At 41.2% G+C, this 288,358-nt stretch overlaps 11 protein-coding genes and 1 long non-coding RNA gene across 18 annotated transcripts in view; 7 read left to right on the top strand and 5 right to left on the bottom strand.

Moving 5' to 3' along the window:
* The first annotated feature begins 17,419 nt into the window (after window positions 1-17,419).
* Window positions 17,420-30,809, top strand: LOC141775012 (uncharacterized). The gene is made up of 6 exons (XM_074647915.1): window positions 17,420-17,619; window positions 20,372-20,834; window positions 25,236-25,353; window positions 27,242-27,353; window positions 27,447-27,657; window positions 29,129-30,809. The coding sequence occupies exons 2-6, from the start codon at window positions 20,654-20,656 to the stop codon at window positions 29,290-29,292; spliced, it is 786 nt and encodes a 261-aa protein (XP_074504016.1). The 5' UTR covers window positions 17,420-17,619; window positions 20,372-20,653; the 3' UTR covers window positions 29,293-30,809.
* Window positions 30,810-38,774: 7,965 nt separating this feature from the next.
* cxxc5b (CXXC finger protein 5b) lies at window positions 38,775-41,389 on the bottom strand. The gene is made up of 2 exons (XM_074647916.1): window positions 41,248-41,389; window positions 38,775-40,377 (listed from the first exon to the last, which is right to left on the bottom strand). The coding sequence occupies exon 2, from the start codon at window positions 40,191-40,193 to the stop codon at window positions 39,303-39,305; it is 891 nt and encodes a 296-aa protein (XP_074504017.1). The 5' UTR covers window positions 40,194-40,377; window positions 41,248-41,389; the 3' UTR covers window positions 38,775-39,302.
* A 3,343-nt stretch (window positions 41,390-44,732) lies between these two features.
* Window positions 44,733-48,945, bottom strand: LOC141775037 (CDGSH iron-sulfur domain-containing protein 1). The gene is made up of 3 exons (XM_074647952.1): window positions 48,764-48,945; window positions 46,905-47,107; window positions 44,733-45,671 (listed from the first exon to the last, which is right to left on the bottom strand). Exons 1-3 carry the CDS (start codon window positions 48,819-48,821, stop codon window positions 45,582-45,584), a joined length of 351 nt encoding a protein of 116 aa, XP_074504053.1. The 5' UTR covers window positions 48,822-48,945; the 3' UTR covers window positions 44,733-45,581.
* A 2,661-nt stretch (window positions 48,946-51,606) lies between these two features.
* ube2d2 (ubiquitin-conjugating enzyme E2D 2 (UBC4/5 homolog, yeast)) lies at window positions 51,607-69,466 on the bottom strand. Of its 2 annotated transcripts, XM_074647950.1 has the most exons (8): window positions 69,347-69,451; window positions 69,178-69,239; window positions 66,703-66,766; window positions 59,717-59,748; window positions 58,230-58,307; window positions 57,298-57,403; window positions 56,778-56,871; window positions 51,607-52,963 (listed from the first exon to the last, which is right to left on the bottom strand). In XM_074647950.1, exons 2-8 carry the CDS (start codon window positions 69,199-69,201, stop codon window positions 52,918-52,920), a joined length of 444 nt encoding a protein of 147 aa, XP_074504051.1. In that variant the 5' UTR covers window positions 69,202-69,239; window positions 69,347-69,451; the 3' UTR covers window positions 51,607-52,917. The 2 variants fall into 2 exon arrangements, with proteins under 2 accessions (XP_074504051.1, XP_074504050.1); XM_074647949.1 differs by having other exon boundaries at window positions 69,178-69,466.
* Window positions 69,467-76,350: 6,884 nt separating this feature from the next.
* Window positions 76,351-115,490, top strand: ppp3cb (protein phosphatase 3, catalytic subunit, beta isozyme). Of its 3 annotated transcripts, none has more exons than XM_074647939.1 (14): window positions 76,351-76,517; window positions 91,312-91,512; window positions 95,766-95,890; window positions 97,890-98,001; window positions 100,297-100,442; window positions 102,167-102,306; window positions 103,529-103,606; window positions 105,568-105,662; window positions 106,220-106,345; window positions 108,100-108,177; window positions 108,347-108,431; window positions 109,328-109,425; window positions 110,635-110,682; window positions 113,038-115,490. In XM_074647939.1, exons 1-14 carry the CDS (start codon window positions 76,493-76,495, stop codon window positions 113,214-113,216), a joined length of 1,536 nt encoding a protein of 511 aa, XP_074504040.1. In that variant the 5' UTR covers window positions 76,351-76,492; the 3' UTR covers window positions 113,217-115,490. The 3 variants fall into 3 exon arrangements, with proteins under 3 accessions (XP_074504040.1, XP_074504038.1, XP_074504037.1); XM_074647936.1 differs by lacking the exon at window positions 76,351-76,517 and adding an exon at window positions 76,667-77,111; XM_074647937.1 differs by lacking the exons at window positions 76,351-76,517; window positions 110,635-110,682 and adding an exon at window positions 76,665-77,111.
* Window positions 115,491-118,299: 2,809 nt separating this feature from the next.
* On the top strand, window positions 118,300-129,278 carry sting1 (stimulator of interferon response cGAMP interactor 1). The gene is made up of 7 exons (XM_074647942.1): window positions 118,300-118,579; window positions 119,888-120,114; window positions 120,595-120,787; window positions 122,760-122,868; window positions 122,982-123,226; window positions 125,485-125,671; window positions 126,064-129,278. Exons 2-7 carry the CDS (start codon window positions 119,888-119,890, stop codon window positions 126,333-126,335), a joined length of 1,233 nt encoding a protein of 410 aa, XP_074504043.1. The 5' UTR covers window positions 118,300-118,579; the 3' UTR covers window positions 126,336-129,278.
* A 5,796-nt stretch (window positions 129,279-135,074) lies between these two features.
* On the top strand, window positions 135,075-136,837 carry LOC141775014 (DNA damage-inducible transcript 4-like protein). The gene is made up of 2 exons (XM_074647917.1): window positions 135,075-135,354; window positions 136,036-136,837. Exons 1-2 carry the CDS (start codon window positions 135,177-135,179, stop codon window positions 136,479-136,481), a joined length of 624 nt encoding a protein of 207 aa, XP_074504018.1. The 5' UTR covers window positions 135,075-135,176; the 3' UTR covers window positions 136,482-136,837.
* Window positions 136,838-138,140: 1,303 nt separating this feature from the next.
* On the bottom strand, window positions 138,141-157,782 carry brd8b (bromodomain containing 8b). Of its 3 annotated transcripts, none has more exons than XR_012595538.1 (19): window positions 157,653-157,781; window positions 155,611-155,707; window positions 154,138-154,207; window positions 153,967-154,016; window positions 153,708-153,830; window positions 153,545-153,625; window positions 153,321-153,385; window positions 152,097-152,272; window positions 151,423-151,614; window positions 151,206-151,299; window positions 150,767-150,903; window positions 148,538-148,976; window positions 147,356-147,393; window positions 147,067-147,266; window positions 146,577-146,669; window positions 145,261-145,329; window positions 144,724-145,009; window positions 139,446-140,523; window positions 138,141-138,882 (listed from the first exon to the last, which is right to left on the bottom strand). XR_012595538.1 is itself a non-coding variant. In XM_074647927.1 (19 exons), exons 1-19 carry the CDS (start codon window positions 157,669-157,671, stop codon window positions 140,464-140,466), a joined length of 2,334 nt encoding a protein of 777 aa, XP_074504028.1. In that variant the 5' UTR covers window positions 157,672-157,782; the 3' UTR covers window positions 138,141-140,463. The 3 variants fall into 3 exon arrangements, 2 of the variants coding, with proteins under 2 accessions (XP_074504028.1, XP_074504029.1); XM_074647927.1 differs by adding an exon at window positions 141,882-141,926 and having other exon boundaries at window positions 138,141-140,523; window positions 157,653-157,782; XM_074647928.1 differs by having other exon boundaries at window positions 138,141-140,523.
* Window positions 157,783-160,887: 3,105 nt separating this feature from the next.
* On the bottom strand, window positions 160,888-171,397 carry phf6 (PHD finger protein 6). 2 transcript variants are annotated; one of them, XM_074647944.1, is made up of 12 exons: window positions 171,237-171,377; window positions 169,066-169,128; window positions 168,205-168,369; window positions 167,572-167,673; window positions 166,099-166,232; window positions 165,945-165,991; window positions 165,445-165,605; window positions 164,668-164,811; window positions 164,441-164,545; window positions 164,217-164,350; window positions 162,726-162,855; window positions 160,888-161,688 (listed from the first exon to the last, which is right to left on the bottom strand). In XM_074647944.1, exons 2-11 carry the CDS (start codon window positions 169,066-169,068, stop codon window positions 162,726-162,728), a joined length of 1,125 nt encoding a protein of 374 aa, XP_074504045.1. In that variant the 5' UTR covers window positions 169,069-169,128; window positions 171,237-171,377; the 3' UTR covers window positions 160,888-161,688. The 2 variants fall into 2 exon arrangements, with proteins under 2 accessions (XP_074504045.1, XP_074504046.1); XM_074647945.1 differs by lacking the exon at window positions 169,066-169,128 and having other exon boundaries at window positions 171,237-171,397.
* Window positions 171,398-174,184: 2,787 nt separating this feature from the next.
* On the top strand, window positions 174,185-183,737 carry cab39l1 (calcium binding protein 39, like 1). Its single transcript, XM_074647947.1, has 9 exons — window positions 174,185-174,522; window positions 175,012-175,172; window positions 175,254-175,418; window positions 175,601-175,719; window positions 177,134-177,302; window positions 177,390-177,449; window positions 177,535-177,600; window positions 177,736-177,879; window positions 179,134-183,737. The coding sequence occupies exons 2-9, from the start codon at window positions 175,056-175,058 to the stop codon at window positions 179,323-179,325; spliced, it is 1,032 nt and encodes a 343-aa protein (XP_074504048.1). The 5' UTR covers window positions 174,185-174,522; window positions 175,012-175,055; the 3' UTR covers window positions 179,326-183,737.
* Window positions 183,738-186,829: 3,092 nt separating this feature from the next.
* On the top strand, window positions 186,830-190,760 carry LOC141774800 (uncharacterized). The gene is made up of 3 exons (XR_012595467.1): window positions 186,830-187,321; window positions 188,152-188,207; window positions 189,398-190,760. It is a non-coding gene; the product is annotated as an uncharacterized LOC141774800 (long non-coding RNA).
* A 1,501-nt stretch (window positions 190,761-192,261) lies between these two features.
* Window positions 192,262-288,358, top strand: part of gpc3 (glypican 3) — a 130,733-nt gene continuing 34,636 nt past the window's right edge. Inside the window, exons 1-5 of the mRNA XM_074647932.1 lie at window positions 192,262-192,835; window positions 209,176-209,337; window positions 270,974-271,659; window positions 282,122-282,264; window positions 283,957-284,082. Of these exons, the coding sequence (XP_074504033.1) occupies window positions 192,673-192,835; window positions 209,176-209,337; window positions 270,974-271,659; window positions 282,122-282,264; window positions 283,957-284,082 (1,280 nt within the window). The 5' untranslated portion in view covers window positions 192,262-192,672. The remainder of the gene's footprint in view (window positions 192,836-209,175; window positions 209,338-270,973; window positions 271,660-282,121; window positions 282,265-283,956; window positions 284,083-288,358) is intronic.

The raw sequence follows: 288,358 nt of genomic DNA on the forward strand, positions 1-288,358 counted from the left end.
GTGGTCTTTTTTTCTGAATAGTTTCTAAAAGGCGAGGCCTTAACGCTACTAAAATAACACTCCAAGTGTATTTGTCCAAACAATGTTTGGCAATGATTTCAATACACTTTGTAGTTACAAAATCAACACACGAGAAATTGTATTTTTACTTTATAATATTTTTGACCGTTTTTTTATTGAATGTACATACTTGACTTTGAATTCTTTTTTGTTATCTTATTTATTTACATTGTTATTGATCTTATTTCTTATTATCTAAGTTTTACTTGATCACATTTCATTATTATAATAAAACTACTCCATTTGGAGCCAAAATTATACAGTTTAGTTGTTTTTTTATTGATTTTATACTGTGCAGAATGGTGGAATCTGATGATGCACAGATGTGTGCACATAGCCTCCTGTAGTGGATATCAGTTGTATTTTATAGCCAGATTCCCTTTCAGGAGGTAGAAAACCCATTTGGCAAACTTTGGGTATCCAAGTGGTCAAATGGAGAGTCCGTCTGGTCCTATCCTTACTAAAACCTTTGTAGAATATACAATATATGCTTTGTGTTATTTATATCTGCTTTGGCACAGTTGTAGTCAAGGAGTTGCTGAATGAATTCAGTGGCATCTCTGTGCATGGCATCATTGCTATAATGGTGTTATCCACTGTCTAATCTAGAAAACATTTTAGGCAACGATAAAAATGAAATATTTTCCTCTGGTACATCACAATTTTACTCAGGCATAGTAACAGTCACAATGTTACTCACACTGGGGATTACTTCTCTGAGGTCATACCTATCCATAGAGACCAAGATCATGCATATATACCTGGTAGTTGTGGAGCTATTCTTGATTTATTTTGGGTATGTTTGTCTAGACGAATCACACCTTCCAGCCCCCTAGGGCTTAAGAGGTTAATATTTGATTAATTGTGCAGTATAACCTACAACAATGTCACTGTTTTAGAAAACAAAGTTTTCCATCCATTCAGTAGTAGGATACCCACTGTGTGGGGTCGTGCAATAGCTAGCCTATTCCAGCACGCACTAGGCAAGAAGTGGAGTACACCCGGTCTATCACATACATAGCTCTCACAGAACATACATTTCTCTTGGTCAAATTGTTGAAAGCAATCGGAACTGCCACGACAATTTGACCACAGAATACACCTCATTACTTGTGGTATTTACACTATTTACAGCCTACGATCTTTACTAGTTCCTCTTTTTCTAAAGGTGCCAGTCATTCTGGAGGAACCTGTCAATACTCCTTCCTTTGTGGCGGGTCTATAATTACAGAGAGAAATACTGTACCGATAATTAAACCGCTGTAAAGAAGACAATCGGTTATGTAGGCTGGGGAACAAAGATGAATAGCTTTCAGTGTTGGCTGACATTTTCAGAACATTTTTGATTTTGTATTAATAGAGTGTACGTTCTTTTGTGTGTCTATATATTTATATACATACTTGTCAAGCTGGGGAATGGATTGAGAGTCAGATTTTTGTATTAGATAGACAGAAAAACAGTGATAAAGGAGGCGTGGTTTGAAATATCTGATTGTGCTGTCAAATAGCAAATGATGCTCTGAGCCTGTGATGATGTTGGTTCTGTTGGATGGCAGAGGATCTAACACAAAATGTGCACCAGCAGTTGATGTTATCTGCCAACATATATCCTATAAATTAGCCTCTGTCCTCTCTGCCCTTGAGAAAGCATAGAGGACAACTCTTCCACTGTACCAGCGTGTGCCCACCACCCATTTTTCACTCCCTTCCAACCTGCTCTTTCACTTTCACTCATCTCCCACGTGTAAAAACCAGCCCAGTCAAATCAAGCCAAGAGCCTTGTCTCTAAAACATACAGTACGGTGCTTTGAGAGTACCCTCTTACTGGTGCACCCTCAAGGTCATAAACGGAAGCATACAATCACACATATTGCTCTGCATTGTCTGCTGCCAACATTTTTACGATGTTTTCTTCGAGGATCTTGGATGCGGCCCTTATAATGAGGAGCGGGTGCCAAGCTTTAATGTAACATGGATTGAGAACTTCAGAGTCCGATCCAGTGATCAATAGCACATTAGAAGGAGACAAAAGAAGAGGGGAGTGGCTGAGAAAGAGATAAGAGAGAAGAGGAAGAGAGGAAAAAGGGGAGTTAAGAAGATGCAGAAAAAGCAGGAGAGAGGATGTGGACAGAACAAAAGAGCCTGGTGTGTGTTTGAAGGCAAGGGGAGGAGAAGGTTAGAGAGGCGAGGGAGCCCAAAGTGAGACAGGTAGAGGGGGGTTACGCAAGGAGAGGGAGGGGAAAGGGGGGTGAAGATGACAAAGAGAGTTCAGAGGATGCACAGATGACCGGGGAGAGAACAGTTTTTAGGGAAACCCACTGCAGACGCAACGTCAATCCTAATTACTAATTCATTAACCTGCCCGGCTCCCTTCCCCCTCTGTAACCACACACACACAAACACACACAAGCACTCACTGCTCCCTGGTCCGTCCCTCCTCCGTGTCCCACGAGAGGCGGAGGGATGGATGGATGCAGAAATGAAGAGGTGGGTCTGTGCAGCTAAGTGACATCTGCAGGGACGTGACGGTGGCAACGTGTTGGGGACACTGGAGATCCCTGATGTGACAATGGGAGGGAGGGAGGGGAGGAGGGGAGGGGAGGAGAGGGGGAGGTAACTGCTGAGGAGAAAAGCTAACAGCTTGTGTTTTGGTTTGTTGGGGTGGGTGGTCTCCTGCGATGGTGCACATAAGTGTGTTAATGTGGGCGGCTGTGGTGTCAGAGTATGTATATGCATGTGTGCCATCATGCATGCATGCATTTACCTGTCTGTGTGTGTGTGTGTGTGTGTGTGTGTGTGTGTGTGTGTGTGTGTGTGTGTGCGTGTGTGTGTTTGTGTGTGTTTTAATAAGATGTGCTTTCATGAGGAGTGTGTGTATGTGCATATGTGTTAGCATATTAAATGTGAGCAGGTAGTGGGGTAGATGAATCAATATGCTGATGTTGGTGTGCTCAAGTAATAGCATTGTGAGTATAATCAAAGCAAGGGGGAGGTGCTAGACAGAGTGATGGTGTGTGTCTTTAGCTTCTGCTGCAAGACTCCTACCTCTTTGTGTGTTTGTGTGTGTGTAAACGTGTTTGTTTGTGTGTGTGTGTGTGTGTGTGTGTAGACGACAGAAGTGCACATGTTAGCATCCACACACACCAAGACCTCCTGCAGAATTCCTCTGCACATGCTCAAACAGGCAACTCGATATGAAGATATAGAGATACAAATGTGCACACACAAAGACACGTGTTCACGCACCCAAGTGTGCACACAAACACACACACACACACACCGACACACACACAGAAGGATGAAGCGCTGCTGACTGAGGTGGAATTAAATAGAGAAATCCTCCAAACGAGCATCGATCCACAGAGTTTACAGCGTTGGCTCCGTCTGCCACGGCAGGCCAAACAACAGGGAGCTCTGTGAGACAGCTGGGGCACACACACACACACACACACACACACACACACACACACACACACACACACAAGCAGGAAGCATTGCGGGCACATATACAACGCACACACACTGCAGAATGTGTGTGCACATGGAGTGGGTCTTTGATTTTGATCACAGGACTTCACAGCAGAATGTGCTTTAGAGTGTAAAAGCATGTGTGTGTCTCTGATATTGAATAAATCTGTGTGTGTGTGTGTGTGTGTGTGTCTGTGTGTGTGTGTGTGCACAGATTCACTGCTGAAGATGAACACAAACACATGGCATGAGCAGTTTCAGAATCTTTACAAGCTACTTTCACTAATCACAACTCAAACCTCCCATGACCACATTCTAGGTTTCTTATATGTTTTGCAGCAATGATAAGAGATGTTTACCAGTTCAATCTTTAAATGAAGTAAACAGGAGTCCCAGTAAACTTGTTTTTAGCTAATACTATGTATTAAGAGCAATATTTACCAGAGATATTTAGAGGGAGTGGAGAAAAATAGTTGATTTAAACCATAGACTGTAGATGGACAACATGACAGCTCCCCAAAAGTGAAGCCAAAACATCTGGATCTCCCCCTGGTGGCTGGCTGCAGTATAGGTCATAAATCAAGTCCCCTCCATATTAGCTGATGGGACACGGGCCAAACTAAAAAGTCAAAGTAAACGTCAAATACATTTTTCCCACAGATCTTTTCTGTCATTTTAGGTCGTTCTTATCATGCTGATGTATGTTCAAGTGCTCCTTTTTCTGATTAGTTTGGTTTTAATTAGTTATTGATGCTATAGAAAGGGGCTGAGACGTCATGATTGACAGTTAATCTGAGTAAAGTAGTTGCAGCTGGAGGCTCGGGAATTGTGCGAGAGAGGAGATGTAACACTAACTTTCCTTAACCGTCATGAGTCCGTGTAATAGAACATGTGTCAATGTGTAGTTATAGAGATATTATGGTTAGTTGTTGTTTCTTTCAAATGACGTCAAAATATCAAAATGGCAGCTCCCGTATCTGGGATATTTTGGCTTCACCTTTGTACAGTGGGAGGAAGTGGAGACGAGAGAAAGGTGTCCTAGTAACAAGCCTTTTATCGTCTTTAAGCTGATTGTTTTGGTTTTCTGTTCTGCAATTTTACTGTTTTGGTAAAAAAAGCTCACTGTACACAACCTTCCCAGCACCAAATGGCAGTTGGCAGCAGATACAGGTAGCAACTAGCTGGTGAACATAATAGAGCATTTAGCTACAGAGCCAGATATTTCCCTCGGGAGTTGATGAAGAGCAAATCAGAGCTAACAGGGGAATGAATATTGGACTTTGCCAGGTGGTCCGAAACAGGACTCCAAATGAATGCCCTGTAACGGCTGGATGTGTAAATGGGCAACTGTTGGTTAACATGTTTGCCATTTCAACTTTATAAGGTATGTCAGTATTGTGTTTACAGGTTGTTTCCATTCTTCCTGAGAGTTAGATGAGAAGACTGATAGCCTACAACTCTCCTATTTGTGTGTTAAAGGTGCAGTGTGTGGGATCTGGTGGCATCTAGCGGTGAGGTCGCAGATTGCAACCAGCTGAAACTTCTCCTGTGTGCCAAGCGTGTAGGAGAACTATGGTGGTCGACGGGAAAACGTCAAAACGCAAATGGCCCTCTCTAGAGCCGGTGTTTTCTGGGCTACTGTAGAAACATGGCGGCCGGCTCTGTCAAGAGGACCCGCTCCGTATGTACATATAAATACTTATTTTAAGGTAACAAAAACACAACGATTCTTATTTCCAGGTGATTATACACTAAAGAAAACATACTTATTAATCATATATTCCATTTCTGCCAATAGATCGCCCTAAATGTTACACACTGTTCCTGTAAGTGTGGAGCTATAGAGCCAGGAGGGGATTAGCTTAGCCTAGCATAAAAAGTTGAAGCATTGGGAAACAGCCTGGCTCCGTCCAAAATTTAATATGTGGTGTAACTATTTCTTGATGTGCAACACTTTATCCAACCATTTTTCCCCAAGAAATAGTTACACAATCTAACTTTCCTTAAACCACAAACTGTCATTTTTACATTACTGTTTGGGTATGAATTAAACAAACAAGATACAACGAGTTATTTAGTGAGCTTTAGAAGTGTTGCATATATGCAAGCATATTTTTGAGAGGTAGGTTAGCGGTTTCCCACGGTTTCCAGTTTTTATGCTATGCTATGCTATGCTATGCTATGCTATGCTAATCACCTCCTGGCCTTAGCTTAGTGCTTAAAGGGACTATTTGTAACTTTGTACGCGCATAAATGTAGCGGGTCGTCACACATGCGCGCTCGCATATGTGCGTTCGCGTGTAGCTGCTGTACACTCCTCCTCTGCCTGCTCGCCTTCACTCAGACAGCTCAGCTCGCTCCACCTCTAGACGTGAACGTGCACTCACTCCACACTGCAGAAGAGTTAGTTTAGCTCTGAGAATATCTAGTGAATGCACAGGGGACGTTTGTGCAGAAATAACTGCTGCAGCTCCTCCAGACCAACAGAGGTTTTCCGTGTCTTGTGAAGTGACGGAGCTCTACAGAGATTTACGTTGTCTTCTCGTTACCGACTGGGTGCCGGTGTCTCCTCTGCTCTCTCCGGCTGCGGGAGGAGAGATCAGGGAGACACGCTGCAGAGCCCCGCTGCCTCAGCCTGCACTTAGGCAGGAAAAGCCAACACTAGGATCAGATGTAAATCATATTCATGGAGAAACCTTCGTCTGGTCAGCTAACATTACTGCCAAGCAGCTGAAATATAGACTGATATTGTGGTTTTAGCTGACTTGTGTCGCCTCACTGTTTTGAGTGATGCTCGTTCAGGTATATTTAGAGTGAGCAAGCGCGAGCCCGACGCTGACTTTCGTTGATTTCACGGCCACAGGCGTCGCTGTTAAGAAGCATTTCTGAAAGTTACAAATAGTCCCTTTAACGCACAAACATCAAACTCCTAGAAGGAAAGTTACAGGTACGAGCTACAGGTCAAGGTACCTCTTCAATGCTAACAGTAGATAGCTGTCAAGTTGTTAAATGCATACTTATGGATGTTACACGGTCACTAGTGCCTTCAAAATGGACAAATGTTCGAGATAGATAATTGTTGCCACCATTAAAAAAAAACTGTGTATGTGTATTCTGTTAATTTTGTACATTTGGGAATGGGAGTGCAGCAGACATTTTAGCACTGGGGCATCATCAGTAACATAATGGCCTTGTTCTACAATATTAATCTTTCTCTGGTCTCACCTGAATCTAGCAAATTCAGTAAAAACCATCATTCCTACCTTCAGCATGGACATCATTATTCAGCTGCTCGGCTGGACTCCAGTGTTTCCCTTGACTACCTCATCAGCATTCATTACCACTGAAGAGGGGGACACGACATGTCAGCACTTGTGTATGTGTGCGAAAACGTGTCAGTATATGTGTGTGTGTGTGTGTGTGTGTGGCTCTCATCTGGGTCATTATATCCACAGGCATGAAAAAGCGAGTTACAATGACACACATCCCTCCACATGACAGAGGCAAATAGAGAGGAGGAGGGTCTTCATTTGGGCATCAGTCACTTCCACCTGTGACCACTTGTCCTTAAAGGGATAGTTCGGGTGTTTTGAAGTGGGGTTGTATGAGGTACTTATCCATAGTCAGTGTATTATCTATTACCATCGAGAAACAGACAGGAGTACCGACTCTTGAGCAAAGCAATACAGTGCTGTTGACGGCAGAAAAAACATATTTTAGCCACCTAAAAATAAGGCCCACCTAAAAAAAAAGTGTATGCTACAGCCCTTTCCTTCTACTTTCCGACGGGGAACTGAATCGGAAGTGAAACTTATCTGTGCTCTCTCCAAAGCCAGCAGGAAATGATGAAAAAAACAGTATACAGTAGATACTTTTCATTTTCAGTTCAGTTCGCCATCGGAAAATATTCTAAATATAGCGTACACTTAAATGGATATAAATTTTTTTAGGTGAGCCTTTCCTTTAGGTGGCTAAAATATGTTTTTCTGCTGGCCCCGTCGACAACTCTGAGTTGCTTTGTTACGGTGCCGGTGCTGTGGGCGTGCCGACCATCACCTACTGTAGGTAATACACTGACTATGGATAAGTACCTCATACAACCCCACTTCAAAACACCCAGACTATCCCTTTAACACACTGATACCTCTTTCACACCGAGGACTCACCCAGGGTTGAACCAAGGTTGGATGTGTGTATGAAAGGGTTAACCCGCATTGACTGACTCGGCTTCGCGACCCAGGTCGAGAGGTGGGTCAGACCAGAGTCGATTTCGATATGAATGACACGGACCAGGGTCGGGGCGGGACAAATCTATTCAGTTGCATATGAGGGCACACAGTTGTGAAGCAACTGTCACTGGTCACTGTAGCTCATAAACAAACTGGACCGAGCTGGAATATAAAGGTAACGGAAGAGATATCTATCTATCTATCTTATTTGCTATGGAGGAAATTGAAGTGGGGATGAAGAATTGATTGCCACCAGATTCAACAAAATTTCCCCAGAGGGAAGAACAAGAAAAATGTACAGACGCAAACATCTTCAACAGCTATATGTTCAATGTTCAAGAAATACCATCTCTGTTTATTTGTGTTCACATCTGTGCGTATGTGTGTGTATGTGTGTGAGAGAGAGAGAGAGAGAGAGAGGGAGAGAGAGAGAGAGAGAGAGAGAGAGAGAGACACAGAGACACAGAGAGAGAGAGAGAGAGAGAGAGAGAGAGAGAGAGAGAGAGAGAGAGAGAGAGAGAGAGAGACATAGTGAGAGAAAAACAGCCAGACAGGAAAACACTGGCGGCCTTGCCAACATGGTGGCAGAATGTGCCATGTGTGTGTTTGTGTGTGTGTGTGTGTGTGTGTGTGTGTGTGTGTGTGTGTGTGTGTGTGTGTGTGTGTGTGTGTGTGTGTGTGTGTGTGTGTGCCAACTATAAGTCTGCTGGGCAGCCGGGTCAACAGACAAACCGGTCACCATAGCAACAGTGTCCCACTCAGCCCCTCTGTGCCAAGTTGTAAATATGGAAGTCTTATGAAAATATGGACGCCTGACTGTTGAAAAGTTTCAGGACGGCAGCATGTTGACACACAGGAGGAGTCGGTCTCTTGTTCCATAGGTGGTCCGTCTGAGTGTTTCCCTCTGATGAGCCAACTCATGCCATTTAAAGGATGTTATTGCAGTATGTGGACCACCTCAGCAGAATGAAATTGGCAGCGCAACATCACTGTAAATTGGGCTGAAGGAGCATATCTGCCTTATCTGGTAGAATAGAAATATAAGGCATCAAATACAGACTGACCTACCACTGCACTATGTTATTCCAAGAAAAAACAACACACAAGTTGTCTCTCACTCTCACTCAAATTTGCTTCAAATGTCTCTCGGTGGTAGCCTACATGACCCTTTGTGTGGCCCCAGAGTGCTCACTAGTCTTACTGGTGTCACTGGAAAAACAAGTCTATCATATAATGGAACAGAAGCAGCTTCTGCTTGTGTGTTGTGTGTATTTAAGTGTCAAAAATGTAATTCACTTGTGTTTTCCCTTCACTGCATAAGATGATCTCAGCTGCTTTTTAAATGTGACAGTTCCTACAACATTGCCTGCATTCCTCTTTGAGCCTGCTGGGCACTGCTCCCAGCCAACAAGCTAGCTTTAGGCTAGTATTGCACACTAGCTGCAAAACAGGATATTTCTACTGGCAGTAATGGCATTTCCAAAGTATGTTAATGCTCTTTGCTTCACATTCTATACAATCTTTTACTAAATGTTGTATCAGGAACACATATCACATACCAAACATGTATAAATCAAAGCAGCACTGATCAATATTTCTATATTAACAATGGATCAAATAGAGTGCTACAGGAATGAGTCCTAAAATGCAGAAATGAGTTAGTATTTTAGCACTTCAAGTCAATGGGTTTTTTGAATGGGTTTTTAGTTAGATGCCTGAAATAAGGTCTGTAGTTAACACAAGCTGAAGAGATTTTAACGTTTTGTTCTACGACATAAAATGCATCAATAAATATCCCACTCCTGAATTTTTAAGCCTTTATATTTCTTTAAAATGGCGGTTGCTAACAAGTCACTAAATGAGACTACTCAACATCGTCCGCCTTTACAGCCTCGTTGTGTATACTCATGCTCATGCGACCGTGGTGTAGTTTGTTTATAACCTAACGTTAGCTTTTTACTTCTGGGAATATGCAGTTCCACCTCAAAAAGGGGTGGTCTTGCTGAACAAAACATGTAAGTATCATAAACATTTGTTTTCCACAGAAGTAAACCCAATGGAAAAATCCCATCGGCTTTTTGTGGAGGAAAACATGCAGGGAGATGCTAACTTCCTGGTTGGCCTCAAAAATACGTCATCCCTTGAGCACTCTATAACTGAGTGAAATATGAAAGGGGTTGCTAGTGATAAACCCAGAGAGAATCATCCCCTGCAGTTCCGCTCAGTTCTGTGGTGCTTTTAGCATCTTTTAGCTCATTTTTTTAGTTTTACTGCCCACATGCTGTTTTGATTCACTCTCACAGCTCTCCTCAGCCTCGTTTTCAGCCACAGCAGGGAGCTGTTTTTAGCTAAAAAGCTCTAAAAACCAACTGTACGCTTCCTGCCCAGAACCAAACAGCAGACAAAGTTAGTGACCTGCTGGTGAACAAAGTGGAACATTTAGCAGGTATAAGGTGATTTCCCTCAGGGGAAATAGAGTGAATAACTGGACTTTCAATTGCCAGGTGGCCAGACACAAGACTCGCTGGATGTGTAAATTAGTGATTGTTTTTTAACACATTAACTTAAATTTAACTTTAAAGGTGCTAAATGCAAGATTGGGAGCGTTTCTGTTGACTCCGCATGGCTCTCAACATGGCGACGGCTGAGCGAGCAGCTTGTAGCTAACGGTGCTAACAGCGCTAACAGTGAAAACAACGGTGAACACTGCTGACAGAGCTAACAGTGTTAACCTGGGGGGGAACCGGAGGGTGGGTGCTACGCTTCCACAACAGCGCCGTTGGTCAGGATGGTGTTATGAGCTGTAACCGCCGTATGAGAGCAGTACAGAGTACGTTAACATGCACAAACACGCACTAAAAGCATGTGCGGCCTGCCCGAAAACAAGGAGAAGCTCAGCTTCATTCTCTGCTCAGGTAGACATTACTCCTCTCTATCTTTACATAGCAAATAGTTGTTTAATGCTATATTAATGTTCTGGATATCACATAGAGAACCTTTAACTCAACTTTAAGTTAATAATATGTCAAATTTGTTTCTACAGCTTGTTCAGAAAAGTCAATTAATGCTGCTTAAACTATTATTGGCTGCTCCTTTATGTTCACAGTCATTTTCCTTTATTCAACCATATCATGTAATCAGTGAACTAGCTCCCCTGATGATACCCGCACACAATACAGGATTTAATTTCCATTCCATACAAAACCTGATTACAGTAAAAACGTTCTCTGAATATAATTCAGGAATATTAGTACATTAATATCTGAAAATGATCCATATATTGCTGTATGTGCCTGATGACAGCAGCCTATGTGGTGCAATGATGTTAAAGTAAGCTGAAAACTCTTTCAAACTCATTATGCAAATTATGCAAAAATAGTCAACACGGTAGCACGTTACATCGACCACCCAAGGGTGCATGCGCCCGCACAGCTTGTACTGCCAGTTAAATTACTTTGGGGAGTAAAGCAATACTTTGTGGTCTGTTTAACCGCATGCATCTCTCATGTGAACCCATGCTAATGCACATCCTCTTCAAGGAGCAAGCTCCATGTCAGTGGGGTCCATGCATTAAACATGGGGCGGTTGAGGGGAGAACATGTTAGAATATCAATAAATTCACCATGGAAAATCTGCCTGACCATGTTGTTGAATTAGGCCCCTAAAAGCATGATGGGAAGTACAGAGAAAACTGACTTCCTCAGCAAGTGCTGTTGGTGTCACTTGGGACCTATTGTACTTCCAATATTTGTGTTGTATTTAGATATACAGCTAATTAAAAACAGCATATAGAGGACACTGATTGATTACGCAGATTTAGTCTCAGCAGAGAACAGAGACTTATTGGATGCCTCTGCTTGATTTCTGACTGCATGTTCAATATTAGAGGTCAAAGGTCATGGAAAATGTTGTTGACTGTGTATTTGGCTGGATTAGCCTGCTAGGGGCTCAAAAGTTAACATGAGCAAAAGTAGCAAAATAAGGAAGCATTTAAAGGAACAGCCCGCTCCAAAATGAAACAAACAATGTCAACTGAAACTCCTGGGATGTTCATTAAATCACCAAACTAGGGCTGTCAAAGTTAATGTGTTAATAACGCGTTAATGCAAATTTGTTTTAACACCACTAATTTCTTTAACGCATTAACACAACTTGTGGTTTTCAGGTTGAAGTGGGCTCAGTTTAAAAGCTAGAGTGAACATCCTGGCATCATATGAAACTAGAAAACCTAAGGTACCGACAATCCATTGGTACCAACCATGTCATACTAGCTTGTCACAAATAACGCTCCAAATTACAAAAAATGTTGTTGAGGAAAATCTGGCATGGCCATTTTCAAAGAGGTCCCTTGATCTCTGACCTCAAGATATGTGAATGAAAATGGGCTCTATGGGTACCCACGAGTCTCCCCTTTACAGACATGCCCACTTTATGATAATCACATGCAGTTTGGGTCAAGTCACAGTCAAGTCAGCACACTGACACACTGACAGCTGTTGTTGCCTGTTGGGCTGCAGTTTGCCATGTTATGATCTGAGCATATTTGTTTATGCTAAATGCAGTACCTGTGAGGGTTTCTGGACAATATCTGTCATTGTTTTGTGTTGTTAATTTATTTCTAATAATAAATATATACATGCATTTGAATAAATCAAGCATATTTGCCCACTCCCATGTTGATAAGAGTATTAAATCTGACACTATCACATCATTCAAAACCCTCCTCAAAACCCACCTGTTCAAACTGGCCTTCTCTCGGTAGTGTCCATCAGTTCATCATACGTGTCTGCATAAATGTGTCTCTGTCATGTCCAGTTGTTTTTATCTGTCTATGTTTAATTTCATCCTTGTAAAGGTGTCCTTGGGTGTCTTGGAAGGCGCCACCAAATAAAATGTATTATTATTATTATTATTATTATTATTATTATTATTATTAATAATAATAAATACTTGACCAATCTCCCTTTAAGATACATTTTGAACAGATAAAAAAAAGTATGATTCATTTGCAATTAATCACGATTAAATATTTTCATTGACTGACAGCCCTACACCAAACACAGTTTCATTTCAATTGTCTTTCAAACTGAATTTGTCGGTGTTCTTTACTTTAATTTCATCATGAGATCTGTCATGCAGTATAACGCAATAACCAGCAAATGTAGCAATGAAGTATATATTACAGTTTTGGACTTACAGAGCACCAATTGTGCTGTATAATAATTTTTATTTAGATTACTTTCATTCACAAAACAAGTGCCTTAAGACTTTTTATAACAATGTCTATCCTGATTTCAGACAGTTCAAAACTGTTCAGAACTGTTTCCATACTAATCAATACAATTTTTTAAAAAGTTGCTGATTTATGTTAGTAGTATAACTACAAACATATTCTCATTTAGCAATGAATACTAATCAGGTTGTATTATTGCTCTTCTGCCTCACAACACAGGGATCCTTATTGACTTGCTATCCTCCCTTCCTCCAGCAGAGGGTGCTGTCCATGTATAATTACCATGTGAATGTGACCTCATTTCTAATCTCCTCCAGTGGATTCAGATACAGTGACAATGTCTTGATAACAGCTGGGACTTTCCCAAGGTGTTCAATACCCCGGAAATATAAAGGTAAGACGTGCCAGACAGGCATAAATAACTTGTTTCTTGGGGAAAAAAAATATTTCCTGGTACTTAATAATTCCCGTTAATAGCACCAGTGGAATTTAAAAGGTGCGGCCTAAGGTGTGATTACAAGAAACATGCCATTAAGTGCACAAACATGTCACCACATTGACCTACATATTTATGTCACAACATGCATAAACACACATGGCTCACCTCTTCCGATCTCAAACTGACCAATACTGGTATGATTCATGTCTTCAGGTTTCACTCATTTGTGGATCACTGTTGTTGTCCACTGGCTGGTCTGACCTTGACCTCAAAGGGAAAGTGGAGGAAAAGAGATAGTGTGTTTGCGTATGCTCTTCCTTTAATCATTTTGAGAACCACGTACTCATACATACAGTATATTACGATAAAGAACCACGGAGTAAGTGAAAATCAACAAAAATGATCTCTCTTTTGACCAACTTCCTGTAATCCTGGTTTATTATTGCTGAGCAAAAGGTAAGACACCTGGGAGTATGGTAGGTCTAGTGAGGTGGTCAGGTGGACAATACATTTAGGCTCAGACTTGGGGTTAGAAGTTAACTTAAACAAGGATTTAAAGGGTGGTAACTGACTACATATTGGTCCTCACAAAAGTAGCAGAACAAAGCAGTGTGTGTATTAATGTGCCTGTCAGCAGACCTTGAGCTTTCTGCCCTGATACCAGTGACAAACTGAGAGACAAACAGACGGGGGTCTGGTATCACTGAAACACTGGTTTTGGTGGAAGCCCAACTGTATTGACTGATGACAGCTGTGGTTTCATTTTGCGTAATGCCAGGTGTAGTGGAAGTTTGGGGTAAATCTCACTGAACTGATGACATCGTGTTGTTTTCACTTCAATTGAAACAAACCTGAATGATTTTTTTTTTTTAAATAACCTTTCCTTAATCATGCCTTTATTGGTTATCATATATGTTGTCAGAGTAGAAGCTATGTTTTTAAGACAATGTAGCCTATTATATTCATACTCACTCTTACACATTTCAAAATTTACTTTTTATTGTTAATATATAATATAAAACTTCATTTGGTGCTCACAAAAGATCCTATCTATAATTTTCAATCAGATACACTCAGGTTTTTTTTACGCCACAGACAGTCCTACTTGACCAGCAGCCAGCTAATGTTGGCTTATGTTAGCTAATGTTAGCTAACTTTACTGCTCAACTGGGTGGTGCAGAGATGGCATATTTTTGTAGGCCAACCAGGAAGTTAGCATCGCCCTGGTTCACACGACATGTTTTGTTCAGCAAGATAATCTTCACCAATTATCTTTAATGATTTTCGCAATCGCCAGAAGTAAAAAGCTAACGTTAGGCTATAAACGAACTACACCACAGTCACATGACTTCACTTCACCACCACTAAGCTAAAGGCAGATTAGTGTTTGGTATGATAAAGTTTTTTCCGCTACAGACAGTCCTACTTGACCAGCACCCTAGCTTATGTTGGCTGATGTTAGCTAACTTTACCGCTAACTGACATTAGCCAGTGGGGTACGCTCACATACACGAACATGCACTATAAGCATGTGCGGCAAGCCTGGCGATGTCAACAGTGCATGGAGAAGCTACGATTACACCACACAAAGAGGGAGAGTGACTTCATTCTCTGCTCAGGTAGATATTACTCTTCTATATCTTAGTTGTTTCTGCTATATTAATGCTCTGGATATTGAATAAAGCACCTTTAAATAATAAATTATTAGTAAAGAAATATTTATCTATCTATCTTTTTATCTAAAATCCATTTTTCTGTCAAGAAAAAAAACGTATGTTTTTAGTAACTAGTGCCATTTATGCAGTTCATAAATTACAGTCACGTAAAATAAATCCTTTTTTCTACTTGTGCTACTTTTATGTTACCTTTTGTCATTTACCATGTCACCTGTTAGCCACAGCCAACCTACTGAACCAAAAGAAAACTCTATGTAGGCTAAGTAAAGAGGGAGCACCTAGAAATATTAGCTTTTATGTACCGCAAACACTAAGTAGGTCACACCCACACAGCCCTGACAGGTCAGTAACAATCAGGAGACAGGTTAGTCATCTACATAGGAATTGAACACACATATTATGGCACATTATTTGCTATTATTAACTCAGAGGCATGGGACTGATATGTACACCAATCAACCAGACTCGTCTGATTTGGAACCGCGGGGCAGAGGACCGACCACAAAACAATGACTTGCTGGCATGATAAGTGTGTCAACAACCTGTTGACGGAAAAAAACATCCTGTGGGAAAAAATAGCCTTCCTGCACATGTGGTGTTGTGATTAATGGTTTCATATGAAGCCAGCAGGACTTCCTGTCCTGGTGGAAGAACAAAAAAGGGGGGTAAACACAGCTATGCAGAGTCAGTTAGATCAAGTTAAAACAGAAAAAGACTCCCGTTTCCTACGCTGCTGCATATGCAAAGGTTACAGAGCCTGTCAGGGGATATTAAATTCCTGGCGTGCTTGAACGTAGCTAAATGTCACAAGGGAGCAGATTAGAAACATGAAGTTATTTAAAGCAATAGATACACAGTATATAGATGGGGAAACATTTTGACTTGATAATATTTAAAGCTCAGCGGGTAGAATTGGAGCAAATACTGTATGATTAAAAAAAGGAATTTTTATAAAATGGTCACTATATCCTGACAGTAGTGCATGAGACAGGTAATCTGAAAAAAATCACGTGCCTCTGTGTCCTCCAGTGCTACTAATAGCATCTGCAAGATTTCACAGATTGGAGCCTTGCAGTTTCTGAGCAGCTGTCAATCACTCGCAAACTCTGATCAAACGGTCAAACTAGGCAGCGCTGATCAAATATGAATCAATATTTTGTTACTGTAATGCCTAATTCTCTCAAATGTTTTCAGAAACATCTTATAGTGTACTGTTTAGCTGTAAAATGAGCAAGTTTGTGACCTGACAGCCATTTTGAGATCAGTTGAGGAAATACCAAGCACCGCCCACCAGCCGGAGCAAACTTTCTCATTTTACAGCTAAACAGTACACTACAAGATGTTTCTGAAAACATTTTACGTGAGAAATAGACATTACAGTAACAGAATATTGATTCATATTTGATCAGCGCTGCCTAGTTTGACCGTTTGATTGGGGTTTGTGAGTGATTGACAGCTGCCTCTGTTGAATGAACAGCCAATAAGAACGCTCTCTCTCTGAAATGACCTGTGATTGGCCAAAGTCTCCCATCATGGACTAGATTTTTTAAAGCCTGAACACAGAGCCATGAGGAGGTGCAGAAGTCCAGTTTTCTCTCAGAACACTTGAATTACAATATGCTGAATGGTTATAGAGTGCTACAGGAATGAGTTCTAAAACCCGTAAATGAGTTCGCATTTTAGCACTTCCGTCTGTGGTTAACACACAGCAAGCTTAAGAGATTTTAACGTTTTGTTCTACGACATAAAATACATGCTAAATGAGACTACTAAACGCCATCACGCCGACTCGTCCGCCTTTACAGTCCCGTTGTGTATACTCACGCTCATGTGACCGTGGTGTAGTTTGTTTATAGCCTAACGTTAGCTTTTTACTTCTGGTGATTGCATTTATGTTTCATGTCATAAAAGTGGTGTTCATTTCTGGAAATAATAATAATGTATTATAAATTGTAAATTATAAATTATAAATGTAAAATAAAACATGTATTATAAACATTTGTTTTTCACAGAGCGTATTTCCTGCAATAATCCAAAACCTAATGGAAAAATCCCATTGACTGTTTGTCGAGGAAACCAGGGCGATGCTAACTTCCTGGTTGGCCTACAAAAATACCACATCCCTGCAGCACTCTGTCATTGGATTTTTGCCCAATGATGCCAAAGAAAATCTGCCTACTGCAGGTTTAACCAACTGTTATTTCATTTCTTCATAATGTAGGAGTGAAAAAAGAGATAAGGGAGAAGAAAGTGAAAGAGGGAGGAGATAAAGCCAGATGAATTGCTGGTATGTCAGTCCGTCCCACTCCTTTTCAGTACAAATGCAGCAGAGCAGTGCTGAGCCTGCATACCACTGCTGCTGACGACTGCTCTGATCCCACACACACACAAAGGCACACTCTCACACTCTCACACTCTCACACGTCACACACACATCATCACACCACGCTCACAGCACAGAGGCGCTTAAACTCAGCCCAGCGTTGGGAGATGCAACCGACTGGCAGCCACTGAGTAAGTCCACTTTCCACTCTTCTCTACTCTTTCTTTCTTTCTTTCTCTGGCCGTCTCTGTTGTGTTTGCCATTCTACGGCCCGTCTGAGTTCATTTATCTCTCACACTCTCCTATGCTGCTGTGAAATGCCCAGTGTTTTCTCACACTGAGGGACTTTTCAAACTTTTCTCTCAGTATGCCGTGCACATACCTCTCCCTGCCTCTCTGTCTTTTCTCTGCAGAAGCAAAACCACGGACCTATTTGCAGGCTGGCGTAGAGCCAGACCTGGATGCCTTTATATTTGAATAACAGAGTAGAGCATGTGGATGTCGATCCACTATATTCTCACTTTGGGGATTTCTCTCTCTGAAGTGTCTGTGTGGGATGTTATTGTCTGTGAATAGTCTGGCATGTTTATTTCTTGATTTGAATATTTCTGTTGTGCTGCCATGTTCAAATACAGTTCATTGTAGGAGCTATTATGTAGGTGCTCAGAGGTGTGATTATTTTATAGAAAAACTGAGCAATTTGCCACTGAGTGGGCTGTTTGGTAGTAAATCATCAAGTCAGGTCCAGTTTATTTGCATTGCTCTTAATCCTAAAGGGCTTCTACATTGTGAAAGAATGAATGAAAACACACCCCATAGACAATGAGCAAGAACACAGATCACTCAGAAAAACAGAGTTGAAAGAGATTTGAGAAGTGCTGTACAGAGTTGATGAATGAACGGATTAGGGCTTGAACTAACGGTTATTTACATTGTCGATTGTTCTCTTGATTAATCGATTAGTTGTTGGGTCCATGAATCAATCAGTGTTTCCCAAAGCCCAAGATGACGTCCTCAAATGTCTTGTTTTGTCCACAACTCAAAGATATTCAGCTTACTGTCATAGAGGAGTAAAGAAACCAGAAGATATTCACATTTAAGAAGCTGGAATCAGAGAATTTTGACTTTATTTTCTTAAAAAAAATTACTGAAAGAGTCAAAAAATAGTTGGCGATTAATTTAATAGTTGACAACTAATCAATTAATCGTTAGCTCATGGATCTAAGACTAATAATGCAATGAAGCTGTCTATATATGCCTACACGAGTGAAATGAAACTACAGCAAGCTTAAAGTTTGGCTAAAAGCAAGTTTTACTAAAAGCATCAGCTGTTGAATATGATTGTTTTACTGCTCAGTTCAGGCTGAAACCAGAGAATTATTCAAGTCTAGGGTGAGGTTTACTGTAATTCTATGGTGCAACATCTGCCACACCTGAAACACTAACTGAAAGGGTGAGATTTCATTGTCAGCCTCTACTGATTTACGGTAATACTGGACCGCCCTCAAGCACAGATTGGTGAACTCTTATCACAAACACAAACCCTATTGGCTCTCGCTCAGCAACTCGCCGTGTCACATCTTTCAAAAGTGAGTGTGTACAGGGTGGAGGCTGCCCGTACACTGTGTGTTTACTCATAGTTTGAAGGTTGCTCTCTGGGATTTTTACTTTTGAGGACTTCCTGATTGAGTTATAAATAAGTGCTGATGTCTATCTGTGTCACATGGGTTGATAAGGTGCTACAAACAATAAGAGTGGTGTGTGAGAGAGAGAAAGTAAGATTAATGGCTGCTTGTAGAATATTAGATATACTGTGCTGTATTATCCTTACTATCTTTATTTTATCATCAGAAGATTTTCTTTTGTTATTTAAGCCATAGAATATTAGATATATTGTATTATCCCTACTATTAACATCTCTTTATGTTATTATCAGTAGATTAAAGTAGGCCAAAGTTAAAGTTAAATCCCATTGGAGTTGTACCAATACTAACTTGATTACTACAAATTAACAAGAAAAAAACTGAATAACTATATTAGTTAATAGAATAAAATAGATGAATAGATGAAAATGAAATAAGTAAATAATAAAAAACTAAAAAAAAACTAGAATATATATATATATTCTAGTTTTTATTTATTTTTTTATATATATATATACAGTACATACATATAGAAATTTATATTTAGGTATTATAAGTTTATATATAAGTACATGTAAGTTTATAATTTATATATTGAAATATAATTCATTAATTATATATATATTATAGTAAAATAGATAATGAAATAAAATATAATATATATATTTTTTATTTACTTATTTCATTATCTATTTTACTCTATTAACTAATATTGTTATTCACTTTATTTTCTTGTTAATTTCATTAATTGTCTTTCATAATAGTAATCGTGCTTTGGCAACACATGTCAAATGTCATTCCGTTAAAGCCTACTGAACTGAATTGAATTAAATTGAGAGAGAACTACTGTTAATGCAATAATTCAAGTGAACTGTAGCTGTCTTTTGCTCTCTATCTATCTGTGTCTGTTACCCCCAGATAGCATGCAGTCATTAACGCCCTGTATGTGTGTGTGTGCGTGTGTGTGATTGTGTGTGTTTGTGTGTTGACATACTGAACCTGCCCTTGTTTGCCTTTCAATATTTGAAAGCACAGAGGCATTCTCGCTGCCTACTGTATGCAGAGTAAACACTGCATGCACACATGCACCAACACACACACACACACACACACACACACACACTACATCTGGTATTGTGGCTTATTTGCTTCGGGACTATTGTGTTGTGCCAGCCAGAACAGGATTGAATGGTGGGGAACTAAACAATACAGTAGATATAATCTCTCTCTCTCTCCCTCCCTCTCTTTCCCTCTCTCTCTCTCTCTCTCTCTGTGTGTGTGTGTGTGAAAACCACAACAGCAACCTTCAGAGCTCAGTCGATCCGGACACACTGTGCCTTCACCTCCAGAGAGGCCGACACACTCCTCCTACAGCACAGAGGAAGAGCACTTGACAAAGAACACTCCAGTGACCTCCAGCAGTTGGACCGTACCTGATCCCACATCCTTCAAAGAAAAGGGAACCTGACTCTGGGACAGGAAGAAGGAGCTGATCATACCCCACCGCTGAAACACGACCCACTGGACGGAGAGACACAGAGGGGCTGACTGTCGTCTGTGACACCCGGGAGAGAGAGGCACGATGCTGGCTAAAATCCTTGAGGACATGTGGGTGGAGCCCGAGGTGCTGCAGGCCCTCAGCGAGGAGCAGAAGAGGATCCTCTTCTTGAAGATGAGAGAGGAGCAGGTACGCCGCTGGAGAGTACGGGAGGAGACGGAGGAGAGGGAAGGAAGAGACTACGACAGCAACAGGCCCAAGAAAGGTAACACTGGCTTTGTTGTACTGGTTACACTGGTGGGAAGTACCAGTACATAGAGAAAACACATACGTCTCATTCCATTACACAACAGTATGAGTATGATTCACAGTTAAGCAGAAGAGGAAATCACTGAGTAAAGTAGCAGGAAGGAACAGGGCTTCTGGGAAATGTGGTCTTGATTTTGATCAACAGTAACAGTAAGTAAGTGACAGAAGGTCTCTAACATGGTCTCATTTCTTCGCAGTAAAACAGATGTCACAACCTATTTTATACAGTCTATTATCACAACTAGTTTGACAATTATGTACTGACAAAAAATTACAGACTGCAGTACACTTACAATTATCTGTCTCTTGAATCAGACATTTCTTCAACATGCTAATAAGATATTACGTAAAATCTGTCACCTTTAAAGTAATTGTTGGGAAATATATGTTTCTTTGCTTTCTTACTGAGATCAGATTAGAAGTTTAATACCTCTCTCATATCTGTCTGTTAAATATAAGGTTACACCTTAAAAAAACACAAAACACAAAAATCCACCTCTAAAGCTCACAAATGAACATGTTTTATCTTGTTAATTTAATCCGTACAAAAACTGAAGTCTAAAAATGATAAATTGCAGTTGGACCGGGGTTATCTGAAGGCTGTGTTGCACCTTTGCGTGGGCGTAGTGACTTCCTGGAGTCTTTGCGACAGAGACGGGCTAGCTTTTTCCCCCGTTTCAAGTCTTTATGCTAAGCTAAGCTAACCTGTTGGCTGTAGCTTAATACTTAATGCACAGATAGTGACATGATATTGATATAAATGTATTTCCAAAAATGTTGAACTGTTGCTTTAATCTTTTTTTGCCTTCTAATATGTTTAGTCACAGTGCTGCTGCTACTATTGATTTAGACAAAATACAATAGATAAGATAACACATCAAATCTGTCACCTTTAAAGCAATTGTTGGGAAATACGCTCCTTTGTTTCGTTGTTGAGATAAGATTAGATTAGATTAGATTAGAAGATTAATGCCACTCTGATATCTGTCTGTTAAATATAGCCTAAGGTTACACCCTGTAGCGGGTTAGTTTAGCTTTAACATAAACACCGGAAACAGCTAGCATAGCTCTGTTTGAGGGTAACAAAATGTACCTACAAGCACCTCTAAAGCTCACTAATTCACCTGTTTTATCTTGTTAATTTAATACGTACAAAAACTGAAGTGTAAAAACGATAAATTGCAGTTTTACCGGGGTATTTTGACGGGCCTATGTCTTGTGTTGGTGCAGTGACTTCCTGGAGTCTCTGCAACAGAAACAGACTCGCCTTTTCCCCCCGTTTACAGTCTTTATGATAAGCTAAGCTAACCAGCTGCTAGTTGTAGCTTCATACAGGTAGTGATATTGATATAAGAATATTTCCAAAAATGTTGAACTATTGCTTTAATCTTTTTTTTTGTTGCCCTCTAGTATGATAAGTCTCAGGGCTGTAGCTAACATTTATTCAAACATTTCTAGATTAAAGATCTTTAAATTTTATTGTTTTTCGACGGCAAATAAATTTTCTCTCCCCCTGAGAATTACACCCTGGTAGTGTGGAGACTATGAAACAGCATTAAGGGAAATCAGATTTGCAGGAAATATAATCTGATAGTGAAATAAATTGATACAATGTAAAATTTTAATTTGAAATCTGAAATTCCCACAGATTGTGGTTGCTAGTCACAAATGTCTTCTGGAGGTGTGATACGGCTGGGGGGGATTTAGATTTATGACCTCAGTATTATTAAAACTCTCAAGAATTACTATTACTATTATTAATTTTTTTCATATTGTCTAGCGCTGGCTTCCATCTCTGAAAGCTGCAAACACACTCACTCATTTATTATAGTTTATTACAGGTGACATGTATTTTTGATTTAGTCAAATTGTACATTCAATCCCTTTCACAACTAATTAATGACCAGACATCGTCTAAACTCTGAGTGCACGACACACAAGCTGTGTAGTAACACCCTCTCATGTTACCAATCTGAGTAATGTGTTTAAATTACAAACAACGTAACATAGTCCAGAGTCGTTTCATCGCTCTGTCAGTAGCCCAACATGTGTCCCTTTGCTCTACTTTTCAATCGTACTCATTTCACTCACCCTTACTCCATTTAAGGGTGTTTCTCTGACTCACTGAGACCCGATATATATCAGCTCCACTGGTTCTACTGTGTGACAGACAGCTTCTATCACCACCGGTCGAATTGTTCCCTGGGCTGAAAGCTGAATACGATTGAGTAAGCCCTGCGGTTTGGGGCGTCGCCACGCTTTAAATGGCATATTGAGTTACCTTCTTTGTTTACCCAATCTGTGCCATGTCACCTGAGAGGCGGCCGAGTGTGTGTTGTCTGCGTGTTTTTGTTACTCAACATACAATCCAGTATGTCGGGCGTCTTTCATTCTTTGTCGACTGCGTCGTTGTCGGGAAAGACAATCACTACCTGTGCATGCAGGGCCTAATAAATGTCACATAAATAAAACATGACTTTGTTATGTGCTGCATTTCTGGTTCATGTGTGGGCGTGGTAGTGACAAAGAGACACCTCACTTCTCTACGGGAAATCAGTGCGTGGACATAAAGGTGTGTTGCACAGTCAGACTGTGACTTATGTCACAAATTGTCTATAGTCAGGTGACATCTGACTGAGACGTCTACACAATGTAGCCTTATGTTCTGGGTGACTGTACACAAACACAAGTCATTCCCTTAAATATGAAGAGAAACAGAGCTGCCTTTGTTAGCTGGCCTCTAAGAAATCTGGACAGTCACTTCACTGTTAGAAGCTGATTACGTCTATAGACTCCTACATTGTCTGTTCGATGAGCCTGCTGTGTCTTTTAAAGGGTAAATCTGCATTGAATTCCAACTGGCAGAAACATGCTGCTCTACAGCTCTCCGAGCATTTGAACTTTTAAGCCACGCCCCAATCAGTGATGTCATGGCAGGTGTTTCACCTTTATCAGATGTCATGGAAAACACCTGTTATCACCTGTCGGGGACTGGGGTTTGTTTCTACCTTCTGTGTCATGATGAGTTAACAACTAAAAATACCCTGTGAGTGTTTATGTAATGGATAAATGATTGGACTTTATTCCTGTTTATCATGAAGTGAAGATTAGCTAACAAAAAAGACACAGCACATTGAATATTACATACGTTTATTTATAGGACTGTCAATTCAAATATTTAATCGTGAATAATGGCATGATTGTCCATAGTTAATCACCATAAATTGCAAATTAATCACACATTTTTTATCTGTTCAAAATGTACCTTAAAGGGACATTTGTCAAATATGTAATACTCTTATCAACATGGGAGTGGGAAAATATGCTTGCTTTATGCAAATGTATGTATATATTTATTATTGGAAATGAATTAACAACACAAAACAATGACAAATATTGTCCAGAAACCCTCACAGGTACTGCATTTAGCATAAAAATATGCTCAAATCATAACTTGACAAACTGCAGCCCAACAGGCAACAACAGCTGTCAGTGTGTCAGTGTGCTGACTTGACTATGACTTGCCCCAAACATGCACGTGATTATCTTAAAGTGGGCATGTCTGTAAAGAGGAGATTCGTGGGTACCTATAGAACCCATTTTCATTCACATATCTTGAGGTCAGAGGTCAAGGGACCCCTTTGAAAATGGCCATGACTCATGACAGTTTTTCCTCACCAAAATTTAGCTCAAGTTTGGAGCGTTATTTTATGACATGGTTGGTACCATTGAGTTAGGTTTTCTAGTTTCATGTGATGCCAGCTTTAAAACTGAGCCCGCTAAACCTAAAAATCGCAAGCTGCGTCAATGGGTTAAAGAAATTAGTGGTGTTAAAACAAATGTGTGTTAACGCGTCATTGCAGGAAGTAATTATTAATTTACAATGAATTATAATTATGACAGAGTGAAACAGTCTCAAATCAATGCAGTGTGTAAACAAGATGTTTGAACTTCCTGTTAAACTGCCCCCAGGTCAGTTTCATGTAGCCCTGCCTGCTCGCAAACAGGAATGAGGCCACTGTTATTAACTATTTTTTCTTTCCTTTTGTATAATTCCACATCATTTAAACGTGATTTATCAATATTCAGTATAAGAATGGTGTTTTGCAGTGAGACACAATTAATGCACTCCAATGGAAATACAGAAAAAGAGAAAAAAAATATGTAAAAGAGAGAGCTCAAATGGAGAACAGTGTTAACACTGAGATAAAGTACATTGCTGTTGTGTGAGGATTCCCAATCTCTCTACTTATAGGACAGCACCACCTTCTGGATAAAAGCCAGAATGACACTTTATGAGATGGACTTGCTGAAAGACAGTAAAGCTTACCCATTTTGTTTTTTCCTGTCCCTCCAGCTGACCTTAAACACGTGAAGTGGCTGCTGGGTCGGGACGGAGACGTGAGTGTCAGCGTGTTTGGAGAGGTGGACGAGCTCAGGTCCTCCAAACTCCTCCAGAGCCTCATGAACAACAGGTAGACACACAAACACAAACACACACCTTTAAATAATTCACATGGTATCACCGATTGACTCATTTTGGCTTCTTTGTCACTGACCTGAAAGTGATGAGGAGGTGTAAAAGCAGACTGTGGCATCTCCGGCCGAATGATGGTCCAACTCTCCAACTAGTGGATCACAACATGTATTTACTCCAAAAACTATATACTGTACATACATTGTAAGAGCTACGGAGAACACAAACAAAATAAAATATTCCCATTTTTAACTTTATACAAATGGCAAGCTGTGATAGAGTGCTACAGATAAGCATATTTAACTTTAAATTACATTATTAGTCCCCCTTTAAACATTTAATGACACATGAAATGCAGCTCGCAGAATACACACCTGGCAGGTAGAGCCAGCTTTTAACTCTTTTTAACTATGAAAGTACATTGTTAAGTCACTTCTTATCAAGCAAGAGACGAAACATTGACAAACTTTGTGCAACCTTGTCAGCCAGGTGCTAAACAATAAAACTGTACGACAGGCATGTTTAGGTTTACAGAGCATCTGTTTACTTCTTACCGGAATCACCAGTTCAAAATAAAAGCACCCGCCTTAATGATGTAATGTAACAGGTTCTACTACCGGTGTTATCCTTTCAAAATAAAATCACATTTATAACGTCATACACGGTTTCTGTGCAACGTCATCACAGAGATGCGCGTGCAGCTAGGGGGCAGAAAGCTCCAGAGCCAGATGACAAGGAGTTGTTGTGCAGTAAAAAAGATGGATTGAAAATGTTTAATATTCACATGTCTTTGCTAAAACCAGAAGGAGATTATGGATCCAGGCCTGATGGGCAAAAGCGTTCTAGTCACACAGCGCTAGCAAAGCAGCAGCTGGTCATGGGGAGCTGTCATGCTGCACAGATCGATAAATATGAACTGATCAACAACAGGGTGATCGACCCACACTCTAAGGAAATATTAACAAATAGGCCTAATTAGCGACTATACTTTAAAACTTAAAAGTGACGCAAGACTTTGTTTCGGCTCTACACTGTTGTAGGCGGGGGAACGCTCACTCCGGTATGTCATAATGTTACAAATCACACTGTCTGATCTAACGTTACCCATTTCATAATAGGTGATAATAATAAACAAATCTCATACTAATACATCATATGAAAATGGTTTATCTGGTGGTCAGACACTGCAGGGATCTAGTATAGTCAACAAGAATGTACAAACAATGCAAAATCTACGTTGATTACAACGGTTGCCAAAGCGGTTGTGCCTCCTGAATGCGCACGCACCCAGTAATGTCTGTATACAAGAAGCCCGTCTACTATAGAAGCAACATGGAGCCACTTAGTTTTGCAGCAGTGGGCTGAAGAGAACAAACTGTAGCAGATTTTTTTAATGAACGTAAAAAAATGAGGGACTTCTGCTTGTTTCACAAAAAGCATAAAACATCAGACAGATAATTAGATTCATCACCTCCACCATGTCCACCCATCACATGATGATAGCATCATTCATGTGGTTTATAAGATGTTTCCATAAGATTTGATGGAAGCAACAACGTAGAATTTGCAAAACTGTGTCTGTTTGTTAGGTTTTCTTTAGTTTAGTTTTAACGTTACATAAAAGTATTTTTCATAAGAGCCTTATTTTTTTGAGTGATGGAGTGAAAGCTCACCCACACATGAGAACAACCACCTTAATAAAGCCTTTAGTCCCTTCAACATATGACATAACTCTGATTGACTTTGATAACCAAAGAGTTTCAGCTCGCCGTCTCCTCATCCTAATTGGATTATAGAAGTTATTTGCCATATGACTAACTGGAGGATTGATTCAAAGGTTAGGACGGCTGTCTGCGAGCCTAAAAATGGACATCTTTGTCTTCCAGAGTCCACGGTGATAGTATGAATGGCATCCAGACAGTGGACTTGCTGCCAGGAAGAGAGGCCCAGCGGCTGGGCTTTAAAGAAGACATCCAGCTGTCCCTCACAGATGTTAGCGTGAGTTCATGTGCTTGGATGTGGGTTTGAGGTTATGGAGGGTAAACAGTGTATCAGAGTCTCACTGTCAAATTGTGTCCCACTTATATTCAGCGTGACCCAGCTTCACCGCACGACCAGTGGTCGGAGGAGGACTCCTGCAGTGCTGACGACGACCTCAAGGACCCCGCCGAGGACAGCGACAGTGAGTCAGGCAACAGCTCGGACAACTTCGGCGACTGGAGTCCTCACAGGACCCCTTTTAGTGGCCATGACAACCGACCGCCGCTCAAAGCCCAGCTGTCAAACACAGAGAGGGACAGAGGTAACAAGACAAGAGTTGAGGGAAGAGGTGGAGAGAAACCTGATTCATGTGTTCCAAGTCACTTAGTGACTGTGATTAAGTATACGTAAAGGTAGAAGTACTACCACACTGTAAATATAGGCCATAACAAGTAAAGGTTCTGTATAAAACCCCAAATATTGTAACAGCAAAAGCATTTACATATCAAAAGAAATGACAAGATAAGGTTAGCAATGAAGAATGGATGAAGAGGAAAAGTATGCAATGAATACAACTAAAATAAAAGGTATATATACCAACAATAGTAAATATAGCCTTTATGCAGATTAGCCCCTTTCACAGTGTTATAATATATATTTTATTATTGGATTATTGTCACTAATACATTTACATTTAAACATAATTTAATGTTGTTGCTGATCAAGGTGTTTAACTATGTTATATACTCTAAGAGTTTAATCATATTTGATAAACTGCGTGTATGTTTTGTTTATTAAGAAACTAATAAACTGTCAATAAATGTAATGGAGCATAATGTAGCAAACAATGGAAAAACCCAAGTAAAGTTTAAGAACTGCCCTTAAGTACAGTACAATAATAGTAAATGTACTTACTTAGTTACTTATCAATACTGCTTGCATCATGTGTAATTTGTCAGAAACATGATCTACTAGCTTGCTTGTTGTGGTCCAATGAAAGCCCTGTATCTCTATTTTCAGTTTATTTGTCAGGGAAAGATTAAATGTTCTTCATGGTTTGAAGGTTTTTCAGCTAAATAAACCCTTTAAAAACTCATTGGATTATCTGAAAAATGCATTGCTATGAAGCTTAAAAGGGGGTGTGTTTTTCTTCGCTAGTGAGAACATAATGTTAAAGAGGACCTATTATGTTCATTTTCAGGTGCATACTTGTATTTTGGGTTTCTACTAGAAACATGTTTACATGCGTTAACGTTCAAAAAACGCTTTGTTTTTATCATACCGGTTGCGCTGCAGCACCTCTTTTCACCCTCCGTCTGAAAGCGCTTTGAGCTCCTGCCCCGGCCAGTCTGCTCTGATTGGTCAGCTGGCCCACTCTATTGTGATTGGTCAACCGGACCAAATTCTTCAGACTCCGCTCCAGCTCCGCTCTAACTAGCTTTGTTTGAGTGAGTGCCAAACTAGCCGCTAGGCAGGTATTATGCAAATGTGTTACTTGGTGACATCACCACGTTACAGAAGAAAAGGCGGGACTTCAAGCGAGGCGTTTTAGGCAGTTCAGGAGCAGTGTTTCTGTGGGGGAGAGGAACTCCCTTTGGCGTGAACAGACCTTTTAAATGCACAAAAATCTATACAACACACTAAAGGAAAGCATAATAGGTCCTCTTTAATGCTGAATAGAGTAAATGATTTGACTTTCAGCTCAAAGGGAACACTGATCCTGAATAAAACTGTTGGTGTTTTAATATATTCCGATTTTGCAAACTCACATTGCTCCTCTCTCCCCTCCTCAGATATCGTGTGTCGTGAAGAGAAAAGGTCCGACTGTGGAGGCCGCGTGGCGCAGCTCAGGAAGGCCTTCGCAGGTGATCCTTGCAGCACGTCTGCCTACACCAAACCTCCTCTACCCGCCAAACCTGCTCACCTGCAGAAAAGAAGCACAGCATTGGCTTACTAAGACTGAAGGTGTGTGCAGCCTGCAAGGAGATGACGCTGTAACCCCACAGAGGCAGAGCCTGCTGTGCTGAGAAAATAATGACTCAGTTAGACACTGATGGACCAGGCCGAGGCCACATTCACTGGAAGAAAAGGATCCTTACTTGAACCTGAGCGCTGAACTGAGATACACTTTGTTAGGCCTCCATTCACGAAGCGACCTGCAGACAGAGAAACGTCTGAAGGGGTGGAGTGAGAGAAAGACTTGAAAGCTTTTCAACCGAAGTCAACCTGAATGAGAAAACGAAGCAGCTTTGATGTTGCCGAGTTCAAATACGCTCACATAGTTAGTGTGGTACACAGGCAGACACAGAAAGAGATGTCCAGAGGCACACACACACACACACACACACACACACACACACACACACACACACACACACACACACACACACACACACACACACACACACACACAGACTATTGACTACAGGTAGAAAAACACTGTGGTGTACTTTATAAATAAGTGTTAATTAAGTTTTATTATTCAGAAGTTATAAGCAGAGGTTTTTGGGAACGGAAACATGCATTTGATAAAAGTCCTTTTGTGCTGTTCAAAAGCTTTAAACTGTTTTATACGTAATCCTTGTAACTTCTGTCATTGTACTCTTTTAACACCACTGACTTTCACCTGACAACATCTTCATCCGGTATATCAATCACAATGGTGGAGGGGTTTAAAATAAAAGGACTTGTAAATAATAAACAGACTATAACTATCTAGTGCCTTTATCTTGATGGTGGTTTTCCTTGGAACACACACACACACACACACACACACACACACACACACACACACACACACACACACACACACACACACATTCACTGATGACTGGCTCATCAGGAGCAGTTTGGGACACTCCAACATGCGGTAAGGAGGAAATAGAACCACCAACTTTACAGTTATTGGATAACCAATAACTGATATGTGTCTCTTGACTCTTGAACCACCCGTTTAACAGTCTGCTTTCTACACAAGGAGTGTCTTTCTTATGTGAATGAGTGAACAGGATAGGCCTATAGCCGAATGGCGTCACAACTACAACAACAATCTACCAAGATTGTGGGGAATCAGTGCAGTATTCTGGCTTGGATTTTGGATTTGGATTTAATAAGAAACAATAACTATGAGGTTAAATAGCTGACTCGTATCTTAAAAGTGAGGGTGTTTACATTCACAGGAACTAAGGAATTGTAGCTCTTTTTATTATCTATTATATTTATACTTTGGTCCAGACTGAGATATCTCAACTACTATTGGATGGATTACCATGAAACTCTGACATTCATGTTACCCAGAGGATGATCCTTCCTTACTTTGATGATCCCCTGACTTTTACTCTAGCGCCAACATGTGGTCCAATATTTTGATTCATGGCCAAATAACTTATGACATTCCCATTAGCCTCAGCTGTACTTTATGTTAATTTGCTGATTAGCAAATATTAGCATTCCAACTTGCTGAACTATGATGGTGACCATGGTAAAAGTTACATCTGCTAAACATCAAAATGTAAGCAGTTTCATTGTGAGCATGTTAGCATGCTGATGTTAGCATTTAGCTCAAAGCATGGCTGTAGACTCCTGTTATATAAAGTGCTGCAATTTTAGTGGACTAAAAGTATTTTGACATATTAAGATCAACTTTAATAAATGTATAGTTAGTTAAAGGTGCTAAATGCTAGATTGGGAGCATTTCTATTGCCTCCGCACGGCTGCCAACATGGCGACCTGAACTGGTGGCTTGTAGCTAATGGTGCTAACAGCGCTAACAGTTAAAACAACAGCAACACTGCTGACAGAGCTAACAGTGTTAACCTGAGGGGAGGAACTGGAGTTTGCATGCTACGTCTCTGTGGTGGCACCGTCGGTCAAGATGGCGTAATCAGCTGTAACCGCCGTATGAGAGCAGTGCAGAGCAGCAGCCGTTAGCTAGCCAGTGGTGCACACTCACATGCACAAACATGCAATAAAAGGCACGTTCGGCCGGCCCGACGATGTCAACAAAGCACGAGGAAGCTCGAATTACAACACACACAGAGGGATAGTGACTTAATACTCTGCTCAGGTAGACATTACTCCTCTATATCTTTACATAGAGAATAGGTGTTTGCTGCTATATTAATGCTCTGAATCCTCTATAGAGAACCTTTAAGATCAACTTTAATACAATTATACTAGTTAATTGACCTCGTAGGTTAATTCTTGACCTTGGAAATAGCAGTTAGACAAAACATTCTTGTCCGAGATCCACTTACTTGTTTTTTTCCAGAGCTATCAGCCACATCTCACAACCGCTATCATGTGACCGAAAATCCATACTGATGTCACACGATAACAACTAAACCATGTCCATGACAACTGAAACAACAGCTATGTGGCTGATAGCCCTGGAAACCAAGTAAGTGGAGATTTTGATGAGATTTCTTAGTCAAACATCATAATTAATGTTTGTTATCCATAACATTCAGTCACTGTGTGAAGTCTACGACACACAGACATCAACAGAACAGACACTTCCATTGTTACCATCCTCGCTTCCTGCTTGTTTCGGGGCCTTTTCCCCTTCAGTTAGTGAAACACATGATTAGTTGGACTGAGTCAGGGGACAGGCTGGGCATGGTCAGGTGACAGACTTGGCTAGGCAAGAAAATTGCACTTTTTGGCTCTTAAAAACTGCCATGTTTGGAATGACTGTCTTGCATTGTCATAAAACTGGAGGGAGAAAGAGCTAAAAAAGAGCTCCTATAAAAAGAGCTCCTATGCTCACACACTCCTACAGCTTTGAGTCAGCACTTTAGCCCCGTGGTTATTGTTTCATTTCGATTCTAGTGTCCCAGAGTACAGACCTAAAAGAATGGAAAAGGTCCCTGGACAAATATCTACAGGCTGCACTGCTAAGGGGACATCAGACACAAGAAACTGCAGAAAAATGCTAAATCCTTCTTGTAAGAGCACGTCTTACCATGAGAGATGTAGCAGCACTTAATTTTTAAGGTTTGGAGTGTTTGAGCTTTAGTTACTGCCTAACTATTGGGTCGCAAATTCCCTTTACTTGGTCACTAATTCCCTGCTAAAACACTGCTCCTGCTGACACTTTGACTGTTGTATTTTACCTTCTATTTCTATTTATATTGTGTATTTGCCTAATGAGTGTCTATGTCTTTGGTTTGGTTTGGTTGTTGGTGTGAAAAATAACAAATTAAAGAGGACCTATTATGCTCATTTTCAGGTGCATACTTGAATTTTGGGTTTCTACTAGAACATGTTTTCATGCTTTAATGTCAAAAAAACACTGTACTTTTCTCATACCCACCCCCTCCCCCTCCTGAAAAGCCCAGCCTGCTCTGATTGGTCAGCTGGCCCATTCTGTTGTCTCTTTGGTCTCCACTCCAGCTCCGCTCTGCTTTGTTTGAGGGCGTTCCAAACTAGCCGCTAGGCAGGTATTATGCAAATGTGTTACTTGGTGACATCACCATGTTACGGAAGAAAAAGGCGGGACTTCAAGCAAGGCATTTAAGGCAGTTCAGGAGCAGTGTTTCTGCGGGGGAGAGTAACTCCCTTTGGTGTTGACTTTGGGCTTTGTAACTTTGCAGACCTTTAACATGCACAGAAAACTACATACTAAAGGAAAGCGAAAAAAGCATAATAGGTCCTCTTTAATGCAACTAAAAGACTGATTAGATCTTTTCTTGTCTTTAACACAGTTGAGTCTGTTCATATGGTTATAGCGTGCATTCAGCATGGGGAGTTGCTGATAGGGGAAGACACAGAGGAGTTGCTGATGGTGGTCACTTGCACAATGATTATCTATTCAGCGGGATGCGTCAGAAAACAGCCCATCGGAGATCAAACAGAGAGCACAGAAAGCTGATTAGCATGTGGTTTGGACCGAGACAGAGGGCGAGACGCTCGGGGAGACAGAGCAAATGGGAGTCAGGTCACGGGAAACAACACGTCAGAGCCAACTCAATAAAACTTCTCATTCCCTCACCATCTCCACACCCTCGGACTCTGTGTTCGAGCTTCTGTGTGCGAGTGAGGAGCGTACATGTGTGTGTGTGTGTGCGAGTGAGGAGCGTACATGTGTGTGTGTGTGTGTGTGTGTGTCCACCCATATTTCTCGAATCATGTGACTTGACACGAGCAGTCATGCACAGTGTGAAAAGCCCCGCTATATATAGTAGGAGAGTGTTGGGTTTCCCAGCAAAGCATTGTAGGAGCCCGGTCATCTTTGTCCCATAAGAAAGTGCATGCCGTTGACTCACAGCGTTTCTATTTACTGACGGTGTTAAGAGTCGACTGGTGCTCCTGTTTATATTCTGTCCGGCCTGAAAGGTGAATTTAGGACACGAGAGGCAGTTGTGTTTGTGCTCTTCGTGTGTTGACTAAGCGGCTGTATGATAGTAAACTACAAAGATTATAACAAGAAGGATTAGATACTGTACGTCTGAGACCAATAAAACATAGCTTATCTCATTTTCTGAATGGTGAAGAGACATAATGAGTCAGGAGATCAGACAGTCAGTTAACAGCTCTGTACTTAATGAATAACAACACCTCAGTAGTGATGTCATTAGATCTGGCACTAAAGGGCAACAGTATTCTTATTTGTAAATTCATTGTTGTGTGTGAATGTGAATTAACGTGTAAAATTTCAGGATGAAGTAAGATAAACAGCTAAGTAAAGCGTCGTTAATGTGAGCATTAAATTCAGTCAGGTGTTGTGTGTTTGGTTACCAAGTGTACTGTGTTTTCTCTCTCAAATTGAGCAAATGTGTAACTTCTGAACATTAATAACAATTTAAATAATAGGTTATAATAGTGTACACTGACAAATTGATAAAATTTAAAACAATAAACCCTCTCATATTTCCAAACATTTAAGAGTCTTACAGCCTAATTTCACAGAAAAGTAATACTTATTTTCACAAAAAATACCTCATGTTTTTTTTTTTTTATTTGCACATTGTTTAGCTATAACCATTCTTTTTACAGAAAGGAAAAGAAAAGCTCGACCAACCCAAACCTTAACCAATAACTTTAAGGGATTTACTAAAGTACCTCCATAAAGTGGGTGCTTGTGAAAGACAGATTACGTGTAGAAAAACAGTCAAAATCGAGGCAGAGGCTGAGATATCCTGATTTGTAGTCCCTAGTATGGGTCAAGCTCCAAAAACACTGAATCCTACAATTCCCAGAGGGCAATTAATAGCATCTTCTGACAGGCCCCCGCTGTTCTGGTAAATGCCCAGCTCTTTTAAAACCCATGCTCTCAGTTTGTAATGCAGACTTGGTTTAACGGCACTAATTTCTTTAACACATTAACGCAATCGATCTTTCGGAGGTTGTAGCGGGCTCAGTTTTAAAGCTAGAGTGAAGATATTGGTATCATTTAGAAAACTTGAGGAATCCATCGGTACCAACCATGTCATACTAGCTTGTCACAAAGGAGACTAAATAACATTCCAAACTTACGCTAAATTTTGGCGAGGAAAACCTGGCATGGCCATTTTCAAAGGGGTCCCTTGACTTCTGACCTCAAGATAGTTGAAAGAAAATGGGTTTTATAGGTACCAACAAGTCTCCCCTTTACAGACAAGCCCACTTTATGGCTTGAGTTTGCAATGTTATGATTTGAGCATATGTTTTATGCTAAATGCAGTACCTGTGAGGATTTCTGGACAATATTTGTCATTGTTTTGTGTTGTTAATTGATTTCCAATAATGAATATATACACACATTTGAATAAAGCAGCATATTAACCCACTCCCATGTTGATAACAGTATTAAATACTTGACAAATCTCCTTTTAAGGAACATTTTGAACAGATAAAAAATGTGCAATTAATTTGTGATTAATCGCAATTAATTGTGGACAATCATGCGATTAATAGTGATTCAATATTTAAATCGATTGACAGCCCTAATTAGCTTGCTTACACTCTAAACTAAGATGGTTTACATGGTAAACATTGTACCTGCTTAGCATCCTCACATTAGCATTGCCATTGTGAGTATGTTAGCATACTCACATTAGCATTTAGCTCAAAGCACCACTGGGACAGCTAACAATGCTAGCATGTTTACTTAAAACAACACAGTTATACATTGAAATGGGATTGGGTTGATCCCAATTTGAAACATTTAGTAGCTGTATAGGGATCAGAAGAGATTAAATGAAAAAAAATATATATTAGATAGATTTAGTATCCTAAATTTGATTCTAAAATGATATAAATATTGTGAAAATACACTTAGGCCTACACTTAATTTACACTATAAAGGACTTCTAACCACTGGCAAACTTTACACTTGCTTTACACTATACACCCCTTATACCACTTTATAGACTGCACATATGTACATATTACATTTATTTATTGTACATACTACATTTTTTTATTGACAGACTTTACACACTATGTTCCTCCATTCACTCTGTATCTTTTATATCTCTATTTATTGTTTTTATCATTTTTGCATACCTGTACCTCTCCTGTGTTTCACTCTGTTTGCTTATGTTGCTGCTTTGACACCGGATTTTCCCTCCGGGGATTAATAAAGGTTCATCTTATCTTATCTTATCTTATCTTATCTTAAAATGCTATATCAATGCTTTCCTCAATAATAATAGAGATTATCAGGCAAATCGATATTGTAATTGCTGCAATTCAATATCATTGATTATCATTAATAATTTACTTGAACACTTAAATCCATATGCACTACCATCAAATTCAAAGTTAAAGACCTCATGTTACTGACATTACAGCTCTGGCGCTAATGTGCTGCTCTGATTAAAAGGTGGGAATCATGCTTATTAAACTCTGCAAGCATCTTCTTTAGCTCAATACTCATTACATGTGTTAGCATGATTGATTAATGTACATTGTCCCTTTTCAAATAAAAATGAAATGAAATGAAAATTCCACATCGTGAGTTGCCGTGAAAAGAAGCCATGGTGAAATATCACTGCAGGCAGACTTTATCAACATGCGCTGCAGAACTTCCTGGAACCACCTTGCCTTTTTTAAATCAGCAGCCGGCTAAAGATTAACAGCATTTTGTGTACACATTACCTCAGAAACGAGCAGCCTGTGAGCCCGCCTGAGGATCAAAATGTCAGAATGTTTTGAGAGCCAAATGTATTTTTGTACCTTGTACTTACTAGACTGATAGAAAAGCCTTTTTAATTTCACAAGGACTGAAATATGTAAGTTACACTTTTAATCAATTTAAAAGTATTTGTGCTTGCTTTTCATAAACACAAAGCGGAAGTAGACGCTGCTGTTTATAGAAGTCACTCTATTCTGAATCCACCTTAGACAGCTTTAAGGGTCAAAGGTCAAGAGTCCCCTTTGACCCCTAGTGTCACCAAAATATAACCTGAGGGCAGATGAGCCTGAGCTTTTCAAGGATGTAAGAAACCATTGTGTTTCTGCTTTGGGAGTGTTTCCCATGTGTATAAAAGTGAACACAAATGGATAACAGAGGCGTAATGAGGAATGATCTCAGAAAGATGCTGTTTCTGCAAAGCTGTTACACATTTTCTAACACTGGGGATACGGCCAATGGAGGCCGAAAAAAATCCACAATGAGACACAGTGTCTCCAAGCAGACGCAGTGGCCAAAATTTCAAAGGTCTGGCTCGTGAGTGAGGGTCCGCCCAGCTCCAGCGCAGGTTGCCTTGGGCTGGCAGGTTGCTCCACACCGCAGTGTGTGTGTGTGTGTGTGTGTGTGTGTGAGAGGAGTTTTTCCTCCAGAGTGGGCAGGGCCGCTGGTGCTAACATATGTAAGCTCCACAGGGGTCTGTGACGGCACACACCGGCTATCTGGACAATGCATCCGTCATTAACCCCCGTCTCTCTGCCGTCTCTGTCTCTCTGCGTTTCGCTCGGCCTCCATCACCGCGCTCGGATCTCGCACTCATCTCTCCTCCTCTCTTTGTCTGGCCCACGCTATCTTCATCCCCTGCTGTCCATCTCCCCGTCCTCCTCCCTTGCATATCTCTCTCTTTTCTCTCCCCCTGTGGCCTGCTTTTCATCTCTCCCAGTTTCACCCACTCTCTCTCTTTTACCCCCCTCTCTGCCCTTCACCACGTCTCCCCCCCCCCTTCACCCTCTCCCTAGATCCGCTTTCCACCCCCCCCCCCCCCCTTCCTCCTCCTCCTTCCCCCACTCCCCCAACTCTCTCTCTCAACCCCCCCCCCCCTCCTCCTCTTCTCTGTCCTCCGTTCAATCCCTCCTTCTACCCCCCCTCCTCCTCCTCCCTTTCTCTCCTGCCATCTTGCAGGCCAGTGGAGCCAGACTGCAGGCGTTCAGGGAGTCACTGGACCTGCTGGGCAGCGGGTGACACAGATTTCCGGTGTGTGTGTGCGTGTGTGTGTGTGTGTGTGTGTGTGTGTGTGTGTGTGTGTGTGTGTGTGCATGCGTGACGAGAACAGGGAGGGGGGATTAAGCTCCAAATCACTAGAAAGGCACCGAAGAGAGAGAGAGAGAGAGGGAGAGAGGGAGAAAAAAAAAGCTGCAGATCCAAGAATTTGAAATTCCCCCTTTGTCTGGGAGATGAAGAAACACTAGACTGTGGACTTTAACTAAAAGACTGTGTTCCTCATTCAGTGGGAGCGCTTGCAATAGCATGATGTTGGAGCTCACTGCTTTTCTCCATGAGTTGGCAGTGTCCTGCGTTGGCTGGCGTGCTGCGCTTTCTCTCTCCCTCTCTCTCTCTCTCTCGCTCCCTGCCTGACAAACACACACACACACACACACACACACACACACACACACATGCATACACAGACACACACAACCCCCACACCCCCCACAGATGCACACACACACACACACACACAGTCCCTCTGCGATCCCCCTGACTGAAGGCACACAGGAAGTGCAGCCGTGGCCCAATTATAGCGTGACACCTCGGGCCGGCCGTTGCCATGGTTACGTCTTCCCTGCGGTCCCCTGGAGTGTGGCGCCGAGGAAGAAGGTCTTATCACATCAGCCATCGTTACGGCAACAAGCAAAAACCCACCCTGTAGCCTCAGTCAGTCAGTCCAGCTGGCTGTGTGTTTTGTTTATAATGTGTATGTGTGTGTGTGTGTGTGTGTGTGTGTGTCTATATATGATCCACACTTGTGAATAAAAAAGGGAAATTGCATCAGCGTGGTTTTGTGATTGTGTGTGCATGTCAGGTTAGGTGTGTTGCGCCGGACTTGCCAAGGCGGCGTGTAGGTGTGTTTAGTGTGTGTGTCTGTGGGGTTGCGATAAGGCTCTCAGCCACACCATTAGGTGACTCATAATCCACACAACCTCACACACACATGAACACACGTGTGTACAAGCAGGAACACGGTGGCTAACAAACATATACACCCAATTAAATATGAGCACACACACACACACACAGATAGTATAAACCCAGCCTGTAGACAAGTACACATGGCCAATTTCTTTTATTTCAAAAGGGCAAACAGAGCTATACAGTACAAGTTGCACATGAAATAATTTAGCCTAGGCTGAACTCATTCATTTCTTACTGATGCAGTGACGTCAGAACAACAGAAACAAAACTCCCCCGTTAGAAACAAAACATTTGGCTCCTTTTTTTTTTTATGTTGAAACACAATACATCCAAACTGGAAAGGGATGTAAAAAAAGACATAATGTTTTCCAGATATTTACAGTCTATTTACAGCATTTTTTTGTCGTCATCTAAATATTGACACACATTGGTATCCTTCTTTCTCTCCTCTCCGATTCACTGATTGTCAAAAGAAAGGATGGGAACGAGTGTGGACATTCTTAAAACGGGAGCTGCATTCCTCATTAGACGCCAGATCTGGAGATCTTTTGAACCACAGTCCGAGAGTCTTAACATGGTGTCCTGTGTGTTTTTATTAACTGCAGCTCCTCAACAATCATCCAACCGGGATCCTCTGACAAATGCTGCCACCGCGTACGTTACTATCCATCCAAGGCGCCGTTGCTTCTCTCCTGTGCCAGACCCAAAGTAAAGTCGGAGCCCCTAAGATCAAACCCAGACACTCTGCTCTCGAACCCGGGACCTCCCGGCTTCCTCTTCAGCTCCTCGCACTTCCTGTATTTACAGATCTGGTGTCCCCTCTTGCGATTGCGGCAGCTGCTGCACTGTTCGCAGTTCGTCTGACGCCGACAAGGTACGCACTCCCCGCACCTCTTCCTCTTCCTCCTCCCGCCGCTACCCCCGCCCAGAGAGCTGGGAGAGTAGCCCTCGGCCACCAGCCCCTCGATGCCCTCGGCTCCCATGGCCGCGCTCCTCCAGTGGCCTCCCCCCATCTGGAAGCCCGTTAGCGGAAACAGAGCGGGACTGAAGGGGAACCAGGCGCCCAGGAAGGGTTGGAAGTCAGTGCCGCATCCAGAGGAGTCCTCTTCCTCCTCCTCGGGTCCGGATACACCTCCCTCCCCGTCCCCCTTCGCCTCCGCGGCCTCCCTTTTGGCCGGCTGGCTGCTCTGCGCGCCCAGGCCGGCCTGCTCTGTGGCGGCGGGGGTCAGAGCCAGCAGCCCGGCGCGCATCAGCAGCTCGGCGGCGTGGGCCAGGTGGAGCCCGCTGGGTGACTCCCACATGTCGGGCCAGGAGGGGGCCCGGCGGGGCTTAGCGTGCGAGGGCTGTACGGCCCGCTGCTGGGCCGGGGAGGGCTGGATCAGGCTTTTGACGTCCACGGCAGGAGAGGAGGACGGGGTGGAGATGTAATGTGAGAGGCTGTAGGGGTGGTTGGAGCGCTTAAGGCTGGGTCTCAGTGGCTCATTGGGGATTTTAGCGCTGCTGTGGGCCTGATCTGGGGAGGAAGGGCCAGCGATGTCTACGGCAGTGGACATAGCAGTGGCTGTGTGTGGGGGGTGTCTGTCCTTGTGTGTGTGTGTGGGAGGAGAGGTGAGGGAGAAGGGGATTGAAGCCGATGCGAGGGTTGACAACCGTCCTGCTGTTACTTCAGCCAAAATGGCAAGCCTTGGCCTGTGTCCCTATTCCCATTCTCTGCAGCAGCCTCAGAGTCCTGGAGAGCTACAAATGAATGGGGGATGAAGAGAGGAAGGTTAAGAATAGAAATGTTGGAGGGACGAATACAGAAAGAGAGTAAACAGAGGAGATGAGACTGGGAGATATTTCTCAGCCCGGAGCCTCTAAAACACTGTCAAGAGAGAGTGTGGAGAATCTGTGTCTTAAAGAGAGAAAAAAAAACATTATATATGTATATAGATTTAGAAATAAAGTGCTTGAATAGAGCTGATCAGAGGCATGTATGAGACAGTGCATGGCTTTGCACATGATTTCCGCATACAGGAGGCAGTATCCCTTTAAGAATTTCACGGTATATCAATGCAATCAATAACAGAGCGACAACAATATGCAAAGATATGCGCATATGCGCAGGTCAAATGTGGAGCGCGCTTTTCAAATACATTTTGACGACTGCTGTTATGTGTGCCAGCCAAAAGCTTTAAGCTCCGCGGAGAAAAGACCAAATAGAGGACCGTAAAAAAAAAAAACAGGCTGTCTTTTGTCTGGTATCGACGACGAGGAGCGAGGTGCGCAACGATGCGGTTGCTGTGGATAAAAAAAGACCAGGCTAATGTTCCTCCATGGACACGTTTTGTAGCCAATCTACTCGGGGGATTTTAAACCCGGGACGTGGATGTTGTTGCAGGACAACAGTGGGAACGCTTTTACGGGTCGATTGGGAGCAGTAATCGATCGTTTCTCCGTCGTTAAGGTTACCTAAGAAAGACGGTGCTCGACCGACGCCACGACGCGCTGACCACAGTCCGAGTGGTCGCTGCGACACGGCAGAGCGAAGCGGCAGAACGGCGCGACAAAAAAACACCAAACAGGGCAAATCAACAGGAAGTGTGGGTTAAAGACGTGTCCGCTTACCTTTCAAATAGGGCTCGGAGTCTGCTGTCAAACATGTGATGAAGTCATGAACTAATGGCGTGGTTGATTGTAGTGTATATGGACGGCGGAGCTGCCGATTCCTCCTCCACCTCTCCGTCCCGGAGGGTCTGCAAACACTCTGCACGGAATTTGGGGGCGTCGCTCAAAATGCGAAGTGGACTCTGTGTCTGCAGCCTGAGACCGTGGTCAGTCTGAAAGACCCCACGATATGTGTCCACAGGAACACGTCAACACACAGGGACAGCTGGCAGGACACATACTAGAGGATGGCACATTAAACTATGCATTAACATGCATCACCTCTCATCCTAATGGGTTATTAATGGGCGTTATACTACCAAGGACCACATATTATCCTTATTTAATAATACATATTAGACTAATACTAACACTAATATATAAAATAGTGTTAATATAAATGTATGGAACACCTATTATCCTTATTTAATAATACATATCAGAGGTACCCTACATATTTAACACTAATATATAAAATAGTGTTAATATAAATGTATGGAACACTTATTATCCTTATTTAATAATACATATCAGAGGTACCCTACATATTTAACATGAATATATAAAATAGTGTTAATATAAATACATCAACATATAATCAAATGCTTTTTTTTATTAGGATGTGGATATTATTTATTATAGCAATATATATTAGGCTGCATAACAATAAACTGTCTTTTAGGAATGTGTGCTGTACTTTGTTTATTGTTTGTTTTGTTTATTTGTTTTTCACAATTTAAGACTATACAACATTAAAAAAAATGAATAATATACAGTGCAGGAAGAGGCAAAAAAAACACTGGGCTTATCTGAAGCCTCCACCTAGAGACTAGATTAATATAAAGACTATATAATAGTGATAACGAACAATTAGGACAAGATATATATAATATCAACAATAACAATACAGTAAATATATAAAAAAACAACAACTTTGTTTTATGTTTGTGACTTAATTAAATTATTTTTTTTATATACTTATTTTTTATTAGTATTAATTTTTATTTACTTCATTATATTTTGATTTTAAATATATATATCCTTTTAACTTCATGTTTAGCTAATTAGTTTCAATTAATTCAATTAATTTTTATAATAATTTTTATATTATTATTGTTTTATACACTTCCACATGTTCAATTTGGGGGAAGGTTCTGTGTTGTAAATATATGTTTAATAAATAAATAAAATATGTCTTTGAGGCCTATATATTACCCCAATTCATTCATAAGTCTTGTTTGGTCAGTAAAAGCACTTCTATAAACTTAGGCTATGTGATGAGAAAAAAACAATAACTGTGTAATAATAAAAACTGTAGAGTAGAAGTAGAATTATACCTCTGTAATTTATAATTAACATAATTAATAATGATTAATTATAATTTAATTTATGCCACTTCTTGCATTTACATTTAACACACTTGATATTTGTATTTACTTATTTGCACTGTGGTTATATATTGCATGTCTTAATGCAAATATTTGTACCTATTTCTTATATTCTCAGTTCTTATTTCTTGATTATTTACTTCGATTTCTCTACATATATTGTGTTTTACAGGTTACATACTTCTTTATTTTTATTGTCTTACATTTCTTTATGTTAATACAAGAGCAACTGTAACTGTAACAGTAAAGTATTAAAAACACCTGTGCAGAACTGGTCAGTTTATAGCAAATTAGTGATGATAAGACTGGAATTGCATTAAAAGGGTAGTGAATATTTGCTTTATATTTTAATTTATCCGAAACAAGACACATTCATCAACAACAATATGATGTAGCTAAATGTGTCAGATCTTTGTCAATTTCCATCTGCAGTCTCTGGGAAAGTTGGTGTTATGTAAATTAATTGCTATTTTAACATTATATATATATTTTTTAAAAAGTACCACAAGAAAAGATTACTACAGCAGGAAAATAACTGTTAAGGTGCCTGAAAGAAAAACATTTATGTTCTATGTTCTTAATTATCAGTTGTCTACACACCGGAAGTCTGTGTCATATTAGCTTTCCATTACAGGAACACTGTTATTCATTATAATATATATATAATATATAAATAACATAATGATAAAATATATAATTATAATATATAAATAAAATAATGATAAAATATATCTTTATAATATTTAAATAAAATAATGATAAAATATATAATTATAATACATATAATATATAAATAATATGATAAAATATATCATTATAATATATAAATAAAATAATGATAAAATATATCATTATAATATATAAAAAAATAATGATAAAATATATCATTATAATATATAAATAATATGATAAAATATATCATTATAATATATAAATAAAATAATGATAAAATATATCATTATAATATATATAATATATAAAAAAATAATGATAAAATATATCATTATAATATATGTAATATATAAATAAAATAATGATAAAATATATCATTAAAATATATATAATATATCAATAAAATAATGATAAAATATATCATTATAATATATAAATAAAATAACGATAAAATATATCATTATAATATATATAATATATTAATAAAATAATGATAAAATATATCATAATATATAAATAAAATGATAAAATATATCATAATATATAAATAAAATAATGATAAAATATATCATAATATATGTAATATATAAATAAAATAAAGATAAAATATATCATTATTATTAAATTGTCTATGGTCAAAAACAACATAACATAACTGAACAGATAATTTCAAAATAAAAAAATGATGTTTTTCACCAACTTCACTCAGACTTCTTGTTTATTAGCCACCAGTCAAAGTGTGTTTGGCATGAATAACCTGCATGCTAATGTTCCTATAGCTTCTAAAGCACCTATTCTCCATGCATGCATCCATCCATCCATCCATCCATCCAGCAGCAGCAGCACACTGTTGCTGCAGCCGTCTGTTAAAGGTGACTCCTCGTCACACGGTGACGGCGGAGTCCACTCCACCTCTTGTGAGAGTCCTCTCTCCGTTGCATCTGGCACGCAGCCAGATACCTCGTGCGTGTTGCCTGTGTGTGAGCGTGTGTGCATGCGTGCTTGTGCGTGTCACTATGGGAGCAGGGGCCCACCGTACTCGCGTACACACTGACTGTCTGGCTGGACTATCCGTGTAAACACAGCGTCTTCTAGCGGTCACCAAAAATACTGCCACATCTTAAAATGGCCACTGGTGCTGGTGGACACTGCAGCAGCCCCCTGAACCTCCACACACACACACACACACACACTGGTCCCACTGCAGTCACCACACAGGGCTGTTTACTCATCAACCACGTCCACTGTTAATCCATACTGCTCTGCTTGGCTGCTAAAAGCTGAGAGCTTTTTTTGATCCTGTAGTTAAAAAACAAATAAAAAGCAGAGTTTGGCCCCCCCGACCCCGCAGCAAGAAACACCTCCAAAAAATAAAATACCTACAAATCAGATCACTCATCAAGTTTTATTCACAATATACAAGAACAATGAATCAAGTCAGACACACCGCAGCCAGTAGAAAATAAATCTAAAGAGAAAAAAAGCAAAATATATCCTTTCATAAGCAGAGTTTACAGATTAAATACAAAGTTTTCTCAGAAAGCAGACGGGTAACCGGTTACAAACAGCAGATAGTGTTTCAACACTCGTCAAGGTCAGAGATTATTATTTCATTAAAGAAAACGCAGAACTTTGTTTCACCCCGACTAAGCAGCTCTTATAGTGCAAGAAACCGTAACACGTAACATTCATATGGGTTTGAGTGCGTTAACACTGCGAAGTCATGGGCTGTAGATTTTAGATTTAAGGCCTTTGCTGAATTCAAAGTAAATACTGGGCTGACTTGAGGCAAAGAGCTGCCTGGTTCAGCATGTTTCAACCACCGGCTCCACACCCACAGGAGTGGAGAAGGAAGGGGACACCACAAGTGAAGATAAATGCCGAAATATTTAATTTATTATCAGGTCCAAAGATAATTCTACTTTACATTAAGTAGAACATAATGCCAGTTAAAGCACCTCCATGTCAGATTGTGTTGATTGTCAAAGTCCCTTCCTTATCTCTCCTCAAATGACCTTTGATTTCAAAGTCGGCTACTGTAGAAACAGTGGGGCGCGTATGAAATCAATTCACAACATTTTTCAGCGCTTTCTGTTCTGGGCTACGAAACGGTTTGATTTTAATTGCGACAGTGTCATACCGTAACCATCGGTGGGACACTGCGATGATGATAAATGATTGGACAAGCTGGGGCCAGGGTGCATGAGAAGTCGAGGGAGGGCGAGGTTCTCCGACTTAAGTGTCCTTCTTTTTGATGATCAGCGGCCCGACGTTGTCCCCGGTTTCCTCGTTGTGTTTGGCGTGGGCTCCGTCACAGTAGGGGAACTGGAAGCAGAACGCAACATGTTAGAGGAAAATAAAAGACGCTCTTATCAAGTTTAAGCCCTTTGTACTTTATGATACTGATTTAATCTCACCGAAGTCACCTGAAAACTATGACATAGAAACAAAATATTATAAGATTGTTTTGATCAGCTTTTGAGCAGACATGGTAGCAGTATACCCCTCAGCCTCAAGGTGACTGAAGACCGTTTTTATCTTTATGATCGTGATAAAATGAAATAGGGAAATAGCTCTACTCAAGCCCGCTAGTCCCAAGTGGTTAGAAGTGATCCAAATATTCAACATTGCAAACTTAAAAGGTCTTAATAATAACATTTTCATGTAGACAAATTATTTAAAAAAAAACAAAAAAACATCTACAGATCCTTTAGAATAAAAGTATGGCTTTTCTTGAAAAAAAAAATACTATGATTGTAAATTAACTGTTTAAAAATATTTGTCAGGTCCAAAATTAATGTTTTGTTTATATCTGTGGAAGATATCTGACGTTCGGTTCCCACTTCTAACAAGACTTGTGAGCCAATAGTAAAAAGACGTTGGTATCGCATGGCGTCTCTGGGTCGTCAGTCAGTGTGGAAAAAGCAGATAAATGGCTGAGATTGACGGTAAGCGCCTGGCAATGACTTGTTGTGAAGTACATGCAATGGAACAGGGGGAGGCAGAATGCAACATCTAGTGGCTGAATGTTATCAGTAGCACCTTTAAGCGATGCATTAAACTTTGGTTTCCTTGTTCATGGAAAGGATTTCTCTCCGTCTCGACGACTCCAAATACCACTTGGGTTCATTTCAGTACGAGGTCTATTATTTTAAAATATAACCTTACAACACAAAATGATAGCTTCCTCACTCAGTTAAATTCAGAATCTTACAAAAGCTATAAATTAGTGTCACTAAGTGTTTCATTTACTCCTGCATAGTACTTCAGTCAACACTAATGAGCAGAGCTAAATGGGTGTTAAAACTGCAGATTTTTCATTAGCAGTCAAAGGAGAAACACCTGGCTGTGACGTCACTGACAGGGACGTGAACAGAAGTGCAACATGTGTGTAAGTCTGACCCCACAAGGACCTTTAATTGTGGAAATCTAAGGGAGTTTTGGACCCCCAAATAAGTGGATTTGCTAGCTTAGAATGTCCAATATCAGTTAGTACTACACACTAAGCGTAAGTGTATGCATTTATGAATGCCTCTGAAGTAGCTGCTGAGGCCTGACCTTCTTTGACTTCCAGCAGCGGCAGTACACCGCCTTGGTGCCGATGTCCTCCATGTCGAAGCTGTGGACCACTTTGGGGCTATCTTTACTGACGGATGTGTTCACCAGGCCCTTTTTACAGCTCCGCCCACTCAGGTAATGGCTGACCAGGAAACCTCCGACAGCTGCAACCACCGCGATTGGCACCGCAACCACGAAATGCTCTGAAGAGAGAGAAATACAGATACAGAAAGTTCATTTTACTGCCAAAACACACCCGTCTCTTTATCACTCGGTAAAGAAGTTATAGCCAGTTTCTTCCTTATATGCTACAAAACATGAGTGGACAAAATATTAGAAACACCTCCAAAATTGAATGCAAGTCAATCCCATGTTAATGACCTGAGATGACTCAGCACTTCTCTGGTACAGTGTCAACAGCAGTTGAAGATAATAGGGGACATATAAACAGGATGTTTTGCATGCCTGGTTTAGTAGCATGCACTACATAGTGCAGGTATATATAACAAACAGGCCGCTCTGAGTGACTTGCAAGGGTTTATGGTATCCAACTGACCATTTAAGTACCATTTGAATGTAAAGTGTTAATCACTAAGCCAGTGTAAAACCAGTATGTTTCTGTTCAAGGCTCTTCAAAACCGGGAAGTTATATTTTAAGTATTTGCTGCTCTGTTTCAGTCTGTTGACATTTTTCTCACTTAACAGGAATATCCAGAAATTTGAATCCCATTTTTCACCTTTCACCAGGTGAGCAGTAACAAAAACATTTGAAGTGTTTTTGATACCTCACAGTCTTCAGCTCAGAGAATTATTATTTGACACTCTGGATCCAAAATAAATGTTTTATTTCAACTTTATTTAGCCAGATTAGGTCTTTATCTTTATCCTTTATTCAGATCTCCATTAGCTGTGGCTGAAGCCCAGCTATTCTTCCTGGAGTCCACTTTAAATCACTTTGAACTGTTAGGCTACATTTCAGTACACAATCACATTACAATCTTTACCAACGAAGACCACACAGGACCTATAGGTTCAAGTTAATACTATTCACAGAGTACAGAGGTAAATATGATTCATTAGTGGTTGGACCATAGAGCATATGACCATTGTTCAGCAAGGAGATGTTTTTTCAATCAGATTTTCAATACATTTTTGCTATTTGCTTGAATGATATCACCAGGCAGAGTGATCCATGTCATTGAAATTAGAAAATCTCCTTCTGAAGGGAGTCCATGTTGCATCACCACCAGAGAGGGAGGCTTTCTAATCAGCAGGGCATGGTACTGTATGTGCACATGGAGTTTAGACCAGATTGACCTTTTTTTTTTTTTTGCAAAGGCCATGAAAGAGAATTATCCAGCATCACATGATGTAGTCTCAAGACAAGAGGAACAAGGGGCCCTGCTGTCAGTCTGGATCAGCATGATCAGTGATTAGCTGCTTTGCTGGAGGCCCATGATACATTAAAGATATATCCTACCTTGGATAACCTCCAAGTATGGCCTCAAGCTGATGGGCCAAAACTATGTGAGTGAGTGAGCGTCTAAAGTTGGAAACACAACATGTGGCTGCAGCCAACAACACTGACTGGCCAGCTAGATAGCTAACAAGCTGTTAGTCAGCTATTCAGTCGCTTGTTGACATTGCAGCGAATAAGTAACTTTAGAGATAGCTAGATAAGCATTTAAAGATATGTATTAGCTGGTAGTCTCCATACAACCAGGCTGTAACGCTGCATTAGCCTACGAACAGTGTTGTTAGCTGGTAACGTTACTATGGTAATGTTAGGTCACACTAGTTAACTTTACACTCATTTAATGCTAGTTTGCTGATAGCTGACGTTGTCCTGAATACTTTACCTTTAGATAAGCTGAATCCTGATTTGGGCAGTGCGGGTATAGCTGATAAACTTGCCATGTCTTCCCTGTGGACGGTGTGTGTTGTGTTATGGTCGGCTCTTAGTTAGCAGCTCAGCAGCAGCAGCAGCAGCAGCAGCAAGGTCATCCGGGGAGTCTTATCTCCACTCTGTCAGCGCACACAAGAACTACGTCACTGCGCAGCAACCAATCAGGGCTGAGGAGGGAGGAGTTATACATATATCAAAGATGATGACTTCCAGTGTACTTCCGGCTTCGCTTTAGTGCTCGAAGGCAACGTCATAATGTGGAATCTGCTAGGAAAGACATCTAATGTGAATTGTGGAAAGATGTCTATAATTTTATACTTGTTAACATTTTCTCAGATTTTGCACTGTGCTATAGAAATATTATATTTGGTTGCTATGATTACAGTGACAAAGACAGTAATGCATTTTTTCTTATTGATTTCATTTTTAATTCTTGTGAAGTTCCACATTCACAAGTGTAAATTTACCAAAAAAAAGCCTAATTCCTTTGTATTTATGAAAGAAATGGAATTATATCGGTCAACAATTTCTTCCTCACAAAACAAAAGAGCAATGAAAACAATGAATGTATGCAATATCTTTAAAGTTTTTAAGTGAAATTATTGTCATACTCTCGCGTGGTCTTTTTTTTATTATCTATTTATTTGTTTATTTGTATTGTGTTTTTTTAAATTTTGTTGGTTTTGTTTCATTTCTGTTGTCCCTTTATGTTTGGCACAGCTCTTTGTTGATGTTTACGCTATGCTTCTTTTGTATGTAAATGTTTTTAATGTTTTTTGCTGTTACTATGGATACTGTAATTTTGAAATAAAAGAAACATTAAAAAAAAGTAGAAAAAAACCAAAAACTTTTGTGCTTGAAGACTTGAAAGTTCTGCAACGAGAATCTAAAGATTTGATCCATACTTTTTTTCCCCTCTAGATATTTTAAATGCAAGGGATTTAGAGACTTCCTTCCTGCAGCTGTCAGACTCCACAACCCGCACTGCTCCCAGTAGACCACTTACACACCAAAAAACTGACAATAACCTGATATTTTCAGGTGGAATTTCATTTCATTTTTTATTATTTAACCTTTATCTAACCAGGTTAGTCCCATTGAGATTAAGAACCTCTTTTCCAAGGGAGACCTTTTTGGCCAAGACGGTCAGCAGCAAGAACACAAAGTTGCAGACACACAGACACAAATAGAGATATAAAATACAATTCACAAACACTAAAAGCACTAAAATTTGCATTAAAAGAGAAACTATCTAAAGACAAATGGGGGGAACAAAAAGAAACTTTTCTGGGAGTCAGCTGTACAACAAGGGGAAGCTAAAAACATTGGCATGCACTTGCACATTTTCTTTCTCTTATTTTCATTTCATTCTCACTGTGCAATTTTGTTAATAGTCTGTTTATTGTCAATACTGTATATACTGCTCCTATTTTTATACTTCCTTCTATTTAAATGGTTCACATTTTTACTGTGCACTTTCCCCTTTGCTGCTGTACACTGCGAATTTCCCCACTGCAGGACTAATAAAGGAATATCTTATCTTATCTTAACAGTAATTGACAAAATAATCTCAAGGTCCACTTTAATGGATTTTTCTGGAGCTTTCAGCCACATTTCACAGCCTCCATAAGGAGGATGGAGGAAAAAAAGACGTGTTAAAACGTTGCAGGTGCCTCTATGTCCCATTAAAGATTATGATGATGTGTGTTGCTGAGTGCTGTTGTTGGAATTGTTGTGTGTTGTTTTTTTTTTTTTGTTCTTCTTTGAGGTATTTATCTATTTTGTCTCATCTTTTATTTGATTTGCTTTCTTTGTTAGATAAGTGAAATACATGAAATGTTATGTCTCTTTTTCTTTGAAATTCTGACTAAACATTTCATTGTATAATTTAATTATTAATATTGTTAGTCTGTCTGTATGTGTATATATGTGTATATGTAAAATTCAATAAAAATATTGTTTAAAAAAAAAGATTATGATGTGACTAACTGATGCTTTAATTTACATGCATGTAACAGCTGTGACTAACTTTACACGTCTTGTTAGATATTAATCATTTAATTTAAGGAGCACGACGGTTGATGCCAAAGGTTTCCTCCACTGGGGGAGAATTATCTTGATGGCTGCGATCTTTGGCGAGTCCCATTTCCCTTTGGAGAAGATATTTCTCTTGAACCACATAAGACGTGTAATGTGATAAGCCACAACAATCATTTGTTTTAATTTGATAACCTTATTTTAACAGAAAAAAACTCCCATGTCCATATTTAGCAACAAAAGTGTTATATAAACACAAATTTAAATGGAATGCACTCCAATTGCTTTACATAAAAGCACCACCAGAGGGCAACAATACTACCTACCATCAGGAACATTTAAAGGATTTTGAAACAGAAAAAAAAAAAACACTGGAATTTTAAGTGCAATGTCTGAAGGTAAGATCCTAGTTATAATATATGAATGCAATAAATTGGTATTTTGTAAATGCATTCTTATAAACCCATGTACTTAAAGTTTAGTTTCACTCAAATGATCGAGCACAAGCAGCAGACAGAAAACGACATCTCCCACACACTGCTAATCATCAATTCTGAACTATTTCAATCCCTTTTAAGTTTCAGTAGTTTTATTCCTTAATCAGACATTCCCACAAAGAATTGATGATAGCGTGTGTTAAAGGTAGGTATTATTCCTATAAAAGTGGGTCGTTAATGTGACCCGGCTTCACATGTCCCTTTCCTACCTCCGTACATCCTCCAAAAGGGCCTGAGAATGAGTCGACACCGGAATCATGGGTTTTTATTACACAGTTTAATCAACACACAAAGCTCAACGAGCCTCTCAGGTAATTCAATATACAGAGGTTTTGTGCAAGAAGAGTGGGTTCTCCTCGCACCCAGAGCCCAAGCCAGTCCCATAGCCATTTAAGATGTTAGCCTCTAATTTAACAATAGCAAAAAAAAAAGGAAAAAAAAAAAAGAAAAGGAAAAAAAAAATGCAACCTAAAGAGTTATGGGGGTAGGAGGGGGAGGGGAGGATAAAAACACAGGTTAAACTAAGTAAAATAAATTGCTTAAATACCTGGTCCAGAACCTCCACTTTGTGAATAAAGAAAAGTTGGTGGTAGTGGTTGGGGGGGTGACATGGGGTTACAATTGTGCGTGCATGTGTGTTTATGTGTGTGTGTGTACAAAGGGTGATTTGGGTGGGTGGGAGGGGTGGGGGGGGGGGGGGTTAGGAGCAGGAGGTGTGGGGATAAATCCAAGTCCTTTCATAGAATCCAACAGAAGACCAAAATAGGCCATATTCATTTTTTCCCATTTTAACATAGCCTGCAATGATTTCTTTTTAAGTATTCATTATATAAAATACAGAGTGCCCTTCGACTCGAAAACAAACTTGCTTTCTTGAATTGTCACCTCTACGGATGGGAATTATAAAGGACAATAAAGCAAGAAAGGGTGCAGAGTGTAAAAATCCCTCCATCTTATTGTCCCCCACTCCCCTAAAAAAAATGAGGGAAATAAAAGAAAAAAGGTTGAGGTCCCCTCAAAGTTTTACAGATGCTCAAAAGGAATGATTAACGTCTGGGGGAGGTAGGGGGGAGGGTGCAGGTGTGTGTAGGAAAAAGGAGGAGTTGGGGGTGGGGGGGTGGGGGACAGCCCAACCTGCATGGCGACAAAATGTAACGGAATACAGAAGTCGGGGATATGGGGTCAGAGGTCACAAGGGAGGGAGGAGGTGGGAAAAGGAGCAGGGAGAGAGATGGGTGTTACCATTGCAAGTTGACAATATGTACATTGGAGGGGGGGGGGGCGGGCAGGTGAGCTGAGAGGCAAGAGGGGAGGGGGAGGAGGGAGTCAAACAGAGAGAGAGAGAGAGAGAGAGAGAGATAGAGAGATAGAGGAGGTGGGGCAGAGGGAGTTTTACAGGTACTCTGGTGAAGGGGAGGCGTGGCTCAAAGAAAGCACTCCAACGGAAACCAACAAGATCTTGTTTTAAACTTCTCATTTGTTTGAATGGTTTTTTGTTTGTTTTCTCTTTACGTCTGAAGCTCCCCTAACCTTTATGTCGTAGAGGTGGTTGGCCATGATTCTACCCCCAACACTACATTGCATACTTTTGTGTCCATTCCCGAGCTATTTTGTTGTACCTGTGAACAAGCAGAGAGAGGGAGAGAGGGAGAGAGAAAGAGAGAGAGAGAGACAGAGAGGGGAGTTGTTAGTTGTTTAATCTTACAGAGACACAACATATAGAGTACTTCAGGGATGACGTATTTTTATAGGCCAACCAGGAAGTTAGCATCGCCCTGGTTCCCTCGACAAAAAGCCAATGGGATTTTTCCATTGGGTTTTGGATTATTGCAGAAAATAAACTGTGGCAAACACACGTTTATGATACTTACACGTTTTGTTCAGCAAGATAATCTCCACAAATGAACACCACTTTTATGATTTTTGAAGCGTGAATGCAATCGTCAGAAGTATAAAAGCTAACGTTAGGCTATAAACAAACTACAACACAGTTCCATGAGCGCGAGTATACACAACAAGGCTGGAAAGGCAGACGAGTCGGCATGATGACGTTTAGTAGTCTCATTAAGCCACTTATTAGCAACAGCCTTTTTTGAGACATAATAAGGTATCAAAATTCACGACCAGGATATTTATTGATGTATTTTATATCGTAGAACAAAATGTTAAAATCTCTTAAACCGTTGTTAACCACAGACCTTATTTTTTACGCATCCAACTAAAAACCCATTGACTTCCAGACGAGGGAACAGGAAGTGCTAAAATGCTAACTCATTTCCTGGTTTTAGGACTCATTCCTGGAGCACTCTATTAGGATTTGGTTACATCTTTTACAAAAGAAGCTGCGACACGGCCTCCTCTATTCATTTCCATGCGTACATTATAAGTTTTGCTGCCGTCCTTGCAGCAGCAGCAGAGATGCCAGCTGGCTGCCACTCTACAAGGGCATATACAGTTCTGCCATCTTGCATACATTTTGTTTTCAGTAAGTTTGTTTTTATTTCCTCTTCCCACTGCAGCAAACTGTTAGGGGTCAATGCTGCTGGCCAATTAGTGACAGGAAAGAACAGTTTCAGCACAGATATGATGGCACAATCACCATTCTCACTGTGCTGATTATGTTTATGAAGCTTGTTGGTGTGTGACAGGGGATACCAAATGGGACAAGGAGGCAAATTGAGTGTTTGCATCTCCTCTTATTTCTGTTTATCATGTTTTCTGAGCAGAGAGGTGTACAGTAGATACCCCACAGCAGAATAATCCCCTGCAAATCTTGTGATTGATAAGCAGCATCATAATGAAGCGGAGGACACAGCCAAAATGGTCATGTTGTAAAAAACAAATAATATTTCAACAAAAGACATGCCACGTTTTCATCAGTCAAATTACTGCTTCTTTGAATGTGTGGCAAAGTGATGTTTTCAGATCACAGATGTGAACATGAGCATTAAAATGTTAGTGTTAACAGCTAAAACACCAGACTGTAGGAGTTTATTGTGGCGCAGGTGTTTAGGTAGGTATTCTGCAGGGGAGCTGGACTGTACTGTAACTGGACGGAGGCTGTCAATAATGGTTTTTTTCATAATCGTAGGTAAGGAAGAAAAGAAAAAATATCAGTAGTAATGCAATAACAATTATAAAGTATTAATGAAAAGGAAAAATATTGATAAGAAAAGGCATGAACCACAGTCATATGACAAGTTGAAGGGCTTTTTAAAAAGGACTGTTGTATGCTGCTGTATCCTTGTATCCCATTTTTGTATATTCCCATTTCAAGCAAGCATTTTGAATCATCCCATTTTAAACACCCACATCTTGTTGTAAAGTTTTTCAGCTACAAAAATAACACATTGACGAGCAAATCGAGCTGCAGCAACTGTGCGGCTGCATTACTCCCGTTAAAGCCAGATGGATTAATGATAGCAAATGCAAAGTCATTTCCAGGTAAAAAATGTTTCAAGTTGATCTGTGTCCATTCAGAGCAGCAGATTGTGGACATAACTAGAATTATTACCTTCAGATGGATGCTACTACCTAACCACCTACCTACCTAATCTTGTGTACGTGCTGTACGTTGTGTTAACTCACACTACATATTTTAATCATCCTTTCTGAACAGCTAGAACCTGCGACTTTTATGCTCACACTGTAGGGATCAATTGACCAGCCATGACATTGGTGCTCTAATTTAACGTAAACACGGAACCCCCAGTCGGCTTTTGTCCACTGACTAATTCCAATAAAGTTTAGTCAAACAATAGGACTGCCTCCTCAATGTTGACAAAAAAAAGAAAAAAGCAGCAATACTGAGCAATTCTACTTTGAACAGAAAGTAAGAAGAAAACCAGAAAGATATGGAGCTGCAGATGGCTGAAAGATGTAGACACTGATCTGTCAGCAGTCTCAAGACTATGGGTTTAGCCCTAATGTGAAATATTACTTCAGCAATATTAAAACAAGCTCAACACACTACAGGGTAAATGAGGACTGATCTGGCAGAAATTCAGCCTGATTCAGGGCTCTAATCAGGTCTAATCCGTACAGTGTCTGTCCGGCTTAAGAGACTTATTACTTTTGAACAGTAAGCAGTCTGTGTATATTTAAAGCCAGTTAACACAAGCTTAAAACCTACTATCCTTGTGTATGTTGGCTCTTAAATAATGTAGACGACAACAACACAGAAATTTGGCTAACCGATGTGAATTTTGTGAAATTATTGCAATCGAAATCTTTGTCTTTCAAACCTTTTTTTGTTACATCCCTTGTGATTGCTGCACTCTCGATAGCAGTGACAATGTTTTGAAAATCAATAATCATGAGCAAGACGGAGCTTCTGTCTATCAGTAGTAGGGCTGACGTAATAAACGTCACTGATTATAAAAATACGTCGATTTGCATAACGTGCATCAGCGCGTCGCAAGAATAGCTGCACCTGGTGAAAGCATGCATTCCCCCAGAGAACAAGCTGCAGCTAAAAAAAAACTTTTTACTCTTACTTTTTCTCCCCACCAAAGCATGATATATTAGGATTATCAACATACGTAACGTGTTTCTGTTAGTAGTAGTCACTTAAAATAGATTTTCTAAATGTTTCTTCATCGCCCCCATGTTAAAGTAATTTCTGCCCTGCTGCTGTTATACATAACAATATACCATGCGTCATCTAACGTTGATATTCATTTTTTATATTTATTACATACTGTTATTACTGTTTTACATTTTCTTTAACAGCCATGTATGAGGGAAAATTGGCTTAAAGTAACACTACAGACTGTTACAAGCTGTAAATTGTTTCAATTATTTCCCTTGCCCCACACTTATGCAAAAATACACAAGTGATTATCTTAACCGCATACTACTCCAGTGGTGAAATCTATTTTAAGTTTTACGTCAAGTACTTAATTAAAAATACTGATTCTCCAGTTCAGGGAAAGGGTTGCTGTGACTTACAGTGATTCAATTAATCTGTGACACAACAATCTTTTTGAATTTGAGGTCCAGTAATTTTGTGATCAGGCATCTATGATCCTGTTACATTTGTTTGTTTTAAAGAGAAGATGATTGAATAAAATATTAATCAGACAAGTTTAGGTATTTATTTTAGGCAAATTAATTGTTATATTAATCGGGGTAGTAAAAAAAAAATCTTTTGAGTAATTAATAAATTAGTCATTAGATTAAATTGACTAATCGGAAAAAATTCCATTTGATTAATTGATAAAAAAATAATCGTTAGGTGCAGCCCTAATTGGTAGCCAGTTTGTGATGCTGACTTTGAGAACAGTTCTTAGTACAGCTCCACCCAGACCGGCGGACACGTGATATTTTATTAGTTTGGGTCGGTTTGTCAAAGCATCATGTTGACAAGAAGCATAGAAACAAATCCCAAAACCTCAGAATGATGCACAAAACAACATGAAGCTAATAACTTACTTTTCCCTGTCCGTCTTGTAGATGCGGGCGATCTCGGGTACTAAGGGGTCGTCCGGGTTTGGGTCACACAGCAGAGAGCAGATGGACAGGAGGACTGGAATGGACCAGTTAACCAAATCAATACTCACAAATAAAAATAGACATTTTCACAAATTTATGCCACTTTCCTTCAGATGACCTTTAAGATGCAGGTCAGGCAGAGTGTTTGTCATGACTATAGAACTGATAAAACATATAATTGGGATTTAAAAATAAAAATTCTTGTGTGTGAGGCACATCATTTAAATCATGTCCAGTAATAAGCACTGAATGAAAAGGGCTAACGCTGACATTTACAGAGAGAGTACTCCACTTTAATACAAGGACCTCTGTGTGAGAAATGTTGTCATGCAATTATTTGTGGGAAGCATTTTCATTTAAAAAGGAACATGTTTCCCCGGTTCCTGTATTCTTAACATGCTGTTTATAAAGACAGCAACACCTGTCATTTATCTGTAAGCGTGTGTGAAAGTCAGTCTACCTTTGGAGATGGTGAGAGCCGGAGACCACTGTGATCGCAGAATGTCAAGACAAATGCTGCCGTTGCTGTTGATATTTGGGTGGTAGATTCTTGTGGTAAATGCAACCTGGAAACAGACAGAGACAAGAAATGTAGGGGGAGGGGGTGGGGGGGTGAGAGGAACAACAGGAAACTGAATGATGTAAAGCTGTGGCTGTTTGAACTCCATTTGCCTCACTCAGTTTTCAGTTTTTGCCATTATTCTGTACAGACAATATTCCTACTAAGCTGTTTACATGGCTAATGACAATGAATATTCCACTAATATTCCTGTTTACATGCAGCCGTGCATACTCCGATTAACGTAACCGGTGGTGGACTTGTTGGACCGTGTGAACACAGCCTCCCTCTTTCATTTCTTCAACCACTTTCTTGAAAAGGTCGGTGTTGTAATATTTGCACATATCCAAAATCTGTTGATACCCAAGTCTTTCAAAATGTTGTGTGTGTATGTATGTATGCGTTTCTCCTTCCGACCAGAAATGTGTTCTTTTCTTTTGAGCCTGTATCTCTGCAACCTGTCAGCTAGTTGGTTTTAGGTCAACGCACAGAGCTGGCTGTAAACACGGAAGAGGCCGTGTGTCGCAAACTGCTGTAAAAACCCCCAATTGAGACGCATATTCTGAAAGCGCTGTATACATGTCCAAAGAATGCTCCTAAAACATGAATAATATCGGCATATCCCACATGTCTTAATCAGAAAAATGCTCTATTCGGATTAAGGCCTAATTCAGAATATCTAAACGGTATATATGCAGTTAACATGACCCGTATTAAAATCAGAGTATTGTCACATTCGGAATAATAGTGGAATATTGGTGTGCATGTAAACGTAGGCACTGTTACTATATTTATGCATGCTGCTTCTTTGTATGCGTCCATGTCCTGCTTACCTTTGGCGGTTTGAAGGGGTAGTCTGTGGGGAAGTGTATGGTCAAGAAGAAAACCCCGCTCTGGTAAGGACTGTCATTCTAGTGCGGGGAGAGAGAAGCCCATTCATCTCATTAGTGACTGAGGTGCAAGGATGACAAATAAATACATACAAATGGAATATAAAAATTAAACATTATGGCTCCGTGTCAACCAAGAAAACATAGACTAAAAGTTGACTGTCTCTCTGACTAAACTAAGCTGTAAATTCAGTTTACCTATCAGATGCTGTATTGGTTTAGTTAATGCCGACCTTACACCACACGACTTTTCAAGCGAATTCACTCTCGCAGACATATTTCCAATGTCAGAATAAAATCACAAGAGTTTTGCTAGAGTTGCGGAGCGCTGGTATGATCTCGATCGTTTAGTGTAAGGTGGTCACAGAACTCAGTCCGAGCTGTCTGAAGTCTTTTTCTCATCTTGACTTTCTGATTAAAATCAAACAAGTTTAATATTATCGTAAGTTCAATGATGCGATCATTGTCAACAACCAATAGGTGCGCTCTCTCTCCAGCACCAAACAGGAAGCAGTAGAAAGTGAGTAAGAGTGCCTCTTTGACGTGTCCTCAAATTTGTACCACAATAGAGTGGAGAAGGAGAAAAGCTGCAGCTCTCCAAATCCCCGGTGCAAACGTTAGCTATTGGAATGTTTGCTATTAGAAATATACGAGCTAACCGTACGTTTCAGCTGAAGATTGTTGACTTTTACTGTAATTATTTAATGTAATATGCTGCCTGCGGAATGCCGTTTTTCAAGCCCCTGGAGAGTTTGTAGGCAATTCTCCTTCACATCCCCTTGCAAATTATATATTGTATCTTTTTAAATTTGTATATATGTGTAAAATAAACAAATATAAATCTGGCTGAAGAACTCTCTCTCTCCCTTTCTCTCATATAAACACTTGTGTGTGACGATTTATACGATAGAAGCTCTTCAGCTGAAACATAGTTAGCTCGTAGGTTAATAGCAAACACTCCAGTAGCTAACGTTAGCTTGCAAGTTGCCCCATTCGGGACAGTGGGTGCTAGCTAGCTATAGTATACTCACCAGGGATTTCGAGGGCTGCATCAATTTCTATTCACTTCTTTTTTAATAGTTTTTCTTCTTGTAAATTTCCACCAGGAGCAGGATGTGGCATCATCTCTAAAGGAATCTAGTTGTAGTCTTGTAAATAATGCACCCTGCAAGATCCCCAGTCTTTGCAAAACATTATAGTCTGTGATTCAACACACATTGTCTTTAGATGCGAGAGGGTGTCAGGCTTCAATCTTTTAAAAGTCTTCTAGTGTATGGTAGGCATAAGTTGTTTGAAAAACAGGTTTTGAGAGTAAAAGATAGTGACAAGAACATTGTCACTATACAGTATGTGTGAATTTCCAGCAAAAACTAAAGCAGTATCATTAAGGCTGTGGTTTAATCAGTAATATACAATAAGTGAATACTTACAGGTCCCATTATTGTGGCTTGCCAGTGAAACACTGCAACAAAAAAGCAGAGAAATGGGTTATGAAACACTGAAGAGAAACACACCGCATGGCTGACAAGTGTTGGAATAAATAATGCCACATGAAGTGTGCGTGTGTTGATTTGTACAGTTGAGTAACAGGCTCTTACATAAAGTGCAACGCGGGACAGATATTCTTGGACGTGGTATTTTTAAATTGTAAATGGTAAAGGGTCATATAATGGCAGTAGTCTCACATTGACATACAGAAATAGCTCCTGATATGAATGATATCAACACACCTTCCTAAAGAGGAAATTGTTATCGTGACAACACAAATGGTGACAACAAAAATAAACCATATAGCTAGTCTAATTCAGCATCCTGTCGAGGCCTGAGGACGCATGTCACATTGAAAAAGAGAAAGTAAACCACAGCAGATATGCTACAACAAACACGTTCTTGTAGTGTGTAGTAGAGCGGTTTATTTGATGTTGGATGCAGGAAGTGACATGTCATGTACAGATCGATGTTGCTGCTACTGATCTTTTTCCGTGTCACGCATGCTAAAGACGCACAAATATGTTGTACCTAACAGCATTAAAATACATCTCACAAATGATTTGACCCAGTCAATTCCTCTAATCCCGGGACACACTCTGCAGAGTGACTGCAGCTTTGATTGTGTTTATGCAAGACATTTTAATGGCACAAAGAAAAAGCTGCATATTTTATCAAACTGATTTGAAGCACGAGCGCCAATAGCACTCCTATGGTTAAACATCCGTTGGTAATGAAATTGAGAAATAGCTACTGCTAGCTACACGGGCGGACAAGTTACAGGTTAACCGTTAGAACTCTTATCATTGATGTAACACTGCCAAGTCCAAACTACCAAATATAGAGATCTTTTTTGATATGTGTAAATTGTTGACAGATATAATGCACAATAATCAGTGGTCCATAATGGCGTTTTTCATATGAAGGAAAATACTCTCGCCACTTATAAGATGAACCCTTAAATGGGGTAAAATGAAGTTAAACACCCAAAATAGGGGTGTTGTGATACGCCAGTATTGACAATAACTATGATATTTAAAAAAATAAATATTGATATCATGCTAATAATACACATATGATACTATTGTGTAAATAATACAGCGCCACTTAAATCACACTTTTGTACAGTAATGGTTACAGACTCTCTCTCCACCTCCCCACTCATATTTTGAGTGTAATTCATTTGCCAATAAACAAAGTTAAAGATGAATTTGACTGTGTTATGTTTACACATAATTAGTTTAATTATGTGTTACTTTTTTATTTTTTTTATTTTCTATAGATATTGCGATAATATCGTTATTCTGAATTCTTTTGGCCAGGATAATTGTGTTGTGAAATTCTGCAACACACAATCACTTGGAAAAACTGTCTATGGTTCACATACTATACGAGACTATTCCTTAATGTATAAACTGTCAATCAATAAATATTTAATTGTGATTAATCGCATGATTGTCCATGATCGCAAATTAATACAAAAATGTATCTGTTCAAAATGTACCTTAAAAGGAGATTTGTCAAGTATTTAATACTCTTATCAACATGGGAGTGGGCAGATATGCTGCTTTATGCAAATGTATGTACTGTATATATTTATTATTGGAAATCAAGTAACACAAAACAATGACAAATATTGTCAAGAAACCTTCACAGGTACTGCATTTAGTATAAAAATCATAACATGGCAAACTCAAGCCCAGCAGGCAACAACAGCTGTAAGTGTGTCAGTGTGCTGACATTTTCTTTAACAGCCTTAGTATAAACCAAAATGTTGTAAATGTATAAATTCCAGCAGTGTCACCACAGATGACGAAGTGATCAGTAACACAATGAAAGAACTTGACGTCATCAAAATAAAGGTTAGATGCTATTAAACAGAACTATATTGTGTTGATTAAGGGCATAGTTTTGATTCTGACAACAACATGTATTCATTGTGCCTACATTATGTGAGTGGCAACATATCAGCGTTACCTTTGCCGTTACTATGTTAATGGCAATAACTTGCCTTTCTTCAGACAGAAAAGACATAGCTCTCAGTACAGATAGTGGACACAGTCAATACAAGGATTCATGTTTGGGTTAATATCAGTGAATGGTAAAAACACCAGGACAGTAATGCACCTGTTACAGGCTGTCGCTATAAACGTCAGCTCAATGATGGCTGTTTGTTGTGGATCACCAGAGCAAAACAACAGTTGTAAAGATATCCACAAATGTAAATTGAAAATTCTAATAAAATAGTTTGCATTAACAAATTGCAATTCACTATGCATGCACATTTTACGACCACTAGCCTCCGCTTCAAAACAATGCAAGCATGATGATAGAGAAACGCATCCGTCTGTATCAGTCCCGCCCCACATGCTCTATATGATGAGTGCATGCTCAACTGACGGGTTGTGTCCTGCCGACTAGAGAGCGAAGAGTCGTCTTGTTTGACAAATATTAGCAAAATAATTGATTACAAAACACATTAAGAATTGCAACAATTGCACAGAAAGGGAACATCCTCATCAGACGGGCTACTTCGGAAAACACCGACATGTGGCAGCAACTTGATTGCGCAGTAAGCATTAAACAGACCACTGAAAGCACTGCATTTTCCATATACACCACAGGATATGTAAAATGGGTTCTATGGGTACCCATGAGTCTCCCCTTTACAGACATGCTCACTTTATGATAATCACATGCAGTTTGGGGAGAGTCACAGTCAAGTCAGCACACTGACAACTGTTGTTCCCTGTTACGCTTGAGTATGCCATGTTATGATTTTAGCAAATTTTTTATGCTAAATGCAGTACCTGTGAGGGTTTCTGGAAAATATTTGTCATTGTTTTGTGTTGTTAATTGATTTCCAATAATAAATATATACATACATTAGTACAAAGCAAGAATATTTGCCCACTCCCATGTTGATAAAAGTATTAAATGTTTAACAAATCTCCCTTTAAGGTACATTTTGAACAGATAAAAAATGGGTGATTAATCATGATTAAGTACGGTTAATCATGCAATTAAATATTTTAATCGATTGACAGCCCTACCTAAAACGCTTTTGTTCTTTTTGCCATAAATAAATTATGCAAACTCATGTCATGATCAAGTTTGGCATAGGTTTATGTTAAAAATACTTAATTTAAAACCAATGCATATGCTAGATTAGGCATGGGATTAAAAACATGTTCCCCCTTATAAAATAACCTTAAACCTTACAGTGAAGGAGCCAATAAATAAATATTAAAAAAATAAGGTCTAATGATTCTTTACAAGAGTTCTGATCAGTCAGGAATAGGCCTGATTTTAAATATTAATAGCTATTAACAGACTGTGAGGGCTAAAACGCACTAGAAGCCAATTCTCCTTTACAATAATTCACTACATGTTTACAATCAGGCAGGCAAACTCATTAAACTATGCAATTATTAAGGTCAGTGTATATAATGGAATAGTGGCATTAGAAGCAGAGGAACTAAATTTGGACTTTTATGGCCAATATTTATTTCTCCAAGGGGGGGAATGCCCCCAGACCCCCATAGCTAGCTACTGTTTCCCACTGACAGGCGGCTACTCAATGTCCTTGTGAAAATCCCTGTCTTGAATGATGAAAAAATAAAATTATATAAGCTAGTTAGAAAGCTCTCTTTGTCTGTGCATTACACCATACAGTTTTATTATACTTTATTAGTCAAATTTGCAAAACTTGCAGCATGTATATTCTTTGGCCTAAAGCCTTTTCAAGTCCTGTTCCAGATAATTGTGCTGGCATGTACAAGGGATTGACACTATTCCCATAACACTAACACTTTGTCCTCCACATATACAGTATTAAATATAAGATGGGCAGATAGGTGAAGCTGGAGGATATTAAAATAGATGATTTACCTTTCAATGTAATGCAGGCAACCACAACACCAGAAGACTAATCATAAGATTCACAAAGGTGGTTTTTCATAGGACTATTGTAGTGAATTGTTTAGATGGTGCAGGTGTTCACGATATTCTGCCCGTCCCCATACACACAAATATATTCAACAAACATAACCTAACCTGACCTAACCTAACCTTTTTAGGTTGAAGTGGGCTCAGTTTTAAAGCTAGAGTGAAGATACTGGTATCATATGAAACTAGAAAACCTAAGGAATCCATTGGTACCCTTGTCATACTAGCTTGTCGCAAATAACGGGCCAAACATATGCTACATTTTTGCGAGGAAAAACTGGCATGGTCATTTTCAAAAGGGGTCCCTTGACCTCTGACCTCAAGATATGTGAATGAAAATGGGTTCTACGGGTACCCACAAGTCTCCCCTTTACAGACATGCCCACTTCATGATAATCACATGCAGTTTTGGGGCAAGTCATAGTCAAGTCAGCACACTGACAGCTGTTGTTGCCTGTTGGGCTGCAGTTTGCCATGTTATGATTTGAGCATATTTTTTTATGCTAAATGCAGTACCTGTGAGGGTTTCTGGACAATATGTGTTATTGTTTTGTGTTGTTAATTGATTTCCAATAACAAATACAGATACATATATATATACATTTACATAAAGCAAACGTATTTGTCAACTCCCATGTTGATAAGAGTATTAAATACTTGACAAACCTCCCTTTAAGGTACATTTTGAACAGGTACAAAATTTGATTAATTTCTGATTAATCGCAATTAAGTATGGACAATCATGGGATTAATCGTGATTAAAAATGTTCATCAATTGACAGCCCTACTTATTACAATATGGGGAAATAGACTGCAAATCCATTGTTGCTTGGTCATCTTGAAACAATAATACAAATAATGTAAATGTCTATCACTGAAGGTCAATGTGTATTCTAAGAAAATGACCTGAAACAAAGATGAAGAATCTGAGTGTCTGAATTTACTGTCAACAGCGAACTCAACAACAGGAATATGTAAGCAGAGACACAGGTGGCTGGGATGTTAAAGGGAGAGCTTTGAACTGCTGGTAGCATGAGACATTCTCAAAGACAGCCTGCATACAGCCAGCAGTCATACTGCTAATATACAGTACATTGTAAATAAACCGTATCCGCTTTCCATTTACACAAAGTGCAGCAATTTTATATTGTTCTATATTTTCCTAATAATATTTTCAGAGGGTCATCTGTCAAAATACAATGACAAATTCAAAAGCCAACCTGTCATTTTAAAATTGTACCACCGTTGGAATGGTATGAAAATGGTGTTAACATTAGAACTGCAACAATTACTCGTTTATTTATCAACCGTTAAATTAATCGACAGCTATTTTGATACTCGGTTAATTTTCAAGTAATTTTTTAGGGGTAAAAAAGTCAATTTTCTGATTCCGGCTTCTTAAATGTGAATATTTTCTGGTTTCTTTACTCTATGACAGTAAACTGAATATCTTTGAGTTGTGGACAAAACAATACCTTTGAGGACGTCATCCTGGGCTTTGGTAAACAATAATCAACACTTTTGATCCTTTTCTGACATTTTATAGACCAAACAACTAATCGAATAGTCAAGAAAATATTAGACAGATTAATCTACAATGAAAATAATCATTAGTTGCAGCCCTAATTAAGATGCAATAGATGTGATTCATTTAAAAAAAAAAAAAAACTACAACTGTATTTTCTAATTTAAATAGTCTACTAATTTATGTATTATACGACAGGTGTTGACAGTAGCAGTTGACACCAGTCTGAAGCACTTGCTTTCCATCATTGTCTTGTTTTTATTGACAACATGTAAAATAAACTGTTTCCAAGGAAATATCTACAGTATGTATGAAATGTATTTAATCCAGTTTTCTTAAAGTAACAGATAAACTGAGCTCATGAATGCCTTTTGAGTTTTATTTTTGGGTCAATCTTTATAGGATAAAAAAAAATCTGACTTTGATAATGAATGAAAATCCCGGTACACATTTACTCTTACATTACAAAAGAATAAAGTACTAGCCAGACGGGCTTTCCCCTTTTACTTGTTCTGAAAGCAAAAGTGAAACGGACATGTAGCAATACTAGAGGTGGGAATAGTATGCTTTTATAATAAATCAGTATTTTCACAAGAGGCAGTCCAGGTATTTCCTGGATGTGCTTGCTCAAAAAACAGAGGTACTTCCTTGATTTAGTTAAATACACTGGTCTGACGCATAAAAAGCCATCACCTTTAACTGATGCTTGTATTTTCCTTTCTAAGTTACAAGACTTGGGCTTGAATACATTTTATCTATTTGAGGTGCAATCTGTGGTAATCTAAATATTGTGGACAATTTTTCAGATCCAAACTAAACACATTAATCAGAAAATTGAACCCAGGGGAGCCGATCTGGAGACAATTCATAGCTATCTTGATTGTGAAAGTTTTAATCTACAAAGGTCGGTAATAAATTAGAATATAAGACAGTGACTCTCAAAGTGGGTTCCGGAGACCCCCAGAGGTTCATGGTACTCTGTTAGGGGGTCCGCGAAATGATTTGCTATTAATTATAAAATTGTGTATCTACAGATGAGGACAATTTGATCCAACATAACAAGCATATTGTATTGTAGCTTTGAGCCAGTCAAATTGAAATTGTGTTTCTGTTTATCACTGTGAAACAGGTCTGAAGTATTTAGGTTGAAACGTTTTAGAATACAAATAGTTCCACTGGCATCCAAGAGTACAAATGGTAGTAAGCATATGCTTATTCTGTGTTACGATTAAGAGGGGGATCTTGGAAAATGTTCTCCCCTGTAAGGCATCCTTGGCCCCAAAAATGTTTGAAAACCCCTGATATGAGGCATTCTTTTGAGTGTCATTTGTGAGTAGTTTGACCAATACATATTTATTCATGCGTGTTGAGAAGGGTCAACCAGGAATTTGTTGAGCACTGCTCAATTTTGAGCCCCAGCTCCCAGGACAATGTTGGTTTAGATGATGAACTTACTGTCATCTCCTACTGGTCCTGCAGAACACTGGGCTGGTGGGTCCCGTGCCAAGTCGTTCAACTCCTGAGACAAACAGAGGACAAGTCAGTTGGTCAGGTCCTGCACAGCATGATTCAGTATTTCCACAAACAATTACCTACATAATAAAAGTGGGAATGGCAACATAAAAACATCACAAACACAAAATTCAGGGGAAAAAATATTTAATTATCTGATACTGATATCACAATCTGATGTTTTTTTTAAAATATAATAACAGGCCAACTATGAGCCCTCTGTATAGTTGACTAAATCACTCTTTGTAAACAGATCTGAAGGCAATTTGCTACAAAGTCTCACTGCAACAGTAACAAAAAGTAATTCCTACTGACCGCACAACACTAAGTAGCACCATGAGCTTTGATTACTGGAGTGAACACTATTACATTATAGCATTTCTCCAGGTAGAGCAGGTGGTACATGTGACAGCCAAACTGAGGTATGTCAACAGAGGGTTTTACTATAACCAAGACACTCAGGTAAAGGTTAAGATAAGATAAGATATTCCTTTACTAGTCCTGCAGTGGGGAAATTTGCAGTGTACAGCAGCAAAGGGGATAGTGCAAAAAACAAGATGCATCAGCTAACACAGTGTAAAAAAAAAAAAAAAAAGAGCTAAACAAAGTGTAACAAAATATGAACCATTTAAATAGAAGGAAGTATAAAAATAGGAGCAGTATATACAGTGTTGACAATAAACAGACTATTAACAAACCGAGTGTAAGCTGGATGTGTGTGTAGCCCAATGTGACCCTATGGTGCAAAACGTTAGCTTAGGTGCTCAACAGCACAGGATGTCAAATGACAGAAGCATAATGCTGGCTGGGTCTGCCAACATTACGACATGACCTATTAACAACAAGGAGGAATTAAACCAACATTGAGCTAACTCAATGAAACTAAACGGTGTAATAATAAGGATCTGCTGCCCGCCTGCTGTCAGCAACATGGCATCAAAGGCGAGCAACGCGTGGGGCCTGTTTTCACCACAGCGACACACTGCTAACATGATCGCACACTAAGGGTAGCGTTTCACTGTGTATTGATCATTTATCCGGTCTAAACACGTACAATATCTAATACAAACAGCCTCTTTTGTTACTTGAAACATGTACAGACTGTGCTTTACGAAGACAATTAATGAAATAACTAGTATTAGATGTATGATAGCTAAACGTTGTGTTACATCCGTCCTTATATATTTGGGGCTGTTACAAATCTACTTGCGTTCAAACACAAAACATAGAACATTTAAAAGGTTAAGATAAGATAAGAGATTCCTTTATTAGTCCCGCAGTGGGGAAATGTGCAGTGTACAGCAGTAAAGGGGATAGTGCAAAAAACAAGATGCATCAGCTAACAGTAAAAAAAGAGCTAAACAAAGTGTAACAAAATATGAACCATTTAAATAGAAGTATAAAAATAGGAGCAGTAGAAACAGTATTGACAATAAACAGACTATTAACAAAGTGGAAAAAATTATATTGCACAGTGAGAATGAAATGAAAATAAGAAAGAAATGTGCAAGTGCATGCCAGTGTTTTTAGATCCCCTTGTTGTACAGCTGAGTTCATTTTCGTCCCCTCATTTGTCTTTAGATAGTTTCTCTTTTTAATGCAAATTTGAGTGCTTTTAGTGTATTTTATGTCTATATTTATGTCAATGTGTCTGAAACTTTGTGTGTTCTTGCTGCTGACCATGTTGGCCATCAGGTCTCCCTTTGAAAAGAGGTTGTTAATCTCCACGATGGGACTAACCTGGTTCAATAAAAGGTTAGATAATAAAAAGTGGGTTATTAAAATAAGCGTGCAGAGTGCTAACGTTAGCGTTAGCTGTGTAACTTATCTGTCACATCAAGTAGCAAGCTAAAGCTTAAGTAACTCATAAATACTGTTAGTTACCTTCACTATCATATAGGGGAACTACTGAGGAACACCTGCTGGCATCAAACTACCGGTTATTCAGTGTAAAGATGAACCAGCTAGTGACGTTAGCTCGATCTGAAGCTTATCCCGGTGAGTTAGCATCCAAGCACCGGGAGATAACGCTAGCCAGACACAGCTAGCTCACACACCGCTTATATATCACGTTAACCGGTAACATAGCTGTAACATCCCGTTATATGCCGCAGTTAAGACGTCGACGGTGACAACCTGTGTGACATAACCCAGAAGCAGCTCTCATAACGGGTTGGTGGTAACTAGCTGAGTGTAACGGTGCAGATGGCCCGCTGGTAGCAGCCAGGCGGCGCATCGCTGCTCTGTCTCTGCTCAGACCGTTAGCTGGCGGTGGAAACCAAAGACTGGCCTTATTTAGTCTATGTTATGTGTTATTCTCAGGGTTATTAAAGCCAGACAGATAAAGCATGAGCTGTGGATTAAACCCCCCTAATGAAACTGCGTTATCCCGGGCCTGCTGGTTCACTTCCTTCTTACCTTGTGGATTCTCTTCAGAGCCATTGTTGTTGTGCTAGCTGCTGCTCTGCTGCTGCTGCTGTCTGTCAGAGGAAACGTGCGGGTAAAATGGAGATAGATATCACTGTCCGGTTGGTTAATACTACGACTTAAGTTATCATAGAACACTGTTGCTGTATGCTCAGTTTACTGTGAGTTATCAGAAGGGACCACCGATGAAAATGTCGAGGCGAAACTGAAAGATAGAGGGGGGAGAACCGCGGTCCTTCCTCCTACTGCAGCAGCGGCTACCAAATCACTGCGGCCTGCGGGCTGCCAGCAGCAACGACGACACGACTTCCGACTCAACTCTTCACAATAAAACACCCCATCGACACCGAATCCAATACAGTCACTGATGCAAACTGACTAAAATATTAAAGGGACTATTTGTAACTTTCAGAAATGCTTGTTAACAGCGACACCTGTGGCCGCTAAGTCAACGAAAGTCAGCGTCGGGCTTGCGCTTGCTCGCTCTACATAGACATGAACGAGCATCGCTCAAAACAGTGAGGCGACACACGTCAGCTAAAACCACAATATCACTCTATATTTCACCTGCTTGGCAGTAATGTTAGCTGACCAGACGGAGGTCTCTCCATGAATCAATGCTGATCCTAGTGTTGGCTTTTCCTGCTTCAGCAAAAGCAGGTCGTGCCGGGGCTCTGAAGCAGGAGGAGAAACGTTATCGTCTCCCGACTGCGCCCGGAGGGAGACACCGGCACCCGGTCGGGGACAATAACGATTCTCACTGCGGAGCTCCGTCACCTCACAAGACACGGGAAACCTCTGTTGGTCTGGAGGAGCTGCAGCATTTATTTCTGCAGCAATCAAATGTTGCCGTGGTGATGGCCACCGCTAAGCACCCTCAGTGAGACAGTTTATAATAGGAGTTAACCAGAGACGTACATGTCATAAAAGTACTTCTCAGACAAAAAGCGTTACTCCTATCGCTTAGATTGTTTATGAGACGAGTTAGGAGTCTCTGATGAACATATTGTGTGAAATTTGTGTCAAAAATGTGACCTCGGCGGCAGTTTCGAAAACTAGTAACTTTTGCTCTGATCCCAAAAATTGTGTGAAATTTAATATGGGCCCCTATGGGAAGCTACCCGGGAGTTGCTCTCACTTCCAGGCATTTATTGCCAGATGTGTAAATCGGACCGATTCGATAGCTACATGACTACAACCAGCACAAAATTTCCTACAATTTGATGAAAAATTATCTATAAAGAATGAAAATTGTGGGCTAGGGAGCAATTTGTTCGGAAAATTTCGAAAGATTTTAAAGCTTTCCCACACTCTAGCGGTGATGTCATGCACTCTAGCTTTTAACGACCCACGCAATACACACCCATTATAAAATCTGAAACAGTCTGAAAATTTCACAAAACGTAAACTGCGATTTCGTGAAAACCGTGCCAGCTATCAAAATGCCCATTTGGCCCAATAAAGTCCCAAGTCTCGTGACCCGTTTAAACTTTTAATCATGTTTCTACGTTAAAGTATGGTGACTCTGTATGGCCCTAAAGAGGAGTGTTTTTGAGCTCTTTTCACGTTGATTTTCCATTCATTCCTATGGAAACTGATGCGCAAATCTCTTAGAAAAGTCATAGCACAACATTCCCGTCGGATTATAGACCAGTGTGCTTTTCACAATTTTTGTTCATTTTTCAGAGACCAATAGATTATGTGTAATTAGTTTAGCGTGAATGGCGAAAATACTAAATGAATTTACTGTACTTTAAAAACACTTTTAAAAATTAAACATCCCCCTTTTATTCTGAAGGCCAGCCGCCCATGGAGGAAGTTGTATTGTTGGAACGCACCTCTCACTGCGCTAGCGCTAGAAAGCCTTCCGCCGACATGAGCAGCACGTAGAGCGCTCACAGTGGCAGAGCACGCTGGAGACGTAGTGCTGCAACTGGCATCATTGTGGCTCCGGGCATGCGACGGCATGGCTGCGTTCACATGGTGCGGACGGAGCCAAAATGTCTACCCAGCACGTATTTTGCATACGGTAAACTCCAGGGAACCTGTGCTAAGACGGTTTACTACTACAGTTACCATATCATTTATATATGTACAGACAGTGCAGTGGATGTGGTTCCACCTTTTCTAATGGGTGGGTTATATTCATCGATATAATGACAGTTTTAGGTGGTAGCCTAGTGCCTACTGATGAAGTACAGCCGGGGTTTGCTCAGCGCGGAGTGATACAACAGAGCACATAATGTAGGCTGATTTGAGGAAGTACTCTAGTGTAAACTAGACCTACAATAAATACGTGTGGTGCATATGAGATGTAGAGCAACTGTAAGTTTTGAATATGTTTTTTTTTATACTTTATTTTTTCCCTTTTTTCAAGGTTGTTTTCATATATGCAATTTACAGTTCGTAATTACAATAGTTTATAAACCAATTTTTAAGTAGATGAGCTTATAGACAAACTCATTAAGTACACTAGAGAAAACAACTTCAACATTCAAAATTGAAATAAAATTAAGAAAATAAATAATAATAATAATGATAAAAAGAAAGAATAGAGTTAAAACAAAAAAAAACACGCATAACAAAAACAAACAAACAATAATAATACAAAAATATGAGACTAATGATAAATTAAATCAACAAATAAGTTAATAGAAAATAAAAAGGGGGGAGGAGGGAGCGCAAATATATAGTTATATCATTTACATGGGCACACACATGCATCCTCCTTCACATCAGGTCACCTCCAAGCATATGTATATGTGCATGCGTGTTAACCCATGTAACTATATTTTTCCTTCTGTTAGACTCAATCTCTTCTCAAAAACATCCATACATTTTCTTAACTCTTCTTAGGTTATGTTCGTGTAGCATAAAATGCTCTGTTTTTTCATTTGCGTTTGTGGAGCCAGTGGATGGCCAGCAGACTATTTCAGGTAAAGGTGTACGTTAAAAGGTGGTTCAGGTCATATAGGAACTGAAAACTGATATTTAATATTAGTGCACCCCATGTGCTCACCTGCAGCTCTCCCTCTTGTGCACATAGAAATTAAAATAACAATTTCTTCTTCCTAAACTCATAAACAGAACACATATCCATATAGGAATACATAACAGATAGATTACACCAAAACTAACACACAACTAATTACAAAGTGGAATTTTGATTCAGTCAGAAAAACCTGAGCAGTACCTACCATTACACCATCAGTACACATTTGTCAAATAAACTTGAGATACTGTATAAGTAAATAAACCCTGCAAACACTGCTATGTTTATATGAACACAGCAGGTCAAAATATAGCAGATTACAGCAGGACATCTATGCATTCATCATGAATTTATTTAAGCTCACATTTATATTTAAAAAAGACATATAAAAAATAATGGAATCCCTATATTTTCAAGCAAATGATTGAGCCACTTATAGTAAAAAGCTAAGTAAACCATCCCTAATGAATATCTGTATTCATCTAGACAATCAGCATCTATAATGTTTGATCAATTGATGCATTGAGCACTGTTGACTGCAGGAAGTCTTCACAAAGGGATCAATTAACTAATTTCACAGCGTATACAGTTAGCAGTCTTTTTAGGCTTGCAGTGAGGCATTTGTCACTGGTTATGTATGTCAGCCTATTATACTACAATAGGCATACTGTATTCTAATAGGCTGTACATGTGAATGTTTTCATAGTTGTTCTTTTGCTCCTATGAAATGTGTGGACAGTCAGATGAAGCAAAACAAAAAGTTGGGTTGTGTTTACCAGTTAAATAAATATCAGTTATTAAATTTGTAAGTTTTTAAAGCTTGGGCCTCTCCTGAAATCTTCACATCTTCCGTATCGTCCTCCATCTAGACTCAATGTTACTTTTGCACTCGGGGTTGGAACACATAGCATTTACTACATTACACTTGTGGTAGCAGTATATGAGTATAGCATATTGCAGTAAAAGATCTAAGATTTCACACAGGGACGGTTCCCTACACAGACTTTAAAGGACTGTTAGCAACATTTAAAGAACATTTCCAAGCCGCATGTTTTTTTTTTTTTAATTAGTTCATTTTTTTAGTATACATTTTCTAGGGTTGTCCCAAATACCACTTTTTGGGCTTCGAAGCTTCGGTGAGAAATATTCGAAGCTTCGCAGCGCGACGCAGCAGGCTGACATGTTCTTCTGTCTGTCTGTCTCCATTTCCCCCGTTTTAGTGCCCAGGACTACAGTACACACACACACACACACACTTCCACACACAACAAACAGCAATGTCCGTCTGAGAATAACTAATAATAATTAATGTTGAATATGAATAATATTGTGGGATTATTGCTTATTGCATGGGCTATTTGGGGATTTATGTTATTATTACATACTTATATATAAAAAATTAAAAAAGCGAAGCATTCGAATACTGATTTGGAGGTCAATTACCATGGCAACGGTCGAAGTTTTGAAGCATCAAAGCATTTGGGTAAGCTCTACATTTTTCCAACAAATATACAAAACTCCTTCCCTCCTATTTCCCTCATTCCTATACTTTATATATATATATATATATATATATAGAGAGAGAGAGAGAGAGAGAGAGAGGTAGCATGTTTAACCTTATATTACAGTATTGTATTATCTGCAGTGGCTGGAACCGAAATGGGGACCTTGCAGTTCGTGGTTCGTGGTTGGCATCTACATATATACAGGGCTCAGAGTGCAGCTGATCCTGTAGGTGCAGTTGATGCTCACAAGGCAGAGCGGGTAGCCCACCAATCGGAAGGTCGGTGGTTTGATCCCCGGCTCCTCCAATCCACATGTCTAATCGCCTTGAGAAAGACTTAACCCCAAATTGCCCCTGAAGGTTGTGCCATAGTATGTATGTGTGTATGTGTGTGTGTGTGTGTGTGTGTGTTTGGATTAGATCCTGATGGTTAGGTTGGCACCTTGATGCCTCTGCCATCAGTGTATGAATGTGTGTGTGTGAATGGGTGAATGCTGACATGTAGTGTAAAGCGCTTTGAGTGGTCAGAAGACTAGAAAGGCGCTATATACTGTAAATGCCATTTAAACTGACATAATGGCTGCATACTCTAAAACGGACAAATGCAGGGGACAAATTCATAGCTGTGCAGATGTGTAAGATGTAATTTGCTCTTTAGGATGTGAGTTGACAGTGATGCATGTCTGACAGTGTAAAAGCTGAGCCTGACAAACTGAGTCAGATGTACCAACTGACTACTGAACAACAGATACTCTCTGAGGAAACACCGTGGCCGGTCCTTTGGGGCCACCTTCTGGCCACACTTCACATTTTTGCCTCAACACTTCTCCAACCAACAATTGTGTTTTCTGGTTGTCCTGACATTGTAGCCTCCCAGCGAGCTTGGTGGACATTGTTAACATTGTTTTATTTCAACAACATTCATCTTTATTACTACTCAATCACATGTTAATAACTTGACATGTATCACACAGATGTCCAATAGAACCCAGTAGACTTTTGATCAGCTCCTATACATCACCTTTAGCCTTTCATCCATCCTATAGGCCCACGTGATCTGCTGTCAAATAGCCCACTACTGTACAGTTATGCACGTGCCCAGCACCGACGCACAAACCCACTCCACAGAGTTGTTGTTATAAGGGGGGAAGCCCTGAAATCAATGCCTCCACAGGATGGCAGTATGAGTCTGAATGTGCCTTCTTTTAAGTGTGTGTGTGTGTGTGTGTGTGTGTGTGTGTGTGTTCCTGCGTGTGCGTGAATCTGCGTGGGAGTTCCTCGTTTCGCCATTCCGGGGTGTTGCCAGCTGCAAGGCAATAACGCTCAGAGGCTTCCTGGAGAGAGAGGCAGAGAGCCTGCATGCAAGCCTGTCCTGTCCTCTCTCCAAGGCGAACCTCTCACCTCCAGAGTTTACACACACACACACACACACACACCCTCCTCAGAATCAGAATCTTGTTTATATTGTATATTGGTAGAAATTCAATTTTTGTATTCTTATTTTATTCTAACGTTTTTATCTATTCTTTTTGTTATTATACTGTTTAACTTGCACCAACAAAACCAAAGCAAATTCCTAGTGTATACCTCTTACACCTGGCAATAAACACCATTCTGATTCTCATTCTGATTCTGGTGTAAGAGGTATACACTAGGAATTTGCTTTGGTTTTGTTGGTGCAAGTTAAACAGTATAATAACAAAAAGAATAGATCAAAACGTTAGAATAAAATAAGAATACAAAAATAGAAATTCTACCACTATACTATACCCTACACCACCACCACCACCAGCTACATCAGCACCCCCCCCCCCCCCCCCCCCCCCTTCAAATAACAAATTGGGGGATCCAAGCATGCCTCAGCAGCAGTAGCTCTAGGTACCCGCCTATCCTCCCCCAAAGTCACCCCAGGCGCAGCAGCAGCAGCAGGCTTCCCCCGTCCAGGAGAGCGCGGAGGAGACTCCACCGAGTGATGCCACTACTGCAGCAGCAGGAGAAGCACCCAGCAGCAGCAGCAGCAGCCACAACGCACACATCCTCCAAGCCTGGCGGAGGACCCGACACCACAGTCTCGGCCTTTGACAAGAAGAGAGAGAGAGAGAGAGAGCCCTCCCTTCCTCCCCCTTCTCCCACCCATCCCGAGGATGTCCGATTGCAACGCAAGTCCCTCCGACCGGGTGATCAAAAGTACGCATGCAAGATCCTGCTGCACGGCCAGTGACACCTCCATCCATCCTGTGCCAATCATTTTTTTTTTTAAAGTTTGCATCCCTGTCGTTGCACCACGTTTTGTTTTGAGTCCATCCCTTTTTTATTATTATTATGATTATTATAGCACCATAATAAAAGCAGGCTCACCATGCATGTGCTTCTGAACCTTTTTTAGAGGAGGATGGGAGGGGGTGATGGAGATGGAGGGGGAAAAGGGGGTTGGTGGGGGGTATCCAGTAGAGATACGCCATAATCAGGGTCTTCCCTCGTTATTCTATTAGAATTCACCCCCTCACCGAGGCATTACCCCATTCTCTACCAGGAGGAGGAGGGGATGTCTCTTCCTCCTCCTCTCCTCTATGTATAGACGGAGCTATTGTGCGCCACCCTCTGCCTGCATGAGCTCCGTTTTTACGCGCTCCACTCCTAGCGGTGGTTTCGCGTTACTGAATAATAATACCCCTACAGAGAGACACACAGAGTGTGATAGAGAGAGGGAGGAAAAAAGCAGGGAGGGAGAGAGAGAGAGAGAGAGAGAGAGAGAGAGAGAGAGAGAGAGATGAGCATCTTGTTCCAATGAAACACCAAGCAGTGTGACGATGACAGCGAAAGGCAGACATAAAGGTAAATACATGTTGTAGCTGTGGCGATCTCTTTGGTGTGTTGTGGTGATGATGTGGTGATGAAGGTGTCACGGGATGCATGGAGGCGAGGAGAGAGAGAGAGGAGAGAGGGAGGGAGGGTATAGTAAGATGCTATATGGAGAGACTTGTCAGAGGAGGATTTTGTGGCTTTCTGTCTTTGTGTTCGTTTACTGGAGTAGTAGTGGCGCCCAGATGTTGGATGTATACCAACCGATAGGTGCATGGCCTATATTCTTTTTTTTTTGCTAAAAATCGGAGCCAAAGTCAGGTGATCGAATGGTTTATGTGCAGGTAGGGTGGCAACTTTCCCAGGCCGAGTGCGCACCTATAGACAGTTTTTTATTATAAGGCCTATAATTAGATGGAATCAGCCTGCTGTTCGCTGCTGGTGACGTTTAAAAAAACCACGAGCGCACATGATGGATTCGACGTTTTTCTCATTAAGGCCCATGAATGTCAGCTGGTGGTGATGGTGCTTCTCCTGTGCGTATTCCTCCACGTCTCCGTCTCCGGAAAGGTCTTCCCCCCCCACACCTCTTCTCGTTTGGTGTCAAAGAAGAGATGGAGAGTTTAGGTGGGATGCTGCCCGACGATGATTACGCATATACCGCCCTATAATGATGTTATTGCATCACTGGATTATGGAATATTTAATGTGTTTATGAGATGTTTCTGCTTTTTTTTTTTACGCTTGGGTGACTATATATATGTCGAAGTGAGGATGGGGGGGCTCCTTGTGATTGTGTGTGATTCTGCACAGATTGTCGTGCTCATCGGGTCACAACAAGGCTGAGCGTGGCAGAGGCACTTCCACGCACGCAGGCACAGACTGTCACATGCGACGATCCGCCTGGCTGTGCCGTGCCGTGCTGTGCTGTGCTTGTGCTGTGCTGTGCTGTCTCTCTCTCCCACTGGCTCCCCTTAATACACTCTCAAGGTCTCTCTGCCGGAAGAAGCGGAGCTGACAGTTGGATGCGTCGGCTCGGGCATGCCCCGGTATTCCGTGCGTGCGTGCGTCGATCGTGCTTGGAAGAAGAAGAAGGGGGTGGGCTGGGGGGGGCTCTTTCAGTTTTTGCACGTAGGGACTTGAGGAGGACTGCATGTGCATATGCCTTTACAGTGTGGCTGTGTGTGTGTAACTGTGGATGCAGTTGTGCAGGGGCGGTGCGAAGAAATGTGGATCCCCTGAACCAAATGAACACTGAGCCCCCCCCTCCACCACCACCCCCCCAATCCATCCATTAGTTATCAGTAGCTTTCCTTCACATGTGTATTTTTACTGTTTGCATGCGTGTTGCAATGCAGCTGGGCCACCGGAGCTCAGCTGCCTCCACACTGGAACAAACTATATCCTCATGCATCATCCATCACACACATACACTCATATAAATGCACCTTCCGTAACAAACATGCAGCAAAACAACACAGCCATTCATCAGCGAGGTGAGAATGATTTAGTGTGTACGGAGCCGGAGAGCGACGGAGGCATCAGTCAAAGAGACGTCACTTCTGGCGGATGGACTGCGCCCGGTAGTTCCCCCACACGTTATGGATTTTGGCGGAGAGAGGCAGAGAGAGAGAGAGAAGTGCACAGCGATGGAGCCCAAAGGACAAAGCATAGCTACAGAGAGGAATGGCCAGAGAGTGTGGGGGCGAGGTGAGGGAGAGAGGGAAGGAGAGAATGTGACAAGGCCACGGAGGAGGTGAAGGAGCTGGAGCGAGAAAAAGAGAGGCACAGAGGGATGGAGAGAGAGAGAGAGAGAGAGCGAGAGAGAGAGAGAGAGAGAGAAAAAAAAGAGAAAGACAAGGGAAGTAGTGTTTCACACTGCTCAGTAGCAGGACAGCATCCTCTGACTTAACCAATGGACTACTTCTCACACCCTTTTTTGATTCACTTACTATGCAAACACGTCTGTGTGTGTGTGTGAAGAACAAGCCAAGCCAAAATGTGAGAATGTGACTCTTGCATAAAAGTTTAGTTGAGTAACTTTAAAGTGGTCTCTCCGGCCAACAGTCTGTTCGCATGAAAAGGCGTATAAATGCCACAATACTGTGCAAGGCGGTGAGTTGCGCTTGACACCCCTGATTTGCTACCAGAATGCATTGCACAGCTGCTTACATAGACAATGAATGGGAAGCGTGGAAAGGATAGAGGCTGTGAACATGTACCATCATGGTGGGGCGGTGGATGTGCCCAACAAACACCGGACTTTTAACCAGGACGCCTATGTTTGAGACTGTTGCTGACCGCTATTTTGTTTTGTAAATTATGTTAGTGACATTGTCACATGTTTTTTGTCGACGTTTGTGACGTATTTCCCATAGTTGTTTCCGTTTTACTTAGTTTACTTACTTATTTTAAGCCCAATCATGACATTTTCGCTTACCCTAACTAAGTGGTTTTCTTGCCTGAACCTAAGTTAGTGGTTTTCTGCGGACGTTTAAATGACGTACAAATGACATGCGGAAAGCAGCGTACAAATGACACGTCAAAATGATAAAATGCGTACTCATGACACACGGAATGTAATGTTGTGGTATTTATACGCCTTCCCATGAGAACGGGATGCTGCCAAATATTGCCTTTATTGTTCACAGTAAGGCAGGCAAGAGTGGAAGAGGATATTTTACGAGATTTTGTAGAAACAGTCTAAGTTCTGTTACTGCCGCCTCATGCCAGACCCATAACTGTCATGTGACATCATACTATCAGTCTTGTTGTACCAGCATTCACTGGTGACAAAGGGTCAACCTGTACCCATGAGTCAAGAAATCTCCGGTGTGCAAAATCTGGACTTATTGGATAATAGACAGAATACATACATTGCTAACATGGAGGCTGGTACAGTAGCTCGGCAGGGCTTTAATCTCCCGGTCGATTTCCTAGAATCCTGAGGTGACTGTCGAAGCAGGGCACAGATAGACCCGCTGAAGCACACACCTTGTGCTGAAAAGCTACATTGACAAAAAAGCGAATCAATGGCAGTATTGAAGATCAATTCAATGTGTTACACTCTGCCTGTGGTTACCCCTTTAGCAGCAAACATGGGAAATGGATGGACTTCTGTGAGGTTGTTCTGTGTATTAAAATCAGACATACAATAGCAACATATGATACTTCTGGGCCAATGCTTGATTCTTTAACATAAAAACACAAACACAATGTGCATTACAGATTATGTGTAATGCATAACTTCACACCGAACAGCTCATAGTATCCTCATACAACGGTTCAAATAATATCTTATGAAAAGTTATTCCTCATTTTTCGTGTGTTCTCCTACGAATGTCCAGCAACACGTGTCAATATCCGCTGGTTACATGCATAATCTTTTCAAAATAAACTTCTGTGTTCAGAGGAAACCACTACGTTAGTTTTCGGCAACAAAACAACTTAGTTAGGTTTAGGAAAAGATCGTGGTGTGGGGTAAAATAACTTTGGTTAAGTTAAGTCGCCTCCTGTGAGAAAGTTCTGTATTTTTTCCACCCTGACCTCCTCCGTAGGCGGCGTTTGTCGCTATTCATACTTCCAGGTTTACGATTATGTGGATGAATAGATTTCGTGGGATATATTCAAATTACAGTGCATTACTTTTCGCAGCTATAGCTACAAACTGTGTATGAGAACAGCCTGGCCTTAGACCTTTTTCATGGCAGAAGCACAGGTGTAATTAACAACACCAATGATGGCTGCACTCCATATATCTGCTAGTTTCAGGTTTCCTGGCGTTGTGCATGCTGGCTCACTGTCATGGCTTACTGGGATACTTAACTTAGAGCTTACATGCTGTGGAAAAGGTCTATTGGCAGTGTTATGCAGGACTGGTCCATGACAAGCTCTATCAAATAAAAGCATCAAGCATTTCGTGGTTACAGCTCCATCGTTGTAAATTTAATACCCAAGACAAGCAATCTTGTGACATCACTTTAGGGAGCTAATGATGGACACCTATTGTCTTTTTTATATTATAGGATATATGGGAAACAAATCACACTGGATACAGCAGCCCACCAGAAGGTGGAAAAAACAGTTGAAACATAGATACAAGTTTTCCAAGGGTAAACTCCCCATGTATGTGAATGTGTGGACAAAATATTCAAAATATCTTTGAATATATTTCAATCCAATTGCCCCTTCTCACGGTGGACTAGTTCAACACAGGTGTGACTAATAACATTAATCATGGCTGTGTTCCATTTAGGCGTTCCAGTGTCGTGGGCCCTGCTAATGTGCATGCTGGCTCACTGAAACAGCCTGCTGGTTCACCTAAATGGAATATCATTAATGTTATTAGTTACCTGTACGTTTCCTGCCACGACAAGTCAAACTGCATAGTGTGAGAAAGCTATACATACATGTACAATCTCGAAAATGACAATAGAGTTGAATCAACATGTTTCTGACTGAACATTATGAGCTTCATTAAGATAGAATTTATTTATATCTGATTTCACAGGTGTTGCTGATAAAACTGAAAACTCAGTGGATGATGACTGTAATATGCACTTCAATTATCACTTATCACGCACATGTAAACAAGATCTAACTGCATTTGTTTACCATTATCTAAGGTATGAAAAGGAACATTTTAGTAATCCAAAATTGGTATTGTGTTCAATACATCTTTTTTTGTTAAAGACAAGGTACACCTAATCCACAAAAGTGGACTATACTGTTTGTGCTGTCTTCATCCATTTAACAATTCAGGAGAGTTTAAAACAAACCATCCAGCCTCAGACTTGTTGATTTTGGGACATTATCTGTCATGTGATATCTTAGCATAGGGTGTGTGTGCTAGCCTAGCATAATGCAGGACAGAGCTAAGAGGGATAGTTTGGCTGCCAAGTGTCTTGTCATAGTTTGGTATCATGCCAATGCACTAAACTGCCTGATAATAAAGTTAAGATAGAGATTGATCATTTCAAATGTCTCCTCAGATGCAATCATATCCTCAAATAGCAAGCTTTCATTATTAGAATCCCTCGTTGAAACCAAAGGCCCATGCAGCTCCCTCTCCTCACACTGAGAAAGTAGTCCCCATTAAAGCTGCAGTTGGCAACTTTGAGCAAATATGATAAAAAGTTATTTTGATAAAACGGTCACTATATCCTGACAGTAGTGCATAAAACGGATAATCTGTGAAAACAATCATGTTCCTCTGTGTTGTCCTAGTGCTCCTAATGGCATTTGCAAGATTTCAACATGCCTGAAGGAAAACAACCAATCAGAGCCGAGCTGTCTTTACAGCAGCTGCCAATCACTGCTTGCGAAACTCACAAACTCCGATCAAATTGTCAAACTAGGCAGTGCGATCAAATATGAAACAATATTCTGTTACTGTTATGCCTACAATTTCTCACCTCAAAGGTTTTCAGAAACATCTTGTTGTGTACTGTTTAGCTGTAAAAAGAGAAACTTTGTGACTCAGCCGGTGGGCGGTGATTGGTTTTGGCTCGGCTGTTTTTCAACATAGCGGCCGAGTCTCAAACTTTCTCATTTTACAGATTAACAGTAACCTACGAGATGTTTCTAAAAACACGTGAGGCGAGAAATAGGCAATACAGTGACAGAATCTTGATTCATATTTGATCAGCGCTGCCTAGTTATAGAGGTAGAGGTAGCGATTCGATGTGAAGGTGATATTTATCGATTGTAAATCGTGACCTTTAAAACATTTCAATGAACGTGTGAAGAATATTCACCAAAGCTGAACGGAGCTATATCCAATATGCACACATGCATGTATGCACTCATGCCTGCACACACACATGCACATGCACAAGCTCGCACGCACACGCACACGCACACGCACGCACACACACACACACACACACACACACACACACACACACACACACACACACACACACATCACCTCTGGCAAGGCTTGGGGCACACTGGGCATATTTCCTTTTAGTGTAACATGCTGTCCCATTCCCTCATAGTTCCCTCAGAGTCCTGTGTGAGCTCTCTCTCTGTGTGTGTGTGTGTGTGTGTGTGTGTGTGTGTGTGTTTGTGTTTGTGTGTGTGTGTGTGTTGGATTTCGGTGTTATCCTTTTGAGCCAGGGGTCCCACCTTGACAGGTCTCCGTGTGCCCTGTGGGGAGGGTGGCAGGGCAAGGGCTATTTATAGAGAAGGTACTCCAGAGAGAGAGACAGAGGGAGAGAGAGAGAAAGGGATTGTCTAATGAGGACAGGCTGTTAGGGGATGGGCCGTTGTTTCTGTTCGTGTGTGTGTGTGTGTGTGTGTGTGTGTGTGTGTGTGTGTGTGTGTGTGTGTACACACAGATGGTCCTTCATGTGTGTAGTGTGCATTAATTGAACGACTTCAAACGCATCTTTAGTCCCCCCCCCCACACCACCACCACCTTCAAAGACCCATGGATCTACGTTAGCTGATCTGGGTCAAAGATGGTAGATAAACACAGACACACACATTCATACACACTCTATATATGCATGTGAACAGTCATATCTCTCCTCTCTCATACACCCCAATTCTTGCTCTCCCTCTCTTCTCATTCGCTCTACTCATTCTTTCCTCCCTCCTTCATTTATTCATGCAGAGACGGGCATCGGGGATGAACCGATCTGGGAAGATGGTGTGTGTGATCACTCTAGATGAGGTCCTGTAGAGGGCAACACATCTAACATATGAGTACACAAACATACGGGCATGCCATTAGTTGTGGTCGATGCCGCTGGATGAGCACCAGACAAATACAGTCTGCAGAGTAATGAATTGATTCATAGCAGGCACAGTAGTAATGAATTGATCCATTGCTTGCATGTAGCACATACAGTAGATATAGGCTGTTTATACTGTGCCTCTGTAATTACTTTTTATGTACCCCTTTTACAATGTGCATTATTGCAGTTTAACCTCTGGCACCAAAGATGATTTCCTTTTCAATGATCTGACGAGAGGAGCACATGTTTGTGTTGTTCTATACCTATTTAGTCATATTTGCAACATTCGGAGGACAGACACAAATGAGGACAGATGGATCATGGGTGACTTCTACAGTCATTTCTGCAATCTGTCTGTCCTCGCTTGCTGTCACTTCCTCCCCTCCCGCACCAGCCCCTCTTCATTATGAATGGTGTTCCTGTGTTATTAAAACTGATGGACTATCCCCATAATTAACTTTAGCCATTAGGGAGGATGCACACAATAACAAGATGATTCTGATCAGATTCTGCTCCAGTTAGGCTATTAGGCCAGCCCAAACAAATTTAGGAGATTTGGTTGAAAGCTATGTCATAGATTTTCTCTCAGGCGGGGAGCCTTGCTGCGCTGTGATGTGGAGATTTTTTGGCTGAGCTGGCACCTTTTGGCGCTTAATAAATTCCACACTGGGGAGTTCAGAGCTTTGGAGAGTGGGCCAGAAGACAAAAACAGTACATTAGGAAGAAGCTAAAAATGCTTTCACCTCTTTGCACATCTTAAAACCCCTCGGTCCAGCTCACCGCGCACACACGCCATGCATCGTGTGATTGGTTGCGTCATGTGAAAAGGGTAGTTCTGTTTTCACTCTACTTGATTTCATCATCTGTACGTACTGTCAGAGAGTAAAGTTCCATCACAAGGTTGAAACACATGACAAAGTGTTAAAAAGGCCTAAGTGCAGCATTTGAGAGAAATACTATCCTCGATCACTTTACTCAAGAAGTGTGGCATTCATGGTCTGAGCTTACTGTACGCCAAACACTGCTGATATCTGTGTAGGAGAAATGATTTGGAACTCACTCTCACACTGTTTTATCACTTTCTATCCGTATTTATTTATAACGACAGCACACATTGATCAACATTTCTGCGTGCATACAGTATGTCAGTGTTAGTCAGCTGGCTAATTTTCAACTGCAGTCCTTTAGCAAGACCGTCTGAAGCCAAACCATGTGGTTTTCACACTGCTCAGAATGGACGAGTGGATCGTAATTCATCAGTTAAATGTGCTAAATGTGAGATTGGGAGCATTTATATTCCATCCGTACGGCTCTCAACATGGCGACAGCTGAGCCGGCGGTTCGTAGCTAACAGTGCTAACAGCGCTAACAGTGAAAACAAAGGCAACACTGCTGACAGAGCTAGCCTCAGTGTTAATCTGAGGGTGGGTGCTACGTTTCCGCGTCGGTGCTGTCAGACGGGATGGCGTTATCAGCTGTAGCCGCCTTATGAGAGCAGTGCAGAGCAGTGCAGAGCAGCGGGCCGTGAGCTAGCCAGTGGGGCACGCTCACATAAACGAACATGCACTAAAAAGCATGCACTAATTTATGTAAACAAAGCAAGGAGAAACTCGGATTACAGCACACAGAAGGATAGTGACTTCCTTCTCTGCTCAGGTAGACATTACCCATCTATGTTTTTACATAGCAAATAGTTATTTCATGCTATATTAATGCTTTGGATATTGTATAGAGCACCTTTAACCTTAGTTAGCCTATTATCCATTAGCTATTAGCTAGGCCTTGATGATTTTCAGTGCAAGTTAACCCTTGTCTTTTGTTTCCAGTTGCTGCAAAATGTAGATTAACTGTTCCTCCCAGTTAGTGTTCCCATTGTACTACTTATATTATTGGTAGCACTTCCCTACTTCTCACCATCAGCTGATGAAATGCTTTCATGGTGCCATTTGCCTTTTGGTCCTCCCGACAGGTGGGTCTGTATGTGAATACTTTAGCTTGAGAACCGCTTGTCACCTTTACACTATTTTATTTGAATGTAGTGTCATAGGCTAAATGTATTGGAATTCATCCTTTAACAAAGACTAGATTATTATTATTATGCTCAAATAACTATATTTAGGTGAAGTACTACAGTAGTGATCTGTCTTATACACAGACAGGGAGACACTCAAGTTATGTTTCAAACTAGAAAGGTCTGCAATACCTTCATCTAGCAGAATTTGGTAAAACAGTGCTCTTGTGTTAGCTGCCTGCTTGAGAGTGTGCATCAATCTAGCAGGATTAAATGGTCCATTAGTGGCTGTGGATGTTTTTAAGGTGAAAGGTCAACCACTGCTCATATGTATGTTGACCAAAACGTTAGGAGCTATTCTGTGACAGGAACGCATTATTGACATACCAGCCCTTGGACTTTTTTTTTAATGTCTTGGTTTGACTGGTAGTTTGCTAAGATCAGGATAAGTTAAGTGAGATTTTGTGTAACAGTACTGTAAATGCTCTCTGAAAAAAACTAGACAAGAATATCAGAATGATCTAAAGAAAAGGGGGGTTTTAAAATATGAATATGCAACAATGCATCTCTGTGTAGCATGATAATATCACCATACAGTCAATGATGAAAACTGATCCAAAAGTTTTCTAGGCTTGGTGGATGAGATGGCTTTCTCCACAGTACACCCCCGCTGCTTGTTTTCTCGCTGCATAGCCTGCGTCAGCGCTCGTGCAGCAAGAAACTACCCAGACTTGTGATAGATCTCCGGTCTCACACAACGACTGTACTGTAAGGAGGCTGGTTACACCAGACCACTTGAAACTACTCAACGTTTTGAATCGTCATAGGGTGCAATTTGTTCTGACTGCAGAAGCACAAGAACAAAATGTGTGCAGAGTCTGTTCTTGTTGTCATCTCAAAATGACACATAATAATCCTTTTGTCGGGAACGAAAACGTTTCTTCTTTTTAAGGGGATAAAGCCATGATCCTTTGTGCATGTGAGTCAAGCATCACGACACGTTCAATTTAGTCCCTGAAATTTCTAGACGTCCTTTGTCATAAAAGTGTTGATAATGAAAACTCTACAGGCCTATTCTGATTTGACAGCACTGAATGTGAATTTAACTCAATCCCAAGCCCCACAGGGTTTAAAACCTTTTTGATTTACTCCATGCTTTTTAGGAGTTCTGTTTGCCAAATTTTCCTTTCTCACTTTCCCATGCAAGACTTAAAATGTACTTATCAGTGAAGTCCTTTACAAAATGGATAAATTACAAAGGTTTTAGAAAGAAACTGCAGGATAAAAGCTCAATTAACATAGATGGAAAAGAAAAAGATGCCACCTTTTTATATGAGGTCAGTGTAGTGTCTGTGTCCCTTTGTAATTATTGATTTTTAGCCACGCTAGCAGCATGTCTGGCCACTTCACCCAGACGGAAATATTTCAACTTTTGGATGGATTGCCATGAAATTTGGTAAAGACATTAATGGTGCCCAGGGGATGAATCCTAATTACTTTGATGATCTGCCTGACATTTCCTCTAGCGCCACCATTAGGTAAAAATTTTGATTTGTCCAATACTTTGGCTTATGTCCAAACACCTGCTAAACTAATGACAGTCCCATCAGCCTCAGCTGTACTTTGTGTTTAGTGCTAATTTGCAAATGTTAGCATACACAAAACCATAGACTGTATATAAAGATGGACGACATAACAGCTCCCCAAATATGACCTTGATTGCCCCCTGGTGGCTGGCTTCAGTGTAGGTCATACGGTGCCTTCAAATGGGGTCGTGTTTACCGTGTTCACGAGAAGAGTCCGTATGAACGCTCTTCTCTTGTGGTATTTACAACCTCGTTAGAGGAAAGTTTCTGAAAGCTCCGAGTTCACGAGTTGTGACGTGTTTGTTGACATTATCAGAAATGGCGAAGGCTATGGAAGTTAATTTTTTGGTGCATATTAAATTAATATATTGTAATTTTAGTCATATATTGTTTTTCCTCATAATTTTATAATAGGTCTGAGGAAAATGTTGTTAGCCTCTGTGGTTTCTAGACGCCGATAGTAAACGTTAATATTGTTGTTGCTTAGCAGCGGTGTTCTCAGGACTTAATGACTTGAACGCCAAGCATGTCGTGTACAGGACTTCCCATGTTGTAAACACGAGCTCACGAGTTTCATTTAAAGGCACCAATAAACCCCTCCCCCCCATATTAGCTGATGGGACATGGGCCAAACTAAAAAGTCAAAGTACACGTCAAATACTTTTTTCGCTAAGATGGTTTCTGTCATTTTAGGTAGTTCTTATCACGCTGATGTTTGTCCAAGAGTTAATTTTTCTGATAAGTTTGATTTTAATCAGTTATTTGATGCTATAAAAAGGGGCTGAGACGTCATGATTGACAGCTGTGATTGACAGCTGCTCTGAGTGAAGTAGTCGCAGTCAGAGGCTCGGTAATTGTATCCGGGATGTATTGGCTTCACTTTTGTACAGTGGGAGGTAGTGGAGACGCGTCGTCCATCTATATATGTACAGTCTATGCACTAAACTAAGATGGTGAACATGGGAAACATTATTCCTGCTAAACATCAGCATGTTAGCACCCTAACATTATTATCTTTTGAAGAAGCCTAAATCTAATTTGGACCAGAGCATTACAGAAATAAGATACAAATACGTGAACCAGGCTTATATATCAGATGGCTCACAAACTGGCTAACGTGTGATGATCACTTGTACTACTGAATGCATGCTGTAGATTATAATGTGGGCGCAGTATTAAATGTAAATGCCTTTCTTCTGTTGTGCTCCAGGCCTACAAATTCTGATGCATAATGCAAGAAGCCTTCCATTATTATAAACAAAAATCCTGATTTTTGCCAACAAAATTGCTTTAAGGAAGATGAAGCTGCACACAAATTCCTCTCAGAATTGCAATATTAAATTCAGATCCGTAATTTACAGCTCTAATCCCCTGTCTTCAACCTTTCCATGTGTGCTCGAACCTCTCAAGCTTGTCTGAAGTCCAGTAGTGTTCCCCTTGAATCATCAAATAGTCGGTCGTCAGGTGCTAAAGACCTTCTTGGTTTGACTCTCTCCTCTCTCCATTCCCTAACTGCCAAGTATAGTTTTCCCAAGTATAGTCCCTTCCCCGAGCTCTGCTCTCCCCTCTCTCATACCTGCCCTACTTTCACACTCCTCACACAATTTACGAGTTTCACACTCCTTTCCTCTCGCTTCTCCCCTTCTCTCTCTCTCTCTCTGAGTCTCTCTCCGAGTTTCTTTCACACACCATGAGCCTCAGTTTTACCTCAAACCAGAAATATACAGTACATACTGTACACACATTGAGTTCACGTATGTGTGCAAGCTTCAAAAGAATACTGTAGCTTTTTTCTACTATGCATGCAGCTTTTTGTGACTTGTATCAGCATCAGTACAGTTTGTAGCACAGTAGTACAAGACAGTACATTACAGTACAGTACAGTACAATGGAGGAGGAGGATTAACCACATACTGACTGAGCCCTGTTGTTTCTTTTTTATAAATAAATTAGGGCTGGTTTAAATATTTAATCATCATTAATCTCACATTTTGTATCTGTTCAAAATGTACCTTAAAGGGAGATTTGTCAAGTATTGGACAAATATGCTTGCTTTATGCAAATGTATGTATATATTTATTATTTGAAATTAATTAACAACACAAAACAATGACAAATATTGTTCAGAAACCCTCATAGGTACTGCATTTAGCATACAAAAGTATGCTCAGATCATAACATGGCAACAACAGCTGTCAGTGTGTCAGTGTGCTGACTTGACTATGACATGCCCCAAACTGCCTGTGATTATCATAATAATGATAATTATGGGCATGTCTGTAAAGGGGAGACTCGTGGGTACCCATAGAACCCATTTTCATTCACATATCTGGAGGTCAGAGGTCAAGGGACCCCTTTGAAAATGGCCATGCCAGTTTTTCCTTGCTAAAATTTAGCATAAATTTGCGACAAGCTGGTATGACATGGTTGGTACCAATGGATTCCTTAATTTTTGTAGTTTCATATGATGCCGGTATCTTCACTCTAGCTTTAAAACTGAGCCCGCTGCAGCTTGGGGTGCACAGGCCTTTAAACATATCAATCGGTCCTACCTTAAAGACAAAACCTGTTTTAACATGTAGATCCGCTGTTCTCATTCGATGGGAAACAGACCCTTCAGCTTGGCAGCTCGTGGTGTCCTGGGATGTCTCAGGGTGCTCTTATGTGTAGTGTTCAGTGTTCTTAAGATGCCTAAAAGTGTAGTAGGGGCTAACCTATGCAGCGCTATGGTTATTATATACTTTGGTGTACCCTGAGATGCGTTTTGGTGAAGGTGTCCTGGCATATTCTGGTGTCTCTGCATGCTTAAAGTGCTCGTGGGCATATTTAGTTTGATGCCATACAAATCCCCCCTTTTTCAGCCTGAGATCCAAATGGCTAGATGGTACTTTAGTTAAAAAATAGCTCAAAACCAGAGCAACTATGACTGTATGGTTTGTCAGAGGCAATATTCATCAGTAGATCATCAGTAAATTATGAGTAAAATCCTCATAATTACTCATAAAGGTTGATTGTAACTGATTTGTCCGGTTCATTTAGCAATACCGTACTGGCCAAATGTTTCCGTGGTGATTACATAAAAGCGTGCAGTGTGGTTTCATGTGGTTGTTGAGCTGCCTTTACTGTAAAAAAAATTAAATGTGAGTATGACATTAAAATGTAATGATTGAATGATTGGCATCAGTGTGAAAGCTCACTGGAGAGACTTTGGCCTGTTGGAGCGACAGGAAGAGAGGGAAGAGGAGTGGGAAATTGGGAAAAAAAACAAAACAGAGAAGGGGCAAGAGGAGAGAGTGCAAAACAGAGACAAAGTGACAGAGAGTGAAAGTGTGTGTGTGTGTGTGTGTGTGTGTGTGTGTGTGTGTGTGTGTGTGTGTGTGTGTGTGTGTGTGTGTGTGTGTGTGTGTGTGTGTGTGTGTGTGTGTATGTGTGTGTAGAGAGAGAGAGAGAGAGAGAGAGAGAGAGAGAGAGAGAGAGAGAGAGAGAGCCAGGCCTAGTTTTTTAGTTTGTGATCTAGGCCATTATCTGTGTTAGCACTGGTGGGGCTCCAACAGGCTCTGTGGATCCTGCATAACAATACCTTTTATGAGCTTGTATATGTGTGTGTGTGTGTGTGTACCACTGTAGGCTCACACACACATACTGTATGCGATCATGCGTGTTAACGCCATTGTGCCATACATGATGCACGCATGCGCCCATGCGCCTCTTGCCTTTTGTTTCTTGCCACTGAGTTTGTGCCCGTTTGTTAAGACCGCTCGTGTGTGTGTGTGTGTGTGTCTGCGTTTTGTCGAGTGTGTCTTCATGTGTGTATGTGACTCCTCACGTGCAGCTGTGCGCTCCTGCTGTATCATCCCCGTCGTCAGTCAACCCCCCTCTATAGCAGCGCCCTGGGGGCCTTCATTATGTAAGAAAGACATTACTGCAGAACAGAGGCAGAGAGGCAGAGAGACATTACTGCAGAACAGAGGCAGGCAGCCCTGATAACTCTGGCAGCCCCTGCTTCAATACAACCCGCTTAGGCCTCCATAACACACACACACACACACGCACACGCACACGCACACGCACACGCACACGCACACGCACACGCACACACACACACACACACACACACACACGCGCACACACACACAGTCAAAGCCTGCAGTAGAGGTGTGATCAGGATAATGGTGAGGTTTGAGGGCCTCTGATGTTTGTGGGCAAGCTTGATGAGGAATACAGGAAATATCAATTAATCATGTTCTGCATTATAATAAACGTTCTTTTCTTTTCTTCTGCATCAACTCCTCTCATTCCCTCCATAAACTATCTCACCTCCATCCATATATCCATACACCCATTCAAACTCTCCTCCGCCTTCTTAATCTTGAATAATATCTGCCATGTTTGTATCCCCCTTCCTTCCTGCATCATTGAATTTCCTCTCCTCTTCTCACTTCCATCTCCTCCCCATCCTTTCCGTCACTCCCGACCTCCCTCTCCAGCGGTCCCCTTCCCCCTGGCCCACCGGCTCACCATGAAGGAGGTGTTTGACGCCGAGGGCCGGCCGCGGGTGGACTTGCTCAAAGCTCACCTCACCAAGGAGGGCCGACTGGAGGAGGCCGTGGCCCTGCGCATCATCGATGAGGGCGCCGCCATCCTGCGCCAGGAGCGGACTATGTTGGACATTGAGGCGCCAGTCACGGGTACGCCATTGTGATGAAGACTGGAGGAATGCAGTGTGATATAGTCTGTAATTTGAAAAATGACGGTGCAGTTAGTAGAAAAGCTAAACCTGGTGTCAGTTAAAGGAGTAGTTTGACATTTTGGGAAATACGCGTAATCGCTTTCTTGCCAAGTTACATAGACTGACGCCACGACCAGCAGCCAGTTAGCTTCGCTTAATTTAGCATAAAGACTGAAAACAGGGGAAACAGCGAGCTGCTAGCTCACTAATTAAAGTGTATTAAACCGTGGTCTGGATGAATATTCAATTCTGATTGGCTGCAGGGTATCCATTAATTCCTGATAATGATTACCCTGAGTGGATCATCTTGTTGTTAAACATACTGTCAAATTATATATACTGTTTTTCAACCGTACACAATGTCATTTACGTTGAATCTTGCTAGCATAATGTTAGCTTTCTGGTTCGTATAGCTGAGGTTCTAAGAGCTGAGCGGACTAGAAATATCTCCCATTGCCAAGTCGTATTTATGGTACATGCTATTTACTGGGGCAGTGAACAACATTGCCATTGTATAAGAAACTTCATTATTATATTAGCAAACCCTCAGGGTTACAAGCGAAACGGAGTGAATGGATTCTGAAAAACTTTAGATTTTGTTTGCAAAACGCATGAAAATATAAATAAATGGTCTTCATTTTTTTGTCTTTGGCAAGTGACCATGGTATAAGCGGGATAATACCCTTCGAGGTGTCCATAATCAAGAATTAATGGATTTTGCGGAGGCAACCGCCCTCTGTGCACGTCGTCCATTAATTCCTGATAATGGACACCTTGTTGGGCATTATCCCTTACATATCTCATTTGTTCAATCAAGTCTCAAAACGTCACTTTGGTTATGGCTATTTTCTTGACTATTTAATGTCCAGGAGCGATAACTTCCTGGAGTCTTAACTAGGTGCCTGGTAACTACTCCCGGCCAAGAAATAGTCCCGTACATAACCCCCGTAAAACTGCAAATTCTGTTTTTTACACTTCAGTTTTTGTACGAATTAAACAAACAAGATATAACTTGTAAATTAGCTTAGCTTTAATTATGCTGGCAGGCAGATTTTGTTACCTTTGACAGAGCCAGGCTAACTGGTTCCTCCTGTTTTCAGTCTTTATGCTAAGCTAAGCTAACTGACTGCTGGTTATAGCTTCTACCTGACAGACAGGAGAGTGGTATCGATCTTCTCATCTAAGTCTCGTTAAGAAAGCGAATAAGTGTTTTTCTCTATCTAACTATTCATTTAAAAAACAGTTTGCAAAGCTCCCATTGGGACTACACACACAGTGTGTTTGTACGTGTCCATGAGTGACAAGCGAATAGATCACACACTAACAGTGGGGGCCCAGATAGCTACAGTCAAAGAGAGACACAGAGGAATGGAGCAGAAAGATTCATTCATTAACCTGCCATATGTATCTGCCACCCTTTTAATGTGAACTGTTGTTTGGTCGCACTTCACTGAGGGAACCAATTGGCACTTGTGCACCTCACAATGGCGGGCGCTAGCTTCGGTAATATCTGCATGTATTCCCTTGCCGGGGAAATGGTATGAACCGAGGAGAATGTGGAAGAGAGGAGGAGGAGGAGGGCGAGATTGAAATCGATGAAGAACAAAATGGAAAACAAGTTTCTGTGACGATGACACAGAAGACAGACAAGCAGGCAGACTCAGACACACACGACCCATTGACACTGCTTGGTAAATGTACCTGTGTGCCTCTGTGTGTTTGTGTGCGTTTATGCAAATGCGAGCGGTGAGATAATTCTGTGTGGGACGTCGTGCCCACGCAGTGTGGGAACATCGCTCGGCTTTCACAGGTACAGATCCCCAGGGACGAGGACAGATAGACGGGCAGATGGAGAGAGAGTCGATCATAAGCTGCTTAGTGCAGAGGTTCTCAAACCTGCTCATTCCCAATGAGCAACATATTGATTAAGTTTCCAAGTTTCTCCACTTCTGCAGATTCTGACCCTGAAACACCCACCTGAGAGGATTTTTGTCTGAGTTGGCTATGATTGGATACAGCGTATAGATTTCAGAGATAACACTACAGAAAAAAATTGTGCAGGTTCTGGTCGAGAGGGGCTTTAATGTTGAAAAGATATTCAGAACAGTTTAGCACTTCGATGGAGTCTCTCTGGAAATGCTCTGAGATAGACGGAGTAGTGAACAGACAGGCAGGTTGATGGCTCAAATTTGAACTGACAGGCTTTTAGGGAGTCACATGGAGGCTTCTGGGAGAATACCGACGCAGGTCTGAGGAGGCAGACAGGTACGGCTCAATTTCACTCATGCCATTTTGCATTCCCCAATTCCCAGTTCAAATTAAAGCGACTGCTTAGGAGTAGACACAAAAAACAGACAGTAACATGGCAAGCAGATGGAGAGACAGGCAGACATAGCCGGCCAGGCAGATGCAAGATGGCCATCGTAAAATGGCTGCAGAGGGGGAACTATGACATCAACTAAAAGTGAAAGGAGAGGCCAGGCAGATGGCGAGGGAGGCGGATGGGAAGATCTATGCTGGCAGATCACACAGACAGACAGTCCTGAAGTCTTTCGAAATGTAAAGTGTTCAGCATGTGAAGCCTGATATGAATTAGATCCAATACTCCTGGATGACTTTGAGCAAATCTGTGGGGAAATAAAAGGAAACACCCCCATTGAAATATGTATAGGATCAGATTATATGAGGCTCTTTTAAGAAAACTAGATGTCAAAAGTCTGATAGATGTGAAGTTAGTCACAAAGGTAAGTTTTATTTATCATGATTTAGAACAAATGTCACTTAATGTAGTGCAGGTTGCTAGTGTAGGTTGATGTTATCTAAAAGGTACAGTGTGTAGGATTTGGTGGCATCTAGTGGTGTGGTTGCAGATTGCAACCAACTGAGTACCCCTCCGCTCACTCCTCCCTTTCCAAGACTGCGGTAACGTGAGCCACCAAGTGCAAAACCGTGGTAACACCGTTCGCCTCGCTCAGAGGTCATCCTTACCATAATAATATTACTTAAGGAGCAACGGAAGTCAGACGGCGGCTGGCGGTACCACGGTTTTGCACTCTGCAGTTTCACAAGCGAGAGAACTACGATGACCTTCAGGTAACATAAAAACGTGAAAGGCTCTCTCTAGAGCCAGTGTTTGGTTTGTCCGTTCTGGGCTACTGTAGAAACATGGCAGAGCAACTTGGCGGACTCCAGGAAGAGGACCCGCTCCCTATGTAGATGGTCGTGTCTAGAAGATGACCCATAAACTGCGAAATCTCATCGGAGATCTGCAAAAACTTGCAAAAACTCTCGCAAGACTCGCTGCCCGACGACCTATCCTAACCTTGACTATTCGAGATCAACGCCTAACCTTAACCATATTGCGAAAGTTTCCCCAACTTGTGGGTTCCCTTCTAGACACCACCTATGTAGATATGAAGGACTCATTGTAAGCCAATTGAAAATGATTCTTAGTTTCAGGTGATTATACACTAATGAAAACATAGTTATGAATATTATATTCCATTTCTGCTATTAGATCTCCCTAAATACTACACACTGTTCCTTTAAAACGAACATGATCTATCGCACAACAGTAAGTAATAATACCATCTGTCATTATTAATTAAAGTGCCTTGATAATTGTTTTGGATATTAAATGTGGTAAAATCACAGTCACAATGTCCCAGAGCCCAAGGTGTCATATTCAAATTGCTTATTTTGTCCAAATCCCAGTCCAAAGATATTTAGTATAAAATAGCAGCAGCATCTGGAACTTTTTGGCTCGAAAAGCGACTCAAATGACTAAAACAAAACGGTAGTTGTTACTAATCAATTGATCAACTGTGTTTCATCTCTAAATAGTATAAGCATAGAGATAATTTTGTCTAATATTATTATTAGACATTTTGGCAGAGAAAATCAATATGGATACTAGGCGTGAGATCCCAGCAGGGTGCGTTCCTTTACTGACAGGCAGTATTGAAACAGAGGTGTCAAAATGATTGCAGTAGATTCTTTCAGGAGGATATTTTTATCACTTATTTTCTTGTTTTCTTTTTTCATTAGGCAGGAGAGTGATGTTTCTAGACCAGCAGGCAGGACAGATATACCTCTGCAGATGCAAATCAGGCCATATGGAGCCACTGAAGCAAAGATTGTAGAAACGTAATATATGGCAGCTGAAAACTCTGTTTTTTATGATCCTAACATAGCCGTGTGCTGTTTCCTCAGTGTGTGGAGATATCCACGGCCAGTTCTTCGACCTGATGAAGCTGTTTGAAGTGGGAGGTTCTCCTGCCAACACGCGCTACCTCTTCCTAGGGGACTATGTGGACAGGGGCTACTTCAGTATCGAGGTGAGGATGGACACTTGGTCTAGTACTGCACACACTTCACTATGGCATATACTGTATATGAACATGTCTATTTTACTGGGTGTGTGTTCACTCAAAACGCTGTAAGCTTGCTGTATTGTGTATACAGTAAGCTTACAACTAGATCAATGTCGAGTGTAGTTTATATTACCCTGAAGTGTATTATACAGCTTCTAGTGGCAAGGTTTATTTCACTATGGAGGTATACAGTTACAACACCGTGCTGTATGTATTATAAATGTACAAAAGGTACTTGAGCTTAGCATTGACACACCACAATGTGTGTCTGGAAAATACACATAGGCCAAAGTGATTTAAAATTCATGGATCATTCAAGGTCAGTAATCACTAACAAGAGTATAATATGCTGCTTACTGAAATATGTATGGAAACTGAGAGGAGATAGTATATCCAGCGGGCTGTCTGGACGTTCTGTAAAATAGACGTGAGTGCAATAAAGTATTTTTGTGACTTCGTTTGGCAGAAAAGCGCCACAGATCAGGAGTGTGACTTGAATCCATAATAATAATACAAGCACATGGTGCAAGCCACCGTGGCATGAGGGATGTGTCATTGACATGGAGTGAGTTTGGAGGGGAGGGAGCAACATTTAGGCCACCTTCCTAACACACTTCAAGGGCACTTAGACAGGGGACTTAATGAAGAGCGTGGGTGATACTCTGTAAAGGTGAGAGAACACCCTCTGAGCCATTTGATTAACAAAGTGATAACATGGTGGAGGATTTTATATTCTAAAAGACGTCAGCCACAGCTGTTTACAATTAGTTTTTTTCCTGTTAACTCGATAAGCGAGCTCTTATTTGGGATGATTCTTGTCAAAACCCTGTTTGTGTCTATCTTTAGACCGGGGTAAGGATCAATTTGCTTTCAGCTCAATCAATTTGGGCAGTGGATGTTTCATTCAGAGAAGGAATTCCTTCTAACGCCTCCATCGTGATTCTCTGTGTCTCACTTTGAATTTCCAGTTTGAATTTAATGAGGAGAAGTGAAAGTGAAATGACTCCGACTCTGCCTCATACAATTACGTTAAAGATGAAGATGGAGCCAGGAAATGGTTAGTTTAGCTTTAGCAAAAAGACTGGGAGAAACAAATGAAGCTATGCAAGTTGTTTCCTCCAGTCTTTTTGCTAAGCTTAACTAACCATTTCCTGGCTCCATCTTCATATTTAACATACCTACGATATTCAGAGCATTAATAGCATCAAACAACTATTTGCTATGTAAAGATATAGAAGAGTAATGTCTACCTGAGCAGAGAATGAAGTCGCTCTCCCTCTGTTGTAATCCGAGTTTCTCCTTGTTTTCGGACCCACCTCGTGTGCTTTTAATGCATTGGCTAGCTCACGGCCGCCACTCTGCGCTGCTCTCATACGGCGGTTACAGCTGATAACGCCGTCCCGACAGATGGCGCCGTAACGGAAGCGTAGCCCCCACCCTCTGGTTCCCCCCCAAGTTAACACTGTTAGCTCTGTCAGCACTCTGGTGCTTTTGTTTTCACTGTTAGCGCTGTTAGCACCGTTAGCTACGAGCCGCCGGCTCATCTGTCGCCATGTTGAGAGCCGTACGGAGGCAATATAAATGGTTCAAATCTTGCATTTAGCACCTTAGAAACTCACTAATCAAGCACTTTGTATGTTGTTTGTTTGATGCATACAAAATGGAAATGTTGTGGTTTTCTATTAGCTTAGCTTAGCATAAAGACTGGGTATGACTGGACCTTATTTCCTTAAATGTGCTTTGAGCGAGGCAATATAAGAAATTATACTATACTAATACTATATACAGCAAATATGTGATTAGTTTAGTTTGTTACAAGGTAGTATTTATGCTGCAATTACTAAATGTACCCCCAAATTCAGAAACTGCCTCTTTTTTGACAAGTTTAATGATGTTGCTGTTAACGTGCAGCTGCTTATCTCTAACCAGTTGTTATGCTTTCTCTTCCCTGGTGAACCTTTAGTGTGTGTTATACCTGTGGTCACTGAAAATCCTCTACCCAAAGACGCTCTTTCTTCTACGGGGAAACCATGAATGTAGACATCTGACAGAATATTTCACCTTCAAACAAGAATGTGAGTCTCTCTTTTGTTTCCTCCTAATATAATGTGCTCTCCTTCTCTCTGTCTCTCTCTCTCTCTCTGTCTCTCTCTCTCTCTGTCTCTCTCTCTCTCTCTCTCTCTCTCTCTCTCTCTCTCTCTCTCTCTCTCCCCTCACATTTCTGTTGTTCTTCCCTCTTTAACCTCATCCCTTCCTACTCCTTCAAATTACATCCGTTCTTTCTGTTAAAGTTATTATAAAACTAAGTTGGGCTGCAGCCAACAGTTATTTTCAGTATTGATTTATCTGCAGATCATTTTTTTAATGAATTGATTACATCGCTTGTCGCGAAGAAGGATAAATAACTCTCCAAATTTAGGCTAAATTATGGCGAGGAAAAACTGTCATGGCCATTTTCAAAGGGGTTCCTTGACCTCCGACCTCAAGATATGTGAATGAAAATGGGTTCTATGGGTACCCTCGAGTCTCCCCTTTACAGACATGCCCACTTTATGATAATCACATGCAGTTTGGGGCAAGTCATAGTCAAGTCAACACACTGACACACTGACAGCTGTTGTTGCCTGTTGGGCTGCAGTTTGTCATGTTATGATCTGAGCATATTTTTTATGCTAAATGCAGTACCTGTGAGGGTTTCTGGACAATATTTGTCATTGTTTTATGTTGTTAATTGATTTCCAATAATAAATATATACATACATTTGCATAAAGCAAGCATATTTACCTCACTGCCCGACGACCTATCCTAACCCTAACCATTCGAGGTCTGTGGCTAACCTTAACGATCTGGCGAGAGTTTCCTCCCTCCTTTCCCACACAACCCTCTACTACTTCTATACTCCTTCTCTTCTTCCTTATTTCCTATTCCTCTCCCTCTTCCTTTCTGTCCATCCTCCATCTTTTCCTCCCTCTCTCTCTCTACTGTCTCTCTGACTCTCCTCGCGTCCTGTCCGAGAGTGGGTGATTAGCAGCAAATTAATTTGGCCCTTAATGATTGGCTCAGGGACTCGCTCCTCTGTGTCTGATTGGCCAAGGGACAAGGAAGCTAATTTCCCCTGGTGCTCCTGGCGAATAGTGGTCGCCCTCAATTACCATCTGCTGTGTGTGTGTGTGTGAGTGTGTACGTGTGTGTGTATGTGTGTGTGTGTGTGTGTGTGCACCACAAGAGCATGTACTGTGACTGCATGCGTGTGCAAGAGCGTCTTCATAAATGTTTAAGTGTCTGTGTATGGAAGGAGCTGAAAACTGGTGGACTAGCAATAATGAGCTCTTGCTCTACACAAGGCAGATGGAGAGCTTGACAAACACACTCTTCGCTGTCTCACACACACACACACACACACACACACACACACATGCTGGCTACTGTACGCTGTTACTCTACAATACTGGCTTTGATTTGTGTACGTGTCGCTCTCATGTCCTCACACTCTCCTTCCCATCTCTCTTTCTTCCCCCCTCGCCGTCTCATCTCCTTCCTCTCTTCCTCTTAACCTCTCCTCCTCCTCCTGTCTCCTCCCATCAATCTCTCTCCTTCTCGCTTTATGAAATTATCATCCTCCTCTTCTCTCCTCCCTCCTCCCTGCTCGCTCTCATCCAAAATCCACCCTTCTTTCTTCCCCTTCTATCGCTCTCCTCCGATCTCCTTTCAGCTATTTTAATCCTGTGATATTGTTTTGTGTCAGATGTATCGTTACGCCCATGTGTGAAATGTACTTTAAAGATGCTGCGTGTTGGATGTCTTTATTGATATCGCTGCCAAATCAAAGGAGTTTTTCATAAAGCAAAAAAAATCAGCCTCACAGTGACGCCTCTACGCTGCTTCATGCTTATATTTGGGTCAGATTTTGTTCACTGGAAACAGAATTGGACTGTAATAATATAGCAATATGGAGCATTTTTTCCACCAATGTACATTTCTTCTCTGGGATGTAGCATTTCTAAATCATCAGAGAGGAGAGAAACAGGTCATATGGGATTGCTGGAGAGGAGATGGACGCATAAATGAATATGCTATGTGAGAATCCTACATGTTATACTGCCTTTACACCCAAGTGAACTGACTTATGTTTTTAGTGGAACTGTGTGAAACCTTTAGATGACTGAGTTCTTTAGATCCGTCCATGCCGAAGCTCCATGTTTGTTTGTTCTCTGCGCTCCTTGTTGCAGTGTGTTTGTGTGCGATATGTATCAGGGACTGACTGTACGTTTTGCGGGGATGGTGGCTGTTCAAAGCATGTCAAAACACATTCAGGCGCTTCTTTGTCTCAAGCCTTGAAATATCTCTCCGCCCCTCTAACCACCTCCAGGTAAGATCAAGTACTCGGAGCAGGTGTATGACTCCTGCATGGAGGCGTTTGATTGCCTGCCCCTGGCAGCCCTAATGAACCAGCAGTTCCTGTGTGTGCATGGGGGGCTCTCACCAGAGATCCACACGCTGGACGACATCAAGAAGGTACGAAAAGAGGCACACACACATGCAATTTAGCCGCCCTACAACGGCAAAACACAGTAATATGTTTGGTCAAAATGAGTTAAGACCTGAATCTGGCTCTTTGACATCTGTTTTAAGACTATATTTAGTATGATATGGGAAGATGCCAAATCATTTGTTCTGATTGGTTTAAAAGTCTTGAAATGTGGTACAGACATACTTTGGGCAAGTATCTAACAGGGCAACTTTAACATTTTTAGATCACATAAAAAAAAATCACACTTTTCACACTAGTCAAATCAGGATTTTTGAAAAATGAAGAAAAACACTAACATGATGTTTATTTTATTTTTTTAAACAATATGTTTATTGAGATTTTCCACTTTTCACAACAAGAGATACAATACAATCAATACAAACAGCATCAGCCATCACTTCCCTCAAACCCCCCCAAGATGTCCTTAATGGAATAGAAAGGAGAAAAAAATTAATTAATCAATAAAAACAATACAAAGAAAAAAAGAAGACAAGAAACAAAACAATAAATGAATAAGTCAATTAATCAATGAATTAATTAAATAATAATAAAAACAATAAAAAGAAATATTAGAAAACATAATGCTTATTAAATGTCATGGATATAAAAAATGTTTACACTGCATATGTGTGTATATTTTTGATATTCAACCTGTTATGAGATAATGGATACCAAATTGTGCTCCTGGTAGTTTCTGGGATACAGCCATTTTCTTATCATACTATATTTAGTCTTTTGGTTACATGGGACTACCATTTATTCCTAAAATAGATTTGGAAAATGTCTTCAGATTGGTGCTTAGGTAAGCCTAGAGAGCACTTCCACCAAAAGGAAATTAAACATTTCAGTTGCCGACACAAATGGGGTTTAAACAAACTAGTTCAAATGGACAAGAAAGCTGAAAGAACACATTTATATTGGTAGATAGAAATATTTTCCTCTTTCATTCACACCATTTTTAGGTGTTATTTAGGTTGTATTGCAATTAGTTTTTGGGTAAAATAAGGCATTAAATGAAGGCATTACAACCGTTCTAACTACTACACAGTTTGCCTGCCAGCCTGAAACCCATTTTTTCTCAACTTCACTGCCTCTATATTTACTGCTTTATACATAGCAGCAACATTTATTATTCTCCTGATCGCTACGAAAAATGTTAATGTAGCATGTTACTGACTTATGTGCACCTGCGAGCGCTGACGTAAACACACACCAACTCCTATTTATGCCTTAATACCCTCATGTACCGTCAATGCAGAGACTCCATAAGAGACCAGTGCATACAGTAACCGGTAAAAGAGACCCACACACACAAGCTGCATGTATACAGTTCACAGTGATACAGAACACAAAGGCTCACACATGAACACAGAAGAGACATGAGGACACACACTTCCTCATCTAATGGCAGTGTTTCCATGGTGAATCTGCTGGTGTGACATCTTCTCCCTCCTGTGTGGTGAGGGTTGCCATGGAGATGCTCTGCTCTGACAGTATGTGTTTGTGTGTGTTTGCTTTTCTTTCTCTTTTGATTTATCCTATATGTGCTGGTACATTTTGTGTGTGTGTGAACGGTTTATATATAATTAAAAAAAAAAAAGTTAGGTATCTGATATGTGTTTGTGTGAGGGTTTATGGGTGTCTATTTATTTCTATGTGTGACTATTTGTGTCTTTGTGTCTCTGTGTGTGTTCTTTGTATGTCCTAGTTGGACCGGTTCAAGGAGCCCCCGGCGTTTGGGCCCATGTGCGACCTGCTGTGGGCCGACCCCCTGGAAGACTTTGGCAACGAGAAGACCCAGGAGTACTTTGGACACAACACAGTCAGAGGCTGCTCCTATTTCTACAGGTACGGGACAAAATGACTCCTCACAAGGACCAACAAAAAGAAATATTACATAAGAGTCCTGATCAATTTGAGTGTGAGTGAATATAGTCTGGTATCGCTGATCCCCGTGCTTATAAAGCTCAGAGATATGAACTAACCTGATATCCAAACAAGCCAGAATGAGTGTAATATTGAGAGATAAAAAAAAAATACACACTATGAACAATATTCTTTTAAATTAGCAGCTGAAACGTGAAGACAGAAATAAGTCTGATCCTCAAATGTGTTCCTGATCCTTCATTCGACGTCTTTTAATGATCTGGGCGCCTTGTGATCGCCCACCGTTAGCGAGATGTGACTGACTTTCAGCTATAAAAGTGGAATCTAATAAGTTTGGTGGACTTCAGTCTATTGGTTTGGGATGTTGGTTGATGAGAAAAGAGAAGGTGACTTCCTGCACGGTTACGCCACATCCAAGATCCAATAACAATCACTGGGATTTGTACAAGAGACAGAAAATCTTGGCCAGTTTACACACACTCACACATTCAGCGTACGGGCAAACACATAAACACGGCGCATTCACAAACGCACACACACACAGTTCCGTTTCAGCATGAAACGATATCCCACAATCCCCAGGGAGACTGCACGGTTCTGTTGCTATGACGACTGGCTACTCCTGCCAGATATGGAGTGATATTAAGATACAGTGAGAGAAAGAGGGAGAGCAACATGGGAGGAGGGTTGGTGGGGTAGAAGATGAAAGATGGAAATATAAAAATGGAGGAATGTAAAGACAAGGAGCTGAAAGGCAGGTGGAGCGTCGGCGCGGTCGTAGCTGCACGTGGAGAGCGCGTAAAAGTCGGTGTTATGACATGTTGTCTGTGGAGAACACAGTGATTTTCTATGTTTAGCAGACACAGCATCAATCGACCAGCTAGTGTAAACTCGGCCCCCTCAGCACTGAGGAGGCCATAAGCCCTGCTCAGGTCTGCCTTGTGCTCGCTGATGCCCCCTGTTGGTCTCAGTCAGACCTTAGAAAACAAGAGGCCCACTCATCTCCCACTGCTCCCACTTTAAATACTTCCATCTGTTTTGTGGTTCTTGATATAATAACATGTGGCATGTTTGCTTTGTAAAGTGGTTTTTACTGTGTGGATATTTCTTCTCCTTTCCATTGCCTCACCTCAGATACTTGCTCTGACTCTTTTCTCCCTGTGTCTCTCTTTTTCGTCCACAGTTACCCGGCAGTGTGCGAGTTCCTACAGACCAACAACCTGCTGTCAATCATCAGAGCGCATGAAGCACAGGATGCTGGGTAAGCTGACTGACTGTCGCGGCTTAAAAAGAGAGCACCATTTAATTTAATGGCTTACCTTGACATTTCATGTTCCGAGTCCTTCTTTTTCTTTGTCAGTGAACTGGCACATTACGGGGGGAAAGAGGTTCCACAATTTTCCCTCTGTCACCCTTAGACTGTGTTATTAGTATTGTTAGAGTTTGTCTGACGGAGAGCACCAACAGCCTGAACAACATTCAGGTCAACTAACTCATCTCCTGAAAACAGAACGGTAAGGCAAAGAGCAGTGTGAGGTTAGCATCGCTAGTCTAAATAAAGCAGCGAGGGCAAAAAACACAATTTACTGACCCACAAATCCACTCCTGGCATCTGTTATCTTAGTGTAAATCCTCTAAATATAATAGTGCTGCCTTAATTGCGGCATTATGAGTTGTGCCTTCGCTGTGGTTTGGGGCGAACCCATTAACAGTATTTTATCCGTCATGCAGCTGGGCAGTCTGGGTAATCGCACTTGCATAAGTGTACCAACCAGTTTATACTTCTAAATAGTACCTAATGTATAGATGAAATAATGTGTGTTCATTTAAAACTGCTGACACTTTAAAGTCCGGGTAAATGTGAACTACAGTATATAGTACTGAATTGTGGAGTTAAACCGTTAAACTGTTTTTCTCCATTGTTGTGTTTAGGTTTATTTGGGCAGGCCTGAAATCACGTCTCGATGACGCACTGGAGCCATCCTTAACAAAACCCCTCCTCCAACACTATTTAAAAACTAGAGCACATAGCATCAGTGGTTCTCCCGCTCAATCGTGAGTTACAGCACTTCATTACTACAGCCTACAGTCTGCTAGCAGTGGTGTACTCGCCATCTGGCATACCGTGAGAAATCCCAGTGGGCTGTCAAAAAATCCATAACGTTTTTACTGGCCGTCCGTCTCTCACCTGCCCACTCTGTCTGCCTGTTATTCAGGGTGCTCATGAGAACGTGCTGTATGCGTGTTTCAGGACTGGGCTCACTGGCCAATCGCAACCAAGTTAGTTAAACTTGTGCTTACGTCATAATAGGGCTGGGCGATATGGAGAAAATCAAATATCACAATATTTGTATCAATATTTTGCGACGATATTGTTGGCTTAGCTATTGGTGCTTTCACAAAATGTTTACTAAATATTTAACCATCAGTAATGTGGATATAATGACTAAGTGGTTAAAGGCAAATAGTAGGAACAGCTAGAACAGTCTGGTAAGTTCAGAAAATGACATCACTTTGTTATAATGCAGCCTTTAAAACCAGGAAAAGACAAAGTTTGTGAAAAGTTAAAGAGCAAAACAAGAACCGCATTGTACTGATGACGTTGATTGTACATCGGTTATACACAGGTTCCTAGAGAGAATAACATCGTTGATAAAGTTACACAGGACACTGGAACACCATAAAAACAGACAATATTAAAACCACTCTAATAAGAAAACTAATTCTGCTGCACACCTAGATTATATTTGTTTATAATATATAACCCAAATCCTTGATTACTGATGAGTTTGGTAATTAGTCTATCCTCAAGGGACCCGGCTAGTAGAGGCTGCTTTGGTGCTTTGTTTGTTGGTACAAATGAAATGTGCGTTGTGTTCATTATCATGTCTTATCTCGGTAGCTTCTTTGCATGCATGAAACTAATTGCACCCACACTTGTTATTGTTGTGACTAAGTCACTCACTAGATCTGGGCCCTAATTCAAAATGTTAGCTTTGAGCTGGCAGCTTCACTCAAACACTGGGGGCTGTCAGTACCCTCATTTTACCCACACAGATTCCTTCGTTTGTTTATAAATGCGTGGCTGTCTCGCCTTCAACACAGTCTCTGTCTGGTTTTAAAGACCTCTGAAGTGAATCCTCAGATTTCATCCACAACATGTTTTTTTATTTATTTGAGTAGCTGTAACGTGGGCGGTTGTGTTTGTCTCTCTTTCCTAAGGTATCGTATGTACAGGAAGAGTCAGACTACAGGTTTCCCTTCCCTCATCACAATCTTCTCTGCTCCAAACTACCTGGACGTCTACAACAACAAAGGTCAGACACACACACACACAGCACTGCGGTGCAACTGTTCCAAACAGTATGATATTCTTCATCCAAGTAGTGAACATTTTTAACCTGAATAATGTTATTTGTCTCAGTATAACTGTATGTTTAACACATTTGATGATTGATATGTAAGGGATAATGTACAGCGAGCTGGTCATTATTGTGAAATAAACCCTGACAGGGCGATGCGGTGAAGAGGAGGGGTCTTGCATCACCCTGAAGGGGTTTATTTCACAACAATGACCCGCTCGGTGTACATTATCCCGCTTATTACACTACTTTGACTACTTACTTAAGAAGTCAATAATTTGACACAAAAACGGTCCTCCAGTGTCCGAGATTAGAACTGTGCCCATAGCAACGGTCTGTTATACATAGCAACGGTCTGCTATAAAGAAATAACAGACCATGGAGCGTCGTGATTGACCAATCAGAATCGAGTATTAAACAAAGCTGTGTAATATTTAGGGAATATTATTGTCTACTATCTGACCAAAGTGGAAAAGGCTATAATGTGTGTGTATGTGCGTGTGTGTGTCCAGCGGCGGTGCTGAAGTATGAGAACAACGTGATGAACATCCGTCAGTTCAACTGCTCTCCTCACCCCTACTGGCTGCCCAACTTTATGGACGTCTTCACCTGGTCGCTGCCTTTCGTGGGAGAAAAGGGTATCACATATCATTTATTCAGTCTCTTCCACATACAGTGCATTATAATAAAAACATCACAAGGTCAGGTTGTCTTCAGTGATGTTGTAATAATTAAATGAATACTACAATCGTAGACAAAACCTACTTCAGGCTAAACTATGTTATCACGGCTTCTAAACCTGATTTAAATCTGAACTATTTGGGGTTTGATGGACTTTGTGCTCCAACTCAGACAGATCACCAGCATTTTCATTATGCAGGCATACATCTCATATAAAATACTATAAAATAGCAGACACATGGACAATAAATTAAAGGTACAGTGCGTATGATTTGGCGGCATCTAGTGGTGTGGTTGCAGATTGCAACCACCTGAGTACCCCTCCACTCACTCCTCCCTTTCCAAGACTGCAGTAACGTGAGCCACCGAGTACAAAATCGTGGTAACGCTGCTCGCCTCTCTCAGAGGCCATCCTTACCATAATAACACTACTATAGAAGCAACGGAAGTCAGACGGCGGCTGGCTCTATCATGCTTTTGCACTCTGCAGCTCACGTTACCGCAGTTTCACAAGCGTGTCGGAGAACTACGGTGGCCTTCAGGTAACGTAAAAGCATGAAAGGCTCTCTCTAGAGCTAGTGTTTGGTTTGTCCGTTCTGGGCTACTATAGAAACATGGCGGAGCAACATTGCAGACTCCGTGCCAAGAAGTGAAAGTCAATTGTTGGTTCCATTGCAACATCAGCGCCCAGCAGCAAAGCTACGGTTCCCCCATTTTGGACTGAAAGCGACTACCAGACGCCAGTTAAACGTCCGCCTAAAAAGTGCCGTGCAAAAGTAAAACAACATTATTTCTATTCTATTGACACATTCTACCAAAATGGCCTGAGTTAAACAATAAAATATTATAAATATAATAATCGTTTTCAGTCCAAAATGGCGGCAAAAAAAAAACACCGGAGTTTTGTCTCTTTGCTTCTATACTCTTTGCCCTCTCCCTATGTAGATATGAAGGACTCATTCTAAGATAATGTAAACACAACGATTCTTAGTTTCAGGACATTTCTGTCAACTGTAGCTTATGGCCCTTCTGTCAAAATAAAACAGAGGGGCCAACAGTGCAACTGTATTCTTGTGACAAAGATGTGAATAGTCTCAGACTGACAGAACTTGATAGCCTGTGATCCTTTCCATCTTTGTCCTGTCATGAACCTTTAACACCTCCTTAACTAGACAGAAGAGTTCAGTCTGTGCTGCAGAAGTCAGGCACAGCTTAAACAGTCTGGAATTCTAGCTATAACACCATCTGTACAGTGATGAAAACGCATGTAATAACAACGTGCCTATGTTCTTGTTGGATCTCACCAATCAGCAGTTAGAGTAAGCACAGTACAAGGGATAATCTCTATAAAGTTCTTAGTTTTAAAGTTAGATCATTTTTATGTACTTTACATGGTTCTAGTGCCACTTTATAATATTCTCTAAAAATAGCAATTATATCAGCTTAAAAAGGTGTACAACCCCTACTTACAGGATTAGGGACTCGCGGGTAACCAGAGTTTAGTCCGATTTGAGGCATTTTATGCCATTTTTGGACAGCAGCGATGAGATGACAGGAAATGAGGGGACAGAGAGAGAGGGAATGACATGCAACAAGCGTCCCCAGCTGTAGCGTGAACTTGCGGTTCATGGTTGGTGTCTTAATCCCTAGCCACCAGGGTGCAACTATGTCCCTCGCTAAGTGTGTGTGTTTCTGTCTATGTGTCCTGCAGTGACTGAGATGCTGGTCAATGTCCTGAGTATCTGCTCTGACGACGAACTCATGAACGACGGAGAGGAGATCTTCGATGGTAGAAACACTTAACACTGACATTAAAGCAATGTGATTCAAACCTATGTTAATGTGAATACGTAAATAACTGAAATATATGTCAGTAATTACAAATATATTTTGACAATTTTTTTTTTTTATGATGACAAGAAATCACATTAATGAGTTTGTGTTTGTCTCTTTTCCAGCCAGTGCAGCAGCAGCCAGGAAAGAGGTGATCAAAAACAAGATTCGAGCCATTGGGAAGATGGCGAAAATGTTCTCTGTTCTACGGTGGGTTGAGTTCTGGTTGTACATTCTGTGTGTGTGTGTTAATGTGTGTGCCATAGACCGTATATCAAGATGGACAACATGACAGCTCTTCAAAAGTGAAGCCAAAACATCTGGATCGCCCCCTGGTGGCTGGCTGCAGTATAGCTCATAAACCTCACCCCCTCAATGTTAGCGGATGGGACATGGGCCAAACTAAACAATCAAAGTACACGTCAAATACTTTTTTTCCAAAAGATGGTTTCTGTCATTTTAGGTAGTTCTTATCACGCTGATGTATGTTCAAGTGTTCATTTTTCTGATAAGTTTGGTTTTAATTAGTTATTTGATGCTAAAAAAAGGGGTGAGACGTCATGATTGACAGCTGTGATTGACAGCTGCTCTGAGTGAAGTAGTGGCAGTCGGAGGCTCAGAAATTGTACGAGAGAGGAGATGTAACTTTAACTTTCTATAACCATCACCAGTCTGTGTAGTAGAACATGTGTCAATTTGATCATAAATGTAGTTATAGAGATATGGTTAGTTGTCGTGTCTTTCTAGCCAAACAGCTACCGTGGTGCTAACGTAGCAGCTAGGTGGCTCGCGCTAACAAGCTGCGGCTGTGCTCGGCTTGTGATTGGCTCGGGCGGGTTGTTGGGAGGAAGTGGAGACATGTTGTCCATCTATATATACAGTCTGTGGTGTGCACAGTGTGCCTATAAATGCTGCTTTTCCTATAACCTTTGCAGAAATTAATCAGAAGTCACCTGACTTTCAGCATTCAGTTTTAACTCACAAGCATGTTTTTGTGTGTTTGCAGGTGCACAATGAGGGGAAGTGTGTAATTCTCTGTAATTTTCTCTTTTTATCCACACACACACACACCTGTCACACACACACAAACACACACTGTCTCTCAGGGAGGAGAGTGAGAACGTGTTGACCCTGAAGGGACTGACACCTACAGGCATGCTGCCCAGCGGAGTGCTCTCTGGGGGCAAACAGACCTTGCAGAGCGGTGAGTGTTTAACACACAAAACACACTCTTAGCCGTAACCCCGGACACACCTTCAAAAACAGAACTAAAACACACACGAGTACACACAGAGACACAGTTTGAATATCTGCTATGGACCGTCCTCCGGTTCCCTCCTCCTATACCTTCTCTCCTCTTCTTCTCCTCTGCTGCTTTCCTCTCATCCTTCTGCCTCACTGACTCGCTCACTCTCTCCACCTCACCTCACCGGCGCTGAGGATACTAACAGCCTGCTGGTTGTGTGTGTGTGTGTGTGTGAGATGGAAAGAGAGTTAGAGAATGACATGACAGAAAGTAAGGACAGAAGTGTGTGTGTGAGCCAACACCAGCTACTGCTAACACACCAGGTGCCCTCTGAAGCTGCCGTGGTCTCAGTGCTGCTCTGAGGGCCTGAAACATGTCTCTGAGTCATGCGTACCCACTCGTATCAGGGTCTGCTAACACAAATTGCACATAACTTCAAAGGACCAATATGTAATATATTTACTGTAATAAATCATAAAATGACCATGATATGTCATCAGATTATGGAAACATGCTGAATTGAAATACTGGTTTCTCCACGATCAATGATAAAGCCATCATGTTCTCCTTTCAAATTTCCATTCAAAATGTTTTTGTTTTGGCCTGTGGGATCCTGTCCACTGTCCATTTTGACACCCTGTTGCCACATATGAAACAAATTGGCACGCTAACAGCCTTCTGCAGCCATGGAAGCAAGCTAACAAACTGGATCAACAGAGATAACGTTAATGTTAGATTCTACTGCAACAAAGGTCCCCGGTCTCAAACTGGAGAAGTTCAAGCATCTTAGCCCTCATGCCATCATGACATCCTTTATCGTACAAATAGTTTTATCGATATTTCTCCCTGCAAGTTACACTGCTTCAATTTCTGTGTGCGTTCTTATGTGGTTAAATAGTTTTTTTTTTATTTCTTGTTTGCCGTTGGACCAATCCAAGTAGCCACTGAACAGAGATTCTGAAGGCTCCTCTGTGAGCCACGGTCACCCTCGTGTCAGGATTGCATTTATATTTACACGCAACTGCACAGAAGCATGTTTCAGCCTTCACTTCCTCTCTTCTCCTTCTCCTCCTCCTTTCTTTGTCCCTCAACTTCTCTCTTGACTCTCTCCTCTTCTCTCTGTCCTCCTTCCTCTCTCCTCTTCTTTTCTCCTTGCCCATCCTTCAGCTACCATTGAGGCCATTGAAGCCATCGAGACAGTTAAGGACGCTGAAGGTAAAGTCCCACACATTTCACTGTGTGTGTGTGTGCGTATGTGTGTGTTGTATGTGTGCGCACGCACGCGCGTGTGCGTGTGTGCAGCATGGCTGCGCTCTCAGCCATCCATGTTCATAAGGTCATAGATTTTCCTCACCCACGATGCACTGAGCTCCTCTAACCACATCAGCGCTCACAACAAAGCCTCATAGCATTGCACTCTGAAGCCACTACATTAAAACACACATCACACTTTTCTCTTTCCTTCTCTTGGGAAACAGGAAATACCACTACACCTTCTCTCCCAACTCACAAACATCTATATACATCATATTCAGATCAACAAACACCACGCATCACACCCAACTTTCTTTTCTCCTATAGTCAGCAGTGTGTTAAAGTCTTAATATTTCTAATAGGTGCTGTAGTTCTATAGATTAGAAGATAAACATGCAAACAGTCTGTTTCTCTACAAGCAGAACCAGTCACCTGTGATGAAAATAAATGAGTGCAAAGTGTTGGGAATATTCACATTATATTTACAAATCAATCCTTTAAACATCATCTGTGGTAAAACTAAGCTTTTCCCTGAGCTTTTGACCATAACCCAAGGTCATCTTCGGCAAATGGTCACATGACCTAAGTAGAGAACTTCAGGTTCTGTACTCAGCTCCTGTGATGACACTTCTAACTGAAGCCAGAACAGGTGTGCCAGGTTCTTCTATGCTACTGAACAGATTGGGATCATGGTATTTGTGTTTAGCGTGTTATATAAACTGTGTACACAAGCTTTGTTATTACTTTGCACGCTTTTGTTAACTGTAGTCTTCTGTGGACTACAGTCCATAATTTGTTTGAGCAAATAAATTATGGATATGTCTTGTGCTGTGTTTTTCTGTTATGATTTGTAGCTAGGAGTTAGGTGTCCGCTGTGTAGCACAGTGGCATATTTGTGAGTAGCTGTATGTGTGTAAAGTAATTAGCTGTTGTTCAAAAGTGGCAGCGAGTTCAGACAGAGCTCCTTATCAGTACAGGAGCATCTGTCGACACAGAGACCGCAGTTCAGCTGATCTCAAAACATTTTATTCATTTTGGTGAAATTGATTTTGTGGTAACCCTAACTGTTCTGTATCTGCTTTTATGTGGTCCACTTTGAGTGTAATTTAAAGGGGCACCCCAGCAATTTATTATTGCCCTTCCATAAATTGTGTGACTCGAAAGAGACAGTTAAATAATTGTTAAATAGTTCAAACTGAAGCAATAGAGCCAGAGTGACGTTATTCCCAGCTCTGACTTCCGATATCCGAGGTAAATAGAATGCAGCATTAGACCCTCCGTGCTTGGTAAACGCCCATGTCTTTTAAACTCTATGCCCCTGTTTTCCAATGCATACTTCTGTTTAAGGAATCATTCCACCTTTACCGTACAGACATGAGAGACCAATGAGAGATCAATCTTCTCATCTAACTAATAAATATTCATATTTCCCAAAATGTTGATCTACTCCTTTAAAATTTGTAGTGTCCAAACCAAAATAACCTTGATGACTTCACAAACTGCATGTGTAGAATTGGTGGAGTGCCCCTTTAAGAAATAATTTAATTAAACTCGCTGAGGAAGAGGAATTGAGACAAAGCTGAAGTTCATGATCACAAAAAATTACGTTTTTTGCGAAAAATCTAACCAAACTAAAAATATGGCCAACTTTGACATTAAGCTCAAAAGGATCAACCTGACAGATATGGAAAACCTGACACCTGACTTTTGTCTTTACCTTTTAATTTTTACTTAAAGGTTACAAAATATAATGGGAAAGTAGTAACTGTAAAAAAAACTCTTTACAAAGGCGAAACATGTTTTAAGGAGGTGTCTCAGACTACTGATCTAAGATCAATGGCCAGGTCGCACTGACTGTCACATTCACTGTGAGCCACAAGGTCAAACTAATCCGAGCTCAGCATTCAGACAATAGATGAACACTTGCTGATGTGTGCAGATGTTGGTGTTAGAACCCTGTAGATGTGCATTTATGACAGAACCTTGTTCATCCAAACCCAAAATGTCCCTCTGCTAAAGGAGCACAATCAGGCTTAAAACTATTGAAATGTCCTTGCTGGTGTGCTCAATTTAAAGCATTTAAAGCTGAATTAAAACAGACTGAATGCTTTGGAAATGTTCACATTTCATAAATGAATAAAATGTGGTTTGGAATCTTCAATCCATTTCGGCGCTCTGAATATTTCCTTCAAAGCTCCCAGGGTTTGGATACACAAGATTCTACTTAATGTCTTGTTAAATATTAACTCTGTGTGCATGTATGTATGTTTGTGTGTGTCTGCGTGTGGGTGGGTGTGTGCCTGCCTGTCTCCGCAGCCATCCGAGGCTTCTCTCCGCAGCATCGGATCAGCAGTTTCGAGGAAGCCAAAGGTCTGGACCGGATCAACGAAAGGATGCCTCCGCGACGCGAAGGCGTCAACAGCGTGGGCCTGTCAATGAGCCGCATGAACATGGGAGAGCCCAATGGGACCGACAGCAACAGCAATATACAGTGATGGACATACACTCCCACATGCCCAGACACATACCTGCAGTTACAACAACTCTGACGTGGTACAGAATTTATAGATACGTGTACATAGGCATATATTCACACAAAAACTGCACCACACACATAAACACAAACACAGTATTACATTCACTGAATAGGCTACAGACAACATCACACACACACACACACACACACGATTACCTACCCCATTCCCGTTGCCCTCAGCTGTATTTAAAGGCATGAGCGTACCCGGACTTTACCACCAAAGGCTCTTCACTGAACTGATCGGCCCCATTTAAAGAACTTCAACTCCCATGTACCTGCACAACGACAGGAAGGAAACTTCAAAAACACTCCCCAAGCAAAACAGGAGGAGCTGCTGTTCACCGTGTATGTTGGGGATCACCACTGGGTTGGCAGTGTCAGCATGACGTGGGTTGACATTGTCAGCAGGAAGTGGCCGTGTCGGTAGTGTGTGTTGTGTCAGGCGGGGTAAAGCGTTTGTACGTTGTGGGGATGGCAATCAGGGGGGAGGGGCGTTTTAAAGACATGTATGCTTCTTTTTCCTGTTAGCATCCCAAAACAGGAAGTGGAACCAAACTTGCGATAGGTTGAGCTATGGAGTTGTGGATATGCCTGTCTGCGTGCGTGCAGACATGCTTCAACATGTAAATGTCCGTGCGCTTCTATTTGAAAATGCGTTTTCGTTTGCAAACACGAGCTGATCTCGCCGTCAGCTAAGCAACAGCGAGAAAAATTCTTGATGTGTGGTGTGGTATCTGTTGGCGAGAGATGTGCGGAGATCATCTCAGCTGCAGTCTAATCTGAGCCCTCGCTGTCCTTTTTCCTTCTCGGGAGGAGATTCCCGTTTGCTTTTGTAGCACTACACTTGAAGTCAAGTGGAGGTCCCCTACCCCCTCCCCTAAAACTCTGGTCCCAGGCCAGTTAGCTCTCGGGAAAGGCTTGAAACTGGGCCTGGATCAGATTTGAGTGTTTCTCCCCACCTGTTGTGTAAATAGGTTACATAAAAAGGTTTTATTGCACATGTGATGCATACGGTCACAAGATGCAAGATGCAGTATAGCGGATGTAGGATGCATTAGGGAGCCGGGGGGGGGAGTTGAAATGTGAAGTCATACTCTATTCATTCTCTATCTACATCCTCCTTTCTTCCCGTGTTGCTGTCTGCTACCAAACAGCAGTGATGGCCGGGAGTCTCCGGCCTAAAAAGCAGGAAATAATATTTCACAGATGAAACAGACTCTTCTGGTTGAGGCAGACGCCAAGACAACAAGAAGAAGTCTGAAGAAAAGGTCTTTGTAAAGCATTTATATTAACGCATCAATGCATGCAGAGTTAAGTTCTTTGATAATAATGTGAAGATTATATTTGTGCTCTGTGTTTCACTATGGTAGGATTTTCTTTTTGTTTTTTCTGGCTAATATAAATGAACTGAGGAATAATTTATTTTGTACATAATGTTAATTTAATTTATTTTTTTGTATCATTTTGTGTTATATTTTTTTCACATTTTCTTTTCTTTCTTTTTCACAACCTGTGTATCCAGTTTCTTTCAACGCTGTACAGAATGACGGTACGCTTCTATTCAAAGTGTCAAGTCCACGTTCTCTCCTCTCTTCTTTGTCGGTGTACAGGAGTTGTTTTTAAACGATAAATATGAATAACGATAAACAAATATTAAACTAGCATTGATGAATGACCATACTATATACCGAGGCACAGGCATTCAGGCAGCCAAAAGCATGATTGCATGGTTAAAATTTGCGCTGTTTCAAGCAAAAAGCAGCAAGACACATTTTAACAGAAGAGCCGGTGTGTCGCCGTCACAATTTAAAGGAAAAAAGTGTACTCTCTCTCTCTGATCATAATTCTTGATGATTCCTCTTGTTATTTGATGATATTTATGATTCTATGATTATTATGATTCTATTTATTATGGACATTATTCTTAATATTTAAGCTCTCTCTCTCTGCTGGTTGCTCTTCATGTTGCGTTGCTCCTTGGTTGATCTTGTTGTGCTTCTTTGGGAGAGGTGAACCCCCCTGGGAGACCCTGTGCCATAGAAATTGTGCCACGGTTCTTACTTTCTTTCTGTCTTTCTTGCTGTTTCTCTCTCTCTCTCTCTCTCTCTCTCTCTCTCTCTCTCTCTCTCTCTCTCTCTCTCTCTGTTTTGACTCCCCAGTCACTAACACTGTAAGCATGCCCCATGGGACGATCCACTTTTTTACTCTTGAATAAAATATGCATGAACCTTTATACCGAGCCTTTATTTCGTATTCCACTGAGCATGGACACACACGCACACAAATGACTATACATGCCCTGAACATAGCAAGGAATGCTTCATCAAGACTGAACCTGTTATACTGTTGCCAACTCACAGAGAAAAAGAAGGCTAATCTTGTGTAGCAGAATTTAGTTTCTTTTATTTCCTACCTAGGAAATCCTCTTGTGACCCCTTCAATTTATTTGACCCCCTTGTAGGGGTCCCGACCCCAAGCTTGGGAACTTGGGAGTCACAGCTACTACTGGCTGTGGTTTGACTTGTTATACTGAAAAGATACCAGATGATCCATTGCTGGAAGAGTCAGAGAGGAGCATCTTTCTCTTTCATTATGTAGTTCCGGGAAAGTGAAACAGCCATGTGACATATATTGTGTAACATTTACAGATGAGTGACAGGAAATACCTGAATAAATTCCATGCAGGGCACAAGAGGATGCGTATGAAAGTGGTGTGATTTAAGGATGTTACTGTAGCCTAATAGCAGGTAGGATTTTTTAAACAGATTTTAAGATGAAAATCCCCCAGCATAACCCCCTGCACCTGAACAACCTGTAAAAATGACCTATTTGATTTTAACCACTCAAATTTAGTCTAAAAACATTATAATCAGCTTTAAAAAAAAAAACAGTTGTGTAATATGTGTGTAATAGTACATGTAAACTCCTCTTATTATGAATCAGTATCAAACCCCCAAAGCAGTGCAGCCCCGGAGCAGCCAGAGACCTACCTACCTCAACGCTGTGTCAGCACTACCAAGGACATGACCTCAGTCTCCTCAGTGGTAGCCATCATGGCCCTGCCTAGTGGTCAACCAGGGTACTTGTACATAGAGGAGGACTACTGCAGTTGCCAGAAGGGTAAGTAGAAAGATTATGGAGCAGCTTAATTAAATGAATAAAAAGACATTACAATTAGGCCTATATGGAGTCACCTGAACGCCATGTGTTGCAATGAAGAGCTCATCAAAACTGAGTTAACCTAGTTAGCACAGAAGTATACAGAGAAGTTGAAACAGTTTGCATTAGTTTGTTAAAAAGTAGGCTAACTTAATGTCAAAACAGTTCAAATTGTCTTAAAGTAGTTAGCCTAATGGATAGACTGTTTCAACAGTTAGCTAAAAGCAATGCGTTACAGAAAAGTAATATATAGGTAGCTCAAAGAAATGGATAAACAGTTGAAATAGATCATGTTTGGTAGTGGTTGAAATGTCTAGCTTCTCTCTAGCAGCAGTAGGAATGCAAATGAATGCATGACCAAACAAACCGACCTAAACAGAAGTTTAATTGTATGAAAAAATATTGTAATGATAAACACTTTTATGTAATTAACAATGTTAAACAATATACAGTTTAAAATAAATTCAAATAACATTCAATAACATTTGGAACATAGCAGGTTCTGTCCATTACGGAGCCTGGGAGTGGCCATTGAGAGGAAAATTACATTGAGACCACGTTTTGATTCATTTGTGTGCACAAAATACTAATTTGTGCACACAAGTTATAATTTGTGACTTCAATTTAATTCAAACATTTCCATTTTTTTTATTCATTTGTGGGTACGAATTAAATAATTAAATAATTTTGGCAGTGCACAAGCACGTCATTCATTCCAGCCACCACCTGTCTCTGGTTGTAGATAGCTATGGATAGAGACTCTCTAATTAAGCTTTATATGAGTTAACAAGACATGTTAACAACACTTGTTTTTTGAAAGCTGATTATAATGTTTTTAGACTGAATTTGAGTGGTTCAAATCAAATAGGCCATTTTTACAGGTTTTTCAGGTGCAGGGGGTTATGCTGGCTTAGGTTATACCTGCTATTAGGCTACAGCAACACCCTTAAATCACACCACTTTCATTGTCATCCTCTTATGCTCTGTATGGAATTTATTCAGGTATTTCCTGTCACTCATCTGTAAATGTTACACAATTTACAATATGTCACATGGCTCAGTTTAATTTTACCGGAACTACATAATGAAAGAGAAGGTTGCTCCTCTCTGACTCTTCCAGCAATGGGTTGTCTGGTATCTTTTCAGTATAACAAGTCAAACCACAGCCAGTAGTAGCTGTGACTCCCAAGTTCCCAAGCTGGGGGTCGGGACCCCCATGCTTTGTTGTCAGGGATTATTGTTAATAAAAGGCAATTACCGAGAATATTGAAAGTTTGTGGATTATATCGTCAGCAATATGCTGACTTGGAGGATGCTTTCGACTTTATAGTTGATCAATTGACCCTCAATTTATTTATTTTTTTCTCTCTATGGCCACTACTGGGCTCCGAAGTCCCTGAAGGTGTACTTGAGTTACTTCTGGAGCTGTGGGGGTATGTCAGACAGAAAAGGGTGGGAACCACTAGTCTAAATACATACCATTTATTCACAACAACAACAACTCTGGTTCTATTAATTCTCCCCATGTATCCTACCATGTATTCTACTGTCAGCAGCCAAATAAAAATAATATATCATCAAAAATAGCCTTGAATAAGAAAGTTATGTAAATCATATGCTATCGCCTTCGCAGTCACTAGATCTCAACCCAATCGAACACCCATGGGAGATTTTGGACCAATGTGTTACACAGAGTTCTCCACCACAACCATCATAACAACAACATAAGGAATATTATTTGAGAAGAGTGATGATTCCTCCAGTTGGGCTACATAGACTTTGACTTTCTGTTGGTTTTTATTTATTTATCCCCATCTGTACTGTAGTTTTTCCACTTTGATATCCAAATGACTTAACAAAAGGGGGCAACTAATGACCACTGCTACATTTCTGCATCTATTGTGAAATAATTGACAACAGGAAGCAAACTTGACTCAAAAATCTGTATAGTTATAGTGAGAACTTCCTCTTTCATGAGCCTTTCCTTAATCTCTGTGCCCTCCCACTCCCTCTCTTCATCGTGATCCTCTGGAATACAGAGGGGAGGAAATTTATCGGTAATCGAAAGTGAAAGTGTTGGATGATGACTGAAGAGGCAGAGAGAGAGGAGCGGCAGAAGACAAAGGAAATCTCGGTAGTCAGGATCACAGCAAACACAACGAGGTGAGTTCCTCCATACATTCATTTCTCTTGTCTAGTTTTAATATGCAAAGATGTGTGTTTGTGGTAGAAAGGGAGTTTCTTGAAACATCACTGCTTCATATTAAACTGTCTATTTCAAATATAGTTTCTGCAAACAGTACATGTACCTCATCTTGGCTGCATTGCATTGTGGTTATACTGGAATGCATTTTGAATGGATTTAATTGCGTGGGTGCAGGGTTATTATAGTACACCAAAACTAAAACTAAAATAAGCAGCGAGAAGTATGTTACAGTAAACTGAAACCCTAACCCTTTTCAAGACAACAACAAATTAAAGAAAATTACAATTTCAGTTTTAGTTTTTTAGCTATAATATATCGCTACTGAAAAAAAGACCTTTCTTTACCAATCATGTCCATCTGTGTCAGTCACTTCTAATCATTTTTAATCTTTAAATTGAGACATAAACAGCCCACGTTGTCATATGAAACACAAAATAGCAAAGTTTGCTCCTTCTAATCAGCAGCACCTGTTGTAACTGACATGTGGCCTTTATTACCTGAGGCCAGCCTCTGCCTACATCCTACACCTCATAGTGCTTGGAGGCATATAACACTTAACACAAATAAAATACCACAAATAAAATACATGGCTCCTACAAAAACTAAATCTTTCTGAAAAACTGAAACTAAACTAAAACTAGCAAACGCACACTGAAAACTAAACTAAAATGAAATTGAAAAGTCAAAACTATTACAACCTTGCGTGGAAGTGTAACTTGTAAGATGTTATTATTGATGGCCACACATCTAGTAAATTCAGCTTTTGAATAAATTGTATCCAAAAAATGTAAGCATAAGGAAATCGTCTGTTTTTACAAAAGTCAAAATTAGTCTTTGATCCAGTTATTTCTATACAGCCTTATCAGGGACAAACACAGTGATGAATTTATCTCTTTCCTCTTCCTTATATCGAAACCTTCTGGTATGTTCAGAGTCCACAGGCCACACCCATTGACACAGCACCTGTGTGTCTATTATAGATGATGGAAAAAACTCTTGCTATGACTAAGCCCGGTGTGCAACGTGTTTCACAACACCTGTTTCAGCCCACAGAGAGTAGACTGTAGTAGTGCAATTCAGAATAAATGTCCACTTTAAAGACTCAGTACCTCCTCCAAAAAGTTCTGATCCCGCACATTTAGCTTGATCTGTTTCTATTTATTGAGTGTAGTGAACATATTTCATCACTAGATATAAACTCTTGTGTCCAATGTCCACAAAACATCCATCTGTTTTGATACACTTTATCCACTGGTGTATGACAGATGCAGTGCCTCCAGGATCAGGACGCTCTAATCCCTCGGCCTCGCGGGACGTTGCCGAAGGTGTGTGCCGCGGTGCTGGCTGCCAACACAATAGGAGGCGTAGTGTTCCTGTCTCCTGAAAGGTTATTTGGATGGGTTGCCGTGGTAATTCTCATCCTGACCCTTGGTCCCCTGCTACACGGGCTCTGTCTGCTAGCAGAGGAGATGTTTCACCATTCAAATACGAGGTGAGAGAAAAGGTGTGGTTGGAGTACGAGGAGAGACAGAGTAGTTGGTAGTGTGTTTGTATAGAAAATAAATTGTTTTTAATTTGAATTCTTGCGGTCTGGTCTGACTTGGATAGTACTCGACGACTGCGGTAACATGAACCACCGAGTGTAAAACCGTGGTAACGCTATTCGCCTCGCTCAGAGGCCATCCTTACCATAATAACACTACTTTAGGAGCAACGGAAGTCAGACGCAACTGGCGGCACCACGGTTTTGCACTCTGCGGCTCACAAGCGTGTCAGAGAACTACGGTGGCCGTCAGGTAACGTAAAAACATGCAAAGTTCTCTCTAGAGCGTGTTTCGTTTGAGCAACATGGCGGACTCTGTGAAGAGGACTCACTCCCTATATAGATATGAAGGGCTAATTCTAAGCGAATGAAAACACGATTCTTAGTTTCAGGTGATCACACACAGAGTATCCTCTCTGTTTTGACCAGGTATCAAGGCCGGGGGCTGCTGGGCCACGTGCTGCCGGCCTGTGGTTTTGGGGGAAAGACCCTGCTGGCCGCGGCGCTGGCAGGCCTCATGCTCTACCTAGCCGGAGATCCTCTGTCACACGAAGGCCAATGCTCGAAACTCCTCTTCCTGGCCTCGGCCCTTTACGCACTGTTGAAAAGCCTGGGAGTCCTGGTGAGGTCCACACCAGACACACAAACACCACTTGTTTTTCTGGGGTCTCTGTCTTTCTCTTCCTCTGCAGTACAAACACAAAAAAGTATGTGTTCCTTCTTAAAGGACTTTGGCATGCCCAGATATATTACTATATACTGTATATACTGTATAGTCCTTCCAGGCTGCTACTAGTTTCCATTCTTACAGATGTTAATATAAACATTTGACTCTCATAGAAAACATTGAAAGATCTAAAATAACAGCATGCTTTGGTAATTCATACATGAGACCGGCACGGGTACTTCGCAAAAAGTCAAGGCCGCTCCCCCTTTTGCGGGAAAAAAACCTGAAGATCCCATAGACTTCAATCCAATTTGACGCATGATAGGATTGCAAGTTCATATTTCTTGTTGAACAAACGTTTGTTTTATACACATGTCTAATAATTATTTTGCAATCTTGCCTGAACCTGAGCGTTGGCGATACTTTAATAAATTAAGGTTGATCGCCGTCATTCAGTCTTCCTCCGTCCAACACAGAGGCCGGATATTGCTTATCCTCCAGACATCTCTACATACTTGATTGAATCCCGTTAGGCGAAGTGTTGTCTTTAAATAACCAATGTGTTAATAGTCAATTGTTTGATCTATAGGCTGAGATTTAGTTGGAGACGACGTCTGATGCTGCTATAACGTTGATGTATGACTGTATTACTGCAGCAGCTTCACACTCAAGCTAACGGTGGCTAGCCATGCTAGTCACTGTCACCAGCATCATTTAGCCGTTAACCATACTGACAGTGATTATTAACGTATCGTATGTGCCTCAAATCTCAGTGTGAAAGCCTCGGTTAACCCGCTACACAACAGCTTTTTGTCATTTTCTCTCCTGTGACAGCGAGTTTCTTTCCTCCAAAAGGGAGCGCAGCCTCGGTGATGACGCCATGCTGGTCTGGTCTATAGCTTGGAGCCATAAAGCCCCTCAATTATGTCTTTTTTAGGACATGACAGGGGAACAAATCAGAGATCAGCGTTTTGGATTTATTGTTGGTGCAACCAACTACACAGCAACTCTTTGGCATAGCGTTATTACTATTACCGGTTTGTTTAAAGTAGTTTAAAGTTTGGAGACATGTTTCAACTTCTTCTCTTAACGCTGTTACCGTCTGTGAGCGACACGGGATTAATTTCCCCCAAAAGGGAGCGTGGTCACAAGAGCCTACTCTGGATGACGTATGGTTTGTCTGATATATAGGAAAGTAATGGCTACAAAATAGGCTACAAAAACACTGGTACAGCCCTTTAGATGTGCTAAATGTGAGATTGGGAGCATTTTCTATTGCCTCCGCATGGCTCTCATGCTATATCAATGCTCTGGATATCATATAGGGAACCTTTAAATTAGCATGTATACTTCTCTGAATGTAAATCTGCCATTATCCCTGGTAAGTACAGGACTACATGAGGCAAAATGTCGCTAAGGCTAAGGCGTGGACATCTGGGGCATCTCAGCTTTGTTTATACTTTAGCAGCTACTAGAAACCAATTTTAGGACTATGTTTCAAAAAATCCTCTGTATCACTAATTTAGCAGTGTCAGTTTCTGCTTCACTGCCTGTCACCGCCACAGAAAAATGGTTCTGATGTGGCTTTGAAAAAAAAAAAAAAATAATCAAAGAAAGTTTTTGAGAAGGTGAACGTTCAATACTGTCACACAGTCAGAAATGAGAGACCAGTGTTTATACAACGCCTCATCTCAGATGTCATTCACATCCTGAGCTTCACTATCAAGTCTTTTATCAATAAAACACACGTTGGCTGAGCATTCCTGTGAAAGCCCAGTATGGCATTGTGGAAACAAATCAAATTGCAAGTTCCCGGTATGGACCCCAAATGAACAAATTATCGCCTTCCCATAGGTGTCAGGCAGCCCCTGAGCAGAGGTGAGGTGTTGTGACATCCTTTCTGGTTGTTTCTGTGGTCGGTGTGCAGGGTCCGTCGGAGGTGGAGGTGTCAGACATCTGCGAGGGGAGGAAGATGAACGTGGCCCACGGCCTGGCGTGGTCCTTCTATATTGGCTACCTGCGTCTGGTGCTGCCACGTCAGTAACATCACAACGCACACATTTCAGATTACATACGATCATTTGAATGTGGGCTTTACTTGTTCAATATACTATAATGAAAATGTGATTGTGTCTGTGTGTCCGTTCAGGTTTGGAGGACTCCATCGCAGCGTTTCGTGCCACCCATCAGGCCAGCAGCTCCTTCTCGGGTCGTGGCTCCAGGAAGCTCCTCATCCTCATACCTCTCAACGCCAACATTTCTCACAAGCTGGAGGACGGGGACGACAACATCCATTTCTACGACAACCTGCCCAACAATGACATCGACAGGGCCGGAGTCCGGGGGCGGGTCTACAAGCACAGCGTCTACAGAGTATTGGGCGAGCATGGGAAGGTAGGCGGGGCTGTAAAACAAGAGTTACAGATTATAATGCAGGTAGATGTAGATCATGACAGAATTTTGACACATAAGAACACATACACTGATTCACAATCTGTAGCAGATTATATTCAGAAATGTCTCTCAGGTGCAGTCAACATTAAATAAGGTAATCGGAGAACCTGCAGTGTGAGCTACTTGTGCTGTAATTCAACTCAGTGTCTGTCTCCTAAAACGCGACAGAGAGAGAGAGAGAGAGAGAGTCGCAGTAAAGTGACAGACTCGAGGGGATGCTTCTGTATATTTTCTTCAATATTTCATGATGGCACGTCAATGTGCTCCATATTCAATATGTTTGATGTAGCAAATCTAACAGTGATTGTACTCAAAACCACCTCTGTAGTTTAGTCGAGGGAAAGGAAGTTTGGGATGCGTGAAAGCAGTCTGAGTTTTATGTGAGACCAGAAATAGCCAGCAGTTATATCAAAGTGACTACCAGAAGGATGTTATTTTACAGTTGCAATCATCACACAGAACAGAGTGATGATGATCGTTGGACTTTTGACATTTACTCAAGTAAACAGTATTGTACTTAAAGCAGCAGTTGGTAGAATTGGAGCAAAAATTATTAAAAAAAAGTTATTTTTATAAAACAGTCACTATATCCTGACAGTAGTGCATGAGACAGGTAATCTGAAAAAAACCATGTGCCTCTGTGTCTTCTGGTGCTCCTAATGGCATCTGCAAGATTTCCCAGACCGGAAGAAAACAACCAATCGGAGCCGAGCTGGAGCCTTGACCTGTGATTGGCCAAAGTCTCCCGTCATGGGCTAGATTTTTTAAAGCCTTAAAACAGAGCCATGAGGAGGTGCAGAAGTCTAGTTCTCTCTCAGAACAGTTGAATTTCAATATGCTGAAAGGTTATTATGGAATTTTTGCCCAATGATGCCAAAAAAATTCTGCCTACTGAAGCTTTAAGTACAATTTTGGGGTACTTGTATTTTACTTGTATTTCCATTTTATGGTACATTATACTTTTGCTCCACTACATCTCTGAGGTAAATATTGTATGTTTTACTTCACTATATTCAGCACAACTATGGTAACAGTGTTACGCTTTGGAGAGCAGAACAAGCAGGGAGGACCCAAACGCAGACAACAGCCGGATGCAGTAAAACATTTAATAAACAAAAGGCTTCCAAAACTGAGAATCTAAAAAGGCAGGCAGGTAACAGCACACAGTTTACTGACTGACTAACTGGTGAAGTGAGAACTGGTGAAGTGAGTGCAGACCTAATTAGGGACAGGTGAAACTGGTCAGTCTCAAAAGACGGGAAAACACAATGGCAGGAAGTAAAACAAAACATGACACATGATGACGGAACCTACTAAAATAAAACAAACTACAACCAAAACCCAAGACCATGACAAACAGATTAAGTTGTGTTCTTATAATTTAGTAGATAGTAGATTAATCTAGTGGCCATTTTTTCAGTTATTCAAATAATGACTTAGTCTATAGATGTCTATCATAGTGTCCCACAGTCCAAGGTCATCTTCATATGTCAAGTTTTGTCCGACCATCATTTTGAAGCTCAAAGACATTAATTTTACAGTGATGGAGACGTTGCATCGGCGAAGCTGTAACAAGAGAACATTTTTGATTGAAAAATTACAATCAATTATCAAATAGTTGCCAATTAAATAACACAATGTAAAAATACTCTGTTACAAGTTAAAGTTTTGTTATGTTTTGTTTGTTAAAATCAGTAACTAGTAACTACAGCTGTAAAATAAATGTAGTGAAGTAAAAAGTACAATACTTCCCTCTGAGATGTAGTGGCGTAGAAGTATAAACTAACATGAAATGGAAATACTCAAGTAAAGTACAAGTCCCTAAAAATGTAACGTAAGTACAGTACTTGAGTAAATGTACTTAGTTACCTTCCACCAGTGCTTTTGTCCTCTTGTCTTAGACATATTTTGAGCATATACAGTATATGACTGATGCTGCCTTTTCAACACAGATGATTAGTCTGTCACCTCCAGCATGCTGTTTCCCTTCCATAGCACAGCATCAGTACCACCTGCTGGTTAAACCCCACAATTCACCAGTGGACAACTAATGTAGTAAAGCTCAGTAACAGCACCATCTACATGTAAAACATGGTAATCAAACATTTCTGGTGCCAGACCTCCACAAGCTTTTAAAGGATTATTTGTCCCTGTAATGTATCTGTCTCTGAGTGTCTGTTGTTAATGTGTGTAAACAGGGCCATGAATGTGTGGTGGAGTATGCGACGCCCCTGCTGACGCTGTACAGCATGTCCCAGGAGAGCAGCGCTGGTTTCGGGGAGCCGGAGCGCAGACAGCAGGTGCTGCTCTTCTACAGGACCCTGCAGGACATCCTGGAGCACTCGCTGGAGTGTCGCAACCGCTACACACTCGTCCTGCTTAATGGTAGGAAGACGAGCAAAGTGTGTGTCTGTGTGTGTTTGCGTGGGTAAACTTTATACACACCTGGCGGCATGAGACAGACATGCTTTTAGGAGGATTTCAGCTTTTAGCTGATCCGCTTCCACACAAGGATTGACAATCAGGATTTGTGTATTTATGGATTCTTTTGCAATTTATGTGTTTTTAAAAAAGGTTTTGTTGATACACAGTCGCCCTGTGCTGCACAGGGTGTAACTGAAGGTCAGAGTATCAGTGTTGGGAACTTTTCACCATGTGATTTTAACAAACCTATTAGATTGTGACAGTCTTAACATGAACTTTTGGAAAGGAGTGCGCTAAAACAATGAAAAACGATTTGAGGCAAGATGCTCAAAAATGTCTTCTTGTTCTTCTAGATGAGCACGAGGACGACCCTCACTTCCTGTCCAAAGCTATCCTCAGACACCTGCAGCAGCAGGAGAGAGAGGAGTACTGCCTCACCCCACCCCCTCAACAGGAGATGGTGCACCCGTTGTCGAAGGCCCCGCCAAGTGCTCTGCCTATAAACGGCGTCTGGCACAGTCCTGAGCTAATGAGCAGGGAGCCTACGCTCATGTTCAGCCTGGAGGAACCTCAGCCTCTGAAGGAACCCATTGAGGACACTGACGATTATCAAGAAGCCTCATAAACACATGTTTAGGAACATAAATACACACACACACACCTTTATGCTATATTCTTATTATAAACTAAGCTGACACATTAGCGATTAAAATAATGTAGTCCACCTTTTGACATTTTCTAACATGTGAACTTCTTAAAGGACCAGTGTGTAACATTTAGGGGGATATAGTAGCAGAAATGGAATATAATATTAATAAGTATGTTTTCTTTAGTGTATAATCACCTGATAATAAGTTGTTGTTTTTTTGTTTCCTTTAGAATGAGCCGTTTATATCTACATAGGGCGCGGGTCCTCTTCATGGAACTGGCCGCCATGTTTCTACAGTAGCCGAGAAAGGACAAACCAAACATTGGCTCTAGATACTACTACTCGCTGCCGTCGTTGCCTCTCTCTGTCTCTCTTGCTTCACCACTCACTTCCCACATATACACACACTCTACACACTGGCTGTGCTCCAAATGACCTACTAACTCTTACAACAACTGGCTCTAAAGAGGGCCAGTTATGTCAGCCACTGTAGCTCCTCAACATGCTCGCAACCTCACAGCTAGAAGCCGCTAGATGCCGCCAAGTCCTCCACACTGCACCTTTAAATGTGCAGTGTGTAGGATTTGTGGGCATCTATCAGTGAGGTGAGGAAATTGCAACCAACTGAAGCCTCTCTCGTGTGCCAAGCTTGTAGGAGGTTTGTCCGTTCTGGTCTACTGTAGAAACATAGTGGCCGGCTCCGTATGTAGATATAAATGGCTCATTCTAAGCTAACGAAAACACAACGATTCTTGTTTTCAGGTGATTATACACTAAAGAAAACATACTTATTAATATTATATTCCAACGGGCCACGGCTCCAATGTTTGGAATCTGGACTGCTGTGACCCATTTTAAACACCAGCTGTCAGTGCTACATATTGTTCCTTTAATGGTTTGGTGAGTGACAGTTGCTGCCTGACCTGACAGTAACAGGAAGTACAAACAATTTATTGTCATTGTGATCAACATCGATAGCAATTATGTATTATGTAATATGTACTGACTTATCTTTAGGAATGACTCTGGATGTAAATATACAGATAAATAGATCAGGCCACAGCATTGAGATTCAAACCGTGTGTGTGTGCAGTGAAAATATCCAGGACAGACTGTACAGAAAGTGTACCCTGAAGGTGTTGTTTAGAGGAGAGTTTCTTATCCTACTTCCTGTTTACGAGAACAGGACACCATCTTCTGCCAATATGCAGGTTAGTCTTGAGTAGAGCAAAGGTGTCAACTAGTCCTGTTGTTGCTAACAGTTCATTCAATATGACAGCATTTAAGCTATGAAATGCTCTCTGCAGTTCACCTTTTAATATAACCCCGATGCAAGAAATGTTTTAATTCTTGCAAATTTTGCCACAAAATCTGCAAAGATAATAAATGAGTTGAAACAACAAACCACATGTAGTAAAAGCAGAGAACGACATGGTGTTAGAGACAGAGTGGCGAGGAAGAGAAAGATGTACAAGATGTATGAGTACGTTTTATGACTGTATAAACAAGAGAAGCAGTCACAAGACACGTGACACCGCGCCTGCTTATCAGCGTCTCACATGAACACACACACACACACACTCACCTCCTGACAGCAGCGCTGCAGCTGAAACTGCTCGGTGAAGTTGCATCAGATGTGTTTACAGCCCGTTGTCTTCTCGACAGGGCCGAGGTGAGAGGAGGGACGATGGGATCTGATCCAAACCAATGATTTATAACGTGCAAATGGAGCAGCATGTATAATTACAGACAAAATAGAAATCAAACAATGGAGCACTGTTTTAACCTCAGCTGCATTGTGCCTGAAAGAGCCTCGACAGGTTAATATGAAGCTCTCGACATTACATTTCGTCCTGCTTTTCTCAAATGTATGCTCTTTCTTGAAAAATCTTGGACACCTCTACCTTCCCAGACCTCTAAAAATCCTTCTAATGAAATAATCTGACAGAGAAGAATACCACTCTTTGGTAGAAGTGTTGCTGACGTCTCACATCCACAAAGACCTGTGATGAGGAGTCACAAGTTGACCTTGTAGACTTTGTTTTAAGTGGTCACAAGTCAAAAAGATGCGGCAATTCAGTAGATATTCAATATTCATCAGTTCACTTGCTTCAGACTACAGAAGCTGTGATAAGTCACACATATGGACTTAATACAGTCTATAGCCTCGGTCCCATTTAACACCTCTGATAGCCCAATCTGAATAAATGAAGTAGACAACACATGCTTTTGCTTTCAGAAACAGATGCTTTCAGGAAGCTTTGGAGTGCAGCAAAAAGCCTTCATTTAAAGCTATTCACCTTTCAATATGTGTCTTAGGGACACACTTATCATATTTATAATATTTTATTGTTCAACACAGGCCATTTCGGTTGTTTTACTTTTGTACGGCAGCTTTTAGGCAGACATTTATTGGCGTATTCGCTTTCAGTCCAAACTGGCAGAAGCGTAGCTTTGCTGCTAGGCGCTGATGTTCCAATGTTATGAACAATTGTCCTGCAAGTGCAAGTAGCCTGACTGTTATAGAGAACAGTCAGGCTACTCTGCTGGACACCTGTAATTTTGCTGCTTGTATTTACTATTTTATACTTTATATACTTTTATTATAACTTTATATACTTATGATCATGTGCCATGATAATTTATGGTAAGCTTATTAGTGTTTTCCTTCAATAGTGAAGTATGTTTGATGTTCTTTGTTTGACATGTATTTTCTTCTCTTTTCTTCCTGTTATTTTCATGGTGCAATGGATATGTGAGGATGTCACTTCCTCAACCAATAGGGATGGCAGACACTTCCAATCATCCAATCACATTGATTTGGCAGTGTTTAAAAGAACACACACCACCATTGTATCTTCTTAATGTCCTGATGAAGGTCCTTGTCGACCGAAACATTGACTAATAAAGCAGAGAAAAGTGTCTGCGGGAGCAAGTCATTTGGAGGGGATCTACTCCCAGCAACACAAACAATTTTGAGAATGTGAATGTTTTCCTCTCCTTGATGTATTTACTATTTTACACAGTGCATTTTTGGATTTAATATTTAGACCATCATACCAACAGATGAACAAAAAGGATAAAATAGATTCTATATAAGATTTGTAGAACAGTCATCAGGGATCTGTCAATTTGGAAGTTGGCGAGTTTTTCCCCCAAATATATGTCAAGATGATTAGTCAATAAATCAATTAGTCCATAAACATATCATTTTGACATATTTGAAAAATTGTCAAGAAAAACCCCCAAAACAAAACAAACCACTGTTGTTTCTCAAGAGTGATATGTGATGTACCTTTTCTTCTCATTTGGTATCATTACTAATCCTCTTGGTTAATTGACTATTTGCCAGAAAAACTAAATTGAAGACGTACATTTCGGACTATCTAAACTTGTAATGAGTCATATGTAATGATTAATTTAATATTTCAGATTCTGATCACATTATCTGCCATTAGATTTGCATAAAATGGAAATTTATCTTTGGCACTGGCATAAAACAGAACACACACCAAACACAACAACACACAACAATTATGCATCTTAAAATTTTACAAAGTGGCAGTAATAAAAGTGATGAGTGGATTATTCTTGCACTGGCATGTAAGTCCATCAAAACATCACAACAATGCACGATACTCAGCCTTTTATAGAGCAAACAATTGATCAATTAAAAGGAAAAAAAAAACATCACCTCAAATAATCATTAGGTTTAGCCCTACAACAAATAGTGGACTAAAGTGGAATATGAGCAAGGTTTTTGTTTTAGTAAGCAGCAAGAGTTTGTCGGTCAGTAACCTGTCCTCTCCAGGGAGTTATTTCATCAGGATACTGGTATGGATTCGTGTTTTGACCACGTTCCTTCTTTGTTAAACAAGGATTTTTAAAAACAACACTCACTCTCGGCTGCAGACACGTGAGCTTTAGTCGGGGCCACAGTGACTACCAGAAACAGGCCTGACCTGTTATCCACCAAAAACACGACATCAGCTGATGTTGATGGATGGATAACACTGACTATTATTGTGACCCAGTTTACATTTTAACAGTAACAGTGACTCATTGTTCCTTTAGTTAGCCATGACTTCATAATACATTGAACTGCTGATCACCATTACTCAGAGTTTGTAATGATTGTTCATGTTGAATGGACTGAAATGCTGTGCAATATGCTTCCTTCCACTGTGTAATTGTCTGAAATATATTAATTATATTTTTTTTAAATATTTTTATGAGAGCTAAAAGTTCTTTTAACATGGTCATGGAGCATATATACTGTATATTTGTAATGTGGGGGTATCGTTCCTATGCAGAGGGTAGTTTAGTTTATTTATTGACTACACTGAGGGCGTTTTATGTTTTAATAATTTATTTATTTATTGTGTTGAGTTGAATGTGCTACTTATTTTGTACTGTAACTACCTTGTGCCTTTTCTACCTTTTTTCTTTTATTAAAGCTGATTCGGTGTAAACTGCTCAGAATTCCAATGTACTTATCGGTGCAAATGGCAAATAAAACTCTTGAATCTTGAATCTTGTTAAGATGAAAAATGCTAGTTTTCATACATGAAAGCAACCTTTCATTTGGAACTAACAAATGTAGAGAGGATAGTTTTGTTATGTGTTAAACATTTACCTGACTTGTGTTTCAGATACTGTCTAACAAGCACAGAGTGACAGACACATCACCCAAAGGCAATACTGGTTAGGTAGTGAGCGCACACTGTCACCACAGTCACCACACTGTAGTTCCCCTGCAGTTCCTCATAAAGACACTTCCTTCTTGGTGGTGAGTCTTTCTGACGACAGCTTCTAATCTGAACGTGATTGGTTAGCAGCTGTGATGTCATAGCAGCGAGATTTCCCAAGAAGATGAGTCAGGCGAGTGAGGATAAACTAGGAAATGAACGTCCTTCCTCCTCAGTGGCTGATCTCATGTCAGGCCACTCAGGTGGACTTTCACTACTGGCTATGTGTGTGTGTGCTGTTTGAATTGTGTTCCAAAGATGAACAAATTGTTTTACTATTAACCCTGACAGCCAGACAACTGAAGAGAATGTTAATGAGACTATTTCCACTGTAATTTCCCCTCTTCCCCTACATTAATCTACAGCACAAATAGTTATGTTTATATGTATGAATCAACCGTTATGTTTTCAGATGTCCCAGATTAGTAACTAGGACAACATGTTCACAATTAAACTATGTGGCCTAATACATATAACACACTCTAACAAAAGTGTTTTACTATAAAATAGCTAATAGCTAAAAAGAAATAGCTCCTTAAAGTTAACAATAACATTTTAAAGGGATAGTTTGGGGGTTTTGAAGTGGGTTTGTATGAGGTACTTATCCATAGTCAGTGCATTATCTACAGTAGATGACGGTCGACACGTCCCCAGTTTGGAGAAGCAGACAGGAGTATCAGCATGGAGGCAAAGCAATGTAGTGCTGTGGACGGGGCCGGCAGCAAAACGTCTTTTAGACACTTAAAAGAAAGGCTCACCTAGAGATATTAGACATAATATTGACATGTTATTAAATTAAGAACAGACTGAAGCCCAAAGTCAAGACCTAACCTGTCCATGAACTAAAAACCTGATAAATTAATACATGAAATAAGCACTTTTATCGCACAGCAATGCTAAAGAGAAACATACAGGAGTACCAGCATGGAAGCAAAACAATGTACTGCTGTGGATGGGGCCGGCAGCAAGACGTACTTTAGCCACCTAAAAGAAAGGCTCACCTAAAATAATCAATATCAGTTTAGGTGTGCACTATGTTTAGAATATTTTCACCACTTTACCAACACGTTCTCATCCCAACTCGTCACATACTGCAACTTTGTTAAACCCTTGACTTTGGTTAGTTCGGATTCACCAAAGTCACACAAACCGACCGTCATTTACTGTAGATAACCGTCATTTACTGTAGATAAGAAACTGACTGACTGGAAAAGTACCTCACACAACCCCACTTCAAAACACCCAAACTATCCCTTTAAAATCCAATTTTAAAACTGATTGGGAGTCAGTGAAAGGAAGCTAAAACAAGTGTGACAGTCCAGTACAGTCCTTGATCCATACACATAACTTCAAGTTTTTTGGTGCTCAGTAATACGATGAAGAACTACTGTATTTCTTATTAATGTTTGTTAATCAACTGTCTAATTTAGGTGAATATTCACATCACATCGTCACATAAATCTTAAGCATAGATGGAGAAGAAAAAATAGTTCTGTGTTTTAGTGGATACACTGCCGACGCTCAACCAGGTGTGTGTGTGTCTGAATAGTGTGTGTCAGACCACGTTACTCACCTGTGAGTAAGGCAGGGTTCATGCCACCGTGTCTAGACCTGACGTGCTCACAAACACACACTTACAGGAATCTTACATACATTCACTGAAAGCAGATATGAAGGTTAGATTTGGTGGTAAATTACATAATTATGGCTATTTATATCCAACCAGGAAGCTAATTTGATTGAACTAGTAATTTATTTCTCATGAAATCTTTGGCAAACTCTGATGTATGTATTACAGGTAATAACGGATCAAAGTCTGCACTATTTTATTGAATGTGAACATAATTATAAAATTGTATAAATGTTTGTTTATTTCATCCGGTGTTCTTTCAAAGTAAGTTCAAAGTAACTGTGTTTCTGTGTCTCTTAGTTACTCAACCTTTATGGCAGGTCAGGGGTTAAACTGTTCTTTCCACCTGTGGAAGATTACCTCCAGCTTCAGTATTTCTCCATTATTTTCCTTCACGCTAGAAATACATTTGAAGAAGCAGCACGCCTATTTTAGACATGTTATGGACATGTTATTGATTTAAGAACAGACTGAAGCCCAAAGTCAAGACCGTACCTGTCCATGAACTAAGAACCTGATAAATGAATACATGAAATAAGCACTTTTCTTGCACAGCAATGCTAAGAAGCATTCAGCAATAAGAAACATAATCCCTACATCATCCGTGTATGGTTGTCAGGTGGTTTGGTTTTGTGTTTTGGAGAACTGGAAGAGAAGTTGTCTCTCCTGTTGCTATCAGGCTTTTGTCAAATAAAAGAAATCAGGTGAGGTACTTCTGACTGTCCCGCTGTCTGGGCTGAAGTATAAGTTGAACAACTTCTATATGCCCTCATAGTATATAATTTATTTTTAGTCAGACCACATTATGTATGACGGATATATTAGTCAGAGGCTGGTAGATTTCCATCGCTGCATTTATGCCCATTCAATTTGTTAGCAGTTCATAACTGAACGGTTTTATATCAGTACAACAGTACATTACAACAACAGTACAACATCACAGTATAACAGTGATGGAAGAAGTAGGCCTACTCAGATACTCTATTACAAGTAAACGTACAGACGTATTATCAGTAGAATTAACTTGAAGTATCAAACGTAGAAATGCCCCTTTGAGTGTTATACTATTACTGTATATATGTTACAGGAGTATTTAATGTGTAAACAGCATTTTAATGTTGTTGGTTGAGATAAGAACTCTGTAACTTGGTGCTAATAACGGGGAAATATTGAAATAAAAGTAAAATTTTAACCCATAGTAAATAACAATTCATTATTCACTCATTACTGTAAACTTCAATTTCGATTGGCTATATGTTAAATAGTTAAATGTTTTTTTTAAATCTGTAAAGTGTAGAAATGGATGCATAAATGCGTATATATCATTTAACATGTAAACCATAACATATGTATTTACAGAGTAAGTTATGTGTATTTGCAAATCGCCCTGTATTTTTGTGGATGTGACTTTACACAACACAAATACAAAAATATGTTTGTGGGTAGTGAAATATTCGCAGATCAGGGTACATATTTGTGAATTGTCTTCTGTGGATTACAACTATTATCTACAGATCTGTTGCCAATCGAACAAAATTCTGTAAACAAACAGGAGGAAAGTTACAAATGTCATGTGGCCCATAAATCCACAGGAAGCGATCTGCAAATGCACAAATATCATTCCACGTGTAGAAATAGATGCACCAAATGTGTAGATATCACTTTACATGTAAACCTTAAAATATGTATTTACAGAACAAGTAATGCATATTTTGCAAATCGCCCTGTATTTTTGTGGATGTGACTTTACACAACACAGATAAAAAAATACATGTTTGTTGATAGTGAAATATTTGGAAATCATGGTACACATTTGTGGAATGTCTTCTGTGGGTTACAACTAATAAAGTCCAATAAAAACTTCCATAATCTAGCAACTTTTGGATAAATGTAGTGGAGTAAAATAAAGCGGGCCTAAAGTACAAGTAGGCTTCCTCAAAGCTGGAGATATGTGGGCCTACAATACTTGAGTAAATGTCTTTCTTAGTTACATTACACCACCTATTATTATGATCAATATTAGTTATTGTGAGTATGTTAGTATGTTAGTTAGTATGTTAGTTAGTTAGTTAGTTAGCTGGAGAATAAAAAATACTTTTGATAGCTAGGTGTGTAAAATGTTTAGTCTAAGAAAATGTAGTACAAGTATAAAAGTTATTGTAGTCTGTTAACCCTCCACAGGTCTCTGCTGTCTCTCTGTCTCTGCGGTGCAATGTCCGGACATGTTGCATGAGCCACCTCACATCATATCGGGAACCTTCTCGACTGACGGCTCGGCTCCTCCCATCAGCTCAGCTGATGCAACCGGCGTCTCCTCCGGTATAAAGCTCCTCGCTCTCCGCTCCGCAGCAGCTCAACTCAACACAGTCACAACTACATGGAGAAAACACAGACTAACCGATCGGAGGAGAAACCGGAGCTTCACAAACAGGAATCAGGATGGTGTATACGGCGGCTCTGCTCTGCGGACACGGAGAGTCCGTCCAGTCGGAGGAACACAGCGTTGTAGAGATGATAGGGAGGTATTTCCTCCAGCTCACCACACCGGGAACACCAGGCAGCTCAGGCCGGCGGGGGAGCGTCGAGAGCTGCGACGAGAGAGACAACAACTCGCCTGGTAGGTTGGCTTAAAAAATTTAAAAAGTAGATAGTAAGTAATTAGTAGTAAGTAGTAAATAGGAACTATAACTATTTAATTTTGCGGAAGAACAAATCAATTAGCAGATTTCCCTGGTGGTGATGTGTCTGATGTAATGGATGCAGGTGTTGAATCAGCTGATGACAGCTGAGCTGTTCACACTGCTCCTCCTCTCAGATGCTGATAAAAGCCTTTATTCTGATGACTCCTGTATTTTAGTCCAGTATTGCCAGACCTTTATATCACATGATAAAAGTGAAATGATTACTTATTATTTTATTTTACTATATTATTTCAAGATGTTTATTGTCATGCCGGTTATACAAGTACAATTGTGTGAAATGCTTTTTGCTGGGAAGCTCCATTTAAAATAAGTTATATTACAATTATAAAAAGGAAATACTTTGTACCATGCATATTAAGAACATATACAGTATAAGATATATGATTTGAGGTATTGCACTTGTTTATTGCACTTTTTGTGTGAGAAAGTGTCGTATGAATTATCTATTTAAAAGTCTGATGGCCTTACTTATGATTCACTGGAATGGCATTTGACTGTCAGTAGCTGTCAAACGGCCAATTGAATATCAGCATAATTCAACTTGCTTGTGACCTGATGCCACATATTCTAACCTCACTCCTGCTCTCTTTCTCCAGTTGCCAACATGGACCCTGGTTTGGAGCATGAAGAGCGTCTCCTGCAGCAGGGTGTGACCCGGCAGATAGAGCGCTGTCTGACAGAGGCTAAAGCTTCCACCCTCCACTGCCAGATGCTGCTGCTGCCTCGCCAGATGACCGCCAGGGTCGGCCAGGACGTGGTGCGCTCCTCTGTCGATGAGCCCTGCGGGCTCCGGGGCGCCTCCATCGCAGTCTACGTTGAGGGCAAAGACGGCCTGAAGTCTGTGGGGAGCATCCTCGTCGACCCAAGTGTCACGCCAACATTTGAACTGTCTGTGATCTTCAAGGCGGACAAGAAGGACGGCTGGCCGCCGCTCAAGCACATCTTTGATACCAACAAAGTGTTGAAGCTGAAACCAGAGTACAGGCTGGTGAAGAGGAAGCTCTACTCCTCAGCCAGCCCTGTCATTCATGATTTCATTTAGGGGGCAAGTTAAGATTTTAAACCCCTGTTACACTGTTTACCTCTTTTTTTGTGTGAATGTTATTCTCAACTTTTCTTAATGCTGCACTGGATAAATGCTGGAGTTTGGCTGTGTTATATTTGAGCTCTTAAGGAAGTGGATTGTTCTTTGTTCATGTATGAATGTCTAACCTATAGAGCAGGAGGTCAAACTGCTTGTTCTAAATGGATACAGTATTTTGCACAGACTGGTTGAATGTTAAAATGTGTACACTGAAAACATAAAAACTTGCTTCCAGGACTGGGCGGGTCTCACTCCTGAAGTGTTTTGTACTTCTGTTATTTATGCAATTGTTAAATAAATTTTTCACACTACAATTTCTTGGTCCTGTGCTTACTTTTAAGTATACTTGTGCATACTGTAAAAAATGTTCCCATCACACTGGCCATCGGGGAGTTCAGGAAGAATCCTGAACAGCCGATCCATTCCAGGCCGAAGTGGTCGTGGATTTTATTTTTAGTTTCCATCTGCAGCCTGCAAAACCCACTTCAAGTTATGCCCCCTTATTTCTTAAAGGTCTATGACCCTCTGAGGACATTCTGGTTTTCATGTTTCATATTGTGGCCTTCATCCTGCGATTAAAGGACCAATGTGTAACAATTGAGGGGATCTATTGGCAGAAATGGAATATAATAAGTATGTTTTCTTTAGTGTATAATCACCTGATAAGAATCGTTGTGGTTTTGTAATCTTGGAATGAGACGTTTATATCTACATAGGGAGATGTACATGTAGATCTACACATGTTGCATGCCCAAAACGGACAAACAAAACTCAACTTTTCCAGCTTGGGCTGGAGTTGATAACGTTACTCGCTGCCGTCACCGCCGCTCTCTCTCTCTCTCTTGCTTCACCACTCACTTCACGCGTTCACATACCCTCCAAGCACTCTACTCTTACAATAACTAGCTCTGGAGAGGGCCATTCGTGTTTTCATGTCGGCCACTGTACAGTAACAATCCTACATGCTTAGCACACAGGAGAACCTGCAACCTCACCGCTAGATACCACCAGATCCTACACACTGTTCCTTTTAAAGAAAAAAAAATTGCAAATAGTTTATCAAGATTAGATTGATACATTTTGGAATTATTCTTTACTCTGTTGAATAATTACTCTGGTTGTAATTATTCATCAAATCATTATTTTTATAATAATTTACTCTATTTATGTGCAATTGTCAAGCACCCTACTGGACTATGTACACACTTTAATGAACTGGAAACTGTCAAACAACCCCTGAAGGGGTTTATTTTACAACAATGACCGTCTCTCTGTACATTATCCTTTTTATTACACGGCTACTAACTTGGATGGTGAAGTCATTCATTTATTTTTTATTTGGGCAGGTCTGTCCTCCTTACGTATTCAGAACATCAGCTGCCAACAATTATGTGGCCGATACTTTGACTCGTTTACGCAACTTGTTTACGAGCAAGGTTTAGTGTGTCAGATCATTTAAGACACTGAATGCAGATGGTGGCAGCAGATTTCCGAGAAAGCTAATGAAGGAAGTCATGTTGCAAATGTACCAAGTGAAATTGTCTTCTGAGATGAATGATAATATAGTGACCAAGACACGGAACTAGAATGTACAGCAAATACACAACTCTGATAGGATTTCGGTTTAGATCAAATAATCTTTTTATTTAACAAATGTACAACAGAACATGATACATGTATCGGCTACCCAAACACAAAACTTAACATGATCCATCTCACAGATACAAAACTTGTTTCTGTACTCCCGTCTAACACACATTACACACACGTTTCCTATGCTATCTACATAGCACACTCTGGCTACATCCTAAGTGACAAGCAGGGATGCATCAATACTATTTCAGCAACAACAAACTCCACGGCCTACATTTCAGCCCATTAACACACTCAATGAAACACCTGCATTTTACATTACAGCCAACTAGTTTACAAAGGAAATTTATTGTTTAGTTTTTAGATGGTTATTCTGATTCTCTACCTTCAAAAGGCAGCTGTTGGTTTCCATTCACAGCATAAAAAAGAGCTGCAACATCTACTGGAGGTCAAGTTAGTTCAACATGTAAACAACTTGTTTACTTGCTGTTTGTTGTCAAAGTTCCAAGACGGAACTGTTTTACTGTTGGTAAAACTCTGTTGGTGCATTCAAGGACACTACGACATCTGAGACTTTAAAGTCTGCCGGCAAATGGCAATCTTTCGCATGCAAAAAAAAATTCCATTTCACCACTTCCATGATAGCTAGCTTGCATTCTGGACTTTGAAAACATACGTTGTCAATTTTCAGATGCATGGGTGTACTAATGCAAAGACATTGAAACTTGCAACGGCAGTACCACGCACAATTGATATTAAAGAGGGCCTATTATGCTTCCATGATTTTTCCCTTTCCTTTAGTGTGTTATATAGTTTTTTGTGCATGTAAAAGGTCTACAAAGTTACAAAGCTCAAAGTCCACACCAAAGGGAGTTACTCTCCCCCGCAGAAACACTGCTCCTGAAGTTTGGCAAGCCCTCAAACAAAGCTAGTTAGAGCGGAGCTGGAGCGGAGTCCGAAGAGTTTGGTTCAGTTGACCAATCACAACAGAGGACTCCGGCCCAAGTAGGAAAAGTTAAGTTTGGTTTGTCCGTTCTGGGCTACTGTAGAAACATGCCGGAGCAACACGGTGGACTCTGTGAAGAGGACCTGCTCCCTAAGTACAGCAGATATAAACGGCTTATTTTAAGCTAACGAAAACACAACAATTCTTATTATCAGGTGATTATACACTAAAGAAAACATACTTATTAATATTATATTCAATTTCTGCCAATAAATCCCTCTAAATGTTACACACTAGTCCTTTAAAGCATGTAAACGTGTTAAAACCCAAAATACAAGTATGCACTTGAAAATGAGCATAATAGGTCCTCTTTAACAAAAGGCAACAAATAGTTTACTGTGACTGATTCCATATCTCAAGCATGTTTAATTTATATCTGCAAGTTATGAGGCTGATTTATAAAGATGAATTACATCGTCTCCTGAATTACATGGAAGTTCAGGCCTGCATGACGGTCGGTAGTGAAACTTAAAACGTGCTTTGGAAAAAGGTCAGCAGAAATGTAAAGTAATTTGCAGTTAATGGGCCAAAACAAGCAAAACCACTGGTACATGCATTGGCCAACTAATCCCTTACTAAACAAAGCAGACATACACCACCAGTTTAGTGACATCATCAGATTTTCGCGATTAAGAAACTAGTTCCATTAATGAAAAAGGCTGAAAAGATTGTAAAGATTTGTGATACATTTGAAGTGGAGCTCACATTAACGTTTTAGCAATGTGGTCACAGACCAACAAGCACAACTAGTAGTAGTTTTGAATTTGTGGAACTGTACATTATGATTTGTGGTTGTTGTTGCTTTCTAGTGTCCGGGCACAGTTTGGTGCAGGGCACTCAAATGAACAGATCAGTTAGTCGGTCATCTAGTATTAATGCATCCATGATTCAACATGATCAAACCTGGCGAGTAGAGCTCGTTCCGCCCGTCGTCATTTGATCCCAAACAAACTTTTGCTGGTGAAAATGTTCTTTTTTCTCTCTCTCAAAGTTCTTCGCTTTTCCATCTCAGCAGAGGGAAATGGTGAACTACTACCTTTGCTGGTGAAATGATACTTGGGGGGGAAAGTGGAGTGAAATCCCACGGCATTGCACATGAACCAATCATATGAACTGGAGGAGAAGAAGAAGCTCTGTGCAGCTCTCTCAGACACACTGACAGACATCCACACAAACCCTCATCCAAGCCAAAGTATAAGTGTGTACACACACATACACCGGCAAACAGAGACTGCACAGTCCTCTTCAGAAAACAACCAAAGTGACCAGTAAAGTATTCAGCTCCACCTCCTCTGAGTGACTCTTTGTCTCTCTAAGTGTCTCCTTCTCTGAAATCTCAGTCTATTTCTTCATTTTGAGGTCGGCCTCCATGGCGCTACGGCGACCCCTGGTGCCTCCGTCCTGCAGCAGAGACAGACGAGGAGAAACGGGGAAAAAGAAAGAGAGAGAGAGGGGGGGAGCCAGAAAACAAAGTTCACATAACGATGTAACGGAAAGGTCAAAGGTCAGTTGGACAGAGTGACGTGAGGCCCTGCGGCGGGCATCATCGCGCGTCTGAGCTCCGCACAAAAAAAAAACACAGCACAGTCCACCTCAGAAGGCTTCCTCCCCAAATGAAGAACGGAAAGAAACAATGATGATTAAAAAAAGGAAGATTTCAAATGAAAAGAAGGAGAAAAGAAATTAGAAAACATGCAGACACACGGACAATCGCACGGAAACAGAAAAACACAGGGCACCGTCATTAACCGAAGGTCGACGGAAGCTTGGATGATGAAAGGTTACTGGAGCCTGCGTGTGTGTGTGAGTGTGTGGTGAGGATATTGTGTCAAAACAAACTTAAAGTTTATGAGGGTGACACGGACGGTGTGTTCAGAGATGTGTGTGTGTGTGTGTGTGTGTGTGTGTGTGTGTGAAACTGTCAGAGAGAGGAAGAGTGATAGACAAAGAGGTCTTTTAATTTGTATCTATACCACACATCTATACAGCTGAGTACGGCTGGGTTTTATTCTTCAGTACTACCGAGTATTTGATATTAAAGTTTAGTGCCTTAAATGGTTGGAGCGACACGTCTTTCATCTTGCCATCACAGCTGTTGTAAAACCTGACCAACTAGATAACTACTTTCCACGAAGAGGAAATACAAAGAAGTCTGACACGTCTCAGGTCAAAGAGGTTGCATCATGTTTGACTGAAAGGAAATAAAAAAAAAAGCCAAACACAAATCCCATCTTTTGTTTAAAGGCCATGAAAACCTGTTTTCTCAGCTGCTCACTATGAGGGATGGGACCCTACTAAGTTATTTCAAATAAAAGTTTCCTGTATTTGTGTATATTTTTGTCTGAGCTCTTCTAACTGGTTCGAGGTGACGGTGGCTCAGTTCGAAAAGGTGATGTCACGTACTTCTGTGCACCAATCAGGATTAAGCTTAAAATTAAGTCAAAGAAATTCAGTTAAAATGACCTGAAAAGGAACTGTTGAATTGTTACTGAATATTTGCAGTTGCATTATTATTGACGAACACCAATAATAGTGGTGAGTTTTTAATGGCTCTAATAATGACTTAAACCCTTACTAGTTTTATTTCTACAGCTGTTCTGCTCCCTTTAATGCCACTAAACCAGAACTGAATCAGAGGGGAAGAAAAGAGATGAGAGGTAGAGACAGATGTGTACAGTGTGTTGTATTGCGTTGAGACAAGTGTGTGCGGAGCGTGGCCCGGTTCTGGTGAAATCTGAGGGGAGAACCTGAATACTTACAAAGAGAGAGAGAAGGAAAGCAGGAGAGGCCATTGGGACACTGTCCTGTAGGAGGACAAACATCGGAGTGAGGAAGAGAGAGAAAACACACACATGTGCGTGAGAAAGCAAGTTTCATACAAGTCTGCGTCAAACACGGAAGCACGCCGAGGGACCGGCGTCCATTCGACCGCTGCACGGCACGTACACAGATACGCATGTATTCACACAACGTTACAAAAAGACAGACACACATACGCAGATAGTGAGATTACAGACAGATACACAGATATAGATAAACACACCGGAGACAATCACGTACATGAGCAGGCGAGCACACTCCCATACACACAAACATGTCTTTAAAGCACCATAACACAGCTCCAATCATGGCCCCTATGAAAAATATCATGACTTCAGTCCACTACAGATGTTGTTTTTTAAATTTTGTTCAGCTAAGTTAAGTTCTAAAAAGGGTGTGACCGTCTCATTTCAACTCCAGCTTGCTATAGAGAAATAAATTAGACAAAAAAAAGATTAAAACATTTAATAAATTTGTGGAAAATGTTCAAACTTCCCGAGAAAATGTTAAAAAATTCCCAGATATTCCCCGTCTGGAACTGACGTTTCTAAATTCCATGATACTTAAAAAATGCCATGACCAACAGGACCTCTTTTAGACACACACTCAAGACTCTTCAGAGAAACTAATACATTCACACAGCAGATATAAACATTCATGACAGACAATAGCAGACAGACAGACAGTTGAGTTAGTGACGGGCAGAAGCAGACAGACAGAAGTTAGTGAGGAGAGGTGCAGCCAGCATGCACGACATGAATCAGCAGGGAAGTCGACACCAGGAATTATTCCACTGAAGCACATCGTAGCGAGCCGAGTGGAGACGGACAACCGCACCGAGTCCATCGGATGTCTCGAGTGTCCCGTGTACTCAGCAATGTGTGCGTGTCTGACTTGTGTGATGCTGACGTGAATGCAAATATATATTACATGTTATCAGTTGTAGGTGTCAAGCTTTTGACAGACTGGCTCTGCTAAGTCACAATTGCATTACGCTGAGAGACAGCAGGCTACACATTAACAAATTACTGGAGCATGTTTCGGTTATACATGTAGTAACCTCGTAGAATCCAAAAAGCCAAAATAAAGAGTTTGGTTCCAAAGAGTTGTATAGAGGTTCTTTAAATTCATATATATATATAAATGTATATATAAGTAGCATGGATTGAATAGACGTGATGTACTATTATGTATATATAATATATAATGTATATTGTTCAATGTGATGTCATGTCGAGTAAAATGTCAAATACTTTGCAGAAGAGGGCAAAACTGTTGCTCCTATAATCGGAAGCAGTTTAAGTTAGATTTATTCACATTGGCAAATTGACTCATATTGACGGAAGGAAACAACACATACTTTATCAGTGGTGATCAATAGTGTGTAAGGATCTAGGATCTAGGAAGTATACAATCTGTATGTGAGAAATGGTGTTTAGACACAGACCAGTCAATCCAAAGGCCCAGTATTTGTAATATGATGGTGCTCATAATCCATTCAAATAGTTCAAAGGACATAAATGTTGGTTATCACGGTGAATCCAGACATGTAGAGCATTAGTCAGCTATCCACTGGTAAAAATAAGAGAACAACACTGACTGTACGGTCAATTCAACAAATGTGCGACTTGAGTCCTCAACTCAGGCAAGACGTTTCCCTATTAACAGGGATGGTGTAACATTAACATATTAATTCATTCCTTCCCACAAACCAGAACTGACCTGGTTAAAGAAATAGTGACATTCTGTTAAGTAACAGGAATCATGGTACTGGACAGTGTTTTCCTTTTCATACTAGGGCTGTGTATTGGTAAGAATCTGACAATACGATACGTATCACGATATGGGGGTTACGATTCAATATATTGCGATACTGTAAGCAAGACAATATATTGAGATTTTTTTATCTAATTTTATGAAAACTGTCATAATATAAAGAACACAAAATCTGGGTAAAAAAAGTTAACTTGGATCTGCATTTGCATGAATCACAGTCGCTGTAACATCCAACATCACAGCTCTACTTTGAGAGGGCACATCCACTAAGAGGGTACATCTCTTTGCAAATGAAATAAAGTATTGACTTGGCATGTAAAATGTCAATTAAAATACAGTATAACAAAACATAATGTCGCGATATTCGTTTCTCTTATACCCCTATTTCATACTGTATGTATCTTCATAAATATTTTACATGACGTCTGCCAACAGTAGGACAATAGACAGTCATCAACTTCTAAAGCTGAACAACAATAAATGTTAAAAAAAAAACTTGATACCACGTCACTATTTCTATATAAAAAACCTTCATGACTGTATAAACGGGCGTTACGTCAACAGTCAACTGTCTCTGAGACATGTCACCACCTGGAAATAATCACATTAATCAAAGCCCTGCACACCCACACAGGTGTTTTCAGTTCCTCTGATTAGACCTCGTCTGGTTTTAGTTGGGTGAAGCTGCTGTATGCAGGGAGTGTTCTGAGATCACTCCATGTGCTATACACAGTGTTAAATCCTGGGAAAAGGTTTATTCTCACAAAGTAAACGCCTTAGTGAGTGGACGATAAGGCCTTCAAAGACTGACTCCATGATTTTGATACAGTATCTCCCTCGTATCCCAAAATGTCTTTCTAGCTCACTGTTGATATTTTGACACTCACAGTTGAGTTTTGAACATTAACAGTGACATTTTGGGATTCTGAGGTTTATAGAGCGCTTTATCAAAATCAGACTTGTTTGACACTCTTTAAGGGAATCCTAATCTGACCTCCGACCCACCTTCTCAGCCGGCTCTCCTGGTTTACGGTTCCCCTCCCTGCCGCGGAGGCTCTTGGCGGAGATGGCGCTCTCCGAGGTCTGCATGATGAGCTGGGTGGCCAGGAACTGCTGCACGTGCTCCAGGACGTCGCGCTGCATCTCCAGCGCCATGTGGTACACGTCGTGGTCCGACGAGTTGTACATGACGGCGTTCTGAAACATCAGCATGATGTCGCGCTGGAACTCGGCCGTCGTGCGGATCACGCCGGACTCGATGTTTTTCTTGATGGCCGACAGGTCCATGGGTCTGGAGGAGGGAGGACGGTGGGAGCAGCAGGGGAGAGGGAGATGTGTTTAGGAAACTACCAACAATCAACATTATTTACTGTTACTGTTATTACACGTTTAACTAAAGTTCATTACTATTTACCGCAAAGGTGAATTTTGGTCCAGCACTAAATGCACTTCAGATTGTCAGAATATATTGTTCATATAATAACTGTGTGCATGTGAGATGTAAGTTGAATACAGTGAGTGAGTGCACGTGTGTGTTCTTACCTGTGTACGATGCTGTGGTAACCAGGTGCGATGTCATCTGACACAGGCTGCAGGAAGACACTGGCATACCTGAGAGAAACATGAATTCATCAGACTGTAAAACAGTGGTTCTCAACCAGGGGTCCGGGGACCCCCAGGGGTCCTTGAGGGAGTTCCAGTGGGTCCCCAGAAAAATTGTGAAGTTTATTTTCATAATTTAATTCACTACAGAAGTGAGCCCAATGCCAGCAAGAGTCATAAAAGTGACAACTCTGATTATAGGTTTCACTTCCTCCACGGTCAACTGTATTTGACAACTGTAGAGTTCTGATCTTAATCATATCTAACAACCAAAATCTTTTCAGATGGAGGTCCCTGAAGCGAAATCTTGTCAAATGGGGATCTGTGATACAATGTGTACCAAATTTAGGTGTCCGTGACACGAAAAAGGTCGAGAACCACTGCTGTAAAACATCCGTTTCCATCTAACTGCCAGGGGGAGATGCTTTTTCTGCTATGCTTTTTTTCCAGATCAGACTTTTCCCATAAAATCTGCATGCATTTTATTTCTCAAAATAAGTTGTTGAGAAGAAAAAGTGAAAACTACCATCTAATTTTTGCAACAGTGGGCAAGAATCTTTCAAACTAATGCTATTTCGCTCAAAATCCCACTATTTTAAGTTGGCCAAAAGGCACGAAAAGCAACAAAATGCTGATTAAACAACCAGTAGACTACAGAGTTCAGTCCAGATTTGGGCTAATTAGAGTGTCCCGCTCATTTATGTGCTTGTTTTACAAATCTTTGGCTGCTATATTAGCTCAAACATATTCCTGTCTCCTCTTCTGTTTGTGCTTACGGGGAAGACAATCAATAAACATCTGAAAATATACAGAAAATGTGTTTATGGTACCAGGGCTGTAACTACCATAGAGGACACTATGGTTATGTCCTTGGTATTGTTTCTGGGAATGTGGGAGTTTTAATGACTTTAGGAGGAGTTTACATTCTATGATTATCAATTACTCACAGTGGGATTTTACACTAAACTTAGAGTAACTTGAGTAGCTCATGTTCACTAATATTGATTGAACTTTCCATGGAAATAACATATTGGAATTCTTCATTTAGGTTGTGTTCCTCTTTAATACTGATCATCCTCTGTTAAACAAGAAGTCCCCTGCTATTTGATGACATGCAACAGCTCATTACAATCAGGACGGTGTGTTAAAAAACTGATGCCCTAAAAACTTTCCGGGATTGACCGCGAGGTATTGCTAACGTATTTTGGCCTACAAAGACTTTGATTGTTGAGATGAGGAATTCCAAGAAGCTCCACCTGTGGTTGGCTGCGGCTCTCCACACCAGCATGATGGCTTTCTTCCAGATCTTCTGGGCCTGCACCGCCTCCTGGTCCTCACCACATGTAGATCTGATGCAGAGAGAGAGAGAGGAAGTGAAGACAGAGTGGGATGAAGAGAGGATTGTGAAGTGCGCAGTGAATAGAAACAAGAAGTAGAAGAGAGATGACCAGTGACAAAAGCACACACTGTTACAATTTTGATGTCAGCAGACAAAGACTGCTTAGCTCAGAGAAATGGAGCCCTTAATCTGATTCAAAGGTCGTGACATGAATACTCATGATGACAAATGCCAGCTAAGCTTTATCTAGTTTTAAAGCAGCATTTCTGCTAAAATGCTTGGTTGCGGTAAATCAGGGGTTACTTTATGACATGGCCCTGGATTACCCAATAGATACAAATGGTTATTACACAATGACTACATCATCACAGTCCGTTCTGCAACCATGAACACACGTGGACACCTACAGCTGGGAAGAAGAGGCCGGGCTGCTGGCCAGTGAATCGGCTGTGTAGCGTTGGGAGGGCGGGCCGTAGCCGTCTTCACTCTCGCTGGCTGCCCGCTCTACCTCCGACAGATAGGGCCCCTCCCCCTCCCCGCACTCCTCCTTCAGCTCCATCCCTTCTTCTGGGTCGACCTCACTGCCTGCCTCCTCCTCCTTCACCTCCTGGAGTCAAGAACACACACATGTTGAGTCAAAAGACTGTGTTTTAAAGGATGTGCATGTGTGTGTAAAAGTGTGCATTAGTGTGTTACCTTGGTCTCTTTCCCGGACACAGAGCTGTCCTCAGAGTCTGTGGGTCAGAAATGAGAAGCGGGATTAGAAAAACATAAACATAGGGGTGGGGGAAAAAAATCGATTCACACATGTATCGTGATTTTTTTTTCAAGATTCTGAAATAGATTTTTTTAATGCCAGAATCGATATTTGCTTCATTTGAGTCTATGCGGAGGAAGAAGGAAGTTACCACTTTTATTCTTGTAGTCTGAGTAACGTGACGTCATATCAGTTCTATATCCGTCAAAAACCAATGCCAGCGAGCCGAAACGAGAAAGAAGCAAACAGCAGAGGGTCTGCGTGGATACGACCTGAACTCTCACATGTTAAATCCAAAGTGGTAAACACTACACATCCAGTAAAGTATGGAAACACTTTGGGTTTCACACATTGCAGGAAAAGCAGAGCTAGACATCACAGCTAAAGCTGCATCTTAACTCTGTTATGGACAGGAAACGTTATCGTATTGCGGTAACGTACGGGCAAGCCAGCTGTCAACGCTACAACTGTAACGCACCCATATACTGACATTTATGTTAAATGCATTCAAACGGCCCCGATGGAGCTGAACATATAAAGAGAACGGAGCTGACAGGAGAGCTAGCGACGGACTTTGCAAAGTTAGCGGAAGTATACACATGTGACACGTATGTCTGGTTTTCAAAATAAGGTGTTACCAAAGGGAAATACATAAATGAAAATAAGATTGATTGGATTATATTCACCAGAAGTATAAAACATTACATGTCCCTTATAAATTAAAAAGAAAATACCACTAATTTGTGAGGGAAATGTCTTTATTCTTTGATTTTTTTGGGTTACTGGAAAGATTTAAATAAATAATTCCTGACAATGACTGATATATTTGACTTCAAGACATCTCTGACTACATACATGCTGAAAATCAAACATTTTTACTTTATCAATTTAGATATTTTCCAAAGTAAAAGTCCCTAGAAGTGTATGATTCAACTTTTTCCCCATGGTCTAGTGTTAAAAAAGTTAACAAAAATCTCAATAACTCATAATAAAACGAATCGCAATACATATTGAATTGGCACCCAAGTATCGTGATAGTATTGAATTGAGAGATAGGGGTCCCAGCCCTGATAAACATATAAGCATGTTTTCTGTGTGTGTGTATGTCAGACAGCACCCACCTATGCAGGGCGGGTTGGGCTCCGGCTGGCTCCAATCCTCTCCTTCACTCTTCACCGTCGCCTCAGTGGCCACCTTCCCCGCCGCCCTCTCCTCCGTAACCTCGCTTCCTGTTGCGCAGTCGTCAGAGGTGACAGAAGAGGTGACATCACTTCCTTTTACCTCAGGTACCTCGCAGTTTCCCTTAAGTTGTTGTTCTCTTTTAATTTCGGGTTGCTTCGGGGTCTCTACGCCGGCAGGAATCAGGGCCGATATTGTGGCCACATCCTGAGGTTCCTGTGTGGCATCGGAGTCTGGGACGGTGGGTGCCGGGTCTGACGCCTTCAGCTCCTGGGTCTCCCAGGGGCCGGGGAGGGTGTGTCCTTCTGAGACGGCCTCTTCGCACAGAGAGAGAGCTGCTTCCACTGCTGCTGCATCCAAGGCCTCCACGGAGTCATCGACCTGGGAAGGAGGAGGGGAGGACAGAAATATAGACTGAGCTAGTACATAGCCAATATGATCTCAAAGGGATAGTTTGGGTGTTTTGAAGTGGGGTTGTATGAGGTACTTATCCATAGTCAGTGTATTACCTACAGTAGATGACGGTCAGCACTTCCCCCAGTTTGTAGAAACAGACAGGAGTTACTGCACAGAAGCAAAACAATGTACTGCTTCGGAAGGGGCCGGCAGAAAAACGTATTTTAGCCACCGAAAAGAAAGGCTCACCTAAAAAAATCAATAGTTTAAGTGTACACTATATTCAGAATATTTTTGTTGGTTTACCTTGCCGTGAGACAGCAATACTGCCTGTTTCCAACGGGGAACTGAAGCTGTTATCTATGCTCTTGCCAAAGCAACCAGGCATAATAGCACACACAAACTAACTGATCGAGGTAGCACTGGACCAGCAACCCCTGTGTTCTGTGAGGTAAAATTACGGGTTTTTCCAATGTACTCTGGTGGCTTTGGCGAGAGCATAGATGGATACAACAGCTTCAGTTCCCTGTCGGAGGGGGCTGTCTGATGGCAAGGTAAACCGGCGAAAATATTCTAAATAAAATATTGTAAATATTGTGAGCCTTTCTTTTAGGTGGCGGCCCCGTTTTGCTGCTGGCCCTGTTCACAGCAGTACATTGCTTTGCTCCCATGCCGGTGCTTCGATCTGTTTCTCCAAACTGGGGGTGTGCCGACCGTCATCTACTGTAGGTAATACACTGACTATGGATAAGTACCTCATACAACCCCACTTCAAAACACCCAAACTATCCCTTTAACAATGAATCAGGAAATGTTGTTTATGTTACATAATTCTGTACTTATAGTTTTTTTTCTGCACTGTGAATTTGTCACAACAGATGATATATTTGATTTTCTGCGCACACAAAGTATATGATAAGACATCTGAAATATTGATTGAATAAATTTCACAATTCTCTAGAGCATGTAAACAAGGAATAAAACACTCCAGAGGTCACAAATAGGGAGTGACCATTAAACAAATAAAGCTCTAGGTGCATGCTTAGGCCTGTAGCTTATTTCTCATACATCCTGCCAATCAATCCTCTCACGCATGCTGACTCATAATTTCCTTGCGGTCATTGTTTGGGTCTGTCAATCAAGATATCAGCTGTTTTCATCAGCTGGTCACATCCATCCAATAGCACTGTGACACACCTACATGGATAACCTATAATCTTGCTGCGGTCTCCTTTTAAATAAGAATCTCTCTCTGCCTTTAGTATGTTCATGCCGCTGTTACACGCACCCCTCCACCTCCCCACCACCGCAAAGCTTCATCAGCCTCCTCAGCCTACCAGTCTCAGCAGACTCCTCATCACCGCCACCACCAGTGTCTTGACTACACGGGGGGGGGGGATTTATCTTGCTGCTGCTCAGGACAGATGCCCTTCCATTACAAATCTCCCTGTAGAGTCTAAGCGCCAAAGACTTTCTGTCAAGACTTTATCATACATCATCTGTCATAAAAATATCTTTTCTTCATTCACTTGTCTCTCCTGATTGAAATAAGTGTTGCTGTGATGAACTGCAGCAAGTTTCTCTTTGGTGTCCAGTAAAGGAACACTAATTACAATTCTGGTGCTTAAATGTGTTTTACTCCTTCACACAATACATTACTCCTCTACATACTGGTGCAGTAATGTGTTTTTTCATCTTTAACAAGTTACACACTTCAGTCATGGTGACTGAGACAAACTGATGTGGAGCCTTTAACAAATAAACACAGTATGTACCTTCTCCTCTATGATGGCAATGATGTCTTCTACTGTCTCCAGATCCAATTCGTCTCCCATGTGAGACACAGCTACAAGGTCCTCTTCTACCAACCCCGTCTCCTCAACGAGCTCTGCCTTTACTGCAGCTTCTCCCTCTGCGAACACACACACACACACAGAAGAGTAAATAAGAACACAATAAAAACTTGCCAGGTTGTAAGTAATTATTATTATCATTATCCTCTGTACACCATGAACAGTGCAGGCCAACATCCTTTATCTTTTATTTATGTCTATGTCACAGAAGCATGAACGCATGAGGCGATGAAAGCAACTGGTGCACTGAGCTACAAAAGACAGACCCCTTCCTGTGAGTCAGGTAAGGCGCTCGCAGTAGGAAACAGTGAGTGTGTGTAGTCGTGTGCAATGCGCCAACAGATATGCAAAGTATATTTACCTATGATGACCTCATGGCCAGGTGGTAAGGCAGTGGCTGCGGTGGCGGTCTGTACTCCGTTAGTGAGGCTTCCAGTAGAGTCTCCCTCCCCAACCTGACATCAATAAATACAAGAATAAAACAACAGTGAGGTTTTTTTATCCAGACTGCTTTTAGACCCACTGTGGGAAATGGTATTCTTGTAGTTTTGGATGTTGTAATCTAGGCTGGCTCTCACCAGGCGGGGGCTGGCCGAGATGAGGTTGCCTTTTTTCAGCAGTTCTGATAGGAGAGGTGAGGGCGGCGGCGTGGCCTTCTGGGTCAGGAGCCTCTTTTGTGGTGAGTCATCTACTAGAGCGGCCAGGCCTCCATCTTTGGGCCCTGGGCCTGGAGCATCCGTCGCTGGTAGAAACACTCCGACCCCCTGGGCCTGGCAGAGGCAGCACAGAATCAGAGAGAGTGGTTGGCACAGTGAGCTGCAATATCTCAACCATTTCCCTCCAGAAAGAGCTGGGATTGCCAAAAACACCATAATGTGAGATTATATTTTTCCGTTGACTCATGAAAAAAACAAACTGGTGGCACAGAAAGGCACATTTGCAGAGTCCAAAGTGCTCATTTACATCTCAAGATATTACTGTAAACAGACACATCAAGGACTTTAATTTGACCAGACATCTTTGTGTTGAATTACAGTGTATGTGACAGCCCCCAAATCTATCACAGTGAAGCCTGAATTGTACTTATACCACAGTAAGAGAGAGTAGAGAAGGTACTGGAAATGTCTTTGCTAGATAAAGAAAACCATATTTAACATTTTTTTCTCTCAGTATTGGCGGTATTCATGTGGTATCTCATCGCTGCTAAATGAGTATATAAGGTAAACACCGTTCTATATGAGCATGTTCTTACAACTGAGTGGGTGGGGGTGGGGGCGGTGTCATCAGAGGCAACACTTCCTGTATCCATCGGCGGCGTGGGGACCGAAGAGTCAGCCTGAGATTCCACGGTGGGGGGGCTAGCACCCAGAGGAGACCGTACAGTTACACTGGGGAGACGCTTAGGTGTGTTTTTCATCGCCTGACGAGCTGCAATGGAGAGCGGGAATAAATCAACCTGTTTTTTAGGTGAACTTTGTTCAAGGAAACAGAAAAAAAATGGCAGCACAGAAATCAGGAGTGAGGCATCATGTGATAGCAGTGTCATTCAAACCCAAGCACATCAGAGAAACAATCCCTTGTCTTAAAAACATATTCCAAGAAGAGGGCAGGGAAAAGTACTTGCAGATTTGTTGTATTTAGACTGGGAAAGCACTCACTGGAATATAAATTTAAAAGGTCTTATTGATAAAAACATTTTGTAGACGAATATGTAAAAAAAAAATACATTCACAGAGCCTTTAGAAAGGTAAATAAAAGTATGGCTTTTCCTGAAAAAAAATATTATGATTGTGAATTAATCATTTAAAAAACTTTGGCGGGTCTAAAATTAATGTTTTGTTTGTCTCTGTGGGTCGATATCTGACGTTTGGTTCCCACATCTAACAAGGCCTGTGAGCCAATAGTATAACGACGATGGTATCACGTAATATCTCTGGGTCGTGGAAAAAACGGGTAAATAGCTGAGATTGACGGTAAGTGCCTGGCAACGACTTGTTGTGAAGTAAATGCAATCGAATGGGAGAGGGAGAATGCGACATCTTGTGACTGAATGTTATTAATGTATCAACTATCAATAGCATCTTAAACATACCATTTCAGAACTGTTATAGAATGTTAATCATTAAGATTGTGAGCAATGTGACTGAAATTTCAGTGTTGTCATAAAACCATACAACACTACAAATACTATGAAGTTTATGAAATGTTTATCTTTGTAAGTAGCAGATATTGTAAAGCTCTCACACCTTGAAAACCAGATGTATTTGGCAAAGACATGTTGACATATATCTAGTGAAATGTATTATATTTTGATGCAACTTCAAAATCAATGTGGAGAATGAAACATTGGCAACACCAGTCATAGACGTAAGTAATAAGGTAACAACAGATACCAACACGATCCAAGATATTCACATTTCCTGCTGAAAAATGACAGTTCATCAGAGGGCCTTCACAGTGTGCAGACTGAACCCACCTTGGTACGCTGTTTCTGTGGCTTTCCTCTTCTGTTCTGCTTCCTCTTCCGCCTGCTTCTTCTTTCTAAGGTTGGAAAAATCACACAATTTAACAATTCACAAGATGGTATATGGGGGAATAATGGCAAAAAGGAAAGAGGTAGGATTGCAGCTGAAAGGATGCATGTTTGAATTGCAGAACCAGCTGTTCAGTATCAAACAGAAGAACTGATAAGAGCCTTACAGTGCGATCTCTGCCCACAGCTCCTTCAGCTGGGTGTCCATGTGACCCGTCTGTATCAGATCCACCTCTTTCTTCAACTTCCTGTCAGGACACAAAAGCATAGGAGGGTTATTGGTCACGTCTCACACTCCTCAAATGTCTTTTAAGTGAAGTGTGTATGTACCTGTACTGCTCTTGTGAGTCTCGCAGTAGTTTTTTCAGCTCCTCTATCCTCTCGGTGGTTAGCCTACGGACGATGACATCTTCAATGGTTTCGACCACCTCGCCCTTCTCACCACGCTTACGCCTGGAGCACAGGAGGGCATAAACACTTTAAGTCAACTCACTAAATATTTTACCCAAGATAACAAACAAAAGTCATGACACGTTGTTATAATTCTGCACATAGGTGTGTGTGTCTATGTCTGTATTATGATACTGACTTAGGTGCTTCTGTGGCCTCCAGCAGCTCGGAGTATTGTGAGGCGCAGTGCTGAGAAACAGAGAGAAAATGGGTTATCCTGAGGAAAATTTCGGTCACGGCCTGAGTAGAGCTCAGCACAGTTATCTGCTCAAAAGACAGGTGGAGAAAAAATGTTTAGTAGGTTTGTCACCTTCTGTGAGAACCAGTCAGGTGGACGGCCGGGCTCTGAGAAAGGCTTGATGGCTCTACTTACAGACACCCTGGAAGACAGAGAGATATTCCTCAGAATAAACACACATGTTGAGAAAACAATCTGCATGTGGTAACTGAAGAGATGCATTCAAATTGGGAAAAAATGAAGACAAGTGAAAGTGAAGTCAAGGGTAAAAGGTCACGATCATGTGAGCAATGGCACAGCTCACTGAAAACATATAATGCTGGGCAGTATTATGCCACAACAGCTGTCAAACGGATTCTTATTTCAATAAATGTTTGAAAGGGTTCAGCTGATGCATTGTTTAAAAAAAAATACTCAGCTTGATATTGGTCTTCTCTTACAAACCTTATTGATTTTCAAAGTCCATTGAGTGAGATCCTACTGTACCTGTCACCATTCAGACCATATAAGTTGCCCAAGTCTGACCTCTAGTGGTGAGAATTGAACAGGACACATACTACTGTGGTATTGTTACCCCATGTCCTAAAGGATGGATATAACCAGATAATGTATGAAGGTCTGGATGATAATTCAATATGATAATTTATTGTCTTTCAATGGAATCATAACGAGATTAAATCATATATAAAGATATCATGATACACAATTACATAGTCTAAATTGATAATAACAAGCACATACTTACTCAAATTTCTCAAATTCTGCTCATGGGAATACCCCAGTGTAGTTAAATCAAACTATTGTCTTAATCTGATTATTCTGTGTTTGTGTGCATGCATGTAAACAGTCAGTGTATAGCTGGAAATATTTATTCATCTTTTTCTCTATAATTTCAGTGAAACTGTTCTGTTCATTTTGCACTAAAGTTCTCAAAAAAGAAAATGTGATTATTTCACATAGACTATTTATTTATTGAATTACCAGAAAACATGCTATATTGTGATATATATTGTTATCAAGATATGAAATTACCTATATCGGGATATAAGATTTTGGGCATATTGCCCAGCCCTAAATCTATGTGAGCTAATATGCTCATTTTTAAAGAGGAAATCTTTCAGTTTGCCTCTTACATGAAGTAACTCTAAGTGTGTATTGACAGCTTGATGCTCTTTTTCTGTTATTGTAGATAGATCACTGTTGTGTTTAGAGGTCCAAGATACTGATTTGTTTGCAGTAAATACAGTAGTTTGTGTAGACAGCATCTTTTATATTCTTTAATTTTAGATACTTTATCTTTTTTTTTTTATATAATGGAGATAGTAGACTTGGATTCTGGGGTGATTATCCCATTTAAATGTATGTAAAGTTTACACAAAACTCTCTTATATTTCTTCTCCTTACTATACTGCTGCTCTAGCTGCCCAACACGTGGATTTTCTAACAGACAGACAGAAATCTCTCTGTTTTCGGATGTACTGTGGTTACCCCCTTTGTGACTGACAAAAACAGTTGAGTAAATTGTTGAGCGGGTTTTCTTCTTACCAGTTTTGGTCACCACTCCTCATAACAGAGGAGGCCAGGCACAGTTTCTCCCTGACTGACCAGGGCTCTGTTGGCCCCACATTCAGTATCTTGTGTTCTGTGGAAACAAAGAACAGTGAAATCAGAACGGGTCCAGGTATTCTTGGCAGGCTTGTTACTAGCTAACTGAAATGCTTGATTTCAGGGTACAAACAATGGGCAATTTAAGTACACACATGACAACGACAAACCTCAATCCCAGAACAAATACATTTGGCCCATTTTGCTAAACCACTGAGAAGTCACTGGATCCCCCATCTGATCGGATTTTTGCTTTTTGAGGTTTTATAACAGCAAGTATATTAAACCCATGACAAAAAAATTGTCATATATGCTGTCATTGCTTTTCACATCTATCAATAAACTGTTCATTCGTAAAATGTTTCAAAAGTCGCTTAACCCTCCTGTTGTCTTCCCGTCCGTCGACCATGCAACCTTTGTCTTCCTGGGTCAAAGTGAACCCCGGTCTGGTTTGACTTTTTATAAAGCATACTGTATAAACTATCACCCAATTCTGTGTTACACCTTTTTGGCCAACTTCATTCCTAATTATTAAGTTTTACACTTTTTTTAGGGGGAATTAAGGTTAATAAATCTAATTTCCGTTTAATTATACCTAATTTTTTAGTATAAAAAAAGCAGATATTTTGAATTATTTTGACTAAAGTTATTATCAGAGGAACCTAATGTTGATGTATTATCACATACTGGTATATGTAAACTTTTAGTCAGAATATTGTTTTTGAGTAGGCAACCATCCATGTTATTTTGGGGCAATTAGATTAAAGAAGTCCTTATTTATGATATAATGAAGTTTGAAAACGGGTCAAATTTGACCCGAGGACAACAGGAGGGTTAAAGGGTCATTTAATTGATGTCTTGTAATTGCTTTTCCCCATGTTGTCCATGTATCTGTTTTTATGATTTTTTAATTTTTTCCCACTAACAGTGTTGTTTGAAGAAGTCTTTACAGATATTTAAATCAATATTCTCCTCACCAACACTAACCATACACTTCCATGCAAGACACACACACACACACGCTTGTCCTTTTTTAATATATTTACTGTATTGTTATTGTTATTACATATATCTTGTCCTAATTGTTTTGTTATCACTATTATGTAGTCATATTATTTATTTATATCAATCTTGTCTCTAGGTGGAGGCTTCAGATAAGCCCAGTGTTTTTTTTGCCTCTTCCTGCAATGTATTATTCATTTATTTGTTTGTTATGTTGTATAGTCTTAAATCGTGCAAAACAAATAAACAAAAACTGGATCCCCCATTTGATCGTGTTTTTGCTTTTCGAGGTTTTATAACAGCAAGTATATGAAACCCATGACAAAGAATAGTCCTATACGCTGTCATTGTGTTTCTGATGGAGGGAATTACAGTGAAATTAAAGTATTCCCTTGTTGTTGATGGGGACCCCCTGGAACCCCCTCAGGGACCCCTGGGGTGTCCCCCGACCCCACTTTGAGAACCCCTGCTCTAAATGACGGTCTTGTCCTCATATAACCCGCATAAACCACACAGTCTGTGATGTATTAATGATAGTAAAACATGAACAGTCTGACTCACAGCCGCCTGGAAAGGTATTGTTTATCACAGTTAGCCACCTAGCTCCTGTTAGCTAGGCTGTTGACACTAATCTGCTAGCTTGTGTCGTGTTTACAGGATGCTTCGTCTCTTTCTTACAACTGGTGGAGCAACATATTCATCTAGTTAAACACAGTTATAAGCCACGGCTCTGCAGACAGTCATAAACACGTGTTGTTTGTTAATGTGTCTCAGTATCGTTAGCTTCTCGGTGTTGGTTACGGGGGACACATTCATGAGACACACACACGGCTACACGGTGTAATGGTTAATATCAAACAACAACGCTGCTGGGAGCGACAGGACTCAATGCACCGCAACGTTTGGAGGTTGTTTACTGATAGTTGTTGCTATAAAATCAAGAAGAAAATCGAAAGAAAGAGCTGGGATATATTACTCACTGCCGATACCGCTCGCCATTTCTTTTGTGTTAAGGCCGTGAGCACGACTTCCGCCGGACAGGTTTCAGTGTAACACATAATATGTTACTGCCAACCATCCATGGGACTGATGCTGCTTATTGAGACATCCACTGGATGTCATGAAGGCTTCTTAGCAAGCTGACAGTGTTTTATCCATCATTCTCTTTAAAAATATCATCCTTTTATCCATCACCCTATTAAACACCATCCTTTTAGCCATCATTCTTTTACTACCTATTTATATTTATTTTACTTTATTTTATCTTTTTAATCTTGCCTTAAAGGGACTATTTGTAACTTTCAGAAATGCTTCTTAACAGCGACACCTGTGGCCGTGAAATCAACGAAAGTCAGCGTCGGGCTCGCGCTTGCTCGCTCTCAATATACCTGAACGAGCATCACTCAAAACAGTGAGGCGACACAGGTCAGCTAAAACCACAGAGGAGACACCGGCACCCGGTCGGTAACGAGAAGACAACGTAACTCTTTGCAGAGCACCATCACTTCACAAGACACGGAAAACCTCTGTTGGTCTGGAGGAGCTGCAGCAGTTATTTCTGCACAAACGTCCCCTGTACATTCACTAGATATTCTCAGAGCTAAACTAACTCTTCTGCAGTGTGGAGTGAGTGCACGTTCACGTCTAGAGGTGGAGCGAGCTGAGCTGTCTGAGTGAAGGCGAGCAGGCAGAGGAGGAGGGTACAGCGGCTACACGCGAACGCGCATGTGTGACGACCCGCTACATTTATGCGCGTAGTTACAAATAGTCCCTTTAATTTGATTTGCACCCTGCACTGACAGCCAGCCACCCCCACCCCTTTCAAGCGAACACACTGTACACAATCACATGATATTGATCTTGCCACGTTATGTTGGCTTTTTTAAAGTTTTATTTATTTATTTATTTTTTGTTTTTTTATTTATTTTTCTATCCATTTTATTTTATCCATATTTCATTTTATTTTATTTTGTAATGAGGAAAAGAAAGAAAAAAAAGAAATATATATATATATATATACATATGGCACTCAATTCCATAATTATATTTGGAAAGTTTTTTATACATAAAAATAGATTCCTGAAATCAAGAACAAATGTCTATGTTTTTCATAAGGAGCTGTGTCTTTACTTTTCATCTCTGAAACATATGAAGAAAAAGAATGAAGCTATGAAGCAATGTTAGTTGAAGACCTTAACCTTACAGAGAACCCCTATAGCGCTATTAGCACTATTTCCACATTCCCTTACTTTTTTTGTTTTGTTTTGTTGTTGTTTTTCTCTCTCTCTTCATCCACACTCTTATGCACTGTATGCCAATTTTCAGGCTTGTCTGTTCCCTGTTCTGTACGATGCCATAATTTAATGTAAATTTCTCAATAAAAAAAATAAATAAAATAAGACAGCCCCTTGCAGATGTCATGAAAGCAGTTTAGCAAGTTGACAGTGTTCTGATAGTTGTTTGCAGGATCACAGCTTAGATAAATCTGTGTGTCGTCTGTGTATAAATGGAAACTGACATTATAGCCGGGTTTCACCCCAGAGCTAGACAGAAAGTTTGCTGATATGAGCAAACTGTGTCTAACCTGTGCAACGGTTTTCCGTTGCTGCTGTTACACAGGTTAAACCAGGCTTCAGACTCAGGGACCACCAGCCCGCTGAGTCGGTTCTTGTTTCTGCCACTTTGGATCAAAACGTACACGGACCAGAGTTTGGTGAATCTGCACTTCATTGATCTTCCTCAACAACCGGATGTGTCTCTCAGTAAACTGAAATTGAATTGTGAGTTCATTTTTCAGTGAGGATTAAATACAGTTTTCAGAGCAGAGAATTCAATTTCATTATGATAAAACACAACTTATAAATCCAATTTAAAATGTTGCTATTCAGTCTCAGTTTTCAATGCAATTATTCAAGTTAAACCTGCAGTAGGCAGAATATTTTTGGCATCTTTGGACAACCATTTCATAATAACCTTTCAGCATATTGTTATTCAAAATATCTGAGAGAAAACTAGACTTCTGCACCGCCTCTTGGCTCTGTTTTCAGGCTTTAGAAAATCTAGCCTGCGATGGGATACTTTGGCCAATCATAGGTCATTTCAGAGAGAGAGCGTTCCTATTGGCTGTTCGGTCAAAACTAGGCAGCACTGATCAAATATGAATTAATATTCTGTTACTGTAATGCCTATTTCTCTCCTCGAATGTTTTCAGAAACATCTTGTCGTGTACTGTTTAGCTGTAAAATGAGAAAGTTTGCTCCGGCTGGTGGGCAGTGCTTGGTATTTCCTCAACTGATCTCAACATGGCTGCCGGGTCACAAACTTTCTCATTTTACACTAGTTCTAGTAAAATAGACTAGTATGAATTAATATCCTGTTACTGTAATGTCTATTTCTAGCATAAAATGTTTTCAGAAACATCTTGTAGTGTACTGCTTAGCTGTAAAATGAGAATGTTTGTCATCCGGCAGCCATGTTGAGAACAGTTGAAGAAATACCAAGCACCGCCCACCAGCCGGCGCACACCTTCTCGTTTTACAGCTAAACAGTACACTACAAGATGTTTATGAGAACTTTTTATATGAGAAATAGGCATTACAGTAACAGGATATTAATTCATATTTAATCAGCGCTGCCTAGTTTGACCGTTTGATCAGAGTTTGTGAGTGATTGACAGCTGCTCAGAGACGGCAAGGCTCCAGCTCAGCTCTGATTGGTTGTTTTCCTCCGGTCTGTGAAATCTTGCAGACGCCATTAGGAGCACCGGAGGACACAGAGGTAAATTATATTTTTTCAGATTACCTGTCTCATGCACTACTGTCAGGATATAGTGACCATTTTATAAAAATACTTTTTAAAATTATATTTGCTCCAATTCTACCCACTGCTGCTTTAACTCACATAGTTTAAAATAAAACTATATTTATTATGTTAAACGCAAGAAAAAGAACTTCAATTTGGGACAATTTTTGTCAAGTCAGGGACAGTTGAAAGTAGAAGCATTAGTGTGAGTGTTAATTTGGAGCTCTGATGGGAGCATGTTAAGCCTTGCTGTGAATGGAGAGGTTTGACTTTATGACACTGCAGCAGTGCGACATTCCTCACTCTTCAAACCTCACTGGAAGTCTTCACCTTTAGCGCCCTGTAACCAGCCATGAGTGCTGCTCTGTGTTTTGAGCACACACTTTCAAATGAAAGACTCAATTCACGCGGTAAATGTGTAAAATAAAATATGTTCTATTTCCAATCATTCATGGATACATTTGTAGAGATACAAGTAACAGTACATCAAACAAAGTCAAGCCAACTCCTCTAAAGAGCTCTACTTTGCCCTTTAGTAGCTAAATAAAAAAATGCCACCTTGAACAGTGGGAGAATCCAAGTGCATGCTGGCGAAACTTGTAAATGCAACTGTCTGAAATCCAGATATTCAAAATGACTCATGATAATACAGTAGCAAAATATTACATATCAAGAAAGAAAAGCTAACATGAAAAGAGTATTCTTAAGACGTGATTACAGAAACAAGGTAATCAAACTGCACAACTTGATAGAGAGACTAGTAACAAACAGACCCCTCTTAAAAGTGAGTCCTTTAGAAGCGAAGGAAGAGCGAGAGTAATCTGTGGGGACATGGGCAGTGAGTGACAATCAGAAGATCAGTCCATCAGCTCTTATTCACGGAAAGAATACATGTATTTGAAATTGAGCCCATCACTGGCTCTTGGGAAAGGTTAGCCATGGCTTTTCATGATCCTGCGGCAGTCCGGCGCTCTGCAGAGTACCACCAGTCTGTGAAAAGCTCGTCCAGTCAACTCAAAACAGGGTTTCACATGTAGAAGACATCTGGTGCACGTTGGGACATCATGTCCATTTACTGGAGGAAACCGTGTGAAGGACTCGTGGGAGCTTGTAGACCACGACTTTGTGAGTGGGCTAAGATTCAGTATAAAAAATATCTCGCCCTCGTCTTTGAGTTCTTCTGTTTTCACCCCGCGTCACGTCCATCAGGCCAACCTGTAAAAACGGCATCAATGAAATGAGAAGGACACTTTAAAACTCTGTTTATTGCAATTCCACTGCTGCTATTCACCTTATTCTTTTGCCTGAACTAGGGTGCTTCTGCACTGCGTCATGTTGTGTTCTCACTTCCCTTTGGAAATTTGCACCGATGTTTTCGGAGCCGCTGGCTGTGTAAGAGCAGCCGGTCTGTCAACAGTGTTTTTGTAATTACTCTCACTGCTAGAATGGGTAGACACAGGTCCGACCTGCAGGTTTAACCACTGGGTACTAAAAACTATAATAATTTAGTGATATTAAATCAAGAACCACCAATTTGGCGACGGATAGCTAGCAGTTTGCTAGCGCTAGCCATAGCTATTATAGTTAGCAGCTAGCTAGCACTAGCCATATTTATAGCCAGCAGCTTGCAAGCACTAGTCATAGCTATTTATAACTAGTAATTTGTCAATAGATAACTAGCCAACTAGCCAGTTTTAGCTGTCTAACGCAAGTTATCTGCTAGCTAGCTAGTTAGTGGAAAACAGGTGCTTCAGCTTGAGCATTGTTGTGGTCCGCAGTGAAGACTCTTTATAAATTTCAACTCTGTAGTGCGGACCTTTGTCTACTCTGCATCTATCTGGCAGTGAGAGTTCAAAGAAACACTGTAGACATGTCGTGCTTTTGTATGCTGACCTGCCAGTGTGCTTCGGTACTTTTGTAGCTCCTCATCTAAACCGTGAGACACTCAAATGTACTCTTATGTGATTTCAGGCCATTTCCGTATGTCATCCTCCCAGTCAGTGATGGCTGATGGATGTGGTATTGTAAAACCGTCTCTGGTAAAACCATCTGATCGTAGCTGCTTAATAGCCCTGCTGGCACTTAACCGGAAGAACTAACACAATTGCCTTCAAACCTGAAGTGAAAAAAGGGGCGGGGCTGCATAAGGTGAATAGGAAAAATCACTGAAACCTCATGTCTGACATTAAATGTGGACACTTTTAATGTTTTAACAATAGTTTTTGTGTGCAACCTCCACTAATATAACATACCTAGTTGCCATTCACTTGCGTTGACGGTGTTCCTCCGTGGTTGTTTGCTGCCTTCTGTCTACTGCGGTTCTCTCGTTCCTCATCTTCTTCATCCCTCTCCTCGTTGCCACTGTGGTTCTTACAATATAGTCTTTAAAAACAACACACACACACACAGGAGGGCTTGTAAGTAACAAAATACAGTAATAGCCAAGCCATTATTAGTTTAATGCAAACCAGTGATCACTTAAACTCTGATGTGGTTCAGTCAAGGTGTAAAGACGTAGAGTTAAAGGTGCCCTATGATGTTTTTCATTGGCGATGCAATACACATCCTGCTGCTAGTTTCAGGCTATTCCACTGACAAACAGCCAATGGTGGTAACACACAAGAAACGTAGATGTAATAAAAGGCGGGGAAGAGGAAGACTGCAAGTTAGCTAATGTGGATGTAAACCAGGCGAAATCTACAACATTAAAAAGAAATTGGCTTTTCAAATGTTTTATGGAGGAAGGAAATTAATCCGAAATGTTTGTCAGGCCTCCAGAATACACGCAGTGCATTTTGTCACGTAACACTGAATCTAAATCTAAATTTGTTTACAAGAAAACTCCTTAAGGCACCTTTAATCTCAGGCTACATCCACACACATACATTTTCGTTTTAGAAGGCTTAATCTTTTACTAAATAACGCTCCGAACTTTCGCTAAAATTTGGCCAGGAAAAACTGTCATGGTCATTTTCAAAGGGGTCCCTTGACCTGAAAATGGGTTCTATGGGTACCTACGAGTCTCCCCTTTACAGACATGCCCACTTTCTGATAATCATATTGTTGCCTGTTGGGCTGCAGTTTGCCATGTTATGATTTGAGCATATTTTTTATGCTAAATGCAGTACCTGTGAGGGTTCCTGGACAATATTTGTCATTGTTTTGTGTTGTTAAATGATTTCCAATAATAAATATATACATACATTTGCATAAAGCAAGCATATTTGCCCACTCCCATAGTATTAAAGTAGAGTATTAAATACTTGATAAACTTCCCTTTAAGGTACGTTTTTAACAGATAAATTAACTATGGACAATCATGCGATTAATCGTGATTAAATACAGCCCTAGTTCTGACAAAAGCAGTCTCTGAATGGCATTAATTAGCTTTGTGATTCAGCCTAGGATGACCATGTCTATGGTTTTCTTCAGGTGTGCAGGTTAAACATTTATCATATTTTCACGTTTAAATTAAAAGCTTATCATAATAAAGACGGCAGTTGTGAACAACCTTTACAATAATGGCGTTCAAGGAATAATTGTCACCTGATGATCATATATAAAACTTAGCAGCAAAGTGCAAATGATCTTGAGGCAACAATAACTGTAAACATAAAGAGAAAATCTCCATGTACAAAATACATAATACAATCATATAGTCAAATGATGTTGTGTAATTCTGCTGGTGAAGCGAAAGCACTTTATTTTGAACTGAAAGTGTGTTTATTTGTAGTTGAGCTCACTTGTAGATTCCACGTGCCATGTTTTCAATGTACTTGGCTTTGTCCTGCAGGCCGCAGTGATAGTGGTAGGTCTTCACACATGCCTTGATTTCACACCCGATGGTGGCGCCCAACTGAGTGCACAGAGTGCATTTCTGGAAAAACAATTTTTTTTTTTATTAAAACTATACGCAGTTTTTAAAAACTCTTTCATAACGGTTTAGAAGTTAAACAAATCTTCCCACCATTCTTTTCCCTCTCTTGATTTCCTGGATGACTGTTTTCACTTCAAAGTTTCCAAATTCAGCCCGTGACGTGGTGGTCAGCTGCACTGTCCCCGATGAAAAAAGCTGGAAGGGATCATAGATTACAGAGAGATAAAAGTGGCAGTGCTGTAAATGCACATTTACAGCATATAAAGGGTTCTGCAACATGTTGCACAAACAGACATCCCCACACACAACAATCTTACCATACACTTGTAGTGTGCTGCCACTTTTTTTGAGTTATCGGTATGAAGCATGCCCCTCGTTTCATTCTCTTCATCCCCAGCGTGACAGAAGCCACAGCGCTGGCCGCCATCTCCCGGGCTGGCCCGAAGAGGGGACCTGTCCCGCTAGAACACACGGAAACAACACTCAAAACACGGAGGCCGAATACAGCGAACAGATCGTTCAAGGAAATTGCACAGATTGCATTCGTGAACAGACGGGTTGCCCATAGACTGTGTATAAAGATGGACTACATTACAGCTCCCCAAAAGTGAAGCCAAAACATCACGCTCGCCCCCTGGTGGCTGGCTGCAGTATAGGTCATAAGTCCCGCCTCCTCCATTTTAGCAGATGGGACATGGGCCAAACTAAAAAGTCAAATACATTTTTCCCAAAGATGGTTTCTGTCATTTAGGTAGTTCTTATCATGCTGATGTATGTTCAAGTGTTAATTTTTCTGATAATTTTGGTTTTAATTAGTTATTTGATGCTATAAAAAGGGGGTGAGACGTCATTATTGTCAGCTGTGATTCTCTCTCGCTGACAAGCTGCCAGTTCAGGCAGGTATGTGGGCGGGAACTCGATACCGCGGCTCCAACCCCCGATCACTACTGCGCAGACTCTGGCTCCAAATGACGTGAAAATCTCAAGATGGCAGTCCGGATATCCCGTATCCGGGATATATAGGCTTCACTTGTGTACAGTGGGAGGAAGTGGAGACGCGTCGTCCATCTATACAGTCTATGGTGTTGACTTACATGGGAGGAACTCTCCTCGTCTGCAGCCTGCGAGGAAGTGGAGCGGGCGTCTTCCGATTTGCCACGAGATCCCGCCTTGGCCCTCCCCTTCTCAAACCTTCCTCTGCCCCTACTTTGTGGAGGCAATGAGTCTGAATCATTGGCCACAGCTTCCTCTTCATCTAATGACAAACCAGCAATCATGATCAGGACAAACTATTCTCTTCATAAAAGATATATCTAAGCAAAGGACCGACACTTTAGACACAAAAATCACATTAAGAACTTCATCAGACTAAATGTTAAAGCACAAAACAGATAACTGGGGCGGTTGCTGTAAGCTGTTTGGGGTCGTATTAGAATTTGATATATAATGATATAGAAATAGACAGTCATCATTATAAACAACTCAAATTCATGCGGGTGTTTGTGTTGCAACTGACAGGGAAAACAGGCACCCAGCTGTAAATCCAATCATCCATTCAGCCGAGTGATACGACAGATGTTAAAGTAAACCTTACCTTGAATGCCATCGTGAGCGGCATCCCGGTGTTTGCGACAGTAAACACTACGTTCGGGGGCAAAAACAAATATATTTTAATATAACATGAATGAATAACGTCTTTGTTTATGTAGATTTGTGCGCAGAAGAGTCCAAAAGGCAAAGTGACTTACAGGTAAATCCCTTGTGATTGATTCTCTTTGATCTGAGCTTTGTCCTTCAGAGCGCAGTAATAGTGATACGTCCTCCGGCACGTTTTCACATCACAGCCGATCGTAGCGCCCGGTCGGTGACATGAAGAACACATCTGACAGGGAAGGAAACACACCGACATCTTCAAGGAACACTGCCAAGCACATGTACTTCCACAACCTTTGATGTTCATTCAAAGTAGCTGACCACTAGTAATATGGTTGGTTAATTAATAATGTCAAATCTGATTTTAAGATGTGGGTCTGAATAATAATTTCTCTCCAAAGATCACATGACCCTGACAGACACAACTGTCTGAAAGGCCACATATGTAAATATCATGATAGCATAGAAGCACACAACAAGATTATAAAAACAAGAGAAAAGTAATTTTGCTAGACTGTAAAATTAATTTTTTTTATATTGCCATTTAACATTACCAATATTAAATGTTTTATTATTTATAATTTATTTATATTTATCATTTTTACTATTCATTTTTTTATTTATATTGTTTTCATTTTTTATTATTTATCATATTTTAGCATCTAGAAACACTCTATATAGACTTTACAATAAAAACACGTATATGTAGGTTGAAGTGGATGAAAGTAAAAATAAATATATATTAAAGAAAACATATTGCTTAGAGATTTGTATATAAATACACCCTGTACCTGTTAATATATATGGGTGATCTTTTACAGAATAGTTTCATATAACATCATGGCATGAGCTAGTGCCAGAACCCTTATAATTAAGTAACTAAAATAAAATGTATGAAACTGATATTAACTTACAGTAATATACACGTTGTGCAAATTAAAATAGACATGCTACTAATTAGATTAAATTGCATTTCAGTGTCCATTTCAGTGTATGTATTCACATACATGAAAAAACACATTCAAGTGCAGCTGTTCATCTTCTTATTCAACAGTTTGTCAGATTGAGGAATGAGCCTCAACCTCATTCAAAACATGTGTAATCTAGATCTTTTTAGATGGAAAAAGCTGACATTGCCCAAATTAAATATAAGACAGATAAGACTTGAGAGGGGCTGGCTGTAATGCTTCTAGTATCAACACCTCTTCCGCAGGAAACATACATAGTTATTCTGCATACATCCATATACACCATGTGTGTACAAGAAGGACAGGTATCCCCATTTACGGTACCATATGCTCAAGTAAACAGCTGTGTATAAAAACATGCATCATCATTAGTTATTATTAGTTCCTTAAAGCAGCTTCTGCATATTCTCATATATGCACAGTGTTGGGACGTGTAGTACTGTTAACATCAACAAGTAATTTAATACATTCAGTTTCCACATGATAAACTCTGATAGGAACACCGTATCAAAGTTCAACCTCATGGCCTTATAACACTCTCCGTCTCCACTCCTCTGTTCTGTCATTAATAGTTCACAGAGAGGGACAGCGGGTACTTACCAGTTTATTTCCCCTCTTGATCTCCTTTTTCACATCCTCAATGCAAAATCCTCCAATGTTGCCGCTGTCTGAGTGAGATGTGACCAAGGCAGAGGAGAAAAGCTGCATGGGACATTTATAAAAAAAAAAATTTAACTTGGTTTGTACAGTCTTTTGATATGATGATTATGATATGTACTACTGCTGATGCACCATTTTTCCCACTACTGCGGGGGTTAACACAGATGTCATGTGTTTACTAGCATCAGAGCTGATTTCACAGTGATTTACTTATAAAATACTGCATTTGCCACATTTTTTCAGATGGCATGTAAGAGGCTGTAGGGCAGTGTTTTCTCAACCTGGAGGTCAGGATCACCCAGAGGACAAAAGACAAATTGGGAGCCTGTCATGATAATTTATGGGAGATAAATCACTTCTTTCTGCTAAATAAATGTTGTTATTTTTGCTTCATGAAATGCTGACTTATTGCAGGCTTATAAACAACTGAAACAACAGGAAAAATACAAAATCCACAGTTTTTTGGCTGAATTGTTTCCTATTCTGCATATGTGACAAGGGTTTCCAGTAAGCATGACTTAATGCTGAAGGATCACATAGTTAAAAACGGTGAGAACAGTGTGCTCCTCTCACCATGCACTTATGGTGGGCTGCCACCTTCTGGCTGTCAGACAGTAGCAGCTGGCCGCACTCCTTGTCCCGGTGGTTGGTTCTGCAGAAGGCACATTTGAGCAGCCGCGCTGCAGCTCCTTTCCTCTGTCCTGACATGACCAAAGGCTTTTCTGTTTGGACAAGTCTCTAATGAAAATAAAAATGTTAAGGTGAGATCGACAAGATAACTTTACACAGGCTGGGAGGTCCTTTTAAATAGATACAGTATTATCAAGGCAGTTCTAAAAAACAAATGTCCACCTCACTCAATCATCTGGTAACACTGCCTTGCAATGTCCTCTATAATATCATTATAACAGCTTTCATACACATTGATGTATTCGTCATTAGGGGTGTAAATAAATATAGAAAAAAATAGAATATCGCAATATTATGTTTTCTGATACTGTATCAGTTCTCAAAAACACTGTATACATTTTTAATTAATAGTTTACGTGCAAAGATGAACTCAGTCAATACTTTATTTCATTGGCAGAGAGATGTGCCCTCTCAAAGTAGTGCTATGATGTTGGATGTTACAGGGACTGTGATAAATGCAAATGTAATATGGTGCATATGGTGATGTGTTCTTAATACTGACAGTTTTCCTAAAATTAGAAGAAGAAAAAAAGTCGCAATATATCGCTTTACTTACAGTATCGCAATATATTGAATCGTAACCCCTGTATCATGATACGTATGTTTTCGCCAGATTCTTGCCAATACACCGCCCTATTCGTCATACATCTTGCTCATAATCACAGCTCATATCTGTTTCAAAGTGGATGCCATAAGACTTTGAAATTATACAATACATTGGTGATGCCCAGTAGAGCTGCTGACCATGAATGCTTCGAAGCTTCGACCGTTGCCATGGTAATCGACCTCCAAATCAGTATTCGAATGCTTCGTTTTTTGTATGTGTAGAGGTGCGTGTGTGTACAGTTGTGGTCACATATTCAAAAGAAGGAAAAAAAAAACAGTAGGGTAATATCATAACAGAGTATTGAGTTATTAATTATTAGTTATTAATGTGTTGATAACTAGGGATAGGCTAAACATGTGTAAACCTTGCTAAACATCCCTTACAGTCAGAGTTATTGAAACTCTGGACATCAAGTTCTTTTACCAACTAAATGTGAGCATTGTGAAATAATAAAACCCTTTGGAAGGGAGCCATTAGAAACTCTTTCCCAGAAACAGCTGGAAACGAAACGACTCCAAGGCACTCCAATGAAAGTCACCACAGAGGAGCCCTGTGTCCTACAAACACTGTTAAGATCACACATTTGTTGCAGGACTACAGCTCGACACTTTTAACTTCAATCTGATCCTAGTTCCTTTTGGTTGACGAGAGTTTCTGATGGCCTGTGGTATGAGAATACTAAAAATCTACAGGACAAGTGTCGGCGAAAACTGCTGACCAATATCAGAATTTTGTGAGATCCTGCTTATGTTTGAGGAGGTTAATCAATAATGTTGATTATGTTTTGTCTTAAACGGTGGCAGTTACAGAAAACATCGTCACAACACACACGGGCTGGCGATGACGACAGTCATCCAAGGTATGAATCAGATTGAACAGGAAATATGAAGACCAAGTTTACCTTACACATAGGGGGCGACTTCTAATCACAGACAAACCCCCCATGAGTAGTTGTTTCCTGCAAATGATGCAACATGTTTCCATTTGCATAGTCTGCTCCAACCTGAAACCATATCCTATTGTCTAAAGAAATATTAATCAGTGGAAATATTGCAATTTTAGACTGTATTGTGATAAGCAGTGAAGACAAACACATTACCAGGAGCTGGGGTTGATTTGATTATTGTATAATTTTAAGCTGCATTTTTATTAAAAACCTCTGTATTGTATATAAAAATCCACATATGATCTTTAAAAATCATGCAAGATTGGATGCAAATCCATCTTTTAAAGTAGAGGAGTGGGTCAAACCCCCAATGAGTAGTTTCTTCCTGCAAATGATGCAACATGTTTCCATTTGCATAGTCTGCTCCAACCTGAAACCATATTACCTATTGTCTAAAGAAATATGAATCAGTGGAAATATGCATTTTTAGACTATATTGTGATAAGCAGTGAAGACATACCAGGAGCTGGGGTGATTTGATTATTGTATAATTTTAAGCTGCATTTTTATTAAACCTTTAAATTTGTATATTTATATACATGTGGGTCAAACCTCCAAATGTGTGCTGTCATTTTGCAGCCTGTTTGATTGATGGTGTCCACACAAAACACACAGAACAGATATATTAAATATTAGGAGTATAAAAAGATAATCCTTTATGGTCCACAAACGAAAAGAGGGTGTTTTTTGAACAAATCCCAATAGCAGTGTGCTGCGACGCCTTGATAGAGCCATTACAGCCCTGATAGCAGGGCCAGGATCTCACTGCGGCGGCTACAGCAAACACACACAACACTGATCCTGTAAATAACAGATAATATATCTTCTATTTCAACCTCTGCTCTTCTATGAAACGCTCTCACATCACAATCCTGTACTACTTATTGGGGATATTGTGGTTTGATTTGCGACAAGAAGAAGCGAAATACAAAAAAAAGCGCTTCAAATTTCCTCCTCCAAAGTTTTGAATTAAAGGGGGTGTGTGTCTCTTTCTCCACTAAACTAGCTATAAATGACAACAAACATCCAACTGTGGACGTCTCAACGCCCTGAAATCTACCCAAAGGCCTTTACATGCAGGGAAATAAAGGTCGGGAGGAGGAACATATGACACTTCTCGACATTATGGTTCAATTGAAAGCTGAAAAACTGCGATTATTTCCCTTTAAATGTGTTAAATGATCATGACAGGCGCGGCGGGTCTTCGTAAAGTAAAGAGCGCCATACGTGATGATGTGTGCCTGAGAACAGAGAGAGCAGCTCGGCTTGTTGGACGACACCAATACGGCCCTGGAAACCACAATAAGGCCACACAACCCATCTTCTATCATCCAGCCGAGGACTCACAGATAAACATCTTACCTGCTAGGATGATATTATCTCGCTGGGAGACGGTGGGAGAAGATGGGAGAGTGATCGGAGCAGTGACTGTGTTTGTTTCCGTCCTTCAGCAGTGATCGTGAGCTAGTCACACTAGCATCAAGCCAGCTGCAGCTAGCTGGAGACAACAGGACTTCCTGCTAGGACTGTCAAAATAAATGTCTCGCCGATGAGAATGTGTTGCAATGTTTCAAACCTGAAAAGATGCAGGAGGTATATAGGAGTATAGAGGAAACGAAAGTGATTTACAAAAATGTCCAGTGAAAATTACTTTAATTTTGAAGTATCAAAATACTCTCATAGCAGATAGCCTATGGTATTGTATTGTATTTTCTATTTTAATTATTTTACTAGTATTAGTACTATATTAGTATCATTATTTTTAAAGGGACTATTTGTAACTTTCAGAATTGCTTGTTAACAGCGACACCTGTGGCGTTAAGTCAACGAAAGTCAGCATCGGGCTCGCGCTTTGCTCGCTCTAAATAGACATGAACGAGCATCGCTCAAAACAATGAGGCGACACACGTCAGCTAAAACCACAATATCACTATATTTCACCTGCTTGGCAGTAATGTTAGCTGACCAGATGAAGGTGTCTCGATGAATCACTGCTGATCCTAGTGTTGACTAGTGTTGAAAAGTGGGTCGGTGCCGGGGCTGAAGCAGGAAGAGAAACGTTATCGCGTCCCAACTGCGCCCGCAGGGAGACACCGGCCACCGGTCGAGTTTTGGTCGGAGACGATAACGTTTCTCACTGCGGAGCCCCGTCACTTCACAAGACACGGAGAACCTCTGTTGGTCCGGAGGAGCTGCAGCATTTATTTCTGCACAAACGTCGACTGTACCACTAGATATTCTCAGAGCTAAACTAACTCTTCTGCAGTGTGGAGTGTGCGCGCATGCACGTCTAGAGGTGAAGCGAGACAGCGAGAACGCGCGCGGTGTGTGAGTGAAGGCAGGCAGAGGAGCGGTCTGAACAGCATAGCCACACGCCAACAGCATACGCGGTGAGCGCGCATGGGATCCCGACCCGGTAGATTTATACGTGTTAAAAGTTACAAACAGTCCCTTTAACTTTCAAGATGTTTCAAAATTTCCTGTATTGTGTTTTTAATTGTACTACTCTACGAGCCTCTACAATTGCCCCTCGGGGACAAATAAAGTGATTTGAATTGAATTGAATTGAATTGAATATTTTTATATTTTATATTGTATTATCTTTTATATTTTTTATATTTATATTGCACTATCTCTTTTTTTATTGTTGTATTATCTTTTCATTAGCACCTATGGGATTGTCACAATCTAATTTCGTTGTACTACACAATGACAATTAAAGGGCTTGAATCTTGAGCCTATTGCCTAAGAGCGGGTCATGTTTCATGCTGGCTTAAACTGTTTTTTGCATTATTGGGCAAAAAATTCCATAATAATCTTTCAGTATATTGTAATACAAGTGTTCTGAGAGAAAACAAGACTTCTGCACCTCCTCATGACTTTGTTTACTTTGTTTGTGACTCTGCAGCCATGTTGAGCCGAAGTCTCCCGTCATGGGCTTGGTTGGTACATGTAGTTCAGTTGGTTGGTACATGTAGTTCGATGACCTCACGTAATTATCAGCATAGCTCTACCTAACATCCACCTAATCCGAGGTTCAACCAGCCAGGTGAAAGCACCTCTGTTGGCGTGCATTCCCTGGGAATAGCCTGGGATTCAGTTTATTAGTTTATTTGTATAGTTTATCTATGCAAATGTATAGATTTGTAACCTAAGAATTTTTAATTGATCTCAGAGATCACCCAGTTTGGTGTGAACTGAAGAAACCAGATTAAAATAGAATGAACAGCCAATAGGAACGCTCTCTCTCTCTGAAATGACCTGTGATTAGTAAAAGTCTCCCGTCACGGGCTAGATTTTCTAAAGCCTGAAAACAGAGCCATGAGGAGGTGTTGAAGTCTAGTTATCTCTCAGAACACTTGAATTACAATATGCTGAAAGGTTATTATGGAATTTTTGCCCAATGATGCCAAAAATATTCTGCCAACTGCAGGATAAAACATTGATAAACATTTAATGTTTTCATCAAATATGGTCGATTGCATGTCAGAGAGGGATGTATTGGATATAGAATATTCTTGTGACTTCTGTGAATTAGCAAATCATATATACATTATACAATATATATTATATTTTATATATATATATATATTGTATAACAAGCAAAACATTGTTATTATATATATATATATATATATATATATATATATATATATAATGCAATAAAATTGATTGTATTATACTGAATTGATGTTGAAGACTTGATAAAGAGAATTACTACTAATAAACCTAATGCTAATAGGTATACATATTCTCCCGTGTTTTACAGGTGATAATCCTTTTTTTATTCTACAATTGTTTATGAAAGTTAAATTCCATACACACCTAAGATAAACAAAGGGCTGTCTCAACGTTTAAATACATCTGAACTAAATCTCATTGCCATATCTTTTCTCGAGAATTTAGGCTGTCTTTTTTTGTTCCTTTAATTATTTTCTACCACCTCTTTTATTTTTGTCATTATATATTTTTTTTATCATTTATGTTATCTTTCCTATCCAATTGTGCCTTGTATGATAGAAGTATTGATTTTAGATTACAATGCCTAAATGTTTGTAAATTAATTATCTGCAATAAAAATAAAAGAAATACTTCTGAACTAAATCTCATCGCATTATCTTTTCTCTAGAATTTAGGGTGCACTTGATTACTATCACAGGGGCGGTCCGGCAGGCGGGGCTTCCCGTGTACTCTCTAATCTATCCGCTCACACTGAAATGTGCTCACACTGAAACATGCGCACCTCCATCGGATCAGACTCCTCACTTAAAGTGATTGGCCAACACTAGTGTCAGTCATCGTGTAAAGCAAAACAAGCCCGCCCAGTGTCCCCGGGATGCGGAGGAGAGGACGAGAGTTTCACCAGAAGAGAGAACAGGGAAATGAAGTTGTCAGACAGGCTCAGCCCAGCTACTCACTCTCTCTACTACTAGGCAGACACACGGTCACGAGTAGACACATTTATACATGAAACAGCACAGCTATGAAGGTCGTCTGTTCGAGCAACTTGTAGCTACGATTACACCACGTTTGGATAGCTTCAGATAACCTTAAAGACACTTCAAAGTAGCCTTTAAAAGAAATACAACTAGGCTATCCTGCTAGCTAACCTTTAGCCTCCTTCAGCTTCACAACCACACTTCTCTCGGTGAGTCTTTGACAGCATGAAGTGGACGTTTCAGCAGTGTGTTATGTGTTTTCCACGCACTGGCCGACGCTGGTTTGCTTGTTTCTTTGCTACAGCTAACTAGGTCACCAGCTAGCTCAACTTTGCTGCTGTAACATTGACATTGTTGCCGCCTTGTTTCCTCTTGTTATATATCCTCGTTTCTGGTGTTACTCGACTGTTAACTTGCAGAAACTAACCTCCAACATGGTAGAAGTGTTACTTTACAGCTAATCTATCCGTGTTATCTGTGTAAACTAGTGTTAGCACTGTTAGCTATAGCTGTGCTCGCTGTCATGCTCTTTAACACTGTAACTCTCTAGTTTGAGTGTTTCTGAGTGTTGACTTTCAGTAGCTGTGTTGTTGCTTTTTCTTCAGGTGAGAGTTTTTTTCAGCCATTTCCTGATGCAAAGAGGTACAGTACAGGAAGTTGACTTGCTTTTATTCGAAACTGGTGTTTTATTCCATCAGGGCATTCATTTTGGGGCTTTGGATTACTTCAGTCTTCAGTCATCATGCCTTTTCCTTTTGGGAAGTCTCAGAAGAGTCCAGCTGACATAGTGAGGAGTTTGAAGGAGAATGTGGCATACATGGAGAAGATGGATGCTGGAGACAGCAAAAAGTGTGAAAAGGTCTGTCTCATATTTTGAAATTTTATGTCTCTTATTCTTAAAACTGACTTGATAGTCATTAACTATTTCCCCATAATTAAGGTCGCAGAGGAGGTGTCCAAAAACCTGGCCTCACTGAAGGAGGTGCTCAGTGGAACAGGTGACAAGGAGCCTCAAACTGAAGCAGTGGCTCAGCTTGCACAGGAGCTGTACAACACCAACCTCCTCATTGCTCTCATTGCAAACCTGCAGAGGATTGATTTTGAGGTGGGGGCGAAATGTACTTTTACTTTACTTCTGTGTAAAAAGTATTGATCCCTGTGTGCCAACAGCGATGCTCCCACTGTATGCCTGATTTGAACATCGATGCCCAAAGTAAAAAATGGCTTTGCATGTCATCTGCACCCAGTCAGCCATTATTGTGCTTTTGGGTGTTTTTTTTATTATAGGGGAAGAAGGATGTGGTTCATTTGTTCAGCAATATAGTGAGACGTCAGATTGGCACCCGTACACCCACGGTAGAATACATCTCTACGCAACAACAGATCCTCTTCATGCTTCTGAAAGGGTAAGTTCATCTTTTTTTAGGCTACAGGAACTCAGCGTTTGATACATGTTTTGATGTGAGTGCTTTAGATGTACAGTACATATAAGTCAAACCTTAGATACTTTTAAACTGTAGCCAAATTGTTTAGTTTTAGGTGCTTTTTCAAACGATTTTGCTGAAATCACTTTACCCCAACATGCCTCGTGATTTTCTACATTACACAGTATGTGTTTCAACAACTCCCAGAGGAACGAGCGCGAACATGTTGCATTCACCTGTGGGTAACACATGTTGATGAAGAGAGTGATAGCAGTGCTGGTTTTACAGCTCTAAAAAAGAAAAGAAACAACTGAGTCATCCTGCCTACTCGAAGAGCGCATGTCTTACGGCTGCATTGCATTATGGACGATTGAGGCTGCTGTTAGCGGATCAAATGCTATCTTTGCCACTTATATTTTAACTTTGTTCCAAATGTCATGTCTCTAAAGAGGACCATCCAGTTTGGTTGTCAGAGATGGACATCAAAACCTGACATTTAACACTGATGTGTAAGATGATTTCCTCCGCTAATAGATTCCCTTTAGATGCACGCTGAATCGTCTATGACATATTTTTGTAGGCCAACCAAGAAGTTAGCATCGCCCTGGGTTCCCTCAACAAAAAGCCAACGGGATTTTTCCTTTGGGTTTTGGATTATTGCAGAAAATAAGCTCTGTGTCAAACACACATTTATGATAATTACACGTTTTGTTCAGCAAGTTAAATGAACACCACTTTTATGATTTTTGAAGCGTGAATGCAATCAGCATAAGTATAAAGCTAACGTTAGGCTATAAATGAACTACACCACGGTCGCATGGGCGTGAGTATACACAACAAGGCTGTAAAGGAGGACGAGTCAAAGTGATGATGTTGAGTATTCTCATTTAGCCACTTGTTAGCAACCGCCTTTTTTAAGACACATAACGGCTTCAAAATTCACCAGTGGGATATTTATTGACCTTTTTTATGTCGTACAATAAAACGTTAAAATCTCTTCAGCTTGTGTTATCCACAGACCTTATTTCAGGCATCTAACAAAAGACTATTCAAACAAACTATTGACTTCCAGAGGAGGGAACCGGCAGGGCCAAAATGATAACTCATTTCCAGGTTTTAGGACTCATTCCTGTAGCACTCTACTTGGCCAGCTATCTTCAGGCACATCAAAAACACCTCACCAGGGCAAATAAGGCCTAGAAGTGTAATGTTCATCAGTACAAATACAAGTTCAATGCCTCATTAACAGTGTTGAAAGTGTTTAGGATGGATTGACTTTGATTATTTGCTGTTTTGTTTGTGTTACATCTACAGCGTTTGTTTTGTAACTGGCCTGTATTGAATTCTGATGAGTCAAATGACTTGACCCGGGCCTGACATGTATTAACCTGTACAGATATGAGAGTGCAGAAGTGGCTCTGAACTGTGGAATGATGCTGAGAGAATGCCTGCGTCACGAGCCCTTAGCACGGACGGTGCTCTTTTCTGAAGACTTCTACTGCTTCTTCCGTTATGTGGAGCTCTCAACCTTTGACATTGCCTCAGACGCTTTCGCCTCATTCAAGGTGCGCTGCCGCATTTTGTTTCTGTTTCCTGCATCCTCATACCAACAGTTCTTATCTAATATCTTTTTCTCTTCTGCTCCCTCTCAGGATCTCCTCACAAGACACAAGCTTATGTGTGCGGATTTCCTGGAGAACAATTATGACAGGGTGAGCTTTCTAGTGTGGATTTTGATCTTTAATCAAAAGAATGCCCATGCTGTGCCTATTAATATACTTGTAAAATGTCTCCCAGGTGTTTACAGAATACGAAAAGCTCCTGCACTCTGAGAACTACGTCACCAAACGACAGTCTTTGAAGGTAGAAGCTCCACTGCTCCGTCAAATCAAAATGAATTTTTGAGCTTCAGATTCAAGTGTTACTGGCATATGCTCCCTTACTTACTGACTTAAACAAGATCCTACTGAATTGTTGTAATTGCATACTACTTTTCAGCTCCTTGGGGAACTTCTCCTGGATAGACACAACTTCACTGTCATGACAAAATACATCAGTCGGGCAGAGAACTTGAAGCTGATGATGAACTTGCTAAGAGACAACAGCCGAAACATCCAGTTCGAAGCGTTCCATGTGTTCAAGGTGTGCACATAAAACATGATCTCATCATCTGAAAGCTGGGAACCTGAAAATTAGTTTGAGATGCAGCTCAGCACTGTGTGTCAAGTTGTTCTAGTCATTAATAAGAAATATAAATGAATTAATTAATTAATTAACATGAAAGTGTATAATGGTTTAGAACATTATGATGGAAGTATATGATGGCCATTTCCATGCTCTATTATGTCTCAGCAATTTTTGGGTCGATACCTTTTGTTACACAGATTTGGGGCTAAATTTAACCATTTTTTGCCACTCAAGAAATGATAAAAAATTATCAATAATCCTTCCAAAATACCACATTAAGACACCAAGACCTTGAGGAATACCATAGAAAAAGCCATGCTGTGATTTGGTATCAAAAACTTTTGACATTTGGAGATTTCTGCAAGAATTGCATTTTTCGGTGTTGGGTGGCGAGCACTTCTGTTCTGGAAACTGCTCAGAAACCCCCTCATTGTCAATCTACCTAGGAAAGCCATCCATCCTCTGAATGCTCTAGGTCTTTAGTTTGTGGCTGTAAAGTTTCATGAGGCTGTGATTATCCTAGAGGTCACCACAGGTCATTTTAAACAGTGAGGCCATTTTTCAACAAATGGTCTCACTACAATGAAATGGCTACTATGGGGACTAACATCGTCACATGAAAACAATTGGGCTCATTGGATCCACAAGAGTCTCAGCTTTGCAGTGATACCCAATTTATGCAATTCCAAGACTGTTTAGGGACCCGAGTATGCAGAAATATTCAAATACACCATTTTAGAATAGGCAAAAATAACACATTTATACTGCATTCAAAAAACTGCATGTTTTTTGCCCCAAACTGCATGGGGTTATCATAAAGTGGGCATGTCTGTAAAGGGGAGACTCGTGGGTACCCATAGAACCCATTTTCATTCACATATCTTGAGGTCAGAGGTCAAGGGACCCTTTTTGAATATTGCCTTGCTAGTTTTTCCTCGCCAAAATTTAGCCTAACTTCATAGCGTTATTTAGCATTCTTTCCAACATGATAGCATGACATGGTTGGTACCAATATCTATTTTCCTTATGTATATTCCTGAGGTTTTCTGGTTTTACATGAAACATTAGTATCTTCTGCTAACTGAGCCCGCTACAATCTCTGAAAGACAGAATTGCGGCCAGGCCCGCCGGCGGGCCATTAGAGTTATTAAGGGGTTTTAAGAGAAGTTTGGATTGAATTGTAAATCGTCTCTCTCCTCTTTGTTAAAGGTATTTGTTGCAAACCCCAACAAGACTCAGCCCGTGCTGGACATCCTGCTGAAGAACCAGGCCAAACTGGTGGAGTTCCTGAGCCACTTCCAGACCGACAGAGCGGAGGACGAGCAGTTCTGCGACGAGAAGAACTATCTGGTTAAGCAGATCCGGGACCTGAAGAGGCCCACAGCAGCGGAGGATGCTTAAGGCGGCAGGGACGACTGCTCCATCAGGTGGTAGATGTACAGGTGGTGGCTGGAGCTGCGGCGGGCTAAGAGAGAGAGTCTAAAAGACATGCTTCATTAAAATTTAATATTAACCACAAAATATAGGAAAAAAAAGTACTTCCTTCACTTTGTTTTTTTTTTTTTTTTTTAGTGTGGATGTGGAGGTGATTTCCATCCAGCAACCTGAGTGGGCCAAGAACTGTTATTTAAACCATAGTGCTTCTTCTTTAGTGATAATGAAATGCATTTAGTCCGTTCTTGTAATGTTGGACCTTAAACTGTTACCTTTCCACACACATTGTTGCTGGCAGAGACCTTAGAACGACAGAAATGTCACCCCATTCACAGCCGGCGTGTGTTCTTGAAAGTCTCTCTCAGAAACGTGTCTGTATTTTAGAGATTGAGAAGCTGAGAAGTAAAACATATTATTTTTCTAATGTATCTTCATGGTAAACAGTTTAAAACACACAGTAACCCCTCTCTCTGAACATTGTTTAGTCTAACTAATTGCATAGGTTTGGTTTATTGCCTTATTGTGAGCTGTTGTGTTGTACAGGGAACTTAAATGCTCTTTAGAAATACGGCTTTGGCAGAGAGACACGTGGATCATATGGTGCTTTCAAATGAAACTCGTGAGCTCGTATTTACAACATGGGAAGTCGTGTACACATATTCTCGGCGTTCAAGTGGTTAAGTTGTCAGAACACCGCTACTAAGCAACAACAATATTAAAGTTACTGTCGGCGTCTAGAAGCCACAGAGGCTCACAATTTAGCAAGTGGGTAACACAATGCACTAAATTCAAAGGCATAATGACAGAGGAAAAAGATGAGGCTGTTGGGAATATCAACATTTTCCTCAGACATATTATAAAATTACGAAGAAAAACAATATACGACTAAAATTACAATATATTAACTTATTATCTACCGAAAAATTTACTTCCATGGCCATCGCCATTTCTGACAACGTCAACAAACACGTCACAGCTCGTGAATTCGGAGCTTTCAGACTTTCCACTTACGAGGTTGTGACTACCACAAGAGGGGGGCTTTATAAGGACTCATCTCGTGAACACGGTAAACACGATCCCATTTGAAGGCACCAATATTTGCCCGGTCAGCACATAGTAATTTTTGGTGATTTAATGTCGGCTTTGTGAGCTTACAGAGGTCACAAATGATCCTGCAGATCCTGTACTCGCCGATGCATTAGCTGGCACAGGAAGAGGAAATCAAAACCATAGAGGAATCAATTAATTGTGCTGTGATTTTTTTTTTTTTTTTTTAGGCGAGGCTTACATGACTGAAATAGAAACAAGGCGTCAGATAATGCTGCAGGGTACCGGCCCATCCATTCCAACGCTAACATGGACAGCCAGGATATACCAATTGATCTTACTGGGAGCACTCCATCTCATCCTCGCGTACTGAGTACACAGATAGAAACGATTCATTTTAAAACAATGATTCATGGGGTTTGTAAACTACTTGATGTATGCCATATTGGGCATTTCTCCTTTACAACTTACGCACTGCATAACACAATAAATAATATTGCAGTTTACAAGAAGGTGTTGCCCATGAAGATGCATCATACGTATGTTACACTAAATCTATTATATTCATATGATGGCATGATGTGTCGTTAAAAGTTAGTGCTGACGAGACTTAATACTAACTTTCATCAGGAAGTTCCCTCATTTTATTTTCATGTTTGACACATGTTGAACATCTGTTACACTGGATTTAAGAATTTGGCAGACTGTAGGTAATGGACGTTTTATTTGACAGGAATACTTTTCTAAAATGATCTAGATCAAATTAAAGGGATAGTTCGGGTGTTTTGAAGTGGGGTTGTATGACGTACTTATCTACAGTCAGTGTATCACTTACAGTAGATGATGGTCGGCACGCCCCCAGCTTGGAGAAACAGATAGGAGTTACCGCACAGAAGCAAAGCGATGTATTGCTGTGAACGGGGCCGGCGGCAAAACATATTTCAGCCACCTAAAAGATCAGTTTAAGTGTACGCTACATTTAGAATATTTTCACCGCTTGACCTTGCCGTGACACAGCTATACAGTCTGCTTCTGACGGGAAACTGAAGCCGTTACTATGCTCTCGCCAAAGCAACCAGACTCCATTGAAAAAGACAGTAATTTTACTCCGCGAAACACAGGTGTTGCTGGTCTACCACTGCCTCGATTGGTTACTTTGTATGTGTTATTGTGTGACTTTGGTTATTTCAGATTCACCAAAGTCACATAATAACACAAACAAACTAACCGATTGAGGCAGCGGTAGACCAGACCAGCCACTCCTGTGTTCTGCAAGGTCAAATTACAGCTTTTTTCAATGGAGTCTGGTGGCTTTGGAGGGAGCATAGATGGATACAACGGCTTCAGTTCCCTGTCAGAAAGGGCTGTACGACGGCAAGGTAAAGTGGTGAAAATATTGTAAATATAGCGTACACTTAAACAGATTTTTTTTTAGGAGAGCCTTTCTTTTAAGTGTCTAAAAGTGTCTGCTGCCGGCCCCGTCCACAGCAGTACATTGCTTTGCTTCCGTGCGATAACTCCTGTTACTTTGTATGTGTTATTGTGTGCCTTTGGTTGGTTCGGATTCACCAAAGTACAGACAGCCCCACTTCAAAACACCTGAACTATCCCTTTAATCTCATGGAAACAATAACTCTCATCCATACAGTTACTTTAACACCAAACAATACAAAAAGAAAAGAAGTGGCAAATGCTAAGACATAGGACCGTAAATGTCATGTCTTTCTGATCTGATTATAATAATCCATTTTAATAGAATACACTGTAACATGCCTGCGATGCATCAGAAAGCACATCCTATCAGATGTCAAAACAACCACATGCACTTTGAAACCAAGTTTGTTTGGATGACGAGCACTGAATTTGTTTGAGTTCCTCGCGTGCATCACTGATTAGTTCTATTTCTTAGAAAGACTTCTGTTGAAACAGTTGCCGTACTTCTGCTTTTGTCACTAAAATGGCATATTAGGGATTTCAAGAAATCCGTTGTCTGTGCGCACAGTCCTCTAGACTATACCTCATGGGATTTGAGTTTGCAAATGCAGTGTTCTCTTTCCTTTCCTTCCTAGACAAGGTGTTTTATTTGACAGTTTAAAATACTCAACAGTGGTTTGTATGCATGCCTGAACTTGATATATATGTTCACACTTGAACAGGGACTGCGAACCTGGTTTTCACAATGGAAAACCAGATTTTTAAACTTAAATATTTCATTGGGTGGTGCCACACCGACGTTAATTCATAATGAATTGCAGTGTGGTACCTTGTAATGAACGTTGCCTTATTTAAAGACATTTAATGGATCGTAATGATTATGTAAAATTCCAGACCTTTTTAAACCAAAGTTGATATGAAAAGGGTAAAAATGTACATTTCAAGTCCCAAATGCATTACTAGTTAATTTCTCAGATCCACATCTAATGTAGTGTAGCGCTATCACCAACAGCATTATGCTCTACTGTGAGTGTAAATATATATTTTAATAGACTACACTCAGACGAGTTTTTCAGTTGTGGTTAATTAGCTTTTCTTCACTATTTGGTACACTGCACCAGACGGTCATCATCAGGCTTTTTACGGATCCATATATAATTTGGGAACTCTGCTGTGAATGTGGAACATAACGCACAAATAGACTGAAGTCCTGCCACGTCATGTCACCATGGTTCAGTTGCTTAAAAAATCCTGACAACTTTTCAACTCCTTTGTGATTATTTAATGTGAAACACAATTTTTCAAAACTATATTAATGCGTTGGACTTACCCCCCCCACAGACACGAGTCATTATTAATATCCATGAGCACAAATTTACAGCTTGCTGACAAACGTTTGCTGTAATAATACCCAAGATTATCTGACTGCTGTGTGTAAAAAGAAATAATCCAGAATATTTTTTTTTTAATTGGGTGTCTTTCTTAAAAGTCCAGTCGTGACATCAATTTGGGAAGGACATGCTGTACACAGTCTTCCCACCAGGAGGAGCTGTTGGCAACAATTGGCCCAATATGTATTAGTTGTACCAACAAAGCATTTCATGATTCTATAACCCTACCTCTAATTATGAGTATATAAATCACTGGCAATATTATGTAGACGTCAACAAAAATTCCTTAAGATCAATACTATATATATTTCATGATTTAGAGTTCTCTGTTTCAATATTTGTTGTGCTTTACTTTTTTCTTTTTTTTTTTTTACTCTGTTGCCTTCTTTTTCCCTTCTCTTTCCCCACTCTGGATATTTTCCTCATTTACCATGGGAGCGAATTATGTGTACATAACTTTATAAAAGTGTGAAAGCATTCATGAAAATAAAACTTTATGGCAATTAATTTTTTTAATGTTTTTTATATTTTACGGCTTCAGCAGTTTAGTGGACACACTACTGCCCGTCATGAGTGGCGCAGTAGGGTCCACCCACAGAGGTGTTTTCACTTGATGTACTTGATTAGACCTTTTCATTACTGTGTGGGTGTGTACAGACTGTAGTACATCTGTTAGGGCGAGACATTCTGATTGTTACATGTAGTTCGATGACCTCACTCAATTATCAGCGTAGCTCCACCTAACATCTACCTAATCCGAGGTTCAACCAGCCAGGTGAAAACACCTCTGTTGGTGTGCATTCCCTGGGTATAGCCTGGGATTCAGTTTATTACTTTATTTGTATAGTTTATGCAAATGTATACATTTGTAACCTAAGATTTTTTAATTGATCTAAGATATCACCCATTTAGGATTGGTGTGAACTGAAGAAACCAGATTATAATAGAATGAACAGCCAATAGGAACGCTCTCTCTCTGAAATGACCTGTGATTGGCCAAAATCCCGTCACGGGCTAGAGTTTTGAAAGCCTGAAAACAGAGCCATGAGGAGGTGCAGAAGTCTAGTTTTCTCTCAGAACACTTGAATTACAATATGATGAAAGGTTATTAGGGAATTTTTGTCCAATGATGCCAAAAACATTCTGCCTACTGCAGGTTTAAGTCAAAGTGTTTATTGTTATATGCACAGTTAAAAACAAGTTTCCATGTAGAATCAAATTCTTCCTTTTGCTTCCAGTCTGAATGTCGTTTAAAAGGAAACACGACAAATAAGAAATACAGACAAACCATTAGTTAAAGAAAGAATACTATGTACAATATACATTTTACAGAATAATAGAAAAATATCTGCTAAATTCTGGTTGTCCTGCATTTCACACTTCTGTTCGTCCTACTAGAGGGCACGAGGGTGAAAAACCTGTGTTGGGAATGGGTGGAATTTGTATTATTATTTATATACTTATTATTACTATATTATAATTATTTTATTTATTTATTATGTGTTCTCTTTATTATCTTGATTATGTTGCAGGCTCTTCTGCGGTGGTAGATGTCCTGCAGAGATGGTAGGGCCGTCCTGATTATCTTCTCTGCAGGCGTCTGCGGTCCATGGCGGTGCTGTTTCCATAAACCACACAGTGATGCAGCTGGTCAAGATGCTCTCTGTGATGCAACTGTAGGAACTAACTATGGCCTAGTACTGAAACAATTAGTGGATCAACAGGAAAACAGTTTATAATATTAAATTAATCGTAAAAAAAGGTTTTCTCCGTTTTACATGCTTTACATTTGAATATTGTTGAGCATGGAAGGTCATTCTTGCCTTAGGGAGCAGTAAATGTAACAAAATAGTCTTAAAGGTCCCCTTAATGAACACTTTGGGGTTAGTTGGATAAAAACAAACAATTTGTAGACCTCACCTGGGAAATTCTGGTGGCCACTATTTTTTTGCAAATATTCTGACATTTGATAGACTTAAATGATGAATCAAATACTAGTCCCTCTTAAAACTCTGACGACCCGCCGGCGGGCCCAGCCGCTCTTCTCTCTTTCGGAGTTTGTAGTGGGCTCAGTTTTCAAGATACTGATATCATGTGAAACTAGAAATGCCAGTATCCAGCATGTCATGCTAGCTTGTCGGGAAGAGAGCTAAATAATGCTACGAAGTCACACTAAATTTTGGCAAAGAAAAACTGGCATGGCCATTTTCAAAGGGGTCCCTTGACCTCTGACCTCAAGATATGTGAATGAAAATGGGTTCTATGGGTACCCACGAGTCTCCCCTTTACAGACATGACCACTTTATGATAATCACATGCAGTTTTGGGGCAAGTCATAGTCAAGTCAGCACACTGACACACTGACAGCTGTTGTTGCCTGTTGGGCTGCAGTTTGCCATGTTATGATTTGAGCATATTTTTTATACTAAATGCAGTACCTGTGAGGGTTTCTGGACAATATTTGTCATTGTTTTGTGTTGTTAATTGGTTTCAAATAATAAATATATACATAATTTACATAAAGCAAGCATATTTGCCCACTCCAATGTTGATAAGAGTATTAAATACTTGACAAATCTCCTTTTAAGGTACATTTTTAACAAATAAAAAAAATGTGTGATTAATTTGCAATTAATCGCGATTAAATATTTTAATTGATTGACAGCCCTAATTTGTATACACTGAAATGCACTTTTATCTCCAGAATATTATTCTGAACAAAGTCCGCCGCCGCTTACGTCTTGTCAAACGTATTTATCCAGTGATGCAAATGAATAAAGCTAAAAATAACCCCTCCTCCCAGTAGTAAGCCCAGTTCAAAACACTGGGACACATTCCATCCTACCAGGAGGTATCCACCATGAGGCTCAATAGGCTGCCACTCTATTGTCTTGTGTGGAGGTCAATATAAGTCCTGCAAAACTTACTTGAACCAAAAATGATTATTCCTCCAGCAGAACCATCTTTTAAAAAAATGTAATGCAAAATGATCCTCAACGCATGAACTAACCCTAAGTTTACTGCTCCAAAATGTGACCATAATTAACCTTCTTCCTCTTATCACTGGCAGACGTTCACGAGATCTGACATGCTGGGTGAAAAGAATAAAGTCAAAATGGGGGCAGCTGCAATTTATTTTCTTTCCCCTTAAACTGCAGCCTATAGAGGCAGAGAGAGAGAATGCAGCATGGTGGAAGTAGGTTAAAGTTCACCCCGGGGAAGAAGGAGGCAAGTGAGGCAACAGTGCTGGTTCCCACAGTGGAGGAAGAGCCACCATGCTGCAGAAAGGCTGCTTCATCAACGTTGTTCTTTTAGGATCTCAGTAAACTTCTTTAGAAAACTTCTTGGCTCTCTATATGGTGGGCGAATGAGGAAGAAATACCAAGCAATAATAGATTTTAACAGGTCAAAGATAAGCACAGTTCATAGTATATTTGTGTAGGTATATATTGAATACCCTTTTCCTGCCTTCTAGTAAGAGATGTTGTGAATGAGGAAATAGTGATTTAATATGACATAACATAGTTATTGAGTGATTATTATTGTGCACATGAGGCTGGATGGTGGGGGGATGTTTCTCTCCTGCAGACAGAGAGCAGAAGACGAGCCTCTGTGGGGGCAGGGTTTACAGGGGTTAAAGGTCACAAGCCTCCTGGGCTCCTTTGACCAGCAAAGCGCGCAATGGATGAGCGAGATGGGTTCATAAAACTATATCCGCAGTGTGGTGCGCAAAAACTGTGAGTTTGCAGGAAAAAGTTTGGCGCACCAGAAGAGCAGAAGAAAAGTCTCCACTTGATGCGTAAAAACAGAGGAGAAGCCCATGTTTGTGAGCGGATTTAAGGAGTACGACATCCGCAAAGAGCTCCTCTCCATCTCCATCTCCCCACCCCCACAAAGAGAAAAACAACAAAAAAGATGCTCTCACAATTTCACGCGTGACAGAACTTTTTGTTTGGCGCAAAGAGGGCTGCAGGAGGGTGCAACATCTGCGGGTGTAAGGTACTGGAACAATATTGGGGAGTTTTTTTCTGCAGGATAGGGAGCAAATACCCACTCAGTAGAATAAAGAAAGCTCAACGCAAAGCAAAAAGGTAGGATGTCTGCAGCTTGTTTCCTCTTTATTCCAACACACATTTTACGCACGTGGTCATTGTGCTGCTTCAGGAGTGTGTTTTTAAAAAAGTTTGAATGACCTGAAAAAGTGTTTTTGGTTTTCCTCATAATCGGACTGCAGATTCCTTTTTAAGAGAAATAGAGCATGTTTTTAACACAAAGTGTGCACCAAACTTAATGTATATAATGCACGTTTTAAGATAACTTAAGTGCTCAAATTGAATGTGTGCTTTCTTCTGATGGAGTCACAATAACTTTTGTTTACTAAAAGTTGATTTGCGCAACTCTTTGTTTAGGTGTGCAGGCACATCCAGGATCTATTTTATTAATCCGCAAAGAATCACAAATCCGTCCACCCGCTGCTCACCAGCTGCTCTTTAGTAGTAGTTACGTAACTGAATAAACGCGGATGTGATTGAGGTCATTTTTTAATTGAACTGACACGTTCATCATCATCATCATGATCATCGTGGCATCACAAGACTCTGTTGGCGCCACGTTGTTAAAGCTGCAGACAGAGCATATCTATAAACTCATTATAGCTCAGTCATATATAGTCTACACTATAAGATAGTAATAGCTCAGAGAATCAAATGTGTATTAACTTTTTGTTTGTGCTCCTATTTTAGAAGTATAAACTCCCCCACGTGTGTGCTTTGCAGGAAATCAATGTTTGTATCCTAAACAGCCAGTGAAACCTGTGATACTATACAATAGACTATAATTAGAATTGATTGAAGAGTTTTAAGGGAATTATATTTTCCAACAATGTTTCAATATTTATTTATTTATTTATTTGTGCCCACAGCTGAAATGATTAATTTCTCTGGGCCTGCCTGAGCACACCAAACCGTTTGCTGAAAAGTAAGTTTTCCTTATCATATTATATCTAGTATTTGGGCACATGATGGGACTACTGTTTTTTTTAAATATTTTATTATATTTTAAGTAGGACTGCCAATTGATTAAAATATTTAATCGCGATTAATCACATGATTGTCAATAGTTGCAAATTAATCGCACATTTTGTATCTGTTCAAAATGTACCTTAAAGGGAGATTTGTCAAGTATTTAATACTGTTATCAACATGCGAGTGGGCAAATATGCTTGCTTAATACAAATATATGTATTATTGGAAATCAATTAACAACACAAAACAATGAGAAATATTGAAATATTACATTTCCTGTGAAACCGTGATGCTTAGGTTCTCAATCTGAATCCAGCACGGGAGTGGCGGACTCCGCCACCACCAATAAAGACTGCTCTACAGAGAGGTTGAATGTAAATACATTGAATGACTATTGCAGAAAATATGCAAAATCAAAAATGGGAGTTGATTTCATGAAAATATCAAGGATTATAGCTGTATTATTTTTTAGGAAAAAAACAGTAGTCACATGTGCCCAAATACTAGATATAGTGTGATTTAAGAAAAATGGCTTTATCAGAAACTACAAGGAGCACAATCAACTATTTTGTATCTATGAATTCATAAAAAGTTGAATATCAGCCATGAGGAGGTGCAGAAGTCTAGTTTTCTCTCAGAACACTTGAATTACAATATGCTGAAAGGTTATTATGGATTTTTGCCCAATGATGCCAAAAATATTCTGGTCTAAGTACATATTTCAGGTACTTGTACTTAGGCCTACTGGTTATTTAACAGATTAAGACCATTAAACAAACATTAAACAGCTAAATTAGACTACCCAAAACATGTGCCCTTTCAAAGTCAATTTAGAGGGTGATGTGTCGTTTAATTTATAATAACCTTGAAGTCAAAACATTTTGATGTCTTTGTTTGCAATGATGTAATGATGTGGTCTCTGATCATTGCAAGATATTATATAATTATCCTGCTTTTCAAAAGTTTTTTTTGGAAGAATTTTCAAAGTTTCTAATACACCCCTGCTTGTACAGGTTTTAATGAGTTACCCACACTGCACAAAAGGCAAACCCCTTCATATGGCATGTATTCATTCTCCTATAATGAGTGGATCGGTTTAAATATCTGTCTACATCACTATCAATTGGTTTTGTTCTGTTTCAGACGGTCCAGACTGGAAGCGTGTTGCCTGGAGGAGTTGGAATTAATCCAGTACATCAATCTGACCTCCCCTGCCTCTGTATGGTCCTCCAGCTAAGGTGCATCTAGTGTAGTTAGTGAAGTAGTTCAGTATCTACTGCCCTAGTTGCTCCTTCTGGCTGGAGGGCTTGTTCTTTTTCAGGATCTCCAATATTTTTCACGACATTTGCCCTGAAAACAACTGTATCTCACAACAACTGCCTCCTGTCTTTCCTTTTAGATCGATTTCTAACAGCTAGAGCCAACATGTTTGCAGGTTTAACCCATAGAAAGCTTCACTGATAATGGACGGACAGAAAGAGCAGATTTGTCTTAAAAATCTTAAAGAATAAGAAAATAAAGCGTTTCAGAAATATCCCGTTTTTCAGTGTGTTTGTGCACGGATCGTACCCTCAGACATCTTCATTGACTTTCTGACTCTTGTGCTGAACGTGTTGTCGACTTTGCAGTTCCAAAGTGCTCACAGTGCAGGTAGTACACACTGATCTACTGCAGTTTGTGCACTTCAGGTATTGCCGGTCACCTTCCCTCATGCGCCAGGCAGCCTGTTTACACTTGAAGGTGGAACTCATGTGGGTTTACAGCGAGTTTTGTTGGTTTGCTGTCAGCTCTTCTGCCAGTCTCTGCTGTGCAAATCCATGCAAAGCTCTCTGTTTCTCAGACGCGCAGCCAATGGAAAGAGATACAGCGTTGTTGTTTTTTTGTTTTCTGTTGTTCCAAGCTTTGATGAACACTTGAAAGACTAAAAAATCATATTCACCGCAGGCACAAGAGAGCAACTGTTATTTTTTCCCCCTCTTGTTGCAGTCATGTTAGACTCTAAAGGCATCTTAACATTAAGGGTCTTTGACACCGCTGCTTGTCTCGCTGTTTTCAGGTGGATGACTTCACAATTTCAATACTAGACATAATAAAAGAAATTGCACAGTATCCATCTGCAATCCGCCAGATGTTGGGAACAGCTACACGTTTATCTACTAATTTGTGTACAAGTTGTTACTATAGATATGACCCATGATTCAGAACTACCAACTTTGAGCTCTGCCCAAGGCTATATGTTCCCAGTGATCCACAAATGACATCTCACTGCGGAGCCACAGAATTGATTCAGACCAATATAATGGTGGGAAAGCAAATTATTATGAGAAACTGGAGGAATCAGGGTGAGCCCTCTTTTCAGGAGTGGTTCACAGAGTTGGCAAAAGTGGCATCATAGGAACATATTTCTTTCAGCTTGAAGGACAGGACTCAGAAATATGTGGTGAAGTAGGGAGACTACTTGGAATAAATTATTAAAGCTTCAGTAGGCCGAAACCTTTTGGCATCATTGGGCAAAAATGTCCTAATAACCTTTCAGCATATTGTAATTCAAGTGTTCTGAGAGAAAACTAGAATTCTGCACCTCCTCATGGCTCTGTTTTCAGGCTTTAAAAAATCTAGCCCGTGACGGGAAACTTAAGCCAATCACAGGTCATTTCAGAGAGAGAGCGTGTTCCTATTGGCTGTGCTCAGGCTGGTGGGCGGTGCTTGGTATTTCCTCAAGAGATCTCAACATGGCTGCCGGGTCACAAACTTTCTCATTTTACAGCTAAACAGTACACTAAAAGATGATTCTGAAAATATTTGAGGCAAGAAATAGGCATTACAGTAACAGAATATTGATTCATATCTGATCAGCGCTGCTTAGTTTGACCGTTTGATCAGAGTTCACGAGTGATTGACAGCTGCTCAGAGACGGCAAGGCTGCAGCTCGGCTCTGATTGGTTGTTTGTGAAATCTTGCAGATGCCATTAGGAGCACCAGAGGACACAGAGGCACATGATTTTTTTCAGATTACCTGTCTCGTGCACTACTGTCAGGATATAGTGACCGTTTTATAAAAATAACTTTTCTTAAAATATTTCCAATTTAGTCTACTGCTGCTTTAATTGGCTGCTTGTAAATTAGATTAGATCATGATGCAGATTAATGTAGGAATATGTATTGGATTTGTTTCTTTTTGTATTTTATTATGATTTTGTAGATAATTTATTTTATATTATTATTATTTTTATTGTTATTATTATTATTATTTTACATATAGGAGTCATTTGATTTGTTGACCAAAACGTGACAATGTTCATATAAAAAATCTATAAAATACTACTACTTATTATTATTATTATTATTATTATTATTATTTTTATTTATTTTATCTAGTTTAAAGTAGAGTAGTTGGTATGTATATAGAGATTTGTAAATACAGTATTTTTTGTACTTACCTCGTGTCATTTGTGTGTGATGCACGTTTTTGTGATGTATGATGTTGCTGCTGTAACACCTTAATTTCCCTTCGGGGACCAATAAAATCTATCTCTTACAAAAAAGAAAAAGTTAGAAATGTTGGCCTCTTTGGTGTCTCACACTGACCACTAGGTGGCACCATTTCAACTTGTATTGGCTCTTTGGAGCTGAGTGGAAGTAGAAGAACAGTCCACTCAAGATGAGAAGGTGAAGGACTAATCAGTGTATAAATAAAATGCCTTTAGGTAATGTTTTTGAATTAGATTTATGTATTTATTAAAGATAAGAGGAGGCGGTTAATGTTCACCTTTTTCTGTTGTTGATGTTCACTTTCTCCACCTGGTTTGAATAATAAACAGCTCATTTTCATATCACATCCGTCTCATTTTCATTGTAATACATGTGCATCCCCTGGTTTCAGGTATACTGTGCTCTAATTGCATCCCATAACACATTGATCTAACGTGACAACAGCTCGTGCACCGCATCCCTCCCCTCCTACTATCTCCACTCCTGCAGATAGAGCCAATGTATCAGCTCACATCTCTACTATCACACCAGAGAGGAGAGAGAGGAGATCTCCATACACGCGCAGGTTCACGCTGCGGCGCGCGCTTTTTTCTTTTGGAGAGGAGCGCGCACATGCACGTCCATCTGTGCGTGCAACCAGAGAGCTGAGAGTCAGAGCCGCAAGTGAAGAGGGACTCAGAAGTTCTCAGCATCGGAGTATAGCTTCGCCAAGAGGCTCAGCATCTCCAGAGGCGGACGGACACGAGAAGAAGGAGCTGGAGGATACAGAGCCGGATGCTGCAGCATCACCTCATCATCATCATCATCAGTGCAAACACGCAAGGGATGCTCCTGTAACTTTTAATGTGTTGAAGTTGACCTCCGCTTGTTTTCTTGGCTCTGTTCTGCCCGGTTTTGGCTTTAGAAGTGCTGCTCTCCTGCCTGCCATGCTTGGTGCGTCGCTCCACAGTGCGCTCTTTCTGTGCGCCTTCCTCCTCCAGATGTTCTCCTCGCTGCCAGGAGGACAGGTGCCGACCTGCCAGGAGGTGCGCACCGTGTTCCAGTCTCTGCATCCGGGCTCCAAGTGGGTCCCCGAAACACCGGTGTCAGGTAACTCACTCATCAGCTTCAAGCTTGTGCATGTATAGCTCCATTTGGTTTTACGCACATCTTTTGATTGTTTAAAATAGATGAATGAATGAATGGAAGACTTTATTTCGAACATAAAAATAAATAAAAACGGATGCAAAATAATAACAACCAAAGCAAGAGTAATAGTGTCCGAAAAGGAGTAGGTAGAAGTAAAACTTATGTTTCCCTATACCCCTTTCTCACTTCTCCTCTAATTACTCATATATCATAGAATGATATTATAATATAATATATAAACTATCCCAGATTTATTTACATCCCAAATTCAATATATGAACAGCATCCCAAGTTTATTTACAACCCACATATCCATCCGGGGTTAAAAGGTAGATATAAACCAACCCTTAACACAACCCTTATCACAACTCTTCCTCAACCATATACCTCCCAAAAATATATTTTTTGTATAGCTTTTTAAAGTGATTTATATTTGTGCTCCGCTTCAACCCATCACCTAACCCATTCCACAAATCCACATCACAGACTGAAATACACATACTCTTCTTTGTTGTACGAACACAATGCTTTTTCAAATTAAATGTTCTTCTTAAATTATAACCCCTCTCCCTGTCACAAAACATTTTGTGAATATTGCCTGGAAGTGAATTATGTCTTGCTTTGAACATTATTATTGCGGTTTTAAATTTGACCAAATCCATGAATTTCAATGCATGTGACTTTAAAAACAGTGTGTTCGTGTGTTCCCTATATCCCACATTATTTACTATCCTGATTGATTGAGAGATTCCAGCTCTGACTGTAAACAGTCAGATTCAATTCCACTGTCAGTTTCAGAGGACATCACCATTACAACAGTTCTCTAACGTCATCCAGGTTTTTTTTTAACTCCCAGTTCCAATGCTGCTGACTTCTCTAGTATCAGCAGTGAGAGCCAACCCACACACTCTCCATCACTCTGGCTGAGGATTTACCAACCTGCCCTGAAAAAAAAAGAGAAAAATCTATTGGCCAGTTAAGTATCTTGTTAAAAATGCAGGTTGAGTTATATAAGCCACCAGTTAACTGTTAAATAACAACCTCACAGAATCGATCAGCTCCACTATTGATTCAAGCCAAGTAACTCAACTTTGATGTGGTCAGTGCTTGTGGAGATTGGAAGCAGATACTAGCAGCAGGTATTTGTTATGTGGGTGAAGTTTGAGGGGTTTTGTCAGGGCCGGCTCTAACCCTTTTGGTGCCCTGGGAGAAATTCTGATTTGGAGCCCCTTAAACCTAAACCTAAACTAATGGTTGTAAGACAATTTTTCTTATAAATAACTGTATTTATTATAATATAAAGAACCAATTGGTCCCTGATATTGTTGGCTTAAAAGTGTTCAGTCAGTTTCACTACAATTTACACTTTTATTAACAAAAAAGTGCAGCCGGGCAGACATAGGCGCAGTTTGAACTTTAAGGTTGGGGGTTTGCAAAATAAATCTAGAGGGAATGTAATGTGTACAACGCAGAGAGGTCTAATTTATTCGGATGTGTGTAGCCGTATTACACCCTCCAAACAGAATGGGACTCGAGCGAGCGTCAGTGACAAAAATCAGTTTGATTGCATTGTTTTCTATTGGAATGAACTAACTGGCTGCAAGCGACGAAGCGCTGTGCAGCGTGCGAGTTTGAGCTTTTTTTGCCAGACGCCCTGTTTCTTTTTATTCCTTATTCCAACGGACGAGGAAGGGCTGATTGGTGGAGGTGAAATGAGGAGTTATCTGATACGATACCTCCTCATTTCACTACAAACTAAACTAAATAACGTGGCAGCAGGCTGGAGGGAGATCAGCAGGAGCCTGGAAGTTTACTGAGGCTACTGTTGGCTGTACTGTATGGCATTTTCAGTAAATATTGCAGTATAAAACCTGTGTTTTCTGTTTAAAAAACACAAATGTCGGAAGAGAGCAAGTACTACTCACCCATTTTTTAAGTGGTTTCGTCTCTAGTCTGATCTTGACTGCACAGCTGATAGGTACGTGGTGTACTTGGCGTAACAGAAGTGCATATTTAATGGTGTGTGGACAGAGAGTGTCCGATGTTATTAGGCTATAAGTAAATAAAAAGACCACAAATCTTATCTTGTTGGTTTCTTATTCTGTCAATATGAAGACACAATAAGGTTGATATTATTCATCATTACAATAAATTATTAGTTCTATGTTATTATTAAAAAATATATAGCCTGTGCGGGCAGATGAAAAAGTGCGAGCCAGAGAGTTACAGGGGGAGAAGTGTATATCTTTATTTATTTATTTATTTGTTCATTTGTTACCTCTATGCAGAAAATGAGGAAGGGCGCCCACCGGCATATAAAAAAAAAAATATATATATATATATATATATATATGATTATTTTTTTAGAGGGTGACCAGTGCCCCCCAGAAGGTGGCGCCCTAGGCGACCGCCTATATGGCCTATGCCTGAAGCCGGCCCTGGGTTTTGTACACAAAGGAAAAGATCAGCACTCTCCCTTTATGAGTGTTGATTAATAGTCATGTTCAAGCTGGTCTCTTGGCAGCTTTTCCTCGGCCACATTGTCACAGAATATAGATTAGTGGTGTGATATGAATTGTGAGCACCCTGGAAACAAATCTGTAAAAGGTGCAATTATCCACAGGGATAATTAAATGTCAGTGATTCTGCCTCGGATGAGGAAGGAGCGCGTCGTGAGAAAAGTGACCGGACTTTTGAGACGTGAGGAATTCAGACGTTTTGTGGGATAGAGGAACAATCCTATTTTGCAGAACACAGTTTGTGCTCTGCTGGCTGGAGCCTGTTGCGTGCATTCTGATTCAGTATGTAAATGCAGATCCCTCTCATGTGGCTGAATCACAGCCAGCTGCAAATGTTAATTGGGTGTTATAAGTGTCATGTCAGAACGGGGAAGTGCTCCAGGTAAACAGTTTTCCATCCATTCTCAGCATGCGATCATCACACACCTCACACCCACCAGACTCAAAGTGGTTTACCAAATAATGCTAAATGTTCCGTGTACAAGGAAGAGTGTAATGAATCACAAAATGATTCATATCAAACAGCAGAAAGACATATCCTGTATTAATCTCCTATCCATGGGTGCATGAATCCCCGACCACTGAGCCCTACATCTTTAATCACACACCCTCCACCGAGGCCATCAAGCATTTTATCTGCCTGAATCATCATAGCAGGCCAAGAAAAATATTTAACCCCCCCCCACCCTCCTCCAAATCTGAAGCAGAGCAGCCCAGCTGTGCACCTCCTCCGCCGAGGACTCAGTCTGAGCTGGACGCCCTGCACATCAGGCAGCTCCAAACCATTACTTAGACTGGAAATCAATCCACCAGTCAGCCAGAGGACAATTCATCCTGGCCAGTTAAGAGGTAGTTTGGTTTACACGTTCCCATGGTGCCCACGGCTACTCGGTTGCAGATTAATTGCTGGTTTTATTAAGTGAGCTGGTAGTACAGTGCTTTATCAAGTGACTGATGGTAAAGTACCAAATTACATGTACAGTAAATGCTACATTTCCACATTAATGTAGAACATGGATTGGACCTAATGTTCTGTTTCAGGTCCTGGAGGGTGGAGACAGCTCAGAAACATACATAATCTTTGTTTTACTATCGTGATACCGTTTCCTAATTTTATGAACGGCTTATAAACATGATTTTGAAATGATGACATGTTAAGTCTGTTAAAGAAAATTATGCATTAATTCTGTTCTGGGTCTCAGAGCCCCCGGATGTAAAACCTGGTTAAATACAAAGACTTTTCATTAGAGCTGCAACAATTAATCGATTAGTTGTCAACTATCAAATTAATTGCAGACTATTTTGATAATCGTTAAATCGGTTTGAGTAATTTTTTAAGAAAAAAATGCCCAAATTCTCTGATTCCAGCTTCTTAAATGTGAATATTATCTGGTTTCTTTACTCCTCTATGACAGTAAACTGAATATCTTTGAGTTGTGGACAAACAAGACATTTGAAGACGTCATCTTGGGCTTTGGGAAACACTTATCCAAATTTTTCACCATTTTCTGACATTTTATAGACTGAACAATGAGTATATATTTGTTAATGCATAGCCTATATAAAATATAAAACATTAAATATTTCCTTATACGGCGTAATAAAAATGTTTTATGACCATTTCTGTATTTTGCCATGATCATGTCAGAAGAAAAGGAAAAAATGGTTGTTTTTGCACCTATTGTGAGTGTCATTACACATACAGCACAGCAGTGCAACAATGAAGAAGTAACGCCGATGTCAACAAAACACAGGGTTTATTATAAGATGTCCAATTAAGTTCTGTAGCTAACCTACATACAGTATGATTGATATAGAAGGACATAACTGTACAAACATTAAAAGTATGCATATTTAACAAAAATGCTGTAGCGGTGTAGTTATTATTTTGTTATTTGCATTCTTTAAAAGTCACCAGAATGCAGGAAAAAAGTCTCTGAAACTCAAATTTATATGGGGGTGCGACCCCCAGACTCCCTGCTTTGGTTTCGAAATCCTCCCTATTTTTGAGGTGTCAAGGTTGGCAAGTATGTCTGTAACTCACAAATGTATATATTTTTAGGTAAATCAACCTCCCAGCATGAACACTTGTATAGCCCTTATTTAAGTCATTAGGTCATACAAGTTGTAATGCACTAATAGCTGAATTCAGTTATTTTCCGTCCTCCGTTCATGAGAATGAGACCCAGGCCGAGGGCTGAGAGAGACCTACTGCGCATGCTCTATGGGCCGGTTACCATCCGGGTACTTTATCACTCGGCAGTTGAGCCATTTTGGCTTCATGCGCCACTGAGCAACTCTCATAGTGAGTGTTAATGTGTTAATGTTGTCAGCTAGTTTAAAGCTCAAACGAACTGGGCATGAGAAGTAAAGGACCTTTGGGAAGTGACTGTCATGTACAGTAGACAGAGAGGAGCAGGAAACACTCCCAGAGGAGTAGAAGAACAGCTGTCATCAGGCTCCATCATGGAGGTGATATCTCAGTGATCATTATTAAACATCAGAAGGATGATCAATGATTAATTTATAGCACTTATATCTAAACAGACCTTCACAAACAGCTTCACAGTTTAGAATAAAATGGAAAGATTATTGATACTGTTTTAATTTTGATATGAGATAGTTCAAAGTGTGTGTATGTAAATTTCCATTGCTGTATAGACTGCAACGTCATCACAGAGATGCGCGCGCAGCTAGGGGGCAGAAAGCAGCATGTCTAGCAGAGCTAAGCTCCACAGCAGAGATGACAAGGAAAGATGAGTGGAAAATGTTTAATATTCTGAGATTATGGATCCAGGCCTGATGGGTAAAAGCATTCTAGTCACACAGCACTTGCAAAGCAGCGGGTGGTCATGGTCATGCTCCACAGATCAATAAATATGAACTGATCATCAACAGGGTGATCAACCCACACTCTAAGGAAATATTTATATATAATTAGAGACTATGCCTTAAAACTTAAAAGTGCAAGACTTTGTTACGTCTCTACACTGTTGTAATGTTACATGACGACGGCGGAGGAAAGCTCACTCCGGTGTGCCGTAACGTTACATTTAGAAGGGAAGACGTCTGGTAGTCTACCGGGGCAGCTGCTCCTCCTCCCCCGCGGTCACAACAACATGCCGCCGTGGAAGCTAACGTTAGCTAACGTTCGTTTGAATTTGAATCAGACATACTGTATCTGCATTACTGTACTGACTTTTGGCGTTACATTTCCGACTGAGGGCTAACTGGTTACGTTAGCTAGCAACCAGCAACACGTAATAGAGAGCCGTCAGGAGTCTAATGTTAATGTTCACCTGCCCGACATACAAAGAGCTGCTGTGTGACTGGTTGTACTAATAAGTAGACTAAAATCCAAGTCTCCAGTTTTATATTAACGTTATATCTGTTGAGGAATCGCTATGGAAAAAGTGTCTGGCGGTGGCCATCAAGAGGGACTCACGTAACTCCGACCGGACTGTCAACCAAACAGACCCTGGTCCCCCAAGTCAAATCACACTGTCTGATTTAACGTTACCCATTTCATAACCGGTGATAATAATAAACAAATCAAGAATGTACAAACAATGTGAAATCTACGTTGATTACAATGATGGTGACGGTGGTTTTGCCCCCTGAATGCGCACACACCCAGTAATGTTTGTATACAAGAATCCATCTATACTAGTGTATATCAGAAACAGGTTTGCATTTTTGCACTGCATCTTGCAGTGATGCATTTATTGATCAGTTAGAAATAAACAAGAAACAGTAACTCAACAAATGACTAAACGAATAATGAAAACTGATTGAGGCCAAACACCGATAGGGTGATTTACATTTTTTATTCAGATATAAGTGCAGGGAACAACTAGCAGAACTTCCATCGCGGACCGGAGTGAGTCAATGAAGTGATGCGAGTTAACTCACATATTTCTAATAAATAGTTTATAATAAAACTATATTTATTATGTAGAATGAAAAAAAGGAACTTCAGTTTGGGACACTGGTTGGTAAGTCTGGGTCAGTTGAAATTATATTCGGGGATATTTGAGGAAAAAAGTGAATTTCTGCTTTAGAGACTTTTCTTAAAAAAACTATCCAAACCACACATTTATCAAGGCCTGCAGGGAGGATGTAGCCTTGGCTGAGCCACAGCAAGTCTTTCATACAGTAAATTAGTGAAATCTCTTCACATTGGCACCAATATTTTTTTAACAATCCAGAGAATCCAAAGAGAGGTGATGTTAACCTTGTATAATTTGTTTGACGGAATAATGTGAAATAACTGGTTGCCAACCTTGTTGGCTTGATTTCTACTTGCAACCCATTTTAAGTGGTTACATATTTCCACCGGTTGAGACCTGTTTAACCAAACAGTGTATTTTGTGGTATTAAATGGATCATTTTCTGGGGGTAAAGTTATCCAGTAATTCACAAGAAAATAAGCATAAGATTGTTAATCATCTTAGGACCCTTCAGATTTCTCTTGCGACTGTGTGTGGGGGTCCCGAACCCTAGGTTGGAAACCACTGGAATAATGTAATATTGATTTATTGTTTTTCAGTGAGCGTACAGAAATAGCTGCATTACCAAACATTACATCATCAACAATGATCACATTCAGTGTTTTCCACCCTTTCTTACGCACATTCATATATTCGTTTTTTGTGGAGGATTTCTGTATGTAGATCCACACATACAAGTAGCTGTTGCAAAATGTTTCATTATTCTCAAAAAAGGTGTAAAGACACGTTCTATTCTTAAATAAATTATATTCTAGCTTTTTTCACTGGAAAAATGTGCTTTCTTTCTAAAAAGAGATGTGACACATATTAAACTTTCCAGGCAGGTTCCTGGTATTTATGTCCTTTTTATTCAGCGATGACATTGAAATGTCTTTCATCATTCCAGACAATATTTAAGCAATGCATGAAAATTTAAAAAGTAATATCCGGAATGAGACAGCGTTATTATGGCGCCAGGCTTGTACTTTAGGTAGGATTTCCATAAATCCCAGCTCTTCCACTTTCGCCTTAATGAGCTTTTGTTTTACATTTTATAAAAGCATGAAATATGCAGTCACTTCTCATATATTTAGTACATTTTTGGTGCAATTTTTTGGGTCATCCATAATACATCCTTGTCATTAATTTATACAGAATAAGTTGAAGGATTTCAGTCACGGTTACATCTGCTAAACTTTGTGCCTGCTAAAGATTTGGCGGGTAAATGCGAAACAACGGGGGCTTGCTGTGCAGCCTAATGCAACACAAGTTCTTCATTGAGGCATACAGCTAATGAAAGATTGATGAATTTAAATGTTAAGGATGGCTGTGATTTGACTGAGGGAAGTATCACTTTCTCTGTGTGTGTGTGTGTGTGTGTGTGTGTGTGTGTGTGTGTGTGTGTGTGTGTGTGTGAGAGATGGCGGGGAGCTGTGAAGTAGCCTGTATTGATATGGTGTGTATCGTGTGGGGGAGGTGGCTGATTCAGAGAGATGTCCGCAGGAAGGCAGAGCAGAATTCTAATAATGCTGCATGTGGTGCCAGGGGGCAAAACACCAAAATACAAAAGCTAAACTTTTTCTTTCCGCCAACATGATTCAAAAGAAGCGAGCGCAGAGAAACAACATCACAAGTGGAGATGTGAAAAAAACAAACTATGCTGCAGGAGTACCACTCATGTCTTTGTTGTGGCTGTTGCTGTGGGTGGTTGTAGTGTCTGAAGGTGAAATGGAGGCTCGGTGTCAGTTCACTCCACCGCGTAGTCATGTATGTTCGAGAGGCGTTCGAGCAGCGCCGAGCACTTACCCCGGGACATGAGTGTGAAAGCAGCTCCATCAGTGTCAGCGGCGGTTTTGAGCGGAGGATGTGGTGGATCTCTGACAGCAGCAGCTGACCTGATTCATGAGAGGAGCATCAGATTCCCACTAAATGGAAGAATAATACCAATTTGCTGGAGGCTGAGCTGACAGCTGCCACTTATTATTTATTTTTTAAAGATTTTTTTGTTTGGCATTTTCACCTGTATTTGACAGTGTAGAGGTAGAGATTGGAAATGGTTGAGACACATGCAACAAAGGTCCCGATTCGACTGTTATCAGGACATTAAACCTGTAGAAAGCAGAATGTTTTTGGTGTCATTGGGCAAAAATTCCATAATAATCTTTCAGCATAATGTAATTCAAGTGTTCTGAGAGAAAACTAGACTTCTGCACCTCCTCATGGCTCTGTTTTCAGACTTTAAAAAGTCTAGCCCTTGAAGGGAGACTTTGGCCAATCACAGGTCCATTCAGAGAGAGCATTCCTATTGGCTGTTCATGGAGGCAGCCGTCTATCGCTCGAAAATTCCGACCAAACGGTCAAACTAGGCAGCGCTGATGAATCAATATTCTGTTACTGTAATGCCTACTGTATTTCTCGCATCAAATGTTTGCAGAAACATTTCTCATTTTACAGCTGAACAGTACACTACAAGATGTTTCTGAAAACATTTGAGGCGAGAAATAGTCATTACAGTAACAGAATATTGATTAATATTTGATCAGCGCTGCCTAGTTTGACCGTTTCATGGGAGTTTGCGAGTGATTGACAGCTGCTCAGAGACGGCAGGGCTCCAGCTCAGCTCTGATTGGTTGTTTTCCTCCGGTCTGTGAAATCTTGCAGATGCCATTAGGAGCACTGGAGGACACAGAGGGACATGATTTTTTCCAGATTTCTTGTTAGGGATGTGTATTCCAAGCAAAAATACTATTTGATAATCACTGGGAACTAGTCGATGATTTTTGCAAATCGCTGCATACCCCCCCAAAGCTGAAGGTTTTGAACACAAAGACTATTACTCGTTGTAGGTTTCACACGGGATGCAACCTCGGTGTCCTGGGTGAAAGCCCTTTCACGCTGTCTATAATACAGTGACTCACTTCCGCTTCTGCTCCTGTCCTAACCTCCTGCGGTCGCTAGAGGTTGCTGTTGTCTCTTTAATTCTATCTTTCGGTGATCGGCAATGTGAATAGATGACAAAACCCAGTGGGTGCTATTGGGTGTAGCAGGGCCCTACTGACCCACATCTATGAGGCTTATAAGTAGGGGATAATGTGCAGCGATCTGGTCGTTGTTGTGAAATATGCTGCATCGCCCTGAAGGGGTTTATTACACAACACTGACCGGCTTGCTGCACATTATACCGCTTATTACACGGCTACTTACTAGGGATGTGACGGTGAGGACATTTTCCCACCGGTTAATAAACTTGTGACAACACCGGTGTTACCGATTACACAGGACATTTTACAAGAAAAGATGACGCTCAATATCTGTAGCGCGCTTACTTTGATCTTTACCGTTGGGTGGCGTTGTGTCTGGCCTCTCCGGTAGAGCTTTCTCTGCGAGGCTGCAGGTTTCCACCTGCCACTGCGCCGTGCACACCGGCTGTGACCGCTCCGTCCTCCGCACGGCGATTGCCTCATTAACGTTATGGTTCCCTCATCGCATTGGGTTTAAATAAAAAATATTACCAAATAGGCGCTTTTGCTTTTCGCTTTTTCGCTTTCACGCCAAATCCTCCGCCATCATCTTGTCTGTCAACTCTCTCTCATCCCGTGATAAATGTGTGGAATCTGACTCCTGCTACTCTTGAGCTGAGACTCCAAATGGAGCAGACACTTTCACTTTCAGATTGTAGCGTCCGTCGTCCGACTATGTATTGATAACACGCCACTGATACGCCAAAATGAACTAAATGGGTTCAATCAGAGTTGAGTATTCAACAAAGCCGTGTAATAACCAGTGATAAAGGCACGTTTAATGACCTGGTAACAGTCTAATCGGCTATGGAATTGAACCAGCAGGGACATTGCAATAATGTGGCTTGTAACCACTCGGCTATACCTCCAGATGCCACTTATTTCAACACAAAATCCTAAACAGTGGTCCTGCAAAGACGGAGCTTTTCCCCCCTTTTTTTCCAATTATAGTTTCATGTCGTTTGATATTGCTGAGCAGGATGCCAAAAATAGGTCCAGGAGATGTGGACTTCCAGTAATTAGCCGCCGGGTCAGGTCACCTGGGCTTGTTGTTTATCACGAAGAACCGAACAACAAAGAACAAAGGCTCCTGCTGTTTAAAAGACGGGGGACTCGACTAATAGGTGGATCAGTTTGACCTGAAGCCAGAGGTCTTTTTGTCTAATTAAGCAGTGATTTGTTTTTTTGTTTATTCAGTCAATTTCTTTTGAAACGTCTCTTTAATGAAGGGGCACTTGTGTTTGCTGCCTCATTGTTTCGCGTGAGATCGGGCTCTTTCACATTCATGCTTCCAGCTTTCAAATTATTGCTTCATCAAACGATTTAAAGTAGAGCAGTCAGCAAAGCACTAAAAATACTTAAAACAATTGTAATCCCCAGTAGCTAATGATATTATTATTCCTTAGGTTGGTTGTAAATGGCGCTATCTTCATTTCATTTATTGTCTCTACAAAGTGACACTGGCTTATTTTGCCCCGGAGAGGAAGCCACGGAGTCCCGCACGCTTCGACTCAACACTGGTAGTTGATGTATAATTTATGCTCATAATGAACGGCTTTTAACATATTCTATATCTTAATACAACTTGTTTTTCCCCCATGGTCTCCGTCATTAAACTTGCATAGTGATAGCTTTCTAATTGGTGCTGGGAAACCAAGAGACACACAGTGTATTCGTGGCTGCCCCCGTTCCCTTGGCTTGGAGTCCCCGAGCTTGTTAAAGATGTGAAGGCAGGGACTCCTCTCTCTCTCTCTCGTGCTCTGTGTACTCAGGACTGTTTGAGCCCCTGCTGGAGTTTTCACCCTTGGCATTTCAACAGAAACTTTATTTTACAAGAGAAGCAGCAGCAACATCGCCAGATAAAAAAAAAAAGGCTGTGACAAACCGAATGGCGATCAATGCGTTTTTAAAAAGCCATTCAAAGACCTTGACACTCATGAAAACGGCAGCTGCTCTGCATGTTGAATTGTGTGGCCCACCATTTCAGAGTATTGATTGAAAGTAGGTAATAATTTAAAGGCGCCACCTTGGACTGAGATTGTATGTTGGGGAAATTTACATCTAAATTGCTCCCGGCCTTGCTACCTTGTCTCTCTTCATTTTGTTTGAGAGAAGTGGCCATCAGGACACAAAAATCGACTAATTAACCAATAACGGACTGATGGAAAGGTGCTCGCGGGGCCCGGTATCTATTAAGCTCAAGGTAGGTGAAGTGAAACAAGCTCAGAACAAAACTGTGCAGGGATGACAAGGAATATAAAAACAAAGGGAGGGGGGGGGGGGGGAGAAAGAGAGCTGAGCCTAAAGCAAAGCAGGAAACGCGTTCCCAAGTAATCTGTCAGTCAGAAAAGAAGGCTTTATTTAGACGGTGTGATTTTATTATTTGCGAAACTCCACGGGGAATCATTTTCCTGTCGAATCCCTCACTTATCCCTCACCGCAGTGGAACTTCTGTAATGAAACGCATTTATCATCTGCAAACGTGCAGATGAAACTGTCTGTTTCGACGGAGATAATTGCCAAATCCCCGTCTCTTTTCCTGCACCGACCGCGCTCACCTCACCTATGGCGCTATTGACAGCTTAATAATTTTGCCCCTGCAAGCCTGAAATTAGCTTGATCTTATCTGTCAGGAGTCCTTTGTCGGTATTGATTTAAGATATTAAGCCTGTCAGTATGCATACAAAAGGTGCCGTGTGACAGTTTTATTGCCTGTTTCACTCATTAGACTCTACACCCTAAACCCTGATGGGTGTCGGGAGTGAGCGGGGATTTAGCCGTTCACTGCTCGGCTCCCCAGTACTTATTAATTATCAAGACTGTCACTCTGTTGCATCTCCTGCTAGTTTAACTTCCCGCCATGCCTGCTGTTTTCTTTGTTACAGTCTAAGCTTTGTTTCTGAGGATCTATTGTTTGAAGATCTCACAGAGACAAATCCTCAAACCAATAGAGAGATTCACTTTTCATACAGTAAGATAAACCCTCCGTCTCCACAAAAGCCTTTCTTCTGTCTTTTGACACGCTCGTTATCAAGACTCTTCCGATATATATATACATTCACAATCCGAGCCCTCCCTCCCTCCAAATTAATCTTCCGCCTCCTCATCCTCCGCATCCCGACCAGCGGCAGCCGAGGCTGGCACGCTCCCCTGACATTTGTTTACCACGCCATCAATCAGGCCCTTGTCACTGACGCCTCTCAGGCAGCAGATCCCGCAGACAACTCCTAGACGCAGCTTGGCACGTTACGACGGCAGCCGCCACCACCGAAGCTTTCAACAGCCACACAGGACAGAGAGACAGAGAGAGAGGGGAAGCACTAAGGAGAGGGAGCTCCTCTTTGTGTTTAAACATCAGATGGTTGTGCCCTATTTATGTCTGTGTGATGTCTGTGTGTGCGTCGTTTTAGAGGAGGGATTTGGGAATACGCTGGAAATTTCTAGCTTGTGTATAGAAAGTCCACTGGACCTTTCTTTTTCAATAGAGGTGCAATCTTTTTTTAAATTTATTTAGCGCGAAGAGACATAACAGGTGAGGCAAGCCAAGACATAAAACAGAGAGTACATTGGGTAACATGACGGGTAACAGTAACAGCAAAGTAATAATCTGGGGTTGGTGCTTTGATTTAAAGGTGTGTGTGTGTGGGTGAGAAGATGTACATCTGTTTGTTATGTGGTATCCACTGAGTGTGTCTGAGTGTGCATGCAGGTGTGAGTGCAGAGGATGAATTAGTGGTGATAAGAGGTAGGGCTGTGTATTGGCAAGAATCTGGCGATACGATACGTATCATGATACAGGGATAACGATTCAGTTTATTACGATATATGGCGATACTGTAAGCTAGGTGATATATTGTGATTTATTAAATAACATTTTTGGAAAACTGTCATAGTATAAAAAAAACAACCACTGTATGCATAAAATCTGAGACCCATAGAACCCATTTTCATTCACATATCTTGAGGTAAGAGGTCAAGGGACCCCTCTGAAAATGGACATGCCAGTTTTTTCTTGCCCAAATTTTGCGTACACTTGGAGCGTTATTTAGCCTTCTTCGCAACAATCTATGACATGGTTTGTACCAATGGATTCCATAGGTTTTCTAGTTTACTATGATGCCAGTACCTTCACTTTACAGCTAGTACAGCTTTAGAACTGGGCCCGCTACAACCTCTGACAAACAGAATAGCGGCTGGATTTTTAGGAATTTAATTAAAATCGATACAGTGTTTTTGGAGAATCGATACAGTAAAAGATAATATCGCAATACTCGGGTGAATCAATATTTTCTTACACCCCTAGTAAGGGGGCAAGAGACAGAAAGAGAAAAATTATAATAAATAAATAATAAAAATAAAGATAAAAAGGGGGGTATGTGCAGGAGGGAGAGATTTTTGTTTATATTATTATTCTTTTAATTTAATTAAATTTTTTATTTATGAATTTTTTGGGAGGGGCTGGGGCATGCCTTCTTTATCAGCCTCCAGGCCTTGGAGAGGTCTTTCAACACAGAATTGTGATAACTGCAACATACATTTCAGTAGTATGCCATAGTAGTAGCAGTAGTTTTTTTTTCAAACTTTTCGAATGGTTCTTTGTAAAAGATGTCCTCCAGTACATCATCACACAAAAACTGCAGTTCATTCACCAGCACGGTCGCAGCAGCTGAGGCACCTTCGCTATCCTTGATCGGACTCAATTCTAAGCTCGTAGTCTTTATCTCCCTCCTCACTGTTTTTTTTTTTTCAAATTGAATTAATTTCTTCAGGGCGTTTGTTCTTTGATCCGGTTGTGTACGGCTACATCAGAGTTAAATATCCCTGTCACCATAGTTTTGCCTTCACTGGCTTACATCTGCAGCTTTCAAAAGAGCTCCGGGAATCCAATTATTTCTCATCTGTGTAAACAAGCTGTAATGTCAGTGGCCAGGTGCAGAAATGTTGTTTCATCGCCTTTAATCTTAAACATGGCTGTTTTCTTTAATGGCATACATTAGGGCTACTTGATTATGGCAAAAATCATAGTCACGATTATTTTGGTCAATATTTACATCAGGATTATTTAACACGATTACTCATTGACTTTGGAAACGTCATACATTTAGTGAGAACATTTTGAACATTTTAAAGTTAAGAGCAAAATTAAGAGGCTAGATTTATGAAGAACTTTGTGCTCCAGTAAACAATTTTACCATAAACACAATGGTTGTATAGATAAAAATGGTAGGGATGCACCGATCCGACTTTTTCAGTTCCGATACCGATAGCGATACCTGGGCTTTGGGTATCGGCCGACACCGAGTACCGATCCAATATCAGTGTTTAAATAATAAGCTGTATGCCTCACTGTGTGGAAGGGACTGGGATCAGTCTTTTATGTGTAAGGCAACGTCAGGTTTGACTTAAACATTGCTTTTCTAACTTTGTGAAACAAAATGTAAAAAATAAATACATAGATTTAGATTAAGTGAATTGTTATTTATTATTAAAATAATAAATTGTACACCAGCAACTTGGTAAAAACATCTACAGAATTAACAGTAATTATAATTCAAGCACAAACCCTTTTAATGCAGCAACAAATTGAAACAGGAATTCAAATTACAGATATAATGTTTTAGGATATAAACAAAGAAGTGAATTGAATAGATCGGCCCAATTGTCACAGATACCCGATCCAGCTATTTGAGTCAGTATCGGCCCGATATCCGATCCGGTATCTGTATCGGTGCATCCCTAATGAATGGTCACACTCAATAAACATAGTAAACAAGATGGGCTTCTTGTTTCAAGACAGTTTGGGTGGTTTGTCCACATTGCCGCACTGAAAACAGTCCGCCCCGCTTGACAGTCGCGCCGGGAGCAGGGAGCTCCATCTTTCCCCACAGAGAGAGGGTACAGCGAGCACTAAGCGACGAGGTCTGGGCGAGGGGTGCTGTAAAGCTCCACCTTCACCCCGGGCCTTTCCAAGCTGACCTAGAGCTGGTCATCGTGCACTGCTGCAGAGGAAATACGCCGGGGGGGAACAGTCAGCGTCGGGGAGAGTCACACTTGCCAATTCCCTCGATTTTCCCGGGAGATTTTCCCTGTTTTTCATTGCCCTGTCCCGGGGTCACAATTCTCCCGATTTATGGCAATTTTTCACACCTTGTTTTTCATTCACCAGGATTTATAACACAAGACAAAACGAGAGCGTCGTTGTGAAACAGAATGCGGAACAATAATTATGTTAATTATCGTATTTTCATAATCGTTGGAAGCCGGAATCGAAATTTGATTAATTGCACAACCCTCATATATATATAGCGTGAATGCATGCTGAAACGCTGTGTTTGTTTGTCCGCCCGCTGAGCTGCTCCTGGCTCTCATCTTTGTGCCCAGGAAATACTTTATTTGATCCTCGGTGTGAAAAGTGTAGCCTGGAGTGGTGGGAAACTTTCTGTTGACCAAATTGATCTCAGAGGAGAACAACACAGCTATGGCGTATTGCTTGAGTGTGCATCAAAATGACTCATGTTTTCAGCAGCAATTTATTTTTGACTTCAGCCGCGCTACATAACACAGCCTCTACATAATGATCACACGCTCATTAAGGCTGCAGAATGTGCTGTAGATAGTGTTTCCTGTGTTTAGCATGCAGAGCATGCAGCTGAGTCTTTTTGTGTGAAGGGAAGGGGGCTTCTGGTTTCTGAAAATTAAACAGAAGTGGCTTCGCAGCTACTTTCACTCTTTTCATCCAGACTCCTGTCCTTTCTCTGCTGATCTCCTGCCAGGTGCGGATCTGCAGGTTTGCCAAACCAAAGGCCCGACCTGCTGTTCCAAGAAAATGGAGGAGCGGTATCAGGTGGCCGCACGCAGCAACATGGAGTCTGGTCTGCAGGTTGTCAGCGCTCAACTCAAACGTCTCATCATCCAGAACGCCGCCATATTCCAAGGTAAGCAGTGAGCACAGTTTGTCTCAAACAGACGTTATTTTAACTAGCACAGAGAAAAAAACATCATAATTGCAATTTCAAACTGACAATTGATGTCCTCAAATGCACACAGTCACTGTCTTGGCTATACATCCCTGTCCGCTTCAGCAGCTCACTCCTCCAGACGGTGAGTCACATAAAAATAAAGCAGAAGCATAATGTGCGCAGACAGGGATGAGACGCTCAGCTGCTGCTCAACTAAATGTTAGAAAAGGCAGAGACATGTGGTTAAAGTGACTTTAGATGTAGTGTGGATGTCGGTGCCAGACATGTTGTTCCAGAAAGTGACAGCCTCCTGAGATTTTGGCGCACTGCAGTCAGCGATGACTGTTATTCACAGAGCGGAAAACGCCAGTCAGCAGTGGTCCTGGGAAGCACTCACAGATGAGAGAGGTCAGAGGAGACTGACTGGCATGACTGCTTCTAGCTAACAGATGTATGCAGAATAACAGCTCAGTGCAACGGTGATGTGGAAAATGTAGGAATCGTCAAAACCTGGAGACGTTGAGGTTCAACTGCTGTCAGCCGAGAACACGAGGAGGCAGGTGACGGCTGAAAGTGAATGACTGAACAGTGAAATGACAACTGGTCTAACAATGCTGGAAGCAGATATATTATAAAAGTCAGCAGGAACTGTGTGACACCATTAAATCAGCTTTTCCTTGCTGAATTGTTGCTTTAAAGAACTGAGACTGCGGTGAGCTACCTCCTCTCTTTATCCTTATTCTTGGCAAAAAGTTTCCCGAGTGTTTGAGAAAACCTTCGATCGAGCAGCAACAAAGACATTTGATAAGACCTAATAATCCTATTAGAGAGTGTACCATTTAGATCTATTGGCAGAAATGGAATTTTATATTAATATGTATGTTTTCTTTAGTGTATAATCACATGGAAATAAGGATAGTTATGTTTTCGTTACTTAAGAATGAGTCGTTTATATCTACATATGGAGCGGGTCCTCTTCATGGAGCCGGCCGCCACAGTGACCCAGAACGGGCAGAACGTTCCAGTTGGTTGCAATCTGCAACCTCAACGCTAGATGCCGCCATATCCTACACACTGCACTTTTAAAAGAATAGTTCGACATCTTGGGAGCTTCACTTATTACCTTTCTTGTTAGAGTGAGATGAGGAACTTGGTACCACTTTCAAGTCTGTAAATATGAAGCTACAGGAAACAGCCGGTTAGTTTAGCTTAGAAAACCCCCCCTCTAACGCATCTTTGGAATCTTTAGAGGTACAGGTAGGCAAATTTTGTGACCTCTTGACAGAGCTAGACCAGCTGTTTCCAGTCTTTTAGCTAAGTAGTGCTTTCGGCGTTTATTTTCTTAGCGACCCTGTCTTTGAACAGTGTGAATGAGACAGCAGGAGGAGAGACAGGTGATCAGAGTGGGGAGAGGACGGGAGACAGTCAGCTGCAGCTAGACTCAGTGCCTGTCGGAGGGCTCTTTGTGCCAGTAGCTAGCGCTGCAGTAAGTTACTGATCTCCGTTTCAGCGGCAGTTTATGAAATGGACAGTTTTGTCCTTGGTTTTTTGACATTGTAAAACTCATCATTACATCCAGGAACAATACAATAGTGTCCCCCCTTTTGTTTTATTCTGTCCTGTGTCCCCTCAGTCTCCGTCTTTCACGGTCTCTACCGTTGTATCTGTGTAACTCAGCCGAGCCGACCAACCTCGTGACGTCACAGGCTAGAATACCTCTACATGGTGTCTATCTTGCCACAAAAGATAGAAATAGATCTTCTTTTTTCTTTTAAATGGTGACATTTGTCATGTTTGTTATATAACAGTTCATTAGAGTGGAAATCCATTTCGCTTCATTTCCACTTTAAACAAAACTTAACTGGTTTCAAGTAAACTCCCGGACGACAAAGGGGTACACAACTTTTCTTCCACAGCGCCGCCACATAAGCAACAGATGTTTTGAAATATCCCTTTCACATTTAATGTCGAGCTTTTGTTATCACACTACACAGGCCTCTGCAGCTCTGTTTACTGTCTCGGGGTTTCTACTTGAAGTGGGATGTGCAGACTCACTGGGCCCACTTTTTTTTTTTGGGAACGCACACTCATGGGTTGTGAAATGCAGCACCATCCTGACATGCCAATTAAAACTTGAGGTTTAATGGGGACCGTGGGGTTTGCTTGACTTGGTTGTTACACACTAACTATGTTAGAGATGGCTGCTGTGGTTTGGCTGCACTTTCCTAGAAGGGGTTCAATGCTAATTGCTTTAGCATAGGGCTTGAGAGAACTCCCCAAACAGCCCCTGGACTGAAATCCTTTTAACATCCTGGTCTTATCTGTTTCCCTCTACTTCATTTTCATCCTCTTTCTTTTCTCCTCTTTTCTTCTTCTCTTTCTCTCTCTGACCCTGTCATCCTCTCTCTCCATCTCTGTCTCGCTCAATCTACTTGACTTTTCTTTCTCCCTTCGTCTGTCTCTTCTGCTCGCGTTCGTGCTATTGGGAATTGAGTGCATGCCTTGTTTGCAATCTTCTTTGCTGCTCTCTGTCTCTTTTCTTGTGCGCTCACTCCTGCCAGAGATCAAAGGGCTTCCCCTCTCCACTCCTCTATCTCACATCTCTTTCTCTATCCCTGCATCCCCCTCTCCTTCCAGCTCCACCTGCTTTCCCAAGCCTCTGACTCCACCAGAGGTTTTCACCCGTTTGAAGTCAACTCCTCCAAACAATAGGAAAAGCAATGGCTCTCTCTATCTTTGCCTTCTAAGCGGTAAGATGACAGGCTGCTTTAACATAAGGCTTCTTCAAGATCAATACCAGGAAATAGGTATAGGGCATTAGGAATTTCTAATGATGCGTGGCTCTCGCGCAGAATGCCTCATATGCCATTTGCCAATCTAATGAGCCTGAGCAGATCTCTTTATAGTAAACCAGGGAAACACTACGTAATGGATAAACTGCAGCATGCACTCCGATATGTGACAGACTCTTGGATTTCATTTTGATTCACATTAGCGAGATCATAACATCATCCTCCCCCGTGTGCCGTGATTGCCTCGCACTCAATGGCCTGATGTTGTCAATTTAGTTCAAAATGAGAATCTGTAAACCTGCGCAGGATGCCCACCCTCAAATTTAATCTTTTAAAATGAGAAGCTGATCTTGTGCATGCTCAGAATTTAATTTGGAAAATAAACGATGGAGTTCAATATTTCTGAGGAGTGTATTAGTATGTGATGCTGCACGTCATTGAGCAGCCTAGAGATGGCTTGATACGTGCAGTTGAATTTTAGACAGCGCTGAGCAAAGAGGACAGTGGTAAGGGCGACATAAGAGTGCTTAAAGGTGCACTACGCTGATTTTACACATCAAGATAAGTTTACCCGTCACAGTGAAGTATAAATATCAAAGTAATTCAAGTAAAGACATAGTGTGTGTACACACATACACACACACACGCAGTAACATTTATCTACAAAAAGTTAAAAAAAAAATTTACAAAGTGGGTCGTCCAATCAGATGAGATCAAAGTCCAGTGTTGGGAACAGGGTTTACGCTTTTTGATGGCGAATATGGCTGCAAATATTCCAGAAACCCGGCCATATATAACAACTACCAGACATATGTTTTAAATAGTCATATAATAGTCTAGATTTGACATAATTTGAAAATAAGTTAAATGAAGAAGTGGTCTAAAAAGTAAAATAATAGGCCGGTTGGTCTGATTTCCACGTTTTTTCAAATTCAAAATAGTGTTGTGTGGCTCGTAGGGCTGCCGAATAGTTTGAAGCTTCAGTCATAATGTTGACATTCAAATTATTATTAATTAGTGCTGTCAAAGTTAACACAATAATAACGCGTTAAAGCACATTTGTGTTGACGCCACTAATAACTTTAATGCATTAACGCAATTGATATTTCGGAGGCTGTAGTGGGCTCAGTTTTTAAGCTAGAGTGAAGATACTGCCATCAAATGAAACTAGAAAACCGAATGAATCCATTGGTACCAACCATGCTTGTCGCGAAACATGCCAAGCTTACATTGTGTACACAACTTCCCATGTTGTAAATATGAGTTTCATTTGAAGGCACCATAAGTACCCGTATCAAATTTAGAATATTGTTATATTCAGAATAATAGTGGAATATTAGTCTGCATGTAAACTCTTGAACTCGCTGTTAAAAAACAGTGAAAAGTGCTCTTCACAAAGGTCAGAATTCACTGTAAACTTGCAACCTCAAATTGCATACCTGTCTATAGAAATCACATTTATATCCTACTTATTTGTGTGGGCACTACAATGTTTCGAAAGATATATAATTGCTGCCTGGCTTATGTTCACTGGCAACATTTTTTCCAGAGAATTAAGTGCTACATTTACTACCGCTTGCAATTTATGAGGAGGTGGTTTAAGTGGATGGTGGGTGTACAAAGCCCAGGGCTTTGACACCAGAGACCAAGACCACCATCTAACTAAGTGCTGTGAGGGCTTAAACCTAACCATTATAATAATTCTGTGGATGCTATGAGGGGATGTTGTATTGTAAAATAACATATTGTAGGAAAACAAACAGTGAACCTTTGTCAAATATGTTCAGTATCAACATTTTACAATTTAGCCGATACTTTCTTTAAAACATTTCCTCCTTTTGTTGATAAAATTTTTTATAAAAATGTATTTGTTGTACGAAATTATAATTAAATAAATGTATTTTCTAGAAGATGGGGTTGCAAATTGACTACTTTGTCCAACTATCAGTCTAAAATCCAGAAGGTGTTCAATTTACAATGATAAACAGAAAAAAATGTTAATCATTTTTGCTTACTACTGTAAAAAAAAAAGAAAGAAGAAAATTATGTTTTTCGACTAATTAATCCATTTATTAATTGTTTGAGCACTAGAGGACTTAAACAGTGAGTTTCCACCTCGTGCACTTATTAGAAAGATGCTAGTGTGTGTACGTTAGGGCTGGGACAATACACCTATCTCCCGATTCGGTACTATCACGATACTTGGGTGCCGATATGATATGTATTGAGATTTATATGTATTGCGATTCTACAAGTATTGTGATTCAATATTGCGACTTTTGTTAACATTTTTTAACACTAGACCATGGGAAAAAGTAGAATCGTTCACTTCTAGGGACTTTTACTTTGGAAAATATCTAAATTGATACAGTAGAAATGTTTGATTTTCAGCATGTATGTAGTCAGAGATGTCCTGAAGTCAAATATATCAGTCATTGTCAGGAATTATTTATTAAATTTTTTCCAGCAACCCAAAAATCAAAGAATAAAGACATTTCCCTCACAAATTAGTTTTGTTTTTTTTTGAATTTATAAGAGACATGTCATGTTTTATACTTCTGGTGAATATAATCCAATCAATCTCATTTCCATATATGTATTTTGTATATACAGTTCCCTTTGTTAACACCTTATTTTGAAAACCGGACATAGTCACACATGTATACTTCTGCTATCATCGCTAAGTGCGTCGCAAGCTCTCCCGTCAGCTCCGTTCTCTTTAAACATCCATGGTCAGCTCCATTTATTGAACATAAATATGGCTGCGCTATTGTAGCGCCGGCCAATTTGACCATGGAGATGAGATTGACGGCTGGCTTGACCGCACGTTACTGCAATACGATAGCGTTTCCTGTCCATGACAGAGTTAGCATGCAGCTTTAGCCATGATGTCTAGCTCTGCTTTTCCTGCAATGTGTGAAACCCAAAGTGTTTCCATGCTTTACTGGATGTGTAGTGTTTACCACTTTGGATTCAAAATGTGAGGTTGCAGGTCGTATCCACGCCGACCCTCCTCCGTTTTCTATTTTTTTGTTTCGGCTCGCTGCGGCCGGCTGTTGTTTGTTTTGGTTGACGGATACGGAACGGATATGACATCACATTACTCAGAATACAACAATAAAAGTGGTAACTTCCTTCTACCTCCGCATAGACCCAAATGAAGCAAATATATTGATTCTGGCATTAAAAAAACAATTTCAAAACTGTAAAAAAAAAACGCGATACATAGGTGAATCGATTTTTTCCCCCCACCCTTAGTGTACGTGTGGAGGTCTGCGGTAATCTCACCCCGCTGTACATTGAGGCTGCAACAAGTCCAAAACGCAGCTGACTTAAGCACAGATTTATGCTTGAGGTGTGATTATACTGTACAATTTCTATCATCCCCTCTCCCTCACAGGTCTCCTCTGTCTGTATTCTCTGTATAACTGCCCAACGAAGCAGAAACTCATCCACAACCATCTTCTGGCATTATGGGTGATTGGCAGCTCTAATTGTTGTTATTTCCCCGGCGATGTGTCCTTCAGAGTGATGCCGCCGCCGCCGCTGCTCAGCCTGAGCCTGCAGATTAGAAATGAGATTATCCTCTGTTGTTTAACGAGACAAGCTTTTATTTAACTTTTTAAAAAATGATTTGTCGAGGTTATTATCGTGCAAGAGCTGAAAGCCACCGTAGCTAAGTGGGAGCGCAGGCAGGATCTGAGTGCGTTTTGTTGTGCAGTGCTCGTGTAAAATGACACATCAGAAAATGAGCCTCTCCTGACTGCAGCGCTGGTGGAGAGAACAAGACCTCACTGCTGTCTGCTCGGTTTCATCACAGCTCCATGCTCCTCTGCAGCCCGAAGGGAGTCACACTCGAGTCCAAATAGCAAACCCAATTAATAAACATGAGAGGACAGGGCTGGCCTTATATAGTCAAATATGTGGGGAGGAAAGTTGAGCAGCGTGAGTGTGTGCGCACATATCAGAGAGTCTGTGTGATATCTGCTGAAAAAAAAAGTGGGGCAGCCGGCCTGGTGCTCCTGGAATGACTCAATGAGTCCATAGAAGGCTGGCTCAGTGGGGTGTTCGAAAACAGGTCTGACTTGGACTACTTTCAGGCAGCATGAGGGCGATCTGTATGTGGCTTCACTCGTCGCTGCGAGGCAGGGGAGCTTTCTCCACTTTACTCTGAACTCACAGGGGCCACGCTCTGTAAATGAGCGGGAGTTTGGAAGGAGCTTGAAAGGATGCTCATATCTTTTTATCAGCTATAAAGACAACGGGCAACCCGCGGTGTGCGCTGCTCAACAAACTTGCTGCATATCCGCGAGGACGAACACGCACCATATTTGAAAAAGTTTGCTAAAAAGAAGTGTGAATAAATCTGCTTTTTGTGTCCTTGAGTTCCTCGTACCTCATTCCTCGCGGGCCAACAAATTAGCATCTCATTAGCAGTCTCAAAAAAATTCTATCGACTTCCCCCGCTTCTTCTAGACGGGTTTTAATTACTCTAAGTGTATAAGGAATTAGAATGGCAGACCCCCTGTGGCCCCTGGTGGAGGTGGTTGTTGACCTTGAGAGGCGTTTGCCCTCATTTGTCTCCGATAGTGCTGAATGGACATCCGCCGTGGCAGTAACCCAAACGAGATGTGGCAGGAGGCGGATGATGCAGAACCTGGCAGGCCCGAGAGCTGCCTCTCCATCCAGCAGCCAATAATCAAAATCCGATCTCGCTGCCCTCCGCATCCATTCCCCGTCTCCTGCTCGTTAGCCGTCCGCTCGATCCAAAGTGCTGCGGGCGTCTGGCCCGAGCAGGCCTTTCCTCTGTTCTTCCCATCATCTGCTTTCCAATAATCATCCCCTGCCTCGCGCTCTCTCCGTGGAGTCATTTCGTCTTCTGCAGAAGTTTCCCGGAGTAATCCAATAAGAGCGAGGACTGGTGGGACGTATGCCTGCTGCGAGATGTCTGGAGTTGTTTACTCGCTGCCCCGGGCTAATCTAATAACTTAATGATGGGGAGAGGCAGTTTTGCTATGTCCAATGGGTTCCTTCGAGCATCGTTTACCAGACACGATGGGGTTTACCACCCATTACCACATCTTCCTCTATCAACTCGTAATTTCATTTGAACTTAATTGCCGTGTTTCATCATTATGCATCACTTCTTGGTTTGCTTGTAATGAGGTTTTTTGGGACTTTTTTGAGCACTGCTGGGCTGGCAAACTGGATTGATACTTAATAAAGCGGTGTAATACTGAGAAACGCGTTGTCTGTCTGAGTTTCTCTTGGAGCTCTGGAGCCACAAAGGAAAAAGTGTGAAAAGAGCCTGAGAGATTATTTTAGTGTTTGTCAGCCTGAGGAAGAAACATCAGCTGCAGCTCCAGACACACACTGTAAGCACCAAAACATCCAGGTACAGCAAATGCACCAGTGATGCTGCCCTTCTTAGTATTGCCTCTCATTATCCAGTCTGCTGCTTGTGGAGACAGTCTAATAGGAAACAGTAAATCATCGAAGACAAATACAAATTAGATGTTTGGGTGCTGAGTTAAGCTCATATGGTCTGTATGTGGATCTGATGTGTGTCAGGCAGGGAGCCTCTATGTAGCCTCACACAGAAACTCATAAATCCTGCTGCTTCACATGTTTTTTGAACTAGAATAACTGAAAGCAGATAACGTGAATGTGTAAAACATAAGGCTGTCAAAGTTAACGCAATAATAACACGTTAACGCCAATTTGTTTTAACGCCACTAATTTCTTTAACGCGTTAACGTAATCGATATTCTGGAGGTTGTAACAGGCTCAGTCATAAAGCTAGAGTGAAGATACTGATATCATATGAAACTAGAAAAACCACTGGTACCAACCATGTCATACTAGCTTGTCGTGAAGGAGGTTAATTAACGCTCCAAATTATGCTAAATTTTGGTGAGGAAAAACTGTCATGGCCATTTTCAAAGGAGTCCCTTGATCTCTGACCTCAAGATATGTGAATGAAAATGGGTTCTATGGGTACCCACGAGTCTCTGACACACTGACAGATGTTGTTGCCTGTTGGGCTTCAGTTTGCCGTTGCATATTTTTTATGCTAAATGCAGTACCTGTGAGAGTTTCTGAACAATGTCATTGTCATTGTTTTGTGTTGTTAATTGACTTCCAATAATGTACATCAAGATGTATCAAAATGTACCTTAAAGGGAGATTTGTCAAGTATTTAATACTCTTATCAACATGAGAGTGGGCAAATATGCTTGCTTCATGCAAATGTATGTATATATTTATTATTGGAAATCAATAAACAACACAAAACAATGACAGATATTGTCCAGAAACCCTCACAGGTACTGCATTTAGCATAAAAAAATGTATGCTCAAATCATAACATGGCAAACTGCAGCCCAACAGGCAACAACAGCTGTCAGTGTGTCAGTGTGCTGACTTGACTATGACTTGCCCCAAACTGCATGTGATTATCATAAAGTGGGCATGTCTGTAAAGGGGAGACTCATGGGTACCCATAGAACCCATTTTCATTCACATATCTTGAGGTCAGAGGTCAAGGGAACCCTTTGAAAATGGCCATTTCAGTTTTTTCTTGCCAAACTTTAGCTCAAGTTTGGAGCGTTATTCGGCCTCCTTTGGCTGCAGAATCTCATCCCGATATCTCCCTGCATTGAGATGGTCTTCAATGATGACAAGCCTTGTTTTGCCAGTGAGGGAGATGTCGCCCCACACCATGACACTGCCTCCACCAATAGCTGTTACTCCATCGGTGCAACAATCAGCATAGTGTTCTCCGCGTCGTCTCCATAATTTGACCCTGACATCCAACTTTGGCAGACAGAACCTGGACTCATCACTGAACATGACATTCCCCCACTTGTTCAGGTTCCATTGTCTGTGTTGTCGACACCAGCGCAAACGGGCCTGACGGTGAAGGGCAGTCATTGCAGGCTTCCTGGTAGCCTTATGAGAATACACTGTTTACCATTGGCAGAGCATTTTGCCACATTTTTCTTGGGCGCTACCCACATAATCAGCTGTGCTGCTCATCCCACAAATGCATGATCCTTACAAGTTGGACATCATTGTGAAGGTAAATAAACAGGCTTTCCAACCATGTAAAATACAATGACCATTAGCATTGTAACAACAGAGAAATAATCCACCAAACACAAGTTTCCGAACCTTTTTTTCCCAGTTTATTTCAAAATTATTTTTATTAGAAATCAAATGAATTTCACTCTGTCTTAGTGATTTTCCTAGAGCCATTTGAATATGAAGAGATACTGTATCTGGCTCATGAATCATGATTTAGAAACTCTCACCTGAAATATCCCTGGGACTTGGGTGCAGAGCTAAGTCACCTGGGGAAACCAAAGCAAAGGAGGCGAGTAATTATCACTGTGGTTGTCTTTCTTTATCCCACAGAGCAGTTAGAGAGGAACCGAACATGAAATCACCTCTTCCTGCGAATCATTTCACATTTTATTCACCCAGATAAACCTTGTTTTTCATTTTTACATGCTTTCATTTTTCATTGTTCGGCTTTTCAAAACTGTCTGTCTCATCTCTGCGGGCTCTATGTAGGTTGCCAGGCGCTCCCGTCTCCACGGGAGGCCTCAGCATCGCATCCCCAACAGGGCTGGCATCCTGTTTAAAGTGCTCCCGTTGTCTCGCGTGCTCCACGGTACACCTTTTTAATCGCGCCTCCGTCTTTTGATTTGACCACACTCGAAACCCAAAATTGCGACGTCTGTCTCTCTGCTGATAATGTGTCAGCCAGTCTGCACCCCATGGGGTGGATATTTGCATATGATTTTAGCTGTGGCGGCTCTGGAAATCTTCAATAGCAGAATTATCACTCCAGAAAGAAAAGAGGCAACTCTTTCAGACTTACACTTTGGGGCTGTTCATCTTACGCATTTCTATTGTTCTTCTTAAACAAAAGCTGATTTCTCCAGTGAGATTAAGTGAGTGCGTTATGTTTATATTCATTCTGAGAAGACCTGTAAGAAAGAAGTATTGGTTTGCTTTTGAGCTTGTTTTAGAAATGAAAGGAAAAAAAGGTTTTATAAAGAAAATAACCGAACAAATGTGTGAATGCATCAGCGCTTGTTCTATCTCATGTCCTTGAATGTTTTCTTATGAACTACAACGTCTTCGTCGATAAAGAAAACCTTTCACAGATTTGAACTGAAGTTTGTACTAGTATGTATCTCCATATATAGCTGTGTCACCCACATATTTTCTTAAGCTTCAAGGCAGGAGTTTGTGCTTTACTCTTCTCCCACCAGAGACAATGCTTAGCTCTGACAGATCTGCCTCATTAGATCCAGTTATTCTCATTCAGCCTTTATAGAGACACCCGAGTTTTGGTTCAGCTTTGGTGTCACCTCAGCGGAGCGTTATCTGCAGGGAAAACACACCATTTCTGTTCTTCTCTACATTTCCTGTGCCACCTAGCCTGTCGTGTTCTTTACGCTGATGTGTCAAAAACTGGTCATGAACGGTTTCTAGGGACGAGCGTGGTTCTTGGTGTTTGAGCCACGTTTTAATGATGTGCCCTGTTGCACGCCTCTCGAGCTGAATTTCATCATAGAGGAAAAACAAACAGTGTGGAGTGAGGATCAAAGTGTCATTTGAAATGCTATCATCAAACAGAGCTGAAGGGACTGACAGCTCCTCCCTGCTCCAGCTGAGAGAAGGAGCCTTTGTTTCTTTCAGCGCCAGATGACTGGTGCATCAGCCGGGGTGCAGAGAAGAGGAGAGGAGAGGAGAGGAGAGGAGAGGAGAGGAGAGGAGAGGAGAGGAGAGGAGAGGAGAGGAGAGGAGAGAGGAGAGGAGAGGAGATGAGATGAGAGAGGAGAGGAGAGGGGAGGAGATGAGAGAGGAGAGGAGAGGAGAGGAGAGGAGAGGAGAGGAGAGGAGACTAGAGGAGAGGAGAGGAGAGGAGGAGAGAGTGAAGGAGATGAGAGAGGAGAGGAGAGGAGAGAGGAGAGGAGAGGAGAGGAGAGGAGAGGAGAGGAGAGGAGAGAGGAGAGGAGGAGGAGAGGAGAGGAGAGGAGAGGAGAGAGGAGAGGAGAGGAGAGGAGAGGAGAGGGAGACTAGAGGAGAGGAGAGGAGAGGAGGAGAGAGTGAAGGAGAGGAGAGGAGAGGAGAGGAGAGAGGAGAGGAGAGGAGAGGAGAGGAGAGGAGAGGAGAGGAGAGGAGAGGAGAGGAGAGGAGAAGAGAGGAGAGGAGAGGAGAGGAGAGGAGAGGAGAGGAGAGGAGAGGAGAGGAGAGGAGAGGAGAGGAGAGGAGAGGAGAGAGGAGAGGAGAGAAGAGGAGAGGACAGGAGGTAAGAGTGGACAAGACGAGAGAGTGTAGGAGAGGAGAGGATGAGAGAGTGGAGGAGAGAGTGGAGGAGAGGAGAGAGTAGAGGGGACAAGAGGGTGGAGGAGAAGAGAGGCCGCGAGAGTGGAGTGGAGGGGAGAGGAGGAGAGAGAGGAGGAAATGAGAGAGGGGTGAGGAGGAGAGAGGGGGTAGACTAGAGAGGAAAATGAAGAAGAGGAGAGAGGAGAGAAGGAAAGAGAAAAGGGGAGAAGAGAAGAGAAGAGGAGAGGAAAGAAAAGGATAAGAAATGAAAGAGTAGAAGGAGAGAGAGAAAAAGAAGGACAATAGTGAAAAGGAGAAGAGTGTAGAGGAAAGGAAAGGAGGGTAGAGGAAGAGGAAGAGGACAGGGCAGGAAAGGAAAGGGAATAAAAAAAGGAGAGGAAATGAAAAGCAGAAGAGTGGAGAGAAAAGGAGACAAAGAGGAAGGACCGGGTGAAGAGTGAAAGCAGCATATTGACATGAACACGGCTCACACTGAGCTAATGAGCTCCTTTAAATGAATCACCCAGCATCTCCATACATCATGTGGGACTTTTTTCCACTTAATGGATGATACAAATCTGCTTTTCAGAAATGGCCACAGTTCTATTTAATCAAAGCCTTTCTGCGAGCGAAATCAATGCGAATGCGAGATTGCATTTGAACAGCCACATCTATTAACGAGACGTGTTTGAGAAAGTACACGTTTGTCTTGATACTAATCCAAATGGAGGCTATTCTTAGATGTCACTTTGTTTATATTTACCCTCACTCCAGGGCAGGCATATTCAGAATAAATGTAAAGCCTCTGCAGCTGATGTGTTGCGGCTGCAAAAAGTTCCTTCTCCCTTTTTACTCAAAGCTATCACTTCCTCAATCTGAAGTTATTTGAGTTCAGCTCTGTGGGGGCAACCCCAGCAAGACCTGAAGGTGTTTGCTTGTCAATCTTTCTCTTTGTGCACAACGTTTGGCAGGTCGTGGCATGGGACACCTGCTCCAGAATTAATCTTCAAGGTCTCCGTGTTTATGAAAAGCATCCTCCGCTTTGGAAAAGTGCACTCTGCAGTCGGTTCACTCGCAGGTCTAAGCTGTTTGAACCTAATTCAGGTTTGCAGTTTCATAATATCAGCACAGAGTTTCTGTCGCAGCGCCGAGAAGCGACCCATTTATTTCCGCTCATCCTGTATTGTTTCACAGTTTTCTTCCTTCACCTTCGCGACCCCACCAGCTTGCCCTCTTCCTCATACTCCAATCATGCACTTAGAGTTCAAAGAGATGCATTTTTCATTTTCTATGAAATATTGAAACACTTACGCAACATGCGCTCAGCCATGCAGACATAACAACCATGTCAGGGCAGGGTGGAGCAGGGCAGAGGGGCTGATCTTACTTCTTTGAGATCTCATGGCTTATTTACAACAATATAAATATGTAACAATTAACCAAATTTAACTTCTTCTGAAAGAGGGCCACTGGCATTTGTTCCCTAAAATGAACCCGTGTTTATTATTTTTTTGACCTCAGCGACCTCTTGCCGTCATGAGAGTTATTATTGTCTTCTCTAGTAGTGTGAGCGGAAGACCGGGGTTCTTCTTTTGTCTCAGTTGCCTGAACTGACCTTAAACATAGTTGAGCTGCAGTGAAACTAGAATTCAAATTACTCTAAGAGCCTACAGCCATGCTAGCGGCTCAGTGAGGCTGTGCTTTGAGCTTAATGCTAATGTCAGCATGCCAACATGCTGAAGTCCAGCAGGTATATTAGCACCATCTTAGTTTAGCGTGTTATAGGCCTAATAATCCTGACAGTTGCTAGTTAGCACTAAGCTCAAAGTACAGCTGAGGCTGATGGGAATGATTTAGTTTTGAAGGTATATGTCATAAACCAAAGTATTGGAGAAAATAAATGATGACATGAAAATGTGCTTGATGAAAAGTTAAGGGATCCTCAAACTTATTACAATTCATCCTGAGTGGGACCGTGAATGTCTAATTGAGACATTTCAGTCTGGACCAAAGTGGTGACCCACCAAAGTGACATTGCCATGAGCCACGCCGCTAGCTTGGCTAAAAGTCCAGCCATGGGACGTGACCTAGATCAACAGTATGCCGTGTGGTTCCCTCCATATGTCTAAATAAGGATGGTAGATTTAAAAAGAAAAAAACTCTAAATTTGTTGTTTGTTCAATAGTTTTTATCTGCCTTTAAAGGTGCTAAACTATATCCAGAGCATTAATATAGCATCAAACAACTGTTGTCTATGTAAAGCTATAGAGGAGTAATGTCTACTTGAGCAGAGAATGAAGTCGCACTCCCTCTGTGTGTGTTGTGATCAGAGCTTCTCTGTGCTTTGTTGACATTGCCGGGCCGGCTGCGTCGGTTACAGCTGATGACACCATCCCGACCAACGCCGTCTTTGTGGAAGCGTGGCACCCACCCTTCGGTCCCCCCCCGCCCAGGTTAAAACTGTTAGCTCTCTCAGCACTTTCACCCTTGTTTGCACTGTTTAGTGCTATTTGCACCGTTAGCTGTGGTCCACCACAGACTATTTTGAGAGCTGTTGAGAGGCAATAGAAATGCTTCCAATCACGTATTTAGCATATACCATTTCCCATAAGTCCTAGACCATTATGGTTTTAAATATCAGCAGTTGATGTAATGAGTCCATTAAAAGTTTTAAAATGACTTTAGATAACAGATAACAGATATTGAAGAAGCCAAGTTACAATGACGTGTCTGTGCCGTCACACTGGTACATTTTTATAGAAGCTGTAGCATTGTTTGTACAGAATGCTAATAAATGAGTCGTTGTTAAATTGTGTTAAAATCACAAAGGTCTCAACTTCTAATAACAACAGCTGAAGCAGATGCTCGGTTAGTAAACCCTCATTTCTTCAGAGGACCACTTAAAGAAATGTTCAATGAGAGATTGTCGGGCTACAGAAGCTAATGGAACGGCGGTTAGACATTAGAATCACAAACACTCAGAATGACTCATTCTGGATGACACTGACAGATGACCTCATTTTTTAAATTTAAGTAATTAGACTTGTTGGAAGAGGACCTGGTGAACAACATGAGTCATCAAAAAGATGATTTTTAAAAACAAATATATTCAACCTACTGTATATTTGGTCTCATATACAATAGGTCTACCAAGAGATTAAATATTATTTTTAGGACTGTCAAAGTTAACGCGATAATAACGTTAGCTAACGCAAAGTCGTTTTAACGCCGCTAATGTTTTTAACGCATTAACGCAATCGATCTTTCGTAGATTTTAGTGGGCTCAGTTTTAAAGCTAGAATGAAGATATTTGCATCGAATGAAACTAGAAAAACCTAAGGAATGATGTAAAGGAAGGTTAAATAACGCTCCAAACTTATGCTAAACTTTGTTGAGGAAAAACTGTCATGGCCATTTTCAAAGGGGTCTCTTGACCTCTGACCTCAAGATATGTGAATGAAAATGGGTTCTTTGGGTACCCACGAGTCTCCCCTTTACAGACATGCCCACTTTATGATAATCACATACAGTTTGGGGCAAGTCATAGTCAAGTCAGCACACTGACACACTGACAGCTGTTGTTGCCTGTTGGGCTGCAGTTTGTCATGTTATGATTTGAGCATATTTTTTATGCTAAATGCAGTACCTGTGAGGGTTTCTGGACAATATTTGTCATTGTTTTGTGTTGGTAATTGATTTCCAATAATAAATATATACATACATTTGCATAAAGCAAGCATATTTACCCACTCCCATGTTGATAAGAGTATTAAATACTTGACAAATCTCCCTTTAAGGTACATTTAACAGATTAAAAATGAAATACTATTGCAATTGATTGACATCCCTTATATTAACACAGGGACATAGGATTAGGACTTGGAAATTGTATTTTATTTTATTTCACTGTGTTCTAAGGTTTGGGGGTAATGTCATACTACTTTATACCCATTATCGCATACTTTGATCTCACATGGTTTTCCAGATTGAAAACAGTAGTCGTCATATTCTCACACCGTCTTCTTAAAACAATACCGCTGTCATTGTTCAGGCTGCAGCCGAAACTGTCGGCCCAGTCTACATTTGAAGCGATTGACCCGGGAATTATTGATGGAGCAGGACACCATGTTCGCCCAGCAGGAGTGTGTGAAGAGGGCACCGCTGCCCAAGGGCGATCCGGGACCGAACAGCTTAACGAAGGAAAGACAAAGAGGCGGCGGAGGGAGCGGCTGCACGCTTCTCTGCCCGCGCGGCGTGACTGATGTGAGGAGAAATGTTTGGGTGGTGAGGAGTCTGCTCCGAGTCCCGGCGGAGCCTCATCAGTGGTCCACCTCTCCATCCCCCCCCCACCCACCTCCCCTACATCCCTACATCTCCAACCACCCTGGCTGAGAGGCTAAGTGGTGTGAAGCAGGGAGCTCTCCGACAAGCTCCATTACTTCTCCTCAGCAAATTCCCCTGGTCCGCCTGTCAGTGGTGAGGTGATGGGGTGGGGTGGCTGTTGGGGAGTGGTGGGTCGATCAAAGGAGGTGGAATAGAGTAGAGTCTCGTTCATTTACGAGCTCCCTCATCAGCTTTATGCGCTTTTTTTAGTAACTTCTATGTCAATGGCAGTAAAAGTAGTTAATTCTGCCTTGTTAGCTTCACTTTTTAGCGCTCGGCTAGAGGTCGGTTTGTCCGATTTCTCTCCTCCTGAGAGGCAAACTGAGAGTGGCGGGAACATGGGAGGTAAAAACACAGAGGAAGAACTGTCATGGCTAACTCGGACCTTGTTAGTATCGATCCTCTCAGATTGAGCACCCTTTCATTCATAATTCATCTCCGTCTGATGGGCACAGATGGAGGCCCGGAGAGGATGGGGATGAACTGTGTTTTAGTGTGTTTTCATAAGCAGTCTGAAATGTTTTCTTGTGACGGCACAGATAGTAATGAGCCACATGGGGGTTGTGTGTCGGCCTCTCTCGGGCTGAGTGTCCCTGGGTTGATCCGTCAGGTCTGATGGGTGCTGCAAGCGGCCCGATGTCCTCCGCCGCGTTACAGGAAGCCGGTACGTCTTCTCCCTTCCGCGGTCCACTTCAGGGTATGTCAGCCTGAACAAGGCGAGTGGAGGGGATCGCTCCCTATTAATATTTGAGGAGCTCTCGTCGCTGCAGCTGTTTACTTAACAGAACACGCTCCGGGGCTCCCCTGAAGAGCGCGGCACAGAGGAGCTAGCTGACAGCGTCACCCTGTCACTCACTCCTCTTAACCTCAACACCACCACCACCACCTACACACCCTGCCTCTCGTGGGTGCTGTACCGCTACCTGTCCTTTTTCCCCAAGCTCCATCCCCACCCCCCCCCAATCATCCATCACAATTCCCATCGCACTGCTTCCTACCTGTCAACCTCTGTAGTGACTGTCATTACTTTTCATTTGTGCTGCCGTGTTATGCGAGGTAAGTGCAAACGCTCGCTCACTGAATGATTTCGTTGTTTTGCCGTCTTGCGTCTCCCTTTCAATTTGTAAACATAGCTGTGTCTGTTGATCTGCTCCGTCAAGATCGCGCCGATGTGTCACAGCACGGGTTGTTTGTCACCTCAAAGCAGTCCAAGTGGATTAATGGCTGTTACGACCAAGCTCTGTCCTCCTCCTCCTCCTCCTCCTCCACCTCCTCCACCTCCACCACTCTGAAGATGATGACAAGCGTTCACCCATGCAGGCCGTGCCACTCCCGGCCTCATTCCCCTGATGTGCAGCCTGCTCTGAAGTCAGACAGAGTTCAGGAGTTCATGCAGCTTTAATAAGTGAGAGCTTTTCTCTCCTAATTTATAACAGTCTCATTGCTGCAGTTTAAAGAAACTGCGAGTTAGAGGAGAAGCTTGATAGCACTCTTGTGTCTGCGCGGTAAACATGAAGCCACATCAGCTTAGCACAAGTACTAAATGAGAGAAAAGCTACCTGGCTCTGTTCAACGGTAACAAAATCTGTCTCGCAGCATCTCACTCAGTTGAGAACAGCTCACTAAAGCTTGAGACAAACCTGAAGATTAGCTGAAACCTATAAAGACTGGACAGACCACACATGATTGCACAGATTTTGTAGTCTTTGGCTGTCAGGAAGGAGCATAAACCTTACGACTACTAGACAACACAATGAACCAGTGGTCAGTAGTGACAGATCCTGCGGAAAGGTGTTGCATGTTCTTGTACCAAAATAAACATGAACGGCCACCAGCTGCTTGCTCTGTTTATATGCAATTTGCACTGAAATCTGGGGGTAAGATCGTGGATGGAGGGGTGTGTAGGACTGTATTGGAGGTAAGTGAACTTCAGTGAATAATATTTCCAAAAACTATTCTTTTAAAGATACACTGTGTATGATTTGCATCTAGTGGTGTGGTTGCAGATTGCAACCAACTGAGTACCCCTCTGCTCCCTCCTCCCTTTCCAAGACTGCGCTAATGTGAGCCGTCGAGTGCAAAACCGTGGTAACGCCGCTCACCTCGCTCAGAAGCCATCCTTTCCATAATACCACTGCTTTAGGAGCAGTGGAAGTCAGACGGCGGCTGGCGGTACCACGGTTTTGCAGTCTGCAGCTCACATTACCGCAGTTTAACACGCGGGTCGGAGAACTACGGTGGCCTTCAGCTAACGTAAAAATGCCAAAGGCTCTCTCTAGAGCCAGTGTTAGATTTGTCCGTTCTGGGCTACTGTAGAAACAGGGAAGAGCAACATGACGGACATCGTGAAGAGGACCCGCTCCAAAGAGCTTATATTGCCAAGAGGTGAAAGTCAATTGTTCGTTCCACTGCAACATCAGCACCCAGCAGCAAAGTTATGCTTTCGCCATTTTGGACTGTTTGCTAAATGTTAAATGTTTGCCTACAAAGTGCCGCACAAAAGTTAAACAAAATGATTTCTATTCTATTGTCATATTTAATGTCTCTACCGAAATGGCCTGTGTTGAACAATGAAAATGTTATAAATATAATAAGCGTTTTCAGACCAAATTGGCGGCAGCGGCTGTCAAAAAAACACCCGAGTTTCGTCTCTAGCTTCTATACTCTTTGCCCGCTCCTTATGTAGATATGAAGGGCTCATTCTAAGCTAACGAAAACACAATGATTCTTAGTTTCAGGTGAATATACGCTAATGAAAACATAGTTAGGAATATTATATTCCATTTCTGCCAAAGGGCTGACGTTGAGGAGGCCTCACCGCTGAATAAACAGAACAGAAAAAGACGAGATTTGAAATGGCCTCTTTATCCTTTTAGGTCAAGCGTTTGTTTTGTCTCCGTCGCCCCTTTTTTTCATTCTTCTGCTATACTTCCCAACCATCCGGAGGCTTTCTGTTACCCTCAGTTGAGCAGGATTTGTCACAGGTGTTAGCAGGAGGCTCTCGTTCCCATCATACCGCAGAGTATTTTCCTGTCCTGCTTTGAACCCAGCTTCAGTTCAACTTTCTCGATATTGGAAGCAGACTTGATACACGCAAGAGATTGCATAAGCTGTATGGTCGAGACCATATCAGGCTGAGAGGTGAGGTCTCTTTGTGTGTGTGCGTGTGTGTGTGTGTGTGTGTGTGTGTGTGTGTGTGAAACGCCCCATTAATTGAAAGAACAAGAGCTGCAGTCTCCCTGAGCCACTGCAGATTCCCTCTCATGTTGAGCTTTGTCTTGTGCAGCTTAATTTGCACACCTTCTACCACGCTGTTGTTTGATGCCAGGTTGTGTTTTTCTCTAAGTGGGATTATTTGTCGAGCAAAACTGCTCAGTCAAATGCACCAGGGAAAGTTTAGAGGCCGGTCACGTGTCTGTCTGTGTGCAGATACTCTAGGTCGTATACAGGCTTGTTTGCTTCTCAGATGATTCTCTCTACTCTCTTCTTCTCGTTCACCTATTGGCACATGCATGTACGTGCGCCACCGTATGAGACATAAAGCGCTCTGTTTCAGTGTTTTAGGTGAAGGTTTGATGTTGGATTTGTATAGATGGAACAAAAGAGAGACCGGAGCAGAAGCTAAAAGGGAAATTGCGTGGTGGTTTGATAGCGCTGGCTGCAAAATGTGGGCTTTTCAAAGTTTCACGTCTTTGTATTTGTAAAAGTGTATTGAATTCCACTATTCAAGTGCAATGAAGGACATCGTAAATTCTTATCATACTCAGGGTTGTAATCCACTATGAAAGACAGTTCATCTCTCTGATGAATGAAGTCTTTTTAATGTGATTTCTGATTCAGATTCAAAAGGGGCAATTTGCTTTACAGACCAGTAGTCCAAACAAATAAATACATCATCCATGCCTCCTGCACCTCCTCACCATGAATCATGGGAAAAGAAGACGCAGTTACATGACATCCGGAGTTGTAATTTGTTTAAAAAAACAATAGCAGGTGGAACAAAGGACAAGATGGAAGCATCTGGAACTCCACTTGTAACGGCGAAAATACACCAGGCAGTGTGGCTGGCCGCAATAATGACACAATTTTCTGCGGCCGGGAGGGTGTTCTTGATACTCGGTATCGGTCGATACCCAAAGCCCAGGTATCACTATCGGTATCGGGACTGAAAAAGTCGGATCGTTGCATCTCTAGATGGAATGATTTAATTTTGGTAGTCAAAGGTCAAGGTCACTGTGACCTCACAAAACACGTTGTTGGCCATAAGTCAAGAATTCATATGCTAATTTTGACAATTTCACAGAGATATCTTAACGGGATAAAATAATGTAGTGATGACATTTTGGAAAGACATGGAAGTAAACTGCAACTTGACTGGTTGGTGGAGGCGTACAGCCGTGAGGTGGTAATTCTAGTTTTTCTTTGTCTTTTTTTTGACATTATCCTTTTCCTCTGCATTTTCTCTATTGATTTGAAATAGGATTTATAACACTGACCACTTTGAACATGACAAAATATCATCTCCAATTAGACGCAGTGCACCTGTAGGTTAAAAGGTAACATACTCGACCTTTCTCTAACGACAAAATGGTAGCGCTCTTATTCATGCATTTTTCAGAAGGGCAGAGAGTTTTTTTGAGAGCAGTTAGTAAAGATGACACACACACACACACCGGGAACTGTCCGAACCCTGATAAAACCCCAGGAGAGGTGTTGGGTTTAACCACGACATTTCAGAGCAAACTGTAGACAAGACCCAAGGGTGTGGTGGTGACTGGATCTCCTTACAACACTCCAGTACGAGTGCAGATGCCCATGTGAGGTTAAGAGGGTAAAAATTAGAGGAGTGTCTGTGCGGGCTAATGACCGGGGGGGGGGGGGCATGCTCGGTAGCAGCTGCCGAGAGGAGAGAGAAGCAGGCTGCTGCTGAGATAGCTGCTAGATAAAGAACATGTGTTTCTGTCTTACGCTCTAAACTTGTCTAATCTTAGAGTCAATCAGATGACTACATGCAATATAAGGTGCCACTATAGTGACAAACCCGTCCAAATCTGCAGTTCCTCTCTGCCTTGTTTTTAGCTCATTGTTTTGGTTTAAGGCCCACATTTCACTCATTCACCCTTTTTTTATGAACTCATCACCAAATAGCAGACAGAATATAGCGTAGCGTTTAGGAGACCCAGATATTTTTCACTGGAGTTGATCGAGACCAAAACTCAAACCCAAAAGTTAATGATGAACTTTTCCTCCACTGCAAACCTTCTGCTCACTGTGCTCATCGCTCTCTATCACAGTGAATGTACATAAACATGCGTCTGCACGGCAGTGGTCTCTTATACAGTAATGAGACGGGGCAAAATAGAAGTTACCAGAATGTGACTCTATAGTTCTATAAGAGTGCGCGTGGCACAGCGTCGCTCCATATTACAAAGTATAAGTGAAACGAGTTCAAACACAGTTACTGTGGGGAGCATAATTAAAGCACGGTACGGCCTCGACCGTGTCTAGTTTTGCGGCGTTGCAATCAGCGGGTGAAATCCACTGCCGAACTATAAATCAAAACCTACACCATAGGCATCTAATTTGGGAATGACATTAACCCCTCGCGTTGATTATAAATACAGCTTCAGACAAAAATGCAAAGACTTAAAGGATCAGACTTCTTGTAGACGGACACAATTAGAACAAAAGAAAGGCCCGTCATTCGTTATCAAGATATATTCTACTTTAGTAACATAAATAAGAGGAGATTGAAAAGTTTTCTATACGATATTCAGAGTATTAATATAGCAGCAAACAATAATTGTCTATGTAAAGATATAGTGGAGTAATGTCTACCTGAGCAGAGAATGAAGTCACTCTCCCTCTGTGTGTGTTGTAATCGTACTTCTCTGAGCTTTGTTGACATAGCCGGGCTGGCCTCTGCTCTGCACTGTTCTCATACGGCAGTTACAGTTGATAACGCCGTCCCGACCGACGGCGTAGTCGCAGAAGTGTAACACCCACCCTTCGTGTTCCCCCCAGCTTAACACTGTTTGCTCTGTCAGCACTGTTGCCGTTGTTTTCACTGTTAGGTTGTTAGCACCGTTAGCTGCAAGCCGCCGGCATAGCCGTTGCCATGTTGAAAGCCGTGTGGAGGCAATAGAAAATCTCTGGATTTTGAGTTTAGAACCTTTAACCATCATAAGGCGTTCTGTGATTCAACTTCACGGATGCTATATGCGCCTGCCGTTACTAAGCAACCAAGCACCCTGCGTGCTGCGATGAAGATGATGAAGTTGCGGTAATTTAGCAGTAAAAGCCTCACTGACTATACGAAACAGTAAAAACAAAGATAAATGGATTTCTTACACTACCTTTACTGCTCGATTTGTCTATGTCAGTTTGGCACAACATGCTTAATCGACCAGAAAGACTCTGACACGGGCAGATTAGAGCAGACGGTGCAGGACACACCGAAAAAAACTAGGCCGACCGACGCTCACCGACGGCCCCAGACTGTCCGACGGCCGACCGTCGGCTTGGTGTGTCAGGGGCTTTACAGCACTGCCCTGTTAGCAGCTACTCTGACATGAACAGGAACAAACGGTGTCATAAATAAACACAAGAGAATAATTTACAAGGCGCAGGCTCAATTAAAACACTTACAGAAAGGTAAGAGAGTTGAGAAGAGTCTTGAAGTTGTTTTGATCATATTAAGTTGGATTAAATGTATAATTTGACTCGACAATCAAACCATAGTTGAATTTCAACCCACAGAAATGTTCATAGCCAAAGAACCTTATGTTCTCGGCTGCCGAAAACAAGGATTTCTGTGTGGCTGATTGTAGATATTGGCCGTGGCCGATTCTTTGTATTTCTTTGGTTCATCCTGGTGGAAAGCGCTACTGTTCTTTGAAAAATAATAGGCAGCCTTGGGAATGTGCCGAAATGAAAGGACAAGACAAGGCATGTCAGGAAATGACTTTCTCTCTAAATTACTTTTTTTTTTAAGAATTCACTTCTCTGAAGCAATGTCTCCTATTGACCATTCTTCCTTTGGGTCTTTTTTTTTGTTGAGTCTCTTTGTGTCCAACATAAAATAAAAAAATAAAAAACCTCAATTGAAGGAAATTTGAATGAAATAAGTTTCCTTGTAAAAAGAAAGCACAATCAATAGCTGCTGCTGTCGTTTACGCGGCAGGAGAGACTTTGACTGTCAATGTCATTTGAAAGTGTGCACAGTTTGAATGACAGCGGGGACGCAGCTGCTCCGAGGCTCTCAGTGAGACACTGCAGTGAAGAACACAGAGAAATTAAATGCAGTCGGCAGTCTGACTGACGATGGCTGTCACTTCGCCAGCATGACGCTGCACTTACACTGCTGAGACACCCACAGAAAGTTCAACTTTTCATTTTCAGATGTAAGTTTTACAGGAGTACTATGGGAAATGACGGCTTGTTTATATGTATGTATGTAAGTGTGTGAGGCGGCCCGGTGTGTGTCCCGCTCTTGTGGTTGTGGGTCTAATTATCGGGCCTCAGACGGCGCCAGAGGCCAACAGGTGTCTAGAAGAGGCTGCTCTGGATCAAAGCCAGTGAAAATAATTACACTACCCGACTCTCCCCTCTCTTAGATAAGACTAACTGCCTGCCGCCTCACACTCGGACACGCTCTAACCGCAGACCACATATCCGCAGCTGGTCAGTCCTTTTTACACAAAAATAGCACAATCAGTTGCATTTATGCTCCGTGGCGCGATGACGGCGGGCAGACAGACGGACGCACACCCTCGTGCGTGTGCACATATGTCTGGCACACTAAGGGGTGAGCGCGGGCAGACAGACGCACACAGCGATGCCACTCGGCTGAACATCTTATCTGTTCATCATTAACACGCAGCCAGGAAGCCAAGAGCAAACTTTAAAGGACAGACGCGCGCTCCACAAGTGCTCTGGCATTTCCGTGGCCTCATTTCAAAGAGCCGCTTTGAAGTCTCTTAACGAACATTCGAGCCACATTTATCTGAAACTACTGTACGACGATAAAACCGATCAGTTCATCAAAGACGGGAGCTTGATTTGATTTCGATTCAACTCCAGTGGACTCGCCCCACCGTGACGCGACTAACCTTGACTCAGTCTGATTGGATTTGTAGACAAAAAGAGAGATATGCTTGTGAAAAGATTTCCAACTGTGACCAGAAAAAAGCATGGAAAAGTTTTTGGAAAACACAATTAATGAAATACCAGGTCAGAAAGTGAAAGTATTTAACCTTTTCCACTCCACCCGTTTTTGTCTTTTTTTAGGGGGGTGCAGCGGGTCTTTAGGGGGAGATAGCAGGTCAAGTAGATGTCACATAGAAGTGATGTACATCATCTGAAAGCTGGGAACCTAAAAAGTAATTTGAGGTGCAGCTCAGCACCGTGTGTCAAGTTGTTCTAGTCATTAATAAGAAATAGAAATTAATTAATTAATTAAAATTGTGAAAGTGTATAAAGACTTAGAACATTATAATAGAAGTAAATGATGGACATTCCCATGCTCTATTATGTCTCAGAAGTTGCAGCAATTTTTTGGGTTGATATCATTTGTTACACAGATTTGGTGCTAAATTTAACCATTTTTTACCACTCGAGAATTGCTAAAAATGATCAATAATCCCTCCAAAATACCACATTAAGACACCAGGACCACACCATAGAAGAAGTCATGCTGTGATTTGGGTACAAAAACGTTTTACATTTGGAGAGTTCTGCAAGAATTGCATTTTTCGGCGATGGGATGGTGAGCACTTCTGTTCTGGAAACTGCTCAGAAACCCCATTAATGTCAATCTACCTAGGAAAGCCATCCATCCTCTGAATGTTCTAGGTCTTTAGTTCGTGGTTGTAAAGCTTCATGAGGCTGTGATTATCCTAGAGGTCATCACAGGTCATTTTAAACAGAGAGGTCAAATAAAAAAAACAAAAAATGGTCTCAATACAATGAAATAGCTACTATGGGGACTAACATCATCACACATGAATACAATTGGGCTCATTGGATCCACAAGATTCTCAGCTTTATAGTGATACCCAATGTATGTAATTCTGCATACTGGACCCCAGTATTATATTCAAACACAACATTTTAGAATAGACAAAAATAACACTTTTATACTGCATTCAAAAAACTGCATGGTCTTTGCCCCAAAACTGCATGTGATTATCATAAAAGTGGGCATGTCTGTTAAGGGGAGACTCGTGGGTACCCATAGAACCCATTTACATTCACATATCTTGAGGTCAGAGGTCAAGGGACCCCTTTGAAAATCGCTATTCGTGTGAGTGGAAGAGGTTAAAGCTGAAGCTGTCATTCTGAGTGCATTGCTCTGAAAATAAATGTTCCATTCATCAAAGATTGTATATGACAGAAAAGACATAATAAATCTGATCTAAATCAGTCACTCTTTATGCACCACGGCGTATAATAGCGTGGGAACTGACGCTAACAAGAACAGGAAGTACAAAAAAACAGCTTTCATAAATTGAATTATGAAACCGTTTTATCAATTAGTTATTAAGCACACATTTATTCACATGAAAATGTTACAGGTTACCACTCAAGCTCTGCACAATAGTGCCTGAGTGATATTTTATATGCATGCCCCACATTATTAGTTACACTCAGGGATACAGGGCCTCTGGCAAGATGCACACTGGATGTGATGAATATGTAAATGAACGAGTGTCTGCCTTTACATTATGATGCCTGGGTTCTGACTTTGACTGCTGTCCTTGCAGAAGTAAAATCCTCAAACTTTGTCTGACTCTCTCCTCAATTTCACGATGAATGTACATTTTCTCCTGGTTCACAAAAATATGAAAGTATCTGATGCCATTATGGACAGAGGATATAAAGGATAGAGTAGGTAGTGTCTGCAGCTAATAGCTTGTTGTTGTTGTTAACCATCCTAACAGGCAGTGACACGTGATCAAGGACAGATTATTTCATGCTGTGAGCTTTCCAAATGTCATCACTGCCATTAGCTGTACACATGAACCCTGATGGTGCAATGGAAATTTACAGGAATAGAGAGAGGCAAATGTCCTTGAACATTGACTTTGTGATTCATTTTAATGTTAGAGTAGCAGAGAATAAATCTGTTCTGTGCTTTTATAACAAAAAATGGAATTACTATTTTGTAAATCATTTCACATTTTGCAAAGAGCCTGGCTGGTGCAGTTTTTACGTAAGGTTAATCAAACTTGGTTAGCGTGGATTTACCATCACATCTGGAGAGTTGAGGGGTCCTGAGATACAGACTGTTTTTATTCTGTGGCCTGTGTTGGTATCTAGACAGCCCCTTTAATCCTATAAAGACCTTTGAATTCAACACACCTGTAAGATATATAGGACAAAAGTTAGGCTTTTTAACCCCAGTTCTATGAGTACAGGTGGTCCAGGTGCCTGCTTTGGATATGAAATGATATGAAAAATGTTCACAATTAATGAAAAATCTGTTTACAAAGAGAGGATGAATAGCCTGAGATGTCTCGCTGATCTCTCGGCTATGACTAAAAACAGAATGCTGTTTCCTCAAACCTTCCAACAATTCATTTATCTTCTCTGTTGTCAGTTGTCCTTGCAAATTCTTGTATTTTTCGCCGTGATGGGTCTGATAGTGGCACTGAAGATTATATTCCTTTAGCACTGAAAGGTGCTTTGAACACACCAAGCACACTGGCTGCCACTTTATAATAGGAATTGGTCAATTCTTTTCTGAAAACCCAACATTGTGTGACAGGCAGTTTCCACCAGCAGCTCCTGCATGAACAGTAGCCTTCGCTTGACAGTGTTGTGTCACGCAGCCTGTACGTGAGCACGTGGTATCTATATTAGCGTATCCAACATAGGGCCCGCTACTCTTATTAGGACAGCGCAACCCCAGTGAACAAATAGGAATAGCATTTTATAGAAAAATTTGAATTAATGACTTCTTTAGTCATCCAGTGGGCCGGATTGGTCTCTTTTCTGTTTGACACCCCTGTGTTAGAGGGATCCGCCTGATCTATGCATACAATGCATAACTTCTTCCATGTTCTGTAAAAACTCTGTCTCTACAGGTGGCAACCTCCGGGTCTGAAAAGTGAAGCCAATGCTGAAGTGCCTTAAACCTGCATTCTTTCTAACAGCCAGCAGGGGGCGACTCCTCTGGTTGTATAGAAGTCTATGAGAAAATGACCCTACTTCTCACTTGATGTATTACCTCAGTAAACATTGTAAACATGAGTTTATGGTCTCAATCGCTAGTTTCAAGTCTTCTTCAATACAGCATGATGTTCATTTAGTAAATTATGGTCCCATTTAGAGTCAAATAGACCATAAAGCAGGGGATGCTTTAGGGCGTGGCTAAGGCGTTGTTCGGTCTTGGGGTTGTCCATGTTTTCTTCTTACAACGTTAACCCTTTCACAGCGTGTTTTCAGTTCATGAAAGTTAACTGTAACGTTTTGGTCGCCTAAAAATGTCCTATTCAGCATTCGGTTGTACTTAGCTCCACCCTCTCGTGTCACTTCTGGTTGCAAAAAAACAAGATGGCAACGGTCAAAATGCCAAACTCAAGGCTTAAAAAAGGCAGACCACAAACAAATGTGCGACGTCATGGTAACTATGGTCACTTCTCATATACTGTTTATGGTCTCTACACATGTTGTCGTTTCCCTTCTGAAACCACTATGAGCTGTGTGACTTCAGTATCTTGGATCTTGTATGGGTTTTGTGTATGTTATATTATGTATTATAAGTAGTGATGTATTTTGGATTACAAAGCAGACTGAAGTTGTTTCAGAAGAGATCAACATTAGTTTGTGTTTTATTAATGAATCACTCGTCCTCCTCTCATTGGAAGTGGCTTATTGACTGCACTGCTGGATGTTGTTGTTCCAGCTTCCCTGAGTTACCACTGACCTGAGAAAGACAGATTTTACATTTTGTGCTCCACATACCTGGAACAAATTGGAGCATACGCTGGAGCATGATGCCGACGCTGAGTGCAGTGGAACAATTCAGAAATCTGATGAAAACCTGATTAACTCTGAACGTGACGGTTTTAATTTATTTGTGATGGATGTTTGAATCGACGCAAGAATATTTAGTTTATGCCTTTTTTCTCTTTAGGATTTTAACTTGTAGAAGATAAATCAGTGTGTGTTTCTAAGCGTCAGGTAAAAATGAGATGCAGAAAAATGTGTGTGTGTTGGAGGACTTCACTCCAGTCGGTCCCGGCTTTAAGTGGAACAGTGCAGCTCTCGACTCACAGCTCTGATTTCACAGAGTGGCGGTGCCGTGTCATGGCGGCGACGTGTCATGGCGGGATCAGGCATCACTGGAGGCTCGAGCTCGGCAGCCTGATCCGCCCGCGAGCCAGAATTCCTCCCCGGGGTCTGACTGCCAGCCTCAGCGCAGACTGTGTGACAGACAAACTGCCGTCTGTGGTAGCCCACAGCGGACCAGAGCAATAGGAAGAACAAGGCCCAGGAGGAGTGTGAGTGTGTATGTGTGTGTATGTGCGTATGCATATAGTCCAGGCTTTGCTTGAGCTACTTAATACAGGCAGAAATGTGACGGGACCCCCGGTGAGACCTGAACCTCCAGCCCTCATGGCTCAGGCCCAGAGGCTGTCGGGGGGCCACTCTTAAGTCTCTCTGCTCTGTGATCACATGATCAGAGCTGGAAGCAGTTCTGTGAGGTTCTTCTCAGGTGGAAATATGATTTCACTTTAATGAAACTTTACTAAAGTGGAGGTACAAATATACTGGTTGAAACTGCATCATTTTAGAGAGTTTCACATGTTCAAACTAAGCAAAGATGTGTTCTTTCACTTTGTAGTTGTTAGTATGCAGAGACAAGATCAGTAACAGGATCAGAGTCAACCATGTCCATACCATTTACTGCAAATATCTACCACATTCCTGTTCATGATTCTTATGGAAAGCTAGTAACATGTGAATGTGTGAGATTTCAACCAGTACATAGGGTCTTTAGGGTCCTTTCCTTACTGCTGTCAGACAGTATTAATACCAATCTGAGCCTGTCAGTGGAAAAACAAGCTCTTTTAGTGGACGTAGATAGATGGTCCGCAATCGCCTGAAGCATTACATAGCAGCCCGTTTTGCGACAGCTGTCTGCAGCGCTCTCCATCAAAACTGGACCAATTTCAGAAATTGTTGCCGCATTAGTCACAAAAACATGGGGAAATAGGGACCAGGTTGAAAAATACCAAAGTTACCCTTTGGTGTAAAAATATTTCATTACAAGTAAAGTACTCGTTCTGCAGACAAATGGCCCCGTTGACTGATATATTCTTTGAATGCATGTAAAATAATCATCAGTAAAAGTGCAGATATTTTCAAAAAGTTACAAAGTTTGTTTGTGTAATCTAGTTGAGCTAGGCTATTTCAAAAATACTGAAGCACCTTTGGTCATCAGTCCAGACTTTAGTTTGACTCAGAGAGACAGGCCTGCAGGTCTCACTGTGATCTGGCCCGTAGGGGGTTATAGACTCTGTGATCTGGTGCAGCCATGGGCCAGGTCCAGCTTTATCTTAAAACATACTTTTGAAAAAAAAACAAATTCTTTATAAGAATATCTAAAAATGAAAAACTTTATTTTTAAATCTGCCAGGAAACAGATGAAAACTAATGTTAGAGGTTTCTCTGTACTTTTACAGACCCAGGCCTGTGTGTAATACAACATGTAATACATAATACCAGGAGTGACTGTGTGAAGGATCTCACAGTGGATTAGAGCTGCAGAAAAAATCTTAACTTACTTACTTACTTAAGTAATCCATTGGTACCAACCATGTCATAATGTTTTTAATCGGAAGGAGGCTAAATAACGCTCCAAACTTAAATTTTGTTGAGGAAAAACTGGTATGCCTATTTTCAAAGGGGTCCCTTGACCTCTGACCTCAAGATATGTGAATGTAAATGGGTTTTATGGGTACCCACGAGTCTCCCCTTTACAGACATGCCCACTTTATGATATTCACATGCAGTTTTAGGCAAGTCATAGTCAAGTCAGCACACTGACACACTGACAGCTGTTGTTGCCTGTTGGGCTGCAGTTTGCCATGTTATGATTTGAGCATATTTTTTATGCTAAATGCAGTACCTGTGAGGGTTTCTGGACAATATTTGTCATTGTTTTGTGTTATTAATTGATTTCCAATAATAAATATATACATACATTTGCATAAAGCAGCATATTTTTAGACTCCCATGTTGATAAGAGTATTATATACTTGACAAATCTCCCTTTAAGGTACATTTTAAACAGATAAAAAATGTGCGATTCATTTGCGATTAATCATGATTAACTATGGACAATCATGCGATTAATCGCGATTAAATATTTTAATCTATTAACAGCCCTAACAAAAAAACAATAAAGTGTTTTGTCCCATCTAAAATAATCCCCTAATTTTAGTGAAATCACTTAAATAATTTTATGCCAAAATTACTTCTTTAAATTTCCACACCTGATGGCAGCAACCAGAAAAGCATATCTGTCTTAGCTGTGTGTTTTTGCATGTCCTTGTCCAGCTGATGGATTTACTGCATGCAGTCTTTTGGCGTGTCTACTCGCTGCAGCTGAGGCTGACAACACGGAGCAGATGAGAGAGAGGCTCCTCATCTTCCCCACAGCATCACATCCTGTCTGTCAAAACACCAGCCTGCCATTTTGAAAAGAACATTTTTGGATGTTACTGAGCAAATATCTGAAGATGTACTTAATATTTTTAGGACACGAGATGCTTCAAAACAACAGAAACTATTGTATAACACCAGACATAGTAATAACTTTCAGATTAATCTCGTCGTTAAGGCGGTGTGGACGCTGCAGCTCAACCAGCCTGCCCATGTGTAAATGATGGATGTACTGAGCGGGTGTTAAGCTCAGCACATTTCTGTGCTCTCGCCGTGCGCCCTGGTGGTGCCGTTTCCTTTGATGATTCCTTAAAAAGTCAATCGACCGGTGTGTGAGATGAAGCTGTGTATCAGAGTGAGGAGCAGTGGAAGTGCACATAGAGCTCTCCACTGTACGCTCACTGGGCTGATGCTCTGATTGTTTCTTTAATGTATGTTAACGATTGTTGCCCATTTGTGCTTTAGCTCTTCTACACTCTCAGCGTGGCTGCTTATAGCTTCACAACATTAGCTGTGTAAAAGACTGCAGCTGATGTCTCTGGTAGTGACTCGGTCAAGTTCAAAGTTAGCAAAGTTTCTTTTTTATTTAGTTTGTTGTTCGAGTTAAATTCGCTGTGATGTGGTTTAAGTTTATTATTGACCGGATTTCTTGTTTGACATCCAGAAACAGATGGGAGCGCTCATAATGACCAGGTGGACAAACACTGCGGACCCTTCAGGCTGTTGTACTGTGAGGGAAGTTTTCTTTTTTATGTCCAAAGCATTGACAAAATGAGTTTAGCTACTAGGGATCTATTAGCAGAAATATAATATAATATTAATGAGTATGCTTCCTTTTGTGTATAATCACTCGATAATAAGAATCGTTGTGTTTTCGTTACCTTAGAATGAGCCGTTTATATCTACATATAGAGTCTGCCATGTTTCAACAGTAAGAAATAGTAACAGTAAACACTGTTAACTTTTCCTGCTTGGGCCGTAGTTGATAAAGTTACTCGCTCCCGGCGCCGCTGCTGCTCTCTCTCTCTCTTGCTTCACCACTCACTCTACACTCTGACTCTGCTTCAAATGTCTCTAGACAGGGCCATTTGCGTCAGATCCTACACACTGGACCTTTAATGGTAGCTATTATTTTTAACTTCAGCCTCATCTTTCACTTCATTGTCCCTGAAGAGAGATGTGTCTTGCAGCCTAGCAAAACACAGAATGAACACAGACTTGAACATATAATGACATAAAGCATATGACAGAAATAACATTTGTTGATGTCCTGTGAAAACCATGTATTTACAAAGTTTGTGGTTTTGATTTTTACAGGTAAATTGAAAGACTAAATTCCTAAGTAAGATAATTCACTTACTTTTTAAGCTAAATAAACCAATGGATTATCTGAAAAATGCATTGTCAGTGTTTATCTTAACTTTTTAAAAGTTGACATTTTGGAGACACACAGGACAGCAACATTATGCCAATATTTACCACATATTCTCACCTAAAATACAATGTACATAAAGCAACAGCATCAGTAAAGTAAAAGGTAACGCCTGCATACTACTCCATGCCATAATATTTTTATTGACTATGTTTCGATCCTGCTTGGATCTTCGTCAGGTCAGAATGTTTGAAACAGTGGAAACCCCACCCATATTTATACATACAGTACACCAATAGGAAAACGAGCTCTATGATGGCAGGTGTAGTTCATCCAAAACACCAGCGTGATAAAAACATCCATAAGGAATTCACAATATGATAAAGTACATAAAGACAATAATACAAAGGCCATACTTTTAATATAATGCTTCTAACTATCAAACATGTCATTTTATGTCATATTCATCATCTCATATATCAGAAAATAAAGTTAAAGTTAAATATTTCTTCTTTCCTTTTTTCCTCGATGTAATATTATATTTTTGAACGAAGGTTATGTTTTTTTCGGCTCCATGAAGAGGACCCGCTCCCTATGTAGATATAAACGGCTCATTCTAAGGTAACGAAAACACAACGATTCTAAGCTTCAGCTGATTATACACTAAATACTTAATATTATATTCCATTTCTGCCAATAGATCCCCTTAAATGTTACACACTGGTCCTTTAAATTTAGAATGACTAAAACTGGTTTAATAAAAATAGCATGTGCAAAAGGAGCCGAGAGAATAAACTTAGACTGATGTCACGGTGAGAAACCTTTCACTTTCACTTTGAAAAAATAATTCTTGTTAGTTTGATCTTCAGTCCCAGATTTATTTATTAATTAAGCCTACTTAGGGTTTGATTTCCAGTTCCAGATTTATTTATTTAGGTATTTAATACTTAAAGTTTGATGTTCAGTGATCCAGATGTATTTATTTATTTAGGTAATTACTGTATATGTAACAATCTAAGCTCAGAGCTCCCCTCACTAGCAGTAAGTTTTAATAAGTAATAAAATAATATCCATCCATTGTCTGTAACCGCTTATCCTATTCAGGGTCCCAGCTGACACTGGGCGAAGGCAGGGTACACCCTGGACGGGTCACCAGACTATCACAGGGCTGACACATAAACATGCGTCCTGAGTGATCGGATCACAAGTGGAAAGCTCTAAGTACAGGTGTGAACACACTCAAGACGCATTGAGGACGTACTGAGATCCAATCGCTCAGAGCACATAGACCCTGTTCAGACCTGGCATTAACATGCGTCCTGAGTGATCCGAACACAAGTGGACAGCTTTAAATACGTCTGTTCACACCTGGCATTAGAATGGGTGTCCACATGCGTCTTGAGTGACCACCTGTGATCACTTCCCTGCCTCTAAATGCAAATAAACACATAGTAAACACAGTGGCTAATACAGCAGACATTACAGGAATGTCAGTAGTAATGTCCTACATGTTCGTGAATTCGGGTACATTTTATTAACATTTTATTAACACCGCCGCCTTCGCCAGGCAACATCGGGGTACAGAGCTTCAGAGAGTCAGGGATAAGAGAGAGCAGGCAGGCAGGTGTCAGCTCTGTGCAAAGCAGCGGAACAAAAACACCAACACATCTCCAACAGTATGCTAATAATGCACTTTGCTTGCCTAGTCTGATAGTCTGTAGATATGTAGCCTATAAATGAGATATATTTTAATAAAATACAGCTGTACCGACAGAGTACAGTAGAGCACAGAAGCTGTTTCCATGCTGTGAGGCTGACAATCCCTCGCGTCTGCCTGTCTATTCACCTGAGGAACGCAGCGACCCAACGGCTCCCAGCGGGACGTCAGGTGAGTAGGCTAAAAGAATGTGGCCATATGTGGCCCAGACCATCTCTGAATGTGGTCAGAGCGATCACACCTCAATGCGTCTTGAGTGTGTTCACACCGTGCTGTAGATGTCCACTTGTGATCCATTCACTCAGGACGCATGCCAGGTCTGAACAGGGCCATAGAGACAGACAACCATTCACGCTCACATTCACATCTACGGGCAATTTAGAGTCAACAATGAACCTAACCTGTATGTCTTTGGACTGCGGGAGGAAACCGGAGAACCTGGAAGAAAACATGCAACAACATGCAAACTCCACACAGGAAGGGCCCCGAGCCGGGTTTGAACCTGCGCCCCTCTTGCTGTGAGGCAAGTACAGTATAGACATATGGAAATGTCTCATGTTTTCCTGTTGACCCATTTATAACAATCATCACAGTTCCAAACATACAACCATTTCCATCAACCCGCTGCCTTCTTGCTGCCTGTCATGACTGGTGACACCCACAACACACTTTACCTGTCAGAAGTGACACGTTGATGCTGATCGTTGTTCAGTACATTTATCTCTGTAACAGTGGATAACACATGCACTGTAGAAGGGATATGTTCACATTTCTATATTGTTTATAGCCTGCAGAGGTGGAAGGAATTGACATAACCATCCATAATCGCAAGTCTTTATGTTGGGAAGGCATTAAGAGAGCATTTCTTACTGCTGTGCATGTGAACTTATTTTATTTTATGTAAGTGACGATGTTTGCCTGTGCACAGCATCCTGATGTTGTGGTGAGACGTGTTAACGTGCAACATCTTGATGATCGCTGTTACGTCTTTAAATGCACAATATGTCATCCAATCATGAGTCTTAAGACGAATCTCAGATGACTAATTCCTGTTTGGCTGTTTGCATTCAGCCCGCTCATCTATTTGTTCGGATGATTGAATGCAACCACAATGTTTCTTTTGCGCCGTCATATTTCATTTTCATTAATTCCCCCGTCTGCTTCCTTTTGTCTGCCTCACTTTCATTTTTCCAATTCATTTTGTTTCTGTCTCTGTCTGTCACTCGTTATCTTCTCCTCTCACATCACTTCAGACACCCATTTGAGAGAAAGCAATAAAACAGAATGCACAAATATTTCTCTCATAATCTCAGACTTTTAGAGTCACTCTTTGTGAACTAGAACATCTCATTCCCAGAACTTTAAAGTAGAGAAAACAGAGATCGAATGCTGCTGATTTTGTTGATGCGAAAACATACAAAACACCCTCATCTCTGAGTTTCTGTAGCTGAAAGCGGACCATTATTCTGGGTAAACATCAGATGCAATAGTTCCATGTCAGTACTTGTGTCCTTTAGAGAATCCTATTCATCTCAGAGAGAAAGGACTTCTGAAGAACATATACTTAATTGCACCGTCTGAATATGATGTGTTCGTTCTCATTCTCTATCTAGCCATTCAGCATCTAAAGCGTCTTCATTTAGCGAGTATACTTCTTCTTTGGTCTTTAGTCTTCCTCTGTCCTTGTGGACGGGACAAAAAAGACGCGTCGACCAAACAACGTTTTCATCTTGATGAAGCAGCTACAGTTGCATATTTTCGGTTTTACACTTCTACAGCCTCTCACTACTCACGTCTGACATAGTTTTGATCATGGCAACTGAAAAGTAACAGCTACGTCATTTCTTATTGAAGCCCCTTTCCCACTGGACAAAATACCGACTAACGCCCACTAACATCTGGCTTTTGTCTTCAGTGGGAAAAGTTTCAACAGGCATTCATTCCCAGGACAAATGACTCTGCAGTAGTCACGTGTATTTGTCGGCTCCAGCTCCGATCGGCAGTAATGGAAACACGACACCCGGGTGGACGCGCTAATCTTCCCCTTATGCTATAACTTCTGTGAGTCTTTTTCATCTCAGCCTAATTTCATCCGTCTCCGTCCGAGCAGCGCTCGAACATCATTCCAAATTAGTCTGCAATGAGTTTGAAGAGAGACTGAATAAGTAACAGATATAAAAAAGAAGTAACCACCCTAACATTTTCACTGACCTTCATGCTGCTTTTACTATTTGATATCGTGTATCACATTTAATCTAATATTATTCAGAATATTGAAAAAGAGAGTAATTGGCTGAAATAAACCATTACAAAATCTCAATGTTATTTATAAAAAAAATTCTCTTCATAGGAAAAAAATCCATTAATGAAATTCAAAAGTGCAAAATAAGAAAAATAGCTGAATAGAATAACATGATGCCGTGTAAGTTGTTTTTCCTTCTGTCCTCCCCAATTTTTTGAGTCATCAGCCACCACTTATATAGAGAGATAATTACTGAAAAATGTTGCCGATAAATATTATCAGAAATGGTGTTTGAGTTCATAAAAATCTCAAGGATATAACTTTAAAGAATAATTTAACACCAGGCTGAAAGCTGTGTTTTGTTGCCCTCTTAAAGTTAAAGCCCCGGAGGTCAGCAGAAACAAGATTTTCAGAGGGTGTTATGTTACTCTTTATATTCAGGTATTGACTCATAAACTCAAATATTGTGTTGACACTGGTAGTTAAACATTTGACCAAGATGAATTTAGTTTTAGTCTTGTGTTTTTTTTTGTCAGCTGCACAGATTTGTTCATCCTCATAAATGAATCCTGTATTATCCAAGATCCTACAAACAGTGACACATAAATCAGGCTGCATTATTCCTTTAATTCTGTCTTCCTTTTTTCCTCTTATCAATTCTTTGTCAGAGCAGCTTCTCATCTTCAGACTCGACGTAATTCATCCCCTCTAACTCCTGCACTCACCTCTCACTTGCTTCCTTTCGCACCTTTGCCTCTGATTTCTTGTCCCCTGCCTCCTTGAGCCCTGACACTCCTCCACCTTTCACCACCATCCACTCCCAGAAACACATCCCCCCTCTCTCTCTCTCTCCCTCTCTCTTCTCGTTTCATCTGTCTCTCCCTCCTTTCAGCCTTTTAATGTCAAAGACATTAAAGAGCTTTCCTGGAATGATAAATGTTTTATTAGGCCTCGCTCTCTTTTTTTGAAGGGTAAATACAAAGAGGAAGTGAGGGAAAAGTTCGTATCTCTGTCTCCCTCTTGACTTCATTTCCATATCTGTCAGTCTGCTCTCCCCTCCGCTGTGACCTCTCATCTCCACTCTCCCCTTTCATCCAGTCTCTCCATTTCACTCCCTCGTCTCATCGTACTGGAAACCAGTAACTACGCGCTCACTTCATAAAAGTCTGGTAATCTCCAATGAATAAAAAGAGTCCCATGATGGATAAAACCATGGAGAAAACTCCATTTCTGTCTTTTTACAGTTATAATGCTGTTCAGTGCGTCAACAATTGTCCTCAATAGGTAGACAAGTATCTTTGATCAAATCTCCAAGCGGCTCAGACGCGTTTACGAGCCAGCGAGGGTTGCTGGCTGGACTTAAAAAGGACCTAACTCCTCTGCTGTACTGTTGCTGAAGCTTACATTTAGCCTCTAGGCTCGTAGATGATTGTATTTCCTGTGCCGTAATAGCTGTCTGTCCTCTGGGACTGCGTGTGTGCTCCCTGTCTCTGGCACCCCTCGGCTGTGCTGCTGATTGCTCCTCCTTTCGGAAAAAATGGGTCAGGTTATGTGGGCTGCGGCTCGACACCTACTTCTACCTGTATTCAGGACAGCCGACTCATACCGCTTGATGAAACCCGCCGCTGACGAAGAGGAGGAACACGCTCCGTGAGAAGGTTTTTAGACGTGCTGGCTGCGTGGCTCTAGGGATGGCAATGCTACACATATTCATGTTCCCCTCAGCATGAATTGTATAACTTTGCTGATCTCTTAATTCATCTAGCACCATCATCAGGTCAAAATTTCAATGTTGCTCATACTGCACAACCAATGACTAATGAATCCCATCAGCCTCAGCTGCACTTTGCATTTAGTACTAATTAGCAAGTGTTCAGTAAACTGAGATGGTGAACATTGTCAACCGATTAGACCATTATCAGGCCATTACATAGGCGTTATCAGTGGTTATAAGCCCCATAGATGTGGGTCAGTAGGGCCCTGCTACACCCAATAGTAGATTTTGCGATTAATCGCACGATTGTCCATAGTTAATCACAATTAATCGCACAGTTTTATATGTTCAAAATGTACCTTAAAGGGAGATTTGTCAAGTATTTAATACTCTTATCAACATGGGAGTGGGCAAATATGCTGCTTTATGCAAATGTATGTATATATTTATTATTGGAAATCATTTAACACAAAACAATGACAAATATTGTTCAGAAACCCTCACAGATACTGCATTTAGCATAAAAACATATATGCTCAAATCATAACATTTTCATTCACATATCTTGAGGTCAGAGGTCAAGGGGACCCCATTCCTCACCAAAATTTAGCATAAGTTTGGAGCGTTATTTATCCTCCTTTGCGACAAGCTAGTATGACATGGTATGACTTAGGTTTTCTAATTTCATATGATGCCAGTATCTTCACTCTAGCTTTAAAACTGAGCCCGCTACAACCTCTGAAAAATGTAATGTGTTAATGCGTTAAAGAAATTAGTGGCGTTAAAACTAATTTGCGTTATCGTGTTATCGCGTCAACTTTGACAGCCCTAGTTAAAACGTGTTGCTTTTAAGTTCTGCTTTCACTTTTACAATGTAGTAGGCGTAGTAGGCCCCTACTGACCCACATCTATGGTGCTTATAGCGGCACATTTAATAGCCTGATAACAGTTGAATCGGGTGCCATTATAAAATTGTGAGCATGTTAGTATTTAGCTCAAAGCACCACTGTGTATAGATACAGCCCCACCGAGCCGTAACCATGGTAGCCTGCGCCAACCTCATCCGACCAAGACGATGGTTTGTGAGAATCAAATCTGAATTGATTTAAAATGTATATTACGCCTAGTAAATTAAGTGAAATCTTATACTTACAGTTAAACTGAAGCATTATTGATGTTACAGAGCTGTCCGTCAACATCCGTTATGAACGTTGACATCACTACCACATTGTATTGTGGGATATTTATGCCGCCGTAGTGTCCAGCGTTGCATACTATTATATTTCACCGGAAATAATATGCAATTCATGTACTATTGGTTTCATACTAAGGTTTTAAACATATTAAAATATCTCACATACTCTTTTAGCATACTAAATAGCATGTTAGTATGATATTTCGGATGCAACCGTAGTCTTGTTTTTCATTACCTCAACTTTAAGTAAAAGTGTATCACTTTTCACCCACTGATCAGCTGGCTACTTTGTACCAGAAACAGATGAAAGCCTGACACGAAGCATCCGAGGACAGTTTCCTCTCTCCACAATGCCCGCACCGTCGGTGACACCTCCCCCTCTCCGTGTGCACTCACACATCCTTCACGTGTTTTTCATGTTTGCTGCAAAATCCAATATTTCTCAGCTACGTTCCATTCAATCCCGGAAGGTTGACATATTTCCTTTCCAGCTTCATTTGTGCCATAATTGCTTCGGCCTCGTCCATTAATACGCGCACACGAAAAACCCGAGAGACCGCACTCAGAGCCGCTCTACAGCATCGGAGCCATTTCCTCTATTTCCCCTCGGTTATCCTATTAGGCTACAGGGACATGTGATTGGTATGCTGGCTAGGCCAGGACTAATGATGCATGGAGCTGTAGCCCCTGGTTAGACGTCACGGACCAGAAGAAACCAGCCAGGCGCTTGTGTACAGCGCTCCACGCTGCTCTAATCGGTCATCCCCCGAAACATTAAGCACGTCAAAGTGGGAAATGGATTGGCCCAATTAACATAGAGCTTTGATAGAGAACACACCTGTTTATACAGCCAACTCCTTCACATCTTTCATTTGCCTCGTAGTTGTCTGGGAGACTCTTATCAAGGTGATTTAATTTGGAAGCCGAGTCCTCCCCGCCGTCCGCACACAATTATCCTTTACTGATAATTCTGAGTAACGGCACCAACAATGGATTCACTCCAACAAAGGAGCTGAAATAATGGCTCGCGCCCCTTCTCACGTTTTAAAAAGGCTCTCCCAAGCCTCGTTCTCCATCCTCACTGATGTCAGAATTCATTGTGGATGTGGTGTGTGTGTGTGTGTGTGGCTGTTTTAGTGTGTTTGACCCTGGAGTTCAAGGACAGTCTTCTATGTGTTGCCTCTGGCTGCTCCTGTCTGTACCCAAGTGGTGTTTATTTAAGGAGCTCATCTACCCACACACACATACGCACACACACACACACACACACACGCACACACACACACACACACACACACACACACACACACACACACACACACACACACACACACACACACACACACACACACACTAGCCTATAACCTTGTGCTCTGAAACACATCACCCCCAGTTCTACACAGAAAAAATCCGTCTGGAGTTTCTATCCTTTGTTTCCAATAATGTACGCCAACACACACACACACGCACATGCACACACACATACACACAGTGTCCTGAAGCTCACAGTATGTCCTGCAACCCTGCCTCCCATCCTACTGGATTAATTACTCTCCTCCCTGCCTGTGATCCCCGAGAGCGTCTGAGCCGCGTTAGCCGGCCTCTGCTTCTCGCTGGTGGGCACGGAGATGGCAGCGCTCACCCATTCATCACCGTGACTTTGGGAAGGGAGACACGAGGGATGGGGTGCGTGGGCGAGTTGGAGTAAGAGAGAAAGAGAGAGAGAGAGAGAGAGAGAGAGAGAGGGAAAGAGAGGGAGTAGCTTGAAGTGAAGGTGAGAGAAAGGTGGCGGGAGAACGGGAGCGGAAAAAGCCAGATCCCCTCTGACCGAGGCCCTGATTAAAAATTAAAAGTGTTGCCGTTTCGCTGGTTCCAGAGGTCCAGATGCGTAATGTATGGATTGCTGAGGTGATTCCCAGCGGAGGAGGAGGAGGAAGAGGAGGTAGTGAGGTGGCTCAAGAGAAGCACCGGGGCTGTGGGGGTGTAGGGAGAGGGAAAGTAGGGAATGAGACACATCTTTACCTGGAGATAAATCGCCTAACGCAGCGCAGCGCTGGGACTCTCCCCATTGTTTCCACCTAAAAAACGTCGCCACGTTCATTTTTTATTCTGCTGGAGATGTCTTTTTCACAGTAGATGGATGAAGGCCCGGGTGGGAGGGAGGGGAGGGGGAGGAAAGGGAGGGCAGAACTGAAGGTTAGAGCAGCTCTAATTAATGGAGACAAACAGGGAAAGTAAAGACAGATAGAGGAGAGAAAGACAAACTGCAGCGTGGACGTGTGTGTGTGTGTGTGTGTGTGTGTGTGTGTGTGTGTTGCCCTTTGGTCAAATCAGGAACTTGTCAGGCTGTTTGTGAGCCCTATCTGTGCCTCAGTGTGTCTCATTTGTGTTCCGGTGAACTGGCAAACAAGGGGTTCCTGTTCAGCTGGTGGGATGAGAGAGATGCGAGAAAGGAGGCAGCGAAGAAGAGAAAGAGGAGGTGAGGAGAGGGGGTGAGGTGTGTCTCAGCCATTCAGGCAGCGTAGGCGTTTGTCTTTCATCTCCTCTCTCACACAAACAACAAAGAGGCTCTGAGAGGGTTTTTTTTTATTCCCCTCCTCTCCATCATGTACAATACCCTTTCTTAACGCTCACCTATTTATAGTAGCGCAGGTTGAGAAGTGCCGTACACTTTGCAGCATCATTTAATTAGGCGCTTGTTTACCAATAAACTCGGTGGAGTAAACACAGCTCAGAAACTCGACTGTATGAGCAAACAAGAGACTGTATGGGAGCGATCTGACAGGAGAAGAAGAAGAAGAAGAAGTTGCGTACTCGCAGGAAGTTTGTTTTTCCAGATGTGGAGAAAAAGGAGATGATCATTATTCTTCTTTTGTGCGATCCTCCGATATTACAAAGACAGACGAACGAGGAAGAATCAAGTGCTGCTCGGTGCAAAGTACCACAGTTATGGAAGGAAGAGGTGGATGCTTATTTACATAATGCTTCATGTCAACAGTGCACACAGCGGTAGTGATGATGTAACCCCTCATCAAGACTCTCTCAGCCTCCTGGAGGCAGACGTTCTGCTGTGGCAAACATAGCACAATTTATTCTTATTTTATTCTATTATTTGAGCACTAAAAGGATTGAAATTGTGATATTTATTTCTGTTTTACTACTGTTTTACCTCACCGATATGGCTGTTTCACTTTGGCGTACTTACTTTTATCTCAATGAGGTGCTTTGTTTTAGTTTTTCATGCCTCCATGCCGGCGACAGCCGTGGCTGGAGGCATTATATTTTCAGGTTGTCCATTCTTCCGTCCATATCCGCGTCCTGTCCGTATGTCTGTCCAGGGTTACTACGCAGAAGGGAATTTGATTTTAGTCATTTTCAGGTCTGGATGAGTATGGAAAAAAGAAAAGAGAGTATGGAAAAAATACTTTTGTTTCCAGACTATTGCCCCTATTCTGTTTTCTAAAATATGAAATTCAGAATTTATCGTAGAAGCAAAGTGTTTTTCATGGCGTTTGGAGCAGCCAGTGCCTCCAAAAAATGTTTACCACAGTGTGAGAGAGCGAGAGCCAGAGCGAGCTTGATGTCGTTGAAAGCAAGGCAGGAAGTAGGCTGTGGCGTGCGACCGAACGTATGAACGGAGAGCCCAAACTGAAGCTATTGTAGTTTGTGTTGCATAATTTCAACCCTCCTCTGTTAGATTAAGAATTGCTCCACAAAAGCGGCACGTTTTGCAGTCAGTTGTGAGACAGTTGATGGCACAATTACATCTTTTATTGTCCCGTTAGCAGCCAAACTAACAAGCTTGCTAATTGACAGTTAGCCAACAAGCTACAGTAGCAAGCCCTGAGAGCTGTTTCCCCCTCTTCAATACCTCTTAATTAAATTAAACAATGCACAAACCTCAGAACAAAATGCCAAGGGGGAGTAAACAGCACAGTAAACAGAAAACACAAAGAGAGCAATTGTGACTATTAGCATGCCAACTAGCATGGCTCGCTAGTGTATTAGCCATTAGCTCACCAGTATGCACAATAACTGTATTTCCCAAAATTACAAACATGTATTAATATTATTATTAGCAGTAGGTGCAGTAGTAGAAGCAGCTGCATTTCCTCTTATTTTTATACTTAATTTAAACTTGTTTTTATCGTGTCTTCCTATAACAAAGTGAGCTTAATGAATTAAACACCCCACTGTGTTTCAGACTGCAGTTGAAGTGTACGTCTCACTGTTGCTGCTGTTTCTGACTGAGGTTTACTTTTGTTTTCTAATCTTTATCCTCTGTGCTGCTCTTAGTTGTACATGTATCCCCTGATGTCTTTCCACACAAATTCCTCCATCACCTTGCTGAATTTAAAAGGGAGATTAAGCTACGCACCATAATGACAATTTTCATGGGATGCAATGTTGCGGTAAATTACAGCAGTGAAACCCATTTGAATGTCCTGTTAAAAGGCTTTAACCAGATTTTGATGTTTGTTGCTTGAAAGGATGTTTGTGCTGCACAGTGGTACTAAGCCAAATGCATTTTTCAGATGTCAAAATACAGCATGGGGATCTCTGCTTCGTTGTTTTGCTGATTGAATTCGGTGCCAATCATGCTTGTGTGTCTTAAAAGCCCAGAGATGCTTTTTTACTCCCTTCATCAATGTTAATTTGCTGATTTGTCAACCAATGCGTCTTCGTCGTGCTTAAGAAAATATTTGCATCCAGATTTAAAGGGGTTTATGGACAGGAAGGGATTTCTTTCTGTTAGAGATCAGTAGTCATCCTCTTCCTCTTTGGTTGAGAGATTAATTGGTTCTCTCTTTAGTTTCATAAACTGACATAATCCCAAAATCTCAGGACATCTGGTGTGTTTGTAGGAGGGAAACTCCAGAGGCGATGTTAAACTCATTTATTGGGGATGGTGCCATATCAATATTTTATTGCGGTGTAGTAAAACAGTCATGGAAAATAAATACTCCCAAAACATGCCACCAGCAACTGAAGCCAATTTTGTGGTTATAACGACAAAGAGCATCCGCTTTGGCGTTTGGGGCTCCGTCAACCAGCTGCTGGTCAGCGATGTTGATTTCATCTTCAGATGACTCAGATTAATTTATCCCACAGGTCACAGCTGTGACCACAATTTCATATCAAGTTTGTAAAGCGCTAAAACGGTTGTTTATGTTTTTATGAATCTTTCGAGTCTATATTATAAACAATACTTTAGTGTCAATTTTCTTGTGTTGTATTTTTTTCAAATGATTAAAGAGCATGATCCCACAACACAGTATTGCAATTAAAAATGTACAACTGCTGGGAAAAATGGAAATTGAGCTATAGTTCTTTGTGGTGGCATCCCTTTGCATAACTCCATTAAAGCTGTGTGAAGTGGTCTTTGAGCACAAGGGAACAGAGAGGAAAAACAACATTGTTGCTCTGGTATACCGTCAGCCTAGTAAACAGTTGCGTACTTAAATGCAGCAGACACACAGCTGCATCCCAGTGGGGTCGTGTGTCTGGTCACCTACATATCTGCATTTAAATGAGCTAGTTTGAGACTGCAGCATCATTTCACATAATATCAGTGTCGTTGCTTTGAAGAAAGCAAAAAAAACAAACAAACACATATATATACTGTATATATGTATATATTTAGCTTGTCAGCACACTGACAGCTGTTGTTGCCTGTTGGGCTTCAGTTTGCCATGTTATGATTTGAGCATATTTTCTTATGCTAATTGCAGTACCTGTGAGGGTTTCTGGACAATATCTGTCATTGTTTTGTGTTGTTAATTGATTTCCAATAGTAAGTATATACATATATTTACATAAAGCAAGTATATTTGCCTTGTCCCATGTTGATAGGAGTATTAAATACTAATATTGAATACTTTACGATTAATCACAATTAATCATGGATAATCGTGCGTTTAATTGCGAATAAATATTTCGATACACAGCCCTAATATACAGTAAATAGAATATGTTCCAACGATGTAATCCATGAAATCACACTTCAGGATATTCTCTTACCAATGATTACATTCAGAGTGGCAAAAACTGGTTTATCAGAAAAAGATGCAAAAGAAGTCGACAGAAGAAAAGCACGTCTGACTGACGTTGAGAATCCTTTCACTTTCACTTTCAAAAAATAAATTATAGTTAGCTTGATGTTCAGTTCCAGTTTTATGTATTAATTAGGCCTACCTTGGGTTTGATGTTCAGTTACAGATTTATTTATTTAGGTATTTATTACTTTGACTTAGACGTCAGTTATATGGTTGGGGGGGTTGGTTTTTCCTTCTCCTAGCTATCGTCATTATATCAGCCTTTACAAATCCACAATCAGTCGACCTCTAGTTGGCAGATTGTCTCCATCCATCCAGCTCTTGTGCTTTTACAGTTTGCTGCAGCAACTAAACAACAACTTGACTTCTTGCTTCTGAGTTGCCTGTGTGGGATGTTTGAACAAGGCTGAAGAACACTTGTTGCATGTCATGCTCAGATTTTGGTCCTCTTCAGATAACCTGTTCTATTTTCACTTTGTGTTGGTCACCGACCACTTTCCAGCAGACAAAGCTGAGCGGTGTCTCATCATTTGATGCAGCCTGATTTGTAGTTTCTCTCAGAGTAATTGGCAGGTTATCACTTCAGAACTTCACTTAAAGCCCCCCCCCCCGAGCCACCTTTACTTCCTGTTTTTTTGTTAACGTTCTTTCTTAAACAGAGAATGGGGGTGTGGTTAATAGTCAGACGTGATTCATTACCGTGGCAACCAAATTGCATCGTTTTTCAACCCAGTTTAGATGAAACCAGCTACAGTAGCTTGGAAAACAGCTAGATATATGGCACTGAATTACTAGTTATCAGACCACAAATGAAACAAGAAAACACATCAACTCTCTCTCACTCACTCGCTCACTTCTTTTTTCCGTCTCCTCCTGGGGAGGCGGTCGTCTGGCTGCTGCTGCACCGAGGAGCCGCACCGCCACACGCCGGCCACAGTGCACCGGAGGACGGATAGACATGTTGCTGAGCTCCGCCGTTTGAAATGCAGTTTCAAGACGTTTTGGAGGTGCACCGTCCGCCAGCCGCTCTCGCCTCAGCTCCCAGCACCGACACCACACATTGCTGCACTGTGATTGGTCTATTTCTCTGACAGGACTTTTCTCTTGTTTTCTGTTGGGTTGAAAGTTGTGCACTCCCCGTCATCCAGACCTGTTAGAGGCCTGAGCTGGTGCTTCCAAAACATCCCGAAACTGCATTTCAATAGGCGGGCAACATGGCTGGAAACAGCACTGGAGTGCGTATGATATTTTTCTATGCGAGTGCTGGTGGCCTCTGTTCAACTGATTCTGTGAGAACAGCAGTACCCCTGAGAAACACCATTCACTTGCAGTTTTGGCTTTTCACATGATGCAAGTGTTGCATCACTGTTTCTAAATGTAGGAAAGGCCTTGACATAAAAGGTACAGGAGATTACAGCAGGTAAAAAGAAACAGAACAAAGCGTATAAGACTGTATATGATCATGAGAGAAGGCAGGAGCAGGCTGATCTGCTGTCAGCTACAACATGAGAGGTTTATATGTGCAGGTATACTGCCAAAAAAAGGTGTTGCAAAGATGATGAATAGTGATAACTCTATCTAGACCTCCATGAAGAGGAGAAAGTGACGAACGATTTTTATGAATTTTAAATGAGCCTTGCAAAATGCTGTCTTCGCTCATTCTTCTTCTTTGTTTCTTCCTGGCATCCTTTGTGGTCGTCAGAGCGATCAGGGAATCTTCCAGTTTACACTTAAAACAGCAGTACGCTCATGCATTCTCTGTCATCTTCTGAAGTTGGGCTTCACGAGCTGTCTTCTTGCTTTGCACTCGCTCTTCGACTTGTTGCCGTTTCCCAACATCTCTTTTGTTTCTGGGATAGCTGCCTCCTTTCCCTTCACAAACTCTGATAACTTTCCCAGTTTTACTGAGTGTTTCTCCGTCCATCTGTCAAACGCTGCTGTTAAATCAGCATCGATTCCTGCTCCCTCTTTTTAGGAGCCTCTGGCTATTTCAGTTATTTTCCACCGATCTTCTTCTTCCTCCTCGGCCGCCTGACATCGGCGCCCTTCTGACCGTGCATTTAAGCCCTGATACCTCCCTCCTCGATGACAGCTATACCTGCCTAACAGGCCTGTTGCTGAACGGCAGCGTCCAACATTTTCTTCCTTTCTTGCATTTTACAGCCTGTTAAGGTTGCTCTCTTGTAAGTCATTGTTTTACTGCTTAATAAAAAAGTAGAGATAACCCCGACTCAGCTGACTGCCCTGTAGGAAGTATTTGTTTCTCACTACATCCCCCAAAAAATAATAGAGCCATAACTGCCCTGTTTTAAAGAGATGTTGATATGTCAACATGGCATATTGGAATTGATTTGTAAATGATATATACGCTATTGGAAGAAGATCTGGATTTTTCCTCATAAATACCTAATAGTGAATGAGGTTAAGGAAGTGTCCTTAAAAATTATTCATAAATATTACCTTGTCAATCACTACATATAGAAATTAAAAAAGACATAAAGACCTTTGCAGATTTGTCATTGATCATATCTTTAACCCTAAGAGACCCGCGATCCCGACTGACTTTACTGTCTTTCAGAGGCTCAACATGTCGGGAAGGAGGTTAAATAACGCTCCAAAGTTGGGCTAAATTTTAGCGAGGAAAAACTGGAATGGACATTTTCAAAGGGAACCCTTGACCTCTGACCTCAAGATATGTGAATGAAAATGGGTTCTTCGGGTACCCACAAGTCTCCCCTTTACAGACATGCCCACTTTATGATAATCACATGCAGTTTGGGGCAATAAAAGTTTTTTTCATGCAGTATAAATGTGTTATTTTCGCCTATTCTACAAATGGTGCATTAGAATATTTCTGCATACTGGGGTCCCTAAACAGTCTTTGAATTACATAAATTGGGTATCACTGTAAAGCTGAGACTCTTGTGGATCCAAAGAGCCAATTGTATTCATGTGTGATGATGTTAGACACCATAGTAGCCATTTCATTGTACTGAGACCATTTTTTTAAACTTGACCTCACTGTATAAAATGACCTGTGGTGACCTCTAGGATAATCACAGCCTCATGAAACTTTACAACCACAAACTAGAGACCTAGAGCATTCAGAGGATGGATGGCTTTCCTAGGTAGATTGACAATAAGATGGTTTCTGAGCAGTTTCCAGAACAGAATCGCAGTTTCCAGAACAATCGCCGAAAATGCAATTCTTGCAGAAATCTCCATGTCAAAAGTTTTGTGGGTTGGTTTTCCTCCTGTCCTCCCCAATTTTTTAAGTCACCAGCCGCCAATGAAATAGAATATATTCCAACAATGTAATCCATGAAATCACACTTCAGGATATTCTTTTACTAATGATTGACTAATGATGACTACCAACATTCAGAGTGGCAAAAACTGGTTTACTGGGTGTTTCTCAGTCCATCTGTCAAACACTGTTGTTAAATAAGAATAAATCGATTCTTGCTCCCTCATTTTAGGAGCCTCTGGCTATTCCAGTAATTTTCCGCTGATCTTTTTCCTCCCTGGCCGCCTGACCTCGGTGCCCTTCTGACCGCGCATTTCAGTCCTGATAGCTCCCTCCTCGGTGACAGCTATACCGATAACCTGTGAGCTGCAGTTTGCGGCCTGTTGATGAACTGCAGGGTCCAACATTTTTCTTCCCTTCTTGTATTTTACAGCCTGTTAAGATTGCTCTCTGCCAGCCACAAAAAGCTCAGCTAGAGCTTTTCTTCCTCCACCACTTCTTTATAACTGCTGCCGGTAAAAAGCTCCACATTTTCATGTTCCACATCAAAGTCTGTTGGCATGTTATTTCTCCCCGAGGCCGTCCTTCCTTTTGCAAAGTTAAGACTAAAGTTGAAATATCCCTGATGAAAACGAAATGGTTTGTTAAGCTGGAAAAATTTTTTTTTCGAAGTTACTGAAAACTCTGGTGCTTCACACACGCTGATTCTGTGTTTTGAGCTGCATTTGAACCCACGTTGTTACGAGGAAGAGATACAGTAAACTCTGTAGCCCTTACACTGCACTCTGCAGTCTGTAATGAAACTGTCATTGGTGTCCTTCAACCCTCAGGGGTTCAGGCAGTCAATTATAAACACAATCACACAGTAACACACACTCACACTCCATTTGATCTCATGACAATAATACGTCATCTTAAATTTAATCTTGCAGTATGTAGCAGTATACCACAGCCTGCAACGTATCCTCATACACCGGTTCGTATGATATCTTACGAAAAGTTATTCCTCATTTTTTGTGCGTTTTCCTACGAATATCCAGCAACACGCATTAATTTCCACTTCTTACATGCATACAGTCTTTTCAAAATAAACTTCTGTCTTCACAGGAAACAATTTGATTAGGTTTAGACAACAAAACTACTGAGTTAGGTTTAGGCAACAGAACTACTTAGGTTTCCTTAGGTTTAGAAAAAGATCTTGGTTTGACTTAATATAACTCCGGAAGTGGTGTAACTTAAGTATGACAGTTACATGACAAATAAATCAACGTTGACTTCTGGTTTCACACGGGGTAGGAACACCGATCTCCTGGGCGAAAGTTCATTACTAAATGAACATCATGCTGTATTGAAGAAGACTTGAAACTAGCAATTGAGACCATAAACTCATGTTTACAATGTTTACTGAGGTAATAAATCAAGTGAGAAGTAGGCTCATTTTCTCATAGACTTATATACAATCAGACTTCTTTTAGCAACCAGAGGAGTCGCCCCCTGCTGGCGATTAGAAAGAATGCAGGTTTAAGGCACTTCAGCATTGGCTTCTCTTCTCAGACCCGGAGGCTGCCCACTGGGTTAAACGAAAAGCTAGTGCGCTTGCTCTAATGGCCCCATGGATGCGGATGATCGCCGTAAAATCCGGGTAATTTTATACCCGGAAGTCAAGCTTTTTTTGCTTCATGCAACACTGATATTATTTTTATACATCTACACTCCCTACGAGGCGTTTGTCGCTCTTTATAATTCCTGTTTCGCGATTACGTGGATTACATACAAATTGATTTTGTGGGATATATGCAAATTACAATGCATTACTTTCCGTAGGTATAGCTACTAACGGTGTATGAGAACAGCCTGCCACATTACATCTCACACTTTCTCTCACACTGTGTATCATTATAAAGGAAAAGAGCTGATATAACTCTTAATTAATTATTAAAACAGCCAGCAAGGCACTGGCCTTTCTAATCTTTTATTAAATACAAGCTTGTATTAATTAAGAAGGAAGGTAGGATTTGTTCTCAGCCGTGCACACACACACACACTCACAAGCATCAAGGGGGTTGAGTATAACTTAATGACTGTAATGTAACATTCTGAGGTCACATCGGCTACAATAACACCGTGAAGCAGCGGAGCCTCAAGCTGCAGTTGGACACGGGGACAAAAATCTGACATGATAGTTTAGACATTGTTTTTTTAATCCACGGAAAGTTTCTTTGTCTTGTAGCGACTCACATTCACAGTTAAACTAGCAGCCATCCAGTCCTCCTGCACCCTCACTGTCTCACTCCATCTCTTCTCTCTCCATCTCTCACACTCCTTGTTTCCCTCTCTATCTCACACTGTGCACCCATCTGTTTCAAGAACTTCAAAACCTCTCCGTATCCCCTCGCTGCTTTTCTGTATAAGTTCACTTCAGTTCAGTCCATTGCTCTTTTATGTCTCAAAAGCCCGACTTCAAAAAGAGTAAGAATCTCATCTTTCCGTACTATTTAAGCACTTCATGAAATGCCAAACGCAAATATTTCTTCTATAACATTTGTCTCTGTTTGAAAGCGAGCTGTGCGGAATTAAGCCGATGCATGGGCGTGATGCGTTGCGAGCATGAAAGATAGACTGAGGGCGAATGAGTGGGAGTGCATTCATCTTAAACCACAGGATCCACTCAGAGATGCATATTGGATTAATAGAGCCTGGATGCTTGATTTGGAGTGGAGTACTCAAGCTGTGTTTGTCGTGACCTCTCTCATCTCCCCTCAAAACTGTCTCCACTCTGGATGGGCTGCTGGCTTTATGCCCTCGTCCTCAAATCACAACCCTGGAGAGCAACAAGAGCTGTGTGTGTGTGTGGCCGTCTGTGTTTGTGTGTCCTGTCTCTCTGTCTCGGTCTGTGTGCTGGAAGTGAATCCATTATTGGAATAGCCTTTCACTTCTGAGTGGTAGAGATTCCTCCGAGTCCGAAGATGTATCTCCGCTGTATGTGTATTTTGTCTGCGAGGCGAGCGTTTGATCGGGGTGTCAGGTCTCTCTCACCCGTGGCTGAGTTTTGGCGAGAGGTGTGCGCGATGTGTCTCACAGCTCTGGCACTGCTTGACTCCAGCTGCCTTTGAATGCAGCATCAAAGCTTGCCTCGCTGAATGTTTCTCTCCACACGTTCTGGCACTATTCACCAAACCCCCCCCTCCTTCCCTCCAGCTCTCCACTGTGTTTGTTCCAGTTCACTTTTGCCCTCGCGTCCTTCCCACCTCACTGTGTCCTCTACTCTGCTGCACACCGTGTCCTCTGACAACGCTCGTTTGCCGGGCTGAGATAGAGCACGACTCAACTTTGACCTCGGCGAGGACCGCAGCGCCAGAGATCAATGGAGTCAATGGCGAGAGACAGAAATATGGAGGCAGAGGAAGCAGCCTGGTATTCTGTATCAGGAGGGGCCCAGCAGTATTGGTCTATGTGGGTCCAGTGCTTCCTGTCTCTTATTAAGATATGAGTCATTTTGGATGTGGCTTATTGTTCCTGGGCTTATTTGACAATAACCTAAAATGAGGTGATATATTTTACTATGTGGATATTTATTTGGGCTTTCAATCGATTAAAATAGTTAATCGTGATTAATCACATGATTGTCCAGAATGAATCACGATTAATCGCAAATTAATCGCACATTTCTAATCTGTTTAAAATGTACTGTAAAGGGAGATTTGTCAAGTATTTAATGCTCTTACTAACAAGGGAGTGGGCAAATATGCTGCTTTATGCAAATATATGTATATTTATTATTGGAAATCAATTAATAACACAAAAGGACCCCTCACAGTTACTGCACTTAGCATAAAAAATATGCAACAACAGCTGTCAGTGTGTCAGTGTGCTGACTTGACTATGACTTGCCCCAAACTGCATGTGATTATCATAAAGTGGGCATGTCTGTAAAGGGGAGACTCGTGGGTACCCATAGAACCTATTTTCATTCACATATCTTGAGGTCAGAGGTCAAGGGACCCCTTTGAAAAATGGCCATGACAGTTTTGCCTAATATTTAGCGTAAGTTTGGAGCGTTATTTAGCCTCATTATTTAGCTAGTATGACATGGTTGATACCAGTGGATTACTTAGGTTTTCTAGGTTCATACGATACTAATATCTTCACTCTAGCTTTAAAACTGAGCCCGCTACAACCTAAAAATTGCACAAGTTGCGCTAATGCGTTATTATGGTGTGAACTTTGACAGCCCTAATGTTTATATAATTATTTCGATATGAAGAATCTTCTCAAAAACCCATTATGAGTCCATAATGAAAGAAACACACAAACCATCCCATTTTTCCAATTTTCACTATCACCACCAGCAAAATGATTTTTTATTTAATTCGGAACATAATGGACTGCAGTCATATCATGAAGGAAATTGTGATTGAAGTCGGGTCTCGGGCTGCCTGGCATATGGGAGGCTTTGCTGCGGGTGAACATGAGGGTCTGTGGTCTGCTGGGAGTTTAATGGGCCTCCTTACTAGCACTTGCTCCTTCCTGATGACTTGTCTCAGGCTCAGAGGAGGTATAGATTATCTTTTAGATATCCTTTTCATGCAAACAAGCAAACAATATTTCTCAGGTATCAGATTATTAGGGGTGGGAATCACCAGAGGCCCCACAATACCATATCATCACTATACGATCTATATGCTGAGTATTGCATGTGATATATTGTGATATACTGCAATTTATTACCTTTTTTCAACTGTATATTATGCAGTTTGTCAACATATATTGTATCTAATAAGAAACAGTTTTCACTTTGTTCATCTCAGAGTTTTCATTCACATATTTTGAGGTGATACAGTAGGTCAAAAAGAGGTGAAAACGGCATTATAGTTTTTCCTCGCCAAAATTTAGCATCAATTTGGAGCATTATTTATGCTTTATGGTTTTTCTAGTTACATACAGTATGATACCAGTATCTTCACTCTAGCTTTAAGATAGACCAACCGTTGGATTGTTAAGAGGTTAATAGTTTATATATTAAAAGATTGTTTCTTGATGTCCGTGTTTTGATACAATATTGCCACGCAAAATATCACGATATATGCTGTATCGATTTTTTCCTCCACCCCTACAGATTATAGTGCCAGTCTTTATAGGTACGAAACGTTAGGCTATGTTCAACATGGGCAAATGTAATGTACTTCACGTCCAACTATGGATGGATCCCCAGATGTACTAGTCAACTGGAGACATTGTCAGGTGTCGGCTTCCCGCCTAGATACTCAGCTGCTTGCTCAACCCTCAGCCTCCAGGATCATGGATAGTGCCATATCTTGCTGAATACCCCTGAGGTTAGAAAGGATCTGCTGTTAATTACCTGGTACAACTGTAGGACATCTCTTAACAGAGGCCTAGTCTCCTAGAGTTCAGTCAAAGACACGTATGTAAAGTATACACAGTACATACATAGTATACATTATAGTAAACTGTTATTGATTTGGCAGAAAAGGCTCTACTCTTTGAGGGAGTTCTCAAATAATCAGAGCAGCAACAAGGAATCTCCTCTTATTAAACACATTCATGGAAATTAGATCTGATTAAATTTAGCAATTCCAAAAACTTATTTACCCTTGTTATTTTTTTAATCATAATAAAAAAGACATCAATTCAAAATAAACAGACAAAAAGTGTTGATATTTTGAAAATGTGTCAGATTGACTGACTCATTGTGTGAGATTCTCAAAACCCCTCTTCAGTTCATTTGTTTACGCGGAGCACGCTACAGGTAATAAGACCAGTGGATGCATTTTCATTGTTTATTAATTTTTTGTCCAGCTGTGAGGAAACATTTCCCAGAAGCTCATCGGGAGGCAGATAAATGAATGAAAAGAAAAAGCTGCCTGTGAGTGTGAGTGTAGCTGCAGTCCTTACACCTGACTCACACCTTGCCCTCCCACTATGCTTTGCCAAATGTTCGCCCACACTGTCACCACCTGGCTACTGCTGTGCGCTGTGTGATTGCATTGTGTGCGTCTGCGTGCACGTGTGTGTTTGTGTGTGAGACGGGGGCGCTCTCTAACAGATGGAGTAACCTAATACACGTCTCATTTCTGCCCCGCTGTCCATTGGCCCTCATGGTCTGCTGGTGATGCTATCTGGGCCTTACCAGCATCCTGCCTGCTTTGTTCCTGGAAACAGCCCACCCCTCCCCACCGTGCCCTGCCCTGCCTCGCCGCCGCCATCCCGTAAGCGCAGGGCACCCACATTCACGCGCGCAAGAGCAGCTCGTCAGGTGGAGCTGCTCTCAGGTTACCTGGGACAGGTCGCTCTGTGGGAGCTGAGTGAAATGTGTTTGGAAAAACAACATATTGTTTACAGTCAATGAGCAGATGCTGCTTTTGTTGTAAACAGGCTCATAAAATCATAACTGAAAGCCAAGCATGCTGGGAGGTTTGTGAGTGTGTCAGCCTGTGCACATGACCAATACACTCATGCAAAAATCCAGGCTGCTCTCGTACACCGTTTGTAGCTATGCCTACAAAAAGTAATCCACTATAATTTGTATATATATACTACAAAGTCAATTCACATGTAATCCACGTAATGAAGTGGAAGCAGGAAGTATAAAGAGCGACAAACACCGCGTAGGGAGAAAGTCGGGGTGGATGGATATGGAGGACCCAAATAAATTAATAAATAAATATAAAAAAAATAACAATATAATGAAATACATAAATAAAAGAGAAAATTAAACAGAAGAGTAAATAAATAAGGGAATTAATACAAAGATAAATAAATAAAGAAGCAAATTAAAACAGAAATATGAATCTATGTCACATTTGATCAATTAATTAATGGCTACATTTATTTTTAAAATTATTTTTGCTACATTTAATGACATATTTATTTATCGAGTCATTTATTTATTCATATTTTAAAATTTGGACAGGTTCCGTCATCCATAGACGGGTGGGTCCAAAAACACCGGACTTTCGCCCAGGAGAGCGATGTTTGTGTGCTGTGGGAAACTAGAAGTCAGTGTCGATTTGTTTGTTACCTTCCGTACTTAAGTGACGTCACTTCTTTTAACCCAAACCACAATCTTTTCCTAAACCTAACTAAGTCATTTTGTTGCCTAAACCTGACAAAGTTGTAGGGCGCCCCAGTAGCTAACCTGGCAGAGCGGGAGCCCCGTGTACCAAGGCTGAGTTGTTACCCCTTTCATGATGAAGGCAAAAAAAAAGCCATCTTAATCAAGTTGTTTCCTGAGAAGACGGAAGTTTATTTTGAAAAGACTGTTTGCAAGTAATGAGCAGAAAGTGACAAGTGTTGCTGGACATTCGTGGGAAATCGCAGGAAAAATCTTTGTAAGATATCATACGAACCGTTGTATGAGGATACATTCTACTAACTACTAAACTTTATAACTTATAACTGATTTACAGGGTTTTACTGCAAACACATAAGACATTTTGAGACCCTTCAATAAGTCTAAATTTCACAATCAACAAGCTAAAAAAAGAGGCTGCTTTCTTTTATTACATCAAAACTGGCACTTTTGGAGATACAAGGTTTCCACTGCTGGCATTGTGTCTTTGTGAATGTCCCTCCAGCCGTCCTGCCTGTCCTCTCTCTGTGTCCTGGACAGGTACTGTTTTGTCACCGGGACCAGGTGGCAGCGGCTTCTCCATCCATCTCTCTGGCGTCTAGAGGTGACACTACATCAGCCAAATGGATTAGTCTCATTGGCTGGGTAATTTATTGATGTTTTCCTCTCCCGGGGATAATAGGTGTATGGGCCTCTGATTGATGAGGCCACAAGGCGCATGTCTGCCTCAGCAGCGTGTCAACCGCAGTCGGCGGCCAGTCAGTCAGTCTGGCGTGTTATGAGCTGCGGAGTTGACTTATGTAACACCAAGACCGATGGCCTCACGAACATCAAATATGCCCATTTGACAGGCCATTCATAGATTATGTGAAAAGCCTGTTTTATGTCAGAGCTGGAGTCACTTAGAGCTTTTAGGTGTCAGAAATAAGTGACCCCACTGTGACACAGATTTATTAGGTTTCTTTTACACTTTAGACTACCTGGAATCTGCACGACTTGATGACACTTTAATTGGGGGCTTTGATTAATGACACGATATGCAGAGGAAGTAGATATTATGATGAAATGTTCACGATGTAACACCGCAGATTGACGGCATCAATGACAATGTTTTTAAGAGTGCCTGTTAACTATTGGAAATGAAGAGGACCTATTATGTTTTTGTGCCTTTCATCTTTCCTTTAATTCAGTTAAATTTATTTTCAATTTATTTTTATATAGTGTCAAATCATAACTTTAGTGTGTTTTATACTGTATTTTTTTTGTGCATGTAAAAAGTCTGCAAAGTTACAAAGCCCAAAGTCCACATCAAAGGGAGTTCTCTCCCACAGAAACACTGCTCCTGAACTGCCTGAAATGCCTCGCTTGAAGTCCCGCCTTGTCTTCCGTAATGTGGTGATGTCACCAAGTAACACATTTGCATGATACCTATCTAGCGGCTAGCTTGGCACGCCCTCAAATAAAGCTAGTTAGAGCGGAGCCGGAGCGGAGTCCGAAGAGTTTGGTTCGGTTGAGCAATCACAACAAAGTGGGCCAGCTGACCAATCAGAGCAGACTGGGATTTTTGGGAGGAGAAGGGCGGAACTCAAACAGAGTGTTTCAGAGAGAGGGTGAAAAGAGGTGCTGCAGCACAGCCAGTATGAAAAAAAGTAAAGCATTTTTTGAATATCAAAGCAAGTAAACATGTTCTAGTAGAAACCCAAAATACAAGTATGCACCTGAATATGAGCATAATAGGTCCTCTTTAATTTAGTGGACATCTATATTTAATGCACAAGGAAGCTGAGAGGCCTAAGCTCCTTGGAGTAAACATTATCTGGCTGGTGAAGTAAGTGGACAGAGGTAGGAAAGGAGAGGCAGAGACATTTCCCTCTGTCTTGTGCTGCTGATGTGTCTGTAAAAAGCCTCCAGTCTCGGAGGAGAAACGTTTTTTCCAGCAGCCAGCCTTCTGTCTCCATCTGTGACACTGACAAAATAAATGCTAGTGCTAATTTTAAGCGCGACCTAATATGTTTCCGAGGGCTCCCGCTCTGGTAATGGCGTGCTCTTGACCTCCTCCAGTTGTATCCAGAATGTCACAGGCCCCTGACATACAACCCTTCTCCCCTCCATTAGAGGATACCTGATCCCGCACAGGCTTTCACTGATGAAAGAGAGCGAGCAGCATGCGCAGGAAATGGGCTCGCAATGGTTCTTACCGCGACCCGGGGCTACTTAGAGCCATTGAATTGCATTCATGAAGAGCCCTATAGTCTTTCTCTTTACCATTACAAAGTGGCTCTCCTGCTTATGGTGTAAGAGATACTACAGGTAGCAGCTGAATTACAGGGTTTGAGGCAAATAGCTTTGAGGTGGATGTGCATTTTCTCACTGCCTTCAATTTCCGATCAGTAACCAAATATACGAGGAATTACCAGGAATAGAAGCCTTTGTATTTCTATGTACATGTGTGTGTTTTTCTGTGTGTGGGCGTGTCTTACCGCCTCCCAGTCTGCCACCTTGCCTCGACTGGCAATCTGCACATCTGCCTGCTCATTGATCACAGAGGGAAGTGCTCCGCAGTCGCAGCGGGACAGCCGTAGCCTCAAAGTCTAAACAGATGTGCGCTGCTCCCGAGCATCCTCTCACACTCACATCCTCAAATGTTTTTTTTATAAGCTTTATTCACCCAGTAACTGTTTTCGCTGAGCACGCATGCTGTTTTCCACCCTGTTTCTTATTCACGCACACATTCAACTTTAAAACCACAGCCTGTTACTGTTTACCACTGAGGTAGTTTAGGGATAAATGGCTTGCTTAATTCGCAACTTCTGCTGAACAGCGGCCAACTGTGGCCACACTATTGCAGGATAATGATGTTTTGAATTGCCTTTAATTTCTTCAAAGTTCTCTTGAGCCAGTTGATTTAAAGGAACAGTGTGTAGGATGGTTATATATTCATTACCATGTTTTCCTTTCCTGAATATTCAAATCGTTTTGTTAGCTTAGAATGAGCCGTTTATATTTACATGGAATGGGTCCACTTCACAGAGCCGGCCGCCATGTTTCTACAGTAGCCCAGAACGGACAAACCAAACATTGGCTCTAGATAGGGATATTCACGTTTTTGCGTTGGCCACAATCGTTCTCCTACACGCTTGGCACACAGGAGAAATTTCAGTTGTTTGCTATCTGCTAGATGCCACCAATTCCTACACACTGCACCTTTAAAGAACCACTGTGTATTGTCATAGACTGTATGTAAAGATGGATGACATGACAACGCCCCAAAAGTGAAGCCACAACATCTTGATCGCCCCCTTGTGGCTGGCATAAGTCCACAAGTCCCCTCCATGTTAGCAGAACTAAAAAGTCAAACTACACGTCAAATACGTTTTTCCCAAAGATGGTTTCTGTCATTTTAGGTAGATCTTATCACGCTGATGTTGTTCAAGTGTTAATTTTTCTGATAAGTTTGGTTTTAATTAGTTATGTGATGCTATAAAAAGGGGGTGTAATGTCATGATTGGCAGCTGTGATACTCTCCCGCCGACAAGCTGTGGCGGTGCTTGACTTGCGATTGGTTTGGGCGGGTGACCTCGATACCGCAGCTCCACCACCCGATGACTACTGCACAGACTTTCGCTCCAAATGACATCAAAATCTCAAGATGGCAGCTCCCGTATCCAGGATATTTTGGCTTCACTTATGAACAGTGGGAGGAAGTGGAGACGCGTCGTCCATCTTTATATACAGTCTATGTGTAGGATTTAGTGGCATCTAGCAGTGAGGTTGCAGATTGCAACCTACTACATACGCCCCACCCGTCCCTTTCCAAGCATGTAGAGCCTATGGTGGGCTTCAGGTACATTTGCATCACCAAATTCAAGCTGCCATTTCAATGTAAAAACGCAACAGGCTCTCGCTAGAGCCAGTGTTTGGTTTCTCCATTCTGGGCTACTGTAGAAACGTGGCGGAGCAACATGTCAGACTCCGTGAAGAGGATCTGCTCCCTATATAGATATGAACGGCTCATTCTAAGCTAACGAAAACACAACGGTTAGTTTCAGGTGATTATACACTAATGAAAACATAATGAATATTATATTCCATTTCTTCTAATATATTCCCCTAAATCCTACACACTGGACCTTTAGAGACATCATCATTTAATAGCAACTTACATTATCACAGTGAAAACACATTCAAACCCAGCCACTCAGCCACTCAGCCTTGAGACTGCATAATTTTATATGATGTTGCCTTTTACTTTGGAGGCAACATTATAGATGTATATAACTACTGTTACAATGACCTTTATACACTGGGACCAAAATCAATTGATATACTAAAGTGAGAGTGCATTAGCAACTAAAAAAAAAACTTCTTTCTATGATTTTCATCTCTACTTTTCAAACTATTTCTGTAAGTTCAAGAGGTCATAAAGCTTCAAAATAAGAGCACTTTTCACTCAAGTTGAAACATTTTTAACTCATACGCATGCCTTCGCCTCAGTTCACACCAACCAGAATTAATTTGCATCCGTTCAGACTGTGTTAATCCTTCTTACATAGAAAAGCACCTCAGCAGCAGTCAGACAGAGAGAGGGAGTGACGTTCATTTCCTTTGCTCAGATATTGTCACATTCTCATATGGACCCCCCTCATGGGCCTTAAATTGCACCTAGAAAAACACATTATACGTTCCGCACAAAAGAGACAGAGGTGTCACGTGATGTCGTTCCTCGTCCGAGGACGCTGAGCTCTGTGTGGGCCGACGAGCTTCATTTGACCTCAAAAGAAGCATGAAGAGAAAGAAATTAAACTATCCAAGCAAGAAAAATGAAATAACAAAGATGAAATGGCGAGCTTCTGTAGCAAAATAACTTCCTCTAACGTCCCCTAAACTAGTGCTTCCTCCCCCCCCCCCCCGCCCCGCCTTCGCAAAGCAGTTATCACTCTCAACAAAGTGATGTAGTGGACTAGCCGCCGTATAAATGGGATTTCGGCATCCCTAGCTATTCTCCTGTCCAAAGCTTCATTTCACTGACTCTCAGCTCCCCTGCTAAGTTCAGTAATGGAGCTTTAAATCCCCTCTGTTGTTGCCGGGTCCTCACTCATTTTGCTACCGGGTCGATGATGGAGCTCTCGCTTCTTGTGCCACCTTGTTGATAAGACTCCGCTTTGTGCCTTGAAACGCCACTGATTATTTTCCCTCCTCACATCGGCCACGCACCCCTCCCTCCAGCACGCTTTTCTCCCTGCAGACATCCTCACGCCTCTCCCCGGTTGACTAATATATTGAGATTAATACTCCCTTTTAAAGGGTCTTTTTTCAAGGATTCTGTGAGCTCTGTTCTCTTTCTAGTTGTATTGAAAGGTCAAACCCCAGATCTTACTTTTCATCCGTTGCAGAAGCTTTGCTCTCTTTATATTCTAAGCCGTCGTCTATTATTGCAGTGTGTGAGTATGTGTGTGCGCGTGTGTGTGAGTGTGTGTGCGTGTGTGTGTGTGTGAGCTGTCCCATTAGAGAAAACTACAGATCTAGAAAAAGTGGGAAAAGGGAAAAAGTGGCTGTGCGTGGGAAGTTTCCTCTGACTGTGATCGTTAAGGATGGGATCATGTTTGGGGGGAATTGCATCTTTTTGTGTGTTTCATGTTTTTGAGCTAAATTGCTGTCTATTTTTTAACAGTTTCGGCGTAGTTGTTGTGATTACTGAGGCATATCATCACCTGCTGAATGCGACAGCTTTCAAAAAGGTATCCCGGCTTTCACCCCGTCTGACTCTTTCTCGTGTTTCTTTCTTGCAGAGGCCTTCGACCTGGTGCTGCGTCACGGCCGCAACTTCACCCTGGCCATGCTGAAGTCAGAGTTCCCAGGTCTCGGAGGTGGCGCCCAGAGCTCCGTGGGGCAGCTCTTCCTGGACATGTCGCTCTACATCCTGGGCTCGGACTCCACGGTGGACCACATGGTGGCGGTGCTCTATGGTCGCCTCTTCCCCCTGGCCTACCGCCGCCTGCTTGGTGGCACCGCATCCTCCGCGTCTGAGGAGTGTGTAAGAGGAGCCTGGAAGGAGTCGGGAGCATTTGGCCCTTATCCCAAACTGATGATGACCCGTCTGTCTCGCTCCCTGCTGGCCACGCGAGTCTTCCTGCAGGCGCTGAACCTGGGCATCGAGGTTGTCAACACCACCGACCACCTGCGGCCCGGCCGGGACTGCAGCCGGGCCCTGCTGAGGCTGTGGTACTGCCCGCACTGCCAGGGCATGCTGGGGCCGCCGGCCTGCAGGGGCTTCTGTCAGGCGGTGATGCACGGCTGCCTGGGGGGGGCGGTCGAGGTGCAGCCTCACTGGAGGACCTACGTAGACGGACTGGGGAAGCTGGCCGGCGCCATGAGGGGAGAGCAGGACATGGAGGCTGTTGTTCTTAGACTGCCTTCAATGATCAAACTGGCTCTCAAGCATGCTGTGAACGCCCGCAGCCGCCTCACCACCCTGGTGAGTCAAGTACACACATACTGTACACACAGTAGGCGATTTGAGGGAGGTGCCATCCCCCTTTTTTTAGCAAAATGACCAAAATGCATACATTTATCCAGGGGAGAGTCCAGGGGCAGAATATGTTAGTCTAGTCTGCCCGACTCATTGATCCTTTATCTGACTGAGGTTTGTTAGAATCTATGGCCCGACCATGGCTCTGAAATATCAGTAGCCTATCTGTGCTGTGTATTGATAAATCCATGGCACTGTCCGTGGTGCTGAAGTTGCAGACAGACTGTAATTGCGACTTTTTTGGAGTTTCGCCCCCCGTCTTGGATTTATGGAAAATTCAAGGGCTGCATTGGTGTGGGTGTGTTCCTAGAGATAAGATTGACGGCTTACCAGACTGTAAAATACTGCACTGCTTACAGTTTACAACACTATAAGATGGTGTTATACCAATCATCTTATCCTCCGTCTCAACATTTGTAAGATATACAGTAGAATTTAGGTGAAGTCACACAAGCATCTTCAAATTACATAATTGATCCTGATTTTAGTGCTATAAAAACAAGCTTTTTTGTAAGGCTATTATTAAGTATATTGTTCCTTATTAAATGACAGTTTTAAAACTAGTTAAACACTTGTTTATTGTTAAATGCAGAACAAAGAAGGACAATGAGGCGCAGTGTTTTTTTTCCCCAGCTCAGACGCTTTGGTGCGTCTGGTTGCTATGATACAGAATATCCACAGGAGTAAAAATGTCGGCACAAGGTAGAGTCCTTGCTCTGGAAGAAGGGAAGGCTGAAGCTCGTAGTGTATATGTATTAATTTCTCCTCCATTGTTGTTGTTGTTCAGCACTTGTAGCCTACATGTAGGATGTGACGGTTGGTCATTGTGGTATTTGTCCCGCCCCTCTTCTATTGCGATTGGACGGCTGTGTAGAAAGTGACAGTGACGAGCCCAGCGTTTTACCCAAAGTTGAACTTTTTTCAACTCTCAACGACTAGGAAAAAAACACCAAACGTGCAGCGCAGATTAGACGCTCAGTGCCTCGTCACGCTGCTTGCGCAAGTGTAAACGCAAAAAAAGAAAAAACGTGAACATGGCGGTTGCGGCAGTTGCTTGCCATCCCCTGCAGTTGGCTTACGGTTATCGCGACAGCTCTACTATGAACCTTACAGTCGCCTGACTTCCTGCTGAATTCCCGCACACATGAATGGCATGAAAATAATTTACTGATATCCCTCTTAATCTTTTTCATTTAATTGGAACTAATGGCTCAAATTTTGATTAGTATTCTTAACAGGTTGCACCAGCTTAGAATGATAAGACCGTTTCGTTGTGCGCAAGTATATAGTATATATATATATAGTTATTTTGAACTGAGTTGAATTGCGTAAGCCACTAAAGTTCATCTTTGTATAACTTTGACCTGTAAATTTGCACAGCCACCCAATAGAAATAGTGATATATTGTGTTTGGAAATGGAAAGGTACAATATTACACTACTAGACTTCAAACTGCAGCATCTGCCAGTTTGTTTACAGTTAATGTTTGTGCAAGATTTATTTTTCATTCACATCAGATCAGACCTGTTCCAGTGCTCAGTGAGGACCAGTTTTGTGGGACTGAAAGCTAATGTGATGCTCATGCAGTACAAACACAGTGCTCTCATTAAAGAGTGGGGGCGGCTGTGGCTCAGAGGTAGAGCGGGTCGCCCACCAATCGGCATGTCGGTGGTTCGACCCTCGGTCCTCCGGTCACATGTCGAAGTGTCCTTGAGCAAGACACTTAACCCCAAATTGCTCCTGAAGGCTGTGCCATCGGTGTATGAATGTGTGTGAATGGGTGAATGCTGACATGTAATGTAAAGCGCTTTGAGTGGTCGGAAGACTAGAAAGGAGCTATATAAATGCAAGTCCATTTACCATTTACAACTGAAGCTGAAGATACCACATTCATTTCAGGTTAGAGGACTTTTATTGATTGATGGAAGATAAATGAGTCCAGCTACAGTTCTTTACTCAAACAAAAGAAGACATCACCTTGTAATAAGAGAACACAAACAACTAGACACAGCTACAAACTCAAAGCAAAGAATGCACCTTGAACTGAGCCGGATAAAGAGTGGGAAATAATAGCGAGGAGGCAGGCAGACAGATGCTCCCAGCATGTCTCGCTGCAGCTCGTCTCTCCCTCCTCAGCATCGGTGACCCGTTATGTGTGGTTTCAACTTCAATAAAACCGTCAAGTTTGTTCGTAGCCCACATGTGAAGTCAGGGAGAAGCGCTCATGAAATATGAAGAGCTTTTTCTGCCAGAGTTACAGAGCTGGATGTGCTTTGCTCCTGTATATCTGCTGAACTTTTCACTCTCACACCCCCGAATCCCCGCGGTGACCAGGTTTCCACTCAGAACCCATCATTTATTAACACACAGGTTGACCTCACTTACTCTACAGCGCCAGGGCGTGGCTGCATCCATGAATCGCTGACTTAGGGGAAATTGCTCACTCTCTGTGTGTGTGTGTGTGTGTGTGTGTTCCGTCTCCAAAATTGAAGAAGTCCTGTGTGGGTTTATTTAAGACTGCAGTTCCAGTCACCGCAGACGACTTTACACTGTGTTTATGGCTCGGAGTCTGGTTCCAGTTTATGGGATTAAAGCTGCCATGGTCGTGTATTGTTCACCACTGTGACAAGGTCGTGCGTGTCTGTCTGTCTGTGTGTGTGTGTGTCTGTCCGTGTGTGTGTGTGTGAGAGTGTTTGAATGTAATCTTGCAGAGACACTCCTCGCTGCGCGGTGTCATTGAAGGGACAGAGGCTTCGTTTCCCTTAGGGCTAATTTTGTCTCACTGAAGAGAGACAACACCTGAGGACTTCACCTCAAATAACCAGTTTAGGATCGGTCTGAATGAATTTAGGGATTAAAGGACCATTGGGGTGTTTGTTCATATTTTAGCCAATTAAACAGGCAACAGTTGATAGAATTGGAGCAAATATGATTCAAAAAAAGTTATTTTTATAAAACGGTCATTATATCCTAATGGCATCTGAAAGATTTCACATACCTGAGGAAAACAACCAATCAGAGCCGAGCTGTAGCCTTGCCATCTCTGAGCAGCTGTCAATCCCTCCGATCAAACGGTCAAACTAGGCATTGCTGATCAAATATGAATCACTATTCTGTTACTGTAATGTCTATTTCTCGCCCCAAATGTTTTCAGAAACATCTTGTAGTGTACTGTTTAGCTGTAAAATGAGAAGGTTTGTGACCCGACAGCCATGTTGAGGTCAGTTGAGGAAATGCCAAGCACCGCCCACCAACCTGAGCAAACTTTCTCATTTTACAGCTAAACAGTACACTACAAGATGTTTCTGAAAACATTTGAGTCGAGAAATAGACATTACAGTAACAGAATCTTGATTCATATTTGATCAGCACTGCCTAGTTTTGATCGTTTGATCAGAGTTTGTGAGTGATTGACAGCTGCCTCCGTTGAATGAACAGCCAATAGGAACGCTCTCTCTCTGAAATGACCTGTGATTGGCCAAAGCCTCCCGTCACGGTCTAGAGTTTTTAAAGGCTGAAAACAGAGCCAAGAGGAGGTGCAGAAGTCTAGTTTTCTCTCAGAACACTTAAATTACAATATGCTGAAAGGTTATTATGGAATTTTTGCCAAATGATGCCAAAAACATTCTGCCTACTGCAGTTTTAACCACAGCTCTATTGTTCACACACTGAACGCAACTGACAAAAATGTTAAGTGGCCAAATATATTATCTACTGTAGTTTGAAGTCGCTGATGATTTTCTATACTCTAAACTGATCTTAAATTGGTGATGGCACTATGTCTAAAAACGATATGTTTTGGGAAATAGTAAGCAGTGATATGAAGTATATATGATTTGTGGCTCTAAAAATGGTGTCTGGTTCTGTAACTCCTACAATAGCTGTTTTTTTTATGTTCGTGTGCCTGTTAAGTACAAACCTTAGTAAACTTTCAGTGAAACCTCAGTATTTTGTACAGCATGGATCTACGGAGCACTATGTCTTGTTTGGTGGTTTCCTGTGATCGTAAAAGCTGCAGCTGTGGTGGGTATCTCTCACTTAACCTCCCCTCCGGTGAGAGAGAGTGCAGACCACTGTTACTGTTACTGCGGGTGACAAACGGATCGACTCTATCTGAGTAAAAGAGTCCTCGAGGTGTGAGAGAGACACCTCCTTTCTTCTATGTCGGCTTGAAACGTGTACCTCTGCTGGGGAGATGACCACTCATCGTCTGCCAGCCCGCTCCCCGGCATGTTAACATTCATTTTCTTCCATCCGGTGCAACTCCAGCGTGAATCAACCAATGTTCTGAGAGACGGAGAGGGCAGCCAAGAGCCCTGCAGCTTCAATCTATTCCCCTGTCAACTACCCACCCCTCTCCTGGAGTTTGATGTCATCCACCTCCGTCTCTGCATCTCATCCTCAACATCCTTCTCTCTCTTTCATCCCTCCCCATTTATTTATTTTTCCTCTCGTTCTTACGTGCTGCTTTGAGAGAAGATGCATGATTTATGAAGCTCTATTTTTACCGGTTACTGAGGAGAAAGAGAGGAGAGAAACAACGTCAAAGACAGGGAGAGTGAAAAAAGAGAGGGAAGAATGGAGGGAAGAGTGTGAAGAGCGAGCCCAAGGGGAAGGAGAAGAGGAGAGTGTGGAGGAGACATCCATCACCCCGCGACCCCTCGGCTGAAAATGAAGAAGGGAAGTAGGTTGAGACAGAAATATGATGGATCTGACCAAGAGTAGAGGAGACATACTGCAGAGTACATGAGTTGTGGATTGTTACACGCTCGACACAGCGGGGCGCTTAGCTATAAGTCTAACATTACATATCTCTTTGTGTAACATCTTTTTGTCAATAACACACTTTTCATCAGCTCTCTTTTTGTTGTTTTCCCCTACAGCTCAAGCAGATCAAATCACATCCAAACTGTTGCTTCAGTGAGGAAACAAGAGCACTAATTACATCTCTGCTGCATTTTTATTACTTATTAATCCATTCAAACATGCAGGCTACTGCAGATACGGACGTTGTAAAAGCCATTTGAGCTTTCAAACATGCAATTGTTTATTAATTCTGTACCATATCAAATGTATTATTTATTGGGTCATTTGAATTATAGAAGTCCTTAAAGGCCCAATCTGCAGTTTGTTTGACCATGTACATTACAGATATCTGCATGTGTAAAAAAATAATAAGCATTGTGTTTGTTTAGCTGATCATAGCTAAATTGGCAGTTTTTTGCTGTTAAATTAACCTTTAAAAGCATAAGAACATTATTTAAATTAAGATTTAGCTGCTTTTTAGCCAAATATGCCAGCAGTCAGTTAGCTTAGCTTAGCATAAAGACTGAAAACAGGGGGAAACTGTTAGCCTGGCTCGGTCCAAAGGCAACAAAATGCACCTACCAGCACCTCTAAAGCTCACTAATCTTACATTTTCATACAAAAACAGAACTGTAAAAACTAGCACTATCAAAGTTAACACGTTAATAACACAAACTAATTTCTTTAACGCATGAACACAGTCAATCTTTCGGAGGTTTTAGCGGGCTCAATTTGAATGCTAGAGTGGAGATACTGGTATCATATGAAACTAGAAAACCTAAGGTTGATTATACTAGCTTGTCGGTAAGCAGGTTAAATAACGCTCCAAACTTGCGCTAAATTTTGGCGAGGAAAAACTGTCATGACCATTTTCAAAGAGGTCCCTTGACCTCTGACCTCAAGATATGTGAATGAAAATGGGTTCTATGGGTACCCACGAGTCTCCCCTTTCATCATGCGATTAAGCTAACCAGCTGCTGGATCTAACTTTCTATTTACCATACAAAAATGAGATTTATCAATCTTCCCATCTAACTTTAGACAAGAATTTCCCAAAATGTCAGACTATTCCTTTAAGTATTTTTACATACTGATCATCATTTGCTTTCCATTTCTGTTACAAATCTCAAATACACATTTTGCATAACATCCTTTGAACTAAAGAGACATGTATCAAATCCTCATTGTTCTCCCAATGCAGACAATTTGTCCCTCGCTGCACCTTCTTAGGCGATATATCATATTCCATACGCCTGTTTTTATTTTTTACTCCTGTTTTCCATCCTACTCAGAAGAAAACATCATGTACCTACTTCAGACCCAGATCAGACTGTTTCCTCTGCATCAGAACAGTGTCTGTCAAATCAAGAAGACATCAAGCTTTAATAGCTTTTCACAGCTCTGAATGCTTCAGGAATTGCAGGAATCTGAGTGAGAAGTGTGAAATCCATTTTCCTTACAAGCACGTCTCTAACCTTGATACACAAACCACTAATGTTTCGTTTTAAATTAGACTCTGATCTGCACGGCTTACTCATCTATTTTAGTGAATTAAGTTCAGTATTTAGTCACCTATATGTTTTAGTACTGACAATTATAGGTTTTACCATGCCGGAGAATTTTGTGCTAAAATATTAATACGTTTTTATTTTCAAAATATTTGTAGATTTTGTTGATCTCATTATGTCAGGTCGGGTTTCCTGAAGCGGTGGATTTACAAAATAGGCGTACACTGAGCTGAACTGATTAGTGAGATTTAAAGATTAGACAGAAAGAATCTGAGCTTCACCTGAAACTCTGTGGGAGTACATGTGTTATGTTTTAACTAGCTTTGATTTGAATGCATTGAATGTATTTGAATGCTTCGTATCCACATTACAGGGATATGAAGCAACATGTTCAGATGAGTCAATAACCCAGTTCAAAGAGGATCATGTAAGGGCTAGAAAAAATAGACACTTGGGCCTGTATTCATTTAGCCAAATGTATATTTAGGGGCCCAAGCTAAACAACTGAATAACATAAAGACATAAGATGTAGATAAGATATATTCTAGACTAATAAACTATATACATATATTACAAAACATATAGGTGTGTGTGTGTGTGTGTGTGTGTGTGTGTGTGTGTGTGTGTGTGTGTGTGTGTGCGTGTGTGTGCGTGTGTGTGTGCGTGTGTGTGCGTGTGTGTGCGTGTGTGTGTGTTTGTGTGTCTGTGTGTGTCTGTGTGGTGTATGTGCATCCTTGTAATTTGTTGATGATGTCACTGATTGTGGATTACCACCAGGTGTGGGGATGTAGCGTGCTTTTAGCGTGCGGTCATCTTCTCTTCAATATAATGTCATTGCCACGACCAGCACCTACTATGTTTTGGAGTGCATTCACCAGACAACTCTTGCTGATACTTCTGGCGTTGCAATGGGGTAAGAGGAAACATTGTGGATAGCTACAGTAGCTCAGCTAATTTTGGAAGGAAAAAAAAAAGTAAATAATATAAATGGTTGAAATGGTTAGTTAAAGTAATGGATAATTGGTTGAAATAATTAGCTAAAAATGGATAAGTGGTTGAAATAGTTAGGTAAAAGTAGCCTAATGGATAAACAATTACATTGAGTTACTGTAGCTAAAGGTAATGGTTGAAATGTCCAGCTCACTCCAAATGGTAGTTATACAAATGCAAGCAAAACTGACCTAAACATTGACCATTCAATTGAAAAAATACTGTAACAGTATTCACAGTTATGATGTTTAATCACATCCGCTTTAAAAATCGCATGAACTGAGCACATTTCCTGGTGTCTGTTGAGTCTGTTGAGGGGTTTTGAGCTTGGCTGTGGGACAAAAAAAGGTTGGGAGCAGCTGCTCTAGCCGACTTGATGATCAAAACTCCTACCAATCTACACCACATCAGACTGAGAGATTGTTGCACCATAATCCTCATTTCCAACCCAGACAGTAAAGTATCCATTTGAAGCTATAACCATAATAGCTGTCTGGTATTACTTTACTTTTGATATATAAGTGAGACTTTCCCCTCATTTTCTCTTCACTGGAAGAATTCGAAAGGGCTACCGCTGAAATAGGATGCCTGTAATGTGTGCATTACACCAGAAGTCAGTTTCTATACTGGTGACAACAATGCAGGGAGGAGGAGGAGGAGGAAGAGGAAGAAGAGGAGGAGGAGGAGGAGGAGGAGGATAGCTGAGTGCTGACTCAGTCTCTCCCCTGAGCCTGGACTCCTCTGGAACACAAACATTACTCACCAAATACTCTCCAATATGTTGTTACAGCTGTGCGTGGCACCCTGCCACCTTCCTAACACTGATACTGTCATCTTTCCTCCTGGAACTGTTTGCTTATTAATAACTCAAAGTGATCAAGATTAATGTATAAGTCCTGATTATACATTGGAGTGTCAGGATCCACGTGCACTGCCATTGATTTGTTTAGAGCTTATCTTTACCCCATGTTTGCACAAGCACAGGAACCGCATGGAACCTGAGATGCAGGTGTGCAAGTGCATGAACATGTGGACTGTGGGGTATATATGTGTGTGTGTGTGTGTGTGTTGTATTACTAGCCGTCAGCACCTCTCTCTCTCTCTCTCTCTCTCTCGGTGAGGCAGGCTGTTCAGTGCAGATAAAAGTGTGCAGATATATCCAAGCTCTCCCGCTGAGCCAGGCTTTATCTGCAGACTCTCCTGTTGGTTGTGTTAGTCCAGCCCTGGGTGATATTAATACCCAACTAATGAGCCCCTTCCTTGAAGAATCCGGAAACAATCGGCGGGTAGTTGGGGGGAGGAGGAGGTGGCGGCGGGGCGGCGGCGGAGGGGGCCCCGCACGCTGAATCAGTCTCTCCCTCGTGCCACAACTCCCCTACGGCTTCCCAGGAACGCACAAACAAAAAGAGGAACGCAGCTCCAATCACATTAATCATGGCCTGTGGGAGCACCGGCACTCGCTGCAGGCGCAGGAGAACGAGAGAGAATTACACGAGAGGAAGAGAATGAGGTGGCAGAGACAATGGGCTGAAGTGTGTTTGTGTGTGTGTGTGTGTGAGCTTTTCCTCCAAGTACACGGTAGGGGAGTATTAGTGGAGATGGCTAGTCAGGGATGCTGGGTATTAGTGAATGCCTGGTGCAGGAGAGCTCAACCATCTGTGACTATCAGGAGTGTGTGTGTGTGTGTGTGTGTGTGTGTGTGTGGATTAAGGCGTCTGTGCTGTGACTATGACTATTACTGTATCCTTGGATGACAAGGCTGCATTGATTAACCCTGATGATTCTGTCTCACAGCTGATCAGCATTTCTGTGTGAGTCAGCATGCACGCGATGAATAAGTGTGTGCGTTTGTCATTATTATGTAGGAAAGCATGTTTATCATGTTAATGGGTTTAGGTGCATTGTGTCAAATGAATAATTGCATAAAATGACTCATTTTTGTTTATGCAGGGATATCTGCGTACGTGTGTGTGTTTGTGTGTGTGTGTGTGTGTGTGTGTGTGTGTGTGTGTGTGCGCTTGCGGCCTCGGTAGCGACAAGATAAAGATGTCCAGCGCTGCTCTATCAGGTCACATCAGTATTCAGCAGCAGTGGTGCCAGCCTATTCACTTAAAGGGGAGTTGGGCACAATTAGCTGTTAACATTACATGGCAGAATTAAACCTCGGCCAGGATATCCCCGGGGGAAATTAAACCACCGGCAAATCATTAAACCACAAGCTAAACATTAACAGCCATTTGCATTTTTATTGCACCTGAAAAGAATGTGCCAGGTCCATTATCTCTGAGAGACAGAGAGGGACTTCTTATTTATTATTGTTATGTCGTCCCGTGTGGGCACACAATGGTATTTATATGGGGAAAGAAGGAGCAAACGAGGGGCCTTATTTTCACGCTCGCGTTTTTTGGAGTGTTATGATTACAAATTCGAACAAGGCGGAAAACGGCTGGCAGAGGATACAATGACTTGTTTGTTATGCAAATCCCCCCCTGCTTTCATCCCTCCCAAAAATAAACAAACCCAAACAGATGACAATTTGCAGAGGGGCTCAGCTGAGTAAGGCCGGGCAGTTTGGCTGTTGACAGGTTCTTACTGTCTGCAGTGTCATTGCTATTAAGAGTTTGAATAAACAGGAACTGGGAGCAATGAAACATAAGTGGGGTGAAGATGGTTTTGGGAATTGACTCAATCCTGGTTTCTCATTTTCTCTAGGCCTGTGTATTGGCAAGAATCTGGCGATACGATACGTATCATGATACAGGGGTGACGATTCAATATATGGCGATACTGTAAGTAAGGGGGATATATTGAGATTTTTTAAATCTAATTTTAGGAGCAGTCAGTATAAATAACACACCGCCATATGCATAAAATCTGAGTAAAAAAAGTTTACTTTTTTTTAAGCAATCAGAACAATGTGATCTGCATGTGCATTTTCCACATTCCCTGTAACATCCAACAACATAGCACTACTTTGAGACGGCACATCTCTTTTCAAATTAAATAAAGTATTGACTGAGTTCATCTTTGCATCTTAACTATCAGTTAAAAATTGATAAAGTGTTTTTGAAAATTAATTCTTTTCTCCTCTCTCCTCTCTGCAGGTGAGCGGGATGTGTGGAAGCACTCCTCAGCGGGCCTCTCGCTCGGTCGTGTCCCCTCCTCCGCAGCTTCCCGCCACCTCTGCAGCCCGCAACATGCTGTCCTCATCCTCAGACTCTGATGAGACTTTAGCCAACCTACGCAGGTGAGGAAATCAGGAGCCGTAATCCAGTCTGAGACCCATCCAGCTGATGAAGCAGCGCTCTCACTCCCACTCACCACTACAGGGACAATATACGTCTGACGAACAAATATTGTCCCTGACACTGTGGATAGGTTTCTTCCTGTTTCCATGAGACACTCAGGCTGCAGGTCGAAAAGTCTTTTTTCGCTTAGGAAGGTTCCTAACGGAGTGAAATGACCCGGAAGTATCTAAGTAGCAGCCATGATGAGAGCTGTGAATTCTCTAAATGTTAAGGAAAGGTGCTTCAGTGCTTCCTTTATTATCTCCTATGATACACTGGACCATCCTTTATGAAAGGAAAGGAGATAATGCCGCCCCACAATTCCTCGCGGCCGCAACTTTTAAAGCGACGCACCATTCTGCCGTTCATGAAAACAAATGAAACTCCTTTCTTGCATAATATTTTCAGACAGTCATATACTAATGGGATTCATGTTGATAAATATGAGTGACAACCATTTCGTTTTGCTTTATTTTTATTTATTTATTTTGAACAAGTAACAAATAAGTAAAAAAAACAAAACATGAATAACAAATAAAATGAACAGTAAACATATAGCAAACTGTCAATAAACAAATAATTAACATAAATAAATATTACGTCCGGGAAGGAGTAGGAAGAAATATACATTTAATGGTTCTATTGATATTTATCATATCAACTTTTGTCGTAGTCTGTAGGTTATTCCTTTCTTTATTTCAACTCCAACCTCGGTAATGAAGTGATATTTTTCACCAGTTGTCCAAGTTAGGTCAGATGATCCTTTATTATATGTTGATGTAAAGCAGCAGAAGGACCTGTGGTATCTCTCTGTCACACACCGCGGGTGAAGCAGTCTCCTACTGAAAGAGCTACTTAACCACGCACAGGGGGAAGCAGCGCCTTTTGTTGTCCATCGTCTGAACATTGTAGTTTCACCACAGCAGAACCACGTCACTAACACCCGCCGCCGTCACATCATATTTACGGAGCCTGTAGTGTAAGTGCAGTCGGATTCTCTGAACGCCACGGTTGTCTTTTCCTAAGTCCTTATGACTTCTCCTTCACATCTCTCCTTGATCTCATATTTTCCAACAAGGTCAAGGTCAAGTGGTTAGGAAAAGACATTAGGATGTCATTTTTTGACTTTTCGCCCGCAGCCTGAGACCCTTCCAGCTGATAAAGTAGCTCTCTCCTCACCACTACAGGGACAATATATCTCTGACACACAAATATTGTCCCTGACACTGTGCACAGGTTTCTTTCTGTTTCCTTGTGACACTCAGTCTTTTGCCTCTTGAGTGTTTTCAACACCGCTTATGCACTTCAGGCTTAAATGAACAGTGTAATAATGCCCAGTGGGACTGCTGGCCTCGGCAGCACAATGGCCAGATTAATGTCAATTAGGAATAGAGACACTGCCCGTTCTAGCCTCTTTTACTCTCTCTTTCTCCAGGGGGATCTCATCGACTTGCTTTCAGTGTTATCAGGCTGAATTCCCTCTCTCGTTCTATCTCTGCTTCCTCTTCCTTCTTTGTGTTTCTCTCCTCGTGTCTCTCCTCTCACTGTATCTTTCCCCCTGCTGATGTGTGAGAGTCATATTGAGATTAACTGAAGTTTTTATTCTTCTTCTCTCTCTGTGTTGAACACTTCCTTTCTTTTGCCTACCTCAGGGAGTTCATATCCAACTTGAAGGGCTTCAGCTCCTTCTACAGCGGTCTCGGGGAGGCGCTGTGCAGCCGAGAGCCCGCTCCAGCGAACCACTCCCTCTGCTGGAATGGGCAGGAGATGACAGACAGGTAAATCAGTGTCTCATTTGCCTGTATTTACAGCTATAAAACACACTGCAAGCCCTATAGACAAATCCACTCCCCTGCACCCCCCGCAGCTTCTGGTTTATTGCCTCTCTAGATGATCAGTTATACAAATAGTCTGCTCTGATTCTTGAATTCCCAACCCTCCAGCAGCATGTCTAGCAGAGTGTAGGTGAGTTGAAGGGTAAGTTTGCCCAGAGCTGATGAGCTTCACAAGAGGGGCCCCCCTCTCCCACCGAGTGTGAGTGTAAATCTTGACTTTGGCTCTATGGGATGTTATTAATGTCAGGCGTGCTGTCACCTTATTCTCGCTTAGTTAATTGCTGTTTCGATCGCTCTCTCCTCCTTCATCCAACATCTCCCGTGCACCCTGCAGAACCTCATTTGGTTTGTGCAATATTTCACTTCACCCCTGTCCTCTTTGGCTCCACACATCATAACTTCCTCCTTTTCCGCCCGCGCCGTCAGCCGGCCCCAATTTCAATTTGGCTCAGATAGTTATAGATATCATCCTTTTTTTTTTTTGCTTTGTAAATTACATGTGGTATTTAATCAATGCAGAGGCACACAATTCAGACATGAAGCGCTGCAGGTTAATGTTTTACCTCTTGTTCCCGAGGAGGGCTGAGAATACTTTTTTGAGCTTCCTCAAAACTGCTGAAAAACAGTCTGTCATAAAGGTTGAAAATGGTCTCAATCTGAGAGGAGACATCAGGTTAGCACAGGGGCAGAGCTGTCCTGAGGGGATGATTGCAAGCCGGACCAAACGGTGCGATAAGAAGGCGCAGGGAGGCAGGGAAGGAGACGAAATGATGGAGAGATTACAGTGACTCCAGGCAAGCAATTCCCTGTGTCATCTGCGAGGGCATATGCCTGCAAATTCACTCGGGGGTACGTTTTTACTCCGAGGTTTGTTCTGGATCATCTTCCATTATCCTCTCAGATAGGAGCGTCTCCTGATCCAAATGTGGCATTCATTCTCGTATTGTCTCAAGCAGATAATGGGGGGGGAGGGTAAGTGCTGGAGGGGTCGGGTACTGAATGTTTCCGATACTTGAGGAGTGATCTTTGGAGCTAAATGTGGCGCTTTTTTATCGGGCGTGTTTACCATCCTACCTGGAGCCAAGATCAGAGGAGCAGCACTTTTCACCACATCAGAGAGCGTTACACTGATAACTGTGATAACAGATGTGATGCCGCGTCAACTCAAAACATTGAATTTCCATTCCTCTTTTGGATCTAATGTGAACTCATGCGTGCGTGTGATAAAAGATGATGTGAGTGAAGTGATAATAGGTGTTACGTCAACGGTGAACATCTAATTCTGGGAATGTATGAAAATTAATAGGGGGGAGAGAAGGTCAGATAACAGGGAGGGGATTGTTATTTTTCCTTTGGCTGAAGGTAGCGTAGTCTGAGAGCAGGGGACTTTTATTTTATCATTCTAAACTGATGTTATTTCATCATTCCTTTGCAAAATAGTTAACTGTTGCACAACAGGTTACTGTGGTTCATAAAGGAGCACTTTGCCACATGTAGAGGACAACCGTTCTGTCTCTGTATCAGGGTTTTAATAATGTATTCATGTATTTTTCAGGAACAATGCACATTGATCACTGTAAATGTGCCAGTGTTTGACAAAAGGCTAATTTTCAGCTGCCGTCCCAGAGGACACAGCTTTACTTTGAGCTGAATGCTAATGTCAGCATGGCAACATGCTCACAATGACAATGCTAACATGCTGATGTATAGCAGGTGTAATGTTTAGCATGCTAACATTCTAACTTTTACTAGTAAGGACTAAAAAGTACAGCTGAGGCTGATGGGAGTGTCATTACTTTTGCAGGTATTCGGTCAAAAACCAAAGTATTGGACAAAATATCCGTTTGACCTTGAGGTGGTGGACCTCGGGGATCACCCAAGTCAGTAGAATTTAATATATCGTCTGGGGAGCATGGATATCTGTACCAAACTTCATCGGGGCGTGCCGAATTAATGACACGAAAATGCGAAACACTCACCTGCAAATATTATACTGTATGTCCAGGAGGGCTTTTATTGTGAAAAGTCAGAACTGAAGGCTAGATCTGGTCTGCGCTGCCTTTGTCAAGATTGAAATGAGTAATAAAGTTTACCGTCTTGGTTCGGACTACGGAGCCTCCGTGTTGTTGTTTCAATAATATAGGCGCAACTCAACCTGTTCTGCACAACTTGGATTGGTTGATGCCTTCGTGGTGCGAAAGCTCGGAAAAATTCGACCTTGTTACGAAAAAAAGTGTGTTGCTTTTTTTGCTGCATAATGTTCGCGTTCTCTGTGAAAGTATTCGTGACAAAAACACGAGTTCGAAAAATTATATTGACGTGCGAATTAATCGCATGAAAAAACATTCAGGTCTACATTGGCCCACATAAGAAATCCCATTAAGATCAGGGCTGGCTTAAGGCATAGGCCATATAGGCGGTCGCCTAGGGTGCCACTTATGGGGGTGGGGGCGCTTGTCGCCCTCCAAAAACAAATAACAATAATTTAAAAGAAAAAGTGCCGGTGGGCACCCTTCCTCACTTTCTGCATTGAGGTAACAAATGAACAAATGAATAAAGAAAGAAAGAAATACCCTTTTCACCCGTATAACTCTCTTTCTCACACTTTTTCATCTGCCCGGCCAAATTGTAGTGAAACTGACTAAACACTTTTAAGCCAACAATATCAGCGATCAATTGTTTATTTATATTATAATAAATAGTTATTTATGAAAATATTTTTTTATTTTTGTCCTAAAACCATTGTGATGTCTGATGTGTGTTGTGGTTTACGGGGCTACGGTTAGGGCATTAGGCGGTTGAACCCTAACCCTAGAGCAGCGCCATAGGCAGCGGCAGGGGGAGGGCTCCAAATCCGAATTTTGCCTAGGGCACCAAAAGGGTTAGAGATTAAGATATTAAGATATCATTTGAGGTACACGATTAAACAAGTCGCACCAATTTAACACGGTTTATTATTTTCACATGTTGTGGGGAGGGTGTTTGTGTAGTTTGTTTCTAAATCAAAACGAGGGTTGAAAGAAAACATTAATACCCCTGGAGGGGGCTTTGCTTTTTTTTTTTTTCTACAAAGTGAAAGATAAGGCTTGCCCCCCCTCACCACCCCAATTTCCATACAGTTCCTCACAGCTATTTTTATGATATCATCTAAATTTGATTCTCGTTTTGCTCGAGATGACATTCAGCCTGAAGACGTGCAGTGTATTCACAGCAACAACCGCAATGTTTACACCCTACATACCCCGACCTTTGACCATGGAAGTGTGATCAGGTGGTGTGAAAAGCGTCAGATGCCATTACATATATGTTCCTTCAACACCTGGAGTCTCATCTCCTACTGTTGTTTATTCTGATGTGAGAGGAATCTCATTCAGACGGAACCTAATAGCATGGTAATTGGTGTTAGATTAGATTAGGTTATCACTGGAGTTAACTGATGTGATCAGCTCTGCCAGCAGCGAACAATAACACAGAGACGATCTGATAACAAACGGAGGGCTGACAACTGAGACTATCAGTGGTCAAAAAGACTTTTACGGTGACACGCTAAATTACGTCTCGGTCAAATTATCAGACTGGCATCTAACGTGTGAAACACTAACCTGCCTCTGCTCCTTATCTTCGCTCAAAATCTCCCCCCCATAATCCTCCTTCCTCGACCCATATTTCCTCTTTTTCTCTCCTTAATGGATCACACTTCTCTCTCCATTATTAATGTGATAATTAGCAGCGGAGAGGGGGTGAGATCATGGCTAATCAGAAGAATAAATAACTGGGGAAATGTAATTTGAGTTTAATGAAAAGTCTGGCTTAGGGGAGAGCGAAAGACTGATGAATGGAGATGGCAGGTGAAAGGTGTGTGTGTGTGTGTGTGTGTGGGTGTGGGTGGTGCTCAGGGCGGTGTCTCAGAGATGAGAACAGAGTATGACCTCATACTTTGCACACCCACACACACAAAGAGAGAGTCTCACTCACTTTTTTCAACACCCTTTTCTCTCTTACGAACATTTTTACCCACTTCGGCCTTTTTGTTCTTCATCTTTCCAACGTTTGCAGCAATATAGCAGATGGCATTTACGCTGAGATATGACCTCTGCCCTCACCGCATACTTGCCACCCCTTCCGATTTTCCCGGGAGGCTCCCGTTTTTTAATTGCCCTCTCCCGTTTTCCTCCCGGAGTCACATTTCTCCTGTATTTCTCCCGATTTGTGGTACATT

The sequence above is a fragment of the Sebastes fasciatus genome, chromosome 10, assembly GCF_043250625.1.
Source record: "Sebastes fasciatus isolate fSebFas1 chromosome 10, fSebFas1.pri, whole genome shotgun sequence".
In the NCBI taxonomy this organism is placed as follows: Eukaryota; Metazoa; Chordata; class Actinopteri; order Perciformes; family Sebastidae; genus Sebastes; species Sebastes fasciatus.

What these genes read in the sequence shown, in the direction of transcription:
- cab39l1 (XM_074647947.1), top strand. Translation starts at nt 175,056, where the DNA reads ATGCCTTTTCCTTTTGGGAAGTCTCAGAAGAGTCCAGCTGACATAGTG. An exon ending in CTCTTCATGCTTCTGAAAGG is followed by an intron (nt 175,720 to 177,133) that starts GTAAGTTCATCT and finishes TAACCTGTACAG; the next exon opens with ATATGAGAGTGCAGAAGTGG. An exon ending in AAGCGTTCCATGTGTTCAAG is followed by an intron (nt 177,880 to 179,133) that starts GTGTGCACATAA and finishes TCTTTGTTAAAG; the next exon opens with GTATTTGTTGCAAACCCCAA.
- LOC141775037 (XM_074647952.1), bottom strand. Translation starts at nt 48,821, where the DNA reads ATGGCAAGTTTATCAGCTATACCCGCACTGCCCAAATCAGGATTCAGC. An exon ending in AGGATTCAGCTTATCTAAAG is followed by an intron (nt 47,108 to 48,763) that starts GTAAAGTATTCA and finishes CTCTCTCTTCAG; the next exon opens with AGCATTTCGTGGTTGCGGTG. An exon ending in GCTGCTGGAAGTCAAAGAAG is followed by an intron (nt 45,672 to 46,904) that starts GTCAGGCCTCAG and finishes TTCTGCTTCCAG; the next exon opens with TTCCCCTACTGTGACGGAGC.
- brd8b (XM_074647927.1), bottom strand. An exon ending in AGGAGTGGTGACCAAAACTG is followed by an intron (nt 154,208 to 155,610) that starts GTAAGAAGAAAA and finishes TCTGTCTTCCAG; the next exon opens with GGTGTCTGTAAGTAGAGCCA. An exon ending in GAGGCCACAGAAGCACCTAA is followed by an intron (nt 153,831 to 153,966) that starts GTCAGTATCATA and finishes CCTGTGCTCCAG; the next exon opens with GCGTAAGCGTGGTGAGAAGG.
- LOC141775012 (XM_074647915.1), top strand. Translation starts at nt 20,654, where the DNA reads ATGCTGGCTAAAATCCTTGAGGACATGTGGGTGGAGCCCGAGGTGCTG. An exon ending in CAGAGCCTCATGAACAACAG is followed by an intron (nt 25,354 to 27,241) that starts GTAGACACACAA and finishes TTTGTCTTCCAG; the next exon opens with AGTCCACGGTGATAGTATGA. An exon ending in TGTCCCTCACAGATGTTAGC is followed by an intron (nt 27,354 to 27,446) that starts GTGAGTTCATGT and finishes ACTTATATTCAG; the next exon opens with CGTGACCCAGCTTCACCGCA.
- LOC141775014 (XM_074647917.1), top strand. Translation starts at nt 135,177, where the DNA reads ATGGTGTATACGGCGGCTCTGCTCTGCGGACACGGAGAGTCCGTCCAG. An exon ending in GAGAGACAACAACTCGCCTG is followed by an intron (nt 135,355 to 136,035) that starts GTAGGTTGGCTT and finishes CTCTTTCTCCAG; the next exon opens with TTGCCAACATGGACCCTGGT.
- phf6 (XM_074647944.1), bottom strand. An exon ending in TCAAGAGGGGAAATAAACTG is followed by an intron (nt 166,233 to 167,571) that starts GTAAGTACCCGC and finishes CTTCCCTGTCAG; the next exon opens with ATGTGTTCTTCATGTCACCG. An exon ending in ACGAGGAGAGTTCCTCCCAT is followed by an intron (nt 164,812 to 165,444) that starts GTAAGTCAACAC and finishes CGTGTGTTCTAG; the next exon opens with CGGGACAGGTCCCCTCTTCG.
- ube2d2 (XM_074647949.1), bottom strand. Translation starts at nt 69,201, where the DNA reads ATGGCTCTGAAGAGAATCCACAAG. An exon ending in CTCTGAAGAGAATCCACAAG is followed by an intron (nt 66,767 to 69,177) that starts GTAAGAAGGAAG and finishes TGTTTGTCTCAG; the next exon opens with GAGTTGAACGACTTGGCACG. An exon ending in AAGCCACAATAATGGGACCT is followed by an intron (nt 58,308 to 59,716) that starts GTAAGTATTCAC and finishes TCCCCGCACTAG; the next exon opens with AATGACAGTCCTTACCAGAG.
- cxxc5b (XM_074647916.1), bottom strand. Translation starts at nt 40,193, where the DNA reads ATGTCCACTGCCGTAGACATCGCTGGCCCTTCCTCCCCAGATCAGGCC.
- sting1 (XM_074647942.1), top strand. Translation starts at nt 119,888, where the DNA reads ATGCAGTGCCTCCAGGATCAGGACGCTCTAATCCCTCGGCCTCGCGGG. An exon ending in CCTGCGTCTGGTGCTGCCAC is followed by an intron (nt 122,869 to 122,981) that starts GTCAGTAACATC and finishes GTGTCCGTTCAG; the next exon opens with GTTTGGAGGACTCCATCGCA. An exon ending in CACACTCGTCCTGCTTAATG is followed by an intron (nt 125,672 to 126,063) that starts GTAGGAAGACGA and finishes TTGTTCTTCTAG; the next exon opens with ATGAGCACGAGGACGACCCT.
- ppp3cb (XM_074647936.1), top strand. Translation starts at nt 76,991, where the DNA reads ATGTCAGCTGGTGGTGATGGTGCTTCTCCTGTGCGTATTCCTCCACGT. An exon ending in GGCTGCTCCTATTTCTACAG is followed by an intron (nt 102,307 to 103,528) that starts GTACGGGACAAA and finishes TTTCGTCCACAG; the next exon opens with TTACCCGGCAGTGTGCGAGT. An exon ending in CAAACAGACCTTGCAGAGCG is followed by an intron (nt 109,426 to 110,634) that starts GTGAGTGTTTAA and finishes CCCATCCTTCAG; the next exon opens with CTACCATTGAGGCCATTGAA.